General features: G+C 30.4%; 3 protein-coding genes across 4 annotated transcripts; all 3 read left to right on the plus strand.

Annotated features, from left to right (window-relative positions):
* Positions 1-14,245: 14,245 nt before the first annotated feature.
* LOC135956847 (cytokine receptor-like) lies at positions 14,246-130,169 on the plus strand. Its single transcript, XM_065507441.1, has 14 exons — positions 14,246-14,725; positions 44,402-44,610; positions 87,569-87,687; positions 88,120-88,262; positions 100,453-100,564; positions 105,898-106,028; positions 111,900-112,065; positions 112,702-113,176; positions 113,244-113,535; positions 118,703-119,162; positions 119,252-119,372; positions 119,473-119,642; positions 119,716-120,911; positions 127,446-130,169. Exons 2-14 carry the CDS (start codon positions 44,573-44,575, stop codon positions 127,896-127,898), a joined length of 3,876 nt encoding a protein of 1,291 aa, XP_065363513.1. The 5' UTR covers positions 14,246-14,725; positions 44,402-44,572; the 3' UTR covers positions 127,899-130,169.
* Positions 130,170-175,047: 44,878 nt separating this feature from the next.
* Positions 175,048-185,854, plus strand: caz (cabeza). 2 transcript variants are annotated; one of them, XM_065506779.1, is made up of 6 exons: positions 175,048-175,198; positions 175,258-175,389; positions 175,458-175,554; positions 178,497-178,531; positions 179,907-180,076; positions 184,617-185,854. In XM_065506779.1, exons 1-6 carry the CDS (start codon positions 175,192-175,194, stop codon positions 185,409-185,411), a joined length of 1,236 nt encoding a protein of 411 aa, XP_065362851.1. In that variant the 5' UTR covers positions 175,048-175,191; the 3' UTR covers positions 185,412-185,854. The 2 variants fall into 2 exon arrangements, with proteins under 2 accessions (XP_065362851.1, XP_065362852.1); XM_065506780.1 differs by having other exon boundaries at positions 175,258-175,338.
* A 22,933-nt stretch (positions 185,855-208,787) lies between these two features.
* eas (ethanolamine kinase 1) lies at positions 208,788-223,925 on the plus strand. The gene is made up of 4 exons (XM_065506938.1): positions 208,788-209,851; positions 219,523-220,160; positions 220,567-221,016; positions 223,344-223,925. The coding sequence occupies exons 1-4, from the start codon at positions 209,525-209,527 to the stop codon at positions 223,429-223,431; spliced, it is 1,503 nt and encodes a 500-aa protein (XP_065363010.1). The 5' UTR covers positions 208,788-209,524; the 3' UTR covers positions 223,432-223,925.
* The last annotated feature ends 64,433 nt before the right edge of the window (positions 223,926-288,358 follow it).

The raw sequence follows: 288,358 nt of genomic DNA on the forward strand, positions 1-288,358 counted from the left end.
ATCGGAATGGGTGTAGCATCAGGATGTTTAATTGGTCTTATATTGATGAAGATTGGCAAAGTTACTTCTATTGTACTGGGTGGTGCTATAATACTTATAAAAATCGCTGAAATCGAAGGGCTTATACATATCGATTGGTCAAAAATTAAACAAAACGTTCAACACTTTCCAATAAAGCCTCCCAATAATTTGACTTTGAGGAATGCAGAAGAAATGGCATTAAATATACAAAACTTTGTAATTTCATTTATTGGCGGTTCTTTAATTGGAATTGGATGTTCCTGAATTGGGAAATGGCTATAAAATGATTTTGACAACATAAAAAAATATTTGTTTTTCATATATGTATGGTTTAGGGTGGCTCCTTTAGAATGGAGCCGAAAAACGTACTGTATATTCCCAACTAAAATCAGAGTTTACATAATTTTCAGATAAAATGTATGTATGTCATAGCGCAAGGCGTTGGTGAATTCATAAAAAAATATGTAGATTTTTCAATTTTTAAGACAAAAATTTGTCAGAAATATTTTGTGGAAACAAATAAAAACAAAATATGTACATATCGTCACCTAAAATGCATCATTTCAAAAATGTTTAAAGTGATGGACATAAAACCATTGAAAAGTTAAAAGTATTTATGATATAAACTTAAGTTCTCCCATTTGATCATTAAACAGAATGACAAACACATTTCCTAATTAATTTTTTTTATTATTTCTTAACTTATTCATCATTATCTATCAAACATTTGATTTTGTCATTTTTGTTGTTACGTTATTTAGGTGACGATATGTATTTTTAATTTGAGATAAAAAATTGCATGATATCGAAATCGCATCCCACTAAGCGACCAAATAGGTCTTCAAAGAAAATATCTAAGCTTTATTTTAAGAATAAAAGGGCCCATTTTGAAAAAAGTCAAAAAGCTTTTTGATTTCGGAAAAAAATATTTTTTATTTTTTTTTAAATATTTTTTTTTTTTTTTTAAATATTTTTTTCGAAAGATTGAAGAAATACAGTGGTCGACATAAGTCTACGTACGACCACAATTTTTGCCACTTTATTAGAGAAAACCCTTTCTTTGGTCGCCCAAAGAAACTACATCGTAGAGATGTAATCTTCATATTAAATGAAGTCAACAAAAACTCAAAAGTAAATACCACAAAATTGGCCAAAGAACTCGCAACAAGATCAGAAGTTATTGTTCATCCTCGAACAATTCAAAGAACCTTAAATAATAATGGTAATTAAAGCAGAACTCCTCGTAAATTAGCGAACGGATCGCAAACTTCGTTTGGAATTCGCCCAAAAGCACTTTGAAAAGGACATGGAATTCTGGAAGCGAGTTTTGTTCACTGATGAGTTGAAGTATAACATATTTGGAAGTGATGGGAGAGATAAAGTATGGCGCAAAGTTGCATGGTGTTGGCAGTGTGATGGTTTGTGGTACTGTCGCTGCTTCTGGAGTGGGAAAGTTAGTGTTTATTGAGGATAATATGGATCGTTATCAGTACAAATCCATTTTGGAACAAAATTTGAGAGTATCCGTTGATATTTTAACTCTTGGTTAAAGTTGGATTTTTCAGCAAGATAACGATACGAAACATAGGTCTCAAATTGCCAAAGATTGGCTACTCTACCATGCCCCATGACAATTGTACACACCACCTCAAAGCCCGCACTTAAATGATATTGAGCACGTGTGGGAAATTCTACAACGGAAGATCCGAAAACATCTTATTACTTGTGCACCAATGTTAAAGGAGAACCTTCCAGGAGAATGGCAAAATATATCGTCCGCAGAACTGGAAAAATTTAGTGTTTATTTAGTGTACAGATCGTCAAAATGTCAAATTTTAACCCCCTCTAACTCAGAGAGTTCTTGACCGATCTTGTTGAAAAATTGTGTCTGAATTTATGGTTTAGGTGTGGCACAAACCATCATTTGCTGAAACCGTTTCATTCGTGCTGGTACAATAAACAGCAAAGATAATTTCAAGGCCCCAAATATGTAATGTGCGGAAAATCGAAGTTATCGCTGAAAATAAGATAAATATAGTCGACCAATTAAAGAAATTAAAAGAGGCAGCTTTAAGTAAGAAACAAAGTAAAGCCAAAACTAAATGTTATAACTGTGTTAAAATCGGTCACATTCAGCGAAACTGTCGAGCACCAAGAAAGCGAACCAGATACATTCACTGCCAAGAAACAACTAGCAGGCGAATCATCAAGCATTACAATAGCCACCTTTAAAACGAGTTAGCACTGAGTGACAGGTTCTGACACCCACACCCGACAGTAAAGAAACCAACCGACAGTAATGGAACCATTTTGCAATGTAAGTCTAAAGGAAGGGTCAGACATGGAAAATATTTGACGAAAAGGACGTAACCGCTAAATAAAATAAAATTTAATTGTTTTATTTATTGTCAAAAAATCCTTTTACTTAAGACAATTCAAAACAAATATTTGGTTTTATTTTATTTGATGCTGTTTGATCTTACAAAACACTTGTAAGAGTAAAAACGTCAAACAAATTTGTGCTAAAAAAAATGGTTACACTTTTTTGAGTAAATATTTGCCATCTGTGACCGTACCTTAAGAAAGCTAGTATTTGTTGAGCATCAAAAGTTACCACCACAGCCAGAGGATTTGGTATGGGCCCGGGAGGAAGAGGAGGATTGTATAGACAATGGTTTGTGGGTGTTGAACAAGCAGATGAGTTTCCATGTAACGATAGAGGCCCACGTTGAACAATGCAATGTCGGAATGATTTCTGTTGGAGTGCTTGCTCTGTCCTGTAGTGAAAAGGTCTGCCCGGGTCTCAAGATGGGTGAGAAATTGTTGGAAAGATACTGCCAATGAATTCGCCAAAGATCTTCATGAATTTGTTCGGAGACGAATTAAAATAACTAACGACCAAATGACGGCCAGATATAGCCCACAACGTAATAAAGGTTTGCCACTGGAAAGAACCACATAGGGTAGTTAAGAAACTGGACGTCGTGGTCTATAGAAGACGGAAATGTGGAAGACCGATATCGGGAATCAAGGTTGAACATCTGAAACAATTGGCTGCTTAAGTGGGGGACAGTGTTACGAATTTGCATTAGCGATTCGAATTTAATTGCCTGCAACATTCATCATGTTTATAAACATGTCCATCAGTAGAAGCTTCTTAGCAAAACTAAATGTTTAAGCTGCTAAGTCCCGGTCCACACTGTGAAACATTTGCTGCAAAACATTTTTAAATTCTCTTTTGAAACTGCATTCGTGTCCACACAGTGAAGTTTTTGCTTTTCAGTTTTTGACATTTCTGTACAGTACGAATACGAACGAATAAATGTGGATGACATACTCAACAAAAACTTCATGTACATGAAACAAAGTTCCCTATTTCATTCCTCTTTCCCCTTTCATCAACAAACTCAAATGTTTTGCAGCAAATGTTTCACAGTGTGGACCGGGACTAACATTACACTGAAGCTTCAAAAAGCTCTAGAATTCGAATATTCTAGTTTTGTCCCCAATAGTGGCAGGGGTTTAACTCGGTGTTAGTTTATCATAGGCGCTGTTAGAGTTAACATCAACTGTCTTGTACATTATAAAGTGTAATTTATGTGTGTGTATTATTGTAAATTATAAACGTGTATGTGTATATTTTAACAAATAAAAAGTTGTTACATTTTTTCTGAAAAATGTTCGTTATAGTCCAACTTAGGTTTTTGACCATGCCCACTTTTTTCGATTTATCTAAAATCGGAAAACGGCTGCACCGATATGGCTAATTTTTTTTAATGTTCGTAGTAATCCAATTTAAGTTTTTACCTAAAGAAAAATTGATCACGCCCACTTTTTTATTTATCTTACGCCTGGACCGATTTGGGTATTTTTTTTTATTAAATATTCGCAATAGTCAAAAAGTTTTTCACAGAAAGAAAAATTGTCCACGCCCACTACTTCGCCAACTTATGAAATATATATACAGATATGTAACCAAGGGCAGTGACATAACTGAGTTAGTGCGGAGAATTCCAATGATAAAGTCACTGAATTTAAAATGGGCCGCAATTTGGAGTATTTTTTCATTTGCCATGAAAGTCATCCAACTGTTGTTCATTTAGTCGTACATCTGGAAAATGGTCAAAGAGTGTAATTTACTGAGAAGAATTTATTACAACGAGTTTGTCGACCGCCATCTACAACATTGACCAGATTTGCCCGTACGCTGATATACTCCGAAATGCCAAGATATTACAAGATTGTATCGTCAAAGAAATTTCAACGGCGGATACAAGGAAATTCAATTCCAGGGTCGCATTTACATAGTCCATCCAAGAAACGATGTGTGTCTATTTACGTTAGCTATTAGTCAAAGTTCGTGTACAATGGCGCATAAAAAGTTTTTGGAGGCATTAGACAAAACGTTGCATGATTTACGAAACAATCAAAGCCGGGGTGGTGGTGCGATGATTCACTATGTTATTACTTTATAATGTTGCTTAAAAGTTATATAATAAACAGATCTTTCAAAATAATATAAAAAGCTGTCATCTCTTAACGTCGATAAATTTCCGCTTGTAAATATTCTAAGGACCCTCCTATATTATATATGGCAGATATGCCCACTAGCGCACTGACTCACACATACACCTTTGCAGGCGATACTGTATTCTGTGGCATCTGAACAACTTCAGTCTCATATCAATGTTTTGGTAAAATATATAAATTAATCATTTGCGACCGATAATTTCATATTTCGGTAGGTCATTTTGATGGGGGGCTAGGTGAAATAATGGACCGATTTCAGCCGGTGTCAGTAGGTTTTGTCCTTGGGCCGAAAAAATTATATGTACCAATATTTATCGAAATATCTTCAAAATTGCGACCTGTACCCCGTCCGTCTGGCTAGCTGGCAGACTCATGTAAACCTTGTGTACAAAGTACAGGTCGAAATTGGGAAGATATTTTGATCAAATTTGGTACATACATTTCTAGGCTCTCTAAATAGCTCACAAAGATCAATTTATACCTTAAAAATGTTCGTACTATTTTTTGACGCGAAAACCAAGATTTTTTGTTAAAAATGTATGATCAAGACCACACTTCTATGTTGTGCTGTAGTATTTACTCGGCTGCAATGTTTTCGAGTTGATTTACAGTTGTTCAGCTTCGTATCAGCAGCGTATGCACTCCAAAGCAGCGGCTGAAAAATAGAAGGAAAACTATAAACCCTTCAGAAGGCAACGGGAAACCACTGAAGTAACATCTCTTGTAAATCATACAACATGTTCAATACAACAAACAACATACGGCCCTCAATCTCCGGCCAAACGAGGGTGCTAAGAATCCCCGGCGGTTAAAAAAATCATAAACTTAGGATCGGAACATGGAATGTGAGAAGCCTTTATGAAGCTGAACAACACCATAAGTGAAATGAATGAACTTAGAATAGACATACTGGGTGTAAGTGAAACGTGGAAGGAAAGTGGCGAATTCAAGTCAGAAAACACTAAGGTGTATCACTCAGAAAATGAGAATACCCATAGAAGAGGTGTGGCAATTATTGTAAATAGCCATATAGCTAATTGTGTAGCTGAATACGTTCGAATGTCAGATAGGACAATGCTGATAAAGATTATGGGAAAACCAACTAATTCGAATATAATTCAGGTCTACTCCCCTACATGTGATGGAAGTGCCGAAGAAATCGAAAAATTTTACGATGACATTGAGAAGCTATTAAAAATGACGAAACCACATGAAATAACAATCGTACTGGGCGATTTTAACGCGAAAGTCGGACATGAGGATTGGGCGAACGAAATGAGAGGGGTGACAGACTCATCCAATTCTGCCAAGAACACAAAATGACAATAACAAATACCCTTTTTCGCCTACATCCCAGAAGGCACTTTTTTTTAACGCGAAAGTCGGACATGAGCAAGTAAGGGGTGTAGCCGGAAAGTATGGATTGGTCGAACGAAATGGGAGGAGTGACAGACTCATCCAATTCTGCCAAGAACACAAAATGACAATAACAAATACCCTTTTTCGCCTACATTCCAGAAGGCACTACACTTGGAAATCTCCACAGGACAATAGAGCAAAATGCTCTACGTAACCTGGAGCTGACGTACCTTCTGATCACAACCTCCTTCTAGCAAATGTCCGCACCAAACTTGCTATTGTTTGAAGACATAAACGACAACATAAAATTGACATTAGGAAACTTAACGATCCACTAATAAGAAACGAAATTAGTGTTTATAAACCGGTTAACCGAGAAACCGGGGTTTCTTCGAAATCTCGGTTTTTTGCGAACCGGTTAATTTAAAATGTTGATTTTCGGTAAACCGGTTTTTGTCACTCGGTTAACCGGTTTTTAAAATTTGGGACTAAAATTAATTAATCTCATTTTTTATATTCATTGTATACACATTATTGCTCTGATTTGAAACCTAAACTGCTGATTTACAATACAAACCTATATTTTTTAAGAATTTCAATGATTCTAAATAGTAGAAGACGACGAGTTTACTTAAAAACTTTTTCAGAATAAATTGCACATAATGAAACTATTGAAATCTTAATAATCATTCATTATAAACTTAGTGATGATTTTACCAATCGTTAAATTGAATTTGATGTACATACCTTCTTTCAATAAATTTGACTTCATTAGTGTGTTTTGTTCTTAAAATTTTATTTTATTATTCATTTACAGGAGAGACAAAAATCCATGATTTGAAATATCCAACAGCTGGTCTGAATTTTTTTTTTACAGTGGGTCAAAGTTTTAATTTTTTGATCGAGGGTAGCATTATACTAACTGAAAAAAATTTTGTAAGTTAATATCTGAGAGAATTCTTATTGTTAGAGTTATATTGTGGAATTGTATGGGGATCATTTTTGTGGAAGATCGTAACCCCCTATCTCCTATCTTTAGCGGTAAAATTGACCCCTTTTTGGGAAAATCGAAAAAAAATCCTTTCAAAAAGGCCATTTAAGGATTAAAATATTCTACGAAATTTTTTGCCGTAAAATTTCATTGGGGGTCACCAAAGACACAAAAGTTGTAAATATAGCCCTTTACGCTTAATTATCAAAATTACACGCCATATCGGGTCTCAAATTTTTTTATAAATTTCTCCAAAAATCCAAGTATGATCCGAATGATCTGAAATTTAAACTGTAAATAGTCCATAAGGAGATCTACAAAATATATGTAAATATATGCAAGTATATAGTATATAGTTCAAGAGATATTTAGGTGTATTTATATATTTTTTTTAATTCTGCTCGATTTTTTTGGTTTTTTAGATATGGCGGGCCTACGAAGGTTCGGATTTTTTTTTTAAATATTATCTATAATTGATATAAAATTTCGAAAACAATAAAAATAACATGCTAACAGTTATCTCATCCCTATAAAAATGGCCATTTTTTTTACGTTTTTTCCCAAAAACATCCATATATTTTTCCTTTTGTAGAAAAAAATTTTCTTCGGGGCTATATAGAGTTTGTATATGACCTGAAAAGAGAACTTAATGCAAAAGTGTGTAAAGTAAAACTTGGCCTTCTTAAGTGGACCTAGTCGCCTCCAGACTTTTACAATTTAAAAAAAAAATTTTTGGTTTCAGTAAAATATTATAAAAAGGCAAAGCACCGATCCTCGAAAAGGCATCATACTTATATAGCCCTAAATATTACTTAAATACGTGCAAAATTATTTTGCTATCACACGGTAAATAACATCGCAGTAGGGTATTTTTTAAAAATAATATAAGTTTTTGGAATACATTTTCCCCGTTTTAGGAATTTTGGTATTTTAAAATAAAAAGAGTCAAACATTTTAACGCCATTGATTTAAGGACATTTGGATCTACACTATTTCCAATTTTTGATGGATTATCTTTAACCGTTGAAATTGTAAACTAATTCAAACTTTATATTTTTGTTCATGAAAAATCCCTAAATTATAATTTTTTTTTCACTTCACCAAGCTATTAAGCCTCAAGTCCTCAGGTTTTACAAAAAGCTTATATTTATTCACCAGGAGCTCCACAAACCTTGCTTCCTTTTGAAAAATATTAAAATTTTTTTATACTTTCTATGCAAAATGTGTTTTTGAAAAAAAGTAAAAAATATGGCCATTTTTTCATGTTCCAACTTTGGATGCGTGTAACTTTTTATAGGGATCAGATAACAGTTTCGAAATTTCGTAGGCCCGCCATATCTAAAAAACCAAAAAAAGATCGAGCAGAATTAAAAAAAATAAATAAATAAACCTAAATATCTCTTGAACTAAAAGAGATAACTTGCATATATTTTGTAGATCTCCTTATGGACTATTTACAGTTTAAATTTCAGATCATTCGGATCATACTTGGATTTTTGGAAATATTTATAAAAAATGTGAAACCCGATATGGCGTGTAATTTTGCTAATTAAGCGTAAAGGGCTCTATTTACAACTTTTATGTCTTTGATGACCCCCAATGAAATTTTACGGCAAAAAATTTCGTAGAATATTTTAATCCTTAAATGTCCTTTTTGAAAGGATTTTTTCGATTTTCTCAAAATAGGGGATCAATTTGACCCCTAAAGATAGGAGATAGGGGGTTAAGATCTTCCACAAAAATTATCCCCATAAAATTCCACAATATAACTCTGTCAATAAGAATTCTCTCAGGTATTAACTTACAACATTTTTTTCAGTTAGTATAATGCTACCTTCGATCAAAAAATTAAAACTTTGACCCACTGTAAAAAAAATTCAGACCAGCTGGACTATAAGTTTATTCTACAAAAATGATTTACTCAACATGCCCTTTCAGAATTATATTGTCGCTGTTCTGTTCCAATCAATAAGTCTCAATTTGTTATACAGTGTTATTTGGTATGATTTATAATGAAAAATAATCACAGCTAAGAAGAAACGCATCTTATATGTCCTTTTTTGGGACTTGTAACATTTTCTGTTTCATATCAGAAATATTTTATCAAAAAAATTGATTTACATTTTTTTGTTGAAATTTAATGAATAAACCAATAATTAAAACAAGTACAGTAATTTTGACTTACCTGCACAATCAACTTTGCACGATATTTTGTGCAGGTAAGTTAAAAATGCAGTTAACCTCAATGCACTTACCTGCTCATCGATGCTGGTAAGTGCATTTACAGTTTACTGCCCAAAAAAGCAGATAACGGCAAATAATTTACACGAAGCTTTGTGATTTTTCCGTCTAAAAATAACGTCAAATTGATATTTTAGCTACTTTTAAAATTATTAAGAAGTGTACAACATATTTTTTCACTCAAAATCGTATATTTCTTATTTGTTTTGATTTAATTTTGTATTAAGCTAGGTACTCTGTTCAAAATTTCGTGCGAAATGCTGTCAAACTACATATAAAATATTTGGAATGAAATAAGGAGTGAGATCGAAAAATTCTTAACACACGTTTTTCATTACATTTTTTAACCCAAGTATTATTTGAATTTTTTTTTGATCAAGTTACCTTTGAAAAACATGTCAGTTATTATGTGTAATGTCAATTATATTAATTTTTTTGTTAATCTGATTAAAATGAGTGACCAGAAAAAAGTGCGTACTGAAATTATTAAATATTTTCAACAAAACCCAACTTGGTCTTACAAAAAGTTGGCCAAGCATACAAAGGTCTGCCGTCAAACTGTTTCCAATGTTATTAAACAGTACCGGGAGAACTTGTCAGTTGATAGAAAACCTGGTTCAGGTAGAAGGAATGGTCCACATGATGTTTCTAAAGCCAAAAAAATAGAACGCATTTTCAAAAGAGCTCCCAACACATCCGGTAGGAAAGCAGCCCGGTTAGCTCAGTGCTCGGACTATTTGGTACGAAAAGTTAAAGCTAATGCAGGTTTAAAAACATACAAGGCTCAAAAAGTTCCTGACAGGAACGCTACTAAAAATTTAGAGGCCAAAAACAGAGCACGGAAATTGAAGTCAAGTTTTATAAAAAAATATTCTTGCTGCATAATGGATGACGAAACGTATGTTCTGGCAGATTTTTCGCAACATCCAGGTCAAAAATTTTATGTTGCTGATGCTCGAGGGAATGTTGAAGAAAAGTTTAGGACCCAAAAGCAGACAAAATTTCCCAGAAAGTTCTTGGTATGGCAAGCAATATGCAGTTGCGGCAAAAGAAGCCACTCATTTGTTACAACGGGCTCTATAAATACCGAAATTTACATCAAGGAATGTTTACAAAAAAGGCTGCTTCCATTCATAAGACTTCATAATGTGTCCACTTATTTTTGGCCTGACTTGGCATCCTGTCACTATGGCAAACAAGCCCTTGAGTGGTACAAGAACAATAATGTGGTATTTGTACCAAGAGAGGCAAATCCTCCAAACTGCCCGGAGCTAAGGCCAGTGGAGAGATATTGGGCTCTTGTTAAAAGAGAATTGAAGAGTACAAAAAAGGTGTCCAAAAGTGTGGTAGATTTTAAACGGAGATGGACTACATGTTCGAGCAAAGTGACAGAAAGCACTATAAAAACGTTAATGGAAGGGTTTCCGAAAAAGGTTCAAAATTTCATCACTAGTGATTAAAACTATAAAAATAATTTTTTTTGTAAATTGTAATAATAATTTCAATCAAATAAAAAAAAATTAAAGCTGTAAGTTTAGTGGTTTCTTTTTTATAAACATATATGTATGTTAAGAATTTTTCGATCTCACTCCTTATATGCGAAATAATTTCGCAAATGCAGTACTCTGTTTTTATTGTGGAAAACATGTGAAATACATCTGGCAACCTTATTTTTCCACACGAAATAACATACGCAGCACTTCTTTCGCACGAACAGCTAGCTGTCAAACAGCATGTAAAGTTTTTCGCATGAAAAAACCATAGTTTTTCGCAAATATGAACAGAGTACTAGGCTTTAGGCAGCTAAATTATATTATAGCTTCCAAAAGCATTATGCACTTATCTTAAATGTCCAGGTATGAACAATGCACTTAAATTAACGAATTTATATGGAGTTTGGTAAATAAATATACAAAACACAAGTTTTGTGCACTTATATGCAAAATGCTCTTAAGTGAAAGGCAGGTAAGTCAAAACTACTGTATTATATATTTAGTAAAATTTTTATACTCAATTCCATTCGACTATTAATATTAACCATTCCTGATTACTAAAAAAATTTTAAGCTGTGTATACTTTATAGGACATTTTATGTTTTCTACACATATATGACTGTTAACCTGTTTTTTCGATGTCGGTTAACCGAAAAACCGGTTTTCTAAAAAGGCCAATTTTCGGTTAACCGACAAACCGGTTTTTTAAAAAGTCGGGTTTTTATAAACACTGGTACGCATTAATAATGAACTAGGAGAAATCAATGGAGAAGATGTTGAAAATGTGTGGGATAACGTCAAAAACATTGTAAGCACACTAGGAAACTGCATAAATCCAAGACAAGAAAAATTGATGACAGATTAGATTCGAGAACTTCGAGTAGAACGAAGTAAGCATAAGAATGTAAATTTTGAAATGTACTGGGAATTAAACAAGGAGATCCGAACTGCAAACTAATAGATGGAGACAATACAAAAAAATTTGTTACACTTTTCAATTATATCTATGACACATGCATATTCCCACATGAATGGCTTAAATCAACATTTATTACCATACCGAACAAGAACAATGCTAGAAAGTGTAAAGAATATCGGCTGATAAGCCTTATGTGTCATGCTCTAAAATATTTCTTAAGATAATACACAAGAGAATATGACAAATGTGAATTAGCAAATGTAGAATCCCAATTTGGTTTCAAGGAAGGAATGGGTACTAGGGAAGCGTTACTTGGTGTTCAAGTACTCATTCAAAATTGTCGAGATGTCCAAAAAGATGTCTTCCTCTGTTTTATCGACTATGAGAAAGCCTTCGATACTGTCCAACATGACAAACTAATGGAAGTATTAACATATATCGGCATAGACCAGAAGAAAATAAGATGTATACAAAATCTATACTGGAACCAGACAGCGAGAATTGAAATCAATGGCGAACTCACTGAGGAAATTGCCATCTCAAAAGGAGTAAGACAGGGTTGTATATTGTCGCCATTATTATTTAATATATATTCAGAAAAAATATTCCAAGAATCGCTTGAAGGAGAAAGAATTGGAATAAATGTAAATGGAATGTACGCTATGCTGACGACACAACATTATTAGCAAGTACTATATCTGGCTTACAGAAACTGATGGACAACTTACCTGTGTAAGTGAATCATATGGCCTTAAAATCAATTTTATTAAGAAGACAAAATATATGACTGTCAGCAGGAGAAATTCACAATCCGAATGAGCAGATTTAAAAATAGATAGTCCTTGAGAAGGTCTACAAAAATACGCTTACATGAGATAACCAACACTCTTTTAGTTCAATAGATATTTAGGTTAATTTTTTTTTTTTAATTTTGCTCGATATTTTTTTATGAAGGGCCTACGGAGGATCGAACTTTTTTTTAAATATCATGTATATTTGCGATAAAATTCTATAGATAATAAAACAAACTGGCATCGAAAGTTGAAAAATCTTTAATATATATATTCTGTAAATATATGCATACAAAAACTAAAAAAATTAATAGAAAATATACATTCGGTTTCAATAAACAATTTTATAATAGCAAATAAACAATCAGATTCAAATTCATTTCATTGCTAATTCGGAACTTAGTTTTAACCGCAATTTTAGCCTTAAACATGCCAATTAAATTAATATATTAAAACATACTCAGTTTAAATTATTATTATGTCAGTAAAATGTTGTAATAAGCTCTAAATACTTACACATAGTAATATTTTATTGTTTTCTCCTATTCAACTCATCTTGAAAAAAAGTTTCAAGGGTTTTCGGTTGTGGTAGTCATTTTCGTGTAATTTCCCACATGTGCTTTCATGAGAAATTGATATTATACGTTGGCTTTTTATTCTTGTATTGAAATTTCATTAACTTAAGTTAATGAGCGTGGTCAACTTTTTTTTCCTCCCAAGTAACAAACAAAATTTGGTACAGTTACACAGTAGAATTTAATGTTTGATTGTTAAAGTGGATACGTAGTTACTCTAGAAGTTACTCTAAGTTTTTCACCACTACCAAATACGTATTGTTACGTTTTTACCTTTTAAAAACGGTGGTTTATTTCCTTTAGATAAACCGGATACCTTTGATTGCAAATAAAAGCAGTTTATTAGTTTAAAATTGTAACAACTCTTTATTTATTAAAATTTAAACAACAACAGTTTAAATAGTGACTATGTGTTTTTAATACACACACATATACTTAAATTACAGTTAATAATGTACAAGAATGCAGTTCATGTCAACTCTAACAGCGCCTATGATAAACTGAATTAACGACTGCAACTTCTGCCACTATTAATTCACAGCGCCATCTTCTTTCGAGTAGCATCAAGATTGTTCTTAACGGACAAAACTAGAATATTCGAATCTTGGAGCTTTCACTGTTAATGTTAGCAGTTTAAACATTTAGTGTTGCCATACTTACAAACAATGCTAATAACTGCGTGCTATCAATATTGTTGATAAGTAGCAGCTTCTAGGCAATTCTTACAGACAGTTAAATTTAAATCGCTAAATTTATTCGATTATTTCAAAATTATTATATATATATATAAGTTTGTCATTCCGTTTGTAATTTCTACATTTTTTATTTGCGACCCTATACAGCACAGCCGAATATATCTCTCTTACTTGATTATCAAATAAATTTTTATTCTGAAAAATTGTATTCATTCGAATAAAAATATTTTTTCCCTTGATTATTCCAAGACAATATTAGACAAAAGGTGTTCCCTAAAACCGCTAACTATTTTTTTTTAGTTCAAAAGTTCGAATGTTAGATGTTGTACTTATTTTGTTCGACACTGTACACTGTATAGGTATTTGTTTGGCTTTTCAGATACCATATGTTTGTTCTATAATAAAAAAGTTCGATTAAAACAAAGTTAAAATACAAATTTAATTCAGCAAATATTTTGTTGCGATACTCATAGATACAAAACACAAGTATGTATTAGCTCTACACTAAGTTGACAATTTTTGCCACATTATAAATTCTTTAGTGTGTATGTATGTATGTGAGCTTTTTACATCGTCTTCGGTTTGTTGATTTTATTTTCTCTTAACAAACTGTCAGATATTTTGTTAGTAAAAACCGATGCTCATTGCCATTCTCAACCAAATCGTATGCTACTCTTGGCGAGTGCGGACGTATTGTATTTAACTCAGCTCGGTTATACGTCAACAAGTAAAACGTTAGTGAATTAAAAAAAGAAAAAACAAAAATCTTTTTATCAAACCAAATAAAGAAACAAATTTACAAACTTGTTGCTAATAAATCTCACTTTAGTGATTTAAATTTATCAAATTAACACAGAAATTTAATGTTTAAATAATAACAAATATGTTTAATCTTATTTAATAAAACCACATAGAAAATAGTGCTAAAAGATTTTGTGAAAAAAAAAAATTCAATGAAAAAATGTATAATTAATAATACAAAAAAAGTTGTTTTTCGTTTTGTCGTTGCTGTTGTTGCCTCTGTACTCCGAAAGGCAGATGAAAAAAGAGTATGAGAGATGATTTTTTACACTGTTAAAATAATAAAAACCAAATGAGAGAACTGAACAGGTAAAACATCAATCAGGAAAACCAAAAACAAAAGAGATGTACATATGTAATGCAAGATTTTCGGCTTCCATTGGTTGTAGTGGGGGTGCCAGGTGGAGCAGAATGTGTAGCTCATAAAGAAAAAATACTAAAAAAATCGAAAAGATGCTGGCCTTAATGGTCGGTCGTCACGTTGTACAAATGGCAAAAGAAATTAAATCAAGTTGAACAAACATTAAATTTATTTATATGTTTGTATCTATGTTTGTAACTACACTACATTATTTTATGTTCAAATATTTACTGCTGCAAGATAAACAAACAAACAAACACAGCGAATGAATATGTTGTGTTGTCGTCAGTGTTCGTACATACGTACGATGATAACAAACGGAAATGGAATCTGTTTAACATCCTTTTAAAGTTGGGTGTAGCAATTGCAAAAAAAAGATATCCATCCACACACACACACACATGGATTGTGTACGCTGTTGTTTTCTCTGTTTTCGTTTTGTTGTTGTTGCTGCTGTAATTGTTATCGTTATTTTTACATATGTAACAAGTGCGCGGCTCATAGTTTTATCATGTTTATCGTTGTTGTTCTTTTCTTCTGCGGAGTTTCACTGCAGAGAGAAAAATTCACTAAAAGCCAGAACAAAACACAACAATAACAACATAAACAAAATCAACAACAACAACAACAAACAAAAGTAGAGAAATGGCAATAAATAAAAGTTTAATACATTATAGACGGCCTTCTTATGCTCAAACATACAAACGCACGCACGTACATACGCACAACAAGACATTTAACCAAATACATACCAATAGGTGAACTACCGGTGTTGCCAGTTTTGCCTTTTCTAGGCTATTCTGGCTTTTTATTACTGCGAAATTATAGTTTTTTCGTTTTTTTTTTATATTCAATGAAGTACCTCCCCTCAATCCAAACCAAAGCAAGCAAAATTTTGCAGCATAACAAATTATAAATACCAAATGTTAAAGACCAGTAAGAAAAAGATGCTTAAAAAAATTATACAGCGACAAAATATTCTGTTCAAAAGCAAACACAAAATTAAATATAAGAATTATATACTGTTATTTCTGTAGGTATTTTAATGACAACGGTAATTTGGTCTGACTTATAAAGTTACTAGCTGACCCGACAGACGTTGTCCTGTCCAAATTAAAAAAAATGTTTGTATTTGATTTGTAAATTTGTGAAAAGCTGTTAGAAATGTGTAAAAATAGTTAAACAGAGAAACAAATCGTATTTTTGAATGATAATTTGTATTCATATAATTTTGGAGTATGTTTAATTTACATTTGATTTGAAATTGTGTACTATGAATAGTATGGTGTTCCATTTATGTATATTTGGTCTGTTCAATAACAAAAAAACCATTACGAATTATCACAATTTGTTCATAAATTTTCCAGTTTTTCAATACAAATTTCAAATTTTTGTGTGAAACTTTATGAATGAAAGATCGATCTTCATGTAACCAATTAAAATAAAGAAATACCTTTTTCGATTGCTTTCCTTTAACCCTTTCACGTACAAAACTTGTACTCAAAAGTTTTTGAGAATCTGAGTGCACTTTTGGAAGTATTAAGAGAGGAGCCATTTTTAACATATATAAAAAGAAAAAATAAAAAATGTATGATTACTGAAAATCTCTTGTTACAAATGTGTTCCAATATGCCTTAAGTGCCGACTATCTCTGAACTGAGAAATTAGTATCAGGAGGGAATAAATACATTTTCAAACTGAAATAAAACATTGATTTTAATTAGACAAACAGATTTTATTGCTTATTTTAAAGATGAAAAATCTACAAAACAATTTCTGTTTGATATGAAGCATAAACGAACATTGCATGTTGCACTCTTAGCACATTGCAGACATCGTATACGTGAAGTTTTTTTCCATTAGCCTTTTTTGTTATGGAAGTTTATGGTAAGGAGTTAATAATTGCGACTATTGTTACATAAATGTAAATTTTTTCTTAGTTCCTCAAACCGTGAAAGAGGCATAGCAGAAGCTATACATGGCACCCCCATATCTGGTTCAGTGGATAAGTAGCTTCGGAATATTCTAGTAGTTTAATAGGCCTAAATATATAAAAATTGTATATAAACATCATAAAACATTGAAGGGAAAATTTCCACACTCTCGACCGTTCATGCATATTGGGACACCGGTGTCCGTTTCAAGAAATCTCGTATTGGGGATAATCTTCTTTTTAGCAAAAATCAATTTAATCAATCGAAAAAACTGCTTTTAAACTGCACTAATGTATTACAAATCACTTTTGAATATTATAAAAAAAAAACTTCGAAATTACCAAAAATAAAGTTGAATTATATATCGTCACCTAAAATGGAAAACAACGTATCATGAAAAAAATCGAAATTGATTTTATTATTGATTACGATTTACTACATCATATTACATATGTGTACAAATTTTTAAACTTGTACTATCAAAAATAACCAAGTTATAACCAAAATTGAAACTAAAGTATCATCAAGTTTATGATTTTCTTAAACAAAATAACGTATACGCTTTGAGTAATTAATTAATAAATAGTTTTTACCTTATTTTAGGTAGTATCCTTATTTTTTTTAATAAATTTGTTGCATTTGAATATTTTTTGCAGTCTTAATGAAGAACCTTTTTTAGTTTAAAAAAGTAATTGTTAGTAATTAAAATAAAAAAAACATAAGAAAATTAAAAATGTATATATAAACTGCTTTTATTTAAATAAGAAAATATTTTTATTTAAGTTTTTATTTTTTCATAAAAGTGTATATTGCAATTCAAAAAAACGTAAGCCACATATCTTAAAGTGTGCTTTGAAAAAATTAGTTGTTTTTCATAAAATATATTTCTAGAGTCATTGTAATTCAGATTTGAAAATTTTGTTTCAATATCTCAAGTAGTTTTCATTTTATATCGTTTTTTGCTCCTCCTATAAACTTATGAAAAGTGATGTTCCGTTATTTTGCATTTTAGGTGACGATATATATTATTATATTATATGCGACAAAAAAAATATGTTTGCTGAAGAAATGCACCCAAATAGCTTAGTTAATGGCTTATAAGTGCTTATAGGTAAGAAAAACCGGGTTTTTACAAGTAACTTAGGATTTTGGAGGTGTTTTGCCAATTTCAAAAACATATTCTTATTGTACTCGATAAAGCCTATCAGAAAAATAGTATTACTTTCCAGGTATTTCTACTTTAGTTTTTTTTTGCCTCATAGTGCTATTTGTTTTACTTTTCCTGATCAGTGGTACCAAACTTCAAAGAAAATAATGTTTTGTTTATAAACAGTAGTATTGCAATTGATTACAAAAAGAAGTTTAATTTGAAAATATCCAATGTTAAAGATTTGGGACACCGATGACCCATATGCGTCAAAGGGTTACGTATTGTTGCTTCGATGGTTGGTTGTTTTATGTTTCGTAACATTATGCTTCTCGATCCGACTTTCAGTTGAAGATTGTGAGGTGGTAATCCAAGTAATTCCAGCGAGTTAAAAAAGACTACATCATCTTGGGAAGTAACAGAATTCACCGATTTGTACGTCATCAATACAACAGCAATTTCACTTTGAATCTTAAAATTTAATTCATCGACATCAATGTTTTTCGCAGCCAATATAGCACGTTCGCTCAATTTGATTGTTTCATAAATCTTGCAACGTTTTGTCTAATGCCTCCAAAGACTTTTTATGCGTACAGTCCTCCCAAACTATTAGTTTGCTTTGCTACAAAACTTTGGCCGTCGCACTGTTCTTGGAAATGTTGCTTGTTGGATATTCAATGGCAACTTGAGTTCGACAGGCTTCCAACAACGTAGCTGCAATTTCTGATGAAGCAAAAAAGTGCCACCGGAAGCGTAAAAAAAATCCTTCCAGTTCAAGTTCTGAAGTAATCTACCATTTTTTCTTTTAATTTCTTTTGTCTCCAATTATGGATAGAAGCTAATTTAAGGTAAAATAAGCATTAGTATTTTGCAGAACAAAATTTAAGTAATGTCCAAAATATGTTTCAATAGTGATTTAATCCTAAAAACACAATATTTAATCATTGACTTTAACATTTATTAACAGAAACCACTCATGAAAAGGAAAAATGTGAAATAAATTTTACTGGATCAGTGCCTGCTTGAGCATATAGGTTTTTATGGATTGGTGTGTTTTGTTGCTAAAATATTAGCTTCAAGTTGTTTAAATTTTCCAAAAACTTTAGACATTCCATCTAACTATTTTTAGTAAAAAATGTTAAAGTCATTAAAAGGGACCTGAAATATTTAGAAAACCATACCATTTTATCTAATTTTCTACATGTTTTAAATAGTAATACCAAAAATGTTTCTCTTCACAAACAAGAATGTTTTTTAAGTGGCAAATTAATTAGGGAAAACTTAACATGCTCTACATGCTCGATGAGGAGTTTCTACATGTGATTTTTTTTTGAAATCGGAACACAAACGAAGAAATAGGATCGACCAAGGGTCCTACTTTGAGGACCCTTAAATTTTGGTCGCGTCCCTGGTGGGCCCAAGAGGTCCAAGTTCAAAGCATAGACTCGACAACACTTCCTGTTTGTGCATGTGAAATTTCATTCAAATCGGACTTATCGTTTAGAAGTTACATATTTATTTTCCTCTATATTTTTGCTATACCACTGTGCGACCAATGCTAGTAAAACTCATTTCCTCGAAGGCAGCGAAAAAAGGACGGCCTGATTGCTCTTAAATCACCCACAGCTGAATTACGAATGAATCAGTTATTTTGATTTCAGAAAATTTGCATAAAAAAGATTAAGATATCATGACAGTTACATATATTCAATAATGTGACTTTACTCAAATGAAAGAGATTATTGTGAAGATTAATAATCCAGAAAGTATTTTAAGGTTTGGAGGACCGTTCGCGAAATACTGACCGAATTATTTAAAAAATGGTTAAAATTATTCAAATAGTAAATATCACTATATCTTTAAAAATAGAGCTGATAGGGAGGGGAAAACTAATCGCCATCAGCAGATGAAAATACATAAGGTTCAGCTATCTTTATTTCAGAAAATATAAAAAACCTCCATTTTGTTGTGCTATCCGAATCATACATTTCGTTTCGACCATATTTTTGCATATTTTATTGATACAAAATTCAGTAATATGATTTCTGAATAGAAATTACCGATCTATGTAGAATTTTGATTGGATGTCAATAAAACTTTCTATATATTAGTATTACCTTTGTCGAATTGTAACCCGATAACGATATTTATAAGAGCCTTATGGGGGCTATGATCAAATTTGGAATGATGCTAACAAAATATCGTTTTGTGATTTATTTTTACAGGGAACTTATTTTTCCTGCCTTTTATATGGATACTGTTATTCCATATGCATTTATGTATCATAAAGCTTTTTTGCCGGGAAGAAATTTACATGGGGGAAATCATGGGCCGATTCTTATAATTTTCAACAGAGTTTGTACTATTATCATTCGAACAATATTTAATGTTATTATCTCCAAATAGAAAAAAAAAAATTGAAAAATATTTTCGTCCGTAACACTGAATCGAACCCGCAACCCATGAATTAATAGTCCAGCACTCTATCGTCTAGTCTATCGATGCCCTATAGATCGACATTTCTTTATCGTCTCAGAATTTTTTAAGGACTCAGAATACATATTTTTTTTGGTTATACGACCAATATTTCGATAAGTTAAAAACGGATTTTCAAAATCAATATACCCCCTTGTATATTTGGATTGTATTAAATCATGATAATGCAAAGTGCGTTCTAAATTGATTTTGTTGTTTTGTAAACTAAATTTTAATAAAAGTGTAAAGTGGACAAAAACTGCGGGAGTGACCATTGTTCAAATTGGAAAATGTAGTTTTCTAAACTAATTTAAAAAGACTTTCTGGCAACACTGATATAGATAACGAATACCCGTAGTTAGAGAGATCTACATAGAGCAGAATCTCAGAAAGGAGTGTTGTTGTTTTCGTAATTTTTTTTTGCAAATACATTCAAACCACTAGTGTTTTTTGATAACAGAATTACGTTTTTGGCAGCATAGTTCTTTCTCAATGTCTTCCTCTATAATGTATTGTAAACATGTTAAAGAGTACTAGAGTAATACACAGAATTACGCACATATGTACATACGACCAAACACATGTACAAGAATGTAGTATGTTTGTACTTGGACGTTCACATACAGGTATGTAGGGTAACCTCAGAGGGTCTCCAGCGACGAGGTATGATTTTAAATTTCGAAATTTTATTTATACATACATACATATTTATGAAAATGGCACAAATAACATACCATATAAATTAAATACAATTGGTCGATTCACAAGGTCTCTTATCATGTCATATGTCCTAATATTTCACAATGGTTTTTATTGCTGTTCAAGCAAAAAATGTCCTAAAATAATACTATTCTGTATGCTATGTTTATTGTGTTATCACAACCAACCAGTAGAGACCTGCGCCGAATGCCTAAGAGTCGGTTAAGCCGATCTGCCGAGTCGTGATATATTAGGACATTATGACATATGACTGATAAGAGAACTTGTGAATTGACCAAATATATTTTTTAACGCTTTAACGATGATTTCTTTCAATTAAGGTGGTGATTTTACCATTCTTTTTCACTTAATTTGTATATGGGCAATTCCATATCATCGTACGTAACATTTGTACGCCTATAGAGTGGAATAGATTTTGCAAAAATAAGAGTATCTGAAAAATAATTTGGTCTTTATGTTCCATTCACAGGGTACTACATATTTTAAAATAATAAAAAGTTCTTTCGAAACATTGTTGTCCAAAATATCGAGCGAAATAATGGTATACGTACGTGACATAAAAAACGGAACTCATTCTTTTTTTGTGAGTCCAGTCAACTGCAATAAAAAAGCTCCCTAAAGTATGCAGTACAAATTTAGATATTTTATTTGCAAATAAATAAGAACAGGCTAGTGTGAGTGGGCTGGAGAAACTTGAAGAACTTACATTAGTAAATGCTACCGGGCGAAGCCGGGGCGATCAACTAGTAATAAATAAAATTTAATATCGTACGTCACATACCGTACGTGACAGATTTTTCTCTTATAATAATACAATAAATATAATAAATATATTCTGTAAATATATGTACATATGTATACAAAAACTAAAAAAAATAATAGAAAATATACATTCGCATTCGTGGACAAAATTATTTGGCGCTCTTTTTATATAGAATTGGTGTCTCCGATTCCAAAAAAAAATGTTTAAAAGATCAATATAAACTTTTTTCAAGTTACAGTAGGGTAAAGATATATAAAAATCATTAATAAAAAAAAAATTAAAAAAATACGTTTTCATGTGTTTCTGAAACAATTTTTTTACAAAGACATTCCCCAGAAGTTTCTTTAAATGATGTATATAGTCATTGGACGGGCTTCGACGGTCGTTTTTTTTGGCAAGCTATATAATATTCTTAGAAAAAAAAATATCAGAATATTTGAGTCCCATGTTGAAAGGACTATAACAGGAAAATGGAGAGGCCCATAAATATAAGATATACACTTAATAAAAACCTATATCAATATTTATCTATGTTTTGAAGGATGAATTTCTATATGGTAAAACAATTGAGATATATGTAATTTAGTAGAGCAGTAAAATATTAAAAAAAATTAACGAAATGTCCAATTGAAAAATCCATTTGTATTGGAGGATGCAGATTGTCAGCTTCCGAAAAAACTTCGTTTTTCCAAATTCTGAAGATACCGATTTTTATAATTTTGTCCACCTAGATTTTGATTTGGAACCACAGTGATTCGGTTTCAATAAACAATTTGATAATAGCAAAAAACAATCAGAGTCAAATTCAGTTCATACTACATGCTAATTGGGAGCTTAGTGTTCGCAGCAATTTTAGCCTAAATAATACCAATTAAATTAGAAAATTAAATATAGTCAGTTTAAACTATTATTTTTGCCATTAAAATGTTATAAGCTCTAAATACTTTCACATAGTAATATTTTAGTGCTTTCTCATATTCAAATCATCTTGAAAAAAAGTTTCAAGGGTTTTTGGTTTTTCGGTCGTGGTAGTCATTCTCGTGGAATTGCCCATATGTCAAAATTAAATATTCATCGACTGGATGTATGCCTGTATTCCTTACTCCCACTGCTTCGCATGCAAAAGTTGTGTAAACAACTATTTTTTACACAGAAGTGTGGGTGAAATATGCGTAAACTAGTAGTTTTTGCTTAATATACAGTGGTTGACAATACAATGGAAACTTTCCAAATATATAATTTACTTGTACTTGTATTAACAAGAAAAATAAGAACATAATTCATTGGATTGTGAATATAGAAAAGAAACTAAAAAGTATTCAATTTTTTAATTATAAAGAGTTATAATAGACGACATTATTACTTATTTCAATTCAGAATTATGAACAATTCTAAAATCAAATAGGATAAAGACACTTTATTCGATTATTCTTCGACATTGTTCGATTAATCGAACGATCATTATTCGAATGAATGCTTTACTCAGTATTTTTTAGATATCCCTTGATTTTTATTACTGTTTCACAGTGAAGATGCATTGAACCAATAAAAGATTCAATCGTTATCTTTGAAATATTTAGGATCGGTATTGGTGATTGTATATCATTGGATTGTAACCACTCGGTTACAACCGCGCAGTGGTATGAGTATTTTTACCGCATGGGTATGTTCAATTTTTAAAACGATCCTATTTCTACGTCCGATCTAAAAAGCTTAAATATATAGAATCTCCCCATCGAGCACTAAAAAAAAACCTAGCTATCAATTATCTCTTATAACTTAGGAGATATACTCATTTGAAAATTAAATTTTCAACATTTTTACCCACCGTACTCCAGTTTTTTGATAACAGCGGGTCTAAGTTTTTCCCGATGGATTAACAACAAATGTATATGTCAAACAAAAAAGAATTGTTTAAAATTCGTGACTGAGTGCAAAGTTATATGCATTTGAATTTAAACATTTTAAAAATAGCGATTTTCGCTTGTTTTTGGGAAAAAAGTACTTTTTTTCTTTTTAAGTTATCTAAAAAAAAATCTAAAAAGGTGTATTAGGAATTTAAACTTTTTGAAGAGCTAACTTTACTCTAAATATTTTAAATGAAAACAAATTGGTATAGATATTATTGCCAAAAAACTAAAAAAAAAATTGGGATTTTTCAACAATTTTTTTGGAATTGCGGGATTTCTGATAACAAATTTAAAAATTTGTTTTTAGTTTTCCATTTTCAATGGCAAAATCTAATCTACTCGAACTGTAAAATTTTATTAAAAAATATTTATAAATAAAAATTTAATTTCAAGTGAAAAATTTGTAATTGTTAATTGTCAAAAGTTATATGTATATATTTTTGAAAAATAGACAAAATCCCTTATCCATTGATATGCAACATGTCTACCTTACGTTTTTTACGTGGCAATTAATTAGGGAAAACTTAATTTTGACCCAAAACTCGAAAGTTCAAATAAAATGTGCAATCTTTTAACTATATCTGATTTTACTAAAATTTTCAGCTTATGGTTTTTAGGTGACAAAGAACAATTTTGAAATAAGGGCCACTCTCTAGTGTACATATTAGGTTGATGGTACAGAAGATCCAAATATAAAATTTGGTATTTGAGATATGCATGAAGTTTTATGATTTTTTGGTATCAAATTTTGCAATAAAACAGCGATGGCTAAATTAAAAACAAAAACAATCATTAATTGAAAATTTTGTTTAAACAAAACTCGAATATTGAAATAAATGGGCTCAAGTTTTCAACCTTTGATTTTGAAGGATATAAAGGGGAACAATTTCAGACCTTGGGAGCAACGAAAATCCCAAGAGTGCAAAATAAGGGTCACCTAACCACATGCATTTTTGAAAGGTGAAATTATAATAAAAACTTTATATTTTATTTAAACACCCATCGTATTTGACAAGAGTATGTGGGTATTTTCTTGCGTTTAGTAGTCAAATAAATAAATGCGTATATTTATGAGCGTAGCACACCAGCAATAACAACATCAACCAGTATTGGCAAAAGTTGTATTTTACTTATTAACTCATTTATCAACTCTTTAATACAGACACTTGCTAAGAAAAGAAATAAAAAAAACGCACACAAAAAACAATACGGAGAAGACGAGGAAGAACAACAGTATAAAATCAGCCAGTCAACCAACCAACCAACCGACCGACCAACAACTAAACATCGTACTATGTACTGTTAACAGCACTGACAACAACATTATTTTACATTATTTTAAATAGAATTTCACGACTGACAAATATTCCGGGAATTTTGCAAGTATCTGATGTTGATGATTTCTCAGTTCTTTCTGTTTTTTTATAATAAAATTTGTAAACAATTCAAAACGACACCAATTACAATTGAAAAAACAAAATATTGAACAAAATGAGAGAAATAACAGTTGTTTTTTTTTAAGAGAAACGTCAAAACAGATTCAGTCAGTCAGTGGTTGTGTATCTCATAATGAAAAATTTAAATAAATTAAAATACACCAATAATGTTGGCGTCATTGTGTATGTACGTACGTACGTCTCTACCTACATACATGCAGTGTCGGTGAAAACTTATTAAACAAAAATTTATTTTATACTGTTTCCACAGAGAAAACAAATTTGTTTGTTTTACAAAACCGAACATTTTTTAATATGAATAGTCCCAACCCTGAGTTAACTAAAAACACAAAATGTTAAATATTTTTGTACTTAAAAACTTAGAAAATTAATAAAACAATAAATAGCATATAATAAGCAGGCGATAAAATATATCGGACAACACTGGTTACAATTTTTCAATTGTAAAGGTTAAATAAATAAGTATAAAAACACAATGAGGCGGTCGACCAAAATGCACAACAGCTAAAGCTTTGCTTACTTTCTAAGTAATCTTGTGAGTAATTCGTACAAACTGGGTTAAAACAAATTGTGTTGATATAATTCTCATACAGTTTATTTTATTTTTGCTTAAGTATACTGACATCCCATTTAACCTAGCGTGAAGAAAATTGTCACTTTAGTACATTGGTCTCCAGTAGTAATCCCGCGGGCACCGTCAATGTGTGAGTTTCTTATACATGTGAAACCGAAATTGAAAAACGAACATGAGTTATTTTACAAGTGTTGCCAGTGAAGGATATTTTCATAAGAAATTTGGTTCAGTGTACACACATCGCAGTGATGCCAGGAGATTTTTTCAGAAATCCCTACGCTTATGAAAAAAAATCCCTTTTTTTCCCTACACTCACTTTTGATTTTCCCCATGATACAATAATTGTAGAAGGTAGAATCACTAGGGAGAATTTTCAATATTTAGCCCTATAACGTCAAACTTTGATTTTGATTTTTTTCATATTTTTTTATATTTTCTTTTGTTTGACGTTACAAGAATTGTATAATTGAGAATTTATTTTCTACTGGGTGTACCTTATGTTGTTGTATCATGGATTTTCCCTACACTACTTTTTTCTTTTTTGAACAGCTAAGTTGTGTTCAATCAAAAAAAGGCTTAATCGGATTTTGAAATTGACACCATCATTGTTTTTTCCAGGACTTGCTTGCCAAAAAGAGAATCCATTGTTCGGGTTTTTGTTTTTGAAAGATTTTTTGGTGCATTTGGGTATTAGCACACAATCCTTGTATCTGCATTTAAAGTCGTCATCTTTGACCGGCTCCAGCCATCCCATTAGCTTCTCGTTTCTCAACCAACTTGAGCAGTATTTCTTTACTTTGTTTCCATCATTATCAGAAGACGAATGGCAAATTTTTTCTAAAATTTGTTGTTTTAATTTATAATGACATTTATTTCTTCAAAACTTACTTATTAAAATCGATGAGACCTGCGAAGATGGAGTACGTATGTATGTAAAAAAATGCACAAAACCAAACATGTGTTTACTTCAAAAGAAAATTTATTTGTAGAATCTACTCTTGTAGCTAGTTCTTTAAGGAAATGTCTAATACCATAAAAAGGAGAATCCAAGGCGTATTAACAAGGTGAGTGCGTGAGTGACTTAATACGCCATGAGATAATCACTATATATGTATGTAGTTTGAAAGCGGTGATGATATTATACCAGATTTACGAATTTCTAATGCTTAAACAAATTTTATGTTTTTTTAATTTTATATTTGGAAAATATGTACATAATATGTAGTTTTAAATTGCCATTGCAAAAAATCCCTACAATTCGACAAAAGTAAAAAATCTTTCCCTTTTTCCCTACATGTGAAATTTTGGGGAAAAATCCCTACAAAAAGGGAAAATTCCCTACACTTGGCATCACTGACACATCGTAACACTAGAACACGAAGCAAATCTATTGTTGTAAGAGTTTGGTTAACAATGCTTTAGTGTCTCTAAGAGAGCCACATGCATTTTAGAAATAATTAAGTAATCTGTTGGAGAGTTATCAGAGGAAGTTTAATTTAGAAACAATCGGTTATTGGCCTATTAGATGTATTTTTAACTGACTATTTGAGGTCAACCAGTACATGCTAAAATAACTAGTTATGTAGCTGATAGGGTATTCAATTAATCGGGTTTATGGTTTAATCGGTTAATCGAGCAAATAATTAATCGGGGTTTAGATTTATTCGCTTAATAATCGGTTAATTTAAAATTATTCTATTAACCGAATAATTTCTATTTTAATTTTAAACTGAAAACACAACCACGAATATTGTGTACAAAAACAAACATAACAATTCAACCAAAAAATAATAGTAAATATGGTATTTGAGATCCTTTTTGTATACACATGTGACTTTTTTTAGGATTTTTGTGAGATCTTCTAAAATAATCTTTTAAAAAAAGAATATAATTTAAATGTTTTCCCTTTGAACGATTTTTTCTTCTGATTTAATAAAACTTGACTTGGAAAAAACTCTTTCGCTAATTGTAGATGTTGGAGAAATCGAAAGCATAGTTTTTTGTAAGCATATAAATCTTTCGGTATACCATTGGAGTCCTTTTTGGATTGTTTTAGATTTTGAATACTTTTAATATTTTCGTTCTGTAATGTTCTGGTAAGTTCTGGTAAAAGACTCGTTTCAAAAAAAGTCTATACATGTAAATACAAACAATGGAAGGAAAGGTATTTAGGTTAATCGACACAAATTAATCGGTTTATTTGTTATTTGAAAATCGGCTATTTTAAATGATTCGAACAGTTAACCGTCCAAAATTAACCGGTTAACCGATTAACGGTTAATCGATTGAATACCCTAGTAGCTGATCAAGTAGTTGACTCTATGTAACCGGCATGGGAATCCAATGCGTTGACTACTTTGGAGCAGCTATCAGACAATCTCATTGTAATCTAAAAGGGTCAATAAAATAACTAGTCACGTAGCAAACAAAAACTTTATTGAAATTAGTAATAATTTTTTCTCTGAAATGTGTAAAAATATCAAGGTTGGTTATCCATTGATAACGGTTTAAAGGTAACGGTAACGCTTATGTGGATTATTACTGTATTTTAGTTATTTCAGTAGCAGTAGCCTAACGGTTATGGTATTTGATCTGATAGGGTACGTTAATGGTAATCGGGAATTGGCACATCGAGATCCAAACAAACTGTATCAAGCTATAAATGTGGTCATCTATTCCAATGACAATAATAGAGAATCTTGGAGAATTGCGGTTATGCAATAAAATATTGATATGTGTTATATAATTCACATGACCCTTTCTTAACTTTCGCTAAATTTTGTTGTTAATAATACTGGGGATGTATTAACATTTTATATTACATCTGTGGTTTCCAAAATCTTGGCTTTCTTTCGAATTGGAAAAAAGTTATAACCCGTATGTAGTCCAATATATTTTGACCGATACTGTATATTCACATTATGTATATTTTTGTTATTGAAAATATAAAAAAAAACTAAGATTAAAAAAACAGATTTTTTTTCTTATCACAATATTGTTAATGAATTAAAAAGAAACCAAATGTTTATTTTCATATTCCTACAAACGGGCAAAATAAAAAACAAACAAGAAAATTACAAATATTTTGTTCCTTGCATTATATTTTTTTTTTTTTGCAAATACTACCGATAACACTTGTAATTTGTGCCACTTTAGATGAAACTTATAACATGAAATAATTTCAAATATTAAACAATCGTCCAATTCTCCCCGAATGTCGTGAACAAACATACACGAAATGACCACAATTGTTTAAGAATAAATTTGATTAAATAGATTTTTGTAAAACACTTGACTTTTATTAGTTGCGTTTACCGAGGCAGCGCGGTATTTGCCTTGTATTAATTTCAATTGTAATAAGTTCTTGTTGGCACGTACGATTAATATCTAGATACTTAACACATACATATGTTTTGAGATAATTAAACAATTAAAAAAGTAAACAATTTCAGAGATTATAATAACAACAGCAAACTCTGTCTGCATGTGAGTATCCTCGCTAGTTACAAGAAGCACTCAATAGCATTGAGTGCTAAGACGCCATCTTCATTGACGTATTGAGTCAATACGTCAATGAAGATGGCGTCTTAGAGTGTAAAACATTTCGAAATTCTATTTTTGGACTGACCCGTGTTGAACCCGGTTTTTAATAACCGGAAAAGCTCACACCGTTTTTTTTTTAAATAGTGTTTTTATGAGTTTTAGTGTATTAAAAACTTTGGCCCATAATCATAGTCAAAAATAAAGTACATTTTAAGAGAAGTAAACTCGACTTTACTTAAGAGTGGTCTTTAGGTCTATCATAGACAGTTATAGTATACTTCTGACGCTGAAGTCGACTCTAAATATAAAACTAGCTGAAGTTGTTTTTAACTCGTTTAACAACAGCATCAGCTGTTCTTCGCCGAGTAAAAAAAGTTTGTCACAAAGTAAAAAATTTTAAGTTACAAGATATTGGTAGAGATTTTGCAATTATTGAACAGTTATCAATAACATTAGTACCAAAATATCGTAATTATGATATTAATCTTATCTTTTCCATTTTTCCACAACAAACAACTTTCTTTCTTTAAATGTCCCGGTTACTTTTATTGTTTACGTTTTTTGGATTTTTTTTTTAATTTTGTTGTCAGCTGTTCAGCGTTGCCACTTGTCGGTTTTTTGTTGTATATTGTATGAAAACATTTTCTACATTTGCGGTGGCACCCAGTTAAAGTCGGTTCAATTTAAAACATACTTTAATTTTGACTATGGTTGCAAATTAATAAAAAGCAGGTTTTTATTTTAAAGTTGTTTTTAAAAAGAACCGACTTTAGTGTTTGACTATGATTATGGGCCTTAAACTTTAAAAAAATCAATATACTCCAAAGCAGTTAAACTATGTTTTATTCCTAAGAGATTATTTTAGCCTTCATAAGGGTTCAAACTTACTGACGATCTTCGTGTCAAATTTGACCCAAATAGAAAATATATTTTTTTCCTCAATTTTTTTTTTAAACCTAACGTTGTTTTTGACATTTGAAATTAAATATGTATGTAAGTCATAAAATATCAAAAATATCAACCGCTCACTTTTTGAAAAAAGTCAAAAAGGTCAAATTTGATCCGAAGACCTTATGAAGGATATGAAAAACTTAGGCCCTAATTTTGTAAATCACGTCACCAAAGTGATATTTATGTGGAAAGCAAAAACAAAATTTCAAAAATTTTAAAAATTTGTTTTTGTTTTATATAGTACAACATTTTCAAATTATGATTTTTGTGCGTTTGTTCTGTTGAGAATTTGTATTCTTTATAATACACTCAGGTCTCGTTTTATGCGATTCCAAAAAAAATCTCATAAATTGAATTCGCATAAAACGATACTCTAGCTTCATATAGAAATTAATGATTCGTTCCAAAGTTCTGAAAAACCGCATAAATTCAGATTTTAATTAAAAAATCAGAACAAAATCGCATAAAAAAAATCAACAAAAATATAATTATTTAATTTACTTAAACAATAAAAACGAAATACGTTAAAAAAAATAAACAAAAATATTTATAATTACAGAATAAGTGAAAATGATCCAAAAAAAAAATGAGCTAACTGTAAATATGCATGATTAATCTGAATCACTGAATAATTGTCTGTATCGGTTTGGAATTGGTTCAACGCGACTTTCATCACTAGATGATATAATCATATTGTCATCATATGGTAAAATATCATTTTCATCGCTAGTGAATCTAGTGAATAGGGGACGAAATCGAAGAATTTTTAGGAGCTTCTTGCAAAATAATTTGTCATTAAACTTCGCGATTTTTAATTTTTAAGTTGCTTATGCAACTCTTGATATCCGGAAAACAGATCAGTCAGTCCGCTATGAATCTTTAATTCTCTTTCCGTATGTGAATCTATATTAAGAATTTGATTTTGTAAAAAACTAACTTTTAAAAATGGTAAAAAGGTAAGGGCTCGGTTATGTAAATGAAGAATTAAAAAAAAACCATCTAAATTTTCAAAATCTTTTAAAATTCTAAAAAAAATTTAATTTATAAATCCCATAAATTTGAATCCTCATAAAACGAGACCTGAGTGTAATTATATGATTTCTTTCGTTATTATTTTAATAATAAATAAAATCTTTTTTCTTCTTATTTCTAAGCGTTTTAATATTTTGCCAAAACAAAAACCGGTTATTATTGAAAAACCGAAACCGGTTTATAATAAATTGCAATTTTTCGAAGAAAACGAAAACCGGTTTCTAAAAAATGTCGATGAATCGATCACCCTAATATTTATGTATTTACGCAAGAACGGTGTACATTACAACAAACATTTAAATTGAAATTATGTTTTTGATGGCAAAAATCTCACTAACGTGTTCCCCATGTCAGAGTTATATTTTAAAGCATAAAAGTAAGTTTTGCGCCTTTAAGTCGACAACATTTTCTAATTTGTTTCAGAATATGCTATATGTCAGCAGACTAAAAATTAAAGTCATTAAACATTTAAAACAAATTGTATTTAATGTCGATACAATGTACAAAATTGCAAAAAAAAGTATGTATACATTTTTGTAAATTTGCTATCTCTAAGTAGATATTTTTCGAAGCCTTTCTTTAAAGAATAAATTTATTATAAATTTATCTCACATCTGAAGAAATTATACATGCTGATCACGAATCGGTTAAAAACAAATTACATTCGATAGTTAGTTTTTTAATAAATGGGCTATTTTATACAAGAAATGCATGTTATAAATATTTCTAAAAAATACTCTAAAACGTAACATAAATAAAAACAAATTGCATGTGGGTTTTGTTAATGTTGTACTTTTTGTGTTTGCTGGGATGCGCCATAATAATAGTAGTGTTCGGGAACTTGATAATTTGTAATAATTTGTACAAAATATCACTGGAAGTTACGGGATTCCGTTCGTTACTTTTAAAAACTTGTAACGAAAGAGCAAGGGAGTGTTAAAAGTGACAGTTCGTAGATAGAGAACATGGTATTTTTTACTGGACATTTTTATATTTAAAACATATGGTTTCAAATATAAACAAAACTAAAAAGTTGAAAATTAATACAATTTACAAGTTTGCAAAGAAAATATGTAAAATAACACAAAACAAACGTTTTGAATTGGTTTACAATAAAATACAACTTATTTTTACAAATTGTTGTTCGCGTACTTTTTTTTTTGTAATTTTTCAGATTGAGTGTAATTTATTTTTCCTCTCTAAAATAAAGTTACTGGAAAGTACGCGAACACAACTAATATTGAGAATGAATATACAAATTGGCTTGCCAGATATTTTCATAAACTACAGTGATGTTCACTAACATTTGACTTTAATATTTTAAATTATTTAGATTAATAAATCAGAATAATTTTTTTTTCGATAAATCTTTCATTTAGCGTAAATATGATTAATAGCAATTTTTAATGTATTTTTGCCTCCATATGAAAAAACGTACATAGCTCTGAACAGCTTGATCGCTTACCCTATGGCACACTCTCAAGTTTTTCTTGATAGTGACGTAGACTGCACACAACTTGAAAACAATTTTAGTACAAATTGTCCAAAAAAAGGTAAACAGCTGTTATCGTGATTGAAAATTAAAACAGTAACTTGAATGAGAAATTGAATGCAAGTTCGTTTCCATTCTTAAAAGTGTGAGTGTATTAGTAAGAAAGTGTGAGTGTATTAAAACTTGAAAGGCAAAACTTGATCGTGTAACCCCCTAGTTAACAAAAATGTATTTTTTTTAAAAAGTTATTTTTAGTAGAATTCTCATTCTAAAAAAGATGCAAAAATCGTTTAACAAATTTTGAAATTTTCAACAATTTGGCTTATTTTGGAACTTTTAGTATCTTAGTCCCCTTTTACAATGCAGAAATTGAAAGGCAGACATTTTTCTAATTCTCTTTTGAACTAACCTAAACCCATAGGGGAACATAGAGACGAGACGTAATTGTCAAAAACCTAAGGTTGTTGTCAAAAACCTAACTCTTGCAACAACAAAATACATGCTAGTCAATGTATTTTGTTTTTGTATCAGACATATGATTTTTTGTATTTTTGTTTGACAAATCGGATTGTCTCGTCTCTATGTATAATTCTCTATGCCTAAACCTGTGTAATACACACTCTACCTCTTGAACCCCTTGCCCACAAACTTCGTCTGTCTGCCTTTCAATTTCTACATTGTAAAAGGGGACTTAAATTTTTTGTTTTAAAAAACAACCAAATTTGTTTCTCTATAGAAAAAGTATAGAAGCAATTTTTGTCCAATGTGATTTGACCGACGGTATACATTACTTTATTAGTCCTCACTAATGTTTATAAACCCGTTAACCAAATGCAAAACGTTTTTAACATATTTTTTGGATTCAGAGACCCGAAATTCATATAAAAAAGCCTGTTGCTTTAAAGAAGGTCACCTCTTGAAGGAAAGGACCCAAAGTATGTATATCAAAGAGCGAAAAATAAATACATGTATTTTTTGTCTCTATTACAAAGAAAGAGAGAAATATCGAACCTGTCTATCTTTTGCCTCGTGTCTCCTCTATATACTTTGTGGTCTCTATGTTACCCTATGGTTGGGGTTTTTGGAAAAGTTTAACTGCAATGCAAGGCGAATTCATACAAGGTGGATGCATTCAAACAGCTGATTACTTTTTTTTCGCTGATTCTGATTCTAGCGGCTGTCAAAGCTTATTTTCATATTTCAATATCTCATATCCTATGCTTATAAACAACATATTTATACTTTACATAAATTAGTTAAGTCGCCACTATTCAATTATCTACACTATATTAACACGCATTTTTTTAATTTTTAAATTTCTAACTCTTGCAACAACATAATACATGTTAGTCAATGTATTTGTTTGTTGTATCCCAAGGCGTATTTAACAAGGTGACAGCAGTGGCAAATTGAAATAAATACAGGCGAATTCACTTATTTTTTATATATAGAGTTTGACATACGGGCGAACGGGCGGATATTTTTTATATATGTAGTTTGACATTTGTGCGTGCTATTTCTATAATCAGCTGTGCTGCCGATGGCACCTTATTAAATGCACCTTGGTTGTTGTATTTTTGTTTGACAATACGAAGTGTCTCGTTTCTATGTGTATTCTCTATGGAAACAGCTGTTCATCTGATTATTACAATTGGCAACGCTTGTGTTGGCGTAAGTGACGCAAATGTTCTCTTATGAAATAATCGAAGAGTCAGTTGAAAGAGAAACAAATACATGAGTGTAACAGAAAATAGAAATATTAATCAAACATTTACGCTACAAGACATTTACTCCGTTATTTACAGCAGCATGTTGAATAGAGCCAGTGTCAGCTTCCATAAAACACAGGTAGCAAACAAATAGATAGATACCAACAACAGCATTCCATTACGTTTTTTATAAGTACGTACATACATATGAACGAGTACATGCCATTTCAATAAAAGTCTATTAACGTTCTCAAAATGTTTCTTGTTGTTGTTTGTTTGTTTATTTAATTATTACCACCTCTATTGGCCTTAATCAATGATTTTTGGTTTGATTTTTGCATTGAATACAGTGTTGCCATATGTCGATAAGTTTTATCTTCACACGTGTAAATGAATTAAATATTCACAAATCATTTTTAAAATTCTTTGGAAATCTGTTTTGATAGCCGATAACTGACGGCCAAAACTGTTTTTATTTTAATTTATTTAATCTTGAATGAATACACTATTTTACACTATAACAACCAAGGCGAATTCATTACAGGTGACGTTAAAAAGCAAGCTGATTATTATGTATACCCTTCATCATGAGTGGCAAGGATATACATATGTATATAAGTTTGGCATTCCCACAAAGCGGAGTCTATACAGCCATATCCGCATGTCCATCTGTATGTTGAAATCAACTTTCCGTAGCCCCAAATAAATTACATACAGTGAGTGTCACTCAAAATCGTACAACATATTTTTTTTTTTAAATATTATGAAATTATACAGGCAATAATAGGTGATTATATAAAACATTAAAAATCATTTTATTAATTGGAACAAAAAATATGTATTTCAACAAAAAAGTTAACAAAACCTCAATTCGTTAAAAAATATTGATGAAAATTAAAGAACATCACAAAATTCATATTTCACTTAAATTCTTACAATTATATTAAATTATAATTAAATCTTTAAAAATTAAAAAAAAATTAATATTAAATAATCCTAATACTTTGTAGGGTATCATTTGCTATTTTTTAGTGCCTTTACGATCTTAAATGAAGCGTAGATATTCTGGGCAATGACAGTCTTACCCAATTTTTTTATTTGTGAATAAGGGCAATTAAAATTATACCCAATTTTCTGACAGGTAATAGCACACACAATATAAAAATAGCATTTTAAAATATTTCCAAAACATCAACTTTCTAAAACTAATGAATAAAATTTGACTACGATGGTGTACGATTTTAAGTGACATTCACTGTACATGATACATACAGTGGTGACCATATAATTAAAATATTCGTAATGATAGTAAATTATTCGTTTTATTTTAAAAATTAAAAGAGATAACAAAATTTATTTTTCAGTTCTTAAATCTAAAACTTAAAATTTAAAATTCTGTAATTAAAACATTCACTATTTTATTTTAACTGCATTTTTTTTGTACTTACCATCAATATTTCGTGGGGTAACCTTTATTTTTAATAACATTTACACATCTGTTTGGCAAACTCTCAACTAAGTGCCTGCAGAGAGATTGAGGAATTAACCATGCTTAATTGTTTTGATGGTATATCTGATGTTGTGTTGTTGGTTAACTGGACGTTATACATAGCGTTTTTCATCTGATCCCCATCGGCAACATTTCGATTCGCAACCAAGTAACTGGTCTTCCCGGAGCATCTGAGACCTTTCTTTCTTCATCGGAACACCTTGGACCTTTTCCCATACCTGATGATACAGTTTTGTTGATATCATTTAAAACATACATACTTAGCAATAAATTTGCAAAAAACAAACAAAATTAGATATTACAAACATGTAATTAAAATAGCAAAACTAAAAATGTTTTAATTATGTGTCCACTTTAAAAACAACACTTTCACTAAATAATGACTTCTTTTGTATGAAAACTGAATAGAAAAGGAAAATAAAATAAAGAAGGAATCAAGAAAATATCAAAAGATAATATATAAAAACCAAAAATGAGAGATTATATTTATGTTTTAATTATACATGTGTCCACCACTGTACATCAATATATCCGCTATAGACCCGTTTCGGTTGTTATTTAACATCAAGAAAATCTGCCCACAAATGGTTGAGATATAAGGAAAAAATCAGGATACCTAAAATTTAAAATGTATCTTAAATATTGTAAAATGTTTCCCGAAATTATATAAACAAGATATTTTGCACGGGAGTCCTTTTTGGCTGTCGAGTAGCGTTATTTTAGGGCACCCATAAATAAAATAGCATCCAATCTGGGTTATGGTTTGAAATATAAAATGGCTAAATAATGATAAGGCTTCGTACAACTGTTCCTGTTCTACGTCGTTTACACCAACCGCATGTCTTTTAATTTAAATTAATCCTGATGGAGACCATAATCTCATCGATACTGTTGGAGTACCATTTATAATTAAATTTATAAATACATATATAGGCCGACTAGGGACTTAGTTGAATCAACGTGAGATAAACCTCCAAAAAACTTTGAATACCAAAAGTCTATGTATATGTATACCGGGTTAGCCGACAGTTTGGAAAAATAATTATAGTCAGCTATCCCAATAAAGCAATAAAATCGCTCAGTTGCTCCATTCCGTTAAATAAACAGTACGTTACAGTTAGTTAACCCAAACTTAAGGTCCAAAAATATATACCTATACGTAAGCTCTTATGTATGTATATAAGTTTGTTATTCCGTGTGTAACATTAAAATTTCTTCTGTTAAAATTTCTTAGGTTCGCCAATCCGGTCAATTTCTATAGCATACTCAATTTAAGTATGTTTACATTGAGTTAATATATGCAAACTATCTCAAAGATTCTTCTGTAAAGTTTGTTGTTATGCACTTAAGATTTTTTAGCTGTTAAGGTTCGATAAAAACTAACCAAATCGGGTGAACCAGATAAATATTTTATAAAAAATTTACTTTAATTAGTGTACGAATTAAATTGGTAGTGGGTTTATAAGATTCGGCACAGCCAATTTAATACTCTTACTTGTTTACACAGCGTTAAACGAAAGTGTACAGCCGAATCTAGTACTTACATTGTATGCCCTTTCTTTATCTGTTGTTTTTATATTTGGGATCGGTTTATAATAAAATTGTATGCCCTTTCTTTATCTGTTGTAATCTTACCAGGGACTTATTCTCGCATTAGTATTCGAGCGAATATTCTTCGAACATGCGAGTTTTTTATATTTGGGATTCCGTTATTCGATATCCAATAAAATGTATAGAAATTTATAATGATGACATTCAATAACGATCGAGTTTTTACTCGTATGTTATGCTCCGTTCTCACGACGGCATTGTTCGTCATTCACGCTCTTATTCGTCATTCAACCCCCATTACGAACTGAATTACATGATTCGCCATACAAAATTTCAAGTGCGAATTACCTTGTTCGTAAGTAATTCAGTTTGAATTACCTTACGAATTACGAACAAATCAGTCTCATCTCTAATTTTTATCGAGTGTTTTGTCAATGTCAGCTGTCAAAACTACCAAAACAAAATAAAACAAGAAGAAGAATTAAATGTCAAATTGAATTACGAATCTGTCGTGAGAACGGGTTGTTTCGCAATAGTAATTCAGATCTTGAATTAAGTAATTCCACCGCTCGTCAGATTATTTCGATTACGAATGCACAGTGGGGCAGAATCGAACTTTTTTGGAAATAAATCTGGTATTTCTAAACGGCTGGTCCGAACGGGATAAAATTTGAATTGGGCATAGCCAATGAGTATTTGAGTTTAAGTTATTAAAACGGGCCCTACAAATACTCCAGGGGCGGCGCTATGGGGGCTCAAAGTAGGGTACCTTCGACATGTAAAATTTTTAAACACGTGCCATTTTTTTGTTTCCCATCCGCGTGTGCGTGCTATTTATCTCTTATTTCCTAGTTATAGGCATTTCAAAATTGAAATTTTAAAATTTTGCCATACCTTGGTCCACTTTTTTAAAAATATAGGGCTCACTTTTGGACCGAATTGACTCGAAATTTTTTTGTTAGTTAGACAACTAAATTACTAATAACATACAAAAGATTTCAGAGCAATAGCGATTACGAATCCAAAAATAACCAATTCAATTTAAAAATTCAAAAAAATAGTATATTTTTGCTGTTTTTTTTGACAAAAAAGTTGACAAGAAAGTTGTTTTTTATAAAAAAATAACTTTCTTTAAGAACGTATAACAATTTTATGTTTTTCTATAAAGTTTCTTTATGGAGAACATTTTGGTCCTATTTTTGGAACATGTCGGCCCTACGCCCTTTAGAAATTGACCTATTTTTTATCAACATTTCAACTTTGGGCCACATGTTCTAAAATCCCAAAGCAGGGATCAGAAAACGGAAAGCAGCTTTGGAAACCCTGATGTGTTCCCTATTTATCCTTAAAGTATTCTCCCAGCCCCGAAGGAAATGTGGACCCTATAGGCAAAATTGTAAAAAATACCATTTTTGGGATTTTTGCTCCAATTTTTAGGAATTGCGGGATTCCCTTCGACCTTTTGACATGTTTTTATACACCTTGTTATTTAGAATGACAAACTTAAAAAACGCAGAAAATTTCATTGAGTTTAGTTAATAAATAAAGATTTTATTGTATATTACATATTCATTGAGTTTCTAAAACTAAAGTTTATATCAAAATTTTAATAGGATTGCAAATATTAGGAACAATTTGATCGACATTCATTCCGAGCTATATTTTTTTGTTTATATAAGTTAATTTTTGGTCTTACAAACAAAATTTCAAGTCAATATCTCAATTAGATTCAAAAATATGCCACTTTAAAACTCAGTCCTTCAAAAATATTGCACTTTTTCATACTAAAAAATTTTTATAAATTTTCTTAATATTTTATTCAACACAAGTCACTGGTTCTGACTCTGTCACATTCAGAAAATTTATACACATTTTTTAGTATGAAAAAGTGCAATTATTTTGAAGGACGGTGTTTTAAAGTGGCATATTTTTGAATATATGTAATTGACATGTGGCCCAATGTTGAAATTTTGATAAAAAATAGGTCAATTTCTAAAGGGCGTAGGGCCGACATGTTCCAAAAATAGGACATGTTTTTTATACCAAAATGTTCTCCGTAAAGAAACTTTATAGAAAAACATAAAATTGTTATTCGTTCTTAAAGAAAGTTGTTTTTTAATAAAAAAAGAGTTAAGTCACCATTTTGTCCAAAAAACAGCAAAAATATACTATTTTTTGAATTTTTAAATTGAAAATCGGTTATTTTTGGATTCCTAATCGATATTGCTCTGAAATCTTTTGTATGTTCGGGTCCATTCGGTCCAAAAGTGCGCCCTATATTTTTAAAAAAGCGGACCATAGTATGGCAAAATTTCAATTTTGAAATGCCTATAACTAGGAAATTATGAGAGATAAATAGCACACGCAAGCATGTTTTTTCAAGACCTAGCCGAGCGCTTTCCAAGAATATAAAATTCGAATGGGAAACAAAAAATGGCACGTGTTTAAAATTTTTACATGTCGAAGGTACCGCACTTTGAGCCCTTGAGTATTTGTAGGGCCCGTTTTAATAACTTAAACTCGAATATTCCTTAGCTAAGCTCAATTCAAATTTTATGCCGTTTAGAAATGCCAGATTTATTTCCAAAAAATTTCGATTCTGCCCCACTGTGGAATGTGAGAATTAGGCCCCAGCTATTGATAATTTAGCATTCGCTTTGTTTTCAACTAAATAACCGATCATGTTTTGCCCCTATTGGTTATGAATACTCTTCACCATAATAATATACATATATAATATTTTATATCTTTAGCTGAAGCGTCTGGTACTTTTTGAAAATTCAAAGTTGTAGATGGTAAAACACTATTCGTTATCATACATGTTTAATTGTCAAAACTTTACACAATTTATAATATAAACAGAATTTTCTCAAATTAATAAATACATATGTAGTATATATGGCAACCTCATTTTACATATTATTACATATTTTTCTATTAGAGACGAGAAAGAAGAGGAAATATTTGAATAAGAGAAATTAATAATGTACTTTTTTAGGTTCATTTGCCTTATCAGAGAATTACACAAACGTGTGCGCGGTTTGTTGTTGTTGTTGCTGTGTATTTTTACGTATTGTTTGGATCTGACCCACTACACACACATTTAGCCATACTTACATACATACAGTGTCGGTCAAAACATATTGGACAAAAACTGCTTCCAAACTATTTCTATTGGGAAAACAAATTTGCATGTTTATTAAAACAAAAAATATAATACGAACACAAAATGGACAAAACTGCTTATGTGGGAAAAATAAAATAAAATAAAAAAATACATATTTTCAGGACCGATCTTCATAAAAGTAGGTAGAAAGATTTAGGTTCATATAAAACGTGTTATGTCCAATTTCACAACGATGATTCTTATTATAAGACAATTAGGAATGTTCAAGTAATTTTTTGAGGTGGAACTTGTATGGGGACTAGGGAAAAATGTTGACAAATTTTCGCCATAATGTACAGATAATATCAGAGTACTTAGAACTAATTTGTGCAAAATTCTATCTGGATTGCCGCATAATCATATGATTGCTCAAACAGTATTCCGGGGGACATTTGTATGGAACTTAACAAACCATATCAACAGAGAGTATTTCTGCCAGCTAGCACTTTTCTTTTGGGCCCCATCGTGTTTTCAACATACACACAGACATAGCTAGATCGTCTTAGAATCAAATGAGGACGCAGAATATATTTACTACAGTGGGTGTGTGACAAACAATGTGACCATTTTGGCATTGTTGCAGCTAGATTTAGGATTTTTTATTTTGATTTAGCTGCAAATTTTCGATTTAGCATTTGGCATTTTTTTTATAATTTTTTAATAATTTGTTTACCATTTTCTAGCTTCAATTTATTTTTCATTTTTACCCCTGTTACAATTGAAATTTGATTGATTGTACATAGTAAGTACGTTTTTACAACTATGCCCGTTAGAAGATGGATTGACTCAAGGTATAACCAGTGCGATTTTGAATGTTTTAAAGGAATTTAATTTAAATATTTCGAACATGGTGGGTTTAGGCACAGACAATGCCAGAGTAATGACAGGTATTAATCGTGATGTTATCGCCAATTTAAAAGAAAAATAAAAACATTGTATTAGTAACGTGTGTCTGCCACTCGATTCAATTGTCAGTGTCTTCCACATCGAAAACTCTACCAGAAGAGATAGAATATTTGGTGGTTTACAACTGGTTTTCAAAATCAACAATTAGACCAAAAATAGTAAGAGCCTGAGACACCAGGTGGTTGTCAATTGAAACAGCTGTAAATCGTATAGAAACTCAATGGCTGGAGCTAAAAACCCATTCCGAATCTTGTCATCAAGCTAAAATTTTAAAAGAGTTATATACAGATACAAATTTATTGCCTTTATTATCAGATATACAAAATGTAAATAAAATTTTTGAAAGTAATGACGCCGATCCAACACTCTTATTCTCAGAATTACACATTCTTTTATAAAATCTTTCATCTCAAATAGTTTTAAAATCTGAATATTTTGATCCTTTAACTTCATCTTTAGAAAATTTGTATATACCTACACAATTATGATTTTGAAAATTTTTTGAAAACAAGAACAAATATAAATTCTGAAACTGAAAAAGAAATTAGAATAATATGTAGAAATTTCAAAGCAGAGTTAATATGTCAACTAAGGCAAAGATTATCAAAAAAGTTCAAAAAATTTAAAATTTTTTGCTGTTGAAAATAGTTTAAAAATAAATAAATTTTTAAAATGATGAAATTACAACTTTAGAATTACAATGGCAAAAATTAACTTCATACGAGTGGCAAAATCTGAAGACAACTATTGAGTTTTGGATACAAGTTTATGAATACAGTAATGCTGTGAATGAAAATCCCTTCAGGGAATTGACCGATTTTGTTATGAAATTTTTAGTTTTACCATTTAGTAATGCAGAAGTTGAACGTGTATTTAGCGGAATGAATGTTTTAAAAAATAAAATAAGAAATAGAATGATATCAAATACAATGCCTAGCAAAAATTTTGTGAATTTTTGTAATGACAACTAGTTATTTCATGCATTCTTTTGTAAGGAGTGGTGGTTACCCAGCACATTATTTTATTTACTAGAATAAGTACTTATTTTTATACAGGCTGGTAATGAACTTTTGCATTTAGCACAGCTATGTAGTGTGTTTGACTGGAAAACGGGAGGTTAGTGGTTCGCCACCTGTCAAAGCCATTAATTTTTTTGTTCATATCATATTCATTTATATGTATGTTGATGTTAAAACTATTGTTATTTGAGCATCGCGCCTAAACGGCTGAACCGATTTTATTGAAATTTGGAACGTAGATAGATCCTTACTGGGAAGCGTCAATAGGCTATATATTTTTTATTTTACTACGACAGGGGTAGCGAAGCGCACCGGGTCAAGCTAGTGTATTTATATATGATGACATATCTATTTACATATACATACATATGTATAAAGACTGAGAAATATATATTTTTAATTTTTGTTTTATAATTTTAATTTACGATTCTTGAAGAGAATAAATAATTTGTTTTGTTTTTGAGTTCGATGTGGTTTTATTTATACTAGGATCGCCTGGTGGCCGAAATTCGACCACTTTTAAACAGCTTTTTAACACTTTTATGGAAAGAATTTTTAAATATTTTTTTATATTGTGCACATCTAGAGAAAAAACCTTTTAAACCATATATGTATCATCAATATTGGCGGACAATAACATAATTAAAAGTGTACCATAAAAAAAACGTATGGCCTATTTACGGTACAAATAGTGATTATTTTGGATAGGATTTAGCTGCAAAAATTGTTGAGACCTGGTCACACTGGTGACAAATATTTTAATTTGCCACAAAAGGTATAAAAACAAAAACTGTGGAAAATGCACAACAGCTAAGAAAGATGTACGGATTGTGATAGAGTTCCACACACCTCAGCTTCTAGAGTAATAGATTCTTTCAATATAGAATTAAGTGTACGGACTCTACAAAGACGTGCTATTGAGCTGAGAAGTAACCATTTACATCGCAAGAAAAACGCAAAGCTCACCTTTAATTTGCTAGAGAACACTTGTACTAATCTGTTGCACAATGGAATAACGTTTTATTTTTCGATGAATTTAATTTTACGGATTCTGATAGACTGATTAGAGTTCAAAAACCTGCAATAACAGAATAAATCCCAAATACTGTACTGGAAGAGTTGAGCATGGAGTCGGAAACAAAATTGACGATATTACGGACACCCAAGTGTATAAAAATATATTGCAGAAGATGACCACCAATGGATATTTCAATTACCCTAAATACACATGTAGTGGCCAGCATATTCATCCGACCTTAATCCTATATACAATTTCTGACAAACTGTAAATATAATGGTTAATTGGAAATTGTCACATCGCGATCCAATAACAACAATAGATAATCTTTAATTTCAAAGAACAAATTTTAATTTCACCCCCCCAAATGGATGACCAGGAATGGCGCCTGCTATAATCCAATATGTTTCTAAAATCTCTACCTACTTTGGAAAAAAGTTATTCAATATGTAAAAATTTTGTCCAATAAGTGTTGACCGACACTGTACATACTTAACACGTTCTCTTATTTATTTACAAATAGTGCATTTTAATTATGCTGTAGGTTGTTGTTTTGTGTATATTTTGTTGTTGATGGTGTATTTTTGTATTGTTGTGATTTGTTTATTTTTATACAAATTGACAAATTACGAATAAACGTGAAATAAAAACGGTACTTACATAAAGCGTAAACAAACAATTGACATTTAATGAAAAGTGTATAAAATTCAATTGATTTTAGTGTAACTTTATTTCATTCTCTTTCAGATGCGTGTGAAACTAATTTCTAAATACCGTTCTGCGAAATGATCATTGAACTTTGAAAACAACCAGATTGAGTTAAAGGTGCTAACAGAATATTTTAATAAATTGAAAATAACATCAATATTGACAGAAACAACTCAACTCTAAGCTAAATTAAACATAATAAAAATCATAATGATGCATTTGAACATAATTAATCCCCAACAAATGAGGTAAGTTACCGAAAATTTAGAAAAATTATACTTTCATTTTAATTATTGTGCACCGTATTTTTAACTCAATAACAAATCGAATTTATTATAAGGTGATATCGATTCTACAACAAGTGTAACATTTACAAAAACAAAATGCAACATTGTTTTTGTTGTTTATATGTTTGTGTAGTATTCGCAACAACAAGTGTGATATTTCAGCTGTCAAACTCACTAGTGGGTTTGACAGCTGAAATATCACACTCATGTGTGTGTGATTCACAAAAGTACCTTTATGGACTGATGCCGCATAGAAATTTTTGGGATAAAAGTTAGACACATTTTAAAATCAATTGGTTCGGACCAGACACGTAAGCTCATCGGAGGGTTAATAATTTATCTAGCTAAATGCTTGTAGTCACATAAGTTTCTCCACAATATTTATGTTTTCATTAAAAATTTCATAATTTAAAGTAGCATAGTTTTATAATAGTTCTTAGATTTTTTTTAATATTATTTTTAAATTTAGAATTTATTGTTTACCACTAATCGAGTAAAATATATACATATATGCATATGTATGTAAGTATATCTAATAAATAGGCAACCCGATGTTGTTAGTCAATATTGTAAAACGAATTAAACGTGTTTAAAAACTCAATATTTTTTTATTAAGTACAACATGAATCATCTGTTAACTTATCAAATATTTAAACATTAAAACGAAATTAATTTCGTAAAAAAAATATTTTATCTGGTACAGTGGGTCGTTTGCAATTTCTAACTATTGATCAGATTTCTTTGAATATGTTGGAATGCAAATAAAATTAAAAAAATATTTGGTCATAGCTCCCATATAAATCCGCCTTCCAAAAATTACTCAGGAAAAACAATATTGAAATTTTAATAGAATAGGAAGAAGCTTCATATTTTTGTACCTGAAAGGGTTTCGAGTTAAAAAGTCTATGATTTGATAAACACTTCCAATACATATTAACTGTAGATAATGTCGTTAAAATCTGAGATGGCAAATCTGACTGCTGTCGGCTGTGAGATGGGATGGTTAACATTATCTTAGTGTACTGAAATTTTTAGAGTTAGACTAAATATTCTATCAAATGGGCATATTAATATAATTTATGTCTACTTTTTCTATTCCTTTAAAATTGTATAAAAATATTTCAACGACTTTAATGTTGTTACATGCGCTATGCGTACTTAATATTAAATATCAACTACGCAATACTTCCAGTATTGATTTTATGGAATATTTTTATTTTAAGTTTATAATGATTTCAAAACCAGATGAAATTGCAAGACCTTATAAGACCGAATCACAATATACATACATACATATATACACATATGTTTATTAGGGTAGCCCCAAATAAAATATTTATTTAATTCATTCCAAGTAGCGTTTTTAATTTTCCTAGCTTTTTTGATTCCCTAGAATTTCTGAAATATATAATTATAATGTAAATTCGAATATTAAAGACAACATTTATATAAAAACTTGGTGTTATAATCATTATATTGTATGTTATATGTACAATGTACATATTATATTATTTACAAAATATAAAGGTTTAATTAAATAGCTGTGTTATTGTTAACTACTTGGATGAGCGGAGAAGTACGTATTCATCGGTCAATTTAGAAAAATAAATTATAAAAAAGTGCTTTCTATCCATTTGAATTTCCACAATTTTCATTTAGCAAAGTCGATTGAACGATGTTCGTATGTCTGTATTAACATTTACCGATTGCTGGAATCGGTAAAATTCCCGGGATATTTGTACCGGTAATTCCCGTGTTTACAACCGTAATTCCAAGATATCGCAGTCAGTATTTGGTGAGCTGTATTAAAGGATAGATAATTCTCGCAATGGAAACATATGCAATTTTGGTATCATGGGAATGGTCATTTCAGTTGGGAACATCGACACCTCATTTTTTCCTCTTTAGAAACGGGGCCACCCTAATGTATATACATTTTATATCATTAATAAGAAATAAAATAAAACCGCACTTTAGGTAACAGCGGTTGAATTGCATATGCAAGCCAGTAACCAAAATCATCGACATTTTTATCACCATGGTTTACTGATAATATTTAATAAGTACAAAACATAATCAGCCAACCTTGGGTATAAGTACACATTTTTCACAATTCACAGTGTAAGATTTTGATATTTTAGCATGATTTCAACCAAAAGATGGTAGAAAGATTTTGGTTCATTTAAAACTTGTTTCATCAGGACATTAATTATTATAAGACAATTAGGAAACAAATCTTATCAACAGAGAGTACTTGTAGATAATGTCAGCAAGCTCCCTTCGTTTTTCGTATTTTCAACAGACCCAGAATATATGTATATGCAAATGTGGGTCTTAGTCAAATATTTTGATGTGTTAAAAATGGAATGACAAAATCAATATACCCCCATAGTTTTTGATGGTGGGTATAAAAATAACGTTTTATAACAGTTTACTTTAACAAATATATATTGAATTGTAAATATGAAACACAAATGTCACAAATCGGAACTTAATATATACCTACGTATTTTTCTGGAAACTGTATTTGTTAATAAGCAATCGATATCCAGAGAAATTATTTTTTCTTAAAAAGGAATAATTTTTTTTTGAAAAGAAATAACTGCATGCATTAATCGTTATTTTATTGCTTAAGTACATCCATATGTATGTAGAAATTATATTATCAATATTTACATTATAAACCTGCTAGAATGTTATCAATATATTTAATGTGAAAACATTAAATAACTCTTAACTTTTCTGCTTCTACGGCTCATAAACATTTAGCGTAAGAATGTTAATAAGATTTTAAGAAAAACACTTCATTGAAGTCATTACATTAAGGTAGTTCATAATTTTTTTAATAAAATACATATGTATGTATATATTTAAAAAAATACATATTTTGGAGAATAAGCCAAAGAAGAATATTATTGTCCAGATAATTTAAAATATAATTCTTAAATCGTAAAAATTTAGCAGTATTTGGGAATTCCAATGGAAACATACATATATTGTTACATTTTTACATTGAATGATGCATATTTTATTTTAAGTTCACCATGAATTAAAAAAATTAAATGCATTTTGCCTAAAATATGAATTGAATTAAAATTATTGAATGCATTCGTTTCATCCAAATACCAAGAATTGAATTAAAATTTTAATGAATTCATTAACGATTAAAAGAAAAGGAATTGTAATCCATTTTTCAATTAAATTTTTTAATTAGAATAAAGAAATAGAAAAACTCTTGGTTTTAAAAAGTTGTCCAAAAGTCTCTTTAAATCTATCGAATAGCTTAGAATTGGGATGATGCCCACTACATTTAAGAATCGGAGTTTATTTTTTATCAGAACTGAAAAGTAAATTAAAAAATTAATTACAGTGAAAGTCAATAACAAAATGAATTCATTAAAATTTTAAGTCAATTCTTTTTTTAGATGAAACGAACACAGAAAAAAGAAATTCATAATTGGAATGAATTTTGTTATAAATATTATTAATCGAACATGACTTTTTTTTCCCAAACTTTTTTCATTCAGAATAAGAACATGTTCATAAAGGTATTGCTGAGTGTTAACATTTGTCAAATACTCAATATAATTTTATTGTCTAAACTAAAATTGTATTAGATTTTCAAGAAATACGAATAATTTTTTTGATTACGGTAAGTATTCAAAATTTGTTTAAAACAATTCAAAAACTATATGTATGGTATGTATTTTTAAATACAAATAAGGCAAACAAAAATGTCAAGAAAATATGAAATAAAAAAAAGTTTGCAGAAAAATATCAATCAATAACGATATAAAATATTTGTAATACTATCGTGTAAACAATAAATGTTTTTTTCGAAACTATTTTTTGAAATACCGAATGATTTCAATAATATTTTAAATTTGAAAAGTGTTAATACTTAGTATTGCCGTCTATAAATACCTTAAATATTATTAATTTTTTTTGGTGAAAATAAATCGGGTTAAAAAATATTTTTCCGATTTTTACCCATTGTAGGTCCAAATTAGTATGGTCATATATAGCAAAGGTCTTTGAAATATCTATCATTAGATATCCATATTGTCTATATTAATGACTTAGTAATCCAGATATAGGTAAAAAATAGGTCAAAATTCAAACTTCTCGAAAGCATGTTTGACAGAATCTGGTATCTTCAGAAAATTGATTTCAACAGACAGACAGACGGACATGGCTTAATCGACTCCGCTATCTATAAGGATCCAGAATATATCTGAATATATCTTAGGTGTTTTATAATAAAACTAACTTTTCAAAACGCTCCGTTTACATTAATCTGCTTCTTCATATGAATATTAGTTACTGAGATATCGCAAAAAAAGAAATCAACTTATTTTGAGTTGTTGTTGATTTGTTTTTGACAAAACAACTTAATTCGCACAAACTGTTGAATTTATCGATATTTATTTTATTATTTATCCTTTGTATAATTCTTTGAGACAAATAATAAAGTTCTTCAAGGACAAATAATAAAATATTGAACAGTTTTTGCGCTCTCCTGAAAAATTTGAAAATTCCACTTAAGTTGTTATGTCAAAAGTTCACAGATATATACTTTATAGGGTCGGGAAATTATATTGTGGAAATTACAAACGGAATGACAAACTTTATATACCCTTTGCTGATTTTAAATAGGAAACTTCTCGAAAGCATGTCTGACAGAATCTGGGATCTTCAGAAAATTGATTTCAACAGACAGACAGACATACGGACATGGCTTAACCGACTCCTATAAAGTATATATATAGGATCCAGAATATATATACTTTATAGGTTCGGAAAATTATATTGTGGAAATTACAAACGGAATGACAAACTTTATATACCCTTCTCACGAAGGTGAAGGGTATAAAAACTTATAAAAATCACCTTTTTGTTAAGATGTCCAATAAAAAACGGACTTTCATTATTTGAATGAATTTCGTCCAGCAAGTGTTTAAAAAAACTTTAATATTTGAGAAATGATTAACGCACACCATTTATTTTAATTATAATGTGGGGTCTATGAAAACAAAAAGCATTAAAGAATATAATGTGAGTTTCGTTATAATATTTTTTATTTGATAAATATTGAATGATTTTATTAGAGAAGTGAAGAGATATGTCCTCTTTTCCTATCTCATGGGACTAGTGCGTTTAAAATAATTGGCACAAATTCTCGCTGGGGATGGTGATCTTCGGATTTAATAAAGATAATTCTACAACAATTATAATGAAAGTAACATGATCACTATTGTGTTTTTGTTTGTTTTTGTATGACTTTCTCGTGTTTCCATTTATAGTTCTGTTATCACTCACTCACTTTGTTTAAAACATTCGAGCAAATAAATAAAATAAACTTCATAAATACATCCATATCGATGTGTCGAACTAACAAATCAAATATTTCCGCTTTTTGTGTGCATTTATTTATATAGTTAATTTATTATTAAATATCATTGATATGAAGAAATTCAAAGAAATACATTTAATCGGACATTGGTCTTGTCTTGTCTCAAATAAAATCAGTTTTGTTGCAGCATATGTTACTATGTATGTATTTAATATTGTTGCTAAACTACCCGGTTTTTTGCCACCGAAACTCATATCCCGTTCGTTACACAAATTCAATTTTATTGAAAATTTTAATCAACATAATACAAGGGTGGGTCAATAAGTCCTTCAGTTTTCGAATGAAACTAAGGTAAATAATAAATAAAATAATTGTTTTGTAAAGTAAGGTTGCGTTGTGGACTGTTTAGTAGCAAATAGAATTTGTTACGTTTTTATGTGACAGAAAAATTAATAAAACAATAAAAATGCAATTGAAATGGTTTAGTAGAAAGAGTACATAAGTATGTATTTTCGAGACAAATTCAAAAAGTCTCGCGCTTATATGTATGCCTCGTATGTATGTTTTTACATATTAATTTATATGAAATAGCATGTGTATAAAAGTTTATTAAGTTTAAATTGTTTTAACAAAATTGAATTCAAAGAGAAAAGTCATTCATAAATACCTACATATACACAACAGTAAACTTTTTTTTGGAAAATTTTCTCTCCTTAGGTGGTTCAACGCACCTAAAGACGCGGATTTTGAGCTCATTTTTCTGTAGAGCAAAAACGGTTGAATATATTGCAATTCTAATTTCACCATCCGATTCTGCAGTAAAAATTAATACAATTGAAGTTTTTTGAACCATTAAATAAATAAAGTTCCAAAAACCCATATTTTATAAGAAAAATCAACTGCAAAAAAAGTTATGTTTTTTGTAAATTTGAACTTTGTAAAAGAAAAAGTGACATTAAAGTAAATAAAATGTATATTAATTAGAGTATTCAAAACCGAAAACCGATCAACCGGTTTTTTCATCTCTGTAAAATCCACCGGTTTCGGTTTTTTAAGTTTTTGGTTTTTTGACAAACCAGTAAGAGGTTAACCGGTTTTAATGAAATATATTTTCTAAAGCTCATTCAAACATATTTATGAAAAACTCAATGTTTATTGATTTATTTTATAGAAAATTATGGCATTTGACAAGATAAAGATAGAGTCTTAAGAATTCAAAAATGACAAATTTCCGAAGATTTAGTACACAATTCTTAAAAAATTTCCTATTAGAGTCCAAAAATAAAAATAAATTTAAGTATACCTTTTTCATATTAATTAAAAATTTATTATAAAACGGTTAACCGGTTTTTTTTGAAGACAAAAACCGAAACCGGTTCACCTTTTTTTTAAAAGACAGTAATCAAAACCGGTTTTTCAAAAACACACATTTTCGGTCAAACCGGTTTCTTAAATTTTACGGTTTTTTGGACACTCTAATATTAATGTTAATAAAGCAGAGCAAAACAAAGAGCTGCTGTGCTGAATTCTTGATTTTATTTTGCATCTTATACTTAGGCATTTTATACTTAGGTTTAACTCGCCAATGATGCTCAGTTAAACCTAGATTATATAGTAAATAAACAATAAGTGAGAAACACAATTTTTAGTTTAATCTAGGTTTAAACGAAAATGAAGATTATATTTATCCCAGAAACTAGCTCTAAGTATGTGTGTTTGAGAAGTGTGGTTAAAGATACAGAGCTGCAGCGTTTCAATTCTTGTTATTTATTGTTTTTAAATATCAGTTCTACAAAAACAACGATTGGTCTTAACAAATGTCAAAAAAACAAAATGAAAAATTTAACAAATAAGTATTTAAACTTAATATAGTGCAGATAATTGAATAGTGCGGGCTTTACTTATATATGTAAACAATAAATATTTTGTTAATATGCTTAGAATATGTAGATATTTAAATATAAAAACAAGCTTGGACAGTTGTTAGAACTAAAAAGCGAAAAAAAAATTATTAGCTGTTTCACTGACTCCACCTTGTATAAATTCGCCTTGGGCTAATTTCTATTATTGTCAACTTCAAAACAGAAATAGTGTTGCTAATATAATAAAAAATGTAAATTAAATTAGTGCTTAAAAAAAATATATTTTTTTTACTTAATTAAGAGAAGTTTCTGATGACCATATTGAAATAAATTAATAACAATTTACTCAAAATAATTGTTTAAATCTTAATTACTTTGGAATTTTGTACGGTTATTTTTTATTAAAGTAAAAAATTAAAGTGACATCACTGAATTATAAATCAGCTGTTCTTTGAAACTGTCGTCTTTAAAAGAATTCAGCGGCTGTTGCACGACTGCAACTTCAGCCAGCAGCATTTGTGTTCGAAAAATTATGGTTATTTCATGCGAAAAATTTTATATGGTGTTTGACAGCTAGCTGTTGCTTTTAATTTCGTGCGAAAGAAGTGCTGCATATGTTATTTCGTGTGGAAATATAAGGTTGCCAGATGTATTTCACATGTTTTCCACAATAAAAACAGAGTACTGCTTTTGCGAAATTATTTCGCATATATTTCATTCCAAATATTTTATATGTAGTTTGACAGCATTTCGCACGAAATTTTGAACAGAGTACCTAGCTTTAAGCTTTAAATTTGAATTATAGTTATTTAAATGCATCAGTTTATATTTGTGTAACGATGAATCATCATCATTATAACCATGATACATTTTACCAGCATCATCGCGTATGAAAAATAAAGTCAAATGGGGAACATTCCAATGAAAAAAGGGAAACAGACCAAATAAATATTCACACGTGTACTCCTTCCAAATAGTACATATGTACATACATATATAATATATAGATAAAGAATATTGAAAATAGCAGTTAGCAGCAGAAGCCACTCGTTGAACAAAACGCGTACAACATGAGATGATGATGACTCTTATGAAAATGATTGAAAATGATAAAGTGCCTGCGCTGTCTTCTGCAATAATCTGAACATATGTTTGTATAGGTGGTAGGTATATTTATATTTATTATTTATACTAGTGTTGCCAAATGTCCCGATTTTTTTTTTAACTTATTAAAATTTGTGCAACTCATGAACAATAAAAAACGAAAAACAGGTATTTTGTTTGTGTAAATCTAAATATATTGAGGTTGTCAAAAACATCTGACTGCATTACCAAGAAACAAAACGATCACCTGATTAGTGACACAGACCTTATTAATGAATATTGGGTTTTCCAAATCTAATATTTGACATCAAGTAATTAAAGAACACTTGATTTTGAATTCTTAAATTAAAAACAAATACTACATTTATGTATGTTCTTGTCCCGTAGTTACCCTTAAAACGATGTTGCATTTCTTCTGATGTTTGTATTACTCGAAAGTAATGGATCAATGGACTCAGTCTATTCATCTGCTGGTTGGTTGGTTGGTTGTCCATGTAAACCTTGTGGTCAAAGTATAGTTAGCAATTTGAAAATACATAATTTGATATTATTTGACGCATGTATTTATTTTGGAACAAGGCTGAAATGGTAATGATTTGTTCATTATTTCATTTACCCCCATATAAATAAGTATCAAATTCTTCCACTTCGAAAATGCTAAATAAAATTTATAACAATTTGGATGAAAATATTATAGTATTAACATAATTTATCTCGCGTAAGTTTAGAAAATCCCGATATTTTTCATTAAAACTGGCAACCCAAATTTATACACACATTTCCATAAACGTCCATACAAGGTGAGTGCCAAAATTATAAGGTCACTTACTTTTGGTTCTGTTTATCAAAAAATACAAATAGTATTGATTGGTACTATTGAGTATAAAACTTGTTGCTCGAACGTTATTAAGATACAAATCCTTTGCTCTCATTTTATTGCTGTTAGATATATTTATAAACCAAAATATCAAAAATGTCTAGTGTTCTTAGCCTTATTCAATGCCAATCATTTAATGTTGTAATTTTCAGCTCGAATTTTCAAACGATGGTTTTCAATATAAGCATCTCCATAACATTAAGATCTGGAAACATGGATTGTATGTAGAGTGTCAAAAAAAAAAACGGATTAACCGAAAAAGTGTGTTTATCCAAAATGATTTGAGAGCACCCTGGAACTCCAAAATATTCATTCTACTTGAGGGAAACAATTTGGGAATATTCTCCTCTATGAATAATAAATTGATAAATTTTCAAATAAAAACATATGGACCATAGAATAAACCATGATATAAAAAATACAAGGTAGTTTCATTTTCTCTTTATGTCAACCTAATTAAGCATTTGACAATAAAGGGGATTTGAAGTTTATGTCTAAAACAAAGCTACCATATTCATTAAACTTAATCCGATTTTTGCCTTTATTGAAGTATAGAACTTCAAATATAAATAAAATAAAAAAATATTTTAATCAAAATATTATTGTGCGTTTATCAAAGGCATTGAGCATCAACACAATTCTGGCCAAGTTTTCAATTCCTGAGTATCGTTAGCATGAGGATTTAGTTTATGATTGATTGTGGTTATATCTGCAACTAAATCACAAAGCTGTTTGCCGGCACAAACCTCTTGCACCTCCACGAATAAGAGAACAATTTTACGAATGTACAACCGTTTGTGTAATCTCTTAATATGATTTGAGGGACAATTTCATTGGGACAACTGTCAGATATTTGGTATGATGAATATTTGACGACATTCTACTATATCATTCAACAGCTGGCTCTGTTGTGGTTTTAACTTCTTATCCGCCACCAAAGATTCTAAAATAAACTGCAAAGTCTCCGGCAATGCAATGGAATTGTCCCTTTACGCCGCGCTTTATCTCAATAAACTCCCACAGCCCTGCACACTATGCACACTTGCCATAATCACGAACATCCCGAGCAATAAATGAAAAACGGCATAATTGGTAACACGTTCTTCATAGCGTCTCTCATCCAGCAAGGGTGGTATACAATTGAAGACAAAGTCTATTTTGCGTTTCAAATAGGGCTTCAGAACCATAAATAGATAAGCGAAACACACTAAAAGTCCACTCCATCGTGACTATTGAGCAAACATATTACTCTAACCTGGACACGTTGAAAATAGGGATAAAAGCCAACAAATAAAGTAGTTTCAGTAAAGACTACAGTAACACGTTTGTAGCACAGGCTAGTATTATAAAAGAAAGTCGACCACAAAATCCTTTTGATGTAACAATTGGGGCAACGTTAGAATTCCTCTGATAAATTTAAAAACATCTGATCACTATCTTCGGGCAGCTCTTATGTCATGGCCTATGTGATATAATGGTACACGTCTTAGATTAATCCGTTTTTTTGTTTATTTTAAATATAAATTGCAGTATTGTGAATTGTTATATACTACACATATTTTATTGAAAATTTCTCTGAGTATTGTAACCTTTTTTTAAATGTGGCAACGCTTCACTGAATATTTACAAATTAAATAAACTTCAAAAATCCCCTTTCTTGTCAAAAAATATAAATGAAACTACCTTGTAATTTTTTTATATCATGGAATAAACGCATAGAACGGAAGGAGAGAGTAAAATATTACTCTCTTTTCACACATACGGGTGATACAAAAACAAAATACATGCAATACATTCTCATGAATTAGGTTTCTGACAACAGACTTAGGTTTTTGGCACTCAGTTACCTATCTAGCTGTTGTCTATGATATGGACCACCAAAAATTTTAAATTATTTCGTCTGAAATAACAATTTCCAGAAGAAAAATTTTATTTTCCTTTGAAGAAAAAATACTGAAATTGGTTCCTGATTCCAGTTAGTTGCCATATGCTTCTTCTCCCAAATTGCAAGCGTTTCATCCTATGATTCGCATTTTTATTGATTAAGGGCAATTAATATATTTTATATGGTTTGCTTTAATGGCTCTTAAAACTGTAATCTTTAAGGCTGGGGAGAGAAAATAAATAATTTGGACACATTCAAACCCAATTCCATTTTAATCATAATTTTCGTATCTACAATTGATGTTCAAAAAATCCTTCAATCTATAGCTTTTCAAGTTCAGACAAATCCTATTCTTGTCACATTGTGTCTCAAATTGAACAAAGTAAATGTTTGCAAAAATAACAATTTGCAGATTTACTAGCACTGACCTTATAATTTGACGCGGTATAAAATCCACATTAACATTAACGACTTATACAGCAATCAAATGAGAGCAACATATTCTAATCTGAACAACGTTTGGGCAACAAGTATTGTAGTCAATAGTATTAATCAATACTATTTGTATTTTTGGATAAAAATAATGAAAAGTAAGTGACCTTATTATTTTGACGCTCACTTTAGTTATATAGAGATTTATCCAACGCCACATGCACAGCTTTCAGAGACAAAAGAGTTGAATAAAATGGAAGATAAACATTTGATGCAACACATAAACTACTACATTATTGAATATACCTACACTATTTAACACGTAATCTTAATTTGGCAACTCTTTTGAAACGTATTAGTATTTATTTTTATTTCAACTATATTCTGATTTTTTTTATTAAATCTGATAAACAGTATAAAATAATAACATTTTGACAAAATTATTGCCAAAAATTGCGTGTTTCCCGAAATCAATCGCAAGTATGGCAAAAATTATGTGAGGCATTTCATTAAAAAGGAAATTTGGTGAAGATGGGTTTAGACTCCTTAAACACTACATTAGGTCCTTTCGGTCCATTTTCGAATTTTTCTATACAAAATTTTTTACCAATTTTGAACTTATCAAAATTTGTATGTCTTGAAATTTTGTATATAGGCACCTCTCCTGATGTGTAGATCCACTAAGAAGGGATTTTTGGAAATTCTAATTTTAAGGGGGGAAATGGGTAAAAACGGGTAAAATCCGTATCTCTACATGTCCGGAACTAATAAAGCTACATATGTACCAAAACGGGTAAATTACGCATAGTGCTGCACTTTTTGAAACATAATGGATTTTTTGAATCTGTCGAATTCGAAACCTGACATATTCACCCCTATCGTGAATCAATATTTCACATGAAATATTTTCCCTTTTCCTTTTTACGATCATGAACTTTGTTCACGTGAAAAAATTCCCCTTGTTTTGAAATTTTTAGATGGAATTTTGTAAACAATAAACAGCTGTTACGAACAAAATTAACTATTGTGAATGAAAAGTTCATGGGAATTTCACGATAGCAATTTTACCTTCGGGGGAAATGGATATTTCATTGGAACAAAATTTCACATGTTATTGCCGATAGGGGTGATTAATTTTTGTTTTCTGGTTCTACGCAGACAAGTATAGTTCTACTTTAGTAAAAACTGAGAGGTTAATAATGAAAATACGACGAAAGTGTTAAATAGGTTTTTTTTTATTAAAAATCATTATCATTACGTGATTTGACATGTAGAAGGTTTTTTATTTCTGCAGGTACAGGTAAAACATTTCGAATTGCATGAATTCTTCATGATCTTTTTTCATTCCTTTTTTTTACAATTGGTTAAACATTATTTAAAAAATGTTTGAAATTGAAGTTTGAACAATGCTATAATACTGTAAATTTACTTTTTTTTGCTGCAGATGAGAATGGGTACTCGTAATCATAGTTAGACCAAAATTATTATCAGAACTTTTATGAATCATAGGAATGTATAAATGTGATTGTATTTAAAATGTCCCAAAATCATAAAATCCTTTAATATCACGAAATCTCTCGATTTGCAAGTGTCACAAAACATGATTATCGTTTCTCAAAATAAGCTAATATTGAGTTTTAAATATTTGCAAAATAACCGAGAGTATTAGCTGTTTAAAATTGCTGAAATGTCCCAGATAGAATTTTGAAGATTGTTTTTTTTTTTTTTAAATCACCAAACCGAGTCTTTTTCGAATACTTTTGGTGATCAAAAACTTATTAATAAGTTGTACGCTTAAAAAATTATTCGGAAAAGATTCCCATTAACGATTAAAAATGATTTATTTGAAAAACAATAACAAAATGTACATCAATCATAAATATATCATTCAGGTGTTCTAAATATGATTGTTTAAAAATAAATATGGAATTATATTTCACGCAGTTGCAAGATCAAAAAATGTTTCATGTAGTATTGTTTTTGTTTGTAATAGGAGCACAACAATCAGACTTACAAATTACTCAAAAATTATTCGTTAATACTTGTCAAATATGAGTCGAAACTGATTAGAAAAGTGGCTTATAAAAGACACTTTTAGAAGATACGCCAAAAGATGTTGGCTGGACTAAAATGAGTTGATATAATTCTCATATTAAATGTATAAGTATTTCAGTATTTTCTGTTTAATAATCTTCTTTGGAATTCGACTTAAAAATGGTTCAAAAACGATTGGAAATTGATCAGAAGAGGGGCTCATAAAAGACGCATCAAGAAGAGTCGCGGATAAGAACCATTTTCTCCCGACAGAAGTATCAATTTCGATCAGAAAATGAGCGCATATTCCAGCTTTTTAATCGTGCTGAATTATCAAAAATTACTCGAATTTGATTAAAATTTCCAAAATATGCTAGCTGGGATTTATTACGAGTATAATGGAAAATATAACTTTAATCGAAAACGATTTTTGAATGTGTTGCAAACTGTTTGCGGAAACTAAACATACTATTCTGTTTCGCAGTAAAGTTTTGGCACCGGGTATGACAATAAAATTCCAAACAACACTTAATAAAAAGCTCTACATTTCAAAGAAAGATACTTATTTGCTGTGATGCTATTGTTGTAGTGGTTGGTTGGTTGGTTACTGGATAGATGATGGTGATGGCTGGGCTGTCGTGGTTTATTTCCTAACATAGTACGTACAAACAAATATCATACACTTGGTAGGTTGAATATATTTTATTTAGTTTTTTTTTATGTATATTGTTACCAGTATTTTGTTCATTTAATTTGTTCGAATTTGAAAATTGGTTGTTTTTTTTTTGCTTTATTTGATACATTTTGTGCTGTGGATCGTAATAATGATGATCATGATTAAACATGGCCTGTCTTGCCTTGTCTAACATTTGTTGTAGTTTTTTCCTGTCAAACAGTTGGTTTGTTTACCTTTTGAGACCGGTTAAAATTAAGTCTGCTCAACAATTGGTTTGTTATCCTTTAAAATGCTTTCTTTAGTTTGTACTTTTCCACAAATTTTTGTTCGTGCGATTACAATGGGTGTATTTGATATTGCGGGATTTAACTAGGGTTCCTAAGCGGCAGAACGAATAAATATTAATTTAAAACAGGAAAATTTACTTTTCTAGTAGGTCGACGATCAAAAGATTGTAATATTTTTAAATATTAATTAAATATGTACATATGTATGTATATCCTAATTAAAAATTTATTAGAAAATATGCTATGTAGTTTGAAAAAGTTACCTTTATCTAATGGCATCCTATGAATCCCATTTCGAATTTTTGCATGTTTTTCTCAACAGTATAAACAAATTTTTATGAAAATAAAATACAAAAATTAAGAACATGAATTTCTAGATATCCTCATTCAAAGGACCATAATCTTACTAATTATACTCTTTCAGAATGATAATGAAAATACTTTTCATTACATTTGTATTTCCAATATATTAAATTTTTAAATTCATTGACAAGAAAATAAATCTGTTGTTTATCTATATACATATATAAAAATGAAATGGTCCATGTATGTAATGGCATCACGTGAGAACGGCTGGAGCGATTTGGCTGATTTTTTTATTCGATTCGAAATTTTCAGGAGATGGTTTGTAAAGAAAAAAAATCAAAAATTTCGGCTAAAACTCGGAAATTTAATTTTTTGTGTCCAGTCAACTGTAATAAAAAAGCTCCCTTAAGTATGCAGTACAAATATAGATATTTTATTTGCAAATAAATAAGATCAGGCAGGTGTGTGTGGGTCGGGAAAACTTGAAGAACTAACATTAGTAAATGCTACCGGGCGAAGCCGGGACGGTCAACTAGTTTGGTTATAAAAATATAGCATAAGACTTGAAACGATGTGTTACGAGGTCCAATGGAATCTCGTAACACATCTCAAATACATATTTTTGAAAAGAAATTTTAAAAAATTCATTCGAATTTTGGTATTAAGGAACTTCTCAATACGGTAATATTGAATGCAATCGGTTATTGGACCATTCATTTTATATATAGTTTGATTTTTTTAAGAAAAAATAATATTTGGTAATTTTTGGGTATATTAAGTATAATTATTGTTAAATATAAAATTTTTTTTTTACAGTTATTTGATTTGGCTCAAATATTCAAAGTGCTCGGATATGTTGAAAAATAAAATTTGTAAAATGTACTATTTTTTGAATTTTTAAATTGAAAATCGATTATTTTTGAATTCATAATTGATATTGCTCTGAAATCGTTTGTATATTATTTGTAATTTAGCTGCCTAACTAACACCAAAAATTCGACTCCATTCGGTACAAAAGTATGCCCTATATTTTTAAAAAAGCGGGCCAAGGTTGGCAAAATTTTTAAATTTTTATTACTTGGAAATTATAAGAGATAAATAACACACGCAAGCATGTTTTCAAGGCCTAGCCGAACGCTTTACAAAAATATAAAAGTCTTTGAAACCGGATGGGAAACAAAAAAATGGCACGTGTTTAAAATAGCGCCGCCCCTGGAGCATTTGTAGGTCCCATTTTAATAAATTAAACTCGAATTCTACTTGGCTACGTCCATGTTAAATTTTGTTCCGATCGGACTAGCCGTTTAGAAATGCCCGATTTATTTCCAAAAAATTTCGACTCTGCCCCTCTGTGCAGTATCGGAAGCACTTACCAATTATTGGGATGCCTGTGAACCCAAGAAGCACTCCCGATTGCATGATTTGTGTTCGTGGTTTCTTTCCCGAGGCTCTGGCTTAGTGCTATCAGGAAGCAGTAGGCAGTTCTTCCTTCGTTTTTGTAAGCTAATCATTGTGAAAAGCTGTATGGAAACAAAAACGATGCAGTACAATTTCTATTGTTTTTTGCTGTGATATGAAGCTTTTTGGATACAATTTGCTAATATTAACATGGGCAGGTCTAATTGTCATACATACACAAACGTATGTACTCAAATATATATGTATGTATGTAGAGAGTGCGTGGATGAATGAGTGAGTCGTTTTTCATCCATTCGCTAGCCAATCTTTGCCACTTTTTGTATTGTTTTGACTTTTTTACTTTTGCAATTTAAATGAACGAGTTTTCTGTATGTCTGTTTTTGTTTTTTTGTTGTGCGCTTTGTTTTGTTTAATTTTATTTGTGCCAGTTCCAAGAAATCATAATTTTACATTTTTAACAATAAATGCCAACCAAAAACATCATCGCTGCAGTCTGCAGCGAGTTCCACAACTGCTTCAGCTCAAATCACCAGGAGCCAATAACAAGAACTTTAACCACACAGTCTATGTCATCATCATTTTGTCGAGTGAAACAAAATAGCGCATGATCGGCTACGACATCTCTACGCAAAACTACCCTGCAAGCAATTGGAAGACATCTTTTAGAAAATAATATAGAAATATCCCCAAATTATCGGCAAGAAGGCAAAATAATGAATGTTATATGTTGTAAGTTCTTTTCCTTTATAACATTTACATAATTATTTGCAATTTTTTGTTGTTGAGATATCATATCTATTGCATACTTTAAATTTAATGTTATTTTTACAAAATTCAAAAATTTTTTGAGACTTATATTCGGTTGGCAAATAAGCATTGCGGTTGAAATAACCAAATTTTTTCACTCAACTCAAGCCACAGCCGAAGAATTTGATTCACTGAGAATTAATAAAAATTAAATTTTATGTTCTTAAAATGTTCTTATTTAAGATACATCTTATTTAAAGATATTTATAGAAAACTAGCTGACCCGTCAATCGTTGTTCTGCCATAAAAATTATTTCTAGTGAATATTTTGGTTGTTACATTAAAAATAACGAACGTATTCTAAGTGTTTGGGGAGGGGATCCATTACAGATTACCGCCAATAAAAAAAAACTTAAACCATTTATTTTTCCATTTCAATGTATTCCATTAATGTAACAGACGTATTCATTGTTTGATATCTTAAAAGTTAAATATTAATTACAAAAAGTAGGAAACTTAAATAAATAATATCAACATTAATTTTGAAGAGCAATTGAGTGTACAATATTTTTGTCAATCCGTCTTTAGCCAACACAAATAAGCTCGATGGTTTGCCCACGCAAGAACATGCGTGCCCATGAAGTAGATTTGTAAAAATGTATGTGATTCGTTTGGCATTGGAAGCAATGAGCCTATTTTGTGATAAACTTGGCCTTTGATTTTGAATGTTAAATTAAATTGTTGTCCATTTGCCGTAGTATTGTGAAATATTTCTGTTGCTGCAAACGAAGTCATTTGGAAGCATGAATTGAATGTGCGAATGGACTTCAGAAACAGGTTTGAATCGGGATCCGTGCCGATGAGCAAGCCATTCAATGGTTCTGGTGGTGTTTAAATTTCTGGTAGTTGCACTTTTCCTGATGCGCAACACATCCCGGCTGACTCATGTTTGAATTTGAGCGCATGACAATAGGGGCATTCTTTGTCCATAGCACCAAACTGGACTTTCGGATGAGCGGAATATGCAATATATGGCTCATACTCGAATGCGAGACGATGGAACGAAGCGGATGTAAATGCTCGATGTACTTGTTGGCGTTGTCTATCACTTGCCCTGCGTGAGTTAGTAACGAACCGGCGCGATTGCAATTGTTGTTGCAGATTTCATTCAGCTCGTGCCTCTTCTAATACTTCGCATGTTAATTGTGTTATTTGTTCTATGGCCCAAATGGGCCCTCCTGCGTATTGGTGGCATTGTTCACTCACACACACAAATAGATGAAATTGTTTTACTTACTGATAAAAAATGGTATACCGATAATGTATTTGTTTTGTCATTATTTTACTAATCTTTTTTCCAATCATAAAACACGTGGAGTCAACTATTTTGTGCACGGTCTTTTTTTCAAAAATATATAAAAAAATTCATAAACATATATAAATAATGATATTTAGATATTGCTCATACAAAATGCTAAAATCTCGACTAAAAAATGGGTAAGTGAAGGTCGGTTGTTAAAAATTTGGGTATAGGTGTTTTTTAATGCCATATAAAAAAAATGCAAAAAAAAGCTTTTGGCAAAACAAAATTTTAAAAAAAAATTCTGGATAGGGACACTCTAATGACCTAGCGGTATGAAATATACTGTACGACCTATTCTCATAGCTCCCAAACATAGTACATACATAAATTGATAAAAATCGGTAGAGCCGTTTCATTCTGTTTGAATTATATGGATATTGCTAATATAAAAATACTTAAATCGCGATTAATAAATGTGTAAATTTTGGATTATATGTATTTTTTGATGCCAAATAAAACAAATGCGAAAAAAAAATGGAAACAATATTTCTGGATAGCCTAGCAGTATGAAATATATAAATCGGTTGATGCCAAATGAAGAGAAATACAAACAAAATTTTTTGGGGAAAAATATTAAAAAAATGGGTGGATAGGGACATCCTAATGTCCTAGCGGTATGAAATATAATATTCTCTTACCTACCAAAAAATATATACAACATTTCATAAAAATATGTAAATATTGATATTTGGATATTGCTCATACAAAATACTAAAATCTCGGCTAAAAAACGGGTGGGTGAGGGTCGGTTGATAAAAATTTGGGGTTATAGGTATTTTTTAATGCCAAATAAATAAAAAACAAAAAAAAAGCTTTTGGCCAAAAAATTGTAAAAATAAATTCTGGATAGGGTCACCCTATTGACCTAGCGGTATGAAATATACTTTACGACCTATTCTCATACCTACCAAACATACATACAAAATTTCATAAAAATCGGTTGAACCATTTCGGAGGAGTTCAAACACTAACATTGTGACACGAGATTTTTATATAGAAAAATAGTAAATATCGAGGCATGTTTTACTGTTTTAACTAGTCGAAATTCTATTGGGAAAAATTTAATTTATTGATTTATACCGATTAATATTGATTTATACACTATTAAATTAGAAACCATTAAAAGGTTGGACCAACATTGTACAACCAAACGCTGTTAAAGTCTAATATTCTCTTTTGTGACTTTTTTGAAAAAGATTGTATTTTTATAAAATGTTGTGTAAAACAAAAATTTTAAATTAAATTTATACTATATAAATACTAGGGCATTCATTCGACTAATGATCGTTCGATTAATCGAATAATTTCTTACGAAATATTTCGAACAATTTTATGTAGAATAATCGAATAAAACGAATAAATGTTCATATATGTATATTTAAATTTATTAAATTGCTTTTTTCATAATTTCACGGTAGATGAGTGTTTCGATAGCTCCTTCTATAAATATATACATAAATATTACTGCAAGAAGTTACAATTCTAAAAACAAATCTTTCAAAATGTTTAACTTAGGACTTGAACCAATGAAAATAAAAGGTACGGAATAAAATATTTGTCATTTAGCTGGCGAAATATTAGAAGAATCGCAATTAATAATCAAAATATTAACTTAGATTAAAGTGGAGTTGAATATGATGGAGAATGTGATCTTGAAACGGTCGTCGAAAGTGATATTGAGGATGACATTCATAATGATTACATTGAAATAGATGAAGGCCATGATCTTAAAATATATGTATATATGTATAAAAAAATATATTAATAAATCGAATGATAAACACAAATATTGCAAACTAATGTTTTGTTGCAAGAAAACCATGGAGTTCGCCTTATACATGATTTTGAACATCGTTGAAGATCTTTGTCTAACATGGTAATAAACTTTTTTCGTATTTGTAAATGCGTCAATCATGTACTGCCTGACTTCAAATTAGCCACGTTCACTGACAATGATATCAAACTTTGGACAGATTCCTCCCTCTATTGTTTAATTCCCCAAGACCACTTTATTAAGTAAAGATTCTGCAACGTTGATAGAGCTTGATGTATAATACAATTTATTATAAAAAATTTAGAAATAGTGAAGAATTAATTTACTAAATAATTAGTTACTCAATTTAAAACCCGAATTAATGAACGACATAAAAAAGTTCTTAATACGTTTATATTGTATTTAAATCAGCGAAATGCAAACTCACACCACTACAGTTTTTAGATATTGTAGTTGTATGAGTTGAGCTGAAATAATGAAATAAACAAGCATAAAAGCGTAACACAACCTGCTTCTATCAATGCTCATGCGAGACTGACTGTTTTTATACAATGTGTGTGCTTGCGTACATGTGAAAATAAAAACAAGAGAGCTCATTTGAGAGCTCATTGCATTTCGCTGATTTAAATTCAGGATCATGGAAACTAACGGGTTTGCTAGTCAATTGTTTTGTAGATTGTTCGGGAGTTAATTTGATCAGATTATTTTTTTTTGAAAATTTAATAATCCGACATCAAAACTTCATTCTTTAGTTTTTTAAAAAAATTTTAATTATTCGAATAATTCGATTAATTGTAAACGTGTGATCGAATTATTCGAACAAGTTAAAATCTCTTATTCGAATTATTCGTTTTATTTGAACAAGAGAAAAATCGAATAATTCGAATACCCTAATAAATACATATAATAAATTTATTATTTGAATTTTTTAATAGCACATTAAGTATGCTTTAATTTCCAATTTTATTCATTAATTTATTGCTTTCCAGTCCAAAATTACAGCATAAATTGTGAACAAAGGTCTTTTTTCCAAAACACAATAATGCGCATAAAGGGTTAAAAAAAAATTGTTTAACATTTTTTTTTTCTAAAATGCTGTGTTTTTATGTGCTTTTAAAAACTTATCAATAAAAAAACAAAAAAAATATTATATTTTAAAACGACGAATTCAATGAATTAATCGCCACGATTCTAACAAATTTTACCGGGGACGAAACGATTTTTAAATTTCCTTTCGGGAACCCTATATCGAGTACTAAATGTTTTATTTTGTTCGTAATAGAAGGTACCCACTCAATGGAACAAATTTGCCCGTACGTTAAATTGTAAATTTGTTTAACCGGAAGACCACTGTACCTTTCTTTCAGGCAATGCGTAGGCGAATCATATCCTTAATCGTATATCTCTGCTCTATATAAATACATACTTACACATGACAATACCTTCAGTTGCTGTTCATTTGAACTGCAAAAACCAAAAAATACTGTGCTATTTGGAAAAATACGGATTAAAATACTGGGAAAATGTATAATTTTAATTTTGTAATGCTTATAACGCATACAATGTAGTTGATAAGTGGTACATACAGTATCGGCCATAAGTAAAGCACCCCCTCAGTGAATATATTGTTACGTTTTTACCTTTTAAAAACGGGGGTTTATTTCCTTTAAATAAACCGGATACTTTTGATTGCAAGTAAAAGCAGTTAGTAGTTTAAAATTGTAACAACTCTTTATTTATTCAAAATGTACCACAACAATAAAAACTCAGTGTTTTTATACACGTTTATAAATTTGCAGAAATACACACACTTAAATTACACACTGTACAAGAATTCACTGGTAATACAGCACACTTTATAATGCAGTTGATGTCTTTACTTAACGATGCTTCAAATTAGACTCACTACGCTGCATTACCATCTAGAAAGCTCTATTTCTACAATGATCTTCAAACTAGAATATTCGAATTCTAGAGCTTTCGATGTTAATCATTTAGTGTTGCCATATTTACCAACAATATTCAACTCATAGCTTTTATTCAATGTTAATAACAACCACAGATATGCTACAGTTTGAGACACACTGCTGCAGCATGCTGTTTGAGAAGCATTATAAAACTTTAAACCAGCCGTTAAAACAGTTATATTTAAATTCAAGTACAATTTCCTAACAATATGTATATGTTTTTAAAATTTTTAACATATGATACCCTACACATAGTATATGAGTACACACAGTTTTCTTTTGAAATTTATATGGGATCTATGACTATTTATTTGTGGACCTATCGCCATAAAATGTGGTGAGATGTCTTCTGTATACATATACATATGTGTAGAATTTTATTTGAAGTGAGTATTATATGGGAGCTATGACTAATTAAGGACTGATCATGACCTTTGTATACGAATGTGGGAATTTTTATACATAGATGTTTTTTTCATAAGAAACAAGTAAGAAAGTATGGTCTGTCAAGACCGACCCTACACTGAGTGTATGAGCATTTTTCTCATATTTCTTTTAAAATTTCAATAATATTTGCATGAGTATTTTTCTGAAGTGGGGCTTATAAGGGAGCTATGACCAATTATAGACTAGGGTTCCTAATTTCCCGGACTTTTTCCATTCCCGGGAGGAAACTAAATCCACTAAATTTTTCTGAATAAATTGAGGTAAATAAAGGTAGGGTCACACATGACAAATATTTGACGAAAAAGACGTAACCATTAAATAAAATACACTTGAATTCTTTTATTTATTTCAAAAACTTATTTTACTTAGGATGATTCAAAACATTTTTGAATCATTTTTTGATCAAAGGTAGCATGAAAAAAATGTTGTAAGTTAATATATGAGCGAATTCTTATTGTAAGAGTTATATTGTGGAATTTTATGGGGATCATTTTTGTGAAAGATCTTAACCTCCTATCTCCTATCTTTAGGGGTCAAATTGACTCCTTTTTCGAGAAAATCGAAAAAGGTCCTTTCAAAAAGGACATTTAAGGATTAAAATATTCTACGAAACTTTTTACCAAAGACCAAAGACACAAAAGTTGTAAATAGAGCCCTTTACGCTTAATTAGCAAAACTACAAGCCATATCGGGTTTCACATTTTTTAAAAATATCTCCAAAAATCCAAGTATGATCCAAATGAGCTGAAATTTAAAATATAAATAGTCCATAAGGATATTTTCAAAATATATGTAAGTTATCTCTTTTAGTTGCAGAGATATTTAGGTTTATTTATTTATTTATTTTTTTTAATTCTGCTCGACCTTTTTTGGTTTTTTAGATATGGCGGGCCTACGAAGGTTCGAAATTTTTTCTAAAAATATTATCTATGTTTGCTATAAAATTTCGAAAACAATAAAAATAACATGCTAACAGTTATCTCATCCCTATAAAAAGTTACACACCAAAATTGGAACATGAAAAAATGGCCATATTTTTTAAGTTTTTTCCCAAAAAAGTCCCTATATTTTGTCTTTTGTAGAAAAAAACATTCTTCGGGACTATATAAAATTTGTAAATGACCCGAAAAGAGAACCTAATGTAAAAGCGTGTAAAGCAAAATTTGGCTCACATAAGTGGACCTAGTCGCCTCCAGACTTGTCCAAACTTTTAAAATTTAAAAAAAAAATTTGGTTTCAGTAAAAAATTATAAAAAGCCAAAGCACCGATCCTCGAAGAGGCTTCATGTTTATATAGCCCTATATATTACTTAAATACCTGCAAAGTTATTTTGCTATCACACTGTAAATAACATCGCAGTAGGGTATTTTCTAAAAAACTCAGTTTTTGGAATACATTATCCCCGTTTTAGGAATTTTAGTAATTTAAAATAAAAAGTGACAAAAATTGTAACGCCATTGATTTAAGGACATTTGGATCTATACTATTTCCAATTTTTGATGTATTATCTTTAACCGTTGAAATTTTAAATTAATTCAAACTTTATATTTTTGTTCATGAAAAATCCCTATATTATAATTTTTTAGTTTCTAAGGTAAATGAAAAATTATTTCACTTCACCAAACTATAAAGCTTCAAGTCCTAAGGTTTTCAAAAATATCAACCACTTATACAAAAACTTATATTTGTTCACCAAGAGCTCCACAAACCTTGCTCTCTTTTGAAAATTTTTAAAATTTTTTTATATATTCCATACAAAATATGTTTTTGAAAAAACGTAAAAATATGGCCATTTTTTCATAAATAAACCTAAGACTATTTACATTTTAAATTTCAGCTCATTTTTGGAGATATTTGTAAAAAATGTGAGACCCGATATGGCGTGTAATTTTGCTAATTAAGCGTAAAGGGCTCTATTTACAACTTTTGTGTCTTTGGTGACCCCAATGAAATTTTACGGCAAAAAATTTAGTAGAATATTTTAATTCTTTTTGAAAGAACTTTTTTCGATTTTCTCAAAAAAGGGATAAAATTGACCACTAAAGAGAGGAGATTAACCCCCTATCTCCTCTCTTTAGGGGTCAATTTGATCTTCCACAAAAATGATCACCATAAAATTCCACAATATAACTCTGACAATAAGAATTCTCTCAGATATTAACTTACAACCATTTTTTCAGTTAGTATAATGCTACCTTCGATCAAAAAATTAAAATTTTGACCCACTGTAAAATAAAATTCAGACCAGCTGGACTATAAGTTTTTTCTATAAAAATTATCTACTCAACATGTCCTTTCAGAATGATAGGGTCGCTAATCTGTTCCAAAAATGCTGTTGTACATTGTAATTAATAAAACTTAAATTACATTCGTTCTTAATAACCGAATTTTTCTAATGTGTCTTGAGATGAGTGAAAAAATTCGATTATTTCAACCGTAATGCTTCTTTGCTAGAACCGAAAAAATATATGGATATAATAGAATAATATCGCAACGATTCTGAATATTGCAACTAGTGTTTATAAACCGGTTAACCGGTTAACCGAAAAACCGGTTTTTCTTCCAAATCTCGGTTTTTTGCGAACCGGTTAATTTAAAATGTTGATTTTCGGTTAACCGGTTTATCCGGTTTTTATCACTCGGTTAACCGGTTTTTAAAATTTGGGACTAAAATTGATAAATCTCACGTTTTTGTGCATTTTTAGTATTCATTGTTGGACTGATGTGAAAATTGGACAATACAAAACTCTTTAGATTAATATTTTTAAGAATTACAATGATTCTAAATAATAGAGGGCGATGAGTTTACTTAAAAACTTTTTTGCACATATTGAAATTATTAAAATTCTATATGTTTAGGCAAACGTTAAATTGAATTCGATGTACATACCTTCCTTCAATAAATTTGACTTCATTAGTGTATTTTGTTCATAAAATTTTAATTTATTAATAATTTCGTTAGCTTTTCAGAAATATTACAGGAGAGACAAAAAACGTTCTAAAATTAATTATTTGAAATATTTAGGAAATCTGATAATGGAGTTTTTTATAATAACAAATAATCACAGCTAAGTGGAAGTGCGTTTACATCTTATAGGTCCTTTTTTGGGACTTTGTCTTTGTCTGTGTCTTTCATATCAGAAAGTAGAGGTGAAAATAAATTTCAAAGTTATCAAATATTAAATCGAAAAAGTGATTTACATTTTTTGGTTGAAATTTAATGAATAAACCAATAAAATTTAATGAATAAACCAATAAATTTCAAAGTTATCAAATATTAAATCGAAAAAGTGATTTACATTTTTTGGTTGAAATTTAATGAATAAACCAATAATTAAAACAAGTATTTTATATTTAGTAACATATTTATAATCATTTCCATTTGACTGAGATAATAATTTTGAAATTTTTACAAAATAAATGGACTTAGCAATTTTGTATATTTATAGTTATTTAATATTAACCATTCCTGACTACTAAAAATTAAAAAATTTAAAGCTGTATATACTTTTTTGTACATTTTATGTTTTCTACTCATATATGACGGTTAACCGGTTTAACCGGTTTTTTCGATGTCGGTTAACCGAAAAACCGGTTTTTTAAAAAAGGCCATTTTTCGGTTAACCGTCAAACCGGTTTTTTAAAAAGTCGGTTTTTTATAAACACTAATTGCAACTTTAAGAAGAAATCTTATAAAGAAATTCCCGACAAACATTTCCGAAAATTTACAAAAAAAATATTCCCGGGAAATTTTTCCGGGAACCATATTATAGACCGATCGTCATCCAATTAGATCGTGTGAATTACATATGTATGAAACTTATTTATGTTCAATTAGGTTAGGTCTTCGGGCAGCCGTCCAAAACCTTCGTCTAGCACAGCTCACTTGGTTGTTCCCTTTGTGGTACCTGTGAAGATAGAAAATAAGGTAAAGAAGAAAGAGAAGTAAAAGAAGTGGGAGATCTATAGGTTGAGTAAGAGTAAAGTTAGCAAGATAAAGCATAGATAGAAATTGTAGTAGTAAGAGGAGAGAAGAATTGGAGAATTCAAAGCCTGGCACGTAGATCACCCAGTGCGGGACAATTACAAAAGAAGACAACTCCTGCAGAAGTCGTGGTGAGGCAGCCCAAGTTTTGTAGCATGGGTACCGAAAATGCAATGTATTTTATGTTGAAGATTTTGCGTTGAAAAATGACTGTTTTAGATGGACTTTAGTGAGGTCGACTTTACTAGTATACAATATATTAAATTTTTTAACAGATTAAAAAATTGTAATATCAGTAAAAATTATACAAAATATTATAATATTGTATAAATGTATACACTTCGTGATATATTTTAATTATAACTGGGCAATTAAGGAAAAGTTAAATTATATTTTTAAATATGTCTAGTCTCCTGATACGTTGTATTTTAAAAAATTTCAAAGTTCATTTTTTTAAAACGACTCATGAAATTACATATGTAATATGTATATCTAAAAAGCAAATATACAGTACCAGACAAAACCGTTCACAAACCTAACACAAACAATACATAAAAACTAAATTTAAAAATTGGATTAAATACAATATACTACTCTTAAAACAAAAGTCGGTGTGAACAGTTTTTTCCCTTGTTTCAAAATATAAATGCCTCACTGCGCTGCATCTGATGCTCAGTACGTTCTAAAATGCAAAAGTTGGCAACAGTGCAAATGTGTTGAGTTCTAAAAAGCAACACTGAAACAGATGATGCGCAAAAAACCATCAAACAAGCATCACAAAAATGAAAAATGCATTGTCTGCGCATCATAAAAATGAAAAATTCATTGTTTGCGCATCAGCTTCAGCTGATTTGCATCAGCATCGCAAACTAATCACGGATGCGCATCAAATGCAGTGCAGTAATGCATTTCCGAAAAGGCCTCTATTTACAAGATTTTCCGAAATGCTTGTTCTTATATTTTGACATGTTAGAAGGGCTCGCTCGCACAGTTCAACTACGGGTCATTTCCGGAAAAAATGTTCCGTTTCAAAATAGTCCAAAAGTGCTCGATTAATCTTAGTTTCATCAGACCAAGTACCTTGTTTCCAATCGTCAAAGGAGAAGTTATCGTATGATTTAGCGAAAAAACGTATAAAAGTTCCGTTAGTTTCAGAGTGAGTTACCAGATAATAGTAAATCGAGTGCTTAACAATTAACAAAAGGAAATTATTATCAGACCAGTTGTTATGTGCCAGAAATAATGTGTAAACTAAAATTTCAAATACTCGTGAACAGTTTTGTCTTGTACTGTATATTTATGCGAAGTTTAACATGTTTCTTTGTAGTTTTATTTTTGAAAAAAGTTGTGAAATTCCAAAAATATTAAAGAAAAGTTTAAAATAAAAAAGGCCAGGACAAAATAAACATTCGGCTATATCTAGCCGGAAAAGGGCTAGATTGGCAACCTTGCATTTTATACACTGTGTGGTAGAGACCCTCATATAACTGTGTATTAATAGTATGTTAAACATTAAAAATATCTGTTACTTGCTATATAAAACAGTTGTTAAGAGTGAATGATGAAAAATATGAAATAGCGACTTAAATGTACCAGTTACTTGCTATATTCAATAACAGTTGTTACCAATCAGTTATTAAATCACAGTTATGGAAATGTCGCTCATCTCTACTCGTTATTGTACATTAGCCTTTAGCTTTAAAATGTTGTTAAAATTGTTTTCAGCGACACTGTTCTATGTATCTGGTGAGTATTTTCTTTTGTTTAGTATGGTTGGAAATTAACTAGCAGTTAGTCCATACTACGTACAAAGTTGCGTCTTCATGTCTCAGCAAAAAAGGTACTCTGGTAGGGATCGTACAGTTGTTTGTGTGTATGAATTGGATGGAGACTCTTGCTTTTTGATTACTGTTTAGGGGATTTTTTTCTTCTTTTTCTTTGGTTTGCAAGAGCCAGATTACTAAGAAAAATTTAGATATCTAAGAATTGTTATAATTTTATGAATGGTTTTAACTCTGAATGGTTGCAGTTAAAAAAGATGATTTTAATAAATTCAATTTCTTAAAAATGCATTGTATTTGTTGTTGTGATTCAACTCTGCTTCTGCTTCTTGATTTATTCAACCCAAAAAATTAAAAAATTTAATAGTTAAATATAGCATCAAAATGTTGTTATATGTCCCAACTGGTTAATAAAAAGTACATTTTACGCTATCAAAAATTGAAACCAATTTCAATTGTGTAAATAAAGTAAATCGGAGTATTACATTTAACAATGTTTAAAATTCACAATTTAACGACTCCATTTCACCTAACGTTTTGCTTCACCATTTGCTAAAACTGTATGTGCATTATAAAAAAAATATTTTTTTAATGGTCCAGTTCACGAGCGCTTATCACTAGACCAGTGATGTTCACGCAGTGTTGCCACTTCATGTGTAATTACACATATTGTGTGTAATTTTAACTTGGATGTGTAGCCCATGTGTAATTGAGTGAATGTGTAATTCATGTGTAATTTTAAATTCCAATTATATCCAAAATATATTGTCAATGGATGTCTTTTATCTATATTTTGGATTTTAATTGAATGAATGAATTATGGATTGTTCAGATTTCAAAACCGACTGAAATAAATATGTACATTAATATGAGGGAAAGTAGCTATATCCTCTATTTTAGTTGATAAATAAAAATCCAGTATCTCTAAATGTATTCATATTTATTATATTGTACTCGTTTGTTACTCAGTATAATGGAATTATATGTACTAGGATCGCCCGGTGGCCGAAATTCGAAAACCATATGTGTTTTATTAATATTGGCGGACAATAACATACTTAAAAGTGTATCACCAAAAAACGTATATATAAGATGAAGGTAAGAATCAAGTTTGAACTAAATTAACATTAAGGTTTGCAGAAAAATAGGATAAGTAATTTGGAGATTGCTATGTTTGGTTTTCCAGGTGGACATTTCTCCGTTTGTGATAGTTTTGTTTGCGTAATATTGGTAATAGAAACTAAATTTTAGTTTATATGTATATAAGAATTTTAATTCCAACATGATAAAAATATAAAACAACAAATACTATTCAATAACTATACATTTTTACAAGTTATTACAAATTGTTATTGGAAAAACGTTAATTTTCAATATAACCCAAAATCGAAAATTTGTATTTTTATACCCTTCAGCTTCGTGAGAAGGGTATATATAAGTTTGTCATTCCGTTTGTAATTTCTACATTTTTCATTTCCGACCCTATAAAGTATATATATTCTGGATCCTTATAGATAGCGGAGTCGATTAAGCCATGTCCGTCTGTCTGTCTGTCTGTCCGTCTGTCTGTCTGTCTGTCTGTTGAAATCAGTTTTCTGAAGACCCCAGATATCTTCAGGATCCAAATCTTCAATAATTCTGTCAGACATGCTTTCGAGAATTTTGCTATTTAAAATCAGCAAAATCGGTCCACAAATGGCTGAGATATGAGTAAAAAACCAAGACAACCTCGATTTTTTACCTATTTTTTTACCTATATCTGGATTACTAAGACATTAATATAGACAATATGGATATCTAATAATAGATATTTCAAAGACATTTGCAACGACGTATATAAGACCATAGTAAGTTGGACCCACAATGGGTCAAAATCGGGAAAAAAATTTTAACTCGAATTTTTTTTTTAAAAAAAAAAAAATTAAAAAACAAAAAAAAAAATTTTAAAATTTAAAAAAAAAAAAATTTTAAATTTAAAAAAAAAAAAAATTTAAAATTTAAAAAAAAAAAAATTAAATTTAAAAAAAAAAAATTAAAATAACAATCGAAAATTTTTTTTTTCCAAAAAATTAAAAAACTGAAAAAAAACTAAATTTTGTTTACCTAAAAATATTTAAAATTTTGAAGTATAATTTGGTGAAGGGTATATAAGATTCGGCACAGCCGAATATAGCACTCTTACTTGTTATAATTTTAAATTGTTTATAGACGGTTTATAGGTAACGGTATTTACAGATAACGGTATAAACTATTATATCGGTAACGGTAATTGCAGTTATTTCGGGGTAACGTTAGCCAATTTTAAGAGGAAAAAACGAGAACGTAGGAATTTGTGTGAGAAAAATTTATTTACAAATTGTTACTAGTTATTTTTTATACCCGTAAGAACTGTTTTGTGTTTATGCTATTGTCTGTCTGGTTTCTGGTTTGTGTCTTAAATAATAAACAATAAAATTTACCTACTATTTTGGAAGCTTTATTTCAAATTTATAACTACAAATTTTAAAAATATAAACGTTACAAGATAAATTACTGGTAAAGTATTAACTGGGAAGGAAAATGGCCAGAGCTATAATTTTTAAACAAATAGTAAAAAATATTTATCTTTGAAACTGAAAATAAAACTGATTTCAAAGCAGTTAATATAAATTAGGAATAAAATAAAATTCGAAAGCAAACAGTGTGCTATTTTTTAAATATTGTTAAATTTTTAATAGAAATGTAACAATTTCCGAATGGACATTGATTAATATTTGTTAAAAGCGTATTTGGGATTGACATTTTTGGCTGATGATTGGCTGAGATTGCTAACCTTGCTTTAATACCCCTCATATATCCAATTCCTGGATAAATTAAAATCAACGCAAGTGAAAATTGTCCATTGACAATAAAGTGATCGTATTTGGTCCAAACATCCCAGAGTCCACTGTGACAAACCTTTTATATTCATGACAATTTTAGACAATTTCACCTATTGAAATCACGAAAATTTATTTACGTGTGTAATTTTTTCTCGTATGTGTAATTTAGGCATGAGGCATGTGTAGTTTATAATTTTCTTGGTGGCAACACTGTGTTCACGCCATACAACAATTGTTTGAAAAATTTACACACATTTGTTATGCTCTTTTAAAGACTTGTGTTCATTCATCGCTGAGCATGCGAAGAAAACACATGTGGCGGACTATCGTAATTTTTTTTCAGAAATTTATTAAGCATTGTTGTTGGTTGTTTTTGTTCGAAGCATAGCAAACACTCGCGTTTCAATTACAATTGAACACAATAAAACAAAGTCAGAAATAAATACAAAATTTAAGAGAATTTCGGACTTACAATGTTTTTTTTTTCATTTTTAGCTTGAAATTTAAATTACTTCATTTAATAAATTGGTTTTATTTTACAAAAATTCTAAATCTAAACATTCTTCATTTTGTTATTATTTTAAGTGTTTGACATTATGTTTGCTGGGTAGCTCTCTCACGAATACATTTTCATTTTTATTTTTGAACATCACTGCACTAGAGTCTAGTGCAGTAATGTTCACGCCATACAACAATTGTTTGAAAAATTTACACACATTTGTTACGCTCTTTTAAAAACTTTTGTTCATTCATCGTTTAGCTCTCGATGAAAACACATGCGACGGACTATCGTCATTTTTTTCAGACATTTACTAAGCATTGTTGTTGGTTGTTTTTGGACGAAGCATAGCAAACACAAGCGTTTCAATTGCAATTGAACACATAATAACAAAGTCAAAAATAAATACAAAATTAAATAGAATTTAGGCCGTATAATGCATATTTTTTCTTTTCCTTAAAATTTAAATTACATTCATTAAATAAATTGGTTATATGTGAAAAAAATTCTAAATCTAAACTTTCATTATTTTGTTCTTATTTTAAATGTTCGACATTATGTTTGCTGGGTAGCTCTCTCACCAATACATCTTCATTTTTATTTTTGAACATCACTGGTCTAGTGCAGTAATGTTCACGCCATACAACAATTGTTTGAAAAATTTACACACATTTGTTACGCTCTTTTAAAAACTTTTGTTCATTCATCGTTTAGCTCTCGATGAAAACACATGCGACGGACTATCGTCATTTTTTTCAGACATTTACTAAGCATTGTTGTTGGTTGTTTTTGGACGAAGCATAGCAAACACAAGCGTTTCAATTGCAATTGAACACATAATAACAAAGTCAAAAATAAATACAAAATTAAATAGAATTTAGGCCGTATAATGCATATTTTTTCTTTTCCTTAAAATTTAAATTACATTCATTAAATAAATTGGTTATATGTGAAAAAAATTCTAAATCTAAACTTTCATTATTTTGTTCTTATTTTAAATGTTCGACATTATGTTTGCTGGGTAGCTCTCTCACCAATACATCTTCATTTTTATTTTTGAACATCACTGGTCTAGTGACTAGACCCAAAATATGTTGGGAGACATCCTAAAACCAAACAACGTTTATCTCTCTACAGACTTTATTATTTTATCCCATTTGAGTATTTAAGTTCAATTTTATTTTATCATTCCAAAAAGGGAGATGTATATTCATAATGATTTATCGATTATGGATTATGGAGTATCTACTGACTTTTGCAGGCTAGGGCAAAAACTTACAACTTCCCTTGCAAGTTCGTCTGTTTTCTTAATACCTGGAATATGATTGGGGTCTGAAGGTCATTACAACCTCTTTGTGATATCTTTCTTTAAGATAATATTATCTATATTCAATGCCTATAGCAGCTCAAAACTATCATTATATATCTTGGCAAATACTGCTCTCTATCGATAAGATTATTCCTGTGCCACTTAAACTTTTGCAACCATGAACTTTGAATATTGAATAAATTAATATTCCCCCTATACTATAACCAGTCATCCAGCTAAGGAAAAGTATTGCATATTTAAAATCACCCCTATAATGTATGTTGTTGTCGGCGTGTAGTCGTTGTCACTTCGAGTCGACATCGATATCACCTCGACGCTAAATCAATATTTATATTATATTTATTCATATAAAAATTGCCTTTTTCTATTGGATTCCAGTGAAACAAATCCTTAGGCTTCAATGTAATGAAAAGAAGCTATGATTTGAATATTTCGAACACCGGCTTCGCTAGTAAATATTTCATATGCAGCCGGCACTCGGCCGGGCGAAATATTTTTTTACACTATGATAGTATGTGGCCATGTTTAAAATTAATTGAAAAAAATAAAATATGTATAAATAAAAATAAATTGCAGCTCTACGTTCTGCCATTACGGTTTCAAATTGCTTCCCATTGTTGATTTTATTTTTTTTAATTTCTCTAATCGCAACAATTTTTAATTTTTGTATGAGTCATTGTCAAATATCGTATCGACAGAAAAGACTCGTTTTCAGTCAATGTCGACTTTAACGCGCCTTAGAAAATTGCAAAGTGCTGTCAATAGTTTACAATTGTTATCGATATTGACTTCGCAAATACCATTTTAGCGCCGTCGATGTGAATTAATGTCGACAACGACATACATAATAGGGGTGAATACAACTAGTTGACCGACTCGGCTCCGCCCGGTAGCTATTTACTAATGTTAGTTCTTCAAGTTTCTCCAACCCACATACACCTGAATGTTCTTATTTATTTGCAAATAAAATATCTAAATTTCGGGGTTTTTTTATTACAGTTTTAAACGGAATTTTTGATTTTTTTCTTTATCGAATCGAATAAAAAAAATCAGCCAAATCGCTGCAGCCGTTTTTTTCCCGTGATGCCATTACATTCATGGGCCATTTCATTTTTATATATGGGGCATTTCATGTCAAGTGAACCAACTTTTGAAATCGATGTCTTTCGATGAAATTTACACCAAGGTTAGTTCTATTGGATAGTAACCCAGACACAATTTTTCAACAAGATCGGTCGAGAACTCTCTGAGTTAGAGGGCGTCAAAATTTTACATTTTGGCTAAGAAGGGTTTTTTCTTATCCATGTAACTTATTACCTATTGTTCTTAGCAAAATGTGTCCCAAATAGTTTAGATAGCTCTTTCTTCAATCTTTCGAAAAAAATATAAACAATTTTTAATATTTTTTTCCGAAATCAAAAACTTTTTTGAATTTTTTTTCAAAATGGGAACTTTTTTATTTGCTTCAAATAAAGCTTAGATATTTTCCTTGAAGACCTCTTTGGTCGCTTAGTGGGATGCGAGTGGGATATATATCAAAATAAATATTTTGTAACTCTAACTCAGAGAGTTCTCGACCGATCTTGTTGAAAAATTGTATCTGAGTTGGAAGACATCGATTTCAAAAGTTGGATCACTTGACACGAAATGCCCCATATATAGATTTTCATGACAAATACATACATACATATGTATCCGAGTAACTGGAAACTTACTAGAATTGTCTCAATTCCATACTACAGATTGTAGACCTATAAGTATTCGTTCAGTTTGCAGTAAAATAATAGAAGTCAGGCTATAAGGCTGGTCATAGTACAAATACTTTGGTTTTGGATGTCATTGAGAAAATTAGATATGGATCAGTTTTTGTTTTACTAGTTTTAGCAAAGCCTTCGATTCTATCAATCACAAACTATCTAGTACATTGTAAGGAGTTCATAGTCAGTTACACAACCTCCCTTAGTGGTATAGTATTCATAAATATTTCTGGAAATTTAGCTGTTCTATTAAGTTTACTGATATTACAAATATTGAACAAAACTAATCATTTTAACCAAATGGTGTGAACATTTGTATCCGATCACACTTGACTAGGCCCAGCAATTGTCTATCAATAACCATAGAGCCCCATAGTGCCCGACGTAGAGTAGATTCTTGCCAATTGTGCATTGACTTGAAAAAAGTCGTTTGTTTTTTATTATTCGGCTTTGCACAATTTGTGCGACTTTATGTCATTTCGCGTTAAAATCTGATTGTTAGTGGTGGTTTCTTATTTTGGAATTGAATTGAATAACTAACTAACTAACTAACCAACCAACCATCAAATCAAACGTATTTATAATATGGATATGGTTCCCTATTTCTTTGTTGAGTTTAAATAAAAAATATTCTGTCTTGAATATTGTGTATTTAAATGGAAATACATATTTCAAATGAATATCATCCGTGTACGTATGTATGTATGTATACATAATAGGAGTAAATAATATGCATGTACAATGTAGAACGATTTAAAGAATTGATAATTTCTTGTTATTGTTGAAAACTGATATTATTTATTAGAGATGTTCAATTCCATGTCACATTCGCTGTTTTTAATAAGAAAAACGTTGTTTTTCACTCTCCATTTGTTTTGATAACAAATATTTAGTGCTAAACATTTTTGAATATGTATTTTATGAATACAGCCTAGTATGTATTCACAACATGAGTTTAAGCTTTCCATAAAAAGTATTTAAAAACAACTGAAATTCTGATTTAAAAATCACAAAAGATATTGTACATTAGTGAGTTGCAATCATTTGTATGGAAACAAATTGTTTTTGTAATTCTTGTATTTAAATAATAGTACATTTTCATCAAATAATGAAAAATATTAAAGAATTTTAGCAATATTATAGTTTGTGTATCACTTTGATCCAAAGGAGATATAATGGTTAAATAAATAAATATAAATGTTTGTGTAAAATAATGCAGAAAGTTAACGAGTTTCACAAATTTATCTCCTATATATGAGATTTCTTCCGATTTTATTAAAAAAAAAATAAAAAAATTTTAATATCTTTTTCCGAAATCAAAAACTTTTTTTGACTTTTTTTTCAAAGGGCCCTTTTTTAACGAGTTTCACAAACTTATCTCATATATATGGAGGATTTCACGTCAAGTAAACCAACTTTTAAAATCGATGTCTTCGGAAAAAAAACAAGTAAGAAAGTACGGTCGGTCAAGCCCGACCATATAACACCCTACACTAAGTAAAAGAGCAAAAACATTTTTCTTTTAAAATTTCAGTTATTTATGTTTAATTTTGTGTATATACCAACATTTTTAGGAGATTTTTTTCTGATTTTCGGAAGCGGGTCTATATGGACCGATCGTAACAAAATTTGGTGACATGAATTTTGTATATATGAAACTTATTTGGAGCGAAATTTGTGTAGATACATATACATATAAATTAAACATTTATGACCGATAAAGTCCAATTTCGAGAGGACATTTGTATGGGGGCTAGGTGAAATAATGTACCGATTTCATTTAGTTTCAATAGGCTTCGTCCTTGCGCCGAAAAAGTTATATGTACCAAATTTGATCGAAATATCTTCAAAATTGCGATCTGTACTCTGCGCACATGGTTTAAATGGACAGCCAGCCAGCCAGATGGGCGGACATCGTTTAATCGACTCAGAAAGTGATTCTAAGTCGATCGGTATACTTTAAGGTGGTGTTAGACTAATATTTTTGGGCGTTACAAACATCTGCACAAACGCATAATACCCTCCCCACTATGGTGGTGTAGGGTATAAAAATCAAAAATTGTATATCTTGAATTACAAAACATTTATTTTTCTATGTATTCCACTCGCATCCCACTAAGCGACCAAATAGGTCTTATAGTAATAGACCCAAGCTTTCTTTTGAGCAAAAAAAATTTTTGTTGGAAAAAAGTTTGAATTTGAAAAAAAGTCAAAAATTGCATGTTTTGAGTTACAAAACATTTATTTTTATAGATATCGAGCTCGCATCCCACTACGAGACCATAGGTCTTCAAGGAAAATATCTAAACTTTTTTTTGAAAAATAAAATTAAAAATGGGTCCATTTTGAAAAAAAAGTTAACAAAATTTTTGATTTTGCAAAAAAAGTCAAAAATTGCATGTGTTGAGTAACAAAACATTTATTTTGATATATATCGAACTCGCATCCCACTAAGCGACCAAATAGGTCTTAAAGGAAAATATCTAAGCTTTATTTTAAGAAAAAAGGGCCGATTTAAAAAAAAACAAAAAAGTTTTTGATTTCGGAAAAAAAATATTAAAATTTTTTTATTTTTTTTTAAATATTTTTTTCGAAAGATTGGAGAAATAGCTACCTAAACTATTTGGGACACATTTTGCTAAGAACAATAGGTAATAAGTGAGAAAATCACATGTTTGGCCAAAATGTTAAATTTTGACCCCCTATAACTCAGAGACTTCTTGACCGATCTTGTTGAAAAATTGTGTATGAATTACTATCCAATAGGTCTAACCTCGGTTCAAATTTCATCTCGATCGGAAGACATCGATTTTAAAAGTTGGTTCACGTTTATCCCCCATATATAAAAATATAGCCCATATATGTATATAATATAGAATATCCCAGTGGATAACACTGTAAAGTCAGATTTTTGATATTCGGTCTGTGGGCGGAGGGCGTGTAAAAATAAAATTTTTAGATTATACCGCTAATGATATATATTTCATAAAAATAGATGTTCTGTATGGATTCAAAAATGGCTGGAGCGATTTTGATGAAATTTTCACGGAACCTTCAGAAAAGCCTTTTGGGTAGCAGTGTAAAGTCAGATTTTTTATTTTCGGTCTGTGATAAACAATTTAGTTTACTCTTGCATATTATGTGCATGAATAAGAAATTTCCATATGAAAAGAAAATAATATTTTAAATAACTCTGCGCATTCCACTTTAAAAAAAAATAACGGTTTTATTCAAATAAAATTTGTTACCGGGCTTCTAAGCTTCTACGTCTAAAGCCGCAAAACGGAAAGAGAACGAGAATCACGGCTTCAGCAAATGCGTCGCAGTGCATCTTCATCGAGTGCTGCAGAGACACCTCAACAGTATATCAAAAGACTAGAATCCAATCACTCATGTAAGCTATCTAAATATAAAAATTCTTGTCGTTCGGATAAGTATTTGCATAAGATACATATACGGTATATATGAATATGAATAGTTTTTAATGTGATTTTCTGTAGTTGGCTATATACCCGATATACATACATATGTATATTTTACATAAATTTTTTAATAATATTTTATGTTATGTTTTCCTAAATTCCCAATGCGTTAATAAATATTATTTTTATTTTTCGTAAAAACAAACTAATATGTAATACTATTTTTTTTTGCGCCATTAATTATTTTAGATTTCTTAGAAAATAAGCTCATTTACTTAAAGTGTGTTTCTATTTAGAAAACGCAATTCATATACATACATACATACATATTTATTGAACAATTTTAGGAAATTTTTAATTATTTAAATTCTGCTTAATCTATATTATGAAATATCTTATCAGCTTTCCATTTGCCATTTTCGTCATTCATAATTCGTTTATTACTTTGTATTGGATGAAAATATACTAAATAGAATTCACTCTATCTCTAAGCGATACGTTATAACGAGGATATTGTAAATGGAACCGAATATTTTTCTTGGAATTTTCGATTTGCTTTCATGACTTTTTTGGAAAACGGATCTTCGGTTTATTCGATGAATTGCAAAATGTTTTAGCTGAAAGCCCCGGTTACGCTTTTTAGTTATTTACAATAACATTTTTTTATTTATTTTTTACTAAAAAATAAAATTGATTGCAAGTAATATGTATATTTTTACAAATTACAAACAAACATAAAATATTATTCAAAATTAATTTTTAATGAAAAATTTAACTGATCACCAACTAATTTTAGGTCTGCTTCAGGTCAGAACAGTGTGTCAAAAGTATTATCAAATATATAAAATATTATTAATCTACTGAATTTTTGGAGACCATGATTGATATCTAATCTTTGTTTTAATCAATTGGAATTGGTCATAAAAACCAAAACTTTTTCAAACGGAAATGCCTTTTTTGAATATTCTAATTGCAATGACTATTAAATATTATTGAAAAACAATGTGGTGCAACTATAGTGCTTTGAAAGAAGCTCATAAACAAATAAAGCTTTTCAAGGTTTTGCAAAGTTTTTTCACTGGCCAAAGAAAATGTACATGAGCTATTAGTGTTTTAGGACTTATTTTGAATTACGTTATGAAAATCTGGCTAATTCTATGAATAGTAATGGTACAAATGTCCATTATTTAAAACACTCCCTAGAACCTATTCATTTATCATAGATATTAATAACTAAAAATGGAATACGCTAAAGAATTCTTGTAACCGGATTCCTATAGTAGGAAAACTGATATAACAACGTTAGTCTGTCCGTGTATAAGATTCGGCATAGCTTTGCATATCTATTACTGGATGTTAGAAGAGATATTGTTAATTATGTTATTAACAGAGGAAACAGTTTTGGTTGTGTTACCAAATTTATCGCTAATCGAATGATTATGTCTTATTAAACGAATTTTACTGAAGTAGTTGAACAATTTTAGTATTGGTTACAATTCGTTTATATCAATCGTACTACTTCTTTATCAACTGATTTTCTGTTGCTAGAATCGAAAAAACTAACCACAATCGAATCACTCAATAGTGCAGAAATAATACTGAAACTTTTACAATTATAAAGAAATTGTTGGTGTAGGAACCCTAAAATATATACTAAATCTCAAACAATATTTAAAAACAAAAGAAATTTCATATGGCTTGCCTGTAACTAAAGTGGTCTAAGTAATATTTTTTATAAATCAATCCAATCCAGGCAAAAGTGATCTACATATGGCCAATTCCATATCATCGTTCGTGATATTTGCACGCATATAGAGTGCAATCGATTTTGCAAAAATAAGAGTATCTGAAAAATAAGTTGGGCCTTATATTCCATTCAGAGGGTTTAAATATTTTAAAATAATAAAAAGTTCTTCCGAAACATTGTTGTCCAAATAAAACAATATATATTCTGTAAATATATATGTATATACAAAAACTAAAAAAATTAATAGAAAACGTACATTCGGTTTCAAAAAACAATTTTATAATAGCAAATAACCTATCAGAATTAGATTCATTTCACACTATATGCTAATTGGGAGCTTAGTTTTAACCGCAATTTTAGCCTAAAACAAGCCAATTAAATTAAAAAATTAAATATAGTCAGTTTAAACTAATATTTTTGCCAGTAAAATGTTGTAAGAAGCTCTTAATACTTACACATAGTAATATTTTAGTGTTTTCTCCTATTCAAATCATCTTGAAAAAAAGTTTGAAGGGTTTTTGGGTTTTCAGTCGTGGTAGTCATTCTCGTGGAATTGCCCATATGGCTAGCCTGGAACTAAATTGGTCTACGTAATATTTTTGATAATTCAATCCAGGCAAAAGTGATCTATGTATGTGTTATTACGTCAACAAAATATGGTTATCGTTAATCACTTTAGAATTTATAGCTATTTTAAATTTTTTCAAACTACACTTTAGTTCCAGGCTAGCCATATGTTTTTTTTTAACAACTTTTAATCGTTTTCCGTTACCAAATTGTCACCATGATTTGCAACAGTTTTAAATATCAACGTACAAAATGGATGGATGTATCCTAGACAACTTTGTTTTTAAGGGCAGGTCTAATGTACATAAATATACATATATGTACAGACAAAGTACGGTATAACGAATAATATAATGTCAGCCCATTTCGTTAAACTGAAAAATTCGTTGTATCGAACATTATCATGTATTTTTATACAATTTCAAAATTTTAGTTCAACTTTTTGCATATTATTTTGAAAGTAAATTTTTAATTAGGCTTAAGTTCATTTTATTATAATTTATTTGTAATAATTCAAAGAATATCACTGAATACTAAAATTTTAGACAATTGGCAAATTGGAATGCATTTTCTACCCAGCCAAGAGCGTCATCAACAATCTTCATTGTCAAGGTCTTATTGTAAACTTCATATATTTAACTTACTATTATTAGGAATTAGAATATGGGAAGCCAAATTCATATTTATATTATTTGCAAATTAGAGGAAATTTCAAATATTTTTTATTATATATGTGTATTCTTATTATTACAAATTTTTATTATTTATTAGTGTGCCTGTTGCCGTAGTCAACCTTTGGTTGACAATTCTTCAGCTATGTATGTTTTTGTGTTTTTCCTTTTTACTGCTTGGTGTTGATTCGTTGAATCAAACTGGAGATTGGAAACTGATTTTATATTAGTCTTTACTGTGCCATGTGTATTTTATTTATAGATTTTTGGTAATTATTCGAACTTTATATATATAATTTGAAATTAAATTTTTAATTAGGCTTAAGTTCATTTTTGTAATAATTCAAAGAATATCACTGAATACTAAAATTTTAGACACTTGGCAAATTGGAATGCATTTTCTATCCTGCCAATGAACTTAAGCCTAATTAAAAATTTACTTTCAAATTATATATATAAAGTTCGAATAATTACCAAAAATCTATAAACTTTTTGCATATTGTAAAAATCACTTTTTTTCGACATTTATACTTTAAAACAATTCAATTATGCAATAAAATATTGAATCGGTTAATATTAGAATGTGAAGAAAGAAGGATGATTTCACTTTATTCGTTATATAATTTTGTTATGCAATTATTTGCTCATTCGTTTAGGGTTCCTACGCGGGAAAAATTACATGGAAATTCCAGGGAATATTTTTTTTAAAATTTTTGGAAATGTGTGTCGGGAATTTCTTTATACGTTTTCTTCCAAAGTTACAATATTCAGATTCTTTGTGATGGCCAAATTTGTTGCTAATTGAATTATTCTATTATATCCATATATTTTTAAAGTTCTACACCATTATCAATTGTATTTCAGAAATTTCTAATTGAATTTCAGAAATGTCTAATTATATTTTAGAATTTTCTAATTATATTTCAGAAATTTCAATTTAGTATTAAAAAATACAATTTATTCGAAGAAAAATTGACTGGTTTTTGGTTTAATTTAGTATTAAAAAATTCCCGGGATTGAAATGATTTTTTAATTTACTCCCGGGAAAGGAAAAAAGTCCGGGAAATTACGAAATTCGTTATTTCCGATTTTCGTTATATCGGCATTCGTTATACCCAGCTTTTCATGTATGTCATAAATACACAACATATCGCACATAAATAAAAAAAATAAACATATTCAGAAATCCATCTAATATAATAAATACACACATGCATATTTCAAAACACAGATACAATTGAATATGCAGTATTTATGTATGTGTTACTTAAGGTATTTATAGACGGCAATACTGAGTCTTAACACTTTTCAAAATTAAAATATTATTGAAATCATTCGGTATTTCAAAAAATCGTTTCGAAAAAACATTTATTGTTTACACTATAGTATTACAAATACATATTATATTTCTTTGTTGATTGATATTTTTCTGTTAACTTTATTCTTATTTCATATTTTCTTGACATTTTTGTTTGCCTTATTTGTATTTATAAATACTACATACCCGATACATATGTAAATAAAAAGTTTTTGAATTGTTTAAACAAATTTTAAATACCGTTCGTAAATCAAAAAAATCATTTGTATTTTTTGAAAATCTAATACAAATTTTGTTTAGACGATGAAATTTTATAATAATACTTGAGTTTTTGACAAATATTAATACTCAGTATTACCGTCTATAAATACCTTTACTACTACGTACATCATAGATACTCGTATAATTAATATGTTTTATGTTTTACTCATAATTTCCTATTCTCAGTTTCAGTTGTTTTCATTACATCGTAACATTTCTTATTGCTATTCAACCGTGGACATGGACGGCACGTTCAGGTTATGCAGGATTAATGACAGCAGCGGCGTCTGTAAAATCTCCAGGCGGTAAGTTGAATTAAAATAATAGCAATTTAATATGTAATTTTATGTATTTACATAATACATGAAAACATACCAGTTTATAATTTTACATACATAGGTCCTATCGTAAATAAATATGGACAAACAAATCACTCTTTAAAATTCATACATACATTATTTTCTTTAGCTCTTTGTTGGATTACTGTTGATTTGCATATGAAACTGTTTATATCTAACACAAACAGTATTGGCTAGTATATGCCAGCTGGATAATGTGAAAAAAGCTTTTTCCACAATTTAAACGAAATTTTATAAGTAGTTTTTAAAACAAAATTTCCATACAAAATTTGTTTTATAAACCTGTAATAAATTTAAAAATTGATTATGAATAAGGCCTTAAAAATATAATACATTTGCAAAAAATAAATATGTAAATGTTGTTTATTATTATTTTAGAAATGGATCCGAAGACATTATCAATTTTAATTGGGGATAATGCCAACATAACGTGTCGCCTTGCAAATCCCAAAAGTACAGATATATGGTTCCTGGAAGAAAAATCAAAGCGGCCAATAAAACAACCATCTGAACAAATAATGGTAATTATTAATTTAACCATGTGAATGTCTCCAAATAAAATTAAATTTTAATTTATTTTATGATACAATTTCTATCAAAATAAGTTTTAAACAGATACCGTAACTGTTATGAATTTTATGTAATTTTAAAAATTATATTTGACTTTTATTTTATTGCTTAGACAAATACATATGTAAATTATTTCTAATTTTTATTTGGGGGTTAGGGTTAATTATGGACCGATCCTCACAATTAATGAATTGATTTTAATAGATTAATGTTCATATAAAACTTGTGTATGTCCAATTTTATTATTATAAGACAATTATAATTGTTTATGTAATTTTTGAGAATTTTGAGAATAGCCCGATTTTCGCCATATTTTACAGTATAATTTTAGTGTTCAAAGAAGTAATTTGTGCAAAATTTAATCAGGATTTCCGCATAATCAACATACATACATATATATGACTGATATCAACAGATAGTATTTGTGGAAAATTTCAGCCAACTAGCTCCGTCGGGACCCAGAATATACATATATGTTAATGTGAGTCTGCGACATATATTTTGATGTATTACAAACAGAATGACAAAAATAGATTAGAAAAAGATTTTTAAAATAAAAATCAAACCATAAGTTTTATTTTTGTCAAATAAAATCAAACATATAGACAATAATTGAGACATTTTAGGAAATATTCGAAGAGAACTTTAAATTTGTAGTACACCTGAGTACATAAATTATGTGTTCAATGACACTGTGCACGAAATTTACACTTTTTTCTGTCAAGAAGGGCACCCAATGGATTAAACTAATTCGGGTACGCTGAATTCAGTGGTGCTAACCGTTTTTTATGTTAGCTCGTATTTTCGAGATATTTCGAAAATGGAGGAGGTTGCACAACATATGTATATTCGCGTAACACAAAAACGGTTTAGTTACTTAAATAAACTGAAAAAATTCCGCAATAAAATTACCTTTAAGTAAGGCTTAACACGTTTTTAATCTTCGCAGTCGTTTTAGAAATACAAATTTGTTTAGCAAAAAAAAATAATTTTTTTATAAAAATTTCGAAATTTTTGGTTTTTAAAACGGCATTAATTTTATTCACACATATAGAAAACGAAGTTCCAAATAAAACAAGCCCTAAATGATTAAAATCTGTCCACATTTATTTTATTATCTATATAAAAAATGTTCGAGTTAAACAATAGAAAAGAATATCACTGTGTGTATCTATATGTACTAGGGTATTCATTCGAGTAATGGTCGTTCGATTAATCGAATATTTTCTTGTGAATAATTATTCGAACAATGTAAAAATTACCATTTTCGAATAACGAATAATTTGAACAATTTTATGTAGAATAATCGAAACTTTTTGCGTATTTATAAATGCGTCAATCATGCACTGTCTGACTTTTAATTAGCCACGTTCACTGACAATTATATCAAGTTTTGGACAGATTTGTGTAATTCCCTAAGACCACTTGATTAGGCAAACATTCGGCAACGTGGATAGAGCTTGAGGGTATAATACCATTTGTTATAAATAATTTAGAAAAAGTGAATAATTCATTTACTAAAGAATTATAAAATTGAATGATGGACTTTGTTTTTGAATGTTTTTTAACATTATCAATACTTGAATTGTTAACTTTAACGTTATTTCTTGTTATACCCTTCACCTTCGTGAGAAGGATATATATAAGTTTGTCATTCCGTTTGTAATCTTCATCCTATTCTGGATCCTTATAGATAGCGGAGTCGATTAAGGCATGTCCGTCTGTCTGTCTGTTGAAATCAATTTTCTGAAGACCGCAGATATCTTCGGGATCCAAATCTTCAATAATTCTGTCAGACATGCTTTCGAGAAGTTTCCTATTTAAAATCAGCAAAATCGGTCCACAAATGGCTGAGATATGATGAAAAAACCAGGACAACCTCGATTATGGACCTATATCTGGATTACTAAGCCATTAATATAGACAATATGGATATCTAATGATAGATATTTCAAAGACCTTTGCAACGACGTATATAAGACCATGGTAAGTTTGACCTACAAAAAATTAAGAAAACAACTTAGGAAAAAAAACTTTTGTTCACCTAAAAATATTTGTAATTTGAACTATAATTTGGTGAAGAGTATATAAGATTCGGCACAGCCGAATATAGCTCTCTTACTTGTTTTTCTTTAACAATAAAATATTAAAAAACCTGCATCAAAACTTCATTCCTTACTTTTTTTCAAAAAAATTTAATTATTCGAATAATTCGATTAATTTTAAACGTTTGATCGAATTATTCGAACAATTTAAAATTTCTTATTCGAATTATTATAATTTTATTCGAACAAGAGAAAAGTCGAATAATTTTAATACCCTAATATGTACCCTGCAGTTCATTGAACTAGTTCCGTTATGTCGAATTAGTTAGCCACTGAGAATTACCACTAGTAAATTTTCAACCCATTATTGACTGGTGAACGTTATTGACTGGTGAATTTAACATGGGGATGTCATTGATGTCAATAGTAGGAATACTCCAGCATTTGAGAAAAAAAGAAAAAATACCATCGTAATGGTCAGGGCAACCAAAAATATGCAATATCATATTTTTTGCTGTGCGTAGTATAAACATATGAGTTAGTTATTTATCCGTTTCAGACAATTTTAAGAATTTTGGCATTGATTTGTTTGTGCATATTTTTGCATATTTTGCTCTTTACTGCATATTTTGCGTTTTGTAGCATATTTTTGCATATTTGACTCATAACTGCATATTTTTGTTGCATATTTTCATTTTTTTTCATAAGTTTGTTTTCTTAATACAATTTTATTGTTTGTATTGTAATTTTTTATTTATATATTTTACTATTTTGTTAAGGTCCAATGATAATTGGCCTAGGCTACTTAAAGAAAAAATGAGAGTACCCATAATCGACTTATCTTAAATGAATTTTCGTTGACTTAAATGAGTATAGTTTCACACAATTATTAAAATTGAACAAATAGTAAAAATACGTAAAAAATTAAATGTAAATTTCTAAATTGTGTTATGGGTAACTTCTTAACAAAATTTTTGGATACATTTAAAAAAAGAAACTTAAGGTTGAGACAGTTATGGTTGGGCATTAACAGTTTACCACTAACATAAAATTAAACAAAACTTCAGAATATTAAGATCCATCGAAAGTCTTGCGTTCAAAGCACGTTGATAGATTTAGACAAATTGTAAAAAAGATATTAAGAAAAAAGAAAAGAATACATGGATATCGTTAGACGAAACAATGGATGAAAAAGGAAGAAAAATAGGAAATGTCATGGTATTTTGAGTCCCAATCATAAAACTCCAACAAAAAGATTTCTTTAATTGTCGCACTAGATGAAATCATTCCACTATTGTAAGGATTTTTTATAATTCTATTTAAATTTTGGAAGCCGAATTAAAAAAATATATTGCAATTTTTACCAACAACTTACACACGTTCTCACGTGAAACATAATTCAAATGATATAAAAGTGATTTTTAAAGCTTTATGTAGAATATAAATATTTCGAGAAATTTATCTGGAACATCCGGAACATGGGGCACATGGATTGAGCAAGAAAAATATTATACTACTACTTACAAAAACAAAGTTTGAAGTATAAGGCAGTTTAAAAGATGAGATAAATCAATTCTACGGAAATCTAAAACAATCATTTAGTTTAAAACTTAAGAAAACAGATAGTAATTTATTGCTAAATATAATAAAATGAATTGAATCAAACTATTTTTATGTATTGAAAAAGACAGTACAATCGAAAACGTTGAAATCAAACAGTAATAAAACTATTTTTAAGTGCATATTTTTTATATTTTAAGAGCATATTTTTCGTTTATAAGTGCATATTTTATGCGCATAAAACACTTTTTTTAGAGCATATTTTTGGTTGCCCTGGTAATGGTATATTTTAGAGGATTTTATTTTACTTGAATTTATGTTCAAAAACTTAAGGCGAATATCTGACAATTGTTTGTTACTGAATACGCTGGCGAAATGTAGTGCAAATGATTGGGTACTGTTAATTTAGTTTATCTTCATTGAATTCGATGTTTTTAATGTTTTATTGACTAAAGCCTGCTGAGTTGTTTATTTCCCTTTATGTAAATAATATTTTTAAAAATAAAAAAATGAATTGTTCGTAGTTAAGCTAACAGGTGGGATCTTGATAGTGGGAAGGGGACTATCATGTGAGTCTCTAAAATCTAAACTATGCTGGCAGAAACATTACATTCTTTCTGTTTTGTGTTTAAAAATATTTTTCGTTTTTTTTTTTTATTTTAGCTATTAAAAATGTATAGAAGAATTACTTAGTAATACTTATTTGGTCATAACTCCATGCAGATTTTACAAAATTCTTTCAGATTTTTTATTTTACTATGATTTGAATAGCGATGAGCACCGGGCAAAACTAGTATATTTTGTGTCATTTGATTAAATAAACAATTTTAAAGTTTTAAAAATTCTAAGGAACTGCAAAGGAAAATGTCGTTATCAATTAATCGATTAATTTCCATTAAATATGTAGTTTTTAGCTGTAACTAATTGTCCTTTTTATTTAGTTAATAGAAATTTCTATGAATTCAATTATACACTGTGGTATTGTGAACAATATTATAAATTAAGTATCTATTTGTATCTACGTTATTTACGAGTATAAACAAATTAAAACATTCCCACGTTATTACTAATTTGGGCTTGTTGCAACTTGCAACAGTCACACTTTTAGCTTGGTATGATAATTCTTTTGTTTTCCCTTTATTTACTTTTTGCAACTGTCAACAATTAGAAATTTATTGCAGACAGTTATTCGCTCTTTTAACTTTCCAATGAACATTGCAAACGAATTTATTTGTTTAATAGTTTTTTAGTTGTTTTTGTTTTTATTATTATTTTAAATTGTGGTGTCATGTATGTAAATGTATGTAAATAAATATGTTTAGAACTTGTAATTCCAAAGTAAGTGCCCATGTACATACTAGGAATGTGGACTAGATCACGTTAGTGGAGAAACTTAAATTTTCTACATGATACAAAGTGATTGCTAAATATAAAATGCTACTTAATTTAATGTTTATTGTGAATTTTGCAGAATCAAATACTAAAACAACATAAACTATGTTGCAATTTAATATTAAACTCGATTAAGTTGGAATTAGGGTACGCAATATCGAATTCGTTAGTTTCGATTTCGAAATTTTACGCTTTTTACTAAGTTTTTTATTATGTTCGAAAATGGTTTTCATACATTACAGTAACAAAATATATATATATGTTTTATTACAATTACATGTATTCGAAATGCTACAAAAACTAAAATAGTTGGAGGACTTGGGATAGGTTTGTATTTCAAAAGTTTCTCGAAATATGGATTTTCCAATATCAAGTTCGTTAATGCAAACCCTAGTTGTGCACTACAATTATTATCTTGATTTTCCCACTTTTTGTTTTTTCCTTAAAACTATAAGAAAATCGGAATATTTGTGCATACTTGTGTATGATAATGTCAGTTGTAACCGCGATTAAAACTCCTAAAGTACTTGTACATACGATTATGTACATATATGCTCTCAACAATATAAAAGTATATTTATTTATTTATTTACTTACAGTGTATTCAGCTGTTCGTAGTAGTATTTAAAAATAGATAAATATATTTATTATCCATTATTCCTATAATACATACAGTGTAGTTCAAAACATGTAAACACTTTGTAATAAATAATACAGAACGAACTATTCAAATTAATTGTATAATTCTTAATTCAATTTTCAAAATCAAATTAAATTTTATCTCTTAACATTTCGCTTAAAGAATTCAATACGAATTAATTCATAGTCTTAATTCATCCTTAGTACTTCAAACGTATTGCATTCATTGAATTAATTCCTTATTAAATCATTCAAGTTTTCATTAATTCAAATCCATTACAAAATAGCTTAATCAAATGTCTTCAATTCAAATCAATTACAAAAAGGCTTCAAACTATTTTTTTCCATTTATTTATGAAAGCAATTAAGAGTGCTATATTTGGCAGTGCCGAATCTTATATACCCTTCACCAAATTATACTTCAAAATACAAATTTTAAATATTTTTTTTTCCAAAGTTGTTTTTTAATTTTTTGGAAAATTTTTTTTTGGATTTGTTATTTAAAATTTTTTTTAAATTTTAAAAATTGTTTTTTGGTGAAAAAAAAATCGGGTTAAAAAATATTTTTTCCGATTTTAGCCCATTGTATGTCCAACTTACTATGGTCTTATATACGTCGTTGCAAAGGTCTTTGAAATATATCTATCATTAGATATCCACATTGTCTATATTAATAGCTTAGTAATCCAGATATAGGTCAAAAATAGCTCAAAAATCAAGGTTGTCCTGGTTTTTTCCTCATATCTCAGCCATTTGTGGACCGATTTTGCATGTCTGACAGAATATATATACCTTATAGGGTCGGAAAATTATATTGTTTAAATTACCTGAAATTAAATTGAAATTACCTGAAATTGTCCTATGTATGGATTACTAAGTCATTAATATAAGACCATAGTATGTTGGACTTAACCCGAATTTTTTTTTTACCAAAAAAAAAAAATTTTAAAATAACTCGAAAAATTTTTTTTCCAAAAAATGCAAAACACAACTATGGAAAAAAAATAAATTTTGTTTACCTAAAAATATTTAATATTTGTATTTTGAAGTATATGATGAAGGGTATATAAGATTCGGCACAGCTTGTTCAAATTACGTTTAACAATTGGTCAATATATCTCGATTGGACGAAGATTTGGCAAGTTGTTTAACATCAATATTATTCTCATTGTATTTGAGTTGTATTTGAGTAATGACAACATGTCATTGAGTAACGACAACTCGGCTAAAACTTTGTATCAGATGTGTGATGTCTAATAAATGACAGCAATCGCTTTTCCAAACTCTCTTTTTATATATAATTCTGAAAATTCTTAAAAAACATATCTGAAAAGCTTGACCAAACTGTCGGTTTCGGCAAGTATTCGGGCTATAAATGAAAAGTGTATAAGCACACGCAGAGAAAAAACATGGTTGTGGTAACCATAAACTAAGAGCAACAAATTATGATCAGATTTATGCTTGTAGTCCAAAACATATTATGATCATTATTGGTACCATGGAATATCATAATATGTTCTGAAATAATCATATTATGATACAAATCAATCATAATATGACCCAAATAATAATATTTATGAAATCATATTATTATTAAAATTTATTTTTATAAATACAAAATTTTATTTTAATAGGTTTTAGTTTTGAGGTACTAAATTCCCAATTAAAATATTCTTGACAAATTCACTGAAATTTATTGTTATTCGCTCTGGGAAAGTTAAATATAATATACAAATAAAACTATAGAGCGAATGGGAATTACAGACACCCAAAATTTACTTGTAAAAATAACACAGCTTAGACAAACACCAACACTCACAAATGGTTGGAAAAAAGCCTATTAAAAGTAAACATATTTTGTTTGCATCTTAAACATATTATATTATGACTACATAATATAATATGTTTACCTATTTATCACTATTTAGTTGTTGTAAACATATTTTGTTTGCATCTTAAACATATTATGACTACGCGTATAGAAACTTAAAATTTAATGGTTGTACATGACATAATATGTTTACCTATTTATCATTATTAAGTTGTCCGAACCATTCGGTGAACCATATTAATTTTCATAACACTTAATGGTTACAGTAACTAAAATAAATAAATTAAAACAACAATTATATGTTTACGACAACAATTTGTTGTTACAACGAACATAGTATAGTTGTCGTAACCATGTCGAAATATGTTTTTTCTGTGCGTGCATATACACTACTTCCACAAAGTGGGTCAAAATATCATTTGAAATATTACTTTTGTTCTAGATGTCTACCAACACATTAATAAAAATTTATGTCAGAAGGCAGAAGCTGCAAGTAAATAATTTAATTAAGACTAACAAAAAATATCAGATCGAATAATTTATGTAGATGTACATTAGGATGGGTCGATTTCCAGGGACGCAAAATAATCACCCAAGTGACGAAGAAAATCGTATTCTAGGGATCAAAATTAGAAACTTTACCCAAAGAACCATACCTCTAAAATGAATTCTGATGTTCCTTATTTTGACCCAAAGGTCAAATTTGGAGAATTTGGCTAAGCATAATTTTCCAAAGTTGTTTATTATGACACGAACGCCATTTTGTGCTTGTTGAATACTCCGCTACTTAAGAACGCTAAAACTATTCGTGTTAATCATTTCGCTTTAAAGTTTAAACTAAATAAATACATCATGTAAAGTGCCAAAAATGGTGATTTTTTAAATGTTTGTATGGGGATCCCTCTGGGGGTTCCAGGGGGTATGCCACTAGCATGGCTGGGTCGGCCTTCCAAAGTTAGTGGGGGTCGGTCATACATTTAGACTCGATTGGGGCATTTTAAATGGGTCAAAGAGGGATTTTTCAAAATTTGACCTTTGGGTCATAATAAGGAACATTAGAATTCATTTTAGAGGTGTGATTCCTTGGGCAAAGTTTCTTATTTTGATCCCTAGAGTACGATTTTTCTTGTCACAAGTATAAACTTTATTAGCGGTTACAATTTGAACTGAAACCGAAAACTGGGTTTCTTAGAAGGCATTTATGGACCAATTTGGATGATTCATTCAACACAGACAATTTAGAGGGTAGTTCGACTTGCGTCAGGGTTGCTTCGTAAAACCAATTTCAATCAATACACGGACAGACGTTCGTCTCTTAATCGGATTCAGAATATGGTACATATGTATGTATATACTTTATTGGGTCGCAAATAAATATTGTAGAAATTACAAATGAAATTGAAAAGTTTAGCACTTTACTGTATACAAGCATAATGTTTATATAACAAGAATTAGCATTCGCAAAATTTGTATTTGTATTCTTAATTCATGATTGATTTAAATCGTAACAGTGGCAATAAACCAAAGAAATACGTTTTTTAAGTTTTGGCTGACTCTGTGTGCCGCTGTCATTGTAGCTTTCTTTTATTCGTTAAACTCTATTATATTTATGCGAATAGTTACATGCAGACATACATACATACATATGTATGTAAGTATGTAATCATGTTATTTAAGCCATCCTTATACACGTAAATAAGCATTTACAAATGTAAACGAATGTTAAAATAAAAATGGCCCCTAAACTCGTGATTTAGCGGTTATTATTTACTAAATCGTAAATGTAAGTAGTTGCATGTCTGCTAAAATGCTAGAGAATTTGTTGTATACTCGTAAATATGTTTGCTACTGTATAATAAATAGTCCATTAAATAGAATAATAATTCTTGTGAACTATCTGACATTTAGTTGATGTAAATATTCGTACAAAGTTGGTTGTTACAGGCCAAACTGACATCTCTTTAATGTTTTAAATACATTCGGTTTTTACTTGTACAACTTCTTCGCAACAATGCCATTTGCAAGACATTTTGAATGATTTGCGACAGTGTGACTGTGGCGTTACTTTGAATCTTTATACTTACATAAATACGAGCATTTAAAAAGAATTGTGTTTTTTATCTTTCAAGTTCTTTAGCAATTATGCATGTACATTGTACATACATACATATGTATGTATCTGTATAATGTTTTCTATCTGTATAGATATTTATATTCAATACAACCTGATCCAATAACTCGCCAACTTATCCTCAATAAGAACTGTTTCTGGTGTGTAAACATTCCAAGTCCATTTTAACAAATTTAACATGAGACACAAAAACGATTTCCTAAAAAAATCTTTGTGAAATCTGTAAATGAAGTCCTATCGTCCCCTTAATAAAACAATAGTTGAGTAAAATTTGAGTTTAAAATTTTTTTGTCAGTAGACATCTATAAGAAAAGTAATATTTCAATTGATATTTTGACCCACTTTGTCAAAATTTAGAATTTCACCAAGTGGGTCAGAATTTTTAATCAAAAAAAAAAAATTATTTTGTATATGCTTATACACTATTGTTTTATTGAGGGACGATATAATGATAAAAAATCACGGTTTAAAAGAACTGCGTTGGCGACTTATGCCCTCTTTTTGGGACTTATTTTCTATTATTTATTTTGTTTTTTTAGTGGACTTATTACATTTTGTTATACATTTTTTTTCTAACTGTTTTATTTGGCAATGAACTAAGGTATTTGATATTAGTAATCGAGATGATAATAAACTTCAGAAATATCAAATATTTCTTTAAAAAACTTAATTTTTTTTTGGTTAAAGTTAAATGAATATACCTATTAATAATTAAAACTAGTTTGGCGCTATTATATAATTGTATTTTTACTTATTCTACGACATATTCGAAAAATAGGACATATTTTTTTATACCAAAATGTGACAAATTTTATTTGTCTATCTTTCATTCCGCAATTTAGTAATTTGTGAGCCTGATACTATTGCCCAATTAGTCGATGTTATTATTAAGGAGTGAGATCGAAAAATTCTTAACATACATATATGTTTATAAAAAAGAAACCACTAAACTTACAGCTTTAATTTTTTTTTTATTTGATTGAAATTATTATTACAATTTACAAAAAAAATTATTTTTATAGTTTTAATCACTAGTGATGAAATTTTGAACCTTTTTCGGAAACCCTTCCATTAACGTTTTTATAGTGCTTTCTGTCACTTTGCTCGAACATGTAGTCCATCTCCGTTTAAAATCTACCACACTTTTGGACACCTTTTTTGTACTCTTCAATTCTCTTTTAACAAGAGCCCAATATCTCTCCACTGGCCTTAGCTCCGGGCAGTTTGGAGGATTTGCCTCTCTTGGTACAAATACCACATTATTGTTCTTGTACCACTCAAGGGCTTGTTTGCCATAGTGACAGGATGCCAAGTCAGGCCAAAAATAAGTGGACACATTATGAAGTCTTATGAATGGAAGCAGCCTTTTTTGTAAACATTCCTTGATGTAAATTTCGGTATTTATAGAGCCCGTTGTAACAAATGAGTGGCTTCTTTTGCCGCAACTGCATATTGCTTGCCATACCAAGAACTTTCTGGGAAATTTTGTCTGCTTTTGGGTCCTAAACTTTTCTTCAACATTCCCTCGAGCATCAGCAACATAAAATTTTTGACCTGGAAGTTGCGAAAAATCTGCCAGAACATACGTTTCGTCATCCATTATGCAGCAAGAATATTTTTTTATAAAACTTGACTTCAATTTCCGTGCTCTGTTTTTGGCCTCTAAATTTTTAGTAGCGTTCCTGTCAGGAACTTTTTGAGCCTTGTATGTTTTTAAACCTGCATTAGCTTTAACTTTTCGTACCAAATAGTCCGAGCACTGAGCTAACCGGGCTGCTTTCCTACCGGATGTGTTGGGAGCTCTTTTGAAAATGCGTTCTATTTTTTTGGCTTTAGAAACATCATGTGGACCATTTCTTCTACCTGAACCAGGTTTTCTATCAACTGACAAGTTCTCCCGGTACTGTTTAATAACATTGGAAACAGTTTGACGGCAGACCTTTGTATGCTTGGCCAACTTTTTGTAAGACCAAGTTGGGTTTTGTTGAAAATATTTAATAATTTCAGTACGCACTTTTTTCTGGTCACTCATTTTAATCAGATTAACAAAAAAATTAATATAATTGACATTACACATAATAACTGACATGTTTTTCAAAGGTAACTTGATCAAAAAAAAATTCAAATAATACTTGGGTTAAAAAATGTAATGAAAAACGTGTGTTAAGAATTTTTCGATCTCACTCCTTATATTAATTTATGTGAAAACATTTTATTTTTTACTGAACTAAATTGTTGTCTAGTACAAACATTTTTGATAATTTAGAGCAGTGTTCGCTCTTTTAGTATTTTGTAATCCCGGAAATTATTATTAAATTTTTGAGAAATGTCCCATTGTTAACAGACAAATATATCAAACATGTCAGAGCGCTATTGTATCCTGTACATAATGTTATTAACCCGATTATAGGTGAAAGTCTGGCAATCCGTCTAATATATCCGGAATTTGAACACATACGTATTATACATTAAATTAATGCTTAATTTATTTAGCAACTTACTTATTGTCACTATACATATTAATAATTTAATTATTTTTTCAGTTATTAGATGATTATACGGCAGTATTAATGATACATAATGCTGTTGAACAAAACAGTCGGTACCAATGCAAAGTTGGAGATAATGCCATCGCGGTATCAGAACTTTATGTAGGTAAGTTGATACTAAATTTTTAAAATATTGTACAGTTTTATTTGTCATTCCGTTTGTAACACATCAAAATATTTTTCGCAGACCCACATTAGTATGTATATATGTATATTCTGGGTCCTCATACGATTCTAACACGATCTTGCTATGTACGTCCTTCTGTCTGTATATTGAAAACATGACTCGCTGCTGATAAGGTTTAATTGGAAAATAAGCAATATTGGTCCATGATTTCACCTAGCCCCCATACAAATTTCCCTCCGGAATACTGTTTGAGTAATCATAAATCTGATGAATATGCGGCAATCCTGATAAATTTTTGCACAAATTAGTTCTAAGTACATACTCTGAAATTATACTATATTGTATGGCAAAATCGGGCAACATTTGTCTCTAGTACGCATACAAGGCCTCCCTCCTACTTTAACATTCATAATTGTCTTATAATAACGCTGTCCAACAGCATTTTTTGAACAGAATATCGACCTTATAATTCTGAAAGGGCATGTTGGGTAGATAATTTTTGTAGAATAAACTTATAGTCCAGCTGGTCTGATTATTTTTACAGTGGTTCAAAGTTTTAATTTTTTGATCGAAGAGAGCATTATACTAACTGGATTGTGGATATTGTGGAATTTTTGTGGAAGATTTTAATCCTCTAGCTCCTTTCTTTAGGGCTCAATTTTAATCTTTTTTCGAGAATATCAAAAAAAGTCCGTTTAAAATGGACATTTAAGGATTAAAATATTCTAGGAAAATTTTTGCCGGAAAATTTCAAATACCAAAGTTGTAAATATAGCTCTTTACGCTTAATTAGCAAAATTACACACCACCTTGGGTCTCACATTTTTTAAAAAAATCACCAAAAATCAATTTTTGATCCGAATAAGCTGATATTTAACATATAAATAGTTCTAGAGAAGATCTACAAAAAACATATATAAATTAGGTCACGAGTTATTTAGGTTTATTTATTTATTTTCTTCGGGATCCAAAAAGAAAACCTAATCCAAAAGCGTTCAAGATAAAACTTGGCTAACTTAAGAGGACTTAGTCGCCCCCAGATCTATCCAAACTTCGCCAATTTAAAAAAAAAAATTAGGTTTGAGTAAAAAATTCTAATAAGGCAAAACAATGATCTTCGAAAAAGCTTCATACTTGTATAGCCCTATATCTTATTTAACTACGTACAAAGTTAGTTTTTACTTTTTTTCCCTTTTACGAATTTTGGTATTTGAAATTAAAAACTGTCACAAATTATAATGCCATTGATTTAAAGACATTTGGATCTACATTATTTCCAAATTTTGTTATAATATCTTTAACCATTAAAAATTTACATTAATTTAAATTTTATATTTTTGTTCATGGAAAATCCCTATATTAAATTTTTTAGTTTCTAAGGTTAATGACATCCGAAAAATCCATAATCTTCAAGCCCTAAGGTTTTCAACAATACCAACTATTTATACATAAGGCTAATATTTAATCATCAGGAGCTCCACAAACCTTGCTCCCTTTTGAAAAATGTTAACGTTTTTTGGTTGAAATGTACCAAAAGTGGCGATTAATTCAAAAGCTGAACTTTATCTGTCAAAGTCATGTTTGGTATTGGGTTAAAGTGCATTAAAGTGCATCACTAACTGCTAAAAGTACAGTTGTGAGTAACTTACTTTATTAGGAGTGAGCGGTCAAAGTCAAATAATTTTTAAAATTTTCCATTTTAACCACAGCTCGGTATTTGAGAATCAAATTCAGGTATTTGAGAACATAAATAAATATTTGTTGTTTAGATAAATGTTTTGCAAATATTTTTTATGTTTTTTTTAAAGTGCTCCATTATTGGGGGTTTTCGATATATAGATGGAGTTTAAAAAAGTTCAGGGCGAGATCGGGTAAATTTCATTAAATGCTCTTAAAATATGACATTTCGGGTTATATATCCCAAAAAAAAATAGTGAGGTTTTTTACTTATTTAAGTTATAGTGAAAGAACTCCTGTTGCTAAAAAACATATGCTGAAACAAAACAGGTTAAAAAAATTGTTTCTTCCATTTTTTTTAAAGTTGTGTTTTTATGTATTTATGTATTTATTTTTTTCCAATTAACCACTTGGGGGTATTTGGCTTCCACAAAGCATCTCCATATTATACAAATTGTTGAAGTAGTTGTTTTTCGCGTATTTACCATTTAAATTGCACAGTCCTAAGGACAGTGTCCTTCCTAATTATTGGAGTATCGTGCGTCTCCATGTACGATGTTGCCATTAAATCCATTGTTATTGTTTGTATCGGTTTTAACGGTTGTTGTTCCAGCTAAGTAGATGATTGGTCTGCTGTAGCGGGTCTTCGGATACATGTATGATGTTGCCATAAGGATTCAATCTATTGTTATTATTGCCTTGTGTCAGTTTCGTTAATCGGTAGATGATTGGTATGCTGTAGCTGGTCTAGGATAATGGTGCTGCCATCTGTCGTTGCCTAGAAACAACGCCCTCTGTGTATTTGGTGTAGTGGTGGGGAACCTTGCTGATCTTTGATTCCTACCGTTTTCTCCCAGGGCACTGTGGTTCCAAATCAAAATCTAGGTGGACAAAATTATGAAAATCGGTATCTTCAGAATTTGGAAAAACTAAGTTTTTTCGGACGCTGACAATCTGCTCTCCTCCAATATAAATGGGTTTTTCAATTGCACATTTCGTTTTCTCGACAGAAGCGCCAGAAGTTCAAAAAATTTTGAATCATATTTTCGTTATTTTTTTTTAATATTTTACTGCTTTACTAAATTAGATATATCTCAATGATTTTACCATATAGAAATTCATACTTCAAAACATAGATAAACATTGATATAGGCTTTTATTAAATGTATATCTTATATTTATGGGCCTTCCTGTTATAGTCCTTTAATGATGACTATATACATCATTTAAAGAAACTTCTGGGGAATGTCTTTGTAAAAAAATTGTAGCCGCCAGCACCCGCCGAAATACGTTTTTTTAATTTTTACGGAATGGAATTTTTAGAAATATTTATTTATTATTGATTTTTATATATCTAGACCCTACTGTAACTTGAAATATAGTAAATACAAATCTTTTTAAAAATTTAGTTTCAGAAAGACATGAAAAAGTATTTTTTTTAATTTATTATTTATGTTTTTTATATGTATATCTAGACCCTACTGTAACTTGGAAAAAAGTTTATATTGATCTTTTAAAGATTTTTTTTGGAATCGGAGATACCAATTCTATATAAAAAGATCGCCAAATAATTTTGTCCACCTAGATTTTGATTTGGAACCACAGTGCAGGGGATAGCTGGCTGCCTCACCTTTTCCATGATGTTATCCTCTTTTCCAGATGGAGGAGTGGTCAGGGGGCTTCTTGGATGGATTGTTTAGAGGGAGGTTAATTTGAAAAACTCGAAAACCATGATGTAAATTTTTCGTCCTCTGCCAGGGATCGAACCTGGGGTGCTCGGTTTTGTAGGCAAGCAAATTAACCACTACACCATGCCGCCACTGTATTTATGTATTTTATGTAATTATAATATTCTCTTTTGTGACTTTTTTGAAAAAAATTTTATTTTTATAAAATTTTGTGTAAAACAAAAATCGGATTTTAAATTAAATTTATACTAATATATATTTATTTTTTGAATTTATTATTTAAAGTTTTTAATAGCACATTAAGTATGCTTTAATTTCCAATTTTATTCTTTAAATTATCGCTTTCCATTCCAAAGTTACATCATAAATTGTGAACAAAGGTCTTTTTTTTCCAAAAAAAAACAATAATTCGCTTAAAGGGTTAAAAAAAAATTTAACGTTTTTTAAAATGCTGTGTATTTATGTGCTTTTAAAAACTCATCAATAAAAAAATATTATATTTTAAAACTACGACTTCTGTGAATTAATCGCCACTTTAGGTACAATTGAACCCACTGTGCTCCGTAGGCCCGACATATCTAAAAATAAAAAAAGATCAAGCTGAATTAAAAAAATAAATAAACCTAAATAACTCGTGACCTAAAAGTGATAACCTACATATTTATATATGCTTTTGTAGATCTATTTATAGTTAAATAACAGCTCATTCGGATCATAAATAGATTTTTGGTGATTTTTTTAAAAAAATGTAAGACTTAAAGTGGTGTGTAATTTTGCTAATTAAGCGTAAAGAGCTCTATTTACAACTTTTGTATCTTTGGTGACCCTACTGAAATTTTTTGGCAAAAATTTTCCTGGAATATTTTTATCCTTAAATATCCATTTTAAAAGGACTTTTTTTTAAAAAAGGGTAAAATTTACCCCTAAAGAGAGGAGCTAGAGGGTTAAGATCTTCCACAGAAATGATCCCCATAAAATTCCACAATATAACTCTGACCATAAGAATTCTCTTAGACATTAACTTACAACATTTTTTCTAGTTAGTAAAATGCTCCCTTCGATCAAAAAATTAAAACTTTGACCCACTGTAAAAAAAAATTCAGACCAGCTGGACTATTAGTTTATTCTAAAAAAATTATCTACTCAATATGCTCTTTCAGAATTATAGGTATTATTCTGTTCCAATCAATTTGTTAGACACTGTAATTAAACAAAAAGTTGTTTCTTATTTTTTCTATGTACTTATTCTTATACCCTTCACCATGAGTGGCAATTCCGTTTGTAATTTCTACATTTTTCATTTGCGACCCCACAAAGTATATATATATTATGGATCGTTATAGATATCGAAGTCGATATAGCCATGTCCGTCTGTATGTTAAAATCAACTTTCCGTCGCCCCCAAATAACTTACAAACATGATTGATACATCAATATATCGGGAATTCTTCCGACTCGGTTGCTATTTAAACCAAGACAACGTCGATTTTTTATCTATATCTGGATTACTAAGTCATTAATATAGACAATATGGATATCTAATGATAGATATTTCAAAGTCCATTGCAAAGATAATTTGGACCTAGATTTTTTTTTTACCAAAAAAATGTTTTTGTCATAAATTTGTTAATTTTATTATTGAAAAAAAAATTTGGAAAACAATTTCGAAAAAACAATTTTGAAACATTTTTTTTTTAAATTTTGTATTTTAAAGTATAATTTGGTGAAGGGAGTACTAAGATTCGGTACACCCGAATATAGCTCACTTACTTATTTTGTCTAATTTACGGCATTTATATGAAGAGTGGTGATAACCTAACTAAATCGATCAATTCCTATAATATCAAAGTTTTTTTTAGCATTTAGAACACATATTAAAAAAATAACCATTTTGAATATCGTAATTATCTACTAATCAATAATTAATATGATTATTTTTGTTTACAGGCACAAAACCACAAAATGTTACAGATTTCTCCTGTATATCTTATGATTATGAATACATGGAGTGCAGTTTTACAAGACCAAAAAATATGGTATTAACAAAGTTTAATTTGGAATATAAACTACCAAAAGATGTAAGTTTTTAATAATTTATGTTCTGAAATTAATATCAAATGTTTCAGATTTGAACACAACTTATCTTGAAATTCATTTTTTCTTTCTTAGAATAATAATTTAGAATAATTTCTTAGAATAATCCATAGAATAAGAATCGTGATGCGCCTTCGGTCCCCTGCAATTTGACACACCCTACTATATACGTATACATATATGTATTTATCGTTACCTTAATATAGAAATGCCCTAACTCGTGATTTTTTGTAAACTCAGATTTTTGTGTATTTCAATATATCATATTTAGCCAAAAAAGCTCGACTTAAAAAAAACACGAGTTAGGGCTTTTCTATATTAAGGTAACGATATACAGTAGAAGACAAAACTGTTCACGATTAGATGAAATTTTAGTTTACAGATTATTCCTTGCACATAACAACTGGTCCGATAACATTTTCCTTTTGTAAATTGTTAAGCACTCTTTTTACTATTATCTGGTATCTCACTCTTAAACTGACGGAACTTTTATACGTTTTTTTAATCACATCTGAACGAAGTCACATGTGAACAGTATTGTCCCCAATAGATTTTGTGAAAAAATTAAATTCTGATATTGAAAGGAGAAAATTAAGTAAATATAATCCTTTTAATTTCTTTATTACAAAAAAACACAAAATAAACCTCTTCAATAAATTTTCAGTTACTTTAGCTATAAATTCAGTTTTGAAGAAAAACATCCTAGAAGATAACAAATTTTTTTTTTGTACCGATTAATTGCTAAAAAAAATACAAAGTTTCTATCGGACTTTACAAAAAAATAAAAAAACAAAATAATTTATCAGTCCCACGACATTGTGGTGGTCGTCCATCACCACTACTGATGCTTCTACTGATGCTCGAATTTCAAGGCGCTTAATAGTTTTAGGAGCCACAAATACTGCAGTTTTCACTGCAATTAAATTAATAAAGGGCTTAGAGAGGACCATGGAATCAATGTCAGTGACAAAAAAATTCGAAGATGTCTTAAAAATATCGCACTTAAAGCAAGAGTGATTATAAAAAAAAACATTTTAAGTCAAAGCATAGTAGGCACGATTAAATTTCGTTAAATCGTACGATAACTTTACCATTGTCGATTGGAAACAAGTTACTTGGTCTGATATAACTAAAATTAATCGGGTGGAGTCACATAAATACACATTGACATGGGTTGTCAAACGCGTTGAGGTACAAGATCGCAACATATGTCAAACTATGAAATTTTAGGGGTGGATCAATCATGGTTTGGGGATGTTTTCATGGCAATGAGCCCGGTATACTTCGGCGTATCAATGGAATTATCAGTGCCACAGACTGTATTACCATATTGCAGGCCTCTTATCTCCCGAGTCTGGATATATTCGGTGTTGAACGTGGTCAAACAAGAAATATTTATGCAGGACAATGATCCTAAGAGTACCGCGAAAATAACAAAAGAAATGGTTTGTTGATAACGAAATCAAACTGCTCGAATGGCCTTCCCAGGCCACAGATTTAATATTTTTTGTCGAAAAATACTCTCCAAGACCTGTAATTGAAATGTGGGAGCGAGCTCCTCTAGCAAGGCAAAATATAAGCCCAAACATTTCGAAAAATCTTGTAAATAGTATGCCAGAAAGAATCAAAGCTCTATAAAATCACGTGGTGGTCATACAAAATATTAATTTTAAAATTACTCTGTTTTTCAAACAAGGGACAAAACTGTTCACGCAGACTTTTTTTTAAAAGTAGTATATTGTATTTAATCCAATTTTTAAATTTAGTTTTTATGTTTTGTTTAAGTTTGATACTCTTTTAAAATGAATTAATATTTTTCTTATACATAGTGAATAATAAAATTCTTCTGTAATACAAAAATTTCGGGACTTTTTGTGAACGGCTTTGTCTTCTACTGTATATTGGGTGTATGAATTAAAAATGCAGGATTTGCAATAGATTGCGTATCTGCGGTTTTTGTTTTTAATAACTTATACGTCATTTTGAATGGAACATATCTGTCATTTATTCTCACTTAGTTATTGAACATTATAGAAAATCATTTTTGCACCGAATCATTACTTGTGATGCTTAGAGCTGTAGAATATGTGGCCAGACATGAAACCTATTGAAAACTATTTAGAATGAAGTGGTTGGGAATATTTGCCTCACCGCTGTATAGGCCAGACCGTGCTCCGTCAGATTACTATTTGTTTCGATCAATGCAGAACGTTCTCTCTGGGATACGCTGCACTTTAGAACAGAGTATCCGATATTGGCTTTATTCGTTCTTGACCTCAAAAGATGAGCAGTTCTTTTGGTTCCGAATCCCTATGTTGCCAGAAAGATGAGAACAGGTCATAGCTAACAATGGCCAATACTTTGAATAAATTTATATTGTACAAATGTTTCAAAATAAAAGTTAAAAAATTTCAAAAATTCCGCATTTTTAAGTCATGAACACCCCATAATATGAACACTTTTTACTTCCATAGGGTACTCTAAAATATAAACAACTTAGTGAACTAAGCTGTTCATATTTTAAATATCTACATAGAGTTGTAATCTAAATCAACAGGGTAGTGGCTAAATTGTAATTCAATTGCTTAATAATTTTTGGACTTCCCTAGCTGTAGATGGGAATTAGATGCCATTCGCAAATATGAACAATCTTGCAAAACTGAACTGGCCTGATTTTAATTAGTTCATATTATCGCGAGTGCACTGTATATAAATTTTCATTTCATTCATTTCATTTATTAAGTCAATGGAAATACAAATTCCTTACAGACTACGATTAAGTATAAAAATAAAATTAACAATTTTTTTGAAAATATTATTTAAACTATTCAATTATTTTACATAACAATTTTTTAAAGAAACATTTTGATGTGCAGAACTCTATTATATGCGGATTAAAACAATTTCTTTGTAGTTTGGTATTAATAGCATTAAGATGTATAAACGCACGAGTAAGTGTACTGTTAAGACCATAATTGGTATGGTGATAAGGCACATTAAAAATTGTATTATACCTAAGCATTCTAGGTGGTACATAAAACGGAATTAATGCAAGCAGACCAGGACAGTCAATACTTCCATTAATTAAATCAAAAACCAGCATAAAAGACCACAGCAGCATACTCTAACTTCGCTCTAACAAGAGATGTGTAAATTAATTTAAGTGTATTTGGATCCGAAAATTCATTACAATTTCTCCTTATGAACCCGAGCACTTTATATGCCTTAGGAATAATGAAGTCAATATGTTGTACAAAGGATAATGACGAGTCAAAGACAACACCAAGGTCAAGAGTAGATTTGACAGTTTTCAAATTATTATCGCCAATTTTAAAAATATATTGAATTGGATTATTAGATCTAAAATATGAAATATGCAAACATTTGGAAAAATTAAAATGAAGATTATTTACAGCACACCATCTATGCAAATTATTCAGGTCACTTTGCAGATCAAATATATCTCGTAATGAGTCAATTTTGAAAAATATTTTCAGATCGTCAGCATATAAAAGAAAATTTGATTTAGCAAAACATGAAGATATATCATTTATGAATAAATTGAAAAAAAAACGGACCCAAGATGCTACCCTGAGGTACCCCTGAAGATTGTAAATAAGGCACAGATTCAAAACCTTCAATAACTACCCTACACACTCTTCCTGAAAAGTACGATTTTAACCATTTTAAAAAGTTGGAATGAAAACCCATTAATTGCAATTTCTTGAAAAGAATACTGTGAGACACTTTATCAAATGCCTTTGAAAAATCAGTATAGATTGCCTCGACCTGACTACCATTTTCAAAAGCAGTTATACAATATTCTGTAAATACAGTCAAATTTGATGTAGTAGACCTACCTGAAAAAAAACCATGTTGATTAGGAGAAATCCACTGCTTTGTGATAAAAAATAAGCGCTTATAAATTATGTGTTCAAAAACTTTTGACACACAAGTTAACTTGGACATCGGCCTGTAACAAGTTACATCCTCCCGTCTTCCATCTTTAAAAATTGGCGTAATAATTGCAGACTTCCACCGATCAATAAATACACCCTCTTTAATAGACTTATTAAAAATTAAAGAAAGTGGCATAGTAATGGAATATGCACATTTTTTTTTAATAAATGTGCACACAGACCATCACTATCTGACTTAAAGCCATTATTGATTTGCATAATTGCATTTAAAACTTCGTCCTCAGAGACTACAAATGTACCAATGTCAAGCATGGTTACCGAATTCGAAAAATTCGAAGCTCTACATGTAGATTGATCAAAATTTTATTTAAAAAAGTTAGCGAACATATTAACGGATTCACAACAGGATTTTGAAATATCATTACCATATTTAACAGTTGATGGAATATCAGAAACTTGCTTTTTAGATTTAATAAAATACCAAAATGACTTAGGGTTACTTTTAATTTCCTCCTCTTTTTCAATAAGATATTGTTTATATAGAAATTAATTTAAAAAATTGAATTCCCGCTGATATTGAAAAAAATTTGCTTCGTTTTCAGAGCTACCAGTTACAAGAAAGCGCTTATGAAATTTATTCCGATAATTTTTTAACTTTTTTAGACCTCTGGTATACCAAGGAAGCTTATAAGGTTTAATTTGTTTAAACGGTATATTTTCTCTACAAATAGTCAAAACAGTACTTAAGAACTCATTATAACAGGTTGATGTTGAGTTGCCTTCAAAAATATCAACCCAATCAACTCCACTCAAAATAAAGTTTAGCACATCAAAATTACATAAATTGAATTTAAAATCAGTTGAATTTGAACATTTTGATAATTTAAAAAATTTATAAGATTTTATTTCAATTGCCAAAGGCAAATGATGAATATTAGGCGGGGATATATGCAGTAAACTCTCATATAATAAAAATTCACAATCGAATGGCACAAAGATTAGATCTTAGAATCGATTTAATTTATTAGCGATATCATTAATTTGAATCAAATTTAAGCTTAGTAAACTATCAACAACATTAAATTCGTAAGTTTTATTCACATTACAAGGTAATAATACACCATTTTCAGAAAAACGTGACCAATTTACATCTTTTAAGTTGAAATCACCCAAAACACAAAAATGAGAATTTACTGCACTATTCGCATTTAACGATAAAATATTTGAAACATGTGAATCATAAAGGGCTTCAGAACTACCCGGAGGAATATATGACATACATACAAACAATAACATCTTAAAACCAGAAATATATACTATAAGTTGATCCAGCAAGCCACTAGGATTATCAATAGGACATATTGCAGATTTATATTGCGATTTAACTGCCACTAAAACACCACCACCTTTTGAACAGCCAGTAATGAGAGCATTTCTGTCTTTACGAAAAATATTATATTGCTTTGTATCGAAAAATTCACCATCACTGAAATCACTGTTCAGCCACGTTTCAACCAAAACAATAATATCAAACTCACTTTGTGACGAAAAATAAAAAACATTTTTTGACTTTGTACCAGATAAATTCTGATAATAAAGCTTAAATCCAGTTTTATCCAAAGTTACGGCAGCTCTACTGGTTTTGTTTTCCTTTGAAAATTTACAAAGGGACGTACCCTAATGTCAATTGGCCATATTGATGGATTTATAATATCATTATAAAAACATGAGGATACACCGAGTTTAAAATTAACTCGTTTAAGCTGACTAACATCAGTATCTTTTTTGACTAATGGATAGCACTCCATATGTTCCTTGCCAAATTCAGTATGTTTTTCAACATAACTTATTATTTGGTCACTCAAAACAAAAATTTTATTGATAAATAAAATTATATGTATATGTATTGTTTTTTTGTTTTTATTATCTTTCTAGAGCTCCATCTATAAATGTGACTGCCACGATGGGAAACAAATTCACCAAGTAAAATGCAACGTAACCGATTATTTGCCAATGAGAGAAAAATATTTATTTACTTTAAAAGGAACAAACGATGTTGGTGAAAATACACAAACGTTTTCAATAAACAACCACAAAATTGGTAATATATAATTATAATTTTTTATATACACACATACATATTTGTTATAATACATATAAAGGAATCTCAGCACTTTAAATCATTCAAAACTATTTTAATTAGAAGCCAAAGTGTTAAGGACCATTCGAAATTTAAATTTATCTGCGACATGTTTGACGCCAGATGGGGATTTATTCGTTATCGTAATTTCGGAAGGGTCGGGGTAAATTGTATTAGTAAATGTTAGGTATTTTTAAAAATGCCTTAATAAATTGTCCTCATTGGTGTAAAAAGTCATATGCGTATTTTTTATAAAAAGTTTTAATTTGCCTTATTTAACAAGTATTCAATGACCAATATTTACTCAAATATCTCTACTGATTTCGAAGTTTCACAGAGGATTATTTGAAAATAGTCTTTTGAAAAATCGTTAAATCTAATGAGGGGGTGGTGGATAACCCCGAAAATGCATTCCACTCTGCCGTGTGTCTAAATATAACTTTTTCAGTATTCTTTAGAATTCTGAAAATTTAATAAAATAAATTGAATTTCTAAGGAAATCAATTTAAGAACTTGAGCCTAAATAATTAATAATATTAAGTTAAATCGTTAAATCGTTAACTATAATGATATAATTTCAACTAATTATGATTACAGTTATACCATCTGCAGTAGACATATTTCCACAAAATATTACTAGCGATAGTATTGCAATTTCTTTGGAGAAACTTAAGATTTCATATTATATTAAAATTGGACTAACGTACGATATTCAAATACGGGATAACAACAGCAATTGGAGAACACCGCAGACGGGAGAGTTGGAATGTCAGAACGGCACATGTAATATTGTAATTAGTAATTTGTATGCATTTTGGCTGTACTGGATCAAAGTGAAGGTTAAGTCGAACATGGTCGATAATGACGAATTCTGGAGCAAAGAAAAGATCATATCATTCCACACTAAATCGGAGAGACCGAAGAGAGCTCCTGAAACACCACTAGGAAGTTTTTACATCGATAATACTGAAACTCAATTGCGTCTGTATTGGGAACAAATGCCCAAATATGAGTACAATGGTCCTGGTTTCCATTACGTTATAAATGAAATCAATGAACATGGTGTTGCTATGTAAGTTCCATATTAACTTTGTTCCTCCGACAATCATTTGATACATGTTTTCTTTTCATACGAACAGGCTCAGCACTAAAACTAATGAATCTTCATTAACATTTGCATGGAAAAATGAAAGCATGCAAATGTTTGTCATCAAGAGTGCCAATGATAAAGGCGAAAGCTACGACGAAAGTCGAATACGTGTTTATCGAAGTGGAAGTTCCCGCTACGAACTAAATGAAAATAGCATTGCAAAAGTTTATCACAATAGTAGTTATACGCTTTCGTGGTCGCCGCCAGAAAACGTTGCAGAATTAATGAATTACACAGTTTTTTGGTGTCTACCGGAAATTGAATTGCCAAATCAATGCAAGGTAAGTAGACATCATTATTAATGAATAAGTACGCAATTTATGACAATAATTTGAAATTTGAACCCGGTAGTGAAAGCATTAATCCAAATTGAGTAAAATCGTCAACGCATATTTCCTATTGCTTGAGTGATAATATTCCGAATTTGTTTTATTACTAGCATAACTCAGAAAAAGTATAAAATAATGGTGTATTGATAAAATTATTGCCAAAATCCTATAAGTTGAAATTGCAGCTAGGTCGAAATTATTAGAGGTATCCTCATATACATATAGCTTAACTAGAATGCCCATATAGTATTTTTTTCACATGCCGACAGATCAAGTGTAACTATACAATATGTATTGTAAAAATTAAATTTTTTTAACCTTTGTCATTTATTGAATTTTATCTAAAGGAAGTTCTTAACTGCGTAAAATTTACGTATCGTTAGCCAGGAAAAAAATTAGAAGTTGTTCAAACTGAATGTAATTTTCACTAATTCTTAAGAAATCGTACTTACAATATATCATCCAAAACAGTTTTTAAATAAGAACTGGGAATTTAAATATTTCACTTAAATTTAAGATTGAACCAACAAGTGAACCAACTTTTGAAATCGATCGGGATGAAATTAGCACCAAGGTTAGTTATATAGTAACTCAGACACAATTTATCAACAAGATCGGGTCAAAATTTTACATCTTATCCAAGCAGGTGTTTTTTCTTATCCATGTAACTTATTACCTATTGTTCTTAGCATAATGTGTACCAATTAGTTTAGATAGCTCTTTCTTCAATCTTTCGAAAAAAAATTTAGTATTTGTTCCGAAATCAAAAACTTTTTTGACGTTTTTTTAAAAATGAGCCCTTTTTTTCTTAAAATAAAGCTTAGATATTTTCCTTGAAGACCTATTTAGTCGCTTAGTGGTATGCTAGTGGGATATCTATCCAAATAAATATTTTGTAATTCAAAACATACAATTTTTGAAATTTTTATGCAAAATTAAAATTTTTTCCAATACACAGTACAACACATGATTTTGGGACTCAATTCTGACAATTGCACGTGAAAGTAGCCCCAAAAATAAGAACTTCTGCATCATTAGTTTTGTCAAGTTGGCTGCCGTATTAATTTAATGGCCATACGAATTTTTTTTTCTCAAGGTGGATTTTTATCACTTTTTCTATATTTTAGCACGGTTATATCTCGTATACCGTACGGAATATCTCTTTTGTGGCTGAAGCAAAGTTGTAGATAATTAATAGTAGAAAAAAAGTACGCAACATACCTACCCGAAAAAGATGCATCCAGTGCCTTAAAAATCGCCAAAATGCCCATTTTTTAAATTTTTTAACCAATTTTTCACCTTTTTTGCTCAATAACTGGATTACAAATCTAGTTATGGACCGATCACCATGAAATTAGGTCGTGTGATTTGTGTCTATATAAAAGTTATTTATCATGAATTTTGTATGTATACCATAATTTTTTACAGATTTATGCAATTTAAAGTGATGTTCGGAAGCGTGTCTTATATGTGAGCTATGACTAATTATGGACCGATCATAAACAAATTCGGTACATATAATTTGTTCGGCCCAAGGACGAAAACTGTTGAAATTGGCTGAAATCGGTTCATTATTTCACCTAGCCCCCATACAAATGTCCTCCCGAAATTGGACTTTATCGGTCATAAATGTTTAATTTATATATGTATATACACAAATTTCGCTCCATATAAGTTTTATATATACAAAATTCATGTCAAAAAATTTTATTATGATCGGTCCATAATTATTCATAGCTCCCATATAAGACCAGCTTCCGAAAATCACTTTAAAGTGAATAAATCTGTTAAAAATGATGGTATACATACAAAATTCATGATAAATAACTTCTATATAGACACAAATCACACGACCTAATTTCATGGTGATCAGTTCATAATTGCATTTGTAATCCAGCTATTGATCAAAAAAGGTGAAAAATTGGTAAAAAATTTAAAAAATTGGCATTTTTGCGATTTTTAAGGCACTGGATGCACCTTTTTCGGGTAGGTATGTTCCGTACTATTTTTCTACTATTCAATATCTATAACTTTGCTTCAGACACAAAAGAGATATTCCGTACGGTATACGAGATATAACCGTGCTAAAATATAGAAAAAGTGATAAAAATCCACATTGAGGAAAAAAAATTCGTATGGCCATTAAATTAATACGGCAGCCAACTTGACAAAACTGATGATGCAGAAGTTCTTATTTTTGGGGCTACTTTCACGTGCAATTGTCAGAATTGAGTCCCAAAGCAATGAACTGAAAAATGTTGTACTGTGATATGGTCCCTTTTTAAAATTTTTATTTTACTCAAAGGAAAGCTTAGGTTCATTACTTTAAGACCTATTTTGTTGCTTATTGCGATGTGAGTGAGATATCTATCAAAATAAATATTTTGTAACTCATGACATACAATTATTGACTATTTTTGCAAATTCGAACTTTTTTTCAAAATGGGCCCTTTTTTAATTTTTTTTTTGCTAAAAAGAAAGCTTAGTTGATTTCCTTTAAGTCCTATCTGGTCACTTAAGCTCGCCACACACGGAATGATTTGTTCGCCTGATTTGTGATTGAAAATTTTCAATTACTTGTGATTTTGTTCGCGCACATCCCCATTAACAAGTAACAAGACGTCGAACACGAACAAATCGGACTCACAAATCATCCGTGTGTGGCCAGCTTTAGTGGGATGCGCGTGGAATAAATATCAAAATAAATGTTTTGTAACTCAAGATATACATTTTTTTTTTTTTTTTTTGGCAAAATCAAAAACTTTTTTGATTTTTTTAAAATGGGTCCTTTTTTATTTTTTTTGCTATAAAGAAAGCTTAGGTCTATTCCTTTAAGATGGTGTTGGTCGCTTAGTGGGATGCGAGTGGGATATATATCAAAATAAATGTTTTGTATCTCAAGAGATAAAATTTTTGTGTTAAAACATTTATTTTGATAGATTTCCCACTCGCATCCCACTATGCCACCACATAGGTCTTAAAGGAAAAGCCCATATTTGAAAAAAAGTTAGATTTTGCAAAAAAAAAATCAAAAATTGTATGTCTTGAGTTACTAAATATTTATTTTGATAGATATCCCACTCGCATCCCACTAAGCGACCAAATATGTCTTAAAGGAATAGAACCAAGCTTTCTTTTGAACTAAAAACAATTTAAACAAGTAAGAAAGTACGGTCGGGCTTGACCGACCATACTTTCTTATAATACCCTACACCAAGTAAATGAGCAAAAACATTTTTCTTTTAAAATATCAATAATTTATATTCGTGAGTGATTTTCGGAAGTGGGCCTTATACGGGAGCTATGACCAATTATGGACCGATCACCTTGAGATTAGGTCGTGTGATTTATGTCTTAATGAAAGTTATTTATGTTGAATTTTGTGTATATACCAAGATTTTTAGGAGACGGATGGACGGACATCGTTTAATCGACTCAGAAAGTTATTCTAAGTCGATCGGTATACTTTAAGGTGGGTGTTAGACCAATATTTTTGGGCGTTACAAACATCTGCACAAACGAATTATACCCTCCCCACTATGGTGGTGTAAAAAGGGTCCATTTTGAAAAAAATAGTCAACAAGTTTTTGATTTTGCAAAAAAAGTAAAAAATTGTATATTTTGAGTTACAAAATATTTATTTGGATAGATATCCCACTCGCATCCCACTAAGCGTCCAAATAGGTCTTCAAGGAAAATATCTAAGCTTTATTTTAAGAAAAAAGTGCCCATTTTACAAAAAGAAGTCAAAAAAAGTCAAACAAATATTTGATTTCGGAAAAAAAATATTAAACATTTTTTATTTTTTTCGAAAGATTGAAGAAAGAGCTATCTAAACTATTTCGGACACATTTTGCTAAGAACAATAGGTAATAAGTTACATGGATAAGAAAAAACAACTCAGAGAGTTCTTGACCGATCTTGTTGAAAAATTGTGTCTGAGTTACTATCCAATAGAACTAACCTTGCATGAAATCGATGTCTGCCCGATCGGAAGACATCGATTTCAAAAGTTGGTGCACTTGACATGAAATGCCCCATATATAAATATGTATATTAGAGTTAATTTTAAAAATTTGATTTGCGGGTATCATAATTTTTCTGAAGGTTTTTGCGTAAATAAAAATAATGGCGTCCTTTTTTTGGGATATTTTCAAAATATGAAATTTGCGGGGCGCAAATTGTGGGTTTTTGGAACTATTTTTAAGGATTCAAAAATCATAAATTCTATTAATTTTTGATGCACAATCGACTAGTGAAATCAGATTTGCAATATATTCAAAAGTTTTTGCTCTACTGAAAAATGTGCTCAAAATGCGCGTCTTTGGTGCGTTGAACCACCACAAGGAGTGAAAATTTTCCAAAAAAAGGACGCGATTATTTTTATTTGCGCAAAAACCTTCAGAAAAATGATGATACACGAAAAACAAAAGACTTGACCTGGTCACAAACGAACTCTGTGTATATACACTAGGGTTGTTTTAAAAAATCGATGTCGGATTTTTTTTGGCGGCACTCCCCTAAAATGTTTAATTTTAAGATTGCCAAAGTTTGAGCACAATTGAAAGATGTTAACACATGCCACTGGGGCCTCAGTGGCGACTTGTTTTTTTTGCTCGTCCTTTGTAAGTAATTGGTTGTAATCTGTGATGAGCTTGACTCTTCGCTATTGTGTTCCAGAGATATAGGTCGCCGAAGTCGCCAACAAATCGAGATTTCATAACTTTGAGGCCCCAGTTGCACGGGTTAACATCTTCCAATTGTGCTCAAACTTTGGCAATCCTTAAATCTGACAGAAAGAAACATTTTAAGGGGGTGCCCCCAAAAAAAATTCTGATATTTTTTACCCTATGAGATAAAACCACCCTAATACCTGACATAAAAGAATTAACGGTATACCAAAGCAAACATATTTAAATGAAATGGGATTCAAAAGTACAAGTATTTGTCCATAATAAGCAATAATAATACAAATAACGCATCTTCGCATTTTTTTTAACCTATGAGATAAAACCACCCTAATGTACACTCTTTAAAAATTAGAATCCTGGATACTGAATTGGTTTAATCTTCTAATTAATTTACTAAATAAACTAATTATTAAATCATTTCATTGCAGGGACCAATTTCGTACAAGTATTTAGGCAAATTAGCAACAAATTTCACAACTGAACCAAAAGATCGGAGTTTAAATTTGGCTATATCAGCCAATTATCCACACTACAATAAAGGCATGCAATGGGCTAGATGTTCGGGTGAAGTTTCGAGCGAACTTATGAAAATGGAACTGGAGGTTAATGCGCTAAACGAAAGTGCAATTTTAGTTAAATGGAGTTCAGGCAGCGTGTGTGCCTCAATACTTAAGGGCTACAACTTGACGTATTGTCATGCCTCGATGGATGATAAATGTGTAACGCCTCAAATTACTGTTGAGCTTTTAAGAACAAAAAAGGAGTATCGAAATCATACCATTACCGATTTACCGGCGTACACTAACGTATGTGTAAATATGGTCATGTACTCGTCAAGTAAACAAGGTCGCATTAGCGACTGGAATTGTATTAGAACCAAAGCAATGGGTAAGAAGATTGAATGCAATTTATGTACAAGTATATATACATACATAAGTATCTGCTAATAAATTTCCAAAATTTGTATTTATTTGTAGCACCTTCGCCGCCCAAGTCTATAAGGTACATTAAAAACACAGTCACAAGTAAATCAGCTGAAATTCAATGGAGTCCACCAGATAAAAACAATGGCATTTTAAGTAACTACACAATCTATTGGTAAGTTCTTAAATTATTAAAACAACGAAATGTTTTACGAGCAATGTTTTTTCATTGATAAATGTGTTTTTTTCTTAATTTTTTTTTGTGGCATTTATAGGCGAAAATATCCAGATCATACATTTGAAAAAAATACAACGTCTATTGAGCAAACATCCTATAACTTGACTGGCCTTAATAGCTATTCCAACTATGAAGTGTATGTTACCGCTCACACTATCGAGGAATCTGTGCCCAGCAAGCGAATCAACTTTACCACTCTCATCGGAAGTAAGTATTCATATAATTTTCGTACACCTTTGCATATTTGTTCTACAGTAAATTATTTGTGTTACGTTTTCAGTACCATCGGGTCCACGTAATCTCAACATTTACGAAAACGATACTGTTATATACTGGGATCAACCAGATTTGCCATCGGGGCGGCATTTATTTTATATAGTCGCTCTTATACGGCAAGATGAGAAATATAACCCAATTTATGAACGTGTTTCTATTGTGAAAGGTCGCAGTTGCCGTTTCCAGCAACCAGACTGCTTAAATTCAAACAAGACATATGCTTTAAAGGTAAGAGCAGTCAATGTGGGGGGAAAGGAGGAAGTTGATCGAGAAATTGTAGCCATGAACAAAGATGTTATACTGGAGGGGTCGACAATTGATGAAGGTTTTTGTAAATCAGAGGTGGAAGACAATTCATTTGACATCAACACTAAGTCTATTTTTCAAAATGACAATGGCAAGTTTTATTTTGCCTCCCCCTGGATGGCTGCTCCGCGCAGTTACAGCTGCTCAGCAAGTTCAAAGGCCTCGATATATGCTGTGGCATTGATTATTGTCATTGCATTTGCTGCTTACCTCTGCTGTTGGTTACGCAACAAAATTTACAATATGAAAAACATTAAAGTCATCTTACCAGAGGGTTTGGTTACCAATTACAAATATGCCACGGATACATTGGGTAATGGATCGGAATTGGGATCGTCAACAAAAAAGGAATTCCATTCGGACATATCTCGTAGTAATGATTGCTTGGTGTCCTATGGCCACAAGGAAAATCTCAATTTAATAACTAATTTTCATAACGGCTCTTCGAATGCATTATCCTCGCTCTCCTCCAGTAACAGCTCCAAAGATCATCATAAAGAGGAACAAATCGGAGAACACCCTTCACTAGAAACAACTAACGAAGAATTAAGTTCAAATTCGAGTTCAGCTTCAAATTCAAATCTCACATATCACGATCATCCCCAAATCAAAAGATTATCATCGATTGACAGTAACAATACAATTCCTGTGTCTGGCTGTGAAGAGGAGGAATATGATGACGGAAATACCAGTAAAGAACCCAGCCTCGACAACGAGAATGTTCAAAATTTTACTCCACAACAAAACAATGGTTATGTGACACACAATTCACAACTGTTGGCATCAATTTTAAATGCTACTGAAAGAAATGTTCCAACAGTGCAACACTTCAACCCAACATTCCCAACCATGATCAACGATGGTTACATACAGCCAAGTGCTGCCAAACAACTGGTAAGTTATTCAGTTATTATACGTTTGCGCTGACGTTTATAGATCTAGGTCAGTGATGTTCAAAAATAAAAATGAAGATATTTGGTGAGAGAGCTACCCAGCAAACATAATGTCAAACACTTAAAATAACAACAAAATGAAGAAAGTTTAAATTTAGAATTTTTGTCAAATAAAACCAATTTATTAAATGAATATAATTTAAATTTTAAGGAAATGAAAGAATATACATTATACGGCCGAAATACTCTCAAATTTTTTATTTATTTTTAACTTTGTTTTTTTTGTGTTCAATTGTAATTGAAACGCGTGTGTTTGCTATGCTTCATCCAAAAACCAACCAACAACAATGCTTATTGAATTTCTGAAAAAATGAGACATTTATTACGCTCTTTAAAAGAGCGTAACAAATGTGTTTAAATTTTTTAAACAATTGTTGTATGGGATGAACATCACTGATCTAGGTACACATAAATCATACTGAAGAATCTTGAAACGATCCCAATTCTGAAAATCAGTAAATAAATCATATTTTTATACCTACCACCAAAAACATTTGTCATTACGTTTGTAACATACCGAAATATTGGTCGTACAACCAATATATATTCTAAGTGCCTATTCTATTATAAGGCGATCAAGCTGGACGGATATCATCTGTCCGTCTGTTGTTGTCAAGATAGGTCCTCGAGGAATGGACGTACGGAATGTAATTTTCCCCAAATATTTATTGTTGATCAGAAATGTTTGGTGTTGAAAATGGAGAAAATCGGTCAAGTATAACTAGATTTATGGACCATCATAATGTGAGACAACTTCCAAAATAGTTGCTGTTTTTCGAAAACGTTTTGCTATTATTTTTAATTATACAAATTATGCAAATACAATAATATCATGAAATTTTTCACACATTTTTCTTTTTTGAAAATAGAAAAATTTGGTCCATGATTTCTCCCAGATCCCGTTCAAATTTCTTCCCAAAATTGACTCTATGGTATTAATAAAAATAAATCATAAAAATAGACATTTCAATATGTATCCATAAATATATGTAGCTCCTATATTAGGCCCACATCTGGAAACAACATTATCCTCTAGCAATGTGAAATTTACCACAGATATTTTTCAGTTATAAAAAAATGTTTTTATACAAAATGCACAGCCGAATATAGTACTATAAGGGCGCTTTCAAATTAATCAATTTAGTTGCGCAAGTCAACATGCAAAATTTTCTTCTCCTTAAATTTTTTTTATGCGTTTTATTATTTATTGAATCAGCCTTATTTACTTAGGACTAACAATAAGTAATCAAATCTTATAACTAAAATTAAATCGAATTACTCTCTAACAGAGCATTAATTCATAATTGGCTGATAAGCTCTAGGAAGACTCGACTGCGTTTGGCTCTGTGCTAGAAGTCTAGCAAGCGCGTTCGGTTGTAGTTCTCATGGACCCTTCTGAATTTATCCTTTACCAATGGTACTTCTAGATGTCTGTGAATGTTCTCATTTCTTATGTACCATGGTGCGCCCGTCATGGTCCTAAGAAATTTTGATTGGGACATGTGTATAAGTTCTATATTGGTATTACTAGCAGTTCCCCACAATTGGATTCCATATGTCGAAATTGGTTTTGAAATGGTTTTATAGAGGGCGACTTTATAGTCCAGACTTAGCTTTGATTGGTCACTGATTAGACTAGATAAACTATAACTCTGTAAATTGTGTGATAACTTAGATTAAGGATTTTTTTTTTCAAATAAAGAAAATTGTTTTATTAAAACATAGGAATTCCGACTAAAATAAAATATAAATTTGATTAATTTTTAATAACCCTATGAAACAATTCGGATATTTCAACCGTAATACTTCTTTGCCAACTGACTATCTGCTTCTAGAACCGAAAAATCTACTAGAATAATTCAATTAGCAACAAATTTGGCCATTGCAACGAATCTGAATATTGTAACTTTTAGAAGAAAACTTATAAAGAAATTCCCGAAAAAAAAATATTCCCTCATTTAATCGTATTATCCATTTGTTTAACCATGTTTCCACACATCTTTGGTAGCTATCTAGTATACTAGATGCTATATAGTGGTTTCCATACGAGTTATTAATTGTGGTGTCGTGCACTTTGGGTGAATTTCAAAACGTCTGTATGCAATGCAGTCATATCTTTATCAAGACAAAGCAAGCAAACGCGTAGTTAAAATTTACAAAAAAAACTTAGCATACTGCCTGTTTTTACTTTTTCATACATTTTGTGATATGAAACATTATCAAAGTTTACACGGTTGCCTTAAGAATTGCTCGACTTTTGAGGTTGCATTGCATACAGACGTTTTGGAATTCACCCTTTTTCTATAAGCAAGGAATTAAGCTTATTGGTCTATAGGAGGATGGTACGGTCAAGTCTTTACCTAGTTTTGGTATCATTATTATCTGAGCAGTTTTCCAATTTGTCGGAAAAACTGCTTGTTTAAAGATCGCATTAAATATTATAAACAACACAATTAGGTTTTTAATCATAGTAGGTGAAACTGAATCATTTCCAAGTGATTTTTTTAATATTATATTTGATTACTTCGTTAATGTCTTCTGGGCTTATAGCTAATATGCCATCAATAGATATTGTTGACACCGGTGGCTCTTTGTTTGAAAGACTGTAATTAAGTGATCGGCAAGTATTTTAGCCTTTTCGTCTGTGCTGCGAGCCCAGGTACCGTCAGCTTTTTTTAAAATTTGATATGAATTTTAATGCTGAACGTCGATTCGGCTGGTTAGCTGCACATACTATATCTTCGGGTTTTCGTAATGGATCCATTTTTAATATCGGTTCAAAAATGATTTTATTTTATACCAGCATTTCAGACATACAAAATTTTACATTTTCAAAGCAAAAAAATTTTGTTGTTAACACTATAATGTTCAGTAACTAAGTGAGAATAAACAAGTAACAGAGCTATATTCGGCTGTGCCGAATCTTATATACCCTTCACCAAATTATAGTTCAAAATACAAATTTAGTTAAACAAAATCTACATATTTTTTTTCCAAAGTTGTTTTTTTTATTTTTTTGGACAAATTTTTTTCGAATTGTTATTTAAAATTTTTTTTTATATTTTAAAAATTGAAGATTATTTTTTTTAATTTAAAAAAAAAATGTTTTTTAATTTTTTTTGGTGAAAAAAAATAATCGGATTTTGACCCATTGTTGATCCAACTTACCATGGTCTTATATACGTCGTTGCAAAGGTCTTTGAAATATCTATCATTGTGTATATTAATGCCTTAGGCCCTAGTTTAGTTTAAAAAGTGGTCAAATATTCTTTAAAAAAATAACAAATATTTAAATATAATATAACTACTTTAGGTTTGGACTATCATCAAATGTCTGCCCAGTACAGCAATTCTGTAAGTTTTTATATATTCCTACCGATGTCGTTAAGTAACGAAAAATATCGGTTGCTCTAACGAATTTAATATTCAGTATTTGAAGTTAACGATTTCTGTCGGTAATACATATTAACGACGAATATAGTTAAAAATATAAATTTCAATATTTTTAAAATTAAAAAAATCATTTTTATTTATTATGTCTATGTTGGTAGATAAAATTGTAGTCGTGTGAATAAATAATCGCATTTATATTTAAAAATCAAACACCAGCTCCCCCAAATACATTTATTAGCGAAACCTACTGAAAACGAAGAACAAGAGTTTTTTTCTAAAAATCAAAGTAACCCAGTGTAATCCATATGTCTATGCCACCACAAGTGATCATTGATTCAGAATTAAGATATTTGTTGTTATAAGGACCGTCGAAAAATTCGGATGAATTTCCTTCTAAGAAAACGGTCTTAAAACGATTTTTTAGCTTTTATATAAGTTTATAATCGTATCACATCGCTAAATAAATTACTCACTAGGAAATTTGAAAATAGGGATAAACATTATACACTCCAGAAATGTGTTAAATAAGGATATTATGCCCCATATAAAAGTTGCTCTTAAAATTCGAATACTATTTTTTAAAAGCAAATGATAATTAAGGCAAGTTAATTTGTATATTTAAAACTCAAATCAGTCTGTATCTAACGAACACAAAAAGGTTGACCAATCGTACTTTCAAAGAACGGCTTATTTCAAATATTTATGTTACAAAACTAACTTCTTAACAATTATCGTTATGACTTAACTAGAATATTTTATTTGTTGTTAACCTGACAAATGTCGTTATTTACCGACTATTTTTAACGAAAATAATCCGTATAATTCAATTCGGAGTATCTCTTAACGATAAGTATTGTTAACTTATGAATTTTGATAACTTAACGACAAAATTTTGTTGTTAAAAAGTTACAGAATTCCGGTACTGAGCTTCCACAAGTATCGTTCTCTACCCCAGCAGAAAACTTCACTTTTATGTTTTTAATATTTATTTTGTTATATTTTTGTGTCTTCTTTGAACAAATATTTTATGGATTCAAAAGTAAATAAACGCCATACAGCTGTTTGGCTTACACTATAAGCCAAACAGCATTGCCAACACGATATAAGTACATCTTTTTGTATGTTTTTATTTTAAATTTTAGTATCAACTTATACAATGGCAACCACGGCTACGTAGAGATTTGACAATAGAAGTGACATCGTAATATTTCGGCGTTGACTAAACGCAATGCCGTAGTGATTTATAAAATTTTATATTTTTTGTTAAGCGTTCACAACAGCGTTGGTGAAGCCTTTAACGCAAGTGATTTACACAATTAGGGCCTTAGTAATCCAGATATATGTCAAAAATAGGTAAAACAAGTAAGAGTGCTATATTCGGCTATGCCGAATCTTATATACCCTTCACCTTTGTTGTGGATGCATTATTATTTTTTATAATTAGTATATATGTATGTACATTGCCCACTTTCAGCGTACAGCATCCTAAATTTATCAAGAACACAAAAAACAACAACAACGCCAAACGAAACAAAACACCAAAAGAAAAAACAAAATACGCAAGGCAATGAAACCAACACACATCCAAACATACGTTTAATTGTATAAAAAACAACAACAACACCAAAAGAAACAAAATACGCAAAGCATGCACATTAAAACATACGATTTGTTGATTTTTTGTCAAAAAAACCAACACACAACCAAACAAACGTTTAGTTGTATAAAAAACAACAACAACGCCAAAAGAAACAAAACACAAAAAAAAACAAAATACGCAAAGAATGCACATCCAAAAACATACGTTTTGTTGCTTTTTTGTCAAAAAAACCAACACACAACCAAACAAACGTTTAGTTGTATAAAAAACAACAACAACGCCAAAAGAAACAAAAAACAAAAAAAAAACCAAATACACAAAGCTTGCACACCCAAGCATACGTTTTGTTGTTTTTTTGTCAAAGCATGCAATACATTGTGTTTTTTGATGAAATTTTCAGAGGTTGTCTCGGATTTTTGCTCATATCTCCGTTATTTATGGACGGATTTTGCTGATTTTAAATAGCAAAATTCTCGAAAGTATGTCTGACAGAATTGTTGAAGATTTGGATCCCGGAGATATCTGGGGCCTTCAGAAAATTGATTTCAACAGACAGACAGACGGACAGACAGACAGACAGACAGACAGACAGACAGACAGACAGACAGACAGACAGACAGACAGACAGACGGACATGGCTTAATCGACTCCGCTATCTATAAGGATCCAGAATATATATACTTTATAGGGTCGGAAATGAAAAATGTAGAAATTACAAACGGAATGACAAACTTATATATACCCTTCTCACGAAGCTGAAGGGTATAAAAATCGAGGTTGTCCTGGTTGTTTCCTCATATCTCAACCATTTGTGGACCGATTTTGCTGATTTTAAATAGGAAACTTCGCGAAAGCATGTCTGACAGAATTATTGGAGATTTGGATCCCGAAGATATCTGGGGTCTTCAGAAAATTGACTTCAACAGACAGACGGACATGGCTTAATCGACTCCGCTATCTATAAGGATATATATATACTTTATAGGGTCGGAAAATATATTGTGGAAATTACAAACGAAATGACAAACTTGTATATACCCTTCTCACGAAGGTGAAGCATATATAATATACCTTTCAAAATGACATATAAGTTATTAAAATCAAAAACCGCGTTCAATAGATACGCCATCTATGGTAAAGAGATACGCCATCATAATATTTAGGTGAATGGTATTTAGAATAGTACATACTCTAATTTTTTTTTAAATTTAAATGTTATTTTTAGTATTTTTTTTTAACAAATATCTTAAAAGTTCGAAAAATCCTGGATTTTTTTCAATATTTTTCCCGAAGTTAGACGGCCTAAAATAACAAACGCATATATTTTTTGATTCACATCATGGAAAAAATTTTGTAAACTAGGTTTATTAACTTCAATATAGCTATTGTTAATAATATAATAATATTAATAATGTAATAACTAGCTGAATTATCCAATCTGTATTACTAAAGAAATATGTATTAATGAGTATTTTAATTCAGTTTCAGCCACCTTTCTCGCATCACCAGCCCCAACCTCCAACTACTATAAATGGATACACATGTATAGAATCTCTAGGCAAATTGACAACGCCAGATGAATCGAGACATATTAATATTCCAACATCACAGACCATCGTAAATTCACCAGTTTCCAATACAGAAACATCAACAATAAATACAACTCCATCGAATGGAATTAATATACCAACAACAAATGTCTCATCAAATATCTTATCATCACTACACACATCACCAGTTATAACAGATCTAAATGAATCTCCAAGTGCAGAATACAATAAGGACAATCTGCAACAGAATGGAACAACTGTCTCAGTGACAAGTGCAACACAGCAACCGAACAATAACAACAATACAATTTATGGATACGTAACACAACAACAACTGGCCAACTTTGGTACCAATGTGGCGCTAGGAAAAGAACTCAATACATAAACTGTTAACGCTAGCATCCATCTCTCAACACGAACTTATGGTTGATCTGGTTGATCTTATTCAATTTACGCTATAGTCACAGTTTACAATTATGGTTATGTAGATTGAAATGACTTACTAAAAATACATTTAGGCATACATATTGTTGTACATACATATATACATATGTATTTACATACGTTGTTTTGTGTCGAAATACTCATCACATTTGAAAAACAAAATTAACAAAAATATTTACAAGTTACTGTAACCGTTATCGTAACATCACACTGCTGGGCAGATACAAAAAATACATTTTTTTATTATTAAATATTATTTCTATTAAATTTATTTTATATACTTGTCTTTTAAATAATTTATAATATCGAATCGGCCTTAAAATCGGAATAGCCAACCTTTAATGGAATTGTAACCGTATCGTATACTTTACGTAACACTTTATTACGATTTGGAGCTTTCTTAAAATAATTAGTATTTATCAATTTATGTGATTGACTTTTAAAATCAACACTGTTAATAGATGTTACCTAAAACGCTATGTAATTCTGTTTTAAATAGAAAAATAATTTACGATTGCGTTACATGTTATCGCTAAAATTACTTTACACACAACAAAATCGATCAGCTGTTTACTTCCGCGCCGTTAAGCACATTGAACGTTTCCTTAACGCTAGGCCACATATTTCAGGCAAATCACTTTGATTTTCAAAATGTTTTTGTTTAAGAATTAGCAAATTAGTGACTGGCAAATATAATATCAATTGTATATTCCCTCGAAATTTGTTACATTTTATGTGTGTTAATGAGTCAGTTCGCGTACTTGATACAAATATTGTAATTGTTTAAATTAATAAATGTAATATAATAATAAACAAACACTTAAAATTTCATTACACATAACACTGTAGAACACAAAAAAAAATTACAAGGTCCGGCCAAAAAATTGTGATAGAGGCGATAAAAAAAAGACACGTGTAGCGGCGTTTTGAAAGTTTACATCTGAATTTACTTTGAGAGGGGGTTAAAGTTTCCCAACTCTGGCACATTGTTATTGTTAATCGGCATAAGAAACCATGTGATCCTTACATTTTAGGTATAAAATGTATTCAACAGATTTATGTGAAATGTTACGGAGAACATTTTTGTAGAATATATTAACCCTATAAATCCTCAAGGTATGGGTCCCTTTTGACCTTCTTTTAAAAAAGAGCAAAAAACACCATTAAAACAGGGATTTAAGGGGTTAAATTGTTCCGCAAAAATATTATCCGTGAAATTTTACTATAAGTCCCTGAATACACCAAAACGGAAAATTCAACCAGAAAGTCACAATAATTTTTACTAGAAAGTACACGAACACAATTGTAAACATGTTTGAAAAAAGTGCTCAACGATTGCCAACGATTAAACTTTTTATGCGAATAGCAAATGCATATCGACCACTTTGCGCGAAATTATCGTATGTTACATTTTTACATAGTAAAATATTATACCGATATTCGCTATATTTATGGAAATATTACTACTTCAGTTAATTTTAACGTATGTGAAATTTAATTTACTAATGATGATACCAGCCAAAGCAAAGATTTGGTTTTTGTAACATACGATAAATTCGCGCAAAGGTATTCGTACTATGGCATTTTTTGGCTTAAACTCTAAATGAGATTACACATAGTTCAAATAATTGGCCAATGTGTGAAATCTACAATATAACAAAAATTACAGAACATTCTTGACATTCCCATTTCGAATTGGAAAATTATTTTTAAGACATTTATATTAAGTCGATATGTAAATAAATTTAAAAAAAATTAAAACATGTAAATCTAGTCTATAGTTAAAAGGTTCGTTTAGCCTGTTCTTGCACTACTTACATATTTTGAAACTAAATTACAACAATGAAATAAATATACATAAATAGTAATCTTAGCATTACACTTACACTATTTAATAAATTATTGTAATTTGACTGAAGAAAAAAACCTTAACAAGTTATTTACAAAAAAAAAATCAGATTCACACAAAAAAAAAAACATTTATAATTTTAATCCATCTGTGCCATTACAATTAGCTAAAGAACAAATCTAGTTTAAGTTTGTATTTATATCCTTGTTTATAATGAAAATTGTACATTTAACAAATGTTTAGAAAATAACACTTCCTTCCATACAATACTTGTTTATTGAATTTATAAAATTTAAAAATTTGATTGTGAATAAGGATTAAAAAAATATTCAAAAATATAGACTTGCAACCAGTGAAGACAAATGTATTATGGTTTATTTTGTAGTATCAAAAATACACAGATGCTGGTGAATATCTTAAACATATTTATTGTGGATAATTATAATGGAATTTCCCAATATCCAATACTTCAACCCATAGCTAGAATTCTCTCTTCTCAACGTTAAACACACCCACAAAAATACACACATTTAGTGCAACTAAACCTCTCAGTCCCTATTTACCAATTATAAAAACTGCTGGTGCTACCTAAAAAGTGAACGTGTTCGTTCTCCACCCTCTGAACACAATAATATCTGGGCAACCTGATAATGGTGTTAGAAATAATATTGTAAAAATCATCAATAACATATTCAGTGACGGTGGACGGCATAACGTCAACTATAAGTTGACAGTATCGCAGCCTATCATCCAACACTGAAAGCTATGAGAATTTCAAAATGTCATCAGGTCCATGAAAAGCAAGGGGATAGCAAAATAATACTTGGCAATTTCAATGTTCACCATGAGAGTTCGTATTCCAATCTCAAACGATTCCCGTGGTTATTCATAGCAATTCTACAACAGTAATAGCTAAATAATCAAGCTCCTCTTCAGTATTTCCATTACATAGTGGGAAAATTAAGAAAATTTTAATAAATCTGTAATTTCTAAAGGATTATCCGATCATCGGTAATATTCGAAACTGTAAACGATGTGAATTTTTAGTTTTTAACAGATTTAAAAAATTCTAGTATAACACTAAAAAATATCAAAATATTTAGTTTCTTATAAAAAAATTTCAACATATCGATGGCTTAATATAAAAAAGGCGTAACTCCATTTTTTGTTACTTTACTTGTTACTTTACAGGAGCAGTAAAAAACTTAATAAAATCCATAAAATTTTAGATACAAAAAAAGTTTTGATGCAATTTTTAATAAAAAGAGCCAACATTTTATTTCTCATTTTAAAATTTAATTTTTTTTTTTATTTTCATGAAGTTATCTAATATAGGCCCTTTTTTCATTGATATTTTTGAAAAAAAAAATTAAGTTAGGGCTTTTGAGACATATTATTATAATAATTAAGGTTTAAACAAAAAAAGGAAATAATTCATGAAATTAAGAGGATTAAATCTGAAGGGAACTGTAAAAAAGTGGTCTTTTTTGAGATTGCTATTTAATCCTTATAAAGTGAATCAGGGAGGATATCTTTAATTTAAAAAATAGTCGTAGTGCAAATGCTGTGCTTGTAAGGGTGCTGGAACTTTTCGTACCTCCTTTATTAATTGCACAAATTGTGATGGCAATTGTATTTGCTTATTTTTAATTTTTCTTTCTATAAGGGAATGGCTTGAGTCCAGTTGAGTTATTTGAGTTTCCATACTAAAAGCATTAGAGAATATTACAACCATCTGAGTAAACAATTACAAGTTTTTAACAAGTAAGAGTGCTATATTCGGCTGTGCCGAATCTTAAATACCCTTCACCAAATTATACTTCAAAATTTTAAATATTTTTAGGTAAACAAAATTTAATTTTTTTTCCAGTTGTTTTTTGAATTTTTTGGAAAAAAAAAATTTTTCGATTGTTATTTTAATTTTTTTTTTAAATTTAAAAATTTTTTTTTTTTAATTTAAAATTTTTTTTTTAAATTATCAAAAATTTTTTTTTTTAAAACTTAAAATTTTTTTTTTTTAAATTTAAAATTTTTTTTTTTGTTTTTTAATTTTTTTTTTTAAGAAAAAAAAAAATCTGGTTCAAAATTTTTTTCCCGATTTTGACCCATTGTAGGTCCAACTTTCTATGGTCTTATATACGTCGTTGCAAATGTCTTTGAAATATCTATCATTAGATATCCATATTGTCTATATTAATGTCTTAGTAATCCAGATATAGGTAAAACAAGTAAGAGTGCTATATTCGGCTATGCCGAATCTTATATACCCTTCACCTTTGTTGTGGATGCATTATTATTTTTTATAATTAGTATATATGTATGTACATTGCCCACTTTCAGCGTACAGCATCCTAAATTTATCAAGAACACAAAAAACAACAACAACGCCAAACGAAACAAAACACCAAAAGAAAAAACAAAATACGCAAGGCAATGAAACCAACACACATCCAAACATACGTTTAATTGTATAAAAAACAACAACAACACCAAAAGAAACAAAATACGCAAAGCATGCACATTAAAACATACGATTTGTTGATTTTTTGTCAAAAAAACCAACACACAACCAAACAAACGTTTAGTTGTATAAAAAACAACAACAACGCCAAAAGAAACAAAACACAAAAAAAAACAAAATACGCAAAGAATGCACATCCAAAAACATACGTTTTGTTGCTTTTTTGTCAAAAAAACCAACACACAACCAAACAAACGTTTAGTTGTATAAAAAACAACAACAACGCCAAAAGAAACAAAAAACAAAAAAAAAACCAAATACACAAAGCTTGCACACCCAAGCATACGTTTTGTTGTTTTTTTGTCAAAGCATGCAATACATTGTGTTTTTTGATGAAATTTTCAGAGGTTGTCTCGGATTTTTGCTCATATCTCCGTTATTTATGGACGGATTTTGCTGATTTTAAATAGCAAAATTCTCGAAAGTATGTCTGACAGAATTGTTGAAGATTTGGATCCCGGAGATATCTGGGGCCTTCAGAAAATTGATTTCAACAGACAGACAGACGGACAGACAGACAGACAGACAGACAGACAGACAGACAGACAGACAGACAGACAGACAGACAGACAGACAGACAGACAGACAGACAGACAGACAGACAGACAGACAGACGGACATGGCTTAATCGACTCCGCTATCTATAAGGATCCAGAATATATATACTTTATAGGGTCGGAAATGAAAAATGTAGAAATTACAAACGGAATGACAAACTTATATATACCCTTCTCACGAAGCTGAAGGGTATAAAAATAGGTCAAATATCGAGGTTGTCTTGGTTTTTTCCTCATATCTCAGCCATTTGTGGACCGATTTTGCTGATTTTAAATAGCAAAATTCTCGAAAGCATGTCTGACAGAATTATTGAAGATTTGGATCCCGAAGATATCTGGGGTCTTCAGAAAACTGATTTCAACAGACAGACAGACGGACGGACAGACATACAGACAGACAGACAGACAGACAGACAGACAGACAGACAGACAGACAGACAGACAGACAGACAGACAGACAGACAGACAGACAGACAGACAGACAGACAGACAGACAGACAGACAGACAGACAGACAGACAGACAGACAGACAGACAGACAGACAGACAGACAGACAGACAGACAGACAGACAGACAGACAGACAGACAGACAGACAGACAGACAGACAGACAGACAGACAGACAGACAGACGGACATGGCTTAATCGACTCCGCTATCTATAAGGATCCAGAATATATATACTTTATAGGGTCGGAAATGAAAAATGTAGAAATTACAAACGGAATGACAAACTTATATATACCCTTCTCACGAAGGTGAAGGGTATAAAAACGAGTTAATTCTTTGACTTCACTTAGTGCTTTTTTTGAAATCGTTATAAATCTGTCATTTGCAATTATATCCCCCTGAAATTTTGAGGCAAGATGCATCTGACATTTGTCTACCGGAATAAACAAAAAACGCTATTTTTAAAAAAAAATTGAGTTACGCCTTTTTTATAATAAGCCATGAATATCATTCCAAGTTTTTTTAAATACGTTTTTTTCTCAACTCTAGCCAAAATTAATCTACCAGTTTTTGTGACGATTGGTCCACACATAGCACACATACCTCTAAATAAATGCTGATATCTAGATAAAAGTTTCAAAAATTGCTCATTTCAAATATATGTTAACATGTATAAAGTTCTGAATACACATTTTTCAAACCCCTTTATTTAAAAGTTTAACCCCCATATTCTCAATCTCTGGTTATTTTTTATCGTAACGATATACTGACAGTTCTCATACAAAAAAAAGTTAATTGGAGGTATGTACATTAGGACGGGTCGATTTGTATGGAGGATAAAAAATCGTATAGCAGAAACGCAATCTACGGAAAATTCTAAGAAAGTTTCCCCAAGAATCCATAGGTCTAAAATCAAATCCTATCTGCGCATTTCGTATTTTATCCAATAAAAAAAAGTATTAAAAAAAAAATATGTGTACATTAGAGTTCGTTTGTCACCAGATCACATCATTTGTTTTTTGGGTATCATCATTTTTCTGAAGATTTTTACGCAAATAAAAATAATGGCGTCCTTTTTTTGAAAATTTCCACTCTTGTGGTGGTTCAACTCACCTAAAGACGCACATTTTGAGCACATTTTTCTGTAGAGCAAAAACGGTTGAATTTATTGCAAATCTGATTGCACCAGTCGTTTGTGCATCAAAAATTAATACAATTGATGTTTTTCAAAATAGTTCCAAAACCCACAACAGGGGGCGCAAATTTCATAAACAAAATAAAAAAAAGTATTTTAGATTTTTGAAATATACACGATGAAAGGGCATTTTAAGCTTATCAAAATGGTACCAATATTTCCTTTCTATTACAACCCGTTAAGAAGATATGTGGGTTGAAAAATGTTTTGTTAAGGCAAGCTAATAAAAAAAATTCTGAACTTTTGATAAGCTTAAAATAGCTTTTCATCGTGCATGTTTAAAAAAACTAAAATTCTTTTATTATTTTTTTATGAGATTTGCGCCCTCTGTCGTGGGTTGTTGGAACTATTTTTAAGGATTCAAAAAACATCAATTGTATTAATTTTTGATTCAGAATCGACTGGTGAAATCAGATTTGCAATATATTCAATCATTTTTACTCTACAGAAAAATGTTCTCAAAATGCGCGTCTTTAGGTGTGTTGAACCATCACATACCCGCAGATCAAATTTTTGAAATTAATTATATACAGAGATATCATTGGATAAAAGACGAAATGCGCAATATAGGATTTGATTTTAGACCTATGGTTTCTTGGGGAGAATTTCATAGAATTTTCCATAGATTGCGTTTCTGCTATACGATTTTTCGTGAAAAAAATCAACCCTCCCTAATGTACATATATCGTTAAGAGAAACCATAACCAGATATTGAGAAAATTTGGGTAAAACTCGTATATTATAATGCATATTACAGTGAAGTTCACTTATAACATTCAACAAATGATCGTTTATACACAACTTTAACAGAAATATTATTTGTCAATTTTCAGATTGTTTAATTCATCTATCACCAAAATATAATTAAGATTATTTAAAAACGACCCATATTTGTGTTATGAAACAGTTATCATTGACATTGAATTCGTTATAACCGAACTTTACTATGAAATTATTTATTGTATCGTTGTACGAACATTATACACATTTCAATGTTTAAAATTATAAATATTTATTTTCATAGAATAAATATTTAATATGGAGTTTAAGATTCTCATGATTGAGAATTTAACAAGGTGCATCTGGGGCGAGTTCAAGCAAATTCATTCATAGCTTGTTTATGGAGTTTGACATACCAATGTTCGGCAAATATTGGTATTATGTGTACTTTGACATTTCACGTAACAAATTATTCCGATGCCAGCTTTTTAAATAAAACTTGCTCCATACTACATAAACAAATTAATTCGATCGTATTTGCCTGGATTCGGCATTGCTTCTATAATGGGTGCTTTTGAATAAACTAAAAGAGAGAAATGTTTGGCTTTTTCAATAAAATATTCAATACTAATTTACTATAAAAATATATATCAGTGTCAACAAATGATAGTACATATTTTTAAAAAGTTCTGTATTTAAGAAATAAATATTGATAAATGAAGTTTATTACTTCAAAGTTTGTAAATTTGTTAATTATTAGGTAATATTTATATTTTATATATTCTAAGTAATAAATTAAATATTCTATTCGTATTATAAATACATTTACATAAGTATATATATTTGTACAATATATAAAAATATTGTTGTTCATTAATACTTTTATTTGCACTATATAAACGTCTTTTTTATCCTCGAAACATGTTAATTTGAAAAAAGAAAAGATTTTCGGAACATTTCCTATAATTTTAAGATAAATATCGTTAAATAATTTAAGTTTATACATACATATATGTATGTACGTACATTTGTACTTATTTTTCAAGTTGTTATTTAAATTAACAAATTATCGGCTCTGTTTAGTAAACTAATCTCCAAGTGTAATTTTTATTTTTTAAAATAAGAAATAACGTAGGCAGAATAACGGAACTGTATTTCTAACTTTATGTTTATGTTCAAAGGGTAGAGAACACGTTCATAAAATTTATTTTTGTAATTCCTTATTTTTATGCAAAGCATATTCGGAGTTTAGAAATAATTAATTCAATTTGAGCTAATTCACAAACTTAATTCGAAATTAAAAAATGTCATTCCCAGCTGCCAATTCTTTAGTTTAATTCAAAGACTTTTACATATTTAAATCGAATTCATTCATCGTTGAATTAATTCATAATGAAACTAATTAATAACATAACTCATTCAACCTTTGCGTGTTGTTTTTGTTGCTTTTACGTTTGTGTAGTAAATTTGATACAAGGTGGTGTCAGTTCTACAAAAACAACGATTGGTCTTAACAAATGTCAAAAAATCAAAATGAAAAATTAAACAAATAAGTATTTAAACTTAATATAGTGTAGATAATTGAATAGTGAGGGCTTTACTTATTTATGTAAACAATAAATATTTTGTTAATAAGCTTAGAATATGTAGATATTTAAATATAATAATAACAGGCTTTGACAGTTGTTAGAACCAAAAAGCAACAAAAAAAATGATCAGCTGTTTGACTGACTCCACCTTGTATAAATTCGCCTCGGTTCCACCATTAAAACAAGTGAAAAGTTGGAAAAAACTACATATATGTGCAAATAAATGTTTCTGCCGTCAACTAACAACGTATTCCGATTACTCTTTTACATTTGAGACCATTTTCGTGATAATTAATGACTACCTTGTATCAACAAAAAGGTATTATTTTGAGTTAATACAAAAATTTAAATAGATATACATACTTACGTATATTTTCATAAAAAATGTATTATTTTGAATTGAGCCTTTATTCAAATTAAAAATAATCAAATTGTTTTATTTAAATTTGGTTGTATTTTGAGTTGATACTGTTTTTTTGATAAAATAATACAAAAAAATATCGAGAAGTTCCAGAAAAATGGTAGTAACTCAAAAAATAGATTTATTTTGCAATAATTGCAAAAATTTTAAAGAAAAACAATGTATTCGGATTTTCAAATTCTCTTAAAATGTAATCACAAACAGTTTTTGACATCTACTGAAAATTTTGAGTTAATCCTTTGTCGACCGACGGTACTTATAAGTACCATAATAATAATAAGCTTACTAAATGTAAACAAAACATAATTTTACCCTTTTTGCCCAAAAGTACTTTGAAGTACACTATCATCTTTGGAATAATATTTTTTTTTGACAATTGGCAAACTCAGAATCATGTTCTCATTGTGGTGTTTATTTATGTTGTAATGACAAAAAATACTGTTTCGTAAAATACCATAAAATAAACTTGTATTAGAAAATTTTATAAAAGTTACAAAACTAATCAATATATTAATAAAATTTAAAAAAATCGATGAGCTGACCCAACGTTACCAGGTTACTTTCGGATCTTTGCAGGTCCCTTTCAGATCCTTGCAGGTACTCCACAAAGTTAAAATTTTGTAAATAATTTTCTGAAGGCCTTATTTTCAATATTTCATAAAAAAATAAAACTTTTTCCACGATTTAAAGTCTTGGTCTACAAGGGGTTAATACAGTATTGTTGAACGAGTGCGATTTGTTGTTATGAACAATCATATAAAGGGTTTTGTAGCAATATTTTTATATGAATTATTTTAATAAAAAAATACAAATTACCAACCACTTACATAAGTAAATCATAAACGAAAATGTAATTTAAACAATATATATTGCACATGTACCATTTTGTAAACAACACTTCCAACAAAATGTAAAAAATGTAGAATAACACGCCCTATAACGCGCAGTGAATTAAAAATATTAATAAATCCGTCATTCTAAATGGATATTCCGATTTCAATAAAACTTTGCATGTCTAAAGAAGAGGTATATTTGAGTTTAAGTTTTGAAAACGATTAAATTTTCTGATTTTATAAGCCATAGTGAAAAATATAAGGTAGATATGTTATAATGGGTGATTCATTAAGAGTTTTTTTTTTTAATTTTAAATAAAGCACTTAAAATAGAAATGCATTTCTCATAGAACGCTGAGCATACAACATTTGGTACTATAACGTTTTTGAAATTGGAATTGTTTTTTTAACTTATACATATATTTTTACTCCGTTATAACCAAAAATGGCGAATATCTTATAGAATGTAATAGATAATATAAGTCTATATTTCAATTCAATTTTTCATATACCCTGTCTCCCACTTTTACCCCACCTCTCGTTGGTATATAAAGTCCGAATTCAACACTTAAATAATATGAAGTTTTATTGAAATTGAACACAGAGAGCCAGTGAATTTTTTGATTTTTTCTATAGTTCGAATTAAATCGAATCTATTATTCAGTCCAATCTCCAACAAACCGAAAGTTTTAAATTTTAATCGATGGATACATTATCTTAAAAAAATCAAATAATTTAAGGTGTTTAATCACTTTTGAGGCTCTCTATATAAGTTTAGACATTACAGATTACAACGTAAAACAAGAGGCGCTTCTTTTGTTTGACGTTACAGGAAATCTGTAATTGAGAACATACTTTTTAAAGTATTCACCTTATATCAATATTCGGATATATAAATATTTACATACACTTTTTATATATATTTATACATACATATGTAGGAAAATTTATTAAGTTCATATCTAAAATCCATTTTATTAATAATTTTATAAAAAGAAATCCGATTCGAACAGGGCCGTATCACTCCATCCATCTTCTAAGTAAATAATAAATTAATTTTATTTAAAAATTTAAACAAGGAACATTTTACAAAATATGTTGTAAAAATCTAGCCAAAATTTGTATAACAAATTTAAAAATTAGCATATAGTACATACATACGTACTTTAAATTTAAATTTACATATATAATATATTCATTTAAATATTCATAACTTTATACATACTCAATTAAATTAATTTATAATATTATTAAACTTGTTTTTTTAGTTATTATTAAAAGTTAAAATATGTATGTATACAAAACGTCAAAAAATAACAAAATAATGTTAAAGAAATAAAAAGACTTGAAATGTTTAATTTCTATTTGTTAATTTAAATAAAGTGCAAACTTATCCATATTTATACACATATGTATGTATATACTATGTATGCATGTATGTAAATAGTAAATAGAACATACATTTGCATGTACTTAATTACATAAATATTTACATTTACATGCATATACTAATTTATCACATAAACAATGTATAAAGAAAAATCATTACATTTCGATAAGTTTTATTAAATAAAAAAATATACTTACTATGTACTCGTAAAATGTAAAATTCACATCAAAAGGAATAAAAAATATATTTATAATTTCAGTTGTGTAATTACATAAATACATACAATGATTTTTATTTCAATAGTTTAGCACAAATTACACTGTGCGACAGAAAATACCTGGGAAGTTTTACTATTTGTCTAGTAGGAGTTGAGTTTTGAAATTTGCCAAACACCACCAAATATTTTTTTCAATAAACTATTTCTATTTATATATTTAAGGTCTTATTCATAATCAATTTTTAATTTTATAAAAGGTTTATAAAACAGAATTTCCATACAAAATTTGTTTTACAAATCTGTAATAAATTTAAAAATTTATTATTAAGAAGGCCTTTATAATTTAACATAAACTGTATGACAGTGATAAAATTAAAACCATGACACTAAGGGTGATCGATTTTTTGACATTTTTTAGAAACCGGTTTTCGGTTTCTTCGAAAAATTGCAATTTAATATAAACCGGTTTCGGTTTCGGTTTCGGTTTTTTTATAATAACCGGTTAGAAATAAGAAGAAAATAAGTTTTATTTTATATTAAAGATCTCATACTTACGATAAAGAATATACATGTATTATAATTACAAAAAATAAGCCTCTATACTTTTTAATTCTAGTTTTGATTACTTATTTTAAATTCAAATTCGACCCATTTTGATATTAAAATTGAATTTTTTTTAAAGTGAGTGGTTGATATATTTGATATTTTATGAATTTTATTTAATTTCAAAAATCAACAACTACGTTTTAGATTGGGTCATTGGGTCAAATTTTACCTGGAGCTAAAATCTTAAATTTTTGTTATGCACAATTAAGTTAAATGTTTTCAAAGCTTTGGTAGCACTAACATATATCCGTTTCTTTTCATCATACTTGCTGAACATTCACCCCTATCGGCAATAACATGCGAAATCTTGTTCCCATGAAATATTCATTTCCCTCGAAGGGAAAATTGCTATCGTGAAATTCCCCATGAACTTTTCATTGGCAATAGTTGATTTTGTTCGTAACAGCTGTTTATTGTTTACAAAATTCCACAGCATGCGGAATTTTTTCACGTGAACAAAGTTGATGAACGAAAAAAGGAAAAGGGAACATATTTCATGTGAAATATTGATTCGCGATAGGGGTGATTATATTTGTATGAAAACTGGGATTCCCCTTGTACCAAAGCTATTGTTTTCTTATCCTTCATAAGATAATCGGTTAAAATTTGACACATTTTGAAATTAAAATTGAGTTTTTTCTAAAGTGAGAATTTAATATTTTACGACTTTTATTTAATTTCAAAAGTCAACAACTACGTTTGGTTTAAAAAAAATATAAAAAATATATATTTTCTATTCGGGTTAAATTTGACCCGAAGATCGTCAACGACAAATATTTGAAGACCTTATGAATGTTAAAACAATCTCATAGCAATAAAACACAGTTTAAATGCTTTGGAGTATATCGATTTGTTTCCTTTGTTTTTATAAAGCTAAACATTGAAAATGATCTTTCACTCAGTGTACTTGTAGGACGTATATGTAGTTAAAAAAAACATTGAGTAAGTTTTCAAGCTTTCCAGATCTCTTGTGGCATTTTTCTAAATATAAAAAGTCTTCTAAAATAGTTGGATTATTTTTTTTTTTTTTTAAATTTTTTGGATTTTTAATATTTTTAAAGTTTTTAATACACTATAACTCATAAAAACACACTTTTAGAAAAAACCGGCTATTCGAGGAGAAAACCCCGGTTTCTTCGATATTCGAAATGTGAGCATTTCAAAAAAAAACCGAAACCTACTTAACCAAAAAAACTGGTTATAACCGGTTATTAAAAACCGGGCCGATCAACCTACATGACACATAAGGTACACTCAGTAGAAAATAAATTCTCAATTATGCAATTCGTGTAACGTCAAACAAAAGAAAATTTTAAAAAATATGAAATCAAAGTTTGTCGTTATAGGGGTAAACATTGAAAACTCTCCGTAGTGATTCTACCTTCTACAATTATTGTATCATGATTAAAACCAAACTAAAAATTTTACAACTTTTGTATAAAAATGGTTATAAAATACGTACAGTCAGAGTCAAAATTTAGTATACAACACGCATTTATGAAGCTAAATATTTTAATTAGATATATGTATATATTAGAGTCAATTTCAAAAATTTGATTTGCGGGTATCATCATTTTTCTGAAGGTTTTTGAGTAAATAGAAATAATGGCGTCCTTTTTTTTGGAAAATTTTCACTCTTGTGGTGGTTCAACGCACCTAAAGACGCGAATTTTGAGAACATTTTTCTGTAGAGCAAAAATGATTGAATATATTGCAAATATGATTTCACTAGTCGATTCTGCATCAAAAATTAATACAATTGATGTTTTTTGAATCCTTAAAAATAGTTCAAAAAACCCACAATTAAAAAATTCATTTTGGTTTTTTTAAACATGCAACGCACTAACCATTAAAAAGTTATGAGGCTTCAAAGTTATTTATTTAACAAGAAAATAATAACACTATGCAACAAATGAGGACTTTTGGAAAAACACAAGATCATGACTATATAGGTTCGACTCTACTACCAAAGGGTAGTAAAACCCTATACTCAGTATGTCATTATTGGTGACCGAATTTTTTTTTTATGGAGCCCCAAAGTTTCTGAAAATCAGTGGGGCCTCTAAAAAAGGTGTCATCAGTTTTTGGTTATGCCAATAATATAGCTAAGAGTCTGCCAAATAAATTTTGTTAAAATTTTTTCCAAAAAATAGATTTTTTGTGCAATTTTGTTGAAAAAATATAGGAAGAAAATTTTATTTTTTAACTTTTTTAGAATAACTTCCAGGGTCTCATAATTTTGCATTTAATATTAAAAGAGAAGAATAATTTCTGAAAATTAATAATTTTAAACAGGTTTATAGTTTTTTTATGGAAAAGGATGTATGGCAGCCACCCGAATCCGTGCTGCGATTGTAATAAAAATTTTCAAAAACAACAATAACTTTATTAAAATGATTATAACCAAATTTTAAAATGTTATTAAAAATTATATGTTCAGGATATATGGCAGGTACCCGTGTCGTTTCACGGATTTTTTCAAGAATTATATTTTCTCTTAATCTTACCAAAAGGTAATATTCTACTAATTTTTATTCGTCTGCAATAACTCCTTCTATTTTTGTCCATTGCCTATATGAAAACCAAGCACTGTGTGGCGCCTTAGTCAAGCCAATAACCTTTATTTAATTATTTTACTTCGGTGGCGTTTTAGTGTTATACCACCGAAGGAGGGCGCTGTGATAAATATTAGTTATTAGTAAACTAATAATTATTATAAACTAAAGTTGTTGATTGGCAGCGGCTGGGAATAGAACGCAGGCCACAAATACCATATAATGCTTAATGATCAAACGCGCTAACCAATTAAGCCACAGCACCCTTAACTTTCAATTGTTCAGCAGTTTCGTCTATTCAATGAATACAAGATTGCCAGGTCCTGCATCTGACATACAACCCCACACCATCAAAGACCCACCGCCTTGTTTTAGGTTAGCACTAAGGTTGCACCAATTTAGATGTTTGATTCTGTTGACGGTGCCGAGGCTGGGCAATATTCCTTATTCCTATAATTCCTTTTGCTAAATATTTAGGAACATATTGGGTCATACAAAGGTTTTACTTTTTGCAAAACAGCTATATATTGTGATTAGTGAAAATTTGGCATAAAGTTTAAATTTACATAAAAATAGGTCTAGTTCGGAAGGCACTGGAACTTAAATTTAAATGTACATAACTTTTGTCCCAATACACAGAAAAAATAAATTTATAATTGGAATGATTTTTTTAATAAATATTATTAATCGAACATGACTTGTTTTCAGAATAAGAAAATTTTCATAAATTTGTATTATAAAATTGTACATGACGGAAATTTCAGCTTTTTACGTAAATTTAATAATCTTTATTTATATAATTCTTCTATACGTGTGTTAGTAACTGAACTCCTCCTTAACGGCTGGGTTGATTTCGATGAAATTTGTTGTGTGTGTTTGAGTGGGTCCCTAGATGATTTAGATTCACAATTGACCTATATAGTTACAATGAGCATGGTACCTTCCATACAAAGTAAAAATTTATTATTGCATATCTGGAGTACTATTATAGTGGGAGTCTTTAAACTTTGTGTGAGCTATGGCAGAACAACGTTTGCCGGGACAGCTAGTATTTTATAATACATTAAGGGTCCTCATGTAAACGCTTATATGCCTCGTAAACTGTGCAATCTGTGCATTTTTATACTCTCGCAAATGAACTGTCAAAAAATGTATGGAAATTCGTTTGCACAACTCGGATAAGTTTGCGCGACAATTTAGACTCGCAAACTTGAATTTATTGTGCATTTGATGAATCAGCTGCTTTTGTTTACTTTTATTAATAAGAAATAAAAATCAAATAAAATATAAAAATTTGAGCATGTGAAAATTGTGTAACTTTAGAACAGAATGATTGTATTAAATGACATTGTATATGAAAGCATTAACCAACAGCTAGAACATAAATAAAATCTTACAAACTATGTATATCACCGTTTATTCCAAAGATTTAACTTTCATTCAACATTTTTAAAATTAAAATTTATACAATTTGAAAATTTATTTTTTAAGGCTTTTGTTGAATTTATTTTTATTTGACATTTGTATCAAATAGAGAGAAATTTAATGTATAAACTTGCACAAAATTGAAAAGGTGGGTTCATGAAACACGCAAATTTGCACAATTGAACAAATGGGAAACTTAAGCGTTTAAATGAGTACCCTTATTGCATTATAATTGCATCATCTAATGAATTAGCTAAAAATTTTTTTAATAATAGCCATATATTGGCCAATATTGTAAGATGAATCAACTATATCAGAAACGTAAAAATATCATTAAACATAATAAAACATCCATAAACATTAAAGCATATCGACGGTATTTATCCAAAATGGTTTATATGCATAAACCTGATTGTTCAGGAGAAGCAAAAACTGTTTAATTCCCTAACTAGTGAGTATTTAACAAATTGATCATCTTCCACAATATGATTGATAGGCTTCTACTAATTCCCTAAAATATAAATTATAAAATAAAACCCGTTATTCGCATTTAACGGTAGATAAACCGTTTTGTCTTAGAAAATTTTCGATGTTAATATTAAAATGAGTAGAAAAACCATTTTGTTTGAAACTAATTTTAAGTTTAAATACTGTTGTTTTTCACTTTTAAATAATTTTAGGATTAAGAAAAATAGAAAAAGAACTTACTTCAGGTCCAAATAATTATCTGTATGGTTAGTGTTAGGATTTTTATTAATATTTATTAAACAAATTACATATCATAGACAGAATGATATTCATTATGTATCACATATTTCAATTCCATTTACTGGTGGATATTGGAAGATATTCTTGGTGAAGTGATTGTGGATCTATATATCCTGGGTATTTTTTCATTCGTATTTTAAGATCTTTGTATTCATCATTAAAACTGACTTTGTATTTTACACTACCATTTGGTAAATATAAAAGTGATTTTAGTTTTGAAACAGTTGGGCCATTTTTAGATCGTCCAGGACGAATACTGGAAAAGCGTATAATATTTTCATCGTTGACGTTTTTGAAAAAATTGGTTTGCTTATTTCTTTGGCTCCAACTATTACAATTTTACGCGCCTCTTTCGTTATATTGATATAATCATGAGGAATATATGGATTGGTCCTTCAACTTTTTTTTAATTTTTGCATGTGCACTGTCACATTCCTTTTCCAAATATGTTTGCTCAATAATTGGTTTGTTTTCGAGAAAATGATACCGATTTTGGTAGCCGCAACCATAAAAAAACCTATAGGCAAATCATCCTTTAGGCAGTGTGTCTTAAGATGAAATTTAAGGACAAAAATGTTGCCATATGTATTTATATACTACAGTGCACTCGCGATAATATGAACTAATTAAAACCTGGCAAGTTCACATTTGCAAGATTGTTCATATTTGCGAATGGCATCTAATTCCCATCTACAGCTAGGGAAGTCCAAAAATTATTAAGCAGTTTAATTAGAATTTTGCCACTACCCTGTTTATTTAGATTTCAACTCTGTGTAGATAGATAAAATACGTTAAAAAAACAAAAATAAGCTGTTCATATTTTAAAAAGCTTTAAAATATGAACAGCTTAGTTCACTAAATTCATATTTTAGAGTACCCTATAGAAGTAAAGTGTTCATATTTTGGGTTGTTCATATAATCGCGAGTGCACTGTATATGTACACTATGTTGACTTATAATATTTTTGGCTAAAGTCCCATCCCAATTATCGAAAATGTTATCCGTTAAACTGTGTGAAGCTAGAAACATTTTGAAAACATATTTCAAATCTGCGTATTAATATTCATTAGAAAAGTTGAATTCGTTTTAAAATAATTACGTTCTTACAGATTTTTAATATACGACTGCTATGAAAATCTGATCTGATTAATGTTACCTTGTATTACTCCTTCCCCTATACCAATGGAATCGAGAGCCTTACCATCAGCAAATTGAGATCATTTGTCATGTGGATAGAAGTTCCAGAATCAATAACCCAGCCTTTATTTATTTCACATATATTTAAACAAATCTGTGTTTATGCTAGATGGCTGGAATCTGTTTTCTCCTTCTTCAATTTGAAGCAATCTTTCTTCATATGCCCAAGTTTGTTACAATGATAACATTTAATTTGTTTTCTGTTCTTGAATTTTCCATGTTGACTCTTCAATGCTTCATTTTCAGCATCATTCACTTGATTATAAGGCTCACCTCTTCTCTCATCCAACAATTTCTCTTGCACATACTCCAATTTAATTGAATCCTCAGGTTGACCATCTATCGATGTAACCAATGCTCCAAAAGATTTCGGTAAACTATTCAACATAATAGCTACCATTGAGTTGTCTCTTATATCTTCCCCTCTGTCCAGCAATTGAGCTCTCAAAAGATTTAAATTATTTAAGTGTTCTTGCATACTTTCACCTTCTACCATTCTTTTATCATACAGTTTGCGTAAAAGATGTACACCCCTATAGGCAATAACATATGAAATTTTGTTCGCATGAAATATTCATTTCCCTCGAATGGAAAATTGCTATCGGGAATATCACGATTAACTTTACATTCACAATAGTTGATTTTGTTCGTAACAGATGTTTATTGTTTACAAAATTCCATCTAAAAATTTCACAACAAGAGGAATTTTTTCACGTGAACAAAGTTGATGAACGATAAAAGGAAAAGAGAAAATATTTCATGTGAAATATTGATTCGCGATAGGGGTGGTAGTTTGGACATCATTGTTTTCCTCTTGTAAGTTGTTTTTATCTTAATCCACATAGATTTTGCTGATGATGCCATTCTTATAAGATGGACTTCAGAATTGTCCACACACATTGAGATAGCTGCTCTTGCTTTTTGATCAGACTGGATAAATGCTGGAGTAATTGGATCTGGATGATCTAACTGAATCAAATGCATCTGGATTTTAAATTTCCACGTAAAATAGTTTGTGGAGTTCAATAACGGATACATACACTTTTGTTCCATTACGCACAATATTAGCCAATTCTACGATTTTAAATTATTCGCGATCTGAGCCCATAACCTATTGGAACTCAATAAAATACAAACAACTATTTTCAGTTTCAAAAGTAGAATGAAAATTTTAATTATAAGACGTTATAACAATTATTTAAAATTCAAATGTTACTAAAATTAAATTAACAAAGTACTTTTATTGATAAACATTTAATTTAATATGACACACGGTTACAGAAAAGGAATGTCTTGCAATAATCTGGGGAATCTGGAAAATGAGGCATTACATAGAAGGCTACCATTTTGTTATAATAACTGATCATCAGTCGTTGAAATGGCTAAACTCAATCCAATCTCTTTCAGGTAGAATCGCACGCTGGGCTCTCGAAATGATGCAGTTTGATTACGAGATACGGTACCGCAAAGGTAAATTAAATGTTATAGCAGATTCACTCTCAAGATTCCCCGTAGATCAAGCCAGTAGCTCATCTCCAACATTACAAACACTTGTCAAAGGCGAAGCTATCGACGACCAATGGTTCTTAAACAAGTTAAAGATGGTACAGAATTCGCCAGAGCAACTTCCAGACTACCAAATTGATATAAACGGAAATCGCCATATTTAGAATTCCAGTGCTTTTAACGAACAATATCCGGTTCCTTGGAAATTAGTGGTACCCAAAGCAGAACGATATCGAGTACTTTCGGAGTGTAACGATGACGTAACAGCTGGTCATTTGGGTATAAATAAGACTACAGCATGAACGGGATGAACGGCTACCTGAATTGTCATTTTATTTTAATTCCAGCAGAGTTCCACAAAGTTCAGTCCGGCTTAACTAACCCAAGGAAGGGAATTACACCTCCCTAACACAGTATTCAACGAGAAGACGAACTTGGAGGTCATTGAAAGTAATATAAATCCCGACGGAAAACATATACATCTTCAGGAAATCTTTAACTTCGGTTATAATATTTTGCAGACTCATAGGCAAAATATTATAACCTAAGAAGACGCGATTGGTCCCCTCGAAAAGGAAATTTAGTACTAGTGCTTCTAAACTAGCGCCTAAGTTTGAAGGACCTTTTACAGTGACTGCATATATTTATCCAGTTATATTGCGTCTAACGGGCATAAATACCAAGAAAGAACGAGGGACGGCACATATCAAAGACTTAAAACAATATCACTTGCGTCTAACGGGCATAAATACCAAGAAAGAACGAGGGACGGCACATATCAAAGACTTAAAACAATATCACTCGTAAAAAAAAATCTGGCAACACCATGTCTTGCTAAACGTGCTCATAAAAATCCTCTTGATTGAAAGTGAAAAAACGTTGTTCATTTAGTGATAATATAAATAAAAAATTTCACAAAACAATCTAATAACTTAAATATGTTATAAAACAAATGAAGTTTTAATGGAATAACTATCAGTGAATAATTTACTAAACAACAACCCATCCTGTTGCAAATAATAAAAAAAGTTAACATTATAGTTATCTCTTTCTCGCTTGTGCAAATTATACGTATAAACTATCTAAAGCTCATCTTTGTATATGCAATTATCAAACATTAGTTTTTTTGCACGCTGAATTACATTCTTGTACATTTCTGGAAAATTCTTAATAATTCAAATATGCCTGATCTTTGTGGAATCTGTGGGCTAGAGAATTGTTAATAAGTTATGAATCAAGGAAATAAATTTTATAATTTTTGTTCACTTATAAATAATTGGCTCCCCCATATGAATAATTATTAGCTCACCTTTGATGCCGGAAATATTAGCAGTTTAGAAGATTGTTTATTTACTTACACAAACAATTTAAACATTGGACATATAAATGCACAAAGTTTGAACCCATCTAACTCAAATGCAAAACTTGAAGAATTTAAAAGTGTGTTTAAAAATTCCCCTCTTCATATTATTGGCATTTCTGAGACGTGGTTTAAAACGAGTACACTATCTCAATCATTAAGCCTCCCTGGATACAATATTGTTAGAAACGATCGTCCAGATGGCGTCTGTTTGTACCTATCTGACAAATTACATTATAAAGTAGTTTTTCGTAGTGAGCATTATGGTATATGTGAATCCCTATTCGTTGAGGTCTTCGGTGAAACTCCAGCGTTGATTGGTGTAGTTTATCTCCCGAATGGTAATATAAATGATTTCGAAAGACTTCATAGTGATCTTTTTGATCGATTCTCTAATATTATAGTTATGGGGGACTTTAACTGTAATCTTTTTAATAATTCAGCTTCCAGCAATTTTAGATCCTCTCTTTCGAGATGTGCTCTTAGTTATGTGCACAATAGCATACCTACACACTTGTGTGTTCGCAGTAATTCTACTTCCCTGATAGACTATTTTCTAGTGAGCCGCACATTAACGATTGATTACCATAGTCAAATTCAGTTTCCGTTTTTTTCATCATATCACAGCTTTATAATTATATCTATCAGATTCTCAGCCAGATTACGTGAAAATTGGATTGAATATAAGCCCTATTTTTACCATAAACGATGTAAGTCAACAACTGTCCACGTTAGATAGTTTAATTAATACTCTTCATGATACAGTACCTGTAATTAGAGTTAAAGCAGGCACTACCGATAATGAGTGGATTAACTCAAGAGAAATAGTTACTGCGAGAAACGCCAGAGACTCGGTATATGGTTTTTACTTAAGGGAACGATCTATGGAGAATTGGAGAAATTATTGTAAATTAAGAAATAAGGCAAAGTCTGTAATCAGAAGGGTTCGTAGGGAATATGGTCAATGAATGTTTGAAGGAGCTGAGGGCAGTAGAATATGGTGTAGATTACGTAAGTTAGGTTGCATTGGCCGTAATAGACCACAATATGATGAATCTGAGGTCGAGAATATAGCTGCGATGTTTTTAAGTAACCAAAGCTTCGATAATGACAGCAATTTCAACATTAATGATCTTGTGTCTAATCAAAATTCTTTTTCTTCAATAACAGAATATGAACTTAGTCTTGCTATCAATAAAAATTATTCCAATGCTATTGGTTGTGACAAAATACCTATTAAATTTATAAAAATTATTTTTCCGCTAATCTCAACTATTTTACTTCATATTATTAATACCATTTTTACAACTTCTAAATATCCGTTACAGTGGAAGTTAGGAAGAGTTATACCTATTCCGAAGAATGGAAACTACAATGTCGACAATTTAAGACCAATAACAATTTTACCCGCCATGTCAAAAATAGTTGAAAATTTAATGTATGATCAAATTTTATTACATACTCGAAGACTACTACACCCAAATCAATATGCATTTCGCCAAATTTACAACACGACCTCTCTTCTTATTTCTATGACAGACTCTATACGACGTAAACTAGATGCTCACTCTAATTGTGTAATGGTCAGTGTTGCCACCAAGAAAATTATAAACTACACATGCCTCATGCCTAATTACACATATGAGAACAAATTACACATGTAAATAAATTTTTCGTGATTTCAAGGATAAATTGTCTAAAATTGTCATGAATATAAAAGGTTTGTCACAGTGGACTCTGGGATGTTTGGACCAAATACGATCACTTTATTGTCAATGGACAATTTTCACTTGCGGTAATTTTAATTTAACCAGGAATTGGATATATGTATGAGGGGTATTAAAGCAAGGTTAGCAATCTCTTTTTTTTAGTGAACTTTTCTAATTTAATGAATTCTTGAGATCAGTCAAATATGTCAATCCCACATACGCTTTTAACAAATATTATTCAATGTCCATTAGGTGATTGTTCCATTGGAAATTGGTACACTTCTATTAAAAATTTAACAATATTTAAAAAATAAGGAGTGAGATCGAAAAATTCTTAACACACGTTTTTCATTACATTTTTTAACCCAAGTATTATTTGAATTTTTTTTTGATCAAGTTACCTTTGAAAAACATGTCAGTTATTATGTGTAATGTCAATTATATTAATTTTTTTGTTAATCTGATTAAAATGAGTGACCAGAAAAAAGTGCGTACTGAAATTATTAAATATTTTCAACAAAACCCAACTTGGTCTTACAAAAAGTTGGCCAAGCATACAAAGGTCTGCCGTCAAACTGTTTCCAATGTTATTAAACAGTACCGGGAGAACTTGTCAGTTGATAGAAAACCTGGTTCAGGTAGAAGGAATGGTCCACATGATGTTTCTAAAGCCAAAAAAATAGAACGCATTTTCAAAAGAGCTCCCAACACATCCGGTAGGAAAGCAGCCCGGTTAGCTCAGTGCTCGGACTATTTGGTACGAAAAGTTAAAGCTAATGCAGGTTTAAAAACATACAAGGCTCAAAAAGTTCCTGACAGGAACGCTACTAAAAATTTAGAGGCCAAAAACAGAGCACGGAAATTGAAGTCAAGTTTTATAAAAAAATATTCTTGCTGCATAATGGATGACGAAACGTATGTTCTGGCAGATTTTTCGCAACATCCAGGTCAAAAATTTTATGTTGCTGATGCTCGAGGGAATGTTGAAGAAAAGTTTAGGACCCAAAAGCAGACAAAATTTCCCAGAAAGTTCTTGGTATGGCAAGCAATATGCAGTTGCGGCAAAAGAAGCCACTCATTTGTTACAACGGGCTCTATAAATACCGAAATTTACATCAAGGAATGTTTACAAAAAAGGCTGCTTCCATTCATAAGACTTCATAATGTGTCCACTTATTTTTGGCCTGACTTGGCATCCTGTCACTATGGCAAACAAGCCCTTGAGTGGTACAAGAACAATAATGTGGTATTTGTACCAAGAGAGGCAAATCCTCCAAACTGCCCGGAGCTAAGGCCAGTGGAGAGATATTGGGCTCTTGTTAAAAGAGAATTGAAGAGTACAAAAAAGGTGTCCAAAAGTGTGGTAGATTTTAAACGGAGATGGACTACATGTTCGAGCAAAGTGACAGAAAGCACTATAAAAACGTTAATGGAAGGGTTTCCGAAAAAGGTTCAAAATTTCATCACTAGTGATTAAAACTATAAAAATAATTTTTTTTGTAAATTGTAATAATAATTTCAATCAAATAAAAAAAAATTAAAGCTGTAAGTTTAGTGGTTTCTTTTTTATAAACATATATGTATGTTAAGAATTTTTCGATCTCACTCCTTAGCACACTGTTTGCTTTCGAATTTTAATTTATTCCTAATTAATATTAAGTACTTTGAAATCAGTTTTGTTTTCAGTTTCAAAGGTAAATATTTTTTACTATTTGTTTAAAAATTATAGCACTGATCATTTTCCTTCCCAGTAAAATCTTGTAACGTTTATATTTTTAAAATTTGTAGTTATAAATTTGAAATAAAGCTTCCAAAATAGTAAGTTAATTTTATTGTTTATTATTTAAAACACAAACCAGAAACCAGACAGACAATAGCATAAATATAAAACTGTTCTTACGGGTATAAAAAATAACTAGTAACAATTTGTAAATAAATGTTTCTCACACAAATTCCTACTTTCTTAGTTTTTTCTCTTAAGATTGGCTAACGTTACCCCGAAATAACTGCAATTACCGTTACCGATATAATTGTTTATACCGTTATCTGTAAATACCGTTACCCTTATTCTATAAACAATTTAAAATTATAAAAATTCAAATTTTCGATTTTGGGTTATCTTGAAAATTAACGTTTTTCCAATAACAATTTGTAATAACTTGTAAAAATGTATAGTTATTGAATAGTATTTGTTATTTTATATTTTTTTCATGTTGAATGTGATAAACTAAAATTCATACATGGGCAAACTGCATTACTTTTTTACTGCAGTAAGCGTTTAATTAATCAGTAAATGCTTACTGGTAATGAAATATAATTTTCATTACCAGTAAATTTTTACTGATTACTGAAATATAAAATCAGTAATCAGTAAATTTGACTGATTACTGAAAAAAAATCAGTAAATTATTTTCAGTAATCAGTAAAATTTACTGAATACTGAATTTTTTCCAGTAGTCCGTAAAATTTACCGAATACTAATTTTTTTTCCAGTAATCAGTAAAAATAAATATATACTGAAAATGTACTGGTACTGCAAAGTGCCCATCTATGCTAAAATTTAGTTTCTATTACCAATATTACGCAAACAAAACTATCATAAACGGCGAAATGTCCACTTGGAAAACCAAACATAGCAATCTCCAAATTACTTATCCTATTTTTCTGCAAACCTTAATGTTAATTTAGTTCAAACTTGATTCTTACCTTCATCTTATATATACGTTTTTTGGTGATACACTTTTAAGTATGTTATTGTCCGCCAATATTAATAAAACACATATGGTTTTCGAATTTCGGCCACCGGGCGATCCTAGTACATATGTATAATTCCATTATACTGAGTAACAAACGAGTACAATATAATAAAAATGAATACATTTAGAGATACTGGATTTGTTTTATCAACTAAAATAGAGGATATAGCTACTTTCCTTCATATAAATGTACATATTTATTTCAGTCGGTTTTGCAATCTGAACAATCTATAATTAATTAATTCAATTAAAATTCAAAATATAGATATAAGACATACATTGACAATTGGATATAATTGGAATTTAAAATTACACATGAATTACACATTCACTCAATTACACATGGGCTACACATCCAAGTTAAAATTACACACAATATGTGTAATTACACATGAAGTGGCAACACTGGTAATGGTATCCTTAGATCTAACGAAGGCATTCGATCGTGTTAATCACAAAATTCTTATAAGGAAGCTATATGAAAATTTTTCTTTTTCCGCACCTGCGTGTAGATTAATGTTTTCGTATTTATCAGAACGGTCTCAATTTGTTTCGTTTGGTAATGTTAACTCGACAGTTGGTCATGTTAATTCTGGTTTGCATCAGGGCTCTGTTTTTGTTTATATTTGTTAATAATTTATTCGGCTGGGGGGCCACTTATGTATGCATATGTAAATAGAATTTATTTTTAATTTGTAATTACATTTATTATATATAATTATACAGTTAATGACATGAATATAGATCTAACGATACATGTATTATTGGCCAAGAAGGCTTTCTATGTATTGATGTAAATAAATAAAATAAAAAAAAAATACATGTTCTATTATCTCTTTCTTATTTCTTGTAGAAATTAGTGATGAATGACACCAAATTCCAACGTAGTTGCCAAAGAATTCGTGCAGCAATGGATCGTGAAGACCGTAAAGAAGAAAAACTTTTGAAATCCAATCCATAACCTGCCAAAACTTAATGTACAATCTATTACGGCCAGTGAGAAGAACTCTGACGTATTATCCCGGTTGGTCGAAGACTTAGAAATCGATAAAGATGATACCAATGCTTCTAACATAAATATTACTGATCTGCTTGCCGCCGTAACACCGATTAACCCTGGCAAACGTACCCGTTTTCTTGTGAACACCAATTCTTCTATAGTGGAAGTTTATATTCGTAGATAACTCGACATTTGGATCGTCCACGGGAAAGAAAAGCTTATTTTTCCAAAATTAAAAAAAATATACACCAAACCAAGGGGGAGATGTAACGAAGTAATTCGTTACATATATATTTTTATTTATTATTTAATGAATTAATATATTGAATTTGTTTACTTAATTTAGAAGAATGATTTTTATATTAATATTTTTATTTTAATTTGTTTCATTATTTGTAATTCATTTAAATATTTGATTAACGGCCATTCTCACAATGTACGATTAAAAGTTAACGTGAACTTTAACCGCAAGTTAGGCTAATTTGAATTTCACAATGTACGATTAATTCTTAATTGACACTATTTAACAACAAAGTTGCTGTTAAATATAACCGAACAAATTTCGCCGGTTAGCATCTTAATTGTAAGAAATATAATAAAAGAACATGGAAAAACATTTATATTTTTGTAATATTTATAATTTTTAAAAGTGTAAAGCGAAGAAAAATAATTTTGCACGGGGTGATCCATATACCACCCGGATATTGCACTTACAAACCAAACAACAAATGTGCACTTTTGCTTGTTGGTTTTCAGTAATTGTTGTTCAGTTTGTTCTGTAAATTTTACAGTTAGGTCCCTTAATATTTTTGAGTTTTATACGTTTTTTTTTATTATACCACTAAGAAAACACATACTATTATTTTTTATGCCGTCTTTTAGACAATTTTTTATATTTCAATCTTTCATTATACTATTTTTCGTAAACAAATGTATGCATTATTGCCATACTTTCTACTGAATGCTTTGGTTAAGTAATCAAATGATGGTGAAACGTAAATCGATAACCGTTGGTTAAATGGTCCCCGTTAAACAAAGCGACAGTTAGTTAATTTTCCGGTTAAAATAAAATAATCGTACATTGTGAAAATGGCCGTTAAAAGTGTAAAGCGAAGAAAAGTAAATTTTGCACGAGGTGATCCATATACCACCCGGATATTGCACTTACAAACCAAACAACAAATGTGCACTTTTGCTTGTTGGTTTTCAGTAATTGTTGTTCAGTTTGTTCTGTAAATTTTATAGTTAGGTACCTTCATATTTTTGAGTTTTATACGTTTTTTTTATTATACCACTAAGAAAACACAAACTATTATTTTTTATGCCGTCTTTTAGACAATTTTTTATATTTCAATCTTTCATTACACTATTTTTCGTAAACAAATGTATGCATTATTGCCATACTTTCTACTGAATGCTTTGGTTAAGTAATCAAATGATGGTGAAACGCAAATCGGTAACCGTTGGTTAAATGGTCCCCGTTAAACAAACCGACAGTTAGTTAATTTTCCGGTTAAAATGAAATAATCGTACATTGTGAAAATGGCCGTTAATTGTATTTATGCTCTATACATTGCAAATTGTGTCACTATTACAATTGTTGAATATCACTACTTCTTCAGTTGGGCTTAATGTGCTGTTTTTCTTGCCACCTTTGAAATTTCCAAAACGGGACACCACTAAACGATCAGAGAAAAATTCAAACAAATTTATAATAATTATCCTATTTATTAAAATCAAATATATATCAATTCCTTTTGTTCCTATAAGGAGCATAGGGAAGTAATTTTTTTTTTATTAAAATCAACTATAACACATTTATTTTAATTGTGTAAAATCTACTCATAAAACTTTAACAAAACAAAAACGTAAATAAAATAGGAATAGTTAATATTAATAGGAACAAAATTAATGTATGTATGTTTATTTGTTTGTGGCTTATATCAGAATAAACCACTGGACCGATGCTCTTGACATTTGTTGTGTATGTTCCTCTATATCTGGAAGAACAAACAGGCTATTTTGAAATTTAAAGTGGGCGTAGCACTTCCCATACAAAGTAAATAGTTATTATGGAATATCTGGAGAACTGTAACTTTGAAAGCCGTAAAATTTCGCAGAATTTACTTCGGTATCATTTTGCGCATCTTGGCTAAAAATGGGTGTGTATCGTATGTTACAAAAACTAAATTTTACAGGAGAGCGTTATTAGTTTTAAAATTCTTTACTTTGGCTGGTATGTAAAAATGTAACATACGATAATTGTACGCAAATAGTTATTTTCGAATATCTGGAGAACTACTTATCACTGTGAAAGTCTTCGAACTTTATACGAGCCAATTTCTTATCTAACCAAAAATGGGACTGATCGGAATAGAGGGTGTGGCGCCTTCCATAGAGAGTAAATAGTTATTTTAGAATATCTGGAGAAGTTAATTGTGGAAGTCTTAAAATTTTGCCCTATATCACCCTTACTATTGTATATAGTTTGTGTGAAAATGGCATTGTGTTAGTGGCACCTCTTATACAATGTAAACTTTTAATTTCGAATATCTAAAGAACTATTATCGTAAAAGTATTTAAACTTTTTATGAGGACGAAGGCCACAGTAGCCAGTTTCCTAATTTCTTGTTATATTGATATGTAAATTTAATTTGCTATTAATAAATAATAATAATAATAATAATAATAATAATAATAATAATAATAATAATAATAATAATAATAATAATAATAATAATAATAATAATAATAATAATAATAATAATAATAATAATAATAATAATAATAATAATAATAATAATAATAATAATAATAATAATAATAATAATAATAATAATAATAATAATAATAATAATAATAATAATAATAATAATAATAATAATAAACTTTTTATGACTCAATTTCTTATCACTATAAGGAGTTTGGCTGAAAATGGATGGGATTGGATTATTTGAAAGTAAATAGTCAAATATCTGGAGTACTATAATTGTGAAATTCTTCAAACTTTATATGAATCAATTTCATATTACAGCACGAAGTTTAACCAAAAATGGAAAGGATCGGAACTATAATTGCGAGATTCTTCAAACTCTGTCCGAATAGCTCTCTTATCATTACACATAGTTTGGCTGAAAATGGTCGGGATGGGATAAGTGGGCGTGACACCTCCATACAAAGTAAATAGTTAATTTCGAATATCTGGAGTATTAAAATTGTAATGTATTTAAACTTCGTATGAATCAAATCCTTATCACTGTACGGAGTTTAGCTAAAAATGGTCTGGGTCGGAATAGTGGGTGTGTCACTTTCCATACAAAGTACATACTAAATTTTGTATATCTGGATAATTAAAACTGGCGAGATTCTTCAAACTTTGTCTGAAAATTTATTTTTTATAATTTTACCTAATTTGTTTCAAAATGGGCGTGTAACTCCATTAAAAAATAGCTTATAAAATCTTTCACAAATTTGTATTTTACTACGCTTAAGCTATTATTTAATAAAGTTTAATTATTTCAGTCCCTAATTTTAAATTTATATTTTAAATCACTTTTATCAGCTTTTATTAAAGTAATAAATTCAACAAACTCAGCACATCCTATGCTGAAATTGAAATGGACCAACAACTCACCTTTAACTAAAGTTACAAGCATCCTAGATCGACTATCGCACAGTGGGGGATCTGAAAAAAAAAGTGGAAATAAATCTGTAACTTCTAAACGGATCAATAAAATTTCCCATAGCCATAGAGGAGGTGTTGATAAGATTAAGTTTTGAATTTGGGCTTATAACACCAAGTAGGGCCGAGCCACAATGCCCCAAAGTGGGCCACCTCGGGTATATCAAAAATTAAAAAGTATGCCAAATTTTTTGAAAGATTTTTATATATATGGAATCTATTAGACGAGATCTACAAAAAACATTGCATAGCTATATATTATCTTATAGTTTACGAGTTATTCGCATTTGAAAAGTAAAATTTTATTTTATTTGCCTACCTTGGTCTGGTTTTTTGCTAATAACGGATCCAATTCTTTCCCGATTTTCTTGAAATAAATTTTTTGAATTAACATGACAGTAGCAATAACAGTAGGAAATAATTGTTTAAAAACCTCTACTGAGTCAAAAGTTATGTGCATTCGCCATTTTTTTTTTCGAAAAAAGTACTTACGTTATTTTTAAATTATACAGAAAACATTTCAGGAAATATTATAAAAGCAAAATAATAGCCTTCCGAAGTAGACCTATTTTTTATATAAATTTCAACTTAAGACATTTTCTCAAATCGCATAGCTGCTTTCAAAAAATTAAGACCTGTTTTGTGTGTCCCAATATATTCTTCAATATTGTGCAAAGGAATTTCATAGCCGTGCTTGGTACATTCAAAAAATCTAAAAAATCCCAATTTTGGGATTTTTGGAAAGTTTTTTGGGAATTGTGTCATTAACAATTCACAAATATCTTTTACACTTTTGGATTTGGATCGAACGTTTCTATATAAGTGTAAAATTTCATTAAAAACGATTCATAAACAAAACTTTTATTGAATTTTAAAAATTAAAATTTTCCAAAAAAAATCAGCTATAATTTTTTAAATTCTTAAAAATTTTGTACATTTTTGAAAAGAGGACATAATTTCCTACATTTTGATATATAATATGTATATCTTTTCTTTTCCACTAGTCAAATTTATGGATTCAAAATCAACAACAACCAGAAAATTATAAAATCTTGCCGTTTTGTAATACATTTTTTTGCACTGCCTTGCCGACTGCTGTATAACCAATAGGGATGCCAAACGGGACTGGGTTTTACAAATCCCGGGATTCGGGATTTTAGAAATGTAAATCCCAGGATTTTTCGGGACTTCGGGATTTTAATTAAATGTCAAAAAACATCAAGTTAAACAATAAAAACTATTTATTTCGTTAATACACTAAGTAGAAATATAACAAAGCGAAACTAATGCATTGAATTAAAATATATATAAAGTATTGCGGAAACCGGGCTACATTTGTCCCTAGTCCCCATACATGGTCCCCTTCAGAAAATGACTTTAACATTCATAATTGTCTTATAATAATTAATATAGTGATAAAATTAAATAAACAAGTTGTATATGAAAATTAATCTTTCTACCAACACTTGTGAGGACCAGTCCATAATAATATAACCTCTATATCAGAACATATTTTATTGTCAATAAATAATTTGTATATAATGATATTGACATAAATTTCATTCATTCATAAATACTGATTTAAGTCCCCATAGAAGACCAAAACTACATATTGATGGTGGGTATAAAAGATTCGCCATAGCCGAATATAACACTCTTACTTGTTATACCCTTCAGCTTCGTGAGAAGGGTATATATAAGTTTGTCATTCCGTTTGTAATTTCTACATTTTTCATTTCCGACCCTATAAAGTATATATATTCTGGATCCTTATAGATAGCGGAGTCGATTAAGCCATGTCCGTCTGTCTGTCTGTCTGTCTGTCTGTCTGTCTGTCTGTCTGTCTGTCTGTCCGTCCGTCTGTTGAAATCAATTTTCTGAAGGCCCCAGATATCTCCGGGATCCAAATCTTCAACAATTCTGTCAGACATACTTTCGAGAATTTTGCTATTTAAAATCAGCAAAATCCGTCCATAAATAACGGAGATATGAGCAACAATCCGAGACAATCTCTGAAAATTTCATCAAAAAACACAATGTATTGCATGTTTTGACAAAAAAACAACAAAGCGTATGGTTGGATGTGCAAGCTTTGCGTATTTTGTTTTTTTTTGTGTTTTGTTTCTTTTGGCGTTGTTGTTGTTTTTTATACAACTAACCGTTTGTTTGGTTGTGTGTTGGTTTTTTTGACAAAAAAACAACAAAACGTATGTTTGGATGTGCAAGCTTTGCGTATTTTGTTTTTTTTTTTGTGTTTTGTTTCTTTTGGCGTTGTTGTTGTTTTTTATACAACTAAACTTTTGTTTGGTTGTGTGTTGGTTTTTTTGACAAAAAATCAACAATTAAACGTATGTTTGGATGTGTGTTGGTTTCATTGCCTTGCGTATTTTGTTTTTGTTTTTTCTTTTGGTGTTCTGTTTCGTTTGGCGTTGTTGTTGTTTTTTGTGTTCTTGATAAATTTAGGATGCTGTAAGCTGAAAGTGGGCATTGTACATACATACCTATATACTAATTATAAAAAATAATGATGCATCCACAACAAAGGTGAAGGGTATATAAGATTCGGCATAGCCGAATATAGCACTCTTACTTGTTTTATATTAGTATTATAAGTATGCTGAATTTAGCTTTCTAGGTTTCATCCTAAAATATTAAAAAATCTCGTAATTTTCGGGATTTGTTAATCCCGAAAAATCCCGGGATTCGGGAAATCCCGATCCCGAAAAATTTCGGGATTGGCATCCCTAATAACCAAATACCGGTGAACACTACAAGATGAAGCTAATTACTGTGAGTTATGTATTTTGAAGCCATTAATGAGACTAGCGGAAAAGAAAAGATATACATATTATATGTATACTACCATCTCCCATATAGCTGTTCCCGTGGCACTGACCACGTTCCATGGAATATTAAATTCTATATATTTTTGAGCACTCTGGAGGAACTCAATTTTCTCAGGAATTGGACCACCAATTGCTTGCACGGTTAGTTTTTTTTAATCTATAGTATGTATACTACCATCTCCCATATAGCTGGATAGCCCACATTCCATGGAATTTTAATTTTCGTTTTTGTAAATTCCCATAAAATTTTTCATTTTCATTTCCGGCGTTGCTAAATATAGTTGCTATCTTGACACACTTAGAAAATAAAGAAAAAAATTAAAAGGAAGAAGAAAATTAATTTATTTTCATAAAATAATAAGAAATACTTATTTTTTAATTACGTGTTGCACATAAACGTGCAAATTGGGATAAATTGTTTTGAATGCACATAAGTACATTATGACCACCTAAAGGCCCAACTATAATATGCATACACTAGTTTAAGTCAGCTTAAGCAACTGTTCGAATACATATAAAACGTATGTGACAAACTATAATGTACTTAAGAGAGTTTCGTCAAGTTTCGTCAAATTTTATTTGCTTAAGCAAAGAGCGAAGCTGGTCGCACATTCCGTAAGTTTGTTTATTGTATACATAGAAAATAAAGAAAAAATGAAAAGGATGAAGAAAATTAATTTATTTTCATAAAATAATAAGAAATACGTATTTGTTTAATTACGGGCTAAATTGTTTTGAATGCACATAAGTACATTATGGCCGGATTTCTTAATATAGTTTATAATATGCATAAACTAGCTTAAGTCAGCTTAAGCAACTGTGCGAATACATATAAAATGTATGTGACAAACTATAATGTACTTAAGAGAGTTTCGTCAAATTTTATTTGCTTAAGCAAAGTGCGAAGCTGGTCGCACATTCCGTACGGAATCAGCTGCTTGTTTATTTTATACAAAGAAAATAGAGAAATAAATGAAAAGGATAAAGAAAATTAATTTATTTTGATAAAATAATAAGAAATACGTATTTTTTTAATTGCATGTGCAAATGGAGCTAAATTGTTTTGAATGCACGTAAGTACATTATGGTCATCTAAAAGTTTCTTCGGATTTCCTTAAGCATTTGACAGACTTTTCGTTTGGTTATGACATTACCTTAAGCTAGCTTATGCATATTATAGTTCGGCCTTTAAGCATTTCACAGTCTTTTCGTTCGGTTTTGACATTAACTTAAGCTAGCTTATGCATATTATAGTTGGGCCTTTAGGGTTAAGCAAATAAAAGTTGACGAAACTCTCTTAAGTACATTATAGTTTGTCACATACGTTTTATAGAGTGCCGGACTTAAATATTCACACAGCATACAGATTTATCTTTAATCTTAAACGAAGGCCACAACTATGGTTTTTAATTTCCCGACCTTTTTAGATTCCCGGGAATCGGGAAATTTTTTTCTACATTCCCGGGTACCCGGCTATTCCCGAAATATATAATGATACTGTAAATTAGGAATATTATAGCCAAATTTCATATAAAAACTTATGGTGTTTTCTTTTCTGACACAAAATGTTGGCTATATATTTTGTACCATTTGTTAAATGTTACCCATACCCTCATAATGTGTTACATTTTTAACGATCACAATAGAACAAAAATCATTACCATTTATGCAATTTTCTTTTATATAGCTTCGAAGTATTATAAAACTATACTTTTTGTTTACATAAAAAGTGGTGCATTTCTAACCCTTTGATAAAATTGAATTAATTAATAAAATTTGAGCTTAATTCACTAAAATCTTAATCCGTAATTAAAAAATGTCAGCCTTTCATTCTATAAATTCATTCCTAATATTTAATTTTTTAGTTTCATTTCAAAGCCTTTGTGTAAAATGAATTAATTTTAAAGTTAATTAATATCAGAATTTATTTAAACTTTGAATGATTAAATTTTTCTTAAATCAAATCATTTACAAAATTAATTGAAAAAATTGCCTTAAACCTTTTTGTACTAGATTTTAATTGAAGAATAATTTATTCATTTAATAAATTTTTGATGCTATTGTTACGAAATCGTACTTGAATTCAAATATAACGATTTTAAGGTCTGATTTAAAAGTAGCACAATGCAAACTGTAACATATCTGTGGGCATTATTAAATAAAAGCTTTCAGTTGACCATTGATCGTAAGTTGGCAACGCTGTTTGCTGCGACCGTATATTCGAATTCGAATATTCAGTTAAAGAACATTGTAGAAATAGAGCTTTCTAGATGGTAATGCAGTGTTATAAATAGTGGCAGAGGTTGCAGTGGTGAGTCAGTTTATGAGAGACGCTATTCGAATAAACATCAACTGAGTGCCTTAAAGTGTGCTGTATTTTTCAAGTGAATTCGTGTACATTATAAAGTGTCTGTATTTCTGAGAATTTATAAACGTGTATAAAAAAAAACATTGAGTGACTATTTAATTCTGTTGTTGTTGTACATTTGAATAAATAAAGAATAATAATAAGCGGTCTATTATTGCCAAGATATAAGCAAAAAACTGTAAAAGACTTTTCACTGTTTTTTGGTGAAAAAAATTGAGTTCTAACAGTTTTTAATTCAGGGAATTCCCGACTAAAAGTCCCGGGAATCGGGTAGTGAAAAATTGGCAAAATTCCCGGGAAATTTGTACCGGGAATTCCCGGGATAAAAACCCTAGCCACAACTTTCGTACGGGTTTCAAAAAAATATTTATTTACATATAACTAAACATAAGTTGGCACATTTCAGAAAAAAAAAATTAACTAATGTTTCGAAGTTCGATTTTAAAGGGACAAAAATATTCACACAGTTTCTAATTTTTAATAGGAAAATAGTTTTTTTAATAGTTTAATATTTTGTGGAGTAGCCTATTTTTTCAGTGACTTCTTTTAATCGTCTTGGCATTGAATCGACCAATTTTTGGTGACGTCAGCTCCAATATTTTGCTATTGTTGTAACAGGACTTCATTAAGTTGAGTCTTACTAATAATATGGTGCTTTCATACACGTTCGCCCAATTTATCCCACAGATGTTCTATGGGATTCATGTCAGGTGATTGCGGAGGAGTCGGTAAAATGTGGGGAACATGATGCACTATCCATATTCGGACGTCATGGGCTGTGTGTTTGGGGTCATTGTACTGTTGAAAATAGAACTGTTCCCAAGCTTTAACTTTAGAGCGCATTGTAGTAGGTTTTCTTTTAAAATATGAAGGTACATTGTTTTGTCCATTGAACCGTCGATGAAAACTAAGTTTCCAACACCAGATTCAGCCATACAACCCCACAACATGACCCCTCCTCCACCATGTTTGACAGTGTTTACTACATTGTTCTTTTCCAATTCAGTGTTTGGCCTTCTCCAAACTGTTACTCTGCCGTCCGATTAAAAAATATTATTGAAAAATATTATCTAAGAATAGTATTCCGTTTCAGAAATCTTCAGATTTATTTTTGTAAGATTGTTTGTAAGTAGTTTTATTATGATAAGAAGAATGCATTATGTATTGTTTTCATTCTTAAATCTGTTCTTATTAGAGATGAGCGATATTTCCATACCTGTGATTAAATCACTGTGATTGAAAAATCACTGGTAACAACAGTTACTGAATATAGCAAGTAACAGGTAACATTTTATTTTACACACTGCGTTGGAAATATAGCTATGGAGCGGATTTTCATGCATTTAAGTATAAATAAAATTATGAGCCTAAAAATATGCAGTAACTGTTGTTACCAGTGAATGTTGAAAAATATAAAAGAACGACATTTAACAGTTTGTTGAAATACGTAAAAGAACGACATTAAAAGTACCTGTTACTACAGTTGTTAAAGTGATTTTTCAAAACGTTACCAGTGAATGTTGAAATAAAATATGAAATGTACCTGTTACTTGCTATATTCAGTAACTGTTGTTACCAGTGATTTTTCAATCACAGTGATTTAATCACAGGTATGGAAATATCGCTCATCTCTAACACAGAGTCAATACTAATTTTGTATTCCGTAACAGTCTTATGACGACGCACAGTGGTATGAGAATAAAAAAAGATGGAAATAAATCTGTTCTAAACCCTTACGCCGATTTGAATGAAATTTCACATGCGCAAAGAGGAAGTGTAGTCGAGTTTAAGTTTTGAATTTGGACCTCATGAGCCCACCAGGAGCGGGACCAGGGGTTCCCAAAGTAGGACACCTCGTGTATGTTCAATTTTTAAAATGATCCTATTTCTTCGTTTATGTTCCGATTTAAAAAAAATTACACATATAGAATCTCCTCGTCGAACACTACATTAAAACCTCGTCGTTATTAGGGAAAACTTAACAACTCGCTGAGAATTTACCTAGCACTGTTATTTACATTCATAAAAATGTTTCTATGTTAGGTAAATTCTCAGCGAGTTGTTAAGTTTTCCCAAATTTATTTGACACGTAAAAAACATAAGGTAGGTGTTATATATCAATGGATAGAGGATTTTGTCTACTTTTCAAAAATGTATATAACTTTTGACAATTAAAAAATTCATGGAATACTTTTTTGAAAAATATGACAAAAAATGCTTTTTAATTTTTCAAATTTAAATAAAATTTTTATTTATGAGTAATTTTTTAATGAAATTTCACAGTTATGTAGATTTTTCTATTTAAAATGGAAAAATAAAAACAAATTTTGAAATTTGTTATCACGTATCCCGCAATTCCCAAAAAAAATCTTGAAAAATTCCAAAAATAGGATTTTTTCGTTTTTTGGCTATAATATCCATACCAGGGGCGGGGTTATCGGAACCCTTTACAAAATAATTAAGAACTTATTGAGCCATCTAAAATAGGTTACTATATTTTTATATCGAGTATGCGATTTGAGAATTTTTGCCCTAAAGTTGAATTTTACATCCCGTCGGTATCAAAAATTATAAATTTTTTTTCATTTAAAATATTTGGCGTAGAGTTAGCTTTTCAAAAAGTACAAATTCATTATACATCCTCTTAGAAATTTTTTAGATAACTTAAAAAGAATAAAAGTGTTTTTTTCCCAAAAAAAAATTGCGAAAAATCGCCTTTTTTAATTTTTTTAAATTCAAATGCATGTAACTTTGGACTCAGAAATGATTTTTAAACACTTCTTTCTTTATTTGATATATAGATCTATTGTTAATCCTATAAACGAAAAATGTATAAAATTGGGGAATATTTGGAACCGCGGTCACCAAAAAACTGGAGTAGGGTGGGTAAAAATGTTGAAAATTAAATTTTCAAATGCGAATATCTCCTAAGCTATAGGAGACCCCCGCACCTGGTGGGGTCTTAAACTCGACTACACTTCCTCTTTGCGCATGTGAAATTTCATTCAAATCGGCGTAAGGGTTTAGAAGTTACAGATTTATTTCCCTCTTTTTTTATTCTCATACCACTGTGCTACGTTGACTGTTTTTTTTTTTTGACTGTGTTTAATGGCTAAACATATGTTTATATGCCAGTGCTAACTTATTTTATTTCATTCTTCACGATGTGTTACTGTCTTTAAAGTGTATACATAACATTTTAAATGTCACATTTGGTTGTGTTTTGAGATGTGGCAAGGCCACGTATGACCAAAAAACAAAAAGAGCGATACAACAAAAAATTTTATATTTGAATTTATCCATTAAAGCTGAATATCTGCATCTTTGATGAAGTCCACAAGCATTTTGAGGACATCAATATCTTTATCTTTTATGAGATCTAGCAGGTTATTATACTTATCAAAAAAGACGAAATTTGATCTAAGGTTTGCATATTTGCTGCAGTTGAAAATTACATGATTATCTGTTTGGCGTACCTGACAGGTGTCACAGGTATCCGTTTGTTCAGTATGAATTAGTTTCAAGTAGGTTTTACCATAGGTATGGCCAGTAAACAGGCGATTTATGATTTTTATATATTTGCTTTCCAGTTTTGAAGACTCAAACCAAAATTTCCTTGGTAATTCCGGAAAAATCTGGAAAAACCAATTCCCCTTTGATTGCGATATTTGAGAATATTCGGTGGACCAATTTGACCATAGGGTGTTATAAATCTGTCTGCAAGCATCCTTTGGGGTTATATGATAGGCGATTGTCAAACCATCCGTAATAGCTAGTTTTGCAAGGCTATCAGCTTTTTCGTTGAAATCTAAACCAATGTGGGATGGGCACCAACTGAAGATAATCGACTCAATTTGTGAGTTTTGAATTAATGAAAAAAATTTTGAAATTAAAAAGTTGTCATCCGTTTGTTTGTTTAAGAGAATACAAGCATTTTTGCTATCTGTGAAAATTAAGGCCTTCGTCAATAATTAATTCAATTGCTTTCAAAATTGCATATAATTCTCCTGTTAGGGAGGAAACTTTTGACTCAAAACGGAAAAGTGCGGAATTATTTGATGAAACGTTGTAGACGGCCATACCTGTAGTAGTGTGAGTTATCGAAGCATCAGTGGCATAGATGGCGTAGCCCTCACCACCATATGAATTCAAAGCCTCAAGATAAAAAGGGCGGAATTGCTCCAAATTTCCCGATCGCTTACCAAAAGGGGAGATCTCCATCTTCACCTCAAGTTGAATAGACAGGGGACGATTTTCCAAAGTGCCAATATTGTCAAATATCTCATTAAATTTGTGGTAAGTCATAGACAGGCTGGATTTCATGGTGTGATTATTGGTGATCTTATCATAAGTATTCCTTCTGTAGATTTTCATCTTGATGAGTTCCTTGGCTGTGAGGTACAGAGCCCTTTTATCTGGTGGTAATTGCATCGATAAAGCGTACATAGTATGCACAGGTGTGGAGGGAGTGAGTCCAAGTGATCTTCTTAATAAGTTGTTTTGGAAAGACGTTAATTTTTTATTAATATAGGTAGGTGAGTTGGATGTCGTAGTACGAGCATATTCAGCCTTAGAGAAAACTAAACTCTTAGAAAGATTTAGTGCTATCTTAGGGTTTATACCAGCTTTGATAGGAGTGAGCATTTTAATGGCATTTATAGCAGACCTTGATTTAATTACTATATCATCGTAATATTCTTTAACTGTCAAACTTTTATTAAGATATCGGCCTAGAAAGTAAAAACCTTTCACATTTTCAATAAAGTTGTTATCTATGGAAATTTTTACCTCCTTACGAGATCCTTTAGCCAGATACATAACTTTTGTTTTCCCCAAATTAAAGGTGAGATTCAGCAGATGAGCATTTTCCTTAAATTTTTCCAATTTCCGTTGAAGGTTGTGTACCGCAGTGCTAAAGCATGAGTTAGAAGATATGATTATAAAGTCATCCGCAAATTGAAAGATTTGGGTCTGAGAATCCTGTAGGTTATGAAGATGCATTGTATATATATTAAAAAGAGTAGGGCTGAGGCAGCTACCCTGTGGTAATTCATTGGAGACCTCAACCTCCTCCTTCCCCATGGTAAGTATTCTCCTTTTCAGAAAGTTAAGTATCCACAAAGTAATGTGATTTGGACAATTTATATTTATCAAAATATTATATAGTTTAGATAGGTTAACGCAATCATAGGCTTTCGAAATGTCGAGCGAAACCAAGACAACCTTTTCGTTTCTTTCCTTAGCACATCCAATAAAGTGTATAATTTCATTGATACATGAGCTAGCAGAGAAGTTGTTCCTGTAAGCAAAAGACCGATCCGGAAGAATTTTAAAATCATCCAGAAAATTTGTAAGTCTGGTTTTTACCATAAGATTTATAATTTTGACAAAAACAGAAATGAGGGCATAGGTCTGAAATCGGTGTAAGACTCCAGATCCTTATTCCTTTTAGGAATTGGAATGATTTTAATCCTCCTCCATGCATCTCTTAAAGTTAGTGATTTCCAATTATCATTTATAGCCATTAGTAAGTTTTCAATAGAATGAGGTTGTAGCGATCTTACCATTTCATATGTAACCATGTCAAAACCAGCAGCTGACGGTTTAGATTTTGCCTTAAGTACCAGGGTCAATTCATCAATAGAGAAGGGTTCAACAATCGGATGATTATCCATTTGGGGAAGAGACAGAGTGACATCACTAATTACTTGGTTCTTGAGATGATTTAGGTAGAGCATATTATTGTCTGTGTTCCACTTATTGTGTAGGTTTTCTTGTCCAGTATTTTTGCAGTTATTAATAAAGCGAAAAAGAAGTTTAAGTTTTGGATTTGCATTCAAATCATTTATTTTTCCGTTAAAAGAATCATTTTTAGCCTTTCTGATGGAGATTTTAAAATTTTTAATGGCATCAATAAGAAGAAGAGAGTTTTCCATAGACTTGTATTTGTTAAAACGTTTTTGAGCCGCGATTTTAATCCTATGAAGTCTGGTCAGTGAATGATTCCACCATGCCTTGGGAGAGTGTTTGTCACCAAGTAAATTATATGACGATGACTTTAGAGCATTGATAAAGTTGTCCTCGATATTATCAAAATCTGGTTGAATGAAAGCATTATGTATAGTAGTAAGTAATTTCCTTTTCGAAATAAAGATTGTACCTTTGCCCAGAATCGATTCAATCTTAATCATAACTGGAAAATGATGGCTACCCCCAATAATCGATTGATGAACATTCCATTCTGTAGATAACGTTGAATTAGTAAAAGTAAGATCCAGAACTGACCCCGGACATGCAGGATCAGTTATGGATTCTTTGAAAGTTTTCTCGCCATTATTAATACATCTAAATTCCGACTGATCGAAAAGTTGGCATAGAAGTGTACCGCGACTAGATGACAGAGAGTCGCAAAAGACCGGTGAGCGGGCATTGAAATCACCACAAATAAATATATTTTGACGAAATTCCAGAAAACTTCTACCCGAAGAATTTCATTTCGCACCGAATGAGGAAAGTATATTGAGGCAAGAGTGATGTTCTGGGTGAGATTGGTAGTTTCACAAATTACAATGTCAAGAGAAGATGAAAAATTAATCTTTTTATATCTGATGTGTTTTCTGAGGAAGATGGAAACACCACCATAATTGTCAGATCTGGTTTTTATTAGAGAATTGTAATTTAGAATATTTTTATATGATTGTGAGTCATCAAAAGAAAAAATTTCACTTACCGCACAAATGTCGATTTCGTAATTGTTTAAAAAGAATTCAAATGAGGATTTGTTACATTTTAGACTTTGAATGTTGTATTGAGATTTGATGTAAATGAGTGAAGAAATTATACTGAGCAAAAGTGAACTTGATTGATGGATTTGACAGATGAATCTAGCAGGTGTTAAGGTAGTTTCGATACTGATTTGTTATTGATTTCATTGTTAATGGCTAGTAGTGAATTTTTAAAATTAGTAGCAATATTTATAGTTTCTGTTATCCTTAAATAATGCAGTAATCTGATCAGCAAGAGTCTTCAAGGTTTTCTCGAGCTCTGAAACAGTAAAATATAAGGGGTTATTATAAACAGGCTGAGAAGGTTGGATTATGGTTGGTTGAAATTGAGGAATATTGTTGTTGGGAAGGGAGGCAGCTACCTTGTTATATTTAATTTTAGTGATTCTTCGATTGATTTCATGATTGTGATCATGCATAGCTGGTTTGGTTTTGTCACCTAGATGAGGGAAATTGATATCATATTCTCGATCAGCCAATATAGCATAGTACTTTTCACTCATAGAGTATTTGGTCAGAACTTCCTTTCTCGACAGGTTGGACAGTGCCATGACCTCCTGGATGTCCCTTTCGTTTTTCCATTTTGGACACTTATCATGATCTGATGAGCCATGTAGAGTAGAGTTGCAACTAAGGCACTTAGGAGCGCCACAATTCTCACGACAAGTAGGATTTGCCATACAAAATTGGCATTTGAAGCCGTCGCATTTGTCCGGGCAAATTAGCTCAGTACCACAATTGAGACACCTTTTCTTGCCCCTACACCGAGCAGCAACATGGCCAAGACGGCCGCAGTTCTTTCACTGTCTTAATGGGGGTACATATATGTCAACACCGACCAATGTACCAAACATCTTGACAGTCTTAGGCAGAGCAGTGGAGTTAAAACCAATCTTAATAGATAATGATGGAACAAAATTACCGGATTCATTTCTCCGCTGGAATCTATACACTGAAATCACCTCCAAAGAATTGTGGTCCTCTATTTCAGTTGTTATTTCCCTATCAGAGAATGATAGAGGGACATTTCTAATAATGCCAAATTTTTGTGTGAATCTGTCAGGGATGAAAGCCTCCAAACCCTCACCTTCAAGTTTCTCATTTAGTGCAAAACTATTTGCTAATTCGGCATCTGGAAAAGAAGCACGATATAGACGTTCACCAATGTTCTTGAGTAAAATTCTGTCATCTATGCCAATTTTCTTTAATTTTTCAAAAATAAATAATTAAAAATTTTTGCGTCGTAGTGAAAGCTGATCCTTAGATCGTATTAGAACAAAAAAAGGACCGGGATAATTTCCAGGATACCAATTTAAAACGCTTTGAGGTTGAATAGATCTGTCTTGTTGCATATTTAATGCACCAGGTAACGGATGCGCTTCATAAACAGGTGGTGTAGGTGATTTACTCAGAGGCATGTTGTCAACAGCATCAGAATTCATAGTTTTTGCCGGCTCATGTAGAGATGACTCAGTGGTGTTCGATGTACCTGTAGAGGAATAAGAATTCCCTGAGAAATTACTCGCCTGTGCAGCTGGTGTTGATTCATCCTCTTTTTGTTTTTTTTGGTCACTAGGATCTTGTTTCTTTTTTTCCTTTTACCCATGTTGGGTTTAGAATTATTGCAAACACAGTTATTTAATTTAACAATTTATATCACGTTTCCTTTTTTTTGTATAACAAAAAACAAAAACGCAGTGATTTAACAAAATGGAGAAAAAATAACGGATTATATTTTAATTGCAAATAGCCAGAGATAAAGTTTTTGACGTTCACACCACAAAGGTAGAAGAAAAAAAGTGGTTGACTGTTTATCGATACATTTGTGACGAAGAAATTTTACGTATTCTCCACCTAAAGCAATTGCTTTGCTGTTGTTCTACCGACGATTTTGCTTGTACTTAGCAATAAAAATTGCTACGTGAAGATATCGGGTTATCGCAACCAATCACAATTGGAAATGTCAATGGAAATAAGTGGCTTTTAATACACATTTATGTATATAATATCAATTACATACATATATATAATTTAAGCCAAGGCGTATTAACAAGGTGAGTGCATAAAATCAGCTGTTTGTTAATTCGCTGTGGTCAAGGTACATTTAATAAGGTGTCATCGGGAGCACAGCTGATTATAGAACTAGCACGCGATAATGTCAAACTACATATATAAAAAATATTCGCCGGAACGCCACTATGTCAAACTCCATATAAAAAAAATAAGCGAATTCGCCTGTATTTATTTCAATTCGCCACTGCTGTCACCTTGTTAAATACGCCTTGGCTGTGGTTTTATGTACACTATATGTCAAGACGTATTTAACAAGGTGACAGCAGTGGCAAATTTAAATAAATACAGGCGAATTCACAAATTTTTTATATATAGAGTTTGACATACGGGCGTACGGGCGAATATTTTTTATATATGTAGTTTGACATTTGTGCGTGCTATTTCTATAATCAGCTGTGCTGCCGATGGCACCTTATTAAATGCACCTTGCTATATGTCAAACTTTGTTTATGTTTACATTTGTTATTGTAAATAACATAGTAACATTTTAATTCGCCTTGATTTTGACATTTACCGTACATTTGAACAAAAACAAATTGCCTGTTGTTTTTGCATTGTTGTATTTGTTGCCGGGACGCACTCACCTTGTTAATACGCCTTGATTTAAGCCTTTAGTTAACTGTTATTATTCTTATATGATTGATTTATACTCAAAATTACGAATATATATTTTGATAGTAACTTTTACAAAAATATCTGATAGGCAGACGAAGTTTGTTGGCGGTGGTCGAAGAGGTAGAGTGTGTAATACACAGGTTTAGGTTAGTTCAAAAGAGAATGTGAAAAATGTCTGCCTTTCAATTTCTGCATTGTAAAAGGGGACTTATCACTATCACTAAACAGCACTAAAATGTGTTTTAACAACTCTTTTATAACATGAAATGGCGTTTATGCTATGTTCACACTTGGGATTTTAAACACGTTTAAGCAAAATGTTGATTAAGTCCCCTTTTACAAGGGGTTGAAGAGGTTCAAAAGAGAAAGAGAAAAATGTCTGCATTGTAAAAGGGGACTAAGTTAATCAAAACCGTTCACATTACTTTTGAGATGATTAAGTTGACAGTAAAGTGATTAAGTTGACAAATAAAAAAACAACAATCGAATTTATATTTCTTTAAAGCATTAAAAATGGAATGAAATACTTTAATAAAGTTATCAGCAGATTATTTATACTTATTAATTATGAGAATTGGCGGATTATTTATGAAAAATGTATTTATCGGTAGTACATCTGAAAGGTATGTTCATTGTGGCCGATGCTACATCATCGTCAGTTTGAGGTATGTTCAGGTGATTCTACGTGATTAATGAAATGATTAAGATTTAATCATGTTAATTTGAAGTGATTAACAAATCATTTAAATGTATGGATATTCATCTCGATTTTGATGTGATCAGAGCTTAATCACGCTTGAGATGATTAACTCTGCAAATGTGAACATAGTATAAAGCTTGACAGCAGTCATTTTGTTGTTTTTGTTTATTTTCAACAAATACACTACCCTAAAATCACAAAGAAATAAAACACATACACGATATTTTAGAATTTGCTTCGCTGACAATCATTGACTTGAGTAATAGTGCATTTACACCGAAGCGAAATCTAGTACATATGAGATTTCGAGCCAAATCTAGTTATTTTGACGAGATTTCCCATACAAAATGAAATCTACTCGTGACTAGATTTTGGGGAAATCTCCTCAAATCTACTCAGTACCAAGGGATGCAACCGTGAATTTCTTCATAACTGACTAAAAAATACAGCACTGTACAAGTAAAATTTGACAGATACAAATAAAAAAAATAATATAAAAAGTGAGGAACAATTTTAGCGTTCGATAAATATTTTCAATGGATGCAAATATGAATAAAAGTTAAATTTATAAATTATAATACTAAAAATTTACTTATTTACTGCGGGTTTTGTTAGTCAGCTGTTTTTGTTATTAAATGAAATCTTGCTAAATGTCAGAAAACAGCGGTGTAAACGGTATAGATTTTGAACAAGATTTCAATTAAAATCCACTAGATTTCGCCTCGGTGTAAATCAGTGATGTTCACGCCATACAACAATTGCTTGAAAAATTTACACACATTTGTTACGCTCTTTTAAAAACTTTTGTTCATTCATCGTTTAGCTCTCGATGAAAACACATGCGACGGACTATCGTCATTTTTTTCAGACATTTACTAAGCATTGTTGTTGGTTGTTTTTGGAAGAAGCATAGCAAACACAAGCGTTTCAATTGCAATTGAACACAAAATAACAAAGTCAAAAATAAATAAAAAATTAAATAGAATTTAGGCCGTATAATGCATATTTTTTCTTTTCCTTAAAATTTAAATTACATTCATTAAATAAATTGGTTATATGTGACAAAAATTCTAAATCTAAACTTTCATTATTTTGTTCTTATTTTAAATGTTTGACATTATGTTTGCTGGGTAGCTCTCTCACCAATACATCTTCATTTTTATTTTTGAACATCACTGGTGTAAATGCACTATAAGATACTCCACCATTAACATATTAAAAATTTGACATGAAGTCTTAACATCATGTTTTAACAGAATTTTATGTCTGGTGTTATGGGTACCTCCAAATGCTGTTAAAAATCGCTAGATTTGCCGCTAACCTTCAAAACTATTTGATTTGACGGGAAAACCTCCGAATTGGCAACACTGCGTTAGACCGCCATTTTTTAATTTTTGTAATAGATTACTGTAATAGAGAACTTTAATTTTTTTCTTTCAATCGCGTTTTATCATTGATTTGCGAAGGTCGCTTTTTCGATTGGTGCAAAAAAAGTAATTGTGTGTAAAACACGCTCACGTTTTATAAACTAATAATTAAAAATATGGATCGTAAGTGAAATATAAAAATGTGTTGAGCTTAAATATAACAATTTTGTTTGAAAATATAGGCTACGGTGGTGGTCAAGGCGGTGGCGGCGGTGGATACAATAATTTTTCTGTTCCCCCACCCAATTTCCAAATGTCAGAAGGTAATAGTGGACCATTCAGTAAACCACCACCCTCTTTTTCGAAACCTGGTGGTAAATAGTTTTCCCGGTATATTAACTCTTTTGTATATTAAAATGTTTTTATTTTTATCTAAAAAAAGGTTATGATTCTGGAAGTCGCGGCGGTGGTGGTGGCGGCGGCGGCTCCGGTGGAAGCGGCTGGCAAGACCGTGGCGGCAATGGCGGTGGTGGCTATGGGTATGTATCTAAACTTTATTTAGTGGTTATGAAAAGTGGACGTTTTTATTTAAAAAAGTAAAAATATGTTAAAGGTTTCCTAATGATCCAATTTACAATATTTGGCGTATATTTTGTTACACAAAATGAATAAATAAAAAACTACGAACATCATTATTTTTTTGCTTCTCAACTGAAATGTGTTGTGTGTATGTAATGTAGCCATTTTGTTAGCATCATAATCTATTACAATTTATTTTGTTCTATAGACGGCAGGTTAATTTTATATAGACTTTTTTTTCTTTTCCTTCCTAATAAATAAAATTTATTGTTATGATATTGCGAAAAGGAATATTGGCCGCAAAAGGCTATATAGGATATACAAAAATTAAATAATTGAAGGTATGTTATGTACTTGCAATAAAAAATGTTATTTCACAAAACATATTTGGGATATGACGTTAACCTTTTTATAACAATTGTGCTTTTAAATAATTTTTTGGTGACTAGTGAATAATAATTTTATAAAATTAATAGTATAGTACTAATTTGTTTCTGCACAAATAACCTATTCCGACAAAAGAAAATTACATCCAGGTTTATATATCGATTTTGTGTAAATTTTCTACAAAATTATATATAGTTTCAGAAAATTAAGTTCAAGCGAAAGGCTTTTCTATCAAAATGATCATGGCGCAAAGAATATTTCGTTAACATTTGATGCTAAATTGAATAAAACATATTTCTTGTTTTATTCAATTATATATTAATCTATTATATGTTAATGTACAAATGTATATTTAAATCAATATGTTCACGTATTTTATATATATTCATATTGTTGAATAAATAATAGAGTATTAAAGTTAATCTGGAAGCAGCATACGGCAATTAATTAGATACAGTACTTGCGATTGTATTTTTTTATCATTAATTCTACATTAGTGAAATACATATACATTTTCCAATCGAGTTTTACCCTGAGTTTATTCCAAGTTCTAGTACATAACGGCGTTATACTTTTGATATACCCTTGTTCCCTCTTCATCATTCCAAAAATGTTTTGTTTCAGAAAAACATTTCTGTTTTTAATTGTCCAATATCATAAATGGGAACTAATCAAGATCCCAGTAACAGTTTACATATTTTTTTTCTGTAAAAATTTCTGTATTGCCGGCCTTTGGCCGTGCGAGGGACTTTAAATTCTGGAGTGTATCGAACACCGGCTTCGCTAAAATCAATTTTTCTGTATATCAACATTTTCTGATGTACGGTCATATAAATTCAAAAAGGAATTTTTAATAAATAGTACCATATTATGTATCATATTAAAGGTATTTTGAAGCTATGCAATGATACCCATTATAATCAGATTATTTACTTTAAATTTCTATAACTCTTAAACTAAGAGAGAGCGGGCAAAACGTTTTTGTGCTTCTAATTATGAGAGCTATCAACACCGAAAAATTATTAAAATGCAAGCTGTTTCGATGATCTTGATTTATATCCATAAATGATTTAAATAGGTTTCAAATTACATTTTTGTTAACCGAAAATCTAGTCTAAGGTTAATATCATAGAATAAACAAATAGAACGGAAGGAGAAAGTAAAATAATACTCTCTTTTCACACATACGGGTGATACAAAAACAAAATACATGCAATACATTCTCATGAATTAGGTTTCTGACAACAGACTTGGGTTTTTGGCTCTCAGTTACCTATCTAGTTGTCTATAGTTAATATTATTATTGTCGGACAATGTCACATTTTTTTTATCAAAACGAGTAAAACCGGAAAAATCAAATATATAAAACTATATAGTATCTTAAACCTTAGCGTTAGAATGAACCATTTTTGTATTTTACTACACAAATATTTCATCAGCTGTTTGTAATATGGGATTTATTGCAGAGATTAACTCACCAATATTGGTAAACGACCCAAATACAATATTCGTAGATTAAACTTAATTGAATATCTAATTTTCAAGTCAAAAACCCTTAAAGACATAATGAGCTTTAATTATTAACGTATATCCACGCAGATTCCATTGTAAACAGAAGATATTTCTGCATGCATAAGAATTGATTAAATCACACAGTTATCAAAAAAGAAACTAGTTAATGCAACAAAATAAATAGTTGTATATTTTTCTGTCGTCTGTTTACAAGTGAAACATTTTTTTACATAAGAAATTATTCCCATAATTACTATTCCTCTTAATATATTTAAATATATATATACATATGTTTAATATCTTACGATTCTTCAACATGAGATGGAGTTATGATGTCAACAACACTGATGTAGTATTTAACATTTCATTTCCAATACAAAGAGCTTAATACATTTGATGGTTATAAGCAAATTACCTATACAGTTTTGTAAGTGTTAATTTTAAAAACTAAAAGTTGAGAAGCAATATTTTAAATAGGGTAAGGTTTTTGATATTTTTTTTTTAATAATCATAATATATTTTGATGGTATTTTCAAGTTTTTTTTTTTCTAACAAAAAGAGTATATTGGTTAATAAAACAAAGTGTCATGTAAAACTCAACAGACTGTGAAAAAGAATATTAATACTTTACTATACAATGGGTATACGTCCTTCAAACTACATATTGAATTGGTAAATGTAAATATAGAACAGTAACGATTTATAAATGAATGGTTTAAATTATGAGGTAAAGAGTCATCGATGTAAATGTGAACAAATGGTCGAAATTGAAACATCTTGTACATCTATGTAAAATACACTTGTTCGGTTACATTTAGAACATTATATCAACATAATTGACAAGATTAAAGGAAAAGATCTACGTCGCTTCGCTCAGCAGTTGAAAAATAAATTAAAACCTAACAAACTTTACAATTATCCACAAATTATTTTACACAAATACAATTGATTGAATATTGTACAAACCGTTAAATGATGCGTTACTATTACAATCCTATTTTAGAAACGGAGGCGGCAACAAGGACAACTATAATAAAGGTAAAAATAAATGCAAGCAATATAACAAATTGCTATGCAATCTTCAAAATAAGAGTAATGTATAACAATTTGTAATACCATTTTACTATTGTATTTAATTTACTTACAAATCTTACTATGTACAACTATTTTTGTGACCTGTACTGCACAACCATATAAAAAGATGACGAACGATTTTTATAGGATAATAATACTGATATTTAATTTCCTACCATACGTTTTGTGGACTGACGACCGTTTGAAAAATAACTCAAATCATTATATTTTATATTTTCTTAAAAGCGCGTTGACAAAATCAATTTTGATCACATAAAAACTTCTGTAGCATTAGGATTTATATTTTTAGTATTAATTTTTTATAAAATAACATCATAAGGTGGTATAAATATTTAAAATATGTAGGTTGTTTTTAAAGTCTTCTGGCAGCAGCAAGTATACTTTTCTCCAGCAGTAATTACTATTTTCGAAATCGTATGATATTTAAAATTATAATAAAGTTAAAAATATTATAGAATATTTCGATTTCGAGGTCTTATTTGATGTAAATAATTAACTCCAAAAAATAATTAGTTTTCAATATCGTTTCTTGATAAATATCTACAAATTGTAATCACCTATAATAAGACCATAGAACTTTTCAGTATCCACTCTAAATAACTATCAGAAAAACCATTATTAATATGTTTATGTCATTTTCAATGGGAAAAATTTCATGTATGTAAAGAAGCTATAATTACAAAAACAAATGTTTTGAACTTGGTATGAAAAAACATTAAAGGTTTGAAAAAGGATTTACTGATATATCACAAAAAGGGAATGTGCGAAAGTTGTTTACACAGTGATTATTTTATCTAAATCGGTAGAAATATATGTATGTAATAAATATAAGGTGTGCGTGCATTCCTTATGTATATTTATAAAAATAAGTTTTACTATAAATGGTCATGGTTCTAAAAATAAAGTGTAAAAAGTTATACAAATTGAAGAATATACATGCAGTACATAATAATAATAATGAAATTTAATTATTAAACCAGTATTAAGTGATTTTTAATATTCTATATACATACTAAAGAATTGAGTGGTAAAATAAATGGGAAAAAACTGAAAATATGGTTTATACATAAATATTTCGTTAAAAAGTTAAAATATGGTTTCCAAAAAAAAGAAGAAAATGTAACATGCGTATGATAAAAATGTTGGAGTATGTTTAATTGTGTTTCTACGTCATAAATTTGTATATTTTATAATAGATTCGTTTGAAAATTGTTAAAAAGCAGTAGTTTATTCATTATTTAATTTTTATTATTTAGTTGTGAATGTATTTATTGTAATCCGAATATTGTACATATTATAATAGTTCAACAATTTACAGGAGCAGGAGGCGGCGGAAGTTATGGAGGAGGCGGAGCTGGTGGTAGTGGTGCCGGTGGTGTTGGTGGTGATTTAATTACGCAAGAAGACACCATCTTCGTTTCTGGTATGGATCCAGAGGCTACAGAAATGGATATTGAAACTCATTTCGGAGCAATTGGCATAATTAAGGTAACGATTTAAAAATGTTGGCTACTAAAAGTATTTAAATGAATATAAATAATAAATAGAATAGGGGCTGTCAACGAAACACTGTCAGACAAATAAAAACAGAATTTAAAAGTGCGATTTGACGAATTCGCCAGACGCCGAATGTTCTGTAAATGGCGCAATCTTTTGTGAACTAAACTTGTTTTTTTTTTTTTTTGCAAGTTCAGGTTTAATTCGTTTCGAAAAGAAATTCGTTCGAATTTATATGCTTTATACATTGCATTTCGAAAGTGTTTCGAATCGAATTACATAATAACCCCCCAGGCCGTATGAAAAATATTCGAAGACCACCCTCTTCTGCTTGTCAAACACGGCACACTGTGAAAAAAGTTAAAATATTTAAAAATTTAATAGTACTTCCTATTATTTTGCTTGAAACTGTAAGTCAAAGCTAGACTGAGAGTTCAATATTAAAGCCATAGAGAAACATAGAGCGGAAACGAGAAAAAATCTAAAAAAAAAATTATTCAAATTAATCACACATACGAGTGTTGTTTTTGTTTTCACATATGCCCAATTCAAAATTGATGTCGTAGGGTTGTATCGTTGTATATCGTAATTTTTTTTGTTTTATTAATTATTTTTTTTATTAATTTTTTTTTTTAATATTTATGACATACAATGCTACAACATCAGTTGTGAATTGGGCAATAGTTTTTTCTTTGACATGAGATATTCCGCTCTATGTCTATTCTCTATGGTTAAAGCTTCGCATAAGTATTATTCTCTTAGTTGTTGTTGTAGCAGCAGTGTTTTCTGAGTTGACAGCCCTTGGCCGAGTGAACTCGGGTCATTCCGGTGCGTAGAACCGGATGTCGTGGGAATGGTTATTATTCTCTTAGTTGTTGTTGTAACAATTCGACTGTGACCGATTGTTCTTTCCTGAAATTATAACAGTAAATATTTTTAATTATTTGTGTTGATGTCAGTAGGTGGTAGTGGGAGCTGGAGAAACTGCGCCACCTCAGTTGGTCTTAACCACAGGTCTATGGGGCGCAAATTTGTAGACCTGGTGGGACAATTATAAGTGCATTGTATCGTGCCAGGAACGATACGTTCTCGGTAGCAGTTGTGGAAACTGCACCAACCGGTTCTTAATTGTGCTAATATAGTTCTTGTATGCCTTCGTAATTGTCTCTCACAATCCGATATCGCAGGGGGGTGTACGTTTAGGACTCTGTTGCATCTGCGGCTTCAGTAATCGCCGTTTGATGCAACAATTTCCGAGCACAATTTGTCGACGTCCGATGGTATGACGTCTTGGATGTCGCTGCGAAAGCGTCGAAAGTCCATCCGGATATGTCGGGGAAGGGGATCCTGCATCAGAATCTGATGATTTTGGTGACTCGGCAGATGGCATGCCAACAGGAACTGTCTAGTCAACAACACATTATGTTGTCTGACCGCCAGTAACCTGGTCCCCTCATGTAGATGATCCACATTCGTCATCTTGACACAACCGGTTGCGATCCGGAGAGCATTATTTTGGCATATTATATAAACCTCGCCATTGGGTGTCGCTGAGGAATGAGGTCCATACTGGGGCAGCGTAATTGAGAAGAGAGCGACCAATCGCCTTGTATGTAACTACTATCGTCTCTTTCTTCATGCCCCAAGAGGTGCCAGCTATTTCTAACCTTTTGGTTGATGTAGGTTGTGTGCCTTGAAAAGTGAAGGAGGCTGTCGAAGACTACCCCTAAAATGTTCGGGTTTTGAACCGTGGGGATAGTTCTACCTTCGACTGAGATGTTGAGCGCCGTCCTTACTTATTTAGTCCAAGAGGTGAAAAGGGACACCGAGGATTTCGGAGCAGATAACCTTAGTTTGCGTTCCTGAAAAAAGTCTGTTATGGTGGCCAGGTATCGTGTGATTTTGGCACTTATGTCGTCGATGTTGACACCTGATGAAATTATAGTGCAATCATCTTCATTCGACACCATAGAGACATTTGGGGGGTTCAGGAAGCTTGGCAAGATATATGTTGAAGAGCATCGGTGATAGTACTCCTCCTTGTGGCACGCCCATCTTTATCTTGCGGTATTTTGATTTCTGGCCTCTGAACTCGACAAACGCATGTCTTCCACATAGATAGTTGGCTATCCAGCGTTTGACATCATTTCATCATCGAGTGATCGACCGTATCGTCGAATGCCTTGGATAAATCCAGTGCGTTGACACGGTCGTTGCTGATTGAGGCCATTGGCGATCTGGGAGGTTATCTGAGTTAGAGCCGTTGTTGTGCTATGCGCCTCCCTGAATCCATGTTGATGTGTGGCGAGCGGGAAATGCTCTTTCAGGGTGGGTAATAGTAGGGATTCTAAAATCTTTGCTATTGGTGACAATAAGGAGATGGGTCGGTATGATTCTCCTAGGGTAGCAGATTTTTCCGGTTTTAGAATTGGGATAACTCGAGCCACTTTCCAGATATCTGGAATCACCAAATGGTGAATCGAGAGATTCAGAAGGTGGGTGAGATATTCCAGACCTACTATACCGAGCTTCTTGAGCATTATCATTGAGATACCATCCGGACCTAGAGCTTTGGAAGGTTTCGATTTGGAGATAATGAACTCGACTTCACGGGGAGTGAAGGAGCATGGCTGAGGATCTCGAGTAAGATTCTTAGTTCTCCGAACTATAGTCCTTTTGGTCCGGTTCTGCGTGGCGGGGTGTTCTATAAATTGCCTGCAGAATTGTGTTGCGCATTTCTTGGCATCTGTATGTTGCAAGTTATTAAACGCAATAGCAGCGAGGTTTTGATTTCGATTATTGTTTCCAGATAGACTTTTGATAGTAGACCATAGCGATTTAGAGTCAGTTGAGCAATGATTCAGGTTGTCTAACCATTTGTTGCGGCGATGTTCGTCGACGATAAAGTCAATTTCAGCCGTCAACTGCTCAATTTGCTCATTAGCTGGATCGTGCTGCCTGAGATGGAAAATTTGGTCTAATATTCGGTATTCTTCCTGCGGGGATAAAGCGCCTTGCCGTCTGAAGGACTATCTTTCTAAAGATTGCTTCACCCCTTCTGGCACATGTGGGGGGCGGCAAGTGACGTAATGAATCGTCTTGTAGTTCGTAAAGCTGTGCCAGTCAGCTCCACAAAGTCGCTAGACTTCTCTACTGTGATCAAGATGGGGATGTGATCGGAGTTTAATGCCCATGGAAATGTCTGGGGAGCTTGAACATCGAGCAGTTATTCTCGTAGAGAAGTCTTCGTTGATTGCAGCGAAGTCCGAGTCGTCTATCTGGTCTGATAATGAAATACAACGTGGATCGTGCATTGAAATCGCCAAGTATTATTCTGTTATCTCCTTGCAAAAGGTGGGCTATGCTGGGATGATAACAATGCTGTTGACGGGTGGAATATATACATTGACAATTTCTAACTCAATATCTCCAGTTTTTATTGAGATGCTCATTACTTCCAGGTAGGGGTCTGGAGAGGGGGAGGGGGTGGTACTGTCAATGTATAATTGAAGCTTCGCTTTATGATAAAAGCAAGACCACCGCCATGATCACGTTCCCTGTCTTTCCGAATGATGTTGTAATCACTGGAAGCCGAGAGTCTACAATCCCTGGTTAGCTTCGTTTCTTGAATGACTGTAATGAGGATGTTATTAACATGCATAAAATTGGTGATTTCCACGACCTTATTTCTAAGACCATTACAGAATAACTGCATGATCTTAAACGATACTTGGGAATCCCCGAAATGCAAGTATATTTAATATACTTGGCAGTTGATGTGGAGTTCTTGCCGGGGTTTGTTGTTGTAGTAGAGACAGATGTTGCACTGGGGTGGCAAAGGGGGCTAAAAAGCTACTGGTGAGTCCTGAGCACCTTTTCAGGTGACACCAGTTATTACAAACGGTGCATTATACTGAGGTGGTGTTACGCATTATGCGTTGTTGACATACTGAACAGAGCCAAATACTGGGACCTGGATTCTGTTCAACGCCGGCTATAATTAAAAGGATTTTGAGCAAAATTGCCGACATATTTTGCTCACCTGGGGAAAAAAGTTCGGTTTGTACAACTGTCGCAGAGTTGACAATCTTTGGCCGAATATGATTCGGGTCGTTCCGGAACGGAGATCCAATTGTCGTGGGAACGAATTCTCTTAGTAGTTGGGTCTTCTGCGTTTGGCTTTTAATTTTTACTCAATGATATGTCATAAGTTGGATTCGCATAAAATTCTGGCGCTGATGAAAAAATTTAAATATCTGTCGTATATTGAAAATTGGCTTCGCTCAATAACCAGCTATAGTGTCGAAAAATGATTCGATATTAAAATTATAATAAAATGTATACAATTTCTTACTCGACATCGAATGCTTAAAATATACCATTTCGATAAAAATTGAGAAACTTTTTTGAAAAAAAAAATAAAATTATAAAAAAAAAGTGGAGATTCATATTACTTTTAAAAATAGCGTATTAAATAAATTACCAACCGTAATAATTGTTACTAATGTAAATTTTTTGTTTGTATTTTCAGAAAGATAAACGTACCTCCAAACCAAAAATTTGGTTATACCGCCATAAGGATACAGGCATTTCAAAAGGCGAAGCCACAGTTACATACGACGACATCAATGCGGCTCAATCTGCTATTGCTTGGTTTGACGGACGTGATTTTAACGGATGTGTTATAAAGGTATCATTGGCTCAGCGTCCAAACAATTGGAACAAACCCGGCGGTGGTGGTGGTGGAGGCGGTGTAGGCCTCGGTCGTGGAGGTGGCGGCGGTCGTGGACGTGGTGGTGGACCTGGCGGAGATCGTGGAGATCGTCCTCGCTTCGATCGCGGTGGAGGTGGAGATTACGATTCTGGCAGAGGTGGAGATCGTGGCGGTGATGATCGCGGAGGTCGTCCTCGAATGGGAGGAAGCGGCGGAGGTGGTCCGGGAGGTAACAATAATGTCGCTCCTCGTGAAGGTGACTGGAAGTGCAGTAGCTGTAACAATACCAACTTCGCTTGGCGCAATGAGTGCAATCGTTGTAAAACACCTAAAAGTGGTGACGAAGGTGGTAGTAGTAGTGGTGGAAGAGGAGGAGGCGGTGGTGGTGGTAGTTATGGAGGTGGTGGTGACCGCGGCGGCTACAATAGAGACAACCGAGGCGGTGGTGGTTTCGGAGGTGGAAATAGATTTAGTGGAGGAGGTGGTGGTGGTGGTCGAGGAGGTGGCGGTGGCGATCGTGGAGGACGTCGCGATTATGGTGGTGGCGCAAGCAATAATAGTAGTGGTGGTCCCATGCGCAACAATCCTGGTAACCGTTCGAGACCCTATTAATTTTACTACCATTATAGTGAGCACAACCAAATAACCATTTTTCAGTCAGATATGCCTAGTTTTTAAAATGAAAAAATGTGTTTTGTCGTTCGTTTTCGAGCATGTGTCACTCATATTAACGCAAATTAATTTTTTACTTTTAAGACTATCTGTAATTTTAAATGTCATTTTAATACCCCTGAAGATATGTAAAAAACCTTTTTACAGTGCAAAGAAAAACGAATAAGCATGTATTAATTTACTAACTATTGTATTACATGTTTAATATTATCTACACACATTGTAAATTTCCAAATTATACTTAACTGGATTGTTGGAAAAATAATTAATCCTTCAAATCAAAATAAAACAAAATCAAGACTTATTATTGTCTTTACATAATGAATAAATTGTACAATTTATGTAATTTAGTTGAGTAATAATAAAATTAAAACTAACATTTATCTTATCTCTCTTTTTATTGCGACATATATGGGTGATTTCACGTCAAGTGAACCAACTTTTGAAAGCGATGTCTTCCGATCTGGATGAAATTTGTACCAATTTTTGATTTTTTTTTTAGAAAATCGAACTTTTTTCCAAAAGTTTGATTTTGGGTATATTCCTTTAAGGGCTTTTTGGTCTCGTAGTGGGATGTGAGTGGAATATCTATTATTATATATTTAGTGTAAAAAAACAGATAAAATTAAAGATTTGTGGCTCCCCAGCCGCAACAGCATATAAATTGGAAAATCAAAATAATCCTAAATAGGTCCCATCAGTGGCAAATTCCAAATATTGAAAAGAAAAACGTCTAGATTGAGAAAAAAATGCGCAAGGAATAAGGTAAAATATTCCACAGCTTAGCTATTCTCACAACAAACGATTTGTCAAAGCTGTAGAAATTCTGCGTATACAAATTTGAAGATTTCTAGTGGATCGTGAGAATGTAAATGATGTATACAGCAAAAGTTGTCTTCCAAATTTGATTATCAGGGGGTTATTATGTAATTCGAAACGAAATACAATCTATAAATCATACAAATTCGAACGGATTTCTTTTCGAAACGCATGTTCTGTAAATCACATTTTATAGAAGTGGTTTGAAACCACAAAAATGTGTTCTGTGCACATAATTTTGTAATTTTAAAACGTTCAGCTAAGTTGCTTTCGATTTGAAATCACTTAATTTAATAATAATTTGAATCATGGTAAATAATGATTATAAGTTTATTTTAAAATTACTTTTTAATTCGCCCATATCGCGAATAAATATTTCACTTGAAATATTTTCTATTTTGTGAAATTTTGTAAACAATGGGAACATTAATTTCACTGTTATTGCCAATAGGGTTAATTATGATTATAAAAGCTTAAAAAATAAAAGTTATATTTTAATTTTTGCTTAGAAAATTAAAATTATTTGTAATTTAGTTTAACAAATAAGAGTTTATGCACGCACTCTAGAGGTAATTTCGACACTAAATCCCTATTCTAAAGCTTATATTAACCGTCTTCAAATAACACAAAAAAATTATTTTCAAACAAAAAATAAAACTAAAAAAATAACGGTTATATTTTAAACAAGAAATAAAATTGAAAACAACTTTTATATTTTAAGCGAAAAATAAATCTCACAAAATAATAGATACACCTAATTGGAAAAAATTTAAATGGCGGTAACATTGAAAATTTCCTCGCAAGCGTTAAGAATACATCATATTATTAAAATTTCTATCTGGCAATGTCATGTCAGTCAAAAATCTGGCAACTATTTGCTTTCATGTTGATTTTTAAAAACGAATTTATTTGAATTACAAAAAATTATTTGCTCATAAAAATAGATACACATCAGTAATTTGTAATTTGTTTATATACAATTTTTTTTTGTGCAATTTTTTGTTCCTATTTACGTGAAACAGTAAGTATAATTTAAATTTTAGCAACAATTTTATAAAAAATAGGACTCTTTTGAAGAAAATGGGACGAAATCATCATTGTACCGAAGATGAGAAAAAAATTGTTCAAACGATGAGAAATCAAGGAAAATCATTACGGGAAATAGCAAAGAGCATAGGAAGATCTTTACATTTTGTCCAAAATGCTTTATCTAAAAAACAAAAAAGAGAAACTCGCGGTAGACCAAAGAAAACCAGTCCAGAAACAGATAGGCGGATCGTCCTTATGGTTAAAAAAGACCCTTTCATATCATCGAAAGCTATTTCTGCGGAGCTATGTAACGAAATCAGTCCACAAACAGTTCGTCGTCGTCTTTTACAAGCTAAATTGCCGGGAAGAATTGCCAGAAAAGTGCCACTAATGCGCCAAAAAAATATCAAGACAGGATTAGAATTTGCTAAAGAGCACTTACAATGGTCCGGGTGTGAAGGCGAAAAAAAATGGAGAAATATTTTATGGAGCGACGAAACAAAAATAAATTTGTTTGGAAACGACTGCCAAAGAAATGTACGCCGACCAAAAGGAAAAGAATTCCACGTTAAATTTACAAAAAAGACGGTAAAACATGGCGGGGGAAACATAATGGTTTGGGGTTGCTTTTCATGGAATGGTGTTGGTCCGATATTCCGAATAGAAGATACCATGAATGCTAGTGGGTATAGAGACATATTGGAAAACGTAATGCTTCCATATGCATCGGAAAATATGCCATTAATATGGACATTCCAGCAGGACAACGACCCAAAACATAGTTCAAGATTAGTTAAAAACTGGTTCTTGGAGAATAACGTACCTGTTTTAAGCTGGCCCAGCCAATCCCCTGATTTAAACCCAATAGAAAACTTGTGGAGTGAATTAAAGATAAGGCTTTCGAAGGAAGTTTTCAAAAATAAAGACGATTTATGGGAGAAAACGCAAAAAATATGGTACGAGATTCCATTGGAGAAGTGTCAGAACTTGATATCCAGTATGCCCAGAAGAGTGGAGAAAGTTTTACAAAACAAAGGTGGATATACTGGATACTAGCTTTACTTTAATAATAAACTAATTTTTTTAAGATAAAATTTATTAGCTTTTGTTTAATAAGAATTTTTAAAAATGTATCTATTATTTTTCACCAAATTTTTCGAAATTTAAGAAATTTAATTTACTTTATAATATTTATTATTAATTATGAAATATTTTGTTTTTGTTTTTTACTCTCCTTTTAACTATAAATAAAAATCGACTGAATTTTTTTTATTATTTTACAATATACCATTATTTTTTTTCGTTTTTAAAAAATAAATTTTGGTGTATCTATTATTTTGAGCAGATGTGTACATAACTAAAATAAAAATTAATGCGGCTAACGGTAGTCCGCAACAAGGATCGCGTAGGTGTACGTACTACTTATGGGCGTAGCATTTATCTTTCAATATTATTTTAAGTCTGATTTAAATACGTAAATAAAAATACATACCTACTTTTAAAATATTATAGTTATGTAAATAATTATAATTTGTTAAGAACTTATCTTTTGGTTTGCGATTGAAAATAAATGTCATGGGGTATCATAGAGAGGAGACGTAATTGTCAAAAACCTAACTCTTGCAACAACAAAATAAATTCTAGTCAGTGTATTTTGTTGTATCAGACATATGATTTTTTGTTGTAATTTTGTATGACATATTGTAGTGATGACAAAAGTTGTTTCTAAAACTCAAATTTAATTTGGGGTTTGAAAAAACGACAAAACTATATTTTTGTTAGGTCGTTTTAATCGAAACAAGTTTATAACTTTTGTATTATTCGAGTGATAGATTTCTTTTTATCATTCGACCGAATAACGAGTAAAATTTATTATTTGTAATGAAAATAAATTAATTTGAACAAAATGTCAATAAAATTTCTGAATGAATTACATTAGCTTTGTTCAATAACTAATGCCCAGTTTTTGACTTGTTATTTAAATACGTATTTAGTTAATTTTAACTTAAAATTAAGTTGTATTTAAATACAGTTTGAGTTTTTCAGTGCTACATAATTTGTCTTATTTAAATAAGATAAAAGTATGGTAGCACTACTAAATATTAAAAATTTATCGATAGTTTTGTTTAAAACAGCTGTTCAACCAAAACAAAAATTGATACATTTTGCCCAATAAGAAATAAAAGTTTATTAAACAATAAAATTATTGGTAGGAAAATGCACAAAAGAAGCTCCAATTGCCCCGCATCGGAATTGTAGTTTTTGCAAGACGCTTTTTTTAGCAAGACGCTGTTGTTTGTTTTTTTTTTTTCTACAATAGAGTGAAAAAAAAACCAAACAACAAAAGTCAGCTGTCAAAAACATATGGTAGTTTATGAAACTTAAATAGAATTTAAATGGCCAACGTTGGCCATTTAAGTATCATTTAAAAAAGCACTGAGAAACTCATTTTCGTATTTAAATAGAACTTAAATATAATTCATATTTAAATACGAAGTCAAAAACTGGCTCTAACAGTTGTTACTAGTTAGTAACAATTGTTACTGGAAAAGCGTTCATTAACTCAAAAAACTTTCAAGTAGAGCAAAAATCAAGAGCGTATAAATTTTAGAGACTGTTCTCTCGTTGCAAACTATTACAAGTCCTATTTTGAACTCGTAATTGTTAGCAGCTTATATTTCATATGTTTTGTGTTATTATTTATTTATTTTTGTGGTGAAAAAATGTAAAAAAAAAAAATTTTAAAATTTAAATTGAAGAAAATGTGAGTATTTTACATTTTAAAAGGAATAATATAAGAAAATTGTATGTATAAAACCATGATAAAAATATAGAAGGTAGTTTCAATCAAAATTTTTTTTTTAAAATAAGGTTTTTTGAAGTTTCCTTTTTTTGTGAGCATTATAAAAAGTGTTGCCACATTCCAAAAAATGATTATGATTTTCGAGAATTTTTTTACAAAAAATGTGTAATTTAATTTATTATTTAAATAAAAATGTATTATGTTGTGTTGGGAGTTATTGATTCAATTCCTAACGTTCGATTACTTATTAAAACACGATGACTATTTTTATATGTATGCATTTTCTTCATTTTTTTTATTACTATGTAAATATTTTATATCTTTTAAATGGAGCTTTAATTATAAGAGACATGTAGCACACGGAAGAATGTATTTTGAAGATCTAGCCGAGCACTCTCAGAAAATATAAAAAGTCTTTGAAATCGGATGGAAAACAAAAAATGGCACGCGTTTAACAAATTTACATGTCGAAGGTGCCCTACTTTGGGTCACATAGCGCCGCCATTGAAGTATTTGTGGGGTTCATTTTCAAATCTTAAACTCGAATATTCCTTGGGTACGCCGTTTAGAAATACGAGATTTATTTTCAAATAATTTCGATTCTACTCCAGTGTGCATAGTTAATGGATTATGATCGGTAATAATCGGTGATATATATCCCAAAATATGTTTACATAATAAATAGTATTTTGAAGTTACCTTGTGTTCATTGGGACAGCATTCATATCCAATCTCACACGCTTTGTTTTAACTGAAATATTACTTTTAACTAAATGGTCGGAGCACACCATTGGCTGTTTTGGCAAATCTTCTTCGCAAGCTTTACATATATCCATAAACTGTTGTTGTTGTTGGGTAAATATTTTTTCTATTTTTTTAATAATTTTCAAATTAATGAAAATTATGTATTCCCAAAGGGAAAATTTGAAATTGATATGGCATTACTATTTTAACGAAAACGTCAAAATCCTTAAGCATGTCAGACGTAGAATTTTAAAAAATAAAGAGAGAATGAAACTACCTTCTATTTTTCTACTATGTATAAAACAATTGTTACTGGAAAAGTTCATTTACTTTTTACTATTTTTGAGAATTTAAGAGATTAATTTTGTAAATTTTGATTTTATTCTCTCGTTGCAAGTATTTACTGGGAAAGTAAATGAACAGACCTATTAATACACTATTTTTTAAATTTCAAAAAAGATTACTGGACTAAAAGTTGTTATAAGTCATAGTACATAACAGAGATGGGGGTAGTGCACTAAATTTGCAGTTTCCACTAAATGTTAGTGATAGTGCAACATTTTTCTCTAAAACTTATAGCTAATTAGTGGAAAAATATAGTCTCCACTTTTTAAATATTTGATTGGAATATTTCTATAAACACCATTTTTTGAGATTTTAGTGCATATAATATAACTAAAGCTTTCATGTGGTGACTGTTAAAAATTTGCACTATTTTATTTATTGTAGTGCAAAATTTTCATTACCATTACCACTTTTTTAATGGTAGTTAAAATATGTTTCACTATCACTAAATTTTTTTTTAGTGATGAAAAATAGTGGAAAATCAAAATGTTGTCACTATAGTGGGATTTAGTGGAAACCTTAGTGCACTAAATATTTAATGCACTACCCCCAACTCTGATATATAAATATATTCAGAATTGGTTAATTTGCCTTAAAATACATATTAAGTCCAATTTAAGAATGAAATTTATTTACGATAGCAAGACTTATCTGTGGGCTAGATGATATTTTGGAACAAAACAAGATCCCAGTAACAGTTTATATTTTCATAATTTTTTCTGTTTATATTCATACATAATATGTATTACATATGTTCAGTATTGCTTAAAGTATTTATAGACGGCAATACTGAGTATTAACACTTTTCAAATTTAAAATATTATTGAAATCATTCGGTATTTCCAAAAATCGTTTCGAAAAAACATTTATTGTTTACACAATAGTATTACAAATATTTTATTTATTTGTTGATAGATATTTTTCTGCAAACTTTATTTTTATTTTATATTTTCTTGACATTTTTGTTTGCCTGATTTGTATTTATAAATACATACCCGATACATATGAAAATAAAAAGTATTTGAAAAAATCATTCGTAGTTTTTGATATATTTCATTCTAGACGATGAAATTATATTATGATACTTGAATTTCTGACAAATATTAATACTCAGTATTGCAGTCTATAAATACCTTTAAAACTCTGGGGTATACATATATTCTGAATATCAACATTTACTGAAGTACTGTCCAAGGTATCTTATATATAAATAGGCCACACGTTTTTTTGTGGTACACATTTAAGTATGTTATTGTCCACCAATATTGATGAAATTTGTATGGTTTAAAAGGTTATTTTCTCTAGATCTGCACAATATAAATTTTTTTAAAAAATTCTTTCCATAAAAGTGGTAAAAAGCGTTTTAAATTTGCTTGAAAAACAACAGCAATATGTTTATGCACATCTAAATACATACACGTGCATTTGTACACACACGTGAAAAATATTTTTGCGTATATGTACTCAAAAGTAACTGTATAACATCGTTATTAGTGGTTGAATTTTGACCACCAGGCGGTCCTAGTATTAATTATAAGGTAGTGTTATCAGAACAGCTTATCGTTTTTTGCTACTATGTTCATTTTTCGCAGTGGTGTAAAATAAATGTCAAACTTTGTTTTGCTGTTACATTCGTTTATGTTTTAAAACCAATAATAATACTACACGAAATTAGTTTTATTTTTAAAAACATCAAATTAAATTAGGTACAAACATTCAAATTTATAAACTATTTTTGTTTAACAAAAATTCGCTTTGATTTATTTGTCAGCTGTTTTTGACATTTTTCCCTGACAGCCAATTCGCCTTCAAGTGCAGGCGCAATGTCAAACTACATATAAAACAAATATAACCAATTCGCTCGGTATTCTGAATTCGGCGATGAAACTACCTTATAATTAATATACTTTGGTACTGTCGATTCTTCATACTGTTGTAGAAGATTCGATCACTGGTCTTGAAAAAATAGAGGAAAACTTTAGTCAAGGCTTTCGAAGTTTCCTGTCCAGTCACTAAGGCTAAGAAAAGCTTCCCTCCATGGTGGAATTCTGAGCTATCTAAACTACGTAGGGAAACTCGTAGGACCTTTAACATTAGCTATAATAGTAAATCATGGCAACCATATCGTGATCAATTGAAAACCTACAAGAATGCTATAGTAGTCGCAAAAAGAAACTCATGGAGAAGCTTCTGTGAATCTATAGATTCTAGCCAAGGGACAATCCAATCCTACTTATATCAAAAGGAAGGATGACTCCTGGTCCGAATCCTCAGCAGAGTCACTTGACATCCTACTGAATACTCATTTCCCAGGCTGTAAGGATGTTGCTACGGATATTGAAAGTGAAGGTAGGACTCTATACAATATCGATAGTTACATCATCCCCTATGACAGGATATCATGGGCGATCGACCGTTTCGCACCTTTCAAGTCACCCGGGCCGGATGGTATATTGCCAAAGATGCTACAAAGCGCAAAAAGGCATATCATTCCCTGGCTTCATAGAATTTTTACGCTCTGTCTCTCCCTCAACCATGTTCCGGTTAACTGGAGGATAGTTAAGGTCGTTTTTATTCCCAAAATTGACAATAGAAGTCATGAGAAGGCGAAGGACTTTCGTCCAATTAGTCTTTCATCTTTCCAGCTTAAAACATTGGGAAGACTCATTGACGCTCACATTAGGCTTCGCCTAGAGGGTACGACACGGCTTTCTAATAGTCAGCATGCCTACCTTAAGGGTCGCTCTACAGAGACAGCTCTGCACGAGGTCGTAAGAGTTGTAGAGAGATCTCTCGAATTTAAACAATATACAATGGCAGCCTTTCTGGATATAGAGGGTGCTTTCTATAATGTAACCACTCTTGCAATTCAGCAAGCTCTTAGTAACCTAGACGTTGACGAATATATCAATAACTGGTTAGTAACCATGCTGAAATCAAGAATAGTTACAGCAAATCTTGGTAATAGCGTCAAGTCCAAGCTAGTTGGTAGAGGCACACCACAGGGTGGGGTAATCTCTCCACTACTGTGGCTTATCGTTATTAACTCGATTCTCATTGATCTAGACAGAAAAGGGATAAAAGTTGTTGCTTTTGCGGACGATGTGGTGATACTCGTATCAGATCTGTTTCCGGACGTGATCAGTGATATTATGTCCACTGCTTTAGGGTTGCTCAACTGGGCCACGGTAAGTGGTCTTGTGGTGAATCCAAGCAAAACGGAACTTGTACTTTTCACGACAAAGACCAAGATTCCAAGCTTCAAACTTCCATGGTTGAAAAACTGCGAAATCCCCCTTTCAAATAATGCAAAATATCTAGGCATTATACTGGACTCTAAATTGTCATTGAAGCTAAATACTCAACATAGGATAAAAAAGGCTACGGTGGCCTATTATACCTGTCGTAAGATGTTTGGTAGAAAATGGGGACTTAGTCCCAGCATAGTTAAATGGAAGTATACGGCTATAGTACGTCCAATTCTTACTTAGGGATCTTTTGTATGGTGGACTGCAACTAGAAGGAAGTATGTCGTAGACCAACTATACAAAGTCCAGAGATCAGCCTGCATTGGTATAACCGGCACACTAAGAATTAGTCCTTCAGAGGCACTGCAACTAAAAGGAAGTATGTCGTAGACCAACTATACAAAGTCCAGAGATCAGCCTGCATTGGTATAACCGGCACACTAAGAACTAGTCCTTCAGAGGCACTGAACTAGAGTATCCAAAACCGAAACCGAAAACCGGTTTTTTTATCTTTGTAAACTCGACCGGTTTCGGTTTTCTTTAAAATTCCGGTTTTTTTTAACCGGTTTTTGTAAGACGGTTAACCGGTTTTAATGAAATATATTTTCAAAAGCTCATTTCAACATATTTTTGAAAAACTTTGATACCATTTTTAAAAATATTGATTCATTTTATGGAAAATTGTAGCATTTAGCAGTATTTCGAAATATATATAAGACAATTGCATTAAGAATTCCAAAATTTTAAATTAGCGTATTTTTCATATTGAATAAAAATTTAATATAAACCGGTTAACCGGTTTTTTTGAAGACAAAAACCGAAACCGGATAATCGGTTTTTTTAAAAGATAAAAATCAAAACCGGTTTTTTCAAAAACACACTTTTTCGGTTAAACCGGTTTTTTAAATTTGACGGTTTTTTGGACAATCTACACTGAACACTATATTGCACCTTGTGCCAATAGACCTTCACATAATGACCACCTCTGCCTGTAGCGCAGCGAGGCTTCAAGCATCTGGTTGTTGGAGATCGAGAACATATGACCACGAGGGGATTTTGAGCCAGTTGTCTTCGATCGTTCTCCAACCATCTGACTATATAACTCCATACACAGATTTTGATAGGGTTTTCAAGATCTTAATCCCCTCCAGGAGTGATTGGGATAGGGGTAATCTCGTGTACAAATATGACACTAGGATATATACAGACGGTTCAAAAATGAGCTGTGGTGTTGGTTCTGGCGTCTTCTGTGACGAACCTGAGGTAGGCATTTCGTATCGTCTTCCGAATGAGTGTTTTCCAGGCGGAAATTTTTGCAATCATAGCAGCTTGCAATACACTATATGATCATAATACTCGCGGCAATATAGGTATTTTTGTCGACAGTCAGGCGGCACTTCTCTCACTGAATGCCTACACAATTTCATCTTCACTAGTTAGGTAATATAGGAACTCTCTGTCAAGGCTAGGTTGTCTATCTGACATTACTTTGGTTTGGGTACCTGCGCACAGGGACCACTACGGTAATGAACAGGCAGACGAACTAGCCAAAATGGGATCTGCCTTAGATATCTCCAATGCGGTCTCAGTAGCAACTCCACTGGGGACTATTAAAGGTATCATCTTCAGACATTTTCTTACAAAGGCTGAATGTAGATGGCATAATTTAGACACATGTAAGGTAGCCAAGTTGATGTGGCCATCTTTTAACGAAAAACGTACTATGCAACTTATAACCCGGAATAGAAGGGATATATCAAGGTTGCTGGCAGTGTAGTGTGCACATGAAGTACTTGAAATACAAATGTTCATGGTGCAACACTTGAACATGCGTGTGGTGTGTGTGGTCCCATTTTGCTTGTTGGGAAATTGAGTAGCGCGGCTGATCAAGAATTAGATCAACTGTTTGGCCTTAAAATAGAATTGTGTATTGAACAAAGGGTTTAATCACTCAAAACATTTATTGAACAGTCAGTATATTTGACAATATGCTTTGTTCCAAGCACACTCAAAAACACAAACAGGCATGAGTCAATACACCAATGTGTAGAATGTAAACAATGCAAATTGTTACATTGAGTAGAATCTAAGAACCAATAGAAAATAAGATATTGAGTAGATTTAGGAATCACTCAAAAGTAGTGTTTAAGAATTTTAGGCTTAAGAAAATAATTTTTAAAATAAAAATCAATTATTAATCTGAATCCAACGAAGACTATCATTGAAGAAGTCAACCACCATTACAAACGGGACACTGGGAGTTAGGCAAGCACGCAAATCGCCTGGGACTCCCTTTTAACGAGTTGTAAGGATAGGGAAAAAGAGGAAACGATTTTCCACCTTCTCTGCGAATGCCCAGCCCTGAGCGTCAAGAGACATAAATTCATGGGCAACTATACATGGACCAACCTTGGTGAGGTATCCTGGTCTAAACTCAAATGACCTACTGAGATATCTCACAGCTACAGGTTGGATCTAGTAGCACATTTTAGTTACATTGCGATGTAAACGACATTACATCTGACGAGTGGTGTGGTCTCACCAAAACGGGGTCCCTTCGACTCTACTTGATTGTTCGCACGTAGTGAACTACCACGTAAACCAACCAACTGTCATGCAAATTAAAAAAGGAATATTTGGTTTACAATATTGATAAACAGCATATTATTTCCCAATTCACAATTGGTGTCGTTGCGTTGTATCTCGTATTTCTTTTTATTATTGTTTTGTTTTTGTTTCGAAAAATTTGTTTGAAAAATATTTATGACATACAATAATACACATAATGATCCAATTATTTTCTAAATATACGAGAAATTTTCTTTACCTTAATGTAGAAAGGTCCTAAAGGGTGGATTAGCCGACTGTAATGTAATGTAACCTTAACGGAACGGAACAGCTGATCGTTTCTATTGTGTGTAAAGTAGTTAAAGCAGTTATAGTGACAAAATGTAACGTAACTGTAACGTCTGAACCTGTTAAAAACAGAATTTCTTTACGTTTCAACCAAAGCAAGGCAAATTTATTTACAGGTATACCCAATTCTACAACAAATACAACTTTACCAAAAACAACATATACTTTGTTTTTGTAAAATTATGTGCTAGCTGTCAAACAGCTAAACAACAGCAGACTGCCAGAATCAAAAACAGGGGTGAAAATAAATAAATACGTGAAATTTACTTTCAATAAGTACTCCATTCACTTTTATATTATCAATTATTCACTTTTCTACTATTTTATATTTTTTATTATAAGAAACAAAAACGTTAATTTAAATTAATAAAGAAATGTAAACAAACTTTGACAACTAGAAGTGAAAAAACAAATCGAGCAAAAAATAGTCAGCTGGCTTTTCGACGTCACCTTATTAGATACGCCTTGAACCAAAGTATACCAAGTAGTCCAACTCTCTATTTTATAAATTTACTCTCTCACATATACGGGTACTGTGTAAATTCAACACCCTTGTGAGAGAATTATACACATTAAAAGTCTCGAAATTTTAACTATAAATTGTCCAATAAATATAGTTTGATACGCGTAAATTCACTAACACACATTATTTTATAATTTTTTTCAACACATTTAGCACTTTTTCTTTTCCGAAGCAAGTCCATTTCGCACAAACTAAAAAATATTTTTTTTATTAATTTTGACGTTTTATTTTGTTTGTGGTAGGTTTTAAAATATAGAACAGAGTTTCAATTTTTGGTATTGAAAATAGAACAAAATTTAAATAAATTAAAATTTAAACATTTTTTTAGAACTCTGTGTGTATGGTGAAAATTCAAAAGGAACCAACACATATACATTTTTGTAACTAAAACATATTTAGACTTAGGTACTTTTTCACTAACACATGTATAGAGTTAGGTACTGCTGTCAAAGAGTTGGACTACTTGTTATACTTTGGTTTCAACCAAAGTAAATTAATAAAGTAGCGACAGTACTACAACAAATACAACATTTACAAAAACCACAAGCAATTTTGCTCAAATGAAAAACTTATTTTTTTATTAATTTTTGACACATAATTTTATTTGTGGTGAATTTAATTTATAGAACAGAGTTTCAATTTTTGGTATTGGAAATAGAAGAAAATTTAAATAAATTAAAATTTAAACATTTTTATAGAACTCTGTTTGTCTGGTGAAAATTAAAAAGGCACCAACAATGTACATTTTTGTTACTAACACATATTTAGACTTAGGTACTTTTTCACTAACACATGCTTAGAGTTAGGTACTGCTGTCAAAGAGTTGGACTACTTGTTATACTTTGACCCAAAAATTGAATGTCAAAAAAAATAAAAAAAAATATTTTTCGTTTGCGCCAAATAAGAATGTTTCGGTTAATTTAATGGTTTAAATGTGTAGAAAAAAATTAAAAAATTGTATGTGTTTGTGGAAGTGTGTGTTAGAATTGCAATTTTATCGCAATTTTCAATAAAAACACGCTCTCTTTCAAGTGTGTTGAATTCACAGACTACTTGTATGTGAAAAGAGAGAGAGGTTGTTGTTGTAGAAAAAGAGAGAGCCTTCCCTTGTTATTCTTTGTTTGCGCCAAATAAGAATGTTTCGGTTAATTTAATTAAATGTGTAGAAAAAAATTAAAAAATTGTATGTGTTTGTGAAAGTGTGTGTTAGAATTGCAATTTTATCGCAATTTTCAATAAAAAGTTTTGAAGATAAATCTCTCTCTCAAGTGTGTTGAATTCACATACTACTTGTATGTGAGAAGAGAGAGAGGTTGTTGTTGTAGAAAAAGAGAGAGCCTTCCCTTCTTGTTATTATTTGCTCAGAACCATAGTAGAAAAATAGAAGGTAGTTTCATTCTCTCTTTATTTTTTAAAATTCTACGTCTGACATGCTTAAGGATTTTGACGTTTTCGTTAAAATAGTAATGCCATATCAATTTCAAATTTTCCCTTTGGGAATACATAATTTTCATTAATTTGAAAATTATTAAAAAAAATAGAAAAAATATTTACCCAACAACAACAGTTTAAGGATATATGTAAAGCTTGCGAAGAAGATTTGCCAAAACAGCCAATGGTGTGCTCCGACCATTTAGTTGAAAGTAATATTTCAGTTAAAACAAAGCGTGTGAGATTGGATATGAATGCTGTCCCAATGAACACAAGGTAACTTCAAAATACTATTTATTATGTAAACAAATTTTGGGATATATATCACCGACTATTACCGATCATAATCCATTAACTATGCACACTGGAGTAGAATCGAAATTATTTGAAAATAAATCTCGTATTTCTAAACGGCGTACCCAAGGAATATTCGAGTTTAAGATTTGAAAATGAACCCCACAAATACTTCAATGGCGGCGCTATGGGACCCAAAGTAGGGCACCTTCGACATGTAAATTTGTTAAACGCGTGCCATTTTTTGTTTTTCATCCGTTTTCCATTGAAAATACATTCTTCCGTGTGCTACTTGTCTCTTATAATTAAACCTCCATTTAAAAGATATAAAATATTTACATAGTAATAAAAAAATGAAGAAAATGCATACATATAAAAATAGTCAACGTGTTTTAATAAGTAATCGAACGTTAGGAATTAAATCAATAACTCCCAACACAACATAATACATTTTTATTTAAATAATAAATTACATTACGCATTTTTTGTAAAAAAATTCTCGAAAATCATAATAATTTTTTGGAATGTGGCAACGCTTTTTATAATGCTCACAAAAAAAGGAAACTTCAAAAAACCTTATTTTAAAAAAAAAATTTTGATTGAAACTACCTTCTATATTTTTATCATGCTCAGAACGCTTAACAATATTTTCAATGTTCTAAAAATGTTTTAAATATTTCAATAATATATAAATAAAAAACATTGTAAAAGGGGATAAAGGAACTAGCATATCCCACAACAATAAATGTCAGTGAATTTATCAATAATTGAGAAATTTAGCACAATTCTTACTAAAAACAAAATTTTTTTATTGTTATGATAATATTTACTTATTATACAAATTAGTTCACACAAGCATTTATAAAATGTATACTAATAATAGTCGAAAGTAATAAGTTTGAAAATATTAAATTAATATTTTGTAGACAAATTAAATTAACAAATTAGGGCCATTATTACAACTTGCCTTTATGTTCGAAATAGTGAAAGGTTAAAATTTTAGCAATAGAAAAAGGTACCCTTAAAGTTAACTATTACTATTGCGAACATAAAGGCAAGTTGTAATAATGGCCCTTAGTATAAAGTACAATACAATATTAATTAAATTTTAAGTTATCGGATCTTTAATAAATAAAGTCTGTATGACAAGGTAATAAATAATATTTATAATTGTCTCCTAATGGGTTAATATAAACATATATGAAGTCACTTCGAAGCACTTCACAATGATGATGAATACATTATGTGTAAAGGGCACCATACACTATCAAAATGCTTGATGTCACTTTCGTGTACGTGTAATTTGATGCTTTGATGTACACTTGATTGATGACTCGTCAATCTGCATTTTATTTTTGATTTTGTGGTGTTAACACAGTGTTGCCACCAAGAAAATTATAAACTACACATGCCTCATGCCTAAATTACACATACGAGAAAAAATTACACATGTAAATAAATTTTCAAGATTTCAATAGGAGAAATTGTCTAAAATTGTCATGAATATAAAAGGTTTGTCACAGTGGACTCTGGGATGTTTGGACCAAATACGATCACTTTATTGTCAATCGACAATTTTCACTTGCGGTGATTTTAATTTAAATAGGAATTGGATACATGTATGAGGGGTATTAAAGCAAGGTTAGCAATCTCTTTTTTTAGTGAACTTTTCTAATTTAATGAATTCTTGAGATCAGTCAAATATGTCAATCCCACATACGCTTTTAACAAATATTAATCAATGTCCATTCGGAGATTGTTCCATTGGAAATTGTTACATTTCTATTAAAAATTTAACAATATTTAAAAAATATCACAATGTTTGCTTTCGAATTTTAATTTATTCCTAATATATACATATTAAGTGCTTTGAAATCAGTTTTGTTTCAGATTCAAAGATAAATATTTTTTACTATTTGTTTAAAAATTATAGCTCTGATCATTTTCCTTCCCAGTAAAATCTTGTAACGTTTATATTTTTAAAATTTGTAGTTATAAATTTGAAATAAAGCTTTCAAAATAGTAAGTTAATTTTATTGTTTATTATTTAAAACACAAACCAGAAACAAGACAGACAATAGCATAAACACAAAACAGTTCTTACGGGTATAAAAAATAACTAGTAACAATTTATAAATAAATTTTTCTCACACAAATTACTACGTTCTTGTTTTTTTCTCTTTTGGCCCGAAATAACTGCAATTACCGTTACCGATATAATAGTTTATACCGTTATCTGTAAATACCGTTACCCTTATTCTATAAACAATTTAAAATTATAAAAATACAAATTTTCGATTTTGGGTTATCTTGAAAATTAAAGTTTTTCCAATAATAATTTGTAAAATGTATAGTTATTGATACAAAATACTACGTTTGCTTAGTACGCAAACGTGCCAAGTCCCAATTTTTAAATTTTATAGGAGAGACAAAAAACGTTCTATCTTTTTTTGCTTTCAATAATCTTTAGATCTGTAAACGCAGTTCTCTCCTACGATCTGTTGGCTTTAAGTATCAGTTGAAAAAATAAAATAATTGAAATGACTTTAGAAATTGAAGCCATTTTTAGGGACTTAGCTCTTTTGATTTTTATGATTTTGTGTTTTTTGGCTGGATTTATCACATTTTCTTATAATAAATTTAAATTTCTCGTTTTACTATTTTACAAATTTGTTTTATTATTTTATATTATTTAAATACATAACAAAAAAGTCTTATTTCATTGCTGTAAAGAAAAATAAATCTAAATCTTAAATAAATTTGTTTTTTATTATTATTTCTTTAAAATTAATTTTTTTTTATTTTACAGTGAATTGTGTAACCATACTATAGAGATTACATCGAAAAATGTTAATCTTCAAAGTATTATAGCAAATAGTATTGAAAAAGTAGATTTAAATAGCATATTCAATGTTTTTTGCTAGACTTAGCATGTTTTCTTATTATTATTTTTTTTGTGGAATTAGCACTCTTGCGTATCACTGAAAAATCATCAGTTAGAAACAAAATAACGAAATTTTTTATTGCAAAATATGTATCTTATGTTTTACTATCTTTCTGCATCAAAATCTTAATTTCATTCAAAAATGGACTTGTTACGTTTGCGTACTAAGCTAACGATTTGTTGTTTTATATTTTTTTCATGTTGGAATTAAAAGTCTTATATGAATATAAACTAAAATTTATTTTCTATTACCAATATTACTCAAACAAAACTATCACAAACGGCGAAATGTCCAGCTGGAAAACCAAACATAGCAATCTCCAAATTACTTATCGTATTTTTCTGCAAACCTTAATGTTAATTTAGTTCAAACTTGATTCAATCTTCATCTTATATATAAGTAGGCCACACGTTTTTTTGTGGCACTCTTTTAAGTATGTTATTGTTCACCAATATTAATAAAACATATATTGTTTTCGAATTTCGGCCACCGGGCGATCCTAGTACATATAATTCCATTATACTGAGTAACAAACGAGTACAATATAATAAATATATTTAGAGAATACATTTAGAGATTTATATTCATCAACTAAAATATAGGATATAGCTACATTCCCTCATATAAATGTACATATTTATTTCAGAAGGTTTTGAAATCTGAACAATCCATAATTCAATCATTCAATTTAAATTTAAAATATAGATAAAAGACATACATTGACAATATATTTTGGATATAACTGGAATTTAAAATTACACATGAATTACACATTCACTCAATTACACATGGGCTACACATCCGTGTTAAAATTACACACAATATGTGTAATTACACATGAAGTGGCAACACTGTGTTAACACCAATAGCGGGAATTATATTTAATTTTAATTTGCACTAAAATGTATTTAAAAATGTCAATATCGGATGTAACTTTAATTGCAATAACGAGAACATGTTGAGAATAAAGAAAAAAAACAAAAATAATAAGAGAAATATGTAATATAAAAAATTATTCTCTTCATCCGACACGCTCATCAACCTCACGCCTTGAAATATTTTTGTAAATGACTTCGTGATTGATGAGAAAACACCATACACTATCAAAAAGTGACATCAAGCATGCTAAAAATCAAAATGTTTTTGATTTTCCATCAAGCGTTGTCGGTGTCACACATACAAACACATTTTCACTAATACTACCATAATGCTTGATGAGTATTTTGATAGTGTATGGTGCGCTTAACAATATACGGTTTATATGTAAGTACTATTACCAAAAAAGTTTAATATTTTTTTTTTAAATCGCAGAAAAAAATTATAAAATCGCTTGAACAGTATTTAGAAGAATTGTGTTGATAACACTTTCAAACAGCTGTTTAAATTTGTTTGTTTATGTCAAAAACATATGACACGTTTTTAATGTTCTATAATCGCACTAAAGTGTTACGTTAAGTCAACATTACGGTTACATTACATCAACGGTCGGCTAACCCAGCCTTTAAGGCTGGCTAAATATGATATATGAGTGGACCATTTACCGAAATAAACGAAAATCTCGGCTTACAAAAACAAACACGAATTATATTAAGGTAACGATATATTGGCCCATAATCATAGTCAAAATTAAAGTATGTTTTAAATTGAACCGACTTTAACTGGGTGCCACCTGAAATGTAGAAAATGTTTTCATACAATATACAACAAAATACAGACAAGTGGCACCGCTGAACAGCTGACATAGAAAATTAAAACAAAAACCAAAACAATAAAAGTAACCGGGACAACTAAAGAAAAAAAGTTGTTTGTGGTGGAAAAGTGGAAAAGATAAGATTAGTATCAAGGCGAATTTATACAAGGTGGAGTCCAAGGCGTATTAACAAGGTGAGTGCGTCCCGGCAACAAATACAACAATGCAAAAACAATAGGCAATTTGGTTTTGTTAAAATGTACTGTAAATGCCAAAATCAAGGCGAATTGAAATATTACTATGTTATTTACAATAACAAATGTAAACATAAACAAAGTTTGACATATATTGTACATAAAACCACATCGAATTAAGAAACAGCTGATTTTATGCACTCACCTTGTTAATACGCCTTGGTGGAGTCAGTCAATCAGCTGATTACTCTTTTTTCGCTTGTTTGGTTCTAACATCTATCAAAGCTTGTTTTTATACTTCACATATTTATATTTTGCATAAAGAAGTAAAACTCACTATTGAATTATTTACACTATATTTAGTTTTAATACATATTTGTTTAGTTTTTAATTTCAGTTTTTTGACATTTGTTAAGACCATTTGTTGTTTTTGTAGAACTACCACCACCTTGTATGAATTCGCCTTGATTAGTATCATATTTAGAATATTTTGGTACTAATTTTATTGATAACTATTCAATAATTGCAAAATCTCTGTCATTTTCTTGTAACTTAATTTTTTTACATTTTGCCGAACTTTTTTACATGGCGAAGAACAGCTGATGCTGTTGTTAAATGAGTTAATAACAGCTTCAGCTTGTTTTATATTTACAGTCGACTTTAACGTCAAAAATATACTTTAACTTGTCTATGATAGACCTAAAGTCCACTCTTAAGTAAAGTCGACTTATTTCTATTAAAATATACTTTATTTCTGATTATGGGCCATTGACTTCAAATTCCTAAACTAAGAGGTAGCAGGCACAAATTTTAACGATTTTGGCGTTAGTTTGATGATTTTTGATAAATTTTATTTATTCTATTTTGCCTGGAAAAGATGAAAAGTTTACCTTGAGATCGATTATTTTTGCTGTGGGATTGGTAACTGGTAATGTGGTAAGTGGCGCATCGGCAAAAATAAAACAAATTGTGATCCAAAGTTTTTGTGAGAAATTTTATTTAAAAAGAAAAAAAAATTATTTAAAGACAAAGAAAAATAAGAAATTTTTAAAGAAATAAAAGAAAACTTAAATATAGAACTAAAACTAAATAAAAATTTAAAAAAATCAAACCTAAAACTAAAAGCTAAAACCGAATATATCTGGAAACTAAATAAAACTAAAACAAAAATAAGAATAAAAAAAAGGAACTGAAAAAGAAAACAACTTAATCTAAACTAATAAAAACAAGTAAGAGTGCTATATTCGGCTATGCCGAATCTTATATACCCTTCAACTTTGTTGTGGATGCATTATTATTTTTTTATAATTAGTATATATGTATGTACATTGCCCACTTTCTGCGTACAGCATCCTAAATTTATCAAGAACACAAAAAACAACAACAACGCCAAACGAAACAAAACACCAAAAGAAAAAACAAAAACAAAATACGCAAGGCAATGAAACCAACAAACATCCAAACATACGTTTAACTGTATAAAAAACAACAACAACGCCAAAAGAAACAAAATACAAAAGAAAAACAAAATACGCAAAGCATGCACATCCAAACATACGTTTTGTTGCTTTTTTATCGAAACAAAAGCAAAAAATCCAACACACAACCAAACATACGTTTAGTTGTATAAAAAACAACAGAATATATATACTTTATAGGGTCGGAAAATTATATTGTGGAAATTACAAACGGAATGACTTCTCACGAAGTTGAAGGGTATAAAAACTAAGAGTAAAAAGAACTAAAAATTTGAAAAGATAAGAAAAACAAGAAATATTAATTACCTATAAAACCGCCACTTTTCGTCAGCCACATCCGCTAAATTCTTCATCCGCCACATGTTACCGCCAATTTCAACTACATCCACTCAATTCCACATCCGCCATCATCCTCAAAGGCATCATCTTTTCCATAAGCCATCCGAAGTAATTTTCATCCGCCATCCTTTTAGTCTGGTCATCTCGTCTGTCAACAATCATCACCATCAGAAATAGCCAGTCTCATTCACCATCATTCGCCGAAGTCATCACCAACCTCTGCAATCACATACATCAGCACCAGGTATCTGTGAATATAATATAATATTTTTGGTCAAAATTAGATTTAAAATTTTATTTGAGTTACCTTATTAATTAATTCCGAATGAGATTGAGAAGGAATTGTAGGGTCCAAAAAAAAGTGAGCTCATTTCGTAGGTCCATTAGTTTTATTAGGCCATGTATTGTGCAAAAGGGTTGAATCTCAATAGTAAATTTTATATCTATAAGGATAACAATAGATAACAAAAAAAAATATATAAAAAGTATAATATAACATAAGTGTTTACATAAATATATATATTGATACGAAATTGTACTTGAATTCAAATATAACGATTTTAACGGCTGATTTAAAAGTAGCCTAATGCTTTCAAATAACAGTGCTGTAATAGCAAACTGTAACATATCTGTGGGCATTATTAGCATTGAATAAAAGCTTTCAGTTGGCCATTGATCATAAGTTGGCGACGTATATTCGAATTCGAATATTCAGTTAAAGAACATTGTAGAAAGTACACCACAGATGGCGTATGTATTAGAAACCTCTAGACAGTTAAATAGAAATCTAGAGTGCAGATAGCAGTGTTATAAATAGTGGCAGAGGTTGCAGTCGTGAGTGAGTTTATCAGAGACGGTTTTCGAACAAACATCAACTGAGTGCTGTGTGTTTCAAGTGAATTCGTGTACACTATAAAGTGTGCCTGTATTTCTGCGAATTTATAAACGTGTACAAAAAACATTGAGTGACTATTTAATTCTGTGGTTGTTGTACATTTTAAATAAATAAAGAGTTGTTACAATTTTTAAACTACTAAACGGCTTTTATTTGCAATCAAAAGTATCCGGTTTATTTAAAGGAAATAAACCAACGTTTTGAAAAGGTTAAAACGTAACTATATATAACAGAAAAATTACCTGTAATTACCTGATAAATGTTGCTAAAACATTAATATATGCACATATTGTAAATAATCTAAGTTTAAAATCAGATCAATATATTATAATATATAATTTTTACTAATTAATTAAAATCTCCATTATAATTTTACTTGTTAAATTCTTCTTTAAAATTAAACTTAGATTGAATTTTATAACGAATTAGCATTAATTTTATTAAATGCAATAAAGAAATGATAACTTTTATAATGTATAAATGAAAATTTTTTATGAATCTTATCATTTAATATGAGTGTCTAAACTAAAATATTAAGCGGCGGTAAGTAGGGGAAATAAAAGTGTGCAGGGTAAATTTGGGACATCCCTAATATCGGAAGTCATGGTGGAATCCTATGATTCCTAGTGGGAGGGACAACACTGGCATGACACCAGCCAGTGAAAAAGGTTGGTAGGGTATAATTCTGTATGGAGAACGGAAACCTACTCGGTGCCCCTTTATATTTTTTTTGCATCTCAGCTGATATGATTTTTTTGTGTGTGGAAGGAAGAACCACCCCAACCGGCGAGCTCCAAGCATATGCGAGCATATCAGCGCCACTACCTCTCTGGCAACTCTTGCTTTTTGTGTTGCCAGTTTTATTTTAAACGGAAAAAAACCACCACGTCTCACCACAATTCTAAAGCAACTTTATCTATTTTGACAAAATTTATTCAGAATATAATGACATTACCCCAATTAATTGAAGCCGCCAAGCTCGAATTTATGCTTTAATCTCAGGCATTATTACCTTCCGAATGGACCACCTACAGCGTAGTGCTATATTTTAATGAAATTATCTTTAAAAAGTAATGTCAGATATTGTTCTTTCTGGTCATAATATAAATTTAGACGTTAAATTCTATTTTATGTGTTTTATTTAAAATTAAAAAAACTTCTGAATGAAATGTGATGTTTTCGTTCACTTTTTAAATAGAAATTTAAAAATTCCTGTTAGAAATCTTGACCTTTGTAATTTTCCGATTTATTGACGATTTTTAAAATTCGAAATGACGATTTTTTCTTTTTTATCGGTATATTGACGTTTTTTTTCCCAAATTCACCTGGCAGCTTGTAACACTAATAGTAAGAAAGTTGGCAAGTCTCTTGCTTTGCAGTGATGACAACTCAATTGTAAATTAAAATATGATTCATCGGCGCTAAGATATATTAACAGTTTTCCACAATAGTACATTCATTTTTAATCAAATTAATTAACTGGAATGATGATTTTAATTTTAAAAATATACATAACAAATGGTTTTATTCTTCATGACCGTCGTTTATAAAATCTCGGCGATAAGAAAACAATCAAGAGGTTGGCAATTCAACAGAGTATATTTTAAAAAAAGTGCAAAAAGGAACTCGCTCTCAGTTTAAAACAGTATTTCGACGGAAATTGACGTGTTTTTGGTGATATTTTGCAAAATATCGTGTTTTGCCGCATTTATTTCAGATTATTAAAATAGTTAAATGTTTAAATCATTAAACTAAAAATTATTTACAAATCGTACTTTTTACGGAAAAGCAATTGTATAAAATACAGAAAACTGAATTGTTGAAACAAAATCAAAAGGATACAACAACAAAAAAAAAACAAAGGCCACATAATTTTACTATCACACACAATTATTACGTGAAAAATCGATAAAAATAGATTTTAGAAACAAAATATTTTGTGTTGATAACTTTAATAGTGTGTGTGTGTGGACAACAGAAAAATATACGAAAGATCTAACAAACAAGCCAACATCAAAGCAACTACAAGGAAAATAATAATAAAACAAAATTTCTGCGCGATTGTGCGAGGTTGTTTGTCTGTTTGTTGCGTTTGAACTTGGTTGGTTGTGTTGTTTACCTCCAGGTTTGATGACGAATTTTCATATTTTTTTTTAAACGAAAATCAATCTAATTGCAATACCACATTTCTATATATTTTTGACGTAAACAAATTATCTTAAATTGACTAAACTACTAAATACCATCATTTTTAGTAAATAACAACCGATAATAATATTTAATTTAAAAAAATTAAAAAAAAGTTCACAAATCATCTCTTAGAGTTCCAGTAATTTTGATATTAATTTTGGATCAATAGTATGGGCACAGAAACCAAAATAAATTGTTATACTGAGAACACTTCACCTGGCATTAACCGTGTTCCAAAACTCTTAAAGCGCTCTTCTGCAACTGATTTTAACAATACCTGTATGAACAATGGCAAATGCTCATCGACAAATCTTGTAACGTCTGTCACAAATAGTACATTCGCCCAACATCACCACTCTTCATCATCACAAATAGCTGTTGCCGCAACTGTGCCATTTGTGCCCATACAAGTAGATGAAAATGCCGTTATTGAAGGTGCTAAGGAAATATTGAAAGTAATACGACCAGCATGGGATCTGAATTTTGTTCAATTCAAGGTAAATTTATCTAAAGTCTCTCCCACATTATTTATAATGAAATATATTATTCTTATGACTAGAATAGTAATGTTATTATCAAAATATGTACATACTCATTTCGAAATTTTTAACGGATCCCATTGAGTTCAGTTACCCTCAAAATAAATTTGAAATACATTTCCTGAATACATCAAATTGTTTGTATTTATAGAATTAGAACGTCTGATAACTTATTGACCCTTTACTGATAGCAGAAACTATATTTTTGTTTTATTATGTACTATATTCAGAATCGAGTTCTTACAAGATATTTTCGATTTTAAATATAAAACAATTTAAATAATCACGTACACAGAAAAAAGAAATTCATAATTGGAATGAATTTTGTAATAAATATTATTAATCGAACTTGACTTTTTTTTCCCAAACTATTTTCATTCAGAATAAGAACATGTTCATAAATATTATAAAATTGTACATGACGGAAATTTTTGCTTTTTTACATAAATTGTATGCTATTTTATAATAAATTACATTATAATTGTATTATCTAATGAATTATTTCAAAATTTTTTGCATAATAGCCATATATTGGCCAATATATTAAGATGAATTATAAATATCTGAAACTTAAAAACTATCATTAATCATAATAAAACATCAATAAACATTAAAGCATTTCACCCTTTTAACAAAATTTAGTTAATTTCGCGCATATTTTCTCATTTTGTAGCTGAAAATCATAAAAAAATAAAAAAATTTTAAAGGAAAATTTCTAACATTTTTGAACAACATAAAAATATAAATAAAATTGAAATAATATTTTTCAAGCCTTCTAGATTTTTTTGAAAATATAAGATATGAAATAAATCATACTATTTAAGAAATTATTTATAAATGTTATGAATTGAAATCAATGAAATCAAATCATAATATTTATGTTGAAACTTTTTTCTGTGTATAACAAACATTTGAATTGTTTAATTTTTACTTCCTTGATTTAATTCAATTCAATATACATATTTATTTCAATACATACTATTTATGTTCATATTAAATATTACTTTATATGTTTTTGCTATGGTTTTTATATGATTTTTATATTACATTTATTTGATTATATTTATTAAATTACTTTAACATACTATACAAAAATAGCTTCAACTTTTTAATAGCGCCATTTAATTTGTTCAAAATATTTAAAAATGTAAATATGAAGCATGAACAAGAATAAGGACACTTAGACGAGAGTTTTCAAAATGCATTTAGGCATAATTATGTTAAAGTAATTCATTTTCATCTATGTGTCATAAATCTATTTAAAAGTCCATAATTTTCAATAAACAAATTAGCATTGAAGACATTATTTTATATTTGTACATACATATTAAAATTAAACAGTACAATTATTTGGTAAAATTGAACAAACATTAGACAGATCGAAAACAGTTTTGTGAAACCCAACCTAATGTACCATGTCGAATCTTTTCTAATGTACCACAAATTTCCGAAATATTTTAATTATCCTACTTTTAGAGTAAGATAATTAAAATCCACCACTTAACTTATTCAGTGTGGATTTTAAATATTTATACACAGATGTATTAATTATAATATAATTAAATACCTATGTTGTATTTTTTTCTCAATTTAAATTTTCTTTATTTCAGTTTAATTTTATGTTATATATACTCAGGAATTGTTACTTTGTAATATAATTTTAGGGCGTTTAAAGGCTTATATTACATAAATTGTGAATAAAAAATAAAAACAAAAAATAAAAATATAAGTTATCGGATTTTAGTTATGACATGTTAAAACACCATAAGCTACGATTTTTCTTTCTTTACAAACGTTTCGGCATTCGGGCAAGTTTTTTCCAGAATACTGAATACTAACCGAATTCCAAACTTTTAGTTAATCCAATCCCAAATATTCGGTAGAACTCTATAAAAACCATAGTAACAAAATATTTAAAATTTTAATAAAAGTATAATTTAGTTGCTGTTTACGATTTATCAAAAATCTAAATGTGGACAATAAACAGAGCAGATATATTATGTAGTACAAAATTAATTTATAAAAATCTTTACTGTAGACCCAGGGATTTTTTTTATTTAATTTTCCTCAACTATTCTTTATTGATCAGAAATGTTTGGTATTGAAAATGGGCAAAATCGGACAAGTAGAATCAGAGTTATGGGACAAAATGTGAGACAACCTCCAAAAGAATTGATATTTTTCAAAACTTTTTTTGCAATTTTCTTTATATGTATTGCCGATACAGATACATTGTGATTTGCACACGTTTGGAACTGAATAAAATAAAACTAAACTTATGGAAATAAATATGGAGAGTAGTATAATATTTAAAATTAATAATGTGATAATAGAAAAAGTGAATTATATACAATATCTAGGTTTTCTAATAGATAAGGACTTAAAATGAAATATATTTTTAAGAAAATTAGAAAGAAAAATTGGATTTTTCAAAAAACTACGAAATTAAGTTTTAATTAATACAGCTATTATCTTATAATATTGTTAAACCACATTTTGAACCACGGTTTTATACACATGCTGTTGAGATGTAATACAAGAGGATATACTACAAATATTACAAAATAAGGCGATAGATACACACCGATAAATAGCATGCTAAACACTCTTAAATAAAACATAGTTTTGAACTAAATACGATAAATTTAATACAAAACATGAAAAAAAACTCAATAATATCTGATAGAACAATTAATATATGTTGGTGAAATTCAACCCTATAACGAATGTAATAAGGAATGCTCAACACTTTCGACTACAACGTGTGAATAAAAAAAAGTACGCGAACAACAATTTGTAAAAATAAGTTGTATTTTATTATAAATCAATTTAAAACGTTTTTTTTTTTTTTTTTTATTTTACTTATTTTCTTTGCAAAACTTGTAAATTGTATTTATTTTCAATATTTTTGTTTTGTTTACATGTGCAACCATGTTATTACAAATTATCAAGTACGCGAACACAACTATTATGATGTCATATAAGGAAAGCAGTCGAATTTATAAGAAATATCAATATAAATTATAGCTTAATTATAATATGTAAAAATAAACGTAAAATTTTTTATACAAATAAATAAAAAAAATAAATAAAATACATTCCATTTTAGCCAAATTTCAGCCATACACTTAAGCATGTTCCCACTACAATTTTTCACTTAAATGTTGCATGTGGTTTAAAATTATGGAGGTCTTACTTACACATGTAAAAACTTTACAAATTAATAATTCTTTTGTCGACTTTATCGAAATTTACTTGCTTCATATGTATTAGGTTTTATTACTAAAAAAATATAGTACTGATATGCATTTTACGTCATTATACAATAGTGTAAGTATAACTATATCTTTATTTAAAATAATATCTGTTTACACTTTTAATTAAATGAGCAAATGCTATTGTTTTTTAGTGAAATACTAAATCATATGATCATCTTATAAAGTGCGCATTTAAAATTTGCATTTAATGTTTTTGGAATTATTCACAAATAATAAAACACTTTTGTTTGTACATTGTTGATTTTTCACTTATCTATGTATAATAAATTGTTATTAAACTGTTTGTGTTTGTATTTTTTTTAAGACGTTCAATCAGAATGTTAATATGTACATATGTACGTAGATATTTGCAATAGATAATGAATATTATACCCTACACCAGGCACGGATCCATGTCAACCATTTGTGTCGATCGGTCTATAATTGGTCATAATCCCGAAAATCACTTTAACGAGTATATAAGCCTCTAACAAATACTAGTTTCCGGATAATATTCAACACAAACAATATTCCTTTATACAGAAATCATGAAATGTATGATGATCGTTCCATAATTAACCGCCAAAAAATTATATCTCAAAGAAGTACTTTAAGTAGGGGTTAAAGTGATGACGAAGCGTGCATGATTTTTACATTAGCTTGTCATTGGTAATCTTTGTATATTCACTTTGAATTAATTAAAAATTTTTGTTGGGTAACTTTATAAAGGCTCCATTAGTAGTCACGCGTATAAATCTCTTAATAAACACAAATAATTTCCATATACATACAGGGAAATCTTGCTCCAAAATATTATGCCGATCGTTACAAAAAACATTTTAAAGCGAATAAATCTGTTAATATTTTTTTACCAATAACATAAAATGTTGTACAATCATAAAATACCAAATATATATTTAGATCATAATTGATCATAGCTGCCACACATGACACTAGGTTTATTAAACGCCTTTACCTAGATCTCATTATTTACACTACTCTTAAATATTATCGGTGTAGGGTATTGTATGGTTGGGTTTGACCAACTCACATTATTACTTATTTTTGTTATGATAATTATTTAAAATGTTTTAAAACTTTCCACACCGTTTTTAATATACATATGAACATACTTAAAGCGCATATCTACAGTAAATTAAATTCAGTCAGTTCTATTGCATTTTTTCGTTAATATTTTAAAAAAGTTCAATAGATGTTTTATTATTGTTATATGTACTAGTAAATTAAATAATTCATCAAAAGTGGTATAATAAATACTATATAAATAAGTTTGTCATTTCGTTTGAAATTTCCATATTTTCATTTGCGATCCCATAAATTATATATATTCTGAATCGTTATAGCGCGGTCGATATAGGCATATCCGTCTGTTGAAATCAATTTCCGAAGCCCCCGTAATATCTTACAAACATGATTGATACATTTTTACCAAAAAATTGTTTTAATCTTTATATTTATATTTTATAAGTATGCGTTGGTGAAGTATATTTAAGATTCGCATGCTTGTTAAAAATAACGCTGTTTTCGAACATTAGGCACCATTAAAATGGTTATTTACTATGCCACTTTCAAAATAAACGGCACATACCCAATAAACCCTCCATACGTTGTTTTTTTTTTTTTAAATAAGCTGGGTTTATTATTAATAATAAAATGTTAGAACCATTGTATCTATAAACATTTTGTTATTTTTTTTTCAAAAATATTACCTTAATAGTTTTGTACTACCTAATATTTATTCAGATTAACAAAAGAAACATAATTTTTGGATTTTAAAGCAGTAAATTGTCATTTATTTAAATAAAATATTTCTAAATAAAGATATTTTACAAACTAAATTTTTAGTTTTTAGTTTAGAAAAATACAGTAAACAAACAAAATACATACCTATAAGGCATATTTTTCTTATTGTTGGTTAACCCGCCAATGGTGACCAATATGTCTGTGAGACCTTGTGTGTTAAAAAAGTATAATAATTTTATTCTCCTTTATTGTTTTTAAAAAATTTTGTGAATTTTAAAATTGAAGGAAAAGAACTTAAATTGATTAAATATCTTTGTTTTATTGTCAAAAAGCATAAATTAAAAAAAAAAAAAAGTTAACCATCAGAGCGTTAGACCATTTATGAAAGTAAAATTTGCGTCACCACTGGCGGGTTAAAGGTGTTGTAAATTTCACTGAAGTATTTGCATTACTTTTTTATAATTTTTAATCTATTACATATAAACAAATCAATAATATATTAATAATCGATTACAAAAGTCTACTAATAAATAACATAAAGAAAAAATATAGTACATATTTTAATAAGATAATACAATATATGCTAGAACAATAGTACGGTTAAAAATATTATTAATTTTGGTTATATGTACCTCAAATGTGTGTATTTAGGTACATATATGAAAAGTACAATTCATTCAAATGGCGTGATATTTTGCAAACACGCGACTTTATTAAGCGACAGCTTGTAGATTTTGTTTTTATTTAAAAAATATAAATTACAAAATATACTATTAGGTGTTGTTTTTGTTTTCACCTAAACTATATTCACAGAGATAATCTAAATATAATTTTAGACTTTGGATTCATACGTCAAAAATGTGTGATGTTGTTGTGTAAACATAATTCTAAAAAAAATAGTAATGAATTTGTCGTATAAAATGTTATGATTTTTCATTTTCATTTTCTATGTACTTTGGAAATTTGTTTGTCTTTTATATATGTATGTATGTACATTAGAGTACTTCAAAAATATAAATATAAAAATAAAACAATAATTAATTCATTATTTAATTAATATAATTAATATAAATTTCACGCAAAAGATATTTCATATTTATCTCCGTATTCTGAACTTTATGACAGCGAGAAATTCAGAAAACTGAAGATTGTATAACTAAAGGTTGGGTCACACGTGACAAATATTTGACGAAAAAGACGTAACCACTAAATAAAATATATTTGAATTCTTTTATTTATTCCAAAAACTTATTTTCCTTTGGATGATTCAAAACAAAAATATTATTTTTATTTTATTTGATGCTGTTTGATCTTATAAAACAATTTTAAGAGTAAACACGTCAAACAAATTTGTGCTAAAAAAAGTGGTTACGCTTTAGTATAATTTTGTTTATTATAATTTTGTTATTGTCATAAATTTCAGAATACGGGAGCTAATGTAAATATGTTTGATAAAAAAGTAGTAATGATAACCTTCATTAAAGGACGATATTTTGAGTTAATATCCTGTGCTCATAATAAAAGGATTTTTTTGGAAATATATTGAAACTAGGGTACATTACTATGAGACCTATCGTGTAAAAATTTTTTAGGCAGTTTAAAAGTAATTTACAATTGAAACTGGACAATTTTTCAACTTTCTTATTGCACCTTGATAAAATACAGACTAAGCAAATTTAAACATTTTAATTTTTATAATACTATTCAATGTATGGAGCTGACGAAAAACTAGAAATTATTATTAAACTCATATACCTATAAGCCTGTCAATTCTAAGGATACCTGCAGATCCCTGATTGAAATTAAAAAATCTGGCTTCTTTTGGATTTGAAGCGAGATTAGTATTATATGTATGCTGTAATTTAGCTTCTAAAATATCAAAAATGACAGGCCAAGTAATTGATGGTTAAATGCGTAAAGTCACCAAAAAAATATATAATAACTGCTGATTTAGAGGGTATTTTCAAAATTTCTGTTAAATGTTACTATTTTTCTATAACTGCAAAACTATACATTTTACGCTAAACTTCAATCAATTTATATTCTATAAATCTTGTAAAACTTCGAAAGAAAACATTCTATGACAACGTTGACAAATCGTTAGTATAATTATAAAGACTTTACATTATCAGTGTTATGGAAAATCTCTTAATCTAAATTATCTATACATCAAATTGATAAATAAGTTTCAAAATGCTAATGCGAGGGAAAGTCAAAAGTAACAAAGATCACAAAGAAAATGGCTGACTTCATAAACGCATTTTGCAAAGCAACACTGCCATGCATAGTGTTCATAAACGCAATAGATTTTGTTTTAGCAATGTCGCAAGTTCATTATTGTATGGCAAAGCTTGTCCATGTGCAGCATCTGTCAAATTTGGGAACTGTTTTTTTTTATGATTCTTTACAAAACATTTATGCGTTCATGAATGTCAAAAAGTATTGCTTTGTCTTGTAATTGCTTTGCATTACTGCGTTTATGAAGTCGGCCAATATTTTAGATAATAGTATAAAATTAACAATTTTACATGGATTATAATGATAAAAAAAACGGTTCGTACCACGCTTATCTACCAAATACATACTCATACTACGAGCACATATTATTTTATATGAGTAGAGCCTTTTCCCTTCACCTGTTGTTTGTATAACGCAACAATACATTTTCATGCTTGAAAGAATTAAAAAAAACACACAAAACTATTAAATCATTTTTTTTATTCGCGATGAAATCTCAGTCATATAATAAAATATTTAGACATTGCTTATACAATTGCAGCAATGCTAAATAATTGAGTATATATTATGATTGATTAAAATGTTCCGACAATTTCAATGGAATTTTTTTTATTAAATGGCATGCTTACAAGTATTTAAGCGTTTAAATATTATAACTATGTAGTTAGTATATTTTAAGTTTTAATAAAATTGCATGTTTATTTTGTGCGTTTTATTATTTTGTAATAAAATTAGACGTTAAATTTGCGTTGAATGTTAATATAATGCAATGATTTGTTAATTTGTTTGATTTTCTATTAAGTAACATATTGTTTATACAAACCTAGTTTATTTAGAAAATTTAGAATAATTAAAATAATCTGAACAAGTGATTGTTAATATATTTTTAAGATTCTTTTAAAATAACTCAGATATTATTAAATGCCAAAAATTACATTACAAACAGTAGTTATTGACGAGAAGTTGTTGATTTAGGTGAATCATGCTTATTTATACATTAGCGTGTCATTGAAGATCATGTGTTTATATAAATAAAGCTACGGATAAATCGACTACTGATATTTTAATAACAAAATTAACATACATATATATTTTTTTTTCAATTAAGAAATATTAATTGAAACAAACTTCAATTTGGTAACATTTTATAATGAAGTGAACTATTGATATTACAAAATCACATTTAAAATCTGTTTCGGATGTTATTTTTAAGCACTTCATTAATGTGAAACTGAATGTGACTGATTTTGGTGGAGGGTATGTAATATTCGGCGCTGGCATCTATAGTATTATCACTTGTTGTTTAATAATATTAAACAACAATTATTAAAGCATATTTCATTTCTTATCTTATCTATGAGTAATAACATTTGAATTTTCTTAATATTAGGGTATCCATATTAATCGCTTTTTCTATTCTTCGAATACAACAATAAATTAATTTTTTTGAAATAGCTTTCAATTTAAATTTTTCTTCAACTAATATCTATTACAATTTTTTTGAAGTCATTTTGTAAATGATTAAAAGCTAAACAAAAATACAACTGAATGAAGAAAAAATATTTTAATTCAATTTGTATTATATTTAAATTAACAGAAATGGTATTACAGTGCACTCGCGGTAACGTGAACTAATTTAAACCAAGGAAGTTCATGTTAGTGAAATTGTTCACGTTAGCGATTGTCGAATTTCATGGAAAAAATATAAAATTTACACGCTTGAACGTGAAATTCTTTTATTATTATTTTCATTTTTAAAATATAAAACAAAAATTATTCATGAAAATGCATTACAAAACAAAACGAGATCACGAGAAAATATACATTGAAATAAAATTACATAGCAAATAAAATTATTCATTCATTTCATTCTTTATTTAAATAATCGAGCCCATTGGGCCATATACGATTAATACAATATTTTTACAATTAAATAATGAATAAAAGTAATAATTCCGTTCTATGTGTTTATTCTATGGTAATATAGTAATGTCAAGAAAATATAAAATAAAAATAAAGTTTTCAGAAAAATATCAATCAACAAAGAAATAAAATATTTGTAATACTATCGTGTAAACAATTAATGTTTTTTCGAAACGATTTTTTGAAATACCAAATGATTTCAATAATATTTTAAATTTGAAAAGTGTTAATACTCAGTATTGCCGTCTATGAATGAATACCTTTAAAAACTTAATAATTTCTTCTCCAACAAATATTTTGTGGTTTTCCTTACGAATTTTTTGTTTGTTTTATAAATATTTACAAATTGAATACATATGTAGTTAAGACAACATAAATTAATACTCACAATCATTGTGTCCACTATTTCATTTAAGTAATTACTTATTTTTATTTTTGTATTTGCAGAAATTTACTGATGGCATTACTAATAAGCTAGTTGGTTGTTTTTATAATCCACCCAGAGATTATCACATTACTTCCATTACGAACAGCCTTCATAGTACGAAAATCAACGAGAGTGAAATTTCAGATTCAGAAGTCCTGCCACAAAGTTCAAATACGACCATCACAGCTGATGATAACAATGATTCCGGAAATCTTAGTGACGCTGATGCCGACATTGACAATGAATCTGCGATGTCAACAAACACAAACATGACGTCAACAAGTGAATCGTCGCCAACCAAAAACGTAGTACTCGTTAGAGTATATGGAAACAAAACAGACCTACTTATAGATCGTAAGGCCGAAACCCGAAATATTATACTTTTGCACTCATATGGATTTGCACCAAGTCTTTATGCAACTTTCAAAAATGGGTTGGTTTATGATTTTGTACCTGGGGTAACTCTTAATCCTGAGAGTGTTCTTAGGCCAGAAGTTTGGTCATTGGTGGCTCAACGTATGGCTGACATGCATAGATTAGTGAAGCCGAATTGGGATCATGGAGCCACCACTAAGCCAGTGCCAATGCTGTGGAAAAAAACACAAAGTTTCTTTGATTTAGTACCTGTTAAATTCACTGATGCCAACAAACAAAAAAGGTAATTGTCTTTGGGATAGAAAACATTGATTAAATTTTTATTTTCTGGAATATGCCAAACAAAAAATTCATTATTTTGTAGAAAACTACGTTGAGCGGTCGGTCCGAGTGGTTGAACGGACGAACGCAAAACGGCAAGGCTCTTCGACTGGCCGGCGGTTTACGGATGACTCGTTGTTCTTTTCGTAGTTCGTCGTTCGTTCACATTCGTTTGTACGTGTAGTCGTAGTAACAAAGAAATCAGAAATCGGTTATCCCACATCAGAAAACTCAAATGAATGAATGAAACAATAAGAATTTGTGATCATGCATGTTCATGTCTGTTAATTAACGAATATTTATCTCAATTCGTAAAATTTTACTAATTATTGATTTTTCATTTTGGTTTCTTGTTGGATTTTATACAGACTTGAGGACACATTTTTACCTATAACACGCATGAGACAGGAATTCGCCGAACTCTACAAACGTTTGGAAGCTTTGGGGTCACCGTTAGTGTTTACGCATAACGATTTATTGCTGGGCAATGTTATTTATACAGAATCCTCTCAAACTGTGACTTTTATCGATTATGAGTATGCCGATTACAACTATCAGGCCTTCGATATTGGAAATCATTTTACTGAATTTGCTGGTGTTGACACCGTCGACTACACCCGTTATCCCTGTCGAGATTTTCAACTAAAGTGGCTGAGAGTATATTTGCAAACGTATCTACAGAGAACCCAAATCAGTGATGCTGAAGTAGAAACATTATATGTCCAGGTTAATCAATTTGCATTAGCGGCACATTTCTTCTGGGTTATATGGTGTCTAATACAAGCCGAACATTCCACAATAGATTTCGATTATGTTGAGTAAGTCTTTCAATTCAATTACATACACATACATTAAATGTTCTGTTTTTTTTTTAATTTTTAACCCTGAAAATACGTCAAGATTCATGAAGAATTTACATATTTGGGGAATTCAAACGGTCTCCTATTAAATCATATTTTCATAATGTCCTAATATATTATTTTAGTTTAAACAAATTGAAACACCCCAAAAATTTGTTTAAACTAAAATAATATATTAGGACATTGTGACAATATGACATAATTATTTTTTTCCAATTTGTCAAGAAGGTTTAATGCATAGATTAACTACACAATAAATGATGATAGTGTTATATATACAAAATTATAGGAAATACAGAACCATAGAGAATTATACATAGAGACGAGACACTCTGAATTGTCAAACAAAAATACAACAAATCATATGTTTCATTCAACAACAAAATACATTGACTAACATGTATTTTGTTGTTGCAAGAGATAGGTTTTTGACAACAGACTTAGGTTTTTGACAATTACGTCTTGTCTCTATGTTACCTTATGTACAGAACCATGATAAAAATATAGAAGGTAGTTTCAATCAAAATTTTTTTTCAAATAAGGTTTTTTGAAGTTTCCTTATTTTGTGAGCATTATAAAAAGCGTTGCCACATTCCTAAAAATGATTTTTATTTTAGAGAAATTTTTTACAAAAAATGTGTAATTTATAATTTAGTATTTAAATAAAAATGTATTAAGTATGTTGTGTTGGAAGTTAATGATTCAATTCCTAACATTCGCTTACTTATAATTAAAACACGTGGACTATTTTTATAGGTATATTAAGTAAGAATTTTTTAATTTTTTTTTTACTATGAACATATTTTGTATCTTTTAAATGGCGGTTTAAAAACCGAATTCGAAAATATGTTCTCCCAAGATAAAACCTTTTAAAATTTTTTTATCCAAATTTACATTAGTTGAATTTAAAAAATTTAACATATAATTTGTGCTATAATTTTCATCTTTTCCTTCCGATGTTCTGAATCCAAATTCGGTAAGACCCATTTTTGAAATAATGTAACCGGCAAAATTTTCCAAACCGTCAAATTCTATATCATTTAATTTATAAATATTGTCCAAAAACTGCTCAGTTTATTGATATTCTGTAATCTATAAAAAGAATCATATAAATATACATAAGAATAAAATACGATCAAAAGTTATTTGCCTCAATTTGTTCTTCATCATCTATTGGTATTTGATTAATTGGGGTAAACATTTTTCAAATTAATGAAAATTATGTATTATTTTTTTCACACACGTCAAAGAATATATGGGAACATTTTTAATTAATATGGTATTAGTATTTTAACGAAAACGTCAAAATCCTTAAGCATGTCAGACGTAGAATTTTAAAAAATAAAGAGAGAATGAAACTACCTTCTATTTTTCTACTATGGTACAGAACTATGAAACAACAGTTAATAAAATTTGTCATTTCAAAGGTCAGTTCAATAACAAAAAAATTCAATTCGTAACAATTATGACATTTATAATAAAATTCACGACATAATTGTTATTTTCTGTTTTTTTATGTCATAAATAATTATTTTTTTTTTGTCAGACTTAGATTTTTTTTTTGGCAGATATAAAAATGAATTAATTATTTTTATTTGCATATACATATGTATGTGGGAGTCTGATCAAGAAAAAAAAGCATGTTATTGTATTAAAATATAGTTGGAAACGATCAAAATGGAATTCTTGACTTGACCCTCCGATATTTTCATGTGAAGACTTAATTCCTTTGAAATTTCAAGAAAAATTTTAAATTTGTGTTGAAAAACAAAAACAGTATGGACAATTCCATGTCATCGTACGTGACATTTGTACGCCTATAGAGTGGAATAGTTTTTGCAAAAAATAAGAGTATCTGAAAAATAGTTTTGGTCTTTATGTTTCATTCAGAGGGTAAAAAGAAACCATTTTTTTTGTACAAATTATAATATTATTTATTTACATGATATTAAACTTATATAAATACAAGATTAATATATAAAATAGTAGCACTGGCTGCCTAGGCCATCAGCTATAAATTATAATATCAAGTATTTGATAGGGAACCAGAAAAACTATTAATTTCGAAAAATTAAAAGTAAGTCCATTAGCAATTCTTACACATACATGAAAAAAACTGGAAAAAATGTTACATGTTGCTTTTGTTATGAATCTTAACATTTTAACATAGTTCGTTAAAAATGTGTACATAATTCTATTTTTATGTCCCACCTAATATAATACAATACATTAATATATATATATTATTAACGATGATGTTTTTTTTATTATTTTTCTCTTTATAGTTATGCTTTTATACGTTATAATGAATATTTAGCTAGAAAGGATGCATTTCTGGCTTTGGATGCTAATCTACCAAAGTGTAAAATCTAATGATTTCTATTGATTTTGTATCTTTGATAGTCTTAATTTGTGCTGTGGTAATTTCCCTGCCTCGTCCTCCTACCAGTTCCCTGAAAGCTGCTCTTCAAATCAGCTAAAAACAACAATAATTATAAAAAAAAATAAATTTATTTAATAAAATTAGCATTCCTCAAGCATTAAAAGTTTTAATACATATTTATTTTTCTCTTATACATATATTTTTATAATCGTATTTTATTAGCTTTTAACGATTGATATTTTGTTCTCTCCTTGATATTTTCAATAACTTTCTATACACTTACATAACTTTTTGATTCACTTTCACTCTAAGATTTTTAGCTTTGTCTCCCAAATTATTTTACAATCTAAATTTGTTAAATTTCGGCTTACACAATATGATTGTACATACAATATAATTATAACTATTTCTTACTTAGTCCTTAGTAACATACTTATTTAATTATTATATTTTTTAATGAAATTGATTTGTGATTAAATACAAATTGTGTTTTTATTAATCTAACTACTGTACATGAAAATTTTTAATAATTTAGGACGTAGTCATAATGATAACTACCTCTCATGAAATTTTTATACCATATTGCCTGTTTGACGTATTTTTATTCGCAATAGGTTTTAATAACAATTTTACACCTAAGAAACAAGCATTTATTTTATGAATAAATGATCAATTGTAAGAGAGAAAACAAAAGCTATGATAAAAACAGAACAAAACTCACTGCTTCCATGTGGGAACTTAACTCAATGTTGAAATCTTTTTGAATTTCTGGAGGGCTATTACGTAATTCGATTCCAATGTGAAATCGTTCGAATATGTATGGTTTAAAGGTTTTTTTTGGAACTGAATTATGCCATAATCTGTCCTTTCCATCCCTGTGATTTATTCACCATGATTGAAAAATCACTGGTAACAACTGGTGAATTAGAGATGAGTGATATTTCCATACCTTACCAAAATATTTTCGGGAATTTTAGAAAATCAATAATGTGTCGATTATGGATGGCAACCGAACTTCAGTTGCGTTCCAGAGGGCAACCACAAATTTCTGGTTGCAATTTGTCAACAGAAAATGATGCTGCCAGTTGCCATATCGACCCATAAATTATGTCTGTCTCTGATCATATGTAAAATGAAACTGTCAATCAAGTCAAGTTAATAGGTGTTTTAGATGTGCCCGTATGGCGAATGGATGATGTTGTAGCAGCGTGAACAATTTTACAATATTTAATCTGGGGGTTCTGCATGATAAAGTCCAAGAAATTGTGCTACTTCAATAGGACTGAGTGTAGTGTTGGCTGAACAGTTAAATATGTGGAGGGTGTCATGAGGACCCTGACCACATGCTGGGCATAAGTTGAGGACGGCACGGTCTATGCGGGACCAAAAGGCATTCACCCCTATCGGCAATAACATGTGAAATTTTCTTCCCATAAAATATCCATTTCCCTCGAAGGGAAAATTGCTATTGTGAAATTCCCCTGAACTTTTCATTCACAATAGTTAATTTTGTTCGTAACAGCTGTTTATTGTTTACAATATTCCATCTAAAAATTTCACAACAAGGGGAATTTTTTCATGTGAACAAAGTTGATGAACGAAAAAAGGAAAAGGGAAAATATTTCATGTGGAATATAGATTCGTGATAGGGGTGATTAAGTCTGTTGCTCCATCCTGGGGCCGAATTACCGCATTCGATATCGAGTAAATTCGATCGTAATTTTCTTATTTGAGATTACGGCATTCGATATCGAGCATGAAATTTAGTACATTTTATCATAATTTCGATATCGAAATCATTTTTCGATACGATAGCTCATTCGATCACGAATGCGGTAATTTGGCCCCAGGGGCATCATCATGTGCAGAAGGTGGATTCGTCAATCTGGTCCTGGCGGAATGTAGACATTATAGAGCTCCAACTCCATATCTCCCGATCTGACCGCAATACCCTGAACTTCAAGATATTGGTCTCTAGAATTCAGGGGCCTATTTCACTAAGCTTCAAGTTCACAATTACAAGTGTTTTTGCCTGTAAAATTGTGAACTTGTGAATAATTGCGTTTCATCAAAATACAATTACAAGTTTGTAGCTACAAGTGAATTTTACAAGTCACAAGTCTACAAGTCATACTTCTACAAGTGGTTTTGTTTCACTAAACTAAATTTGCACTTGTAAACTTGTAGAATTGTAGAAAAAAAGCTAAGGGTCGACGGAGACCCTCAGACAATTTTTTACAAGTTACAAGTGAATTATAAATTGAAATAAAATTTGATTAACTATTTTTTAATAAAAATTAGTTAAAATAAACACAAAATCCAAAAATTGTAATATTAATTAGCATTTGGTTACCTTAATATAGAAAGGCCCTAACTCGTGTTTTTTTTAAGTCGAAATTTGTTTGCTAAATATGATATATAAATATGATATATGATGAAGGGTATATTCGGCTGTGCCGAATATACCCTTCACCATTAAAAAATATTTTTTATATCGTAAGCTTAGTACGCAAACGTAACAAGTCCACTTTTGATTGAAAATAAGATTTTGATGCAGAAAGATAGTAAAACATAAGATACATATTTTGCAATAAAAAATTTCGTTATTTTGTTTCTAACTGATGATTTTTCAGTGATACGCAAAAGTGCTAACTCCACAAAAAAAAAATAATAAGAAAACATGCTAAGTCCAGCAAAAAACATTGAATATGCTATTTAAATCTACTTTTTCAATAATACTTTGAAGATTAACATTTTTCGATGTAATCACTATAGTGTGGTTACACAATTCACTTTAAAATAAAAAAAAATTCACAATTCACTTTAAAATAAAACAAAAAAAATTTTGAAGAAATAATAATAAAAAACTAATTTATTTAAGAGTTTGAGTTATTTTCCTTTACAGCAATGAAATAAGACTGTTTTTTGTAATGTATTTAAATAATATAAAATAATAAAACGAGGAATTAAAATTTATTATAAGAAAATGTGCTAAGTCCAGCCAAAAAATCAAAAGAGCTAAGTCCCTCAAAATGGCTTCAGTTTCTAAAGTCATTTCAATAAAAACTGCTACTTAAAACCAACAGATCATAGGAGAGAACTGCGTTTACAGATCTACAGAATATTGAAAGCAAAAAAAGATAGAACGTTTTTTGTCTCTCCTGTAAAATTCAAAAAATGGGACTTGGCACGTTTGCGTACTAGCTAACGATATAAAAAATATAACGATATAAGAAATATTGCGTTTTTATTGGATATTTTAGCATTTTGAGTAATAATAAATAAGAATTGTAAAATTAATATCACAATATATATGTATGTACAAGAACTTGTAATTGTAGAAATTGTAGTTTACAAGTGCAAAAAGCTACAAGTGTTGTGAAAATTTATACTTGTAGTTTAGTGAAATAGGCCCCAGATCGAGAGAAAGAGCTCTATACTGCATGGTATTGTGTAGAATAAATGCGATGCCTCCACCGTTACCTCTGTTGCGATCTTTTCGGGGAACGTCGTATGCGGTGGGGAGGGTGGCGTTATGGCGTAAGATGACAGCATGTGACAACGTAATTCTCCGACTCCCTTCATGGGTAAGTCCGGGACAATTCCTAAGGTGACACCAGCCCAAACATGAGGTGCACCTTAATTGTGTTGACATGTGGTGCGGTCGGTTCTGGCAAACCGTGCAGAACCATGGTCCGGGATTTTCTTCAACTCAGGCACGGACCAGCTCCGAAAATAAAAATTGTATAGTTGTTGTCCCATGGTTGTTGTTGTTGCTGATGATGTCGAAGACGCCGATGAACTACGTCGCTGGCAGCATGGGCAACGTAATTTTCCGACCACTCCCTTTCATTATTAAGTCCGGAACAATTCCTGAGGTGACACCAGCCCAAACACCTTAATAGGGTTGAGATGTGGTTTAGATTGTCTCCAATTCCGGCGCGGATCTGTAAAACGCGGATCAGCAATGCCGAAGGGTGCAGTTCCGAAGTTTAAATAATTACAAAGAAATCAATTCCAATGAAAGTGGTTTCATTCCGAAAGAAATTTACGTTTTACTTTTTCTGATGAAGCCAAAAACGGAATTAATTCCATTTTAGATCGGAATGGAATTCTGTGACAGGTCTGATAAATGTAAATGTTTATTAATTCGAAAATTGTATCTCTTAACCATTCCGTTATTGAATTCATTACAAATTAATTCATAAGGCTTTTAATTGTGTTGAATTCATTCCTTTGACAATTCATTCTTTATAGAATTAATTTCTTATAGAACCATTAAAATTTTCTTTAATTCAAATCCATTACAAAAAGGTGTCAAATTGTTTCAATTTATTTTGTAAATGATTAAAAGCAAAACAATTTGTATTAGATTTCAATTAACAAAAATTTAATCATTCTAGGGTTGATTGAATTCTGTTATGAATTATTTTAACGATGAATGTATTCTATTTAAATATAAGCCTTTAAAGATTTAGATGTTGGGAATGGTGACATTTTTGATTCCAAATTAAGATTTTAGTGAATTAAGCTCAAATGTGATTAATTAATTCGATGCTCTGAATAACATAAATTTATAGAATATTTATGTTCAAAGCTTATGAAAGTCGTTTTTCCAGGGTATTATAACAATACAAGTTCTACTATGTTTTTTTTTAAATATTTTGATTTTGTGGCATGTCGAGTTATTGCCTTTCAATTATAAACACAAACACATTTTCTATATGTATATGTACGAGTATGTATGTCGTTGCTGTTTATTCAATATTAATAATAATGAGAACGATTCATATACGAGGTGTTAATTTGTCTTAATGGATAGTTAAATATTAAGGTTTTTCGTTAGCCAGTTTGCAAAATATATAAAATGTTTATAAATAAAGGTATTCCCGTAGAAAAATACGAAATCGATATACATATGTATCGTTACCTTAATATAGAGAGGCCCTAACTCGTTTTTTTCCAAAATTGATTTTTTTGCATACTTCGATAGATAATCCCCTAATACACCATTGATAAAAAAATTAGCGTACTACAACCGAAAATAACAAAAATACAAGCAGTTACAAAAAGCCCTAAATCATTTTAGTTCTTTTTTTTTAAAATAAAAAAGTGGTGAGATACACTTGCTCAATCAAGTATTGGCTCATACTCATACATAGCAGGCGTTGAATTTATTTAATTTTTAAAAATATGTATTTTATATTACGTGCCTCATTTAGAGCTTATTTTTGTGAACAAATCCATTATACAATTGAATCGCACGACTAAGAGCTAGTTTCTTACTTATCAGTTAAACTCAGCTTAACACGCTGTTATATTAAACCTGAAGCATATTTCGCCGGGATTTAAGTAAAAGTAAGTAAGTAAAGCGTTTTATTGAGTCTTTTTTTTTCTTTACATGGAAGAGTGAGATACAAAATCGACATTTTGATGTATAAAATCTTAAAACTATATATTTGTCTTGTTTTAATACACATTAAAAGATGAAAAGCAACTTGCTAAATAAAAATCATATGTTGTTAACATTGAACTGTTAAAATGATACGCAAACAATGCTTGCTCCCGGCATTTACTATAACTAACAGAGAAGACTGTTAAACAAAATAAATACATAAAACTAAATAACACTTAAAACTAAATAAAACAAAACCGTAAATCACATTGGCCAACAGTGAAAACCGATATCACAGATAAATTAAATGACTAACAATAATTACATGTAACATACATTGTATGTGAATATAAATTAAATAACAGAAATGGAATTCCCAGAATTCAAAAATCACGTTAATAAAACAGTTACATTGATGAACAATAAGTACATACATAATCCGAGATTACCATTTAAGTACAAAAAATAATAAATTGTCATATAAATAAATAATAAGTAAATAAAATGGATGAAAACGTGGTGAATTCATCCTCTATGGGCACCAGGAATTGCCTTGCAATAAAAATCCGGCAGCTTGAATGGATCCATGTCAGCATCCATAACAATACCAATAGGCGATAGGTATCCAAATCTCGAACAGTCCGTGTATCTTTCCTCCTCATAAATGTCGTTCATAAGGGAGTTATCATGATGACCAAGATTTCCAACAAATTTCCTTTGGAGGTCGAAGGCATACGCACACAAAGGTTTGACACCAGACTGGGTATATATATATGAGTTGGAGTATCGTTTGGTATGGCTTTGAAAATTTCTTCCAATACATTTTCGTAGAACTTTTCTTTCATGTATTTCCAATTCTTTTGCAACTATCGGTGAAATAGAAAACCAGATTGGAAATGCATAAATGAGAGCTGATCTGATAGCAACCTTGTACAGAAGAAGTTTCGTTAAACAATATCCGAACTTTAAGTTGGATTTGTTGTATCTATTTGGCGAGACCAAAGTAGATTATTAATAATTCGTTACACGAAATGTAACAAATGTAGGGCACAATAGCGGCGTTGTGTATCAGCTAATATTGATGTAGATGGGCAAAATTCAAGAAATTGAATGTACTTGTTTTGGTGGAGAATTGAGCTTGATTTCAGAAATAAATAGAGAATTTATTGTTGTTATTTTAAAGAAATTTAAAATTTATTTTGGTTTTACGTTTATAGAGAATAAACGTTTGTGTGTTTGTTGTTATTTGTATTTGTTTGTGCGTTGCACTTTTATATGTTTTAATTGTTATTAGTGCTTGATCACTTGTTTATTGTTTCTTTATTTAAATGTTTGTTGTTTGTATAAAAAACTGGTTTTATTTTTTTGTTTAATATAAATGTTTTTTGTTGTATGTTTATTTTAATAACTTTTTTAATTATTAAATTTATGTGTTGATTATGTTTTGTAGATTTGTTTTACTTTTCGGGTGTTTGGTTTGATGTTAGTCGACGACAAGTGTCTTCTTTTCTTCTTTTGCGTTGGCGCTTTGGAACGGGGCGTTCTTACACCGCATGAACTGTCAGTTTTAGTCGAAGTCGATCAGGTCGTTCACAATGTGAGCGATGCCGACTGATCGATCTTCGACATGGCGGCCCCCTTGCACTGGTGCAATGCTGAAACCGCCCAAGGAATAGCTGTCTGCCAGGGTTGCAGTAGATTTGGGAATGAACATCCAGCTCTGGGAAGCATTCATCAGTATCTGAAAAGAAATAAGAAAATAAAAAGGAACAGCAATTTAAAATTATGTTTAGTAGTTGTTCTATGAGCAGACTCAGAAAAATGTGATCTTTCTAATTGATCAGAACGATCAACAATTTCGTTATTATGTATTAATTCTTCATAACAAGAGCTTGTCGCAGAATCTCCAGTACTCGATTCTTTCGAATTTTGGACAACAAACTGGAAATTTGACAGAAATGCACAAGAACTTGTATTATATTAGGATATTTTCGAAATTTGAAACTCGTAAAATTCTGCCTTACGATTTTAAAGAGTAGATGTGGTCTACGTAGGTCAAGTTGAAAACTTGAATAATATTGTTGCATCAGCGCAACTGTATTTATGAATATGAGTAAATTTAAGAAAATTAATGTATTTCCATGGAAATCGTATATAACTGCACAATACGATTTATGAGCTAGAATTTGACTTATAACTTCAAAATTTCGAATGAAGATGGTCGTGCGCCATTTTTTGAGGCCAAACAACATTTGGATTTCATGAGATAAAATCACGGTTGGCAGTAAACATATAGGATATATGTGATATACAAGAGCTTGTATTGGTTTGAATAAATCCGTACAGTTTTGTGAAACATTAAAATTCAACTTGACGTTAAATATAAACTGTTGGATATTATTCTGAATGTTTTTTGACAAAGGGAATGCCAGTTGATTCATTTGTTGCAGCGGCGCAACATAGTCAAAGATTCTGACTTCATTTTTTTTGAATTTATATATAGAATAACATTGGAGTTGTTCCTTCAGATGACTGGTTATAGTATTAAGAAAAGTGTCTATAACAGGAATGTTATTACTTTTAATGGGTGTATGCCATCCTGCGCGGGGGAAAATATTGGCAAAATGTGATTCTTCAATATATAATGACAGCAATCAACAATATTATCAAAAGCCGAAAAAGAAATTTTCGTAATACCTGAATCATTTTCTTGAAAATAAATGTTTCTAATAACCAAGGAATTGGCGTGTGTAGTATCTTTTCTTAATGGAATTAATTTATTGTAACAATTTGGTTCGGGTGAACCATCTGAGGTCACTAGGGCAGTGTCGTGTGATTTCAGTGGACCAAATATATACCAACCGTATATAGAATTCTGAGCGATCAGACTTCCTAATATATTCTTTTTCATACCATCTAGAACTATATACGGGATTACATCGCTACCTAAGAGCATGTCAATTTGAGCAGAAGCTAAGAAATTAGGATCTGCTAAATCTAATTCACTGATATCGGAAATATCAGGAGTGGGTAATGATAGAGAAGGCATCAGATTCGTGATATGTGGGACAATCACAACTTTAGAGCTAAGCTGTATTTTATTCCTTTCGGAATATAATGTGACGTTACAAACTTCATTACAATTTGCAACTACTGAGTCACCCAGTCCACATATTTTTACATTAGAACCGTTAGTTATTAAGCCTAGCCTTTTGGATACTTCTTCAGTCAAAAGAGATGTTTTTGAACCTGAGTCAATTAGGGCACGAACAGTGTGCTTTTTTCCAGAATGCATAATTTGGACAAGTGCTGTCGGTAACAAAGTATCATCCTCATTTACAGACAGGAGAGTCTGTGTGGTCGTTGACTCGACACGAGATGTCGGCAACAATGTATTTTGCTGATTTACAGACAAGAAATTATGTTTAGTAGTTGTTCTATGAGCAGACTCAGAAAAATGTGATCTTTCTAATTGATCAGAACGATCAACAATTTCGTTATTATGTATTAATTCTTCATAACAAGAGCTTGTCGCAGAATCTCCAGTACTCGATTCTTTCGAATTTTGGGAATTATAACTTTTTTGCATGTGAAGCATGCTATGGTGTTTATTACCACATTGATTGCATCTATATCGGCTAATGCAATCAGAAACTCTATGTGATAGAGATAAGCAGTTTTTACAAATGTCGTTTTGTAAAACAAAACTATTTCGTTGCTTTAGAGAAAAGCCTATAAATTTCGAACAAATTCGTAAATTGTGATTTCTTTCACATAAAATGCACTTAGAGTGCTGTGCATTGAGACTTTGAGAGTCTTGGCAGTTATCAGATTGAGTTTGTTTAATCCTATCTTTCGTAATTCCTACAATCCGTTCCACTACTCGATGTCTTTTAATAAGAAACTGTTCCATTTGAGACCAGGAAGGTAAAATTGAATTTGAAACAAGAGATTGTTCCCATAGAGCTAATGTTTCAGTTGGAATTTTTGTGGAGCACAAATATACGAGGATGGGATCCCAATGTTCTACATTTATTTCCTGATAAGATAGCAGAGCAAGACAATCACTAATAGTTGTCTGTATATTGTTAATTGCTTCTGCTGATTCGTAATCTGCGCGAGGGATGTTGAATAGAGCTTTCAACTGAATATCTACTAAAATCCTCTTATTTTCGTAGCGAGCTCGTAAAGCTTCCCATGCTAACGAAAATCCATCGTTCGTTAATGGATATTTATTTACAATGGAACTCGCTTCCCCTTTTGCCTTTTTTCTTAGGTACAATAATTTTTGTACATCTGGCATTCTAATTTTGCTGATGTAAACAGCTGTAAACATGTCCCTGAATGAGGGCCATTCTTTATAAGTGCCATGAAAATCTGGGGCATCACACAGAGGAACACTAACTCCAAAATCTGAAGTTCCGTAGGTCGCATTGAAGTAGGCTGATGGATCTCCTACAGTGGAATGCATCGGACCATTACCTCTTTGAGCATTTTCGGACGATGCTTTAGAAACTTTAATGAAATCCATCATTTCAGCTTTTGTTTGCTGATAATGTCCTCTACAATTCTCGAATTTACATTTTGCTTCTTTCTTGAAGTGTATATCAACGACTTCATCGAGAGCTAAATAAATACCTTCATAGGAACGGCGAAGAGATTGCCAATCTTCTTCAAGGGCTTGAAGTTTTGTCTCGAGTAGAGACTCAGTCAAGTCATTAATACTAAGACTTGAAAATTTCAGGCATACATCAATTATATTTTGAGATTCATGGATGAATCTAGCACAAATAGGTGAGCTCATTGTATGTATTTTATAAATTAATTAATCAATAAAAAATAAAACAAATAGAAAACTACTTCTATAAAATTACTGACAATTACTTTTGTACAAATCGAAAGTTGTACTGAATTGATCAACTTGTTCAGTGTAGGGTACTCACAAATAAATGTAACAACAATAACACTGCTGATATATTTTTTTTTTTTCAATTCTCTTTTTTGCTTTATTCCCGCTTTAACTATGTACAAGCTAGTGTATTAATTATAATAATTTTTGCAATAATAAAGCAATAAAGAAAACCACCACCAAATTTATTATTGTAATATGTATGAAAAACAATATTTTATGAAACTAAAAAATATGAGGTTAATATTAGCTGATATTTACACTGTATATTTTTGTTGTACACAAACTTTATGAGAGTTAATAAGACAAATTGAAAATTTGTTTTTATTTTAAATAAATTAAAATAAATTTAAATACCGATTCTTTGACGGCTACAAAAAGGACCATAAACAATATCCGAACTTTAAGTTGGATTTGTTGTATCTATATGGCGAGACCAAAGTAGATTATTAATAATTCGTTACACGAAATGTAACAAATGTAGGGCACAATAGCGGCGTTGTGTATCAGCTAATATTGATGTAGATGAGCAAAATTCAAGAAATTGAATGTACTTACTTGTTTTGGTGGAGAATTGAGCTTGATTTCAGAAATAAATAGAGAATTTATTGTTGTTATTTTAAAGAAATTTAAAATTTATTTTGGTTTTACGTTTATAGAGAATAAACGTTTGTGTGTTTGTTGTTATTTGTATTTGTTTGTGCGTTGCACTTTTATATGTTTTAATTGTTATTAGTGCTTGATCACTTGTTTATTGTTTCTTTATTTAAATGTTTGTTGTTTGTATAAAAAACTGGTTTTATTTTTTTGTTTAATATAAATGTTTTTTGTTGTATGTTTATTTTAATAACTTTTTTAATTATTAAATTTATGTGTTGATTATGTTTTGTAGATTTGTTTTACTTTTCGGGTGTTTGGTTTGATGTTAGTCGACGACAAGTGTCTTCTTTTCTTCTTTTGCGTTGGCGCTTTGGAACGGGGCGTTCTTACACCGCATGAACTGTCAGTTTTAGTCGAAGTCGATCAGGTCGTTCACAATGTGAGCGATGCCGACTGATCGATCTTCGACATTCGTGTTCTGGTGAAGGTGTGAACTATTAAATAAACTGGAAAACATGCCAGTAATACGTTTAGCTTTGGTAAGTAAAATTCTTCCGTGATTATTAAATTTCATTAACTTATCAAAGTTTACTCCAAGGTACTTAATACTGGATTTAAATGGAATTTCAACGCCATTCAAGGAGAGTCTCAGAAGCTTACTTTCCGGAACCACGAATCTAGCGCATTTACCTGATGCATTTCTTATACAAATAGCCTGAGAATTTGCAGCGTTTATCTTAATGCCCCACTTTCTATAATAATTATCGATTGTATTCAGGTGAAGAGTAGCATTACACAATGCCTGTGCTGGTGATTCATGGTGAGCGTAGATTAGACAGTCATCCGCATATAAAATGGCTTTAGTGGTTCCTACACAGTGAGGAAAGTCATATAGAAATAGGTTAAATAAGTAAGGTGCCAGTACACTTCCTTGGGGCACACCGCTGTTTACTAAATCAAAACTAGACATAGACTCGTTGATCTGCACGTTGAACCTACGGTCCGCGAAATAGCTCTCAAACATCTTTACAAGAAAAGGATCAACCTCAAGCTCAATTAGCTTATATAAAATTCCCTTATGCCAGGCCGAATCAAAGGCCCTTTCAATGTCTAGAGAAATGGCAACGGTACAAATCTTTTGCCTCAGATTATGAATGACGTCATTGTGCAGTTTTAAAAGAGCATGTTGTGTGGAGTGGTATTTTTTAAATCCAAATTGGAACGGTGACACTGGGTTAACCAAGAAATCATTTTCAAGTTTATTTTTAATAATGTGCTCAAATACCTTTCCGATATTTGATAGTAACGATATGGGGCGAAAATCTGCAAGATTGTTACTGCTCTCCTTCTTCTTTATTGGAATAATTTTAGCAGATTTCCATGCTGCAGGAAAGTAATAGTTGTTGAGGCAATTGTTAAATAATATGGTCAGAAATTTCCACGATATGTCCGGGAGCTTTTTCAGAATAAAATTTGATACCCCGTCTATACCATACGATTTTTTATTGTTTACTTTTTTTAACAATTTGCTTAACGTCATCAAGATTAGTAAAATGATAATTATCAGGATTTTCCAAGGAATTTGAAGTTGTGTCAAACGAATATATGTGTTGTGGCATAACTTCCATTAAAGTGGATATACGGGAATTAATATTGTCTAACGGCCGCTCAGGTGTGTTTTCGCTGTAGACTCTACTGTAGTAACTACGGAAATGTTCTGCAATGATATCGTCATCGGAGATGGAAATGTTGTTGACAACAATTTCATTACAGAATGACGACTTCTTATTGCCTATTGCCTGGTAAATTTGCTTAAAGGCAGTTGGGCCTGGCCTTATTTTTTGCAGTTTGCTATTAAATATATTGCCTTGTTCTATGTTTACAAGCTCCTTTATAATTGTTTTTAAAAGTTGAATTTGCGTTGAAATCGTTTTATACTCTTGAGACATTCTATTTCCTGTGCGATGGAAAATTTTCTTTAGATCACTTTGCCACCTGTGCTTTATTTTAAAAAACTTCTTAATATTTTCGGAAATTGGAGCTTTGTTATGGCTAATCTCAATCTTATCAGAGTTGCGGTCATGTATAGATGTAAGAACAGAGTTGAACGTCGATATCAAGGAATCTATTTCATTATTCTGAAGATTTCTATATTCAGAAGGCATGATGTCCATACAGGCAGACTCCAAATCGTGGCGAAAACGATTCCAGTTTGTATTCTTATAGGATGTAAAAAAACGTGGATTACGTAAAAGTAAGTCGCTGCGTCTGAGAATTAATTTAAGTTTGATTGGAAAATGGTCTGAGAATGAGGGTAATGTTGAAACTCTTAAATTTTGGGAACTGGAGTCCAAGAGGTGCTGGCTTACCAGGAAATGATCCAGAAGGAAGATCCGTTTGGGTATGAGGGTTTGTCTGCGCAAATACGAACCACCTCGAGTGAATGGTCTAAAAGCCAATTATATAAGATTTTACCGTTTGCATTGTCCAATAGATCTCCCCACGAGGGATTTTTAGCATTCAGGTCTCCTCCAAGCACGAAGCCGTCAAACTCACTAGCCACTTGTAGAATTTTTGATAGGCCATTACTTAAGGTAGTGACAGGAAAGTTTCCAGGAATATAAACTGAGCCAATTAATTATTTTTTGAGTATATTATTCATATTGAATTTTATTTGAATAAAATTACAATTGAAACCTGTATCGTTAATGTTAATACGACTATAAGATATATTGTCCTTTAAAACAATTGCTACTCCAATGTGTGAGTGGTCATATACAAAATTATAGCCTTTAAGGTATATTTTTTTGTTTCGATTTAGGCGACATTCTTGTATGAAGCCGATGTCAATTTTGTTGTAATACAGGGTGTTGTAGAGATCAATTTGACGACTTGTATCCACAAGTGATCTTACATTAAAAGTCAAAAAGTTAAGAAATCTATGGCCCATAAATACTTTTAACTTTAGAGAGTAGGCTTAAAAAAACTTTTTTTGCCTCATACTTTGACATATTTGTGTGCTCTGTAAGAAATTTATTTATCTCCTGCTCAAGCGTTAATTCCTCTGGTTCCAAAAAGAGATTAGCAAGTTTTAAAAATTCATCTACAATAGGTGATTTTTGTTTGTATGACGTTTCAGCTTGAGATGATTGCGTCCTCAACAGACTTGCAAATGTCTTACCAGGCGAAACTAGAGATGTGTTGATGACTCTATTAAGCTGGAGGTCCACACTACGCGTCTTCGCGTCAAAGCATTGCGTGCTTTTCATACCTACTTCGCATTCTACGCTTCAAGTTACATGCGATGCTTTTTAAGCGTCTATTTTTTTGCAGCTTTTATTTATTTTTCACCATTAAACTTGTTTTAATTTATTAAAATTGAAAAATACACATTAAAAAAGAATATTAACTGTCAAAATCAGCTGACATGTTCGTGCGCCGCTTGTGACGCTTATAAAAGTAGAAAGTAGATTTACTTTAAGCATTCTACGCGTCAAGGCATTCTACGCTTTTGTACTTGTAACTTGCAGCGTACAAACACATTGATTCTACTTTTTTGACAGCCGCGTAAAATGCGAGAAAGCGTAAAACGCGTGTTGTGGACCTCCAGCTTTAACGTTAGTTTTTGCAGTATTCCTGACTTCCTTTGCTTTTATAATACGCTCTTTCTTGCCAGACAGATATTTTTTATATGCTGGACATCCCCTCCAGTTTGCCGGGTGGCCGGAGTTGCCACAATTTACGCAGCAAGGATCTGAATCCGTAGAATCATTGCGAGGACAAGAGCCTGGTAAGTGAGAATCATTGCACTTAACGCATTTAAAATCTGAATTGCAGTTCCTAGAAATATGTTCCCAGTGTTGACATCTGTGGCATTGGATATCATGATCCTTTCTTTTAGGCTTTTCCCACACAATGGATTGATTCAGCAAATATTTAATGTTGGATATGTCTCCCAATTTTTTTCCTGGAATCAAAGTTATGAGAAATAAACCAGTTTCCATGTTGTTTTTTTTTGAAAATGATGTTGAAAATTTTGATACCTTAGATACTGTACTAGGGACCTGAATGTCTAAAGCTGCTTTAATTTCTTTAACCTAATAATTGTTTATATTCCTTTGGCGTAAATGAGTATGAACTTATTTTCTTCTCTCTTAGAAGTGACATCATTTCCGCATGAACCGAAGCATCTGACAAGTACAACTTACTTTTGTGTTTGTTTACATTCTTTATTTTAAAAATAAGTTTAGGTGACTTGGCCTCCAGTTGGTCACAAAGGTGCTTTACGTTTACATTGTAAAGAAATATTGGCGGGCAAAAAGATTTACCAGTCGGCTTTAAATTAGAAGTCCCATCCTTCGCCGCATTCTTAATGTTCTTATTATAACCAACAGAATCATCACAGTTATTCTGTATCTCCAAGTTAGCAAGACATGAAAATTTATTTTGATGATTTGGATCAAAGCTTGCAGAAACATTTCCGTTTAAACGTGAGACGTCTACAGTAGCGGATGAAGTACCAGCACCGTCCAATCGTGGTCTTTTACCATTCTTCCCATCATTGTCGCCGGGGGACTGTATACAACAGTGACCGGCGTCGTCAACATCAGTGTCCATCCTAGAGTTTACACTCTATTATCCACCAAATCACAATAGCCAGTATATTCAACTGTTTGTACACAGTTTTCCAGATTACTCTCCAAAAAAATAAGCAAAAGCTAGCAAAAAATAAATGCAAATTGAAATAATATTTCAGCCTCCGTACAATTTGAGTGCCAAACGTACAATCCCGGGATTTAACCAATGATTGTGTTTCTCACTAATAGATTAATTTTGTTAGCATTGCCATACTTTTGAGTCAAATCACATGTTTATTCCTCAAATTTGTTTATATAAATATGGCAACACTTTAAATTTTATAAGAAAAAGCAACCGCGTACATAACTTTTTTTTGTAAATTTTTACTTTGTAAAAGAAAAAGTGACATTAAAGTATATAAATTTATTTTTATTTTTTATTTCATATTTTATTTATTTGGGGTATTCACACGGTGTCCTATCAAGTCATAAAGTACTAAAGTTTTACAATAGTTTTAAAAAATTGTTGTGCTTCAAAGAAAAAAGTCATAAAATAATAAGACCTTTTATACTTGGGGGATTCAAACGGTCTCCTATTAGGTCGTATTGTCATAAAATATTTTTTTAGTTTAAACAAATTTTTGTTGGGTTTCAAACAAAAAAGTTATAAACTAATAAGACTTTTTGAACTATGTATTGGTTTGTCATAAAATAACACTTTTTTTGTATGCAGCACAACAAGAATTTGTTTAAAATAAAAAAATATTTTACGACATTCTGACAATACGACCAAATAGCAGACCGTTTGAATCCCCCAACTGTGTTTATTGTTTTGTCATAACTAAACAGTGTAAATCATAGGGTAACATAGAGACGAGACGTAATTGTCAAAAACCTAATGCCATGTTTCCACGGCAGTCTGAATTACTTAATTCGCGTTTTGAATTACGATTGCGAATCAACCTGTTTACACGACAACATTCGTAATTCAGTTTGACATTTATTTATTTCTTCTTCTTGTTTTTTTCTTCTGTTTACATGTTTTGTTTTTTTGTTTATTTTGTTTGTTTGGTGCGAATTTTAAATTTGTAATTTGGCAATGGATAGAAAAGGTAAGTAAAAACATAAAATTGTAGCATTATTAATTAAACAAATATAATTTAATTATTATTTTCATTATTAGAAAAAAAAAGTGCAAGCAAGTGGGACCAGGGCAGCGAGCGGGCTTTATTAGAGGTGTGGGCTGAAAGAATGGCAGAGCTGCGTGGCTTTAACTTTAATCAGACTTTTTATTTCTTTTAATTTATTTATTTAATACAAAAATCTTTTCCTTTATTTTGTTTGGACAGCTGATTTTGATACATAAATAATCGATAAAAATTAGAGATGACAGTCATTCGTTCGTTCATAAGGTAATTCAAACTGAATTACGTACGAACAAGGTAATTCGCACTTGAAATTTTGTATGGCGAATCATGTAATTCAGTTCGTAATTGGGGGTTGAATGATGAATGAGAACGTGAATGACGAATAATGCCGTCGTGTGAACATGGTATAAGTCTGTTGTCAAAAACCTATCTCTGGCAACAACAAAATACATGCTAGTCAGTGTATTTTGTTTTTGTATCAGACATACAGTGAATGTCACTTAAAATCGTACACCATCGTAGTCAAATTTTATTTTTTAGTTTTAGAAAGTTGATGTTTTGGAAATATTTTAAAATGCTATTTTTATATTGTGTGTGCTATTACCTATCAGAAAATTGGGTATAATTTTAATTGCCCTTATCCACAAATAAAATAATTGGGTAAGACTGTCAGTGCCCAGAATATCAACGCTTTATTTAAAATCGTAAAGGCACTAAAAAATAGCAAATGATACCATACAAAGTATTAGGATTATTTAATATTAACATTTTTTTTAATTTTTAAAGTTTTAATTATAATTTAATATAATTGTACGAATTTAAGTGAAATATGAATTTTGTGATGTTCTTTAATTTTCATCAATATTTTTTTAACGAATTGAGGTTTTGTTAACTTTTTTGTTGAAATACATATTTTTTGTTCCAATTAATAAAATTACTTTTAATTTTTTATATAATCACCTATTATTGCCTGTATAATTTCATAATATTTAAAAAAAAATATGTTGTACGATTTTGAGTGACACTCACTGTATGATTTTTTGTATTTTTGTTTGACAAATCGGAGTGTCTCGTCTCTATGTATAATTCTCTATGGTGTAAATCTAAGTCGAAAAGGAAAAACTCTTCATCGAGCCGGTGATAATATTTAGAAGTAGCCGCATTGAGACATATAAAAAAGTAAGAAAATGTTGTTTGTATACTTTAGCTGACTGGCAGCCACAATCGTATTTAAAATAACCGCCGTCAGAAAAATTTGCCGGCTTAGTCACCGACAACAGCTGTTTATGTTTATGTACTTAAACAATTTATTTTGTGGCAAGAAATTTATTAATATAATTTTTTAAAAATGGATGGTTTAGAAGATTCTCAGGTAAGATTTTATTTACTTTATTATTAAGTTTATTTAAATTAAATTGTTTTTGGCATTTTTTATTAAAAATATTTGTAATTGTTTATAATAGTTTTTTTTTTTTATCAGCTGAAATTTGAAATAGCACACTAATTTATGAGGGTTGCTCATAGTCATATTTTTTCGTGTTATTATTTTATGACATACGACTTTATGACTACCGTCTGAATACCCCAAAATAATGTGAACTATCAATAATTTGTTCAAATCTTAAATCTAAATATTATTATACCCTTCAGCTTCGTGAGAAGGGTATACCTTCTCACGAATTAGGGTGGCCCCGTTTGTATGGAGAAAAAATAAGGTATCGATGTTCCCGCCTAAAATGAAAATTTGATTCATTCTAAGACTACGTTTTGAAATTTTTTCGTCCTGGGGTCAATATTTGGATAAAAAGGTCCTTTTTTGAGGTTTTTTACATTTTTTCCATATTTCTTCCAAAGGAAGTATATGTAAATTTGGTATCATATGAAAGGTCTTTGAGAGACGCATTCAATTGGTTAAAAGAAATTTAAAAAAAAAAATTTTAATTAAAAAATTTTAAAAATTTTCGACAAAATTTTATTTTTTTTTAATTTTTTCATAGAATTTATTCAAATACATAGATGAAATTTCTTGATCATAAACATCATGTAATTTTACCGAAATGGTTTTTCTCGTTTTTTAAAATTCAATCCAGTTCAATGTTTATTCAAATTTGTTTAAACCTAATTTCATCCCTATCTGACAATCTCTGTACTCAATTCATAGTATATGTAATGGGCATCAAAATAACTCAAATTTTATAAGCTTTCCATCGATGTATAAATTCGTATACTTTTCTTTTGTTACACTACGAATATTTAAATTTAAGCTAAAACATTATTCCATAATAATAATAATAATTTGCTTTTGAATGTTGTTGTTTTTTGTAGTTTATTTTTAAAGTAATGAAGAATTTGTATAAAATCATTGACTTTTTTATACCCTTCAGCTTCGTGAGAAGGGTATATATAAGTTTGTCATTCCGTTTGTAATTTCTACATTTTTCATTTCCGACCCTATAAAGTATATATATTCTGGATCCTCATAGATAGCGGAGTCGATTAAGCCATGTCCGTCTGTCTGTCTGTCTGTCCGTCTGTCTGTCTGTCTGTCTGTCTGTCTGTCTGTCTGTTGAAATCAGTTTTCTGAAGACCCCAGATATCTTCGGGATCCAAATCTTCAATAATTCGGTCAGACATGCTTTCGAGAATTTTGCTATTTAAAATCAGCAAAATCGGTCCACAAATGGCTGAGATATGAGGAAAAAACCAAGACAACCTCTATTTTTGACCTATTTTTTACCTATATCTGGATTACTAAGACATTAATATAGACAATATGGATATCTAATGATAGATATTTCAAAGACATTTGCAACGACGTATATAAGACCATAGTAAGTTGGACCTACAATGGGTCAAAATCGGGAAAAAAAATTTTGAACCCGAATTTTTTTTTAAAAAAAAAAAAAATTGAAAAAACAAAAAAAAAAAATTTAAAAAAAAAAAATTTTTAAATTTAAAAAAAAAAAAAATTTTAAAATTTAAAAAAAAAAAATTTTAAATTTAAAAAAAAAAAAAAATTAAATTTAAAATAACAATCGAAAAATTTTTTTTTTCAAAAAATTCCAAAAACAACTGGAAAAAAAATTAAATTTTGTTTACCTAAAAATATTTAAAATTTTGAAGTATAATTTGGTGAAGGGTATATAAGATTCGGCACAGCCGAATATAGCACTCTTACTTGTTTTTTTTTAATTTTTACAAAAAATCTTATATATGGTCACCTTAAACTCAAAAGGGCATAACAACCAAAAAAATAAAATTATTTTGATTGGAAATAATACATTGCAACATAACACATTTTAGAACACTGTTGTCAACAATACCAATTTTATTTATTTTAATTTTATTAAAGAAAAATTCAGACATGATTGTGTAGGTTGGGAGATAATAAATGTAATAACAAATCATTTTTATAACAAAAATAGTTTTCATACTACATATTTATTATAAACTTATTATTTATTATATACTTCGTCAATTCACAATTCCAACACTCAATTTTAATTGTCAATCGTACACGGATTTAATAGATTGGAAAGAGGTAGCCTTCTCAGAGCCCCCTTGCATTCAATTTTACTCAACAGAACAATTAATGAAATACAACGACTCAAGCAACATTATATATATTCCAGGTAAAACATTATAAATTCTCATAAAAATCGCGATAATAAAATTAAACTTTTTACTAGAAAATTATTTTATCTTTGGTTAAGCTATTATGTATAAAATCGTGATATTTTAATAATATATTACTAATTTCAGATTTTCTATGTCATTCACAAAATACAGAACGATTTGAACATTTTGTCAGTCAATCCATGCTATCAGTAATCGACAAAAATCGACCTTCTTATATTGCTAATAGAATATTTTCTATGAATTTATATTTTTAAGTTTTAACTGTTAACCTTTAACTTATGAGGTGGTGGTAAATTTTACACCCTCTCTTCATTTTTTTAAAATTTTATCAAAAAGGCTTACGAAATAAAGTGCCTGCATTTTTGTTTCAAATAACATTTTGCTTTCTTTTTTTAATTTTTTTAAATTAAAATTGTTGTATCTTATTGTTAAAAAGCAAATATTAACGAAAAAATGTTGTTTAAAGTAAATTTTTTATTAGCAAACAATTTAGCAAACAATATACTAAACAATGTAAAAATATATGTAATAAGCAGTTTTTCACATGTTACTTAAAATTAACAACATTCCAAAGGAATAACATTAAAATAATCATTATAGCGCGATGTATAGTAAATGTTTTAGCTTAAATTTAAATATTCGTAGTGTAACAAAAAAAAAAGTATACGAAATTATACATCGATGGAAAGCTTATAAAATTTGAGTTATTTTGATGCCCATTACATATACTATGAATTGAGTATACAGAGATTGTCAGATAGGGATGAAATTGGGTTTAAACAAATTTGAATAAACATTGAACTGGACTGAATTTTAAAAAACGAGAAAAACCATTTCGGTGAAATTACATGATGTTTATGATCAAGAAATTTCATCTATGTATTTGAATAAGTTCTATGAAAAAATTAAAAAAAACTAAAATTTTGTCGAAAATTTTTTAATTAAAAATTTTTTTTTTTAAATTTCTTTTAACCAATTGAATGCGTCTCTCAAAGACCTTTCATATGATACCAAATTTACATATACTTCCTTTGGAAGAAATATGGAAAAAATGTAAAAAACCTCAAAAAAGGACCTTTTTATCCTTCGATCCAGCTCGCCAAATATTGACCCCATGACGAAAAAAATTCAAAACGTAGTCTTAGAATGAATCAAATTTTCATTTTAGGTAGGAACATCCGCAACTTTAATTTTGGGGCCACCCTAGTATATATAAGTCATTCCATTTGTAATTTCTACATTTTTCATTTCCGACCCTATAAAGTATATATATTCTGGATCCTTATATATAGCGGAGTCGATTAAGCCATGTCCGTCTGTCTGTCTGTTGAAATCAATTTTCTGAAGGCCCCAGATATCTCCGGGATCCAAATCTTCAACAATTCTGTCAGACATACTTTCGAGAATTTTGCTATTTAAAATCAGCAAAATCCGTCCATAAATAACGGAGATATGAGCAAAAATCCGAGACAACCTCTGAAAATTTCATCAAAAAACACAATGTATTGCATGCTTTGACAAAAAAGCAACAAAACGTATAGTTGGATGTGCAAGCTTTGCGTATTTTGTTTTTTTTTTTTTGTGTTTTGTTTCTTTTGGCGTTGTTGTTGTTTTTTATACAACTAAACGTTTGTTTGGTTGTGTGTTGGTTTTTTTGACAAAAAAAACAACAAATCGTATGTTTGAATGTGCATGCTTTGCGTATTTTGTTTTTCTTTTGTGTTTTGTTTCTTTTGGCGTTGTTGTTGTTTTTTATACAATTAAACGTATGTTTGGATGTGTGTTGGTTTCATTGCCTTGCGTATTTTGTTTTTGTTTTTTCTTTTGGTGTTCTGTTTCGTTTGGCGTTGTTGTTGTTTTTTGTGTTCTTGATAAATTTAGGATGCTGTAAGCTGAAAGTGGGCAATGTACATACATACCTATATACTAATTATAAAAAATAATAATGCATCCACAACAAAGGTGAAGGGTATATAAGATTCGGCATAGCCGAATATAGCACTCTTACTTGTTTTTTATTTACGTCCCACCACAGTTGGACGAAAAATTATGTTTAATTTATAGATCCTATCATTAGCGCAGGTCTGTTGGATTCAGCGTTGCCGCTTTGTTCCAATTGGACCAAAAGTGGTAGATTTTATTTACAAGTACAACGATTGGTAGTTTGGTTGGTTTGTTCAATTTTTTTTTAATTTTTTGGTAGGAAATACAATTAATATTTTTAAAATTTATAGTTTTTAAATTTAAAGATAACAAATAAAAAACATGTGTGAAATAAAATAGTTGGAAACCCTGATTATTGAACTTAACGCCGTTAAATGTATAACATCTTTGCATTTATATGAAAAGCATCAAAATCATAGTGTCAGTGCAAATTAAATGTAAACAAACACAAAAGGCCGCAAAAAAGTTATTTTTTTACAATTTTATTTAATAGTTAAAATATGTAGTATTTTTAAATATCTTTCAAAAACTCCAGGACTGGCAATTGATGCTGATGGAGAAAACCAAACATCAAACGGCAATGATAGAAAATAAATATGAATAAAATATCTATAATTTTACTTTTTTGTAGTGAATAAAGTTGCAAAACGAAGCGGAAATTTAGGAGTGAGTGGATTCAACTTTTTGATTGGTTGCAGGAGAAAGATGGAAGCTGTTTTTGCATTGTATGTTTCAAAACAATCTTAAATCACTGCACCCGCATAAATAATGGAATTTGCTTCGGCTAAGTGATATATCTTTAGATCAGCGAGCTGCAGTGAGCTCTCTTGTTTTTGTTTTCACATGTACGCAAGCACACACATTGTATAAAAACAGTCAGTCTCGCATGAGCGTTGATAGAAGCAGGTTGTGTTACGCTTTTATGCTTGTTTATTTCATTATTTCAGCTATTTGTTTTTGCCAGAGAACAATACTCAACTCATACAACTACAATATCTAAAAACTGTAGTGGTGTGAAATTGCATTTCGCTGCTTTAGATATTAATGCTCGCATAAATGTGTTCGGGAAAATGTAAGCACACTTAAAGATGTATTCAATGAACTCTGTTATAGTGACTTATGTAATTTTATTTTTAATATACTTTCACTTCCAAATAGTTCTGCTGCTGCATAACGAAAACATAATTTATGACAAACCCTAATATAATAGCAACTTAACGAATATATAAAAATCGATTAATTATTTTCGAATTTATTCACAATTAAGTGAATTCGCTCATTTTCACAAAATTTTACTTTTTTGTTTGATATACTGATTGATTGACTGAATTTTGAAAACATTTTCCCCATGCTATGTACAAATTTACACACACATATTGCGTTTCAATCGGCTCAGTAATTTCGGAGTTTTAATAACAAATTGAAGCAAAAAATATTTTTTTTATGTAAAAAAATGTTTTATAAAAATAATGAAAAATCGAAATCGGCAGAAATTGTTCAGATTTATTGCTTTATCGCAGCCACATGTAATAACAACAAAATGATTTTGTTGCCCTGTGTAATCAAATGCTTATATTTATTTAAAATTACATTTTTGGTAGGATAGGACAGAATTTGGTAGGTTTTAGAGTGTATGTTGGTAGGAAAAATATTTTCTTTGTGGCAACGCTGCACAGTGGTATGAGAATAAAAAAAGAGGGAAATAAATCTGTAACTTCTAAACCCTTACGCCGATTTGAATGAATTTCACATGCGCAAAGAGGAAGTGTAATCGAGTTTAAGTTTTGAATTTGGACCTCATGACACCACCAGGAGCGGGACCAGGGGTTCCCAAAGTAGGACACCTCGGGTATGTTCAATTTTTAAAATGATCATATTTCTTCGTTTGTGTTCCGATTTAAAAAAAGCACTACATAAAACCTCGTCGTAGCTATCAATTATCTCTTATAGCTTAGGAGATATTCGCATTTGAAAATTTAATTTTCAAAATTTTTACCCACCCTACACCAGTTTTTTGGTCACCGCGGTTCCAAATATTTTATTTGGAACCGCGGTGATTTTATCCATTTTTCTTTTATAGGATTAACAATAGATCTATATATCAAATAAAGAAAGAAGTGTTTAAAAATCATGACTGAGTCCAAAGTTACATGCATTTGAATATAAAAAAATTAAAAAAGGCGATTTTTGGCAATTTTTTTGGGAAAAAAGTACTTTTATTCTTTTTAAGTTATCTAAAAATTTTCTAAGAGGATGTATAATGAATTTGTACTTTTTGAAAAGCTAACTTTACGCCAAATATTTTAAATGAAAAAAACATTTATAATTTTTGATACCGACGGGATCATTTCCATTCAAAAATGCCTATTTTTTATGTAAAATTCAACTTTAGGGCAAAAATTCTCAAATCGCATACTCGATATAAAAATATAGTAAATGTTGAAAATTAAATTTACAAATGTGAATATCTCCTAAGCTATAAGAGATAATTGATAGCTACGACGATGTTTTATGTAGTGCTCGACGAGGAGATTCTGTATGTGTAATTTGTTTTAAATCGGAACACAAACGAAGAAATATTATCATTTTAAAAATTGAACATACCCGAGGTGTCCTACTTTGGGAACCCCTGGTCCCGCACCTGGTGGGGTCATGAGGTCCAAATTCAAAACTTTGCGCATGTGAAATTTCATTCAAATCGGCGTAAGGGTTTAGAAGTTACAGATTTATTTCCCTCTTTTTTTATTCTCATACCACTGTGCGCTGGTTGGGTTCCTTCTTCTTAGTCGGATGTAGCCATTACTTCTCATTAATGTTCGTGCAAGTGGGTTGGGTGAAGTTCTAACTTTTTCAAATATGACTCCGCTTGTTTTTTTATTTCATTTTTCACCAGGGAGACACCTACAGTATCGGCCATAACTAAAGCACCCCTTGATGGATATAATATAACACTAATTTTAATTACTATTTTGTTGCAAATCCTTTGCATTGGATGACACAAGCACATCACTTAGGCATAGAAAATATTAAGTTTTTTATCTTGTCTTGCAATATTCCTTCCCAGGCTATTTTAACGGCTTGGAATAAATCGTGAAAATTTCCGATCCATATTTCGGCAATTTTCACGTTTTATTTTCATATTAACAATATCCCTCAAGTTCTCAATAGGATTGATATGAATAACTTGAATTTTATTGCTCTGTAGCTAAGTCTTACAAATTTTGGAGGTGTGCTTAGGATCTCTATCCTGTTGGAAGCTCCCTTTAAGTGGCATCTCTTCACTGGCATAAGGCAACATTACATCTTTCATTATATCACGGTACATGAAATGATCCATAATCCCATTAATTTTATGAATTGGCCCAATTCCTTGACCAGAAAAGACACCCTAGACCATTACATTGCCTCCTCCATGTTTAGTTGTTCCTTTACAATACTTAGGATTCAGTCTTTCTCCTTTTGGTCTACGTACACGCCTTATTCCATCGAACTTTTTAAGTTGTATTTGGATTAATCAGTGAACAGTACTGTCTTCCATTTTTGGACACTCTAGTCGATGTGCGCTTTGGCAAACTGCAGTCTAGCTTTCTTGTTCTTAGCTGATATAATGGATTTTTTTTGCTGGTCGTCAACTGAATAATCGGACTTCTACTACTCTTCAACGGATTGTTCTTTCGCTAACGCATAATATTAAACTTGTTCATACTTGACTAGATTATTCTATAGCATATTTTTGAATTGCTCTTTTGATCAAGGAATCATAATATCGTATTTTTTTTCGCGGACGTCCTCCAGAATGCACCGCTGATATGCGACCAGTCTGCAAAAACTTTGAAATGAGCCTGAAAAAAACTGATCTGTTAATTGAAAATTATTTACTCAATTCATGTCGTGATAAACCCGTCTTCCAGTCTTCAATAACTTTAATTTTAAATTCACTGGACTACTTTTTCCATGCCATTGTTTTTATTACAATACACTGTATAAAACTTAAATTATACACACTACGCCTTCCTTTATTTTTATCTTCTGGAATTTTTAAATCCATTCGTTGTCAGTCCCGTCAATTCACAATGCAAATATACAGTAACGTAGTCAAATTTTTAAACATCTTATAAGGGGGTGCTTTTGTTTTGTCCGTTGCGTTTTGTGTTTTTATATTGTTTATCATTTTAAATTAATTTTAATAAAATTATCTTTTACTAAATGAATGTTATATGAACATTAACAATATAAGTTAATAAAATATATACAAATCAGAATTCAAAAAAGCATTTTTTATCAAAAAAAATTATGTAAATTTGTAGTAATTTTAACTTCATTTGAGTCAATTTCGTATCTATATCTATATATGAACTTTCGATGACTTAAATAACTTTCTAGAAGCTTGTGTGTGTTCACTGGTAAATATTGTTTTATTTTTATCGATAATCCTTCCTGCCATACTTGGTCGAAGGCTTGCGAAACGTCGATGAAGAGTGCAGGTGGTAACTCTACTATGTCGTTTGATTCGTTTGGGGAAAATACATTCTTTAGATGACTAACAAACAGGTTTCCTTTTTCAGTGTCGTTTCTCGCCCAGCCTCCACTAAAATTACGTAGAGGAGGTCTGCTCATAACAGGTCTTTTTAATTTTTTTGTAGCTCGCCATAGAGAGTAATTTGAGTACTGGGTGGCATCTAAGTTCTCCAGATATATATTAATCGAGTCAGTTTTGCGTTTGTGAAGAAGCATACTGAGGCGTTTGCGACATTTTCTAAGCTCCGTTTTAAGTTGAGGGGATCTGTAGAGTTGCCACTCTCGACGAACTCTTCCTTTTTCAGCTAATAACTGTTAAATGTCTGCAGAATATAGTCTATTGTATCTTATTTGTTGGGTTATTTGAGTGGCGTGTTCAACAGCAAGTTTTAAGTTTTGTTCAAAATTTTTGAGTGAGATATCGATATCTTCTGGTGTTCTTAGCGATATATTTTCTGTACTGTGTGTGCTAATATATTTTCTACATTTCAACCAATTTATTTTCGTGCTTGATATTGCAGAGTGACCAGTCGGGGATACTATTTCTAGGGGGTTCAATAGAGTAACGAAGGTGGGTGAGTGATCCGAGGATAATTCTAATGAAGATTTAACCTGCATTAGTTCCATTGGTAAATTTTTTGTAACTGCAAAATCAATGACATCGGGTATTTTGCTTGGGTCAGTAGGCCAGTATGTTGGTTCTCCGCTCGACAGCACATTCAAATTCAATTTAGAAATTGTATTAAACAAAGCGCGACCTTTCGGGGTTACAAGTCTTGATCCCCAGTGAGTATGCTTAGCATTATAATCGCCAGCTGCCAGGAATCGGGGTCCTAGTGATTCGTAAAAATGTTCATATTTGTTTTCAGTAATCGAAAACCTTGGAGGTGAATATATCGACGAAATTAATAGGTTTCTGTAGCAATCATCCAAACAGATTGTCGTAGCTTGAAGATAATCTTCACAAATATCACACATTGAATGGTGTTTGATACGGGTTTTAATTAAAATTCCAGAACCTCCACATGCTCTATCTCTTGGATCATTTGTCCCATAAAAAACATATCCATTTATCTTAAATAAACTTCTAGACGTCAAATGGGTTTCCGAAACTAACATTATATCAACTTCATGACTTTTTAGAAAATACTCGAGTTCGTTTTTATGTTGGCGAATGCCGTTTGCGTTCCAAAAACATATTCTTAGGCAGTTCATGGTCTGTTAAGCACAGCCTGCAATAACATTGATTGCATCTTAAGCATTTCTTGCATCATGTTACTCATTGAGTTTGTAAAGTTATTTACCGATTGCACAAGAGTTTCTATTGTAGATTCTTGTCTGGTAAAATTGAAAATTAGCGTTTGCTCTCTTACCTCTGGGATCATATTTTGGGTTTGTGGTTGACGGACTTGCGTCTGAGTTTGGTTGTTTCTGTTGCAACGGGGGGTAGTTAAAATTGATGTTATTTAATGGCTGAGCGGGGAAAATCTTCGGTTTATGGCTTTGTGATTTTTTAACAATTGAGTAGACAGGACAACGCTTGTAGTTCGCTGTGTGGTTACCTCCGCAATTGCTGCATTTTTTCATTTTAGGATCATCCTTGGATTTGTTACATTGGGATGTGTTATGCAACTCTCCACAAATAACACATACGGGTGGCAATTTGCAATATGCCTTGGTGTGTCCATATTCTTGGCAATTCATACATTGGACGGGGCCAAATCGTGTATGTGGTTCTTCTACCGTAATTTTACGATGCAATAAGTACTTCAGGTTATATATGGGATGTGTTTCATTTTTTTTCAGGTTTTTCGCGATTTCTAATGTTTATCACATTTTTTGTCTTAAAACCTTTATCTTCTAAGTTTTGCTTTATTTCGAGTGGTTCAATATTACAGTCAATACCCTTTATTACAACTTGTAGACCCTTGCTTCCTTTCAGCTGATAAGTGTAAAAACACAATACAATGAACACGAAAGAGGACAAGGATAACACAAAACTGCAATATTCCGCTGCAATATTTAATTATTAAATCAGTTGAAGTTCTGTGATATTAGTATTAAGTTTAACTTATAGTATATGTTTGTGTTGTAATGATTATTTATTTATTTATTAATTCTGTGTCGTGAAGTCCAGTTTTTTAAATAATAAGTTAATTGACAATGTAAACAATAGAATTTCGTAAGTTGAACTGTGATATCTTAAGTTTTTCAATGATTTATAATAAAATATGTATATGTTTTTGTCGCTAGAATTCAACAATAAAAGAAAACCCCTGAAGAAGTTTGAAACAAACAAACGAAACGTTGGGTAAATAATAATAAAAATGAAAATACTTTGATTTTTATTTACACATTTGGTAACAAATGATTGACCATAAATAGCCCGTAAGATTGGAATCTTAAAAACTAAAATTGTCAACATCATTGGTCATAAATGGAAAACTAGAAAATTAACTATCGGAGGGCCCGCCGAAGAGAGGAGGTGAAACGAAAAATAACATCATGACGACAAGGGAAAGTATGGAAAGTTTCTTCGAGGAAATTGGGAACAAATACAACATTCATACTAGCAGCTTACTGAGGAAATATAGCAGAGAGATGGAGAGATTGGCTAAATTGATGGAGAGAACAACATTTTTACAAGAATGCAGACACATGGGAATCATACCAACACATGTAAGAATACAGGAAAACCAATATTAATAGAATAAGAAAAATACTTACAAAGAATAGTTACCCAACATATATGACGAACAATTTAATCAACAAAGTACTAAAATATGAAAAACAGCAGAAAAATCCAAACACTGAGGAGGAAAAAGTTTTTTACAGTGTACCATTTATTCCCAAACTAACGGAGACAAAAACAATGAAGAGAATGATCACAGAGAAAACAACAACAATAGCTTACAAATCAAATATGACACTGAGGCATCTATTTACAAACAACAAAACAAAAATTGACAAACTTAAGAGTGATAATGTGGTCTATGAGATAAAATGTGACGGTAATGAAAGGGAGAGATGTAACTTGGTTTACATTGGTACGACAAAGAGAATGTTGGGGACGAGAGTTAATGAACACAAAACAGATATTGAAAAAGGAAAAATAACGACGGCATTATCTCTGCACGTAAAGGAGTGCAATCATAAGATGGATTTTGACAATATTAAGATATTGGACAGAGAACAAAAAGAGAACAAACGATACACTCTTGAAAGCTTAAGAATACAACAAAAAATACACAATACAATGAACACGAAAGAGGACAAGGATAACACAAAACTGCAATATTCCGCTGCAATATTTAATTATTAAATCAGTTGAAGTTCTGTGATATTAGTATTAAGTTTGACTTATAGTATATGTTTGTGTTGTAATGATTATTTATTTATTTATTAATTCTGTGTCGTGAAGTCCAGTTTTTTAAATAATAAGTTAATTGACAATGTAAACAATAGAATTTCGTAAGTTGAACTGTGATATCTTAAGTTTTTCAATGATTTATAATAAAATATGTATATGTTTTTGTCGCTAGAATTCAACAATAAAAGAAAACCCCTGAAGAAGTTTGAAACAAACAAACGAAACGTTGGGTAAATAATAATAAAAATGAAAATACTTTCATTTTTATTTACACATTTGGTAACAAATGATTGACCATAAATAGCCCGTAAGATTGGAATCTTAAAAACTAAAAAAAATAAAAACTTTTCTTTTGAGTTTCAAAATCTGTTACAACCTTTCTATAATCGTTTTCACTATTGACCTGTATTTTAGTTTCATGAATCGTGCCTTTCTTGATTGGGATAACGTAAAAAGAGTTCTCACCTATTAATGATATCAGGCTCTGAACCAGTGAGTTGGAATTATTTTCTCTCAAGTAAATAGGGGGTGGTTTTATAGAGGTAATTTTATTTACTGGTTCATCTGTTTCACATTCCAGAATAGAAAAACGATTTTTATTATTTAGTCTATCAGGTACACTATCCTTATATAATTTAGCCAAGCGTGCCGCTTTCGAAGACTTGGGACTTCGTGCCCTTTTTAATACTGTAACATACCGGTCCATTCCAACCTGTATTTGGGATTTACTATCTTTATTTAATGGTTGACTAATCTTGGGTATAGCGCCGCTTAATGGGTTAATTTTATTTGTAGTCGGTGTGGTGGATTTCGTTTCTGAAGCTGATATTGCTAGCATACTTTCAGGCGTAAATAAAGTATTTGTATTTTTTGGTAACTCCAGATTAACAGCTGTTGGGTTTTCTTTTGTTTGACAATCATTAGTTGTTGACAATGCGGGGGAACAAGAACGAGCACGGTTAACAGGCTTGGCGGTTAAAAACAAGCTGTCATCTATTCTTCTGTTTGTTTTGTTTATATTTTTTTCATCTGCATTAACTGTTACGTATGCATTTCTGCCGTTTACACTCAACCTTCTCTCACTGTTTTCGTTTAAGAGACTCATTTAAGAGTAGTTGTAAATAATTTAGTTAACACTCTTGATCTTTATTTAATGTTAATGTACAAAAAAGGTTGAAAAAAGAATTTTCTTTACTTATTTGTCTTTTAGCTTATGTTTTGATTTTTTTTATTTAATATTATTAAAATATAAGCGTCCTTTCGCGTTAATAAAAAACAGGTGTAATTTAAAGTATATAAAATGTATATTAAAAATTATATTTATGTTAATAAAGCAAATCAAAACAAAGAGCTCCTGTGCTGAATTGTTTATTTTATTTTTCATCTGTTTGTGCTTTAGCATTTTATACTTATGTTTAACTCACCAATGATGCTCAGTTAAACCTAGATTATATAGTAACAAAACAATAAGTGAGAAACACAATTTTTAGTTTAATCTAGGTTTAAGCGAAGAATGTAGATTATCTTTATCCCAGAAACTAGCTCTAAGTATAATTTTATTAGCATAGAAATTATGACTGAAATATCTGATGAATGCGCTTCGAAAAGGAAGAATAAAGCAAACAAATCAGAGTGGCAGCAAAATATCAATAAAACAAATCGGATGAAAGGTAAAGAATATGCTAGAACATCTAAGATAGGAGTTTGTCATAAGCCTGCAAGACAACTGGGATAACGTTGCACGTCAAGATTCTGTGAAAAAAGCACCTTGAGGCATTGTTCAGCTTTTACAGAATGTGTACGGAAAGATATTTTCAAATTGTTTTGGGAGATGTCCTGGGAACAAAAGCGTTTGTTAGCTTCATAGAAAAGATGTTCTGAAAATACGATACGATCCAAATCAAAATTATATTATTATCCTACCCCATTTTTGCAGAGGTTTTAAAAGAACAAAATATATCTATATTTAAACCAAAAAAAGATGAATGCGATGTTTGCGTTTCATACAGAGCCAACAACTTATCTCAGGAAGACTATGAGCTGCACAGAAAACAGGTAGAGAAAATGAGAGAAGAAAAGCGCAACGATATAAAAATGCCGAGTCCTTGTGTTTTGTATGGATATGTAAGCTGTGAAATTAGTACCCCAACTAAACGCCAGTGCCTCCTATTATAAAATGAAACTACAGGTACATAATTTTACAATTTACAACGTTATCACGCATGAATCGCACAATTATGTATGGGATGAAACAGATGGCAATCTCGTGGCTTCAGTTTTTGCAGCGTGCATCACTAATGCCCAGTTTTTGACTTTGTATTTAAATACGTGTTTAGTTAATTTTTACTTAAATTTAAATGGTATTTAAATACAGTTTGAGTTTTTCAATGCTATTTAATTTTCCTTATTTAAATAAGATAAAAGTATGGTAGCACTACTAAATATCAAAATTTTATCGATAGTTTTGCTTAAAACAGCAATTTATACATACAACAATTTATACATTTTGCACATTAACAAAAAAAGTTTATTAAACAATAAAATTATTGGTAGGAAAATGCACAATAGAAGCATCAATTGCCCAGTATCGGAATACAGAAGAAACAAATAAATTTGCCTTCACAATTTGTACAGCTCATAAAGGTGGCGCGAAAGGTTCCATCTCCTCTGCAAGCCAAACAGTTAAGTTACGATTATTTTCTAGATTACGAACATACACAAAAGCGGTACTCATCGATTCGACCAGGTACGAAATTTGTAAAGATGTTTATGTATGTATGTATGTATGTATGTATGTATGTATGTATGTATGTATGTATGTATGTATGTATGTATGTATGTATGTATGTATGTATGTATGTATGTATGTATGTATGTATGTATGTATGTATGTATGTATGTATGTATGTATGTATGTATGTATGTATGTATGTATGTATGTATGTATGTATGTATGTATGTATGTATGTATGTATGTATGTATGTATGTATGTATGTATGTATGTATGTATGTATGTATGTATGTATGTATGTATGTATGTATGTATGTATGTATGTATGTATGTATGTATGTATGTATGTATGTATGTATGTATGTATGTATGTATGTATGTATGTATGTATGTATGTATGTATGTATGTATGTATGTATGTATGTATGTATGTATGTATGTATGTATGTATGTATGTATGTATGTATGTATGTATGTATGTATGTATGTATGTATGTATGTATGTATGTATGTATGTATGTATGTATGTATGTATGTATGTACAGAATTTTGTTATCTCTAACGGTAGGCAGAACCAGTGGCGATCCTACATTGAAGACATTGCTCCAAGGTACCTTTATAAACAAAGAATTGCAATAAATAAAAAAATGGGAACACTTACAATTGTCACCAATTTTATGATAGTTTACTTTACAAAATGTGATACTTATTTTTATTTCACTATATTTTTCGTTTGTACTTAATTGTTTTAAAAATATGTTTTAAATACATTTTCATAATTATTTAAACTTATAATAAAAAGACCTAAATTGCAATAATTTTTAAAAAATGAACTCACAAAAAGCCATATTGTTGCGGCAGCAACTCAAAACTTTTGTAACGTCCTTTTCTCGTTCTTAAGAAGTAATAATACATAAAATGGAGATCGCTGCATTAGTGCAGCCAAGCGATTACCGCTATAAAATATTTGTAACGATTAATTACAGGGCAAACAATAAAATAATAGAATTCAACTCTGTTATTATGACTATGATTAAATAATAGTTTAAAATTCAAAATATAAAATGACATTAAATAAATTCATAACATCCCGGCCCCCGTGTGTCGATCAGGGAGACTCAACACCAACGTCAAGTACTGCCAATTTCGATGCCGGTCGTCTTAGTTTGCCAATTGTTGTCCTTACTACCGCCGAACGAACCTGCCCATCTGCTGCAGGGAACTCCTCTTCGATTATACCTCGTTTCCACTGCCCACGCGTTTCATTGTCATCACAGATTATGACGATATCGCCAATCTGGATAGGCTTAACTGGTTGGTGCCACTTTGTACGGCGGGTCAACTCCGGGAGATACTCTTGTATCCATCTCTTCCAAAATGTTTGTTTTAACTGCTGTAATATGTTAAACAACCATTCTACACCATGCTGTGCGCACTCATCCATCAATTTTGACTCATCGAAAACAAATCTCTCTTTGCTTGCCCCCACAAAATTAGTGCCCCTGTCGCTCCTTATTCGTACAGGTAACCCTCTTCTGTTAATCAAGTTTCGTATACACAAAATGGCTGCATCCGTCGACAAATCCTTTGCAATCTCAAGGTGAATTGCTCTTGTTGTTAGACAGGTAAAGATAGACACCCATCTCTTTTCACGTCGCCGGCCTATAGAAACAAAAAATGGGCCAATGTAGTCTACGCCAGTATAAGAGAATGCTCTCACATAGGGGGTAAGCCTATCTTCAGGATGTTGTCCCATTAAGGGTGGTCTTGGAACAGCATACATATTTTTACAAATTTGGCAATTCTTTTTTGCGGACCTTACTAATTGCCGCAGACACGGTATCCAAAACTTTACTCTAATTGCGGCACATATCGATTCCTGATTTTGGTGTCGGAAATTTTCGTGATATTGTTTAACAATGAGCATTGTTAGCATGTACTTTTTAGGCAATAAATGGGTTCCTTTGTACTACGAACCAAAGTATACCAAGTAGTCCGACTCTCAATTTTTTTAAATTACTCTCTCTCACATATACGGGTACCGTGTGAATTCAACACCCTTGTGAGAGAATTAAACACAACAAAATACTTGAAATTTTAACTACTATTATCCGACTTAATAAAGACCGACCTCGTTATTACACTTTTACATAATATTTTACTAATTTTTTAAACACTTTGCAGCACACATTTATTTCCAAAAAGCGTTAATTTTGAACAAATGAAAAATTTTTTTTTTTTTTTAATTTTTGACACTTAATTTTATTTGTTGTAGAATTTCAATTATAGAACAGAGTTTCAATTTTTGGTATTGAAAATCAAACAAATTGAAACTTATCACAAATTTATAGAACTCTGTAGGTCTGGTAAAAATTAAAAAGGCACCAACACATATACATTTTTGTTACTAACACATATTTAGACTAAGGTACTTTTTCACTAACACATGTTTAGAGTTAGGAACTGCTGTCAAATAGTTGGACTACTTGTTATACTTTGCTACGAACAATGCAAGTGGCGTTATATCTATAACGCCAGATAAACGTATTAAGCCATCATTGCTTAAAAACGGAGTAAGTTTGAAAATCGAGCTAGATTTAGATACAGGTTTATTCATCCTTAACTGATTATACTCCTCATAAAAAATGTCCCGCTGAGCAATTTTACACAAATATTCCGTTGTTTCATCAATTTCCTTAACACTCAATTGTGGGCCCAACTTCGCTACTATCTTCCTTCGAACAACGCCATAAGACTTAAAAATTTTCACTGCTCGTCGAAAACAAGACATAGCCCTGACCAATCTATTGAAGCTTGAATATCTCTCGAATGGAATAATTGAATCATCATTTATGGTAAAAACAAATTTTGATATTTTCTCTGCTTGACACTCGTGTTCATCAATATCACGCTTCGGCCAACTTTTCTTATCATTTTTCAAAAATCCCGGACCATTTAACCAACAGCACGTTGAATATGCCTTAGAAAAATTCTGTGGCCGTGTTGCTTCGTCCGCGGGATTTAGTGCACCGGGCGACCATCGCCATTGTTCCACCTCAGATGATTCCAACATCTCTGCAATACGGTGGGCAACAAACAACTTATAGGTTCTACAGTCAGATTGAATCCATTTTATAACCGTTTTTGAGTCTGACCAAAATGTTACGTCCCTTGGCCTTATGTCATGACATGATATTATTGACTCTTTCAATCTTACGCCAAGCACTGCCGCCTGCAGCTCGAGACGCGGAATGGAGAGTGGCTTTAATGGCTGGAACTTTTGTGAACTTCAGAACAAAGCAGAAACTATCATCCGACTGCCTCCAACGCATTCCCAAAATTTTCTCAGCAGTAGTTTCGTTTTCGCATAGCTTAGCCAAGACTAGATCATCATTTACGAATTCGCCGCCATTTATTGCAGCCAAAACTTTCCTTGAATTTGACACGAAGCCTCTTAGTTCGAAACCAGCTTGACGGTGATTGGAATCCTTGTACATTTCGGCATTAAGATTCTCGACATATTGGGCCGAGCATGGAGAGCTGACAGACCCAAATATCATAACTTGCATAACGTATTCATCAGGTGGTCTATTAGACTGACCATCTCGCCACAAAAACCGCTGAGCCATCTGATCTTCCTCCCGAAATCTGATTTGGTGGAACATTTCCCTTATATCGGCACAAACTCCTATTTTCCCGGAAACGAAACAATATTGACAATAGTGACTTGGGTTGGTATTTATCAGGACCTTTCATCAACCTCGAATTGAAAGATTCGCCATCTACAAATGCGGCAGCATCGAAAACGAAACGTCTTTTATTATCTTTATTTGCATTCGTAACAACAAAATGTGGTAAATACCAAGTACGGCTATTTTAAACTGCAACTTCTTCCAGAGTTAACTTCCTGGCATAGGATTTAGCGACGTAATCATTTATCTTAGCTATGTACCATTCAGCAAAACGTTCGTCTTTGTTCATTTTGTCTTCCATATTATTTAGACGTTTCAACGCCATCGAATAACTTTCCTTGGTTTCAAAATTATCACGTTTCCATAGAAGGCCAATTTCGAATTGGGACACATTCCTTATTGTAGTACTAAGAAGTATTTCTTCAGCTCGCCTGTCATCATTTGATACCAAAAATTAAATTTCCATATTCTCCAAGGTAAAAAAATCAAAAACTTCCTTATGAATATTATTTAAAATATCCACATCGATTTCACACACTGTGGCTTCAGTCGAGTTCTCATTCGATCCAAATATTATATTACCCAGACTCGTTTGGTGTAAGGCAAAACATCAATCTAAATTCAAGACTTTAGATGGGCGAACGAGATTTATGTGGGGCAGACCTATTAATAATTTTGGCCGAGCAACATCATAATCCTCAATAACAATTTCGTTCAAAACGGGAAATTTTTCTTTAAATTTATCAAACCGGAGATTTTGCGGAGGCAGATTTAAATTCCTTGTAGTAAACACATTCCTCATTTGGAAACTAGAATTATTTGTTCTAAAGCCACTGATCATAAGATTCGACTTTCTAGATATTTCGTTACTTGTTTTTCCTCCTATCCAACCGAGGCATACGTTATGTGGCATCCCTTGTAAGCCAATTTTATTTGCAACTTCATCTTCTAAAAGAGTTATTTTAGAACCTTGTAACGACGTGATTTTTCACCTTTAGCTGGAGTAAAGCTCTCGGCTTCCAGGGTTCGTTACAAAATTTAACGTTTATTTTTTCGGTAAACGTTATAATATGTATTTTATTCTTATATTCAAATCTTAAACTAACTGTTTCCACACGCGACTCTGACGGTAACACACTACACTCTCACAACAATTTGTATTACCTAGTCGCTGGCCACTTGATTCGACGACAGGAGGTGCTTAAAGATTGGGTAAAACCTCTTATCTTCTTGCTCACTTTATTTATCTGACGGAAGTAAAACTCCACACCCAAATAAATAAGGTATTACCTTGTCGCCGGCCACTGGCTAACTAACTTTTACTGTGCAAGTTCCCTCCTTTTATAGTGCAGCAGACAACATAATACAATACACATACACACACACGTAACGTATACTATACATAGTTGTTTTAAATTATGATCATGTGGTAGAGTACCAAATCCTCTGACTGCGGTGGCAACCTTTTGTGCTCAACAAAAACTAACTTTCTTACTTGAGACTTGCTCTCATATCCGACATCAAGGGGTATTTTAACATTTCGCCAATTCATGACTTTTTGTCCCATATCCAAAGTAATGCTGTGATTAATCATGAAGTCTGCACCAAAGATTACTTCGTCCACAATATCGGCAACAACAAAGACATGATTTACGCTAATACCACCAATAGTTAGTTTCACATTAACTTTACCATGGACAGCGGCAGGCTCTCCAGTAGCGGTGCATAGACTTACATTGCAAATTGGTTCCATCGATTTCTTTACTAAATCTGTTCTGATGATAGACTGCGACGCTCCCGTGTCCATAGTAAGGATGTGCTTCCGACCGTTGATGTACCCACTAGCAGTAAGATTGTTATTTTCCTGCTGCAGTACTGATATGGAGATGGTAGGGCCATCAGGTGTGGGTGTCAGATCCTGTCCCTCAGTGCAAGCTCGCTTTAAAGGTGGCTCCTGTAATGCTTGATGATTCGCCAGCTGGTTATTTCTTATTGCTGAAACATATCTGATTCGCTTTCTTGGTACTCTGCAGTTTCGCTGAATGTGACCCATTTTTCCACAGTTATAACATTTAACTTTGGCTTTAGTTTGTCTCTTACTTAAAGCCTTTAAAACTGCCTCTTTTAATTCCTTTAATTCGTTGACCATATTTCTATCATTTTCAGCGACAACGTCGATTTTCCGCACATTACACATCTGGGGCTTTGAAATTATCTATGCTGTTTCTTGTACCAGCGCGAATGAGACGGTTTCAAAGAATGATGACTTTGGTGTGGCACATACCGCATATTTTATCTCTGGATCGCGAATACCATTCACAAATGCCTCTATCTTCAAATGCTCCAAAATTGGATGGTTCTCCCCTGGATAAATAAGTTGTAGCAAACGCTCGATTTCCATCGCAAAATCTTGTAGCGTCTCATTGGCATTCTGCACTCTACCACGCAATTCCATTCGGTATAATTCTTTTTTATGTTCGCTAAATCTGACACCTTTTTGTCAATGACATCCACTCTGCTGTTAATAACCTCAGACATTTCCTGAATTTTTTCATCTGTAGCTCGAGAGGATTCTTGAAGTTTCGCTTCTATTTCAGCTAAGTGTTTGATAGTTTCTTTGACTTCAGCTTTAACCTCAGCACGAAGTTTCTCGTTGTCGGCAAGAAGTTTCTCATTTGTTGACTCTAGATGTTTCTTGAACTTCTCTAGAATTTTCCTGAACTTCAGCTTTAACTTTCTTCAATTTTTCCATCATAGCAGCAAACATTGTGCTTAAATCCATGCTGCTTGTTGTTGCACTTGCAGAAACTTTCATTTCTTCTTTATACTCGAATTCATAAGCTCCAATGTCAATATCACGCCGCTTAAATTCATCTATGAGCCTTCTCTGCAATTCTGCCTTGTTACCTGCTGTTGGTAGCTCCAACTTACTCAATTCTTTCTTGAGTTGTTCAACTTTTAGTTCTTCAAACTTCATGTTTATTATTTTGCAATCCCACTTCTGACACCAATTGTTACGTTTTAACCTTTTCAAAACGTTTGTTTATTTCCTTTAAATAAACCGGATACTTTTGATTGCAAATAAAAGCCGTTTAGTAGTTTAAAAATTGTAACAACTCTTTATTTATTTAAAATGTACAACAACAACAGAATTAAATAGGCACTAAATGTTTTTTATACACGTTTATAAATTCGCAGAAATACAGACACACTTGTAATGTACACGAATTCACTTGAAAAAAACAACACACTTTAAGTCTCTCAGTTGATGCTTCTTCAAATAGCGTCTCTGATAAACTAACTACTGCAACCTCTGCCACTATTTATAACACTGCCATCTGTGCTCGTATATTCTAGAGCTTTCTAATACATACGCCATCTGTGGTGTACTTTCTACAATGTTCTTTAACTGAATATTCGAATATACGGTCGCAGCAAACAGCGTTGCCATACTTCGATCAATGGTCAACTGAAAGCTTTTATTCAATGTTAATAATGCCCACAGATATGTTACATAATAGAGGCACTGCTATTTGAAAGCATTATGCAACTTTTAAATCAACCGTTAAAATCGTTATATTTGAATTCAAGTACAATTTCGTAACAATATGTACTCTGTGGTGTACTTTCTACAATGTTCTTTAACTGAATATTCGAATATACGGTCGCAGCAAACAGCGTTGCCATACTTCGATCAATGGTCAACTGAAAGCTTTTATTCAATGTTAATAATGCCCACAGATATGTTACATAATAGAGGCACTGCTATTTGAAAGCATTATGCAACTTTTAAATCAACCGTTAAAATCGATATATTTGAATTCAAGTACAATTTCGTAACAATATGTACTTATTTTTAAAAACGTATTCGTACGGACAAATGAATTAATAAATCTATTATTTTTGTTTAAATTAAAGTATCGTTAAACGATTGTTTTTATTTCCAACCTTTGATGTCCACGTTAGTGACAGTAGTGGCATTAAACAATAATTGTTAGTACAAATTAAAAAAAAAAATATTTCTGTGGTCGTATGGAAAAACTACTTAACTCCACTTTTTGATATAGTTTGCCATTTAAAAGTTATTTTCATTTAAAAACTCCATGCATTTTTTGAAAAATAAAGAATACTTCATAGTTTCTTAAAAAACAGAAAATTAGAAGTTTAAAACGACATAGTCTAGGATGTCTCCTCCGATGAAATCCTAGGAAAATCAACTGTGTCCTTATGACGTTGTGTTTTGTGATCAGGAAAACCCGTTGTTTTTTAGCATAGAGTAACTTCGGGTATTGTGGACTATGCGTCTAATGTGGACCTGTGTACGACTGCTTTGTCGTACATTTTATAATTTGTTTGAAACGACAATTGCACATGTCATAGACAACAACTATACAACTAATATATTGTTACGAAATTGTACTTGAATTCAAATATACCGATTTTAAGGGCTGATTTAAAAGTAGCATAATGCTTTCAAATAACAGTGCTGTAATGACAGACTGTAACATATCTGTGGGCATTGTTAAATAAAAGCTTTCGGTTGATTTGATCGTAAGTTGGCAACGCTGTATTCGAATATTCAGTTAAAGAACATTGTAGAAAGTACACCACAGATGGCGTATGATCTAGAATATTCGAACTTTGACAGTTAAAGAGCTTTCTAGATGGTAATGCAGTGTTATAAATAGTGGCAGAGGTTGCAGTCGTGAGAGAGTTTATCAGAGACGCTTTTCGAATAAACATCATCTGAGTGCCTTAAGCGCACCATACACTATCAAAATACTCATCAAGCACTATGGTAGTATTAGTGAAAATGTGTTTGTATGTGTGACACCGACAACGCTTGATGGAAAATCAAAAACATTTTGATTTTACCATGCTTGATGTCACTTTTTGATAGTGTATGGTGTTTTCTCATCAATCACGAAGTCATTTACAAAAATATTTCAAGGCGTGAGGTTGATGAGCGTGTCGGATGAAGAGAATAATTTTTTATATTACATATTTCGCTTATTATTTTGGTTTTTTTTCTTTATTCTCAACATGTTCTCGTTATTGCAATTAAAGTTGCATCCGATATTGACATTTTTAAATACATGTTAGTGCAAATAAAAATTAAATATAATTCCCGCTACCACCACAAAATCAAAAATAAAATGCAGATTGACGAGTCATCAATCAAGTGTACATCAGCATCAAATTACACGTACACGAAAGTGACATCAAGCATTTTGATAGTGTATGGTGCCCTTTAAAGTGTGTTGTGTTTTTCAAGTAAATTCGTGTACATTATAAATTGTGTCTGTAATTCTGAGAATTTATAAACGTGTATAAAAAACATTGAGTGGCTATTTAATTCTGTTGTTGTTGTACATTTTAAAGAAATAAAGAGTTGTTACAATATTCAAACTACTAAACGGCTTTTATTTGCAATCAAAAGTATCCAGTTTATTTAAAGGAAATAAACCAGCGTTTTGAAAAGGTTAAAACGTAACAATATATTGAAAAATTACTCTCTTTTCACACATACGGGTGATACAATAACAAAATACATGCAATACATTCTCATGAATTAGGTTTTTGACAACAGACTTAGGTTTTTGGCTCTCAGTTACCTATCTAGTTATTGTCTATGGCCAAAAACCTAAATCTGTTGTCAAAAACCTAATTCATGAGAATAGGTGTGTTCGCGTACTTTCCAGTAAAAAATATCCAGTAACTTTATTTTAGAGAGTAAAAATAAATTACTAAAAAATATCCAAAAAAGTACGCGAACAACAATTTGTAAAAATAAGTTGTATTTTATTATAAACAGAGTTTAAAATTACTACTATATTAGTCAAAAAATTGCAAAAAAATTTTTAATTTTACATTAAAACTGCAACAAATATTTAACAAGATAATATTTCATTGTATACATACTAAAAATATAAATACTATTTACGAACTCCATATATGCACAAGCTTCATGGTAGAAATATTTGTCGCAGTTTTTCCAAAAATATTTTGCCTTACACAATATTTTACGTTGCAGCTAGAAGACAAAATGAAAATTTTTCATTTTTAAAACATTTGCTGCCTAAATATATGTATATTTTTGGTTAGCAAAAACAAATGAAATTGCTTGTGTATAATATACAAAAAAAATACTACAAAAACATCATACATGCAAACAAATTGCAGCGTGAAAACCATAAACTGCAAACGATATGCGCAGTGAAAAATTTAAACAATGAAAATATGGAAGATGCTAAAAGTAGACTGCCAAACCATACGAAGTTGAAAAATGTAAAATACGAAATTGTGCAAAGTTAAAAATGTTTAAAGCGAAAATGTTTATTTTTAAAATATTTCCGCCGCATATATGGTTTTGTTTTGCCGCATATAGTCATTGAGTAGAAAAATGTGAAAAAAAACTATGAAGTTGATTTGGGTGTACAAAATAAAAAATTGTATTGAAATGTGTGTTAATAAAGAATTTTAGTGCAAAAAAATAGAAGTTTTATTTTTTGAGGTATGTAATTGTATGTATTGTGAAAGATAGCAATGCAGTGAAAATTAAATAAGATTCTGGACAAAGGATAGCTAGCGGAGGATATTATTATTGAATTTTTTGATTGATTGGCTTTTTTAATACGAATTCAAATGTATTTATGCTGGTGGTAATAGGAGTCCAGAAAAATTATTAAGAAAAAAAATAATTTTGTATGTAAAGCGGTTAAAAAATGATATATAATGCAACAACAAAATGTGACAAAAACAAAATACCATAAATAACAGGATCATTCATTTTATGAATAAAATCTATCATAATAAAGTGTTGTACATTCAAATGTTTCCTTTCGTAAAATTTGTAACAGGAGAACAAACAAAAAAATAAGCAGCATAGAAAATAATTGTGGAAGAACAATTTTATGTGTAAGATATAATGCAAAAAAGGCACAGGTATAAGTACAACAGGAGCAAAACGAAATTAACTGCAACAACATCAACACACAAGTAGGTAATTATGATATAAAATTGCTGTTTGTGTGTACATACAACAACAATTTATGCAAAAATCATAAACAAATACATAAATAGGTTCAATCGTGATCGTGAGTGATTTTGTAGCAGGAGAAAAAAGGATAAAGAGGAATGATAGAAAATGTAAGCATCAACAAAAGAAATGAAAAGAGTTAAAAAGGGATAGAAAATGCAACAACCAGATTATGGAAGGACACATGAATGAAAGCAAGAATAATTTATCACTACAAATGAATACAAAGAGGTTATAAATAACAGGAGATAAGAAATTTAAGAAAGTTCCTGAAAATATAATTCTGCAATGAAGAAAATTTTACTGTATACAAATATCAAGTGAGAGCGTAAATGATCGACTTTGTTTGTGTTTTTAAATGTTCATTCATATGTATCCATTCGTAGTATTTCTAACAGGAGAACAAAAAAACAAATAAGCAACAGAGAACAAATTATGCAACGAAGGCTCAACAAATTTTTTACATAGGCACGAGTGCAGCAGGAGAAAAAGGAAATACAACAACAACTACTTAACTACTACCTCAAGTAATTTTGAAATACAACTGTGGTTTGTGTGTCCTCTAGCTGCATAAAGCAACAACAATATATTCAAAAAATAGGAACAAATACAAAGCAAAGGAATTTCACAATGACAAGTGAACAAATAAAGGAATTACACAATGACAAGTGCACAAATAATAAAAAACAAATAAGCACAAAAATCCTTTACAAAAAACAACAACTCAGTGCACATGACAAAAATTCCTCGATCTAAAAATAAACCAAAATGCGTAATAAAAAATGATCTGTAACGGTATTCAACAAAAATCAGTTCTACACAAACAATGCAATAATAATATCATCCGCTATCCTTTGCTCATAACCTTCTTGAATGTACTTTCACTGCATTCCTATCCTTCACAATACATATTTTTTTTTAGCATTCTATACTTTTTTTTATTTTACTCCTGTTACAAACGCTCAGCCAATCATACTCATTTGCATTTCAGATTGCACAAGTTGTTGTTGACTTTTTAATTTTCTACATTAACAGTAAAGAAACAACAAAATGCAATTAATTGCAACGGTACTCCACCACATGTCTAGAAGTTCCTTTGCTTTGTATTTGTTCCTATTTTTTGAATATATTGTTGTTGCTTTATGCAGCTAGAGGACACACAAACCACAGTTGTATTTCAAAATTACTTGAGGTAGTAGTTAAGTAGTTGTTGTTGTATTTCCTTTTTCTCCTGCTGCACTCGTGCCTATGTAAAAAATTTGTTGAGCCTTCGTTGCATAATTTGTTCTCTGTTGCTTATTTGTTTTTTTGTTCTCCTGTTAGAAATACTACGAATGGATACATATGAATGAACATTTAAAACAGTGATGTTCAAAAATATAAATGAAGATGTATTGGTGAGAGAGCTACCCAGCAAACATAATGTCAAACACTTAAAATAAGAACAAAATAAAGAATGTTTAGATTTAGAATTTTTGCCAGATATAACCGATTTATTAAATGAATGTAATTTAAATTTTAAGGAAATAAAAGAATACACATTATACGACCGAAATTCTCTAAATTTTTTTATTTATTTCTGACTTTGTTGTTTTGTGTTCAATTGTAATTGAAACGCGTGTGTTTGCTTTGCTTCGTCCAAAAACCAACCAACAACAATGCTTAATGAATTTCTGAAAAAATGAGACATTTGTTACGCTCTTTTAAAGAGAACAAGAATATGTGTGTTGTTACTCAGCGCGAAAGCACAATGAAATGAACATCATTGATTTAAAAACACAAACAAAGTCGATCATTTACGCTCTCACTTGATATTTGTATTAAAGACCTGCACAAGCTGCATTGTTTAACACGAAGACAATTGCCACATGATGCTTTTGTCATGTCATGTTATGTTCTTTTACCTACTTAACAGCAACACGCAAAGGCAATGTATATCAAAACAAAAAACAAACGCAGCATCATTTTAACAACATCATAACACACACAACATTAAAAAAATTAACAGATGCATGGATGACATGGAAAATAATTTCAAGTCATTTAAATCATGTATGAGGCCTTTTTTGTATGAGATGATTTCAATTCACTTGTAGTATTTATTGTGTGCAATAAGAAAAAATCTATATTAATATATAAATGTCTTTGTAAGTTTGTTGGTTTGTTTATTTGTTTGAGCATCACGCCTAAACGGCTGAACCGATTTTATTGAAATTTGGAACGTAGATAGATCCTTACTGGGAAGCGTCAATAGGCTATATATTTTTTTACTACGACAGGGCTAGCGAAGCGCACCGAGTCAAGCTAGTTGACTATAAAAATACAACTGAAATTTATATTTATATTATATAGTAGGTCAAAATAAAAATACGAAAGTACACCAATGGGTTTTTCAATGTTGTTTTGGAAAATTTTACAATATTTAGTAATATTACCTGTTATATTATTACTTAAAAAGGAATACGTGGAATATAAGCCATAAAATGCCAATAATTTTCATGGAATTAAAAATGTAATGTGTTTCACATACATATTTTAAATACTACCTGACTTAGGTACAACCGCTCGAATATTATTAACGGGACATTTAATAATTACATTGCTAAATAAAATAAAACTTCATGAACAAAGCCAATTGGCCTATTAGACGGTGTTTAATTAAAGAAAATTAAATTAATGTATAAATCCTTAACGGTGAAGTTTATAATATATTTAATGATATTAAAGACAAACGTGTTTATTATACTCGTTGTAAAAACGTGTTTAAATTTAATGAAGTGTCTCTGAATCGTTCGCGGCATAATTGCTACAAAAATATAAATCTACAAAAATGATCCAATGGAACAAAAGCAACTGCCCAACGATTTGAAGAAAAAGTGTAGGGCATTTATTGCGTAACTTCACAGAATTTTTTTCCTATTTTTTGTTTTCAAATAAAATCTAGAAGGCTTGAACAAAATTATTTAAATTTTCTAGTATATATTTATGTTATTCAAAAATGTTTGAAATTTTTCTTGGAAAATATTTAATTTTTTTATGATTTTCAGCTATACAATGAGAAAATATGTATACGTTTCAGACTTTTCTATACATTTAGAAATATTGGCCAATATTGGGATATTATACAAAAATATTTGAACTATATAATGCAATTTATTATAAAATAGCAACAAATTTGTGTAAAAAAATTAAAAATTTCCTTCATGTACAAATTAATAATATTTATGAACATGTTCTTATTCTGAATGAAAAAAGTTTGGAAAAAATTCATGTTCGATTAATAATATTTATTAAAAAATTCATTCCAATTATGAATTCTTTTTCCTGTGTTACACTTTATTATTTATATTTTTTAAAAATCCATATATTAGTTGTTCTAAATATTTAAAAAAAAATATATAATGCTAAATAATAATAGTTCTCAGATTTTCACAGTTCAGCAGTTATGTACAATTTCATTCTGCTATGCAATTTTATTCTGCCTAACAATGCGACACTTGTTAACATCAATTCAATTCAAGCTACCACACATAACAACAGCATCATCAATAGTTATAGACATGACATGGCACAACACGGTTTTCGCGGCGCGATGACATGGTACAACATGGTTTTTGCGGCGCGATGACATTGAACAACACGATGTGCGCGTCGACACAACAAAACAAAGCATCAAATTTTGAAGTAAGACATTTTTCTACAAAATGTTGTCTTGTGCAGGCCTTTAATTTGTATACAGTAAAATTTTCTTCATTGCAGAATTATATTTTCAGGAACTTTCTTAAATTTCTTATCTCCTGTTATTTATAACCTCTTTGTATTCATTTGTAGTGATAAATTATTCTTGCTTTCATTCATGTGTCCTTCCATAATCTGGTTGTTGCATTTTCTATCCCTTTTTAACTCTTTTCATTTCTTTTGTTGATGCTTACATTTTCTATCATTCCTCTTTATCCTTTTTTCTCCTGCTACAAAATCACTCACGATCACGATTGAACCTATTTATGTATTTGTTTATGATTTTTGCATAAATTGTTGTTGTATGTACACACAAACAGCAATTTTATATCATAATTACCTACTTGTGTGTTGATGTTGTTGCAGTTAATTTCGTTTTGCTCCTGTTGTACTTATACCTGTGCCTCTTTTGCATTATATCTTACACATAAAATTGTTCTTCCACAATTATTTTCTATGCTGCTTATTTTTTTGTTTGTTCTCCTGTTACAAATTTGACGAAAGGAAACATTTGAATGTACAACACTTTATTATGATAGATTTTATTCATAAAATGAATGATCCTGTTATTTATGGTATTTTGTTTTTGTCACATTTTGTTGTTGCATTATATATCATTTTTTAACCGCTTTACATACAAAATTATTTTTTTTCTTAATAATTTTTCTGGACTCCTATTACCACCAGCATAAATACATTTGAATTCGTATTAAAAAAGCCAATCAATCAAAAAATTCAATAATAATATCCTCCGCTAGCTATCCTTTGTCCAGAATCTTATTTAATTTTCACTGCATTGCTATCTTTCACAATACATACAATTACATACCTCAAAAAATAAAACTTCTATTTTTTTGCACTAAAATTCTTTATTAACACACATTTCAATACAATTTTTTATTTTGTACACCCAAATCAACTTCATAGTTTTTTTTCACATTTTTCTACTCAATGACTATATGCGGCAAAACAAAACCATATATGCGGCGGAAATATTTTAAAAATAAACATTTTCGCTTTAAACATTTTTAACTTTGCACAATTTCGTATTTTACATTTTTCAACTTCGTATGGTTTGGCAGTCTACTTTTAGCATCTTCCATATTTTCATTGTTTAAATTTTTCACTGCGCATATCGTTTGCAGTTTATGGTTTTCACGCTGTTTTTTATGATGTTTTTGTAGTAATTTTTTTGTATATTATACACAAGCAATTTCATTTGTTTTTGCTAACCAAAAATATACATATATTTAGGCAGCAAATGTTTTAAAAATGAAAAATTTTCATTTTGTCTTCTAGCTGCAACGTAAAATATTGTGTAAGGCAAAATATTTTTGGAAAAACTGCGACAAATATTTCTACCATGAAGCTTGTGCATATATGGCATTGGTTTATAGTTTGTATATTTTCAGTATTTGTGCACATTAATATGAAAACGATTCATATTTATTGCGCAGTCGGTAGTCAAATGTAAAAAACGTTTAACTAATTTTAAACCCTGATTATAAATCAATTTAAAAGGTTTGTTTTTTGTTATTTTACTTCTTTTCTTTGCAAAACTTGTAAATTGTATTAATTTTCAACTTTTTAGTTCTGTTTACATTTGCAACCACATGTTTTAAACACAATTTTATGTTGATATTTTTTACTGGACAAAAAATGTCCAGTAAAAAATATCATGTTCTCTATCTACGAACTGTCACTTTTAACACTCTCTTGCTCTCTCGTTACAAGTTTTTAAAAGTATACGAACGGAATCCCGTAACATCCAGTAATAATTTGTACAAATTATTACAAATTATCATGTACGCGAACACAACTAATGTATTGCATGTATTTTGTTTTTGTATCACCCGTATGCGTGAAAAGAGAGTAATTTTTTACTCTCTCCTTCCGTTCTATGCGTTTATTCCAGAGGTTCGCAAAAATAAATCCTCTCACCAATACACTTACTCTCACCAACACATTAAATTCTTTATTTTATTCAGTGCACCTACCCTGCCAACAATTACTATCCAAAAAGTGTCCCAAACGTATCATCTTGAAGTTGAAACTCATCGAATATGATATCGCTTTCTTATCGTAATAGTGTCACAGTGCGGGAGAAAACGTGCCACGCATATGATACCTACCAATTCTATTCATTTAGTGTATTATTATTATATCTAAATTTATGTCTAAAAAGTGTCCAGAGAGATAATGTTTCCAATTCAGCTTCTTGCATTAAAATGGAAATATTTTATTGCATTCCAGTTATGAAAACACTATGTATATACTTATTTACATTAAAAATAAATAAAATAATGATATAACTTAACTTAATACGACTTTAATTAAAAATTAGAGTATATTATATAAAATATGTTTCACTAATTAATTGGAATACGCATTTACATTTTTAAAAAAAATTCACTAGTTATTGCACTAACTCTATACCTTTAAAAAAACTTTATTTATTGGTACACTTTTAACAAACACTTCAATTACAAATATAATTTAAATTAATCACTAATTATTTAATAAAACTTTATTTATCACTATTTAATTTGAACTTAAGTTAAAACACACACTTTTTATTTAACACAACCGATGATTTTAAAATTCATAAATATACTGAGTATTGTCATGTTCTTCTTCTTTCTTTTAAAATGTAAATAGTAAAAAGTCGGTATTAATGTAACTTGTTATTGTAAAATTTGTCACTAACCAATAATAATATACTAAAACAAGTAAGAGTGCTATATTCGGCTATGCCGAATCTTATATACCCTTCACCTTTGTTGTGGATGCATTATTATTTTTTTATACCCTTCAGCTTCGTGAGAAGGGTATATATAAGTTTGTCATTCCGTTTGTAATTTCTACATTTTTCATTTCCGACCCTATAAAGTATATATATTCTGGATCCTTATAGATAGCGGAGTCGATTAAGCCATGTCCGTCTGTCTGTCTGTCTGTCTGTCTGTCTGTCCGTCTGTCTGTCTGTCTGTTGAAATCAGTTTTCTGAAGACCCCAGATATCTTCGGGATCCAAATCTTCAATAATTCGGTCAGACATGCTTTCGAGAATTTTGCTATTTAAAATCAGCAAAATCGGTCCACAAATGGCTGAGATATGAGGAAAAAACCAAGACAACCTCTATTTTTGACCTATTTTTTACCTATATCTGGATTACTAAGACATTAATATAGACAATATGGATATCTAATGATAGATATTTCAAAGACATTTGCAACGACGTATATAAGACCATAGTAAGTTGGACCTACAATGGGTCAAAATCGGGAAAAAAATTTTGAACCCGAATTTTTTTTTAAAAAAAAAAAAAATTGAAAAAACAAAAAAAAAAAATTTAAAATTTAAAAAAAAAAAATTTAAAATTTAAAAAAAAAAAATTTTTAAATTTAAAAAAAAAAAAAATTTTAAAATTTAAAAAAAAAAAATTTTAAATTTAAAAAAAAAAAAAATTAAATTTAAAATAACAATCGAAAAATTTTTTTTTTCAAAAAATTCCAAAAACAACTGGAAAAAAAATTAAATTTTGTTTACCTAAAAATATTTAAAATTTTGAAGTATAATTTGGTGAAGGGTATATAAGATTCGGCACAGCCGAATATAGCACTCTTACTTGTTATAATTAGTATATATGTATGTACATTGCCCACTTTCAGCGTACAGCATCCTAAATTTATCAAGAACACAAAAAACAACAACGCCAAACGAAACAAAACACCAAAAGAAAAAACAAAAACAAAATACGCAAGCCAATGAAACCAACACACATCCAAACATACGTTTAATTGTTTAAAAAACAACAACGCCAAAAGAAACAAAACACAAAAGAAAAACAAAAACGATTGTTGCTGTTTTGTCAAAAAAACCAACACACAACCAAACAAACGTTTAGTTGTATAAAAAACAACAACAACGCCAAAAGAAACAAAACACAGAAAAAACAAAATACGCAAAGCATGCACATCCAAAAACATACGTTTTGTTGCTTTTTTGTCAAAGCATGCAATACATTGTGTTTTTTGATGAAATTTTCAGAGGTTGTCTTGGATTTTTGCTCATATCTCCGTTATTTATGGACGGATTTTGCTGATTTTAAATAGCAAAATTCTCGAAAGTATGCCTGACAGAATTGTTGAAGATTTGGATCCCGGAGATATCTGGGGCCTTCAGAAAATTGATTTCAACAGACAGACAGACACACAGACAGACAGACAGACAGACGGACATACAGACAGACAGACAGACAGACAGACAGACAGACAGACAGACAGACAGACAGACAGACAGACAGACAGACAGACAGACAGACAGACAGACAGACAGACAGACAGACAGACAGACAGACAGACGGACATGGCTTAATCGACTCCGCTATCTATAAGGATCCAGAATATATATACTTTATAGGGTCGGAAATGAAAAATGTAGAAATTACAAACGGAATGACAAACTTATATATATCCTTCTCACGAAGCTGAAGGGTATAATGAATCGTTTTTTTTATCATAATGTACTTTTTAATATTATCTATTAAGTTAATTTTTAGGGATCTTTGTTTGTAACTAAACTGTACTTTAAGATGAGCATAATTCGATAGTAATGTAATTTGTTTTTGTAAAAAGTTTTTTATATGCTGAGTAACAATTTTGCGACACAAAAGAGACACATTTTAGCATGATAAAAATATAGAAGGTAGTTTCAATCAAAATTTTTTTTTTAAAATAAGGTTTTTTGAAGTTTCCTTTTTTGTGAGTATTATAAAAAGCGTTGCCACATTCCAAAAAATGATTATGATTTTCGAGAATTTTTTTACAAAAAATGTGTAATTTAATTTATTATTTAAATAAAAATGTATTATGTTGTGTTGGGAGTTATTGATTCAATTCCTAACGTTCGATTACTTATTAAAACACGTTGACTATTTTTATATGTATGCATTTTCTTCATTTTTTTATTACTATGTAAATATTTTATATCTTTTAAATGGAGGTTTAATTATAAGAGACAAGTAGCATACGGAAGAATGTATTTTCAAGATCTAGCCGAGCACTCTCAGAAAATATAAAAAGTCTTTGAAATCGGATGGAAAACAAAAAATGGCACGCGTTTAACAAATTTACATGTCGAAGGTGCCCTACTTTGGGTCACATAGCGCCGCCATTGAAGTATTTGTGGGGTTCATTTTCAAATCTTAAACTCGAATATTCCTTGGGTACGCCGTTTAGAAATACGAGATTTATTTTCAAATAATTTCGATTCTACTCCAGTGTGCATAGTTAATGGATTATGATCGGTAATAATCGGTGATATATATCCCAAAATATGTTTACATAATAAATAGTATTTTGAAGTTACCTTGTGTTCATTGGGACAGCATTCATATCCAATCTCACACGCTTTGTTTTAACTGAAATATTACTTTTAACTAAATGGTCGGAGCACACCATTGGCTGTTTTGGCAAATCTTCTTCGCAAGCTTTACATATATCCATAAACTGTTGTTGTTGTTGGGTAAATATTTTTTCTATTTTTTTAATAATTTTCAAATTAATGAAAATTATGTATTCCCAAAGGGAAAATTTGAAATTGATATGGCATTACTATTTTAACGAAAACGTCAAAATCCTTAAGCATGTCAGACGTAGAATTTTAAAAAATAAAGAGAGAATGAAACTACCTTCTATTTTTCTACTATGCATTTTAGTATACATATCGAAAATATAACTTCCAATTGCTGGCAGGGAACAAACACAAAAACTGAAAAAATAAAGAAAAAGTCATACACCAGTGCTCATGCATATTCCTAGTTGTCTCGTTGAGTGGACAACGACTACTAAAATGTAAGAGCATAAGAATACGTGTGATTTTATTTTCCACAATTGTGGTATGGGCTGCGCATTTCTGGTTTATTCTATGCCTTTATGTATTGATATTTTTTGGATAATGGTGCCAGTTTCGGCAGAACCCATCCCATCCGGCGAGACTCAGTCCGGCATACGCCATAATACCAGCATACTCACTCAGAACATATGTTCTGCTTGTGTATTTTTTTAAAAAACTAGTTGAGAACAGTTCCATCAAAGTTCGATTATAAATATGCAAGTTTTATTTAAAATATATTATATAATGTAACAGCCATATGGGCAATTCCATTATGGCGTGACGTTATATTTGTACAACAAAATTTAAAAAAAATTAATGATAAAGTCAAATTTGTAAAAAAATTTTTTTACATTTGCGAAGTAATTAAGTATCTCTATATTCAGTAAAAATATTAAAACAATTGACCCTAAGGATTTGAAGATATTAGTAAAAATATGCGATGGCGTTACGTTACCAAAACCAGAAGTGTGGTTTGAGTTGCATTACAAAATTGCATAACTCTGTGAATTGGGCAAGACTTTTTTTATTAAACATTTTGTTGTAGGATTTGGAATGATATAAATTTATTTTCAAAATCATAAAATTTAAAAACCGTTCCTCGTTTTTTATATTTAATGTTAAATTACTTAAATTCTCATTTGATATATTTTTTGGTTAATAAATAAGAAAAAGATATAAATATAAGAAAATTATAAAAATATATTTATTATAATATATGTATATAATAGTTTTATGTTTTATTTTAGTTAAATTATATTTTGATTTCAACATTTTTAATATATAGATGCTCGTTAAACTGATATTAGGAAGTGAGCCTTGCGCGAAATTATCGTATGTTACATTTTTACATAGTAAAATATTATACCTATTTAAAATATATACCTATATTTATGGAAATATTACTACTTAGGTTAATTTTAACGTATGTGAAATTTAATTTACTAAATCGATTTTTGTATAGCATTTTTAATTTGGTATTAATGATACCAGCCAAAGCAAAAAAAATTAATAATAAAGCTCTCCTGTAAAATTTTGTATTTGTGACATATGATAATTTCGCGCAAAGGGGTCGATATGACCAAATAAGACCGATCGTCACGAAATTTGCTCGAGTGATTTATGTTTACATTCAGGTATGTTCTGCAAATCACATTTTATAAAAGTGGTTTGAAATCACATAAAAGGTGTTCTGAGCACATAATTTTGTGATTTTAAACCGTTCAACAAAGTCACTAATGTTTTCAAATCACTTTGTTATTTCTGCGGCTATTGCATGAAAAATATTAAAATAAATTATTTAAATAAATTAAACAATATGTCCTTTATTAATTTTCTTATAGAATTACTTGTTTTATTATAAAAACACTTAAAATTTAATAAAAATCTAGAGACACCTTTTCTGCTGTAAAAAGTTTATTTGCTTTTGTGATTTCTTTTGTGGTTTCAGGTTTGTTTTCATTTTTTAATGTTTGTCTAAAATATGTTCAATATCTTTTAATTAATTATAGAATTCGTCATAAAATTTATAAGTTATCAATATGCGTTAAGTTTTTTGTCTTAATTGGAAAAAAAATGCAACAAAGTTGAAGCAAGTGGTAACCAAAAGGAATTGTGTACTGTGGCAGCTTTGCTGTTTTGTTTTCTTTTTGTCATACAGGTATGTTCTGCAAATCACATTTTATAAAAGTGGTTTGAAATCACATAAATGGTGTTCTGAGCACATAATTTTGTGATTTTAAAACGTTCAACAAAGTCACTAATGTTTTCAAATCACTTGGTTATTTCTGCGGCTATTGAATGGAAAATATTAAAATAAATTATTTAAATAAATTAAACAATATGTCCTTTATTAATTTTCTTATAGAATTACTTGTTTTATTAAAAAAACACCTACAATTTAATAAAAATCTAGAGACACCTTTTCTGCTGTAATAAGTTTATTTGCTTTTGTGATTTCTTTTGTGGTTTCAGGTTTGTTTTCAGTTGTCAGCTGTTTATGATTTTCGAAAATACATGGAAGCTTGCCGGACTAAAATTTTTTAATGTTTGTCTAAAATATGTTCAATATCTTTAAATTAATTATAGAATTCGTCATAAAATTTATAATATTTGTTAGATTATATTATAAGTTATCAATATGCGTTAAGTTTTTTGCGCAAATTGGAAAAAAAATCCAACAAAGTTGAAGCAAGTGGTAACCAAAAGCAATTGTGTACTGTGGCAGCTTTACTGTTTTGTTTTCTTTTTGACATAGTGGTTGAGCTTGCGCCATAGTTTTTGCAAAATTTTTATAAAATGTAATTCCATTCTTTTTAATTCCATTAAAGATATAACAGAAGCTCCAGGCATTTTTTTATTTTCACTTTAATATTTCTACAAAATTATTTGCAAAACAAAACATTTAAAATAAACGAATCAGCTGTTTTCTTGTGCTTTCGAAAATTTAAAATGACACCGAAAAATACAATAACAGTGTGATTTACAGAACAGGCACAAATCACACGTGTGATTTTAAAACGGTATGTAATTTGAAATCACGTGGATTACAGAACATACCTGATTAAACTTATTTATGTTGATTTCTATGTGGATAACTAATTTTTTAAGAGATTTATGTTCATTAAAGTGATTTTTGAATATGGGCTTTATATGGGAGCTATGACTAATTATGGACCTATCATCATGAAATTATGTGACATGACTTCACTATATATAAAGCTTATTTGGAACGAAATTTGTTAAGATACCTATATAAATTAAATATTTATTACCGATAAAGTCATATTTCGGAGGACATTTGTATGGGGGCTAGACTTCGTCCTTAAATTCCCAAGTTTTGTTTTTTCTGTAATTAGTTTATTTTATAAACCTTTGTTTAAATACAAAATTTCACGTACTTGCGATCGTCAGCGTAGAGATAAAGAGAATATACCTTTGTTTGTCTGGCGTGACTTTATCTTAAAGTATCATAAAAGCAAATCAAAATTTTACCGTTAATTTTTATTTGTTTGCTCTTTTGGATTTATATTACGGTAGCTGTTGTTATATCAAAGATATAACAATATTATATATATTACTCCTTGAAATATAAATTGTAAAAATAATATGCCCTTAGAAATAAAACACAACTGACCAAAACGAAGAACTCTTTTATTTAGTTAATTTTGAATATTTATCTTAAATAATTCAAGAAAGGAAATACTGTTAACTTTTAATTTTTCGGTCTGGGTGGACTTTTCGCTGGAAATGCCCATATGCATAAAAATTTACAAAAGGTGTATAAACCAATTATAGGCAAATTTTCATAAAGTTGTATTCATAAACGATTAATAGATTAAAATACCTTTGATAAACAATTGTTAAGTGTACAAATTTTATAGTAGGTTCGACCCTACTTTAAACCTACTTTAAGGAATTCTTTTTTAGCTTAATATAAATTTACTAGATCCAGATATACAGTGAGTGTCACTCAAAATCGTACAACATATTTTAAACGTTGTGCCTTTAACCAACGTTTATGAATACAATACTTTTATAAATGGTTTTTAAAGCTAAAGTGTTCGTTAATCAAATTGTGTTTTAAATCTACAATATAGTTCTTTTTATGTTTGCATATAGCCATTAATCTATTAGTAAACATGTAAGAAAGTATGATCGGTCAAGCCCGACCAAGTAAATGAATAAAAATATTTTTCTTTTAAAATATCAATAATTTATATTCGTGAGTGATTTTCGGAAGTGGGCCTTATATGGGAGCTATGACCAATTATGGACCGATCACCATGAAAATAGGTCGTGTGATTTATGTCTATATGAAAGTTAATTATGTTGAATTTTGTGTATATACCAAAATTTTTAAGAGATTTATGCATGTTAAAGTGATTTTCGGAAGCGGGTCTATATGGGAGCTATGACTAATTATGGACTGATCGTAACAATATTTGGTGAAATGAATTTTGAATATATAAAACTTATTTGCAGCGAAATTTGTGTAGATACATAGATAAATTTAATATTAATGGGATCGGTATACTTTAAGGTGGGTGATAGACTAATATTTTTGGGCGTTACAAACATCTGCACAAACGCGTAATACTCTCCCCACTATGGTGGTGTAGGGTATAACTGCTATAGCTCACACAAAGTTTGAAGACTCCCTCTATAAAAGTACTCCAGATATGCAATAATAAATTTTTACTTTGTATGGTAGGTGCCATGTCCATTGTACTTATATAGGTGAATTGTGAATCTAAACCAGGGAAAGGCAAAACATGGGCGCCACGTTTTTCATTTACTCTTCTCTTACGTACGTGTGCACACGCATTGTAGAGAAATAAACCACTTTTAATCAGTCTAGCTTGAGAACAGCGTTGCCACTCATAAAATATTTTTCCTACCAAATTTCTAATTAAAAACTACCAAAACCTACCAAATTTAAAATATTTGAGAAATGCTATATGGATTCGTTTCAAAATTAATAGTTAACTTAGGGCACTGCTACACGTTCAATATATATTGACCGCGATCCAGTATCGCGATATTTATTGAACGTGTAGCATACGATATTGATGGATCGCGATCCAAATCGCAGAATAACCTCATTTTGCGTGATCCATTTCCATGGATCGCGATCCAAATATCACAATATATATTGAACGTGTAGCAGAGCCCTTAAAATTATATTATTGCTGCTATAAAATTACCCAGAGGAAGAAAGTTATTTAATAACACTACAATCATAAATAAGTTAAAATCGTTCAGTTTTCGAGATTTTATTTTTGAGTCGATTTAACGATGTGCTTCCGTACGTCTGTCTGGCTGGTTGTCCCTGTATTTCACATAGCCCCCATATAAATGTCCTCCAGAAATAAGACATTATCCGTCATAAATGCTTGATTTATATAGATATTAAGTAACATTTTTACAAATAAATTACACCTAAAAATTCAATTCATAATTGACCATAGCTCCCATATAAGGCCCTCTTCCGAAAATTACTTAAACGAGCATAAAACTCCTAAAAGTGTTGGTATCCCAAAAAAATTCAACACAAATAAGTTTCATATATAAATAAATTACGCGTCCTAATTTCCATAATTTGATATTTAAAGTGTCAGATGAAACTGAAATATTGAAGCAGAGTTTAAAACATGTATTATTAGAAAATAAAAGTTTTGAGTGCCCTTTGGCATTTTTTGAACTCAACACTACTAAATATATACACATTTACCTGACTAAACTAAAGGCTCATTTTGTAAAACGCAACGACAAACGTTAAACAAATTGTGTATGCAAATTATTCAAGTTTAAAACCTTTTTCCCAGTATTCTTCATACATATTGCTTACGTTTCTGAACGCTTCGTTTTATAAAATGAGACTGTAAATATTTAAGAAAATGTTGATATTTTGCAAATATGTAGTTTTATTATTTTGGCTTAACATAAGTAGTTTTTCGTTATTATTTTAATTATTTTGTTCTTAAAAATACTTATGTATTCAGAAATATTGTAGCCTACCAAAATACGACAAATATCGGAACAAACCAACCAAACTACCAAAAGTCAATTTGTTAACTTGAAACTACCAATTTTGGTCCAATTGGACCAAAGCGGCAACGCTGCTTGAGAACTCAAACAAGCAGGTTGTGTATCGTTTTTTTATCGCACAATTTAAGAATCAGCGTTGCCAGTGAAAAAAAAAAAATGTCCCAACTTTTGAAGATGTATGATAAACAATATGAGATTTTACATTTTTAATTGGGGAAAAGAGACGAAAGTTTACTGGCAACACCGATTCGTGGTGAGAGCGGAGAGAGTGTACAACTAATACAGTCGTAAAATGCAATAGTATAGGTTGCCTTTCCCTGATCTAAACCAGTGATGTTCAAAAATAAAAATGAAGATGTATTGGTGAGAGAGCTACCCAGCAAACATAATGTCAAATACTTAAAATAAGAACAACATAAAGAATGTTTAGATTTAGAATTTTTGCCAGATATAACCAATTTATTAAATGAATGTAATTTAAATTTTAAGGAAATAAAAGAATATACATTATACGGACGAAATTCTCTAAAATGTTTTATTTATTTCTGACTTTGTTGTTTTGTGTTCAATTGTAATTGAAACGCGTGTGTTTGCTATGCTTCGTCCAAAAACCAACCAACAACAATGCTTAATGAATTTCTGAAAAAATGAGACATTTGTTATGCTCTTTTAAAGAGAATAAGAATATGTGTGTTGTTACTCAGCGCGAAAGCACAATGAAATGAACATCATTGATCTAAACCAGGGAAAGGCAACCTATACTATTGCATTTTACGACTCTATTAGTTATACACTCTCTCCGCTCTCACCTCGAATCGGTGTTGCCAGTAAACTTTCGTCTCTTTTCCCCAATTAAAAATGTAAAATCTCATATTGTTCATCATACATCTTCAAAAGTTGGGACATTTTTTTTTCACTGGTAACGCTGATTCTTAAATTGTGCGATAAAAAAACGATACACAACCTGCTTGTTTGAGTTCTCAAGCTAGACTGATTAAAAGTTGTTTATTTATCTACAATTCGTGTGTACACGTACGTAAGAGAAGAGTAAATGAAAAACGCGGCGCCCATGTTTTGCCTTTCCCTGATCTAAACCAGTGATGTTCAAAAATAAAAATGAAGATATTTGGTGAGAGAGCTACCCAGCAAACATAATGTCAAACACTTAAAATAACAACAAAATGAAGAAAGTTTAAATTTAGAATTTTTGTCAAATAAAACCAATTTATTAAATGAATATAATTTAAATTTTAAGGAAATGAAAGAATATACATTATACGGCCGAAATACTCTCAAATTTTTTATTTATTTTTAACTTTGTTTTTTTGTGTTCAATTGTAATTGAAACGCGTGTGTTTGCTATGCTTCATCCAAAAACCAACCAACAACAATGCTTATTGAATTTATGAAAAAATGAGACATTCATTTTTATTTGTTTAAATTTTTTAAACAATTGTTGTATGGGATGAACATCACTGATCTAAACCATCCAGGGACCCACTAAAACACACACAACAAATTTCATCTAAATCGGCCTAGCCGTTAAGGAGGAGTTCAGTTACTAACACACGTACAGAAGAATTATCTATATATATAAAAGAGTAACGTTACTGACTGACTGACTGACTGATTCATCATCGCACAGCCCAAAAGGCTGAAGCTAGAATCACGAAATTTTAACTGTGGGTTCCTCCCTCCCCAAAACGATCCGATAAGAAGGGATTTTTGGAAATTCGAACGTTTAGGGGGTAAAAAGGGTAAAAACGGGTAAATTCGGTAACCTTATATCTTCAAAACTAATAAAGATACAAAAAAACTTAAAATAGCATGTTACTCCATTTAAAAAATAAGCTGGCAGGTGTTTCGTACTTTTTGGAAATTCGAAACGTTTAGGGGAGAAAACGGGTAAAAACTGTATTTTGGTACTTTTTTTGCACCCTATGTATCTTTTAAACCAATAAACATAGAAACAAATTTTAAATCGTATTCTTTAATTAACAAAAAATAAAAAATATAAGTTTGGTACTTTTTGGAAATTCGAACCTTTAAGGGATAAAAATTGTGTTAATTTTTGGTACTTTTTCATAAAATATGTTTTTCTATAATTTGACATAGACATACGAATATTTTATTATGAGCTCCCACCACGTTACAGAAATTTATTTGAATGAAATTGTACCACCTCAATGGGGATAAAAAAGGTACCAAAAAGGGGATAAAATCGGGAAAATACATTATATTTGAAATTATTAAGCCAATTTTGATAATTTTTTTTAACGTTGGTTCCTGGATGCATACAAAAATTAACTAACAGCGTGTTATTTGGAACTCGAGTACCAAGGTGTATATTGGGCCAAATCCGGGTAAACAGTTTGGGCACATTAACACAGATTTTAATATTTTGAGATATGTCTGTAGCATAAACAATTTTGGCAAAATAGAATATTTTTAAATTTCAAACTTGAGGGGTGTTCAAGTAAGAAAAGGGAAATTGGTACTTTTCTCCTAATGGTACTTTTTTAAAATTTTAAATTATTTCAGTTATCGACATTAAAGTTAGCTGATATGTATTTGAGTGAAGTTAGTGTTAGGAATAGGGGATAATATTTAGGTACCAAAATGTGTGAACTGTACTATAGGTACTTTTTTGTTCATCTAATGGTACTTTTTTGAAATTTCTATAATAATGGACTTAGAAACATGAAATTAAACATATATGGTCCTAAGTGAGTGAGAATTCTAGCGGGAGACTTTTTGGTACTTTTTCTTTATTGGAATGGTACTTTTTGTAATTTCTTCACCAATGAACCTAGAAACATGAAATAAAGCTTATATATAAACCGAGTGGGTGGAAAACCACAAGTGTGGGTTTTTTGGTACTTTTTCTATATTCTAATGGTACTTTTTTGAATTTTCTATAACTATGGACTTAGAAACATGAAATTAAGCATATATGGTCATAAGTGAGTGAGAATTCTAGGGGGAGACTTTTTGGTACTTTTTCTTTATTCTAATGGTACTTTTTGAATTTTCTATAACTATGGACTTAGAAACATGAAATTAAACATATATGGTCCTAAGTGAGTGAGAATTCTAGCGGGAGACTTTTTGGTACTTTTTCTTTATTGGAATGGTACTTTTTGTAATTTCTTCACCAATGAACCTAGAAACATGAAATAAAGCTTATATATAAACCGAGTGGGTGGAAAACCACAAGTGTGGGTTTTTTGGTACTTTTTCTATATTCTAATGGTACTTTTTTGAATTTTCTATAACTATGGACTTAGAAACATGAAATTAAGCATATATGGTCATAAGTGAGTGAGAATTCTAGGGGGAGACTTTTTGGTACTTTTTCTTTATTCTAATGGTACTTTTTGAATTTTCTATAACTATGGACTTAGAAACATGAAATTAAGCATATATGGTCCTAAGTAAGTGATAATTCTAGGGGGAGACTTTTTGGTACTTTTTCTTTATTCGATTGGTACTTTTTGTAATTTCTTCACCAATGAACCTAGAAACATGAAATAAAGCTTATATGGAACCGAGTGAGTGGGAAACCACAAGTGTGGGCTTTTTGGTCCTTTTTCTATATTCTAATGGTACTTTTTTGAATTTTCTATAACAATGGACTTAGAGACATGAAATTAAGCATATGTGGTCCTAAGTGAGTGAGAATTCTAGGGGGAGACTTTTTGGTACCTTTTCTTTATTCGAATGGTACTTTTTGTAATTTCTTCACCAATGAACCTAAAAACATGAAATTAAGACCGGAGTGAGTGGGAATCTACAAGTAACTGCTTTTTGGTACTTTTTCTATATTCGAATGGTACTTTTTGAATTTTCTGTAATAATGGACATAGAAATATGAAGTTAAGCATATATGGTCCTAAGTGAGTGAGAATTCTAGGGGGAGACTTTTTGGTACTTTTTGTTTATTCTAATAGTACTTTTTTGAATTTTCTATAACAATGAACTTAGAAACATGAAATTAAGCATATATGGTCCTAAGTAAGTGAGAATTCTATGGGGAGACTTTGTGGTACTTTTTATTTATTCGATTAGTACTTTTTGTAATTTCTTCACCAATGAACCTAGAAACATGAAATAAAGCTTATATGGAACCGAGTGAGTGGGAAACTACAAGTGGGTGCTTTTTGGTACTTTTTCTATATTCTAATGGTACTTTTTGAATTTTCTATAATATAATGGACCTAAATATGAAATTAAGCGTATATGGTCCTAAGTGATTGAAAATTCAAGCGGATACCTCATGGTACCTTTTGTTTATTCTAATGGTACTTTTTTTTTAATTTTCTATAGCAATGGACTTAAAAACATGAAATTAAGCATACATGGTCCTAAGTGAGTTAGAATTCTAGGGGAGACTTTTTGGTACTTTTTCTTTATTCGAATGGTACTTTTTGTAATTTCTACACCAATGAACCTAAAGCCATGAAATTAAGCTTATATGGACCCGAGTGAGTGGGAAACCACAAGTGGGGGATTTTTGGTACTTTTTATATATTCTAATGGTACTTTTTTGAATTTCCTATAATAATGGACCTAGACTTTCCAAAAAATCGAAGAATTTCAAAACCGCGGTTGCGGTTTTAAAAAATTAAAAACCGATCGGTTTCGGTTTTGTGATAATTTATTAAATCTTAAGTATTATAGAAACAAAATTAGTTGATAATATAGGAAATGATATACAAATCTAAAATTCAAGCTTGACGGGTTATGGTTTAGTGAATGCGAATTTAAAAGTGATAATGAATGGTACTATGTCCTTATTGCAATGGTACTTTTTGAATATTTTATAATCTATATATATAAAAGAGTAACGTTACTGACTGACTGACTGACTGACTGAATGACTGACTGATTCATCATCGCACAGCCCAAACGGCTGAAGCTAGAATCACTGTGGGTTTGACTGTGGGTTCCTCCCTCCCCAAAACGATCCGATAAGAAGGGATTTTTGGAAATTCGAACGTTTAGGGGGTAAAAAAGGGTAAAAACGGGTAAATTCGGTAACCTTATATCTTCAAAACTAATAAAGATACAAAAAAACTTAAAATAGCATGTTACTCCATTTAAAAAATAAGCTGACAGGTGTTTCGTACTTTTTGGAAATTCGAAACTTTTAGGGGAGAAAACGGGTAAAAACTGTATTTTGGTACTTTTTTTGCACCCTATGTATCTTTTAAACCAATAAACATAGAAACAAATTTTAAATCGTATTCTTTAACTAACAAAAAATAAAAAATATAAGTTTGGTACTTTTTGGAAATTCGAACCCTTAAGGGATAAAGATTTTGTTTATTTTTGGTACTTTTTCATAAAATATGTTTTTCTATAATTTGACATAGACATCGAATATTTTATTATGAGCTCCCACCACGATACAGAAATTTATTTGAATTAAATTTTACCAAAGCAATGGGGATAAAAAAGGTACCAAAAAGGGGATAAAATCGGGAAAATACATTTTATTGAAATTATTAAGCCAATGTTGATAATTTTTTAACATTGGTTCCTGGATGCGTACAAAAATTAACTAACAGGGTGTTATTTGGAACTCGAGTGCCAGGGTGTATATTGCGCCAAAACCGGGTAAACAGTTTGGTACTTTTTTTAAAACATATTTATTCTTGGGCACATTAAAACAGATTTTAATATTTTGAGACATGTCTGTAGCATAAACAATTTTGGCAAAATGGAATATTTTTAAAGTTCGAACTTGAGGGGTGTTCAAGGAAGAAAAGGGAAATTGGTACTTTTCTCCTAATGGTACTTTTTTAATATTTTAAATTATTTCACTTATCGACATTAAAGTTAGCTGATATGTATCTGAGTGAAGTTTGTGTTAGGAATAGGGTACAATATTTTGGTACCAAAATGTGAGAACTGAACTATAGGTACTTTTTTATTCATCTAATGGTACTTTTTGAATTTTATATGACAATGGACTTAGAAACATGAAATTAAGCATATATGGTCCAAAGTGAGTGTGAATTTTAGGGGTAGACTTTTTGGTACTTTTTCTTCAATCGAATGGTACTTTTTGTAATTTCTTCACCAATGAACCTAGAAACATGAAATAAAGCTTACATGGGCCAGAGATGGTGGACATCTACAAGTGACTGCTTTTTTGTACTTTTTCTA

Source organism: Calliphora vicina, chromosome 4 (assembly GCF_958450345.1).
Source record: "Calliphora vicina chromosome 4, idCalVici1.1, whole genome shotgun sequence".
Taxonomy (NCBI): Eukaryota; Metazoa; Arthropoda; class Insecta; order Diptera; family Calliphoridae; genus Calliphora; species Calliphora vicina.

Excerpts from the sequence above, each read along its gene's own strand:
- LOC135956847 (XM_065507441.1), top strand. The coding sequence starts at position 44,573 with ATGATGCATTTGAACATAATTAATCCCCAACAAATGAG. Across the intron at positions 88,263-100,452 it reads AACCATCTGAACAAATAATG|TTATTAGATGATTATACGGC; the intron begins GTAATTATTAAT and ends TTATTTTTTCAG. Across the intron at positions 119,163-119,251 it reads TATTAGAACCAAAGCAATGG|CACCTTCGCCGCCCAAGTCT; the intron begins GTAAGAAGATTG and ends ATTTATTTGTAG.
- eas (XM_065506938.1), top strand. The coding sequence starts at position 209,525 with ATGGGCACAGAAACCAAAATAAATTGTTATACTGAGAACACTTCACCT. Across the intron at positions 209,852-219,522 it reads TGAATTTTGTTCAATTCAAG|AAATTTACTGATGGCATTAC; the intron begins GTAAATTTATCT and ends TTGTATTTGCAG. Across the intron at positions 221,017-223,343 it reads ATAGATTTCGATTATGTTGA|TTATGCTTTTATACGTTATA; the intron begins GTAAGTCTTTCA and ends TTCTCTTTATAG.
- caz (XM_065506779.1), top strand. Across the intron at positions 175,390-175,457 it reads CTCTTTTTCGAAACCTGGTG|GTTATGATTCTGGAAGTCGC; the intron begins GTAAATAGTTTT and ends ATCTAAAAAAAG. Across the intron at positions 178,532-179,906 it reads CAAGGACAACTATAATAAAG|GAGCAGGAGGCGGCGGAAGT; the intron begins GTAAAAATAAAT and ends AACAATTTACAG.